Raw genomic sequence first — 256,399 nt, forward strand, 5'->3', positions numbered from 1 at the left:
TTTAATGAATTTATATAGTGATTTTATTTAATGAATTTATATAGTGATTTTATTTAATGAATTTATATAGTGATTTTATTTAATTAATTTATATAGTGATTTCATTTAATGAATTTATATAGTGATTTTATTTAATGAATTTATATAGTGATTTTATTTAATGAATTTATATAGTGATTTTATTTAATTAATTTATATAGTGATTTCATTTAATGAATTTATATAGTGTGAAAAGAAAGAAAGATAAGAATCACATCATGGTTTCCGGGGCTGAAGCCCCGTCAGCCCCACCCTTGTAGAGGCCATAATTAATTCTTAAATTATTTTCTTATTGAATATTGAATTTGCAAAAAGTCTGAAATTATTTCTTTCATCAGTTATGAATATTCATAAAGTCCGAAATATTTAATTACTTGATTCTCTGAAATTGTTTAATTATTCGATTCTCTTTTATTATTTGATTCTGAAATCATTTAATTCTGAATTTTCATTGACATTTTTTAGAGACCTTTTCTCAGTATCTCTACATTCCAGGAACGCTTTTTTTTTTTTGGATGTCGATTTGTTTCCTCCAAAATATAACATAGGGCTCAGAGGGACCCCAAAAAATTGTTTGGGCATTGGGTTCCCAAACTCGTTTAGATTGACCTATCTATATTATTTAATTTCTCAAAACAGTATCAGATGAAAGAGTTAGAAACATCTTTAATTTGAAATGAATTTAGAAATTGATTAGAACAAAATAGTCAATCTCAATTTTATAAATTATTCAGAAAAACATTGAAATTATCAATAAGATGCCCAAAACTGCAGTCAAACTCGGTTATAACGACGTAGAAGATCCTGTGAAATTTTGTGGTTATAACCGAGGTTGACATTTGCAAGACTTTTAAAAAATTGAAAAATATAATCCGATGCAATCAAAAACTATATGCAAAGTTGAAATTTCATTACTATCGATAGAGTGATCATGTTTCATCGAGAAAATGCGGAAAATTGTGATAAAAAATAAGCTTCGCTACAAATGAATGTGCGCAAATGCATTTGCATATAATTCGGGCTCTAGTTATAACTAGGGTTACTAGATTCGTAAACTGAGAAAGGAGGATGCCTGCGCACGCACCCTTAATAACGTCATTTTTCCCAATTTCCACACAGTTGGCTCCACTATACCATTGGTGGAGATACGGGGAGGCATGGGGAGGAGCATTGCCCCCCGGCGTCAAAGGTTGAGTCGATTGATCTAATGTATATATGTATATATGAATTGACATCATCATCATCTTGCCCCCCAGCAATAATGACCATGCCCCCCAGACTTCGAAGTCTATCTCCACCCATGCACTATACCGACAATAAAAAGGCCTCAAGAACGTTAGACCAGGCGGGTAGAAAAGTAGGCTATCAGTCAAATAACTACACAGTTGTTTTCAAATTAAAGCATATCTCGATGTGTTGACATTGTGAGTTGGAGCGCAAAAAAAAAAAGAAAAAAAAAAGACCCATCTCGCTTATAATGAATTGTTCTCACCCTCTGGTCAGTTTTATTGCTTTGCCTGAAGCATGGCGAGCGGTTGTCTTTCTGTACCCTCTGAGGGTTTTTGTATGGAAGTGTTGACTTTTTTGCCAGGGGCGATTTGTAATTTGTTAGAGGATATAGCTTTGAGTGTTTGCACACTAATTTCTTTATTGCTGAGTGGAAGTAACCCTCTACCCCTTTAGTATAGTGCATTAGCTATTGGCAAGCAAACAATAGTATTCTTAAGAAATGGATGCTGTCATTTTCTTTTGTTTCTTGGACTGTCTTTTTCCTATTATCCTGCAGCGAACTGGACCCTAGTTAGAGTAGCAGCTATGCCCGGATTGGTGGCAATTTTGGTTTTTGCCAGGGTTACCAATGTTTGAAAACTGAGAAAAGAGGACGCCTGCGCGCTCAACCTTAGTGACATCACTTATCCCAATTTACACAATAGATGGCGCCACTATTCCGACCAATAACAAACGGGCCACACAACAATAATTTTTCCCAACTCTAAAACAAAACCTCTAAAAAAGCTGAAACAGAAAATTCAGGGAATTTCGACGGCTATTGGTGAATGCGTGTGGGGAAAAAAATCCAAAAGCACTCATAGCAATGAGGAAATATATGTTTCAAATTGGAGAAAAAAAATTTCCCAGAAAAAAAAAGAAAAATAATTCCGGGCACCTGAAAAAGGGGACAAAAGGGCGAATTTTCCAAAACGTAGCAGGGCGTTTGAAACGACATAAAAAAGGAGGACGGTTGGTAACCCTACTGCATGCTGGGAATTTCGACGGTGATTGGTCAAAGCATGTAAATATGTGGGGAGAAAACACACACGAAGAGAGTGCAAAAACATTTTCCCGGGAAAAAAAGAAAACAATTTGGGAAAACTAAAAGGAGTACAAAAGACTGAATTTTCTAAAATGAAGGAGGACACTAACCGTATAAGTTGTAACAACCGAATTTGACTAGTTTCACACAAGCTTATAGCGCCATCTAGTTCAAACGTATCGCACTAATTTCTTCGAATTGTACCGGTAAAAGTGATCGATAAATCCTATTACCAACGCCATCTATCGACCGCTTCTTTAAAAATAATCACACACGAGGGAAAAAACTGCAAAACGAAACAATGGGTCGATAATTGCAGAGAGAGAAAAGAGAGATCAAGCTCTTTTATTATCAAAACGTGATTATTTTTGATGAACATCGAACATTATAATTATTAATTGCGAAATTTAATTGGATATTTATAGCTACAAATGGTCAGAATTAAAAAAAAATTGCGGATAAAATTTGAAAATTTTTACTGGGGGGTAATAGAAATTTAGTTTTAATTTTTGTTGATTATATTTCTATTGCGTGGCGAACAGTTTGTAGCATCAAAATAAAAGAATTGCAGGTATGTTTGTGAGGAATGATGTCCTTTTATGGTAAGGTAGTTGTTGGTGGGCGCCGTCAGAGAGAGAGCAGTAAACGTCGTCACACCCTTGTTTTTATTTCACCGTTAGCCATTGAGTGTTTTCGGCTCCTACTCCAAATACGTGCGCGAATGGCTCCAGCAGCGCCATCATGCTCACTTACTCACTCACTGTGTGTTGTATAGCATCTACATCAAGTCTTATTTTGTGGTGGCCATCGATCGAAACTTTTCCTAAATGAATGCGCGTCAGGCAAGGAGAGGGGGGGGGGGAAATTCAGAGTAAAAATCGGTCGACGAACTCAAAATTGACAGAAAACGCGGCTATTCCGCCAAATTTAATTTCATCCTCCCAACTCAATGATTTGTTTGCTTTCGACGACTACATTCACTATCCTTACATACATTTTCTAGTTTATTTTCCCAGTTAACATAATTGTCAGGACCATGACCGAGACTAGGAGAGATGCGGGAGGAAGGGGGCACTTGTCCTGGGTGGCTCTTCGGTGTGTGTGTAGGTGGGGGGGGGGGAGTGACAGGCAGTAAATCGCCAAGCGATAGGCCTGGATGTTGTCGGTATATGATGCTATGGGTGGAAAATGTTAGGGTGGGGGGGGGGGCGAAAGAAATACCGTTACTAAATCATTGACTTTTACAGAGGATCAGAGCCGCCCTTAAGGCCGAAACACACTACGCTGATGTAACGTGATTATCACGTCAAGTCAGTGTAGCGTGTTTCGACTTTTAGGGGTGTGTGACAGGTACGACCGCACCGAGCTTTATGTTTTGGGAACCCCGCACTTACCGTAAAAATGAAAGAAATAACTAATTCAGTACATTCAGTATTGTGGATAGCAACTGACACAACGAACTTGATTTATTTACGGTTCGGCCAGGGCAGTCTTAACGCATTGGGTTTCCCGTGCCCAACCTAGAGGCTCCATGACTGGGTCTAAGAATTTTGCAGTTTTCTGAAAAATGTATCCTCAAGGGGAGGGGGACTGACAGGGTTCCAGACCGGGGGTTCGGAAGTTTTTGTTTCCACTCTATAAATCAGGAGGCCCACCAGAAATCCTAGCCTAGGGTTCCTGCTGCAGTATGTTGGGGCCATGATCTGAAATATCTGTACGCGTGGCCTTCCAAGAAGGACGAGGCTAACAGAGCTTCTTTGCACTATAAATTTATTAGAAAATCAAAATAAGGCGTATGGTTTTCAATATTATTCGAGTGGCAGGCCCCCTTTTCATCCAAAATTATAAGAACACCCATACGCAAGGCTGAGATCAGACATCTCGCGGTCCCCTATAATATATTTATGCATGGCTCGACTAAGTATAGGCTGGAAGAGGTCCGAAAGCAGAGGTCTTAGAGGTCTTTTCCTAGCGAATCAACTTTTTTTAAGATTTTGCTCTGTATATTTAATAGAAAAAAATTGTAAAACAGCCCGCTAAAAGTCTTTTTATTTTGAGAACCGGTCAAACATTCTCGCCTAGACGAGAACTCCTGTCTGCAAAAGTGTTTGTTTTAATAAGGTTTTTAAGACTCATATTTTCAATATGACATACCTATAAATGAATACAATTTTAGCTATGGTAATTTCATTATGGCACTGTAAAGCAAAAGCATTTAAAGCATATAAGCATTCAAAGTGAAAATAAAATATGTAATTAATGTATTTTTTTTTTTTTTTGCGTTTAAGGCCCGGTGCGACGGTACCCTTCGCATCTGTGTATGTCCGACCCTGCATAACGGTGAAATTGGCCCTTTATTTGACATTGTTGCTTCCAAAAAAGCAACATGGTTTTCTTATATTTTTCAAGTGAAGATATTTTATATTTTGAGCTCGTTTCGGAATTGATGCTTCCAAGCATCTCCTAGAAACATTTGACTTTTTACTTGCGTTTTGTTCATGAAGCTGTTCACCATTATATAATTACCAGCAGAAAGGCTCAAATGTACACGTCTCCTATTTCTTGACAAGCCAAACAAGAATGATTTTTGACCCTTGCATTTTGGAGGGAAATACCACGTGTGGAGACATATTGCTGTTCATTCTATATAACAATAATAAAAAAATTAGTCGGCAAGCAATAAATGACACTTAAAATATTCAAATCCATGTAAATCATATAATACAGTACGTTCCCTGAAGTGCAACATCCTATATTTTTTTAAATATTTACAATACAGACATCCCTCGCTTTATGCGATTAATTCATTCCACAAAATAGCCGCGTGAGACAAAATCACATCAAGTGAGTTGAATTTAATATGGGAAAGATAGGAGTAAGAGGGTTTGTGTGTGGGTTTTTTTGAGAAAAAAAAATTTAACCCAACAGATAGAGAAGAAAATTTTTTTAATGAATTAATTATTCAAACTTATGAATATATAAATTTCGTCAATTTAGGCAATATGTGTGAGTTAAATTAATTATTTTTCTGTATTCATTACTTCTGGTTGATTTTAGTGAGTGTGGATGTTTTCTTTCCTGAAGAGCCTGGTACGATGGGATGATAACTCTTTTTTAATGAAACAGTCAAGATTCGGCTGACAAGCAGCATTTTTCGTCTCCTTATAAAAACTTTAGTAGAAAAGCCACACAGAGAATCGCGCATATTTATCGCAAATATAAAAATTATAGTTTTATTGGAACCGCTTTTTCGATTAAATTTCTTACGGCATTGTCACTGTGTTATCAAACGTTGTTCACCAGTGAGATCTGGTGAGTTGTATCTGAGAATTTATCTCATATTTGTCTGAGTTACATCATCAAATCCAACGTATTTCGTTGTCAAAGGATTTAACTATGTTCTATATTCTATCTTCAATGTGCAAGCCCATTCCTTGGATTAAAGTCAACTCCAAGCCGAATTTTGCAGGTTGGAATTCCTAAAATCAACTTTTAAAATAGCGTTATAACGAGGGATACCTGTAATTTTTTTTGTCATGTAATAGCATTCAAGGTACCTCATATTAATATAATCCCGCAAAACTTTTCTCCTCTGGCCATTTCAATGCTTTCCAATGAAAGGGTTGATGCATATTATAATGCAAATTTAAGAATGCAAATCTAAAGTGATTGTTTAAGTCCAGTGTCGAAGAAAACCTCTAGAACACAAAATCAGGTGTTACTGATCACACTTGGGTGGTTGAGTGAGCACCACTGTGCTCGCGAGCACAAGTTCAATAACCTTGCGTAAGATTTACTTTTTTCATACGACATATCTATCAATTGATAAAATTTTTAGCTAAGGCTCTGTTAAGCAATTCAAGCACAAATGTAATACTATGTAATCAAAGTATTTCGATCACATTTTGCGGTCCGGTGAGGATGTACCCTTCGAAACTGCTAAGTACGGACCTGATCATAACTGTTCTAAAATTATGGTTTTCAAGAGTAAGTATGTAAATTTTTAAGATGGTACTTCTATATATATCCTAGTAGGGAATTCAGAGCATTATTTTGCAAAGGGTATTTTACATGGTGATGTTGAGACGACCTTGGTAACAATATATCTATATTATGAAAATATGTTTTTGATGCACTTTGAAAAATAACACTGTCGAACATCATATTCACGGATTATGTATTTGTTTTATTTTGTTTTAGATAATGTAGCGATGACCCAATATATCCTCATGTGTACAATGAACATGCCCCTCCCACTTCCGCAAGACGGACCTCCAGGCTAGGGTTTTTGGTAGCCCCCTCCCCAGAAAAATTTTAGCGGACCGTTTATATTTATTTTCTTGTAAATATATAGGGTAAATTGAAAATAAATAAATTTAACCAACAAGCATCAGGCTGCAATCCTGTCTACCTCTCTCCTTGTGGAAACCATGAAACCAAGCCTCAGATGTGGTTCCAAAATATAGGCAATCAGTTGTACTGTAATTGCTCAAGGCTTCCGAAAGTTGCTCTTTTATCGCGGTGTGGATGAGTGCATACGTCAAGATAATGCTAATTTCAATTTTTTTGAATAAATTAATTAACCATCTCCTATATTTTAATTTCATAACATGCATTTCCTTTTTTTCATTTCATCCCACAACGTTATACCGTGATCATGATCCGTACATAGGAGAGGTTTGCAAGACACCGGCCCGGGGGATCGGATAAATCTTATTATTAATTTTATTATTTTTTTCAACTTTAAACTTACGATAAGGGAGTGAAAAATCACAGCTCTAAGGCCCGGGAACACTACTGTCTAGTGACCTGGCTCCAAAATGCGGGGGTGGCCGTGATCGTTATTGTTCTGTGGCCAAAGCTTTGATCGAGATGCACGTTTACAGGTCAGCATTTAGTCAAACCTGTCGAATAAAATACACCACTCATTTTAGACTTTAAGTGCTGTCGGCATTGTTAACAATATTATAGATCGTATGAAGACAATGGACATTATTATTCAAAGGTCAACAATTTCGTAAGTTCAAAATCAAAAAGTCCAATGACTTTTGTCGGTGATGTTGATGCGATGGCACTTAACAGACCATAAACAGACGTTATTCAAATTCCGCAAGCATCGTCAGATGAGATATAAACCTACACCAAGAAAAGGATACCCTACTGAAAAAAAGAGGAAATTATAATTGAAGCCAATGAAACCGAGAGCTGAAAAATCATGTTCCCATCTTGATGACATTCTGAGGAAAGCGTTTCTCTTCCCTTTCTTTTTTAATGGCGGATATGCAGTGACCCATAAACTCAAAGGAAAAGGTTGGCGAGACGACCCGATGGAAGGGTTAAAGTTCCAACACGGAATTTTCATTTTTATAGCCATTCTTTATGGTCAAATAAAATACGCCTTGTCAAGAATTTTAGAATATTATAGGCAGGGCTAACGGTTTTTACTCATAGAACAAAAATAATAAATTAGCGTAGAATTTGTGATTTCATACAAATACTGTCAAACTCGGTAATAACGACGTCCGAGATTCCATGAAATTTTCTCGTTATAACAGAAGGTGACGTTTTCTACACCAAATGCAATCAAATACTGTGCATGAAGTTGCTATTTCGTTGCAATCAAGGTGACCATATTTGATCGAGAAAAATACGGGAAATTCGTATCATAAATATGGGAGATTGCCGATTCTCACCAAATATGTTGCCAATTGTCGCCGGAAATATTAAATACTGTTTTAAAATAATCCTTGGCGAGAAATACGGGGGCTGCAGAAAGTCTGGTGTGATATATAGCCATTTGCGTACGCACGATTTTGTCGGGGGGGGGGGGGGGTTACATTTTTTCCTGCAAAATTACACTGTAATCTCTGCTCAGAGGGGTTATAACCCTTGTGTACGCCAATGTATATAGCACAAAAAATAAGAAAAATTTATATTTCATATGAGATGATCATATTTATATCAGTCATAGGTATTATAACACAATTTTATAAATAATGTGAACTACCTGTATCCTCGACTATAGAAAAGATTATGAATTGAAGTAAGCTTCTCAAAGAAAGAGCTTCTCTGGATATCAAGTGTCAAGGTGAACTTCAAAAAAAGAAAAAGACAAAAAAGTTGCTTGTCACACACACCAACGGGAATCAAAACTGGGTCCTCTCGTAGTTCAGGCAAACGCGCTATCCAATACACCAGTGATACAAGCCCTCTGACTGAGTAAATACGCATAGCAGGCAGCGTGATGCGCTGAGTGGAGGCGTTGCAGCCTCTGACTTCAGCAATCCGCCCCAGATTGCGACAGCTCAGAAAGATGTCTCTTTTCCGGCCTACAACCATAGCACCACCCGGCAAGCGGCTTACACCCTTTAAGAGAACCCGGGTTCGATTCCCGGTATGAACAAACAATTTTTCTTTCCGAAGTTCATCTCGGTACTAATATCCAGAAAATCTTTTTCTTTGATATGTTATAGGCCGGAAAAGTAACATATTTCTCTATAGACGCTATCTGGTGAGTATTTGCTAGAGAGGCTGCAACGTCACCTCTCAGCGCATCGCGCTCTGCTATGCGCACTTACTCGGTAAGTCACTGGTGTATTGGATTGGATAGCGTGCTTGCCCGGATTGCAAAGGCCTTGGGTTCGATTCCCAATGGAGACAAGCAACTCTTTTTTCCAAAGTTCATCTCGCACCAATATCCAGAAAATCTCTTTTTTTGATATGTGTTGATGGGGCCGCAAAAATAACATTTTTTTCTCTCCTGAAGTAAGCTTCATTGGGAAAAACGGGACAAAAAACAAGTCGCTGTATCCGTGGTCATTACGGTTTCATCGCCGTTATAAGCAAGCTTCATTAACATTACTCTCTATGAGAACCAACCTTGACCCCCCCCCCCTCCAATTTTTGGCGATAAAGCCAAGGTATCGTTATAACCTCGTATACCTTTATTGATGGAAAGAATATTTACAAAGCTTTGTCAAAAATATATAAATACAGAGTGGTTATAAATAAACTGACACTAATCAGATGTAGGTAGCTCCCATTCTAATGGAGGTATGTTGATGAAACTTGATATATAGGATATATGGACCATGAGGGGAAAAGAAAGATTCGACATTAAAAAAATAGTTCAATTCTTGACCACCAGGTGAAAAAGTGGAGCATTTTTATAGCAGTTATCTTTTTCCCATGGTCCAAATAATGTATATGCCAAATTTCAATGAAATACATCCACCACAACGGGCGCTACACAGTTCGAAGTAGTGTCAATATATGATTCAACAGACACTACTCGGCTTAGTCATACTGACAGTTTGGTCCTCCGACCTACAGTTTGTAGCGCCTGTTGTGGTGGACGTATTTGATTGAAACTTGGTTTATACGTTATTTGGACCATGCAAAAAAGATAACTGTAACAAAAAGTACCGATTTATATCTGGTGGTTAAAAATTGAATTTTTTTTTATTAAACCTTTATTTTTCGCATGGTCCATATATCCTATATACCAAGAGTTTCATTAAAATACCTCCATCAGAATGGGCGCTACATACGTCTGAGTAGTGCCAGTTTACTTATAACCACTATGTGTTCTCATAACTTTTATGAAGACTAAAACACTTTTTTTTCGACATTTGAATCAAGAAACGAGTGTGTATGTTTGTGAAATGTTTTCAAATATCGCCTCTTGACGTCATGTTGGACGTAACATGGAGTGGAAGTTGCATGACTCGACTCCAAATTGACTTCAAAAATTATTCATTAACTCGTGCGCTCCTGTTATGAAAAGCAAAAAACAAAAGGCAACCTCTTGATGTTATGGTGAAATTACTTTCGTGTGAAATGAAAACTAAATTGGTTCATTCACCTCATCAGCGCTAGACATTGCTAACATTTGACGGCGCATATGAAAATCGGATGATTGCATTAATGTGTCACCTACTGACCAACCGAAAATAATTCATAGCTGCCAGAATTCCCGTTGCCATAGAATCCATTTTTTCCCATTATTTCTAATGGCTACAATGATATAATTATTGCATTCATACACCCATAATAATGACTTACTTTTACAGAGCTGCGGTCATGGTCCATGAAAATTTTTTTCGGTCAAGAGAAGATAGGTACACCATAGTCCCACCTTTAATTAATATCCGGCATGTGTTAGCTATTAAATTTTTGAACTGAACAATGTCTGTGGTCGTAGACATATATGCTAGTTGTTTTATTTTTATACAGAATCATCACCACAAGAATGGTACCAGGGAAATTATTTCCTTGCAGGTATCTCTTCCAATTTGGTGTTATTGGTGCTGCCCAGATATATGTTAGCCAACCGAACGACTACCCAGTTGTGGATATATACTAGTTTTCTATACAGCAGGGCTAGGTTCGATTCCCGCAGAGTGAAATAGGCTGCCTTGACTTATAAGGTGCCGTTATTTCTCAAAGATCTTCCTGAGAATATACACAGAATTATGTGCAAGTAAACATCGCAACATTTTTACTTTCAATCACATAAATACAGTTGTAGATGCCTCCAACACAACCTCCTCCTAACCAGAACATGGCCTGCCGCTCTGTCTCAACGAAGATATATAAGCAACACAACCTGGATTGACTAAGAAATGTTTCCTTTGAGTATAAGAGGGTGTATGAGAGAGAGATACAGACACTCTCCCCAACTTATGATCTTTTTGAATTACGAACAGATATATTTTTAGTTCTTGGTGAATTATGGAACATTTAACAAAATTGTTTTAACCAAACCCTTTCTGCTCAATCTTGGTTGCAGAATTATGTAATTCCAAGGAGTTTATACTGTACAAAATTTATTTATGTACTATGCTTACTAATGGTTTACAACCTGAAGACGTAAGACCAAGGATTTTGACCTTTTGTGCCCCATGGACCCTTTGTACCAATTAGACCAAGGCCGGGAACCAGCTCAGTCAATAAGATGAAGACCATGGATACCTTTACAAAATGATATTCAGCATATAATAACTCAAAAATCAAGTTAATTGTTTTCACGTTCAAGGTACCGGACCCCTGAAACCAGAGCTGTCTTAACAGCATAGGCCTCCGGGTAAAGTGGTTTTCAACCTCTTCCCCTTCCCGCTTGGATAGAAATATCTGACATCCAACATGCATGACTTTACATACATAATTTAGAAAATTGAGACCACATCTCATTTTTATGAGAACCCCGGACGACCGTGCCTGGGTGTGCCCATGCGTTAAGACGGCACTGCCTGAAACTTCCCCAAGGACCCCCAAGGGATTTGTGGACACCTGGTTAAAGGCACTGATGACGTGGGATGTTCTCGGGCCATCGGCAAAATCAAAATGAAATTAATGCCATGGCAAGAAATCGGTTTAATTAGCAAAAAGGGGAGGAGGGCTTGTTCTTCGATGTGAGGGACGTAGAAATGAAACTTGAACAAAAAAGGGTTCACGAGCAGGATAAAAAAAGCACTGATGAAAACAATAAACATCATGGTAAGTATGTTAATTACATACCATCAACAGTACTAAGCATTTCCGCCGATAAGACACATGCCGTTGCAACCCTTTCAAGTTATCAGCATGGATTCGCATATTTTTTTAAATAAACTGCACGTTTGTTGAATTGGCATAACATGTTCGTTGTTTGACTCTTACTCACCAACCATGAACCATAGCTAATTCGAACCTCTTGGACTTGACTTGTCTCCCATAAATAACGAACTACAAATATATATAACGAGATCTCTCTTGAGAAACTGACCGTGCTAATTTCACGGTCGATGTTTCGAGAGTCCCAATGTTTACTTGCAACAAGCCGAAAGAGAGAGGAGAGATTTCAATAGCGAATGAAGGTCACCGTCGTGCTAGACCTTCCCAGTCGAGCCACCTGCTGGTTCGTGACTCGCATTATAGGATCATCGGTTTATAACCCAACCCAGAGGCTTCACCCTTACACTTGCAAGCAGCTGATTATCATTAAGTGTTTCATTAATAACTCTAAGAACAAAAAGAAAAAAACAACAACAAAAAATAGTAAAAAACTTTCTAGGCCATATTAGTGTTGTTTTGAGATGTGATTTGATTATCATCTATTCTTTATGTGTCCCCCAAATCACTTATCATTAATACTTTCCAAGATATCATTTCCGGAATGAGGAAAATATACATTTTACACTGCATACGTATAAATGGTAAATGCAAAATAATTAGGCCAATGTTCCATATCGTATATTCACACACAACTCCCAAGGTTACTACAGAAGAACTGACCAGGTTACGTTCATTTATTTCCGATTCGTGGCGATTAAGGTCGGTTCGTTGCTGTTAAATAACCACGTCCTCATTTCATCAACGTCTATCGTAATCAAATAATAATAGTTAATCAAGTAATAAAATCAACAGTTAAGTTTGTTAAAAGTGACATTTTCACACGTATTTTTACAAATTAATTCATGAATACTGAAAAAAAAATTAGATTGAGTTCTTTGGGTAATGATTCGTAGAGCAATTTAATCTTCGAAATTACATCTAGAAAATATACGACTACTGTCGTTCTTCATTAATCAATGCAATTACATACTCCCTCATGCTGTTAATCACGAAACATGATGGTTTTAACAACTCGTAATATCCATCAGTTTAGCGGATAAGCAAGCTTCTAAAGTAATTGCAGTTATTTGAATTCGATTAGGAGAAGACTTACAATTTTATATCTCTCGTGTCGGTTCTTTTTCTTCTTTAGTTTACATAGAACTTTCGTAAAACGAAACTAAATCGTGAGGATGGCTTAAAAATCACAGACGTGATGAAGAACAATATAATTCTTTTCATTTTTTACCAAATTTCCCATTAATTTAAGTAATTATGAGTGGTTCTATATTTCAACTATACCGAGGCATCCGATTCCGGATAACTTTTAACATTTATTGAGCCTTATTATAATTCAGGTGTTTGGCATTCCGCATTTTTAGTTACGATGTATGTGAGCTTTAACCCTTGAATGCTTAATTTTTTTTCGATCTGTGATAACACTTATAGAAAGCGGGAAAAATCATTAAAAAAAATCTGTTTCGAATTTTACTGCTTACACAGGGCCTTAATAAAGATGTGAAAAGCCTCAAAAATGGCATATAAAATAAATGTATATAAGTAATATGATTTTCCAGACATATAGCTACCTTGTTTGTGTGATTCAAACTAGTAGTAAAAAATTTGAATTGGAATCTTCAACGTAAAAAAAAAAAATGCAAACGAAACATTTTAACAAATTAGCGAAATCAATGCCGCACATGCTTCGCAACAAACAATGAGTTATTGTCGTTAATTGGAACATCTACTAGCAAATTCAAAATATAAAATGGAAAGAATATGATCTCACCTAATGTGCGAGGGCAATTCTGAATTTTTTATCTTTAAAACTGCAGCCAGTTTTAAAGAGCCCTTCACACATATGCATTTAAGGGGCAATGCATGGTTCTGATGTAGCCTCAACGTAAAAAAAATGAATGAATAGAATGAATATGCAACTATACAAATACGTGTTTACACTACTTTCTAAAACCTCCATTAATAATAACGTGGTTTTTCTTTCTTCCAGAATAATATATCAACGAAAACATTTTTAATTAAATAGATGAGAAAAAGTGTCTGCGATCTCATATGAGAGAAATCGTAGAAGAGAGAGACAACTGTAGAATACATAACAAAAGATAGATACCTAGTGAATTGTAACCCCCTCACGCGATCGTCAAGCTAGAAAAATGTTCGCCACAGTTTGACCACATTAAATTTTCATTCCCGCAAGCTTTTTTGGCGTCAGTAGTTGGAGGCACGTACTGTATAATGCATCTGCCACCTACGTGAAAATTCTGAAAGTGACACAATTACCTACTTCATGTCGACTTGATCGAAATGTATATCCAAGTGTGTTTTCATTTGGCCATGTTGTTTTTAATTTTGAAATTTTTTGACATTTCTCACATTAATTCCACCAATTAGGACTGAAATAAAAATAACTGTCTATACTCAATATTTAATCATAAGATTATTATTATCATATTATTGGACTTATGATCTTGGTAAAGGATAGTGATGTGAGAGAGAGTCATGTGCATTGACAGTAAGGGTTGATCTCGAATTAGAGATCTAAAGCAAAGGGTTAAAGAGCGGATGTTCGAACAAATAATGACAACGTGTAGTTTTAGGTCAAAGCCATTGGCTCATCTCCAGTAGATGTGTGCAGGAGCCATTTACTTCATCCTTTTTTTACGTTTTGCTCATCCAACTTACGTTACCTTTGCCAAGCTCAGTTGGATTCCGCTTTATTAAACATACGACCAACCTCCTTGCCGTGGGATTACTCCAAAAAGACGAGACGACATCTTATTTTTAAGTCCTCTCTCTCTCTTCTCTAGCTTTGCGTGACTCTCATCCGCAACTCCGGACTTGATGAGAGATTTCAGATATCATAACCACATGCACATGAACTTAGTAACGAGATAATTTAGCTGACAATTATTCATCTCGTTTCCACTTGGGATAAAGATCCGTACACGTCAGTTTAGCGAATGAATTCACAAACATTACTTTTAAACGTTTTACAAATCACACAATTTTGATACAAATTATGCGTTTGTAAAACTATTATATGCTATGTTTTTTTATGAGATGAATTTATGTTGTGTAAGAATTTGAATAATCGAAAATGATTTCGTATAGCATTTGAAATTGAGCGGAAAAACATGGTGTAATAATGATGTTGTTGGGTTACCAAAGCGCAACTTACTCCGGGCATCTCATTGAGATGGTGATGGTAAATCACCACGCCCACGGAGAATAGGCTTACCGATGGCTTTCTCTCAATACACACACTAGAATTTCTCCCCTGTGCAAACGCAATACAAACTCTTATCGTTGAATAGAAAGCGTATCTTTGAAATCATCGTCTATTTTACAATGTGTGACGAATTCGAAAAGAAGATCGTCTCTCTCATTCCAATAATAACTATATTTCTTTCTCTGATGTGTGTATTTGACGATCATCTTCATTAGAAACGCCTTTTTTTCAACGGCATATTAATGGCACTCATTTAGTTACATATAAAAATATTCCAAAATTTATTGGTCATCGAATTGTGTGATTGATATTTACAAGCAGTTAACTGTTTATAAACATTTAAAATGGTCATCATGAACGTGCAATGTTAGCCACTATGCCACATGAAATTATTCATCGTTAATTACGTTTTTAAAACACAAAAAAAAAAAATTGTATTTTTTTTTTCTACAATTTAATTTCGAAAATCTTACCTTGATCTTCCTGTGGATGGACATCAGTGGTTATGACAGCTGCCATGTCTGTAGACTGACCGCTGTCCTTCAGTCTTTCTTATCACCTTAAGCGAACGTTCAACAAGTTATTTGGGAAAAAAACCAAACTTGAATCTAGTTACAATTTGAAACAAAATTGTAGTAATTTTTTAAGCGATTTTGATATGGAAAAATACAGATGCTTTTTCAGTAAGAAAAATTGACTCTGCGATCTCTTCGGTCTCTTTTCTCTTTTGCTCGCTCTTCTGCTTCTGAGTCGAGGGTTGCCGGACATTGGCGACTAAATTGCTGTTTCGGTTCCGTTCGAATCTCGCCAATTCACAATTTGTGTATCAATCATGGCAGTTGAATGCTCTCTGCCTGTTTTACGTAATTCTATTTTACGCGAGATACGTTTCAACTCCAGAGAATGCTCAGTTCATTAAAGATATTCTTACCTGTACGCAGATGCGTATTAACTGGGGGGGGGGGGGGTGGCATAGCGGGCTATAACCCGGAGCAGGGCCCGGTGCGTAAATGATTTCGCGTCTCTTTGGCCCAGATTTAATATATTTTTTGGGGGAGGGGAATCGGCATCCAAAGATTCAAGCATTATCACAGAATATACAAAATTGCTGAAAAACATAGACACAATTGAATGGAAATTAACACAAAAATTAATGAAAATTCAGAATTGAAAAAAAAATTAAATCGATGAAAGAAATAATTTTTCAAATATAATTGAAATTGGGCCTAATGATTCGAGATTTAATAAAAATTCAGAATTATTAAAAGAAAAAAATTCCCGAATTAATGAAAATTCAGGAATACTGTGAGAAATATATATATATATAATTCCAGAATTGATGAAAAAAATAATTCTGGAGTAGATGAGACGTCAGAATATTAATGAGAGAAATAACTCCAGAATTGATGAAAATTGCAGAAGCAAATCAGTTGAAGCTCAGATACCTTGTTTACTACAAAAAATATATTTGATATGTGTAGATTTTTCCATCACGTAAGTGCAAGACCTCTAACACCCGGTGCGGCCGTACCTGTCGCACACCTCTAAGAGCGCCTCTGACCCTGGGTAGCAAGTTCGGAGAGGCGGAAAGTTTGAGCAGGTCAAGAAAATTATTTGAATGTGAAATTGTGGCAAAAATTATATTTTGCCCACACGAGATAAAACCATAAATCTGCATCTGCGTAGAGAGCGAGGGAATAGGTCAGTGAGTGACCAAACGAGTGACCTACTTGGGGTGCAAGCATGTTAATGAACAAAAGAGTGTAACAGCACGCGAGGGATCCAAATCGTGACCAAGAGAGCAAAGAACCAGTCAGTGAGAGACCAAAAAAGTGATCTGGAGAGTGCCTGAGAGTGAGAGGGACCTAGAGATCTGGGAACCAGGTCAGTGAGCGTCCAAAATAGTGACAAAAACAGTGTGTAGGGATTTGAATGACCAAAAGAGTGACCTAGGGAGCGAGGGACCAGATCAGTGAACAACGAAAAGAGTGACTATGCACAAGCATGTGAGTGACCAAAAGTTTGATTTAGAGACAGAGGCGTATTTACGGGGGGGGGGGCATCTGATTATACCGCGGGGCTGCAAATTTGAGGAATGAGTGGTCAAGAAAATAAGGGTAATATTCACCAACATGGTTTAAACTATACTCACAATTTTTAGATAGGAGATCGGCACGGATTGGTTAAAAACTTGAATTTAATCAATCAGTATCGATCTCCTATCCGAAATTTGCGACTATAGTTTAAAACAGAGTTTCTCAACCTATGGTCCGCGACCATGGTATGGGTGTTCCGCACAGGCAGACTCGATAATTTAATTTTAACTGAATGAATAATTATTCAACCTTTGTGCAGGGCCGTCTTCAGAGTATCATGGGCCCCCGGGCCAAGTGGTTTTTTGGAGGCCCTACCCGGTAAATCCTAGAAAATTTAAACCGGATCTCATTTTTGTGAGGCCCTTATTCCCTTGAGGCCCCCGGGCTGTGCCCGGGTGGGCCCATGCGTTAAGACGGCACTGCCTTTGTGTGTAATTGAAATTAGTAACATCCATACAACTTCAAGGTGCGAATGCGAGCCGATCTCCCCTTTAAAAAAAGTCTTGCCACAGAGAACAACGGACCTACAAACAGTACAAATATGTAATTCAATCATAACACATCACTCACTTCACTTCTGAAATATAGATGGCGGCACTGAAAAATCAAACAACACTACATACGCACTCAGACTGTTTAGATACACACACAATTACACTTCCGGCACAACTCACTAGGTAGTAAATCGCCCATAGATTGTGATAGACCTGAGTTGTGCTCGGTTTGAAAGAAAGAAAGTAATATCCATATGGGTTCAAATAAAAATAATACCTTCCGATGGCCACATTTGGCTCGTGGGTTGAGCATGCATGGCTTAAAGAAGATGAAACGAACCACAGACAGATATAACATCGATTTTCCGATTTCTTTCAACGGTTCTTCTCATATTAGAAGCAAATATTATTTCCGGATATTTGTCTGAGAAAATTTTGTTTTTTTTCCCCATAAAACATATGGTTATGTGTGAAACGAAACACACAGATTTCGGCTTATTATTTAGGATGGAAATCGACTAACGCGTGCGGAAAATAAAAATTGATCGAAGAAACATGAATGTAAATCATTTAGGGCTAATGCGACATTAGGGTCAATAAACTGGTCGATATGAATATGCATTCGAGCTCAAACATGTCCAACGTCTACTCGACAACATTGCGTGACTAAATATCATCAATATGTTATTTTTTTCTTTTTACTATTTATATCCCGGTGAATACTAAGAAATTTACATGCTCCGTGTAAATTTTCTGAAAAATTGAATTTGGAACTGAAGTGAATTTTCATATGAGTATTGATTTGAAAACCCACTAAATACGCAAGTGAATGTAAACATGCGGCTAAAAATTGATTTCGATACAAATGTGTGGGAAGTGAATCAATTATAAACCTTCAAATCAAGCGAATAATTGTAGATGGTAGTAAATTTTCAAAATTGAGGTTTTCTGCTATTATTAAAAAAAATGGGCTTTTGAAATATTTAAAAAAATTCCGTTATAACGGGCAGTTCATCATCATGAGGAAAATGATCGTTATACAGTTAGACCTTAGTATAACGTCACTCCGCTTATAACTGAAGGCGCATTTTTGGTTTTGCCGCCTGAGGGCTACACGCATTTTGTCGCCCTTCTCCCAGTCTGGTCTAATGTTCTTGACTACTCTTTCCTCGGATTCGCCACCCTGTGCTATAACTCGCTTGGCCTCCTCCCACTCCTGAAAATACACCTGTGTCTCAAAGTCACTCTTTTGGTCACTCTTACACACTCCCATGATGGAGGACAGCAAAGCGTTTGCTCCAAGCTTTTTTGCTTTTCGTTGCTCTAAGCGTTTTCGTCACTCACATGCTTGCACACTGTTTTCATCACTCACATGCTTGCGCAGTTTTGGCCACTCGCATACTTGCACACGCTTTAGGTTACTCTTTTGGTTGCTAACTGACATGGCCTCTTGCTTTATGGGCCACTCTTTTGATCATTTACACATGCTCTAGGTCATTCTTTTGACTACTCACATGCTTGTATGCACACGTGAGCGCACACTTAGAGCGTGAGCAAGCATGTGGATGAACAAAAGAGTGACCTACAGAGCAAGGGACCAGGTCAGTAAGTCACCTAGAGCTTCTGCAAGCATGTGAATGACCAAAAAAAAAAGATCTAGAGCTCTTGCAAGGTTGTGAATAACCAAAAAACAAATGACCTGCAGCATGTGTAAACGTGTAAATGAGCAAAAGAGTGACCTGAGTGAAGTGAGGAACTGACCTATGTCAGTGAGCGACCGAAACAGTGACTTGGAGCGTGTGCACGTATGTGAGTGAGCAAAAGAGTGTGCAAGCACAATGAGTGACCTAAATAGTGTGCAAACATGTGAATGACTAAAAGAGTGACTTAAAGAGTGTGTGAGCGAGGCAGTGACCGAAAGAGTGCCTTAAGACACAGGTGCACTCGCAGGAGTGGGGGAGGGTGGCTAAGCGGGTTATAAGCAAAACGTGGTGAATCCGAGGAAAGAGTGGCCCAGAAAATTATACCAGAATGGGAAAAAGGCGGCAAAATCGGCCACCTGTGGGCGGCACGTAGACCACAGGTGGAAAAACCACAAATGCGCATTTTTATTTATAAACACCATAAAAATATTAATTCCATCTCAGCTATAATGCCATAACGCTTAAAAAACGTGCTGATTTCAAGAACCAGGCATTTTTCACAGAAGATCGCGTATCTCCGAAATCGCGTAAGTCGGGGTATTACTGTATTTATAATTGTATATATCAGTATTTCTCAACCTATGCTCCGTGACGATGGGATAGGTGGTCCGCAAGCAGACTTGATAAAATTAATTTTAATGAAACCGTAATCCTAACACTGAATGGAAAATTATTCAACTTTTTTAGTTGATTCTAGTAAAACCCGACACCTCCCCGTTAAAAATTCTCGCCACAGAGAGCAACAGACCTACAATTGTACAAAATCAGTCATTACACACACTTCGCTCAATTCATTTCTGAAGTGATGACAGCACTGAAAAATCAGACACTACACTATATACGCACTCAGACTGTTAGGTACACACACTCACACTTCCGGCAAGACTCATTCGGTTGTAAATTACCCGTGGCGATGGACCGGAGTTGTGTTCTGTTCTGTTTGAAAGAATTAATATCCATAATTCAAATAAAAATTATACCTTTACACTTGGGTTCAACATACATCATCGTGGAAAATGTCGGGAATTGCGCTCCTACGGGATGCGATAAATACGGGGGTATCACTAAATTTAGTCAAGAAATGCAAGTTACTGCCTCCAACGCAAATTAACGTCTTAATTGCAAATTAATGTCTTAAATGCAAATTAATGTCTTAATTGGAATTTATGCCTTAATTGCAAATTAATGTCTTAATTGGAATTTATGCCTTAATTGCAAATTAATGTCTTAATTGGAATTTATGCCTTAATTGCAATTTATAGCCTTAAATGTAATTTGCTAACTACTGCTGAAATTTCTGAAGGAGGGGGGGGGGAATGAAGGATTGCTAGCAAAATAATGTATTTCACACGGGGAAAAAAATCTTCAAATGATGAGATAATTATATTTCATTGAGAAAAATACGTTAAACTGGGATCTTTTAAATACGGTAAAATACGGAACATCAATTGCCATCGAAAACGTTGCAAAATCACTAATTCTTAAAAAAAATGGCGAAAAAAAGAACGTTGAACTTGAAAAATATGTGAGATAAGTATCTATTGTGATAATTTTATCACATAATATAATTTATATATCATGAAAATGCTGTGTATTCTTGACCTTGGTAAATATTACAAATTCATTGTTATTGTACAAAAAAAATCGGAACAACAAAATTATAAGAATATCCCGTTATACGGGACACAAGTGTTCCGTCAAATTAGTTCAGACATTCTACTGGTCCGCGGGTTCAGAAAGGTTGAGAAACGCTGGTATACACTACATGTTTATATCAACATACATCATCATCATCAATAATGGAGAAACGAAGCCAAATGTGGTGCCGGGGGTTTGGGATGAGCGAGCGCAGCACCAGGGTGCGTTCGTCGGGGAAAAGAACCGGTAGTGAGCAAAATGGGCATGGTTCCCATTTCGTTGAGATTCGACCATGAGTACTGGCTGGCTAGAAACAGCTGAGCGAAACATTCATCAGCGCGCAATAATAATAATAATAATAATTGCAATCATGATGTCTTTTTACGAGATGGATCGATTAGAAAATCTTCTTTCGCGATATTTACAACGGAACTAATTCGCAAATCCATTTGTACGGATGGAGAGTTCTGGAAACGGTCGTTGAATGGCACGTGGGTGGATCGTAGTATTTATTGTGTGTTGCTCTTGTTTCTTCAACTGTATTCTTCTGACACCCCCGCGTCTTTTTTATTTTCTTGGCAATAGTTGACGCATCCTCAGTAGCGTCAAGAGATGATCATCGCGCAAATTATCATATTTCGGGAGATTATAGTGTATCATAGCCAGAGCCCGGATTATACGCGCTAAAAAAGTGGCGAAATGTGCTCTAAAAATATGCACACTTAAAATGTCAAAATACTCATCAATAAACCCAAAATATGCACTAAAAATCCTGAAAAAGCAAAAAGTGACAAAATATGTGCGAGTTGAAAGAATCACAGAAAAAAAAACATATTTTTAAAACGCCATGGCATCAAGAGTGGCACACGGACGTTTTTCAAAAATTAAAGCAATTCTCTATTTCATTTTTTAATCAAAAAGAAATTCTCCCCACTTTCAAAACAATTATTTTCTTATGAAAATGGCTGTCAAACACCCATATTTAGAGTGATCTTAAAACATAACAGTTATGTGATGACTTTCTGTTCAATGCATTTCGGTTTTGATTTTCATTTTTGGACATAATTGCTGGACAGCCATGTGTACGAAACTCAGGACCGTACGTATTGGGGAGAGAACACATGCATTGTATAATATAATTACATTGTATATCCATGAATTTTGGGAGGAGGGAGGCTAAACCCTCTTACAAAGTTGAGGGGGGCCAATGCACCCTGTGTTCTTAGGTTCCGGTGCCATGGTGTAGGTAAGATGAACTACTCCGATATACGTACGTACACAATCTGCATTGTGATAACCGAATTTAAGACAGAAATAAAAACAATTTAGAAATCCAAGAAGTCACAAACTGAGAATTTTTGCGAAAATTCGAGGACAGCCAAACAATATTTTACACGAAGGGAGAGAACGGTCGTGTGCCGTAAAAACGGGACGTATGGTCAGCGAGTTTGAAATCGTAGAGTAGCACGCCCATCAAAAATAATCCTAGTTGTGGCACGGCTTGGGAAAAGGTTGGTCAACCCAAACATGGGCGGAGATGGACTTAAAAGTCTGGGGGGGGGGGGGAAGAGTCATGGTCAATATTGCTGGGGGAAGCACGATGATGATGTAAATTCATATATACATATATACATTAGATCAGTCGACTGCATCTTTGACGCTGGGGATGCCCCCCAGCACCCCGCATCTCTGCCCATGACCCCAAAGCCTAGATGCTACGTATATACGCTGCATCTAGGAGGCTTTGGCCACCCCCGTCTTAATGCATCATTTATTTAGAAAAAAATATCATTTCTTTTTCTTTTTACGTCTTTTTTTCCTTCCTTTTATATCCTCCCAGTCAGGGAATGGTCATTGCAGCCGAAAGCCCTGCATAATTTAAACGGAATCGGGGAGAAAAAAAATATTCCCACATGTGTATATGTATGCAAATAACTTCTACCTTAAAAAAAAAAAAAAGAGATGGTATTTTTTCGGCCCAAAATATACAGATAAATTGAATTTTCTGGATGATATGCTGTAACTACGGTAATCGGTTTTCTTTCACTTTTCATTCACTTTTCTGTCCAAATATTAGTTTCGGCATAACATCCAGAAAATTCAATTTCTCAGTAAACTTCTGCATATTTTATATTTAGTCATTTATCAAAATTTAATTTCCAGTTAGTCCCCCTAGCTGGTCAGTGAGCCGCTGTGGTGGTCGAGTGGTCATAATGACGGACTCGCATCGCGGGGATCCGGGTTCGAACCCCACCGTCACCGCAGTGGTGGTCGGCTGAAGTAGGTTTCCTGTGGTTCCCAACTTCGAGGCGCAAATGCGAGCCGATCTCCCCATTAAAAAGTCTCGCCATAGATAGCAACACGCCTACAACGATAAATTATTCAATCATTACACTTCACTCACAGTTAGAAAAACTGGTGGCAGGTGGCAGCACGACACATAACAAGCATTACACAGAAACAAACTTCACGTCAGGTTTCACTACACGTACACACACATTCCCGCATGTACCAATTCGTTAGAGGTTCCGCAGAGGAATATGGACGAGGTGCATGTTTGGTTTAGTAGTAGCCGGTCAGTGACGAAATAACAGTAACAAAATAATTTATGTTACTAGTATTTCTAGACGTATAGCGTCAAAGTGATCAATTTTTGTTTACCACATGTATAACATTTGGCTCAAAAGTGTTGTGGTAAACAAATAAAGCCCTGGCTTCCAGTTATGGCCCATTATAGGCTGAGAGTTGAGTCGGTAATCTGTCTCATTTAGCTCACAATATTCATTCCTCTTAAAGCATAAAAAAAAAATTGGCTTTCACTGGATTACTTACTCAAAATATCGTTATAGAGGGATTATCGTTCATACAGTCGGCGCCGCTTATTATAATCACGGATAATGTTATTATTTGGGCATTGTAATCTTTTTTGCAAAGAACGGAACAGGCCAATATCATAACATTAGAAAAAATTCGTTTATAGTTATCAGGATTTGGATAATGTTGCCAATTTTTCCGTCTAATTTTTTTCTTTACGCATTCTGAACCTATTCCCCCCCCCCCCGTTAAGTTCTAGTTATCAGGCTGCAAGACACTATGTAAAAAGCTAAGAGAAAGAGAGAGAAGATGTTCTCCCCCCCCCCCCCCGCTTTCTTTTGACATACATTCGCGTATTTGATCAGTTTTTTTCCACAGTTAGAGATCCACATTTCTTCTTGCGAAAGACTTTCCCCAAGGGATCTCTGGGTTCATTCAAGTATTACGTAATCAATGAGGTGGTCTCGGGTTTGCTGACAAGCGGGGAGGGGGTTTGAATGATGCTTACGTCATCAACCACCCTTTATATAAAAATGTGAAATATTATTAATGGCATCTTACTCGGTGTGCCAAAAACGGGGAAATCCTTACGCTAGTTTGTGGGCACGTGAACTAACATTCTTCCTATTGATAAGTCCTCTATAAAGCCACTTTAGTGATTTCTAAATGTTCCGCGGATCCTTCAAGTGATCTCGAAACGTTTCAGGGCCACTGAAGTGTTTTAGAAATGTGTCGTGGGCTAATTAAATGCTCTGGAACTGTGCCGTGCGTCACTCAAGTGCATTGGCGTATGCAAGGGGGGTTTGGTGTTCTAACTCCCCTCAAGAGACCCCCCCGAGAAGGAAAAAAAATTGTAAACCCCCTTGAGAAAATTCTGCGTACGCCTATGCTCAAGTGATCCGTAATTATGCCGCGGATCACTAAAGTAATCTGGGAATGTGCCGCGGGTAACATGAGTGTTGTAGAATTGCACTGAGAGCTGTTTGAGTGCTCTAAAACTGTGCCACATGCCACTCAAGTAATCTGGCAATGTATTGCCGGTAACTTGAGTGTTCAGGAACTGTGCCGCGGGCCTACTTGAGTGATCTGAAAACGTGCCGTTTAACGGCCACTTAAATGCTTTGGAATTGGGCCACGGGTCACTTAATTTAATTTAATTTTTTTTTTAATATTTTCTGCATCAAAAGAATAAAAACCCCTCGCGTATATCTATGATCCCAATATGCGTTAGGGAGGTAGGGCAGGTGAATAACCAAAATGTAGGATTTTACCTTAAAGGCGGAAAAAAGTCCCGTTTTAGAATAGAATTTAAAAAAAAATGGAATCCGTTGGTGAGATTTTTCTTCATCTACGTCCTGCACCGGCATTTATGAGATACTACAGGCACCGTTTTAACGTCATCACATTTTTCACTACTGTGCTCTGATCACTTTGAAATGCATAAAAGAGAGTGCTGCCATTCGAATTTTTTGAAATTTTGTTGCTGTAACTGTAATCGCGAGAGATAGGGGCTAGCGTGTTTCTCATCTCATTCTCGAACGCCTACTTCGCAACAACTATATCGAGAATTTCATTCGCTATAATTGTTTTTTGCGGCCGCATTGAGTTCGTATATCGGCAAAGTTATTTTATGATCACCGTGTATGTATTAAAATATTTATATTCATTTCTTATACGATCCTTTTACCTATGACTGCATTTATCAGAAAAAAAAATCAGCGATATAGAATCCACGGGTGCCGTAGGTGCTCGAGCACCCATAGTATTTTACAGCAGGGTTCCTAGCAACTTCAGCATTAATTCAGAAATCGAAATTTTTCTACTCATTTTTATTCTAATGAGACCACGGGGGAAAATCTAGCATAAGGTGACCCATCGCAGGTGATTAACCCTCTAACCGGCATTGACGAGATATGTCGCCTTCTTAAAAGCCTTTTATATTAGCAATCACAAGCCCGGATACTTATAAAGCTGATTTATCAGTGGTGTGTCTCCCCCCCCCCCCCCAAATGGTAGGGCTGGCAGAGCTCCAGTCCGGGGGCCCAGGACGATTCTTACATTTTTGTCTTTTCACACTATACACATTTCACTACAGAGGATGAATGAAAAGTCTAGCTTGGAGAAAACGCCAACGATCCCAACTTAGGGACCCTGCTGGCAGGATGTGAGGTGAGGGGGGGGGGGGCGCTTGCTCAATGGAACACAGTTTACTCTTAGCGGAGTTAAACATTTTTGAATACCAGATCTCATTATCATCGAGGCAGGACCGCAAATAGAAGGGAGCAGGCGGGTCTTGTGCCCCGGGCGATGGACCAGAGGAAGAGCAAATTTCCCCCTTTAACTTGTTCTTCAACATTACAAGGGGGGTGCTAAAATGTGTGCATGCCCGGCTGACCAAGCATTTAGTTGCGGCCCTGCATGGAGACCCCTGGGTTGTACCTGGGTAGGCCCATGCTAAGACATGTCTGAACCGACCCCAAATTAGCAGTCTTCAAATTACTGAAAACTCTTTTATTCTGAATTTTTTTTCCCATTTAATATTTTGTTTTCAATAATTCTGAAATTGTTTTTTTTTTCATTTGTTATGAGATAATATATCTCACTGATTTTGAAAACTTATTTGTTTCACAATAATTCTGATTTTGAAATTACTGTCAATTATTCTGTAATTGTTTTTCAATAGTTATGGGATAATTTCTGTTCACTGATTTTGAAACCATTTGGGTGTGAACATAGTGCGTCCGTATTTCCGATTCTGGAAACCCGCGTCGTCTCCGATTGGTTAAAAACCCAAATTTCAAGTTTAAAAAAAGTTGAAATTCGGGTTTTTAACCAATCGGAGACGACGCGGGTTTCCAGAATCTGAAATACGGACGCACTATGTTTAAACGCTTTGACAATAACTCTGACAAAAGTTGATCAAAAATTTCTTTCACAGTAATTTTGAAGAAAAGAAATAGATTATTTCTTTCATCGATTCTGAAATTACTTTCGATAATTTCGAATTTTTTTGAGATAATTTCTTTTCACCGATCCTAAAAAATTATTTCTTTCAGAATAATTCTTAAGAAAAAAATTGATAAATTATTTTTAAATTTACTCTTTCGATATTTCAGAATTTTTTTTCATTAGTTATGAGATAATTTCTGTTAACGATTCTGAAATTATTTCTTCTACAATAACTGTGAGAAAAAAGAAATTGATCAATTATTTCTTTTTATTTGATTCTGAATTTAAAAAAATTGAGTTAATTATCTTGTTTATAAAGATTATTATTATGAGATTATTTCTTACATTGATTTTGAAATAATTTATTTCGCAATAATTTTGGAAAAATCGAATATTGTATATAGAATTATAAATTATACAATTAACATTATTAAATTATTTTATACAATATAAAATAATTTTTTATTAGTTATGAATTAATTTTTTATTAGTTATGAATTAATTTTTTATTAGTTATGAATTAATTTTTTCTTTAGTTATGAATTAATTTTTTCTTTAGTTATGAGATAATATCTATCACTGTTTCTGAAATTATTTCTTTCACAATAACAGTGAGAAAAATATTATTATTTCTTTAATTAATTCTGAGATTACTTTCGATAATTTTGAAATTTTGTTTTATTAGTTATGTGAAATAATTTTTCGTTCCCTGATTCTTAAATTATTTTTTTTGCGACAATTAAGACAAAAAAATTATTTCGTTCAGTAATTCTTAAATTATTTTTCCATCAGCTGTGAGATGATTTCTTTTTGATTCCATTCTGAAATTATTTTTCAAACAATAATTCTAAAAGCAGAAATAATTTCTTTCACAATAATTCTAAAACTATTACGTTCCCAACTCTAGAATTATTTCTTTCACTAATTCTTAGCAGCATTTCTGTAAATTCCTTAATTATGAATGCATTCCGCGAAAAAGTTTTTGGATTTCGGCAGGATCACAAGGGGAGGAGAGCAGGGGGATCTATTGCCCCGGGCGATGTACCAGTAAACGCCGGAGTTAACTCTTTTTCTATTCAATAATTCAATATACCGTTGGGGGAGGGCGCCGAAATGGATATTGCCCCCCCCCCCCACGGTGACAGAGCAAATTTTCGTTTCTAATTGCTGCCCTGTATTTCGAATTCTCTAGTGCAGTGTTTCTCAACCACCGGGCCCTGACATCAGTCTAATCGGACCGTGAATATGGTTCATCGATTCATTTTTACTCATTCATACCTCATTAGGCGTGTGTATGACCGGGCCTTTCACTCACATAAAAGAAATCAACAACTCACAGGAAAAACCAAGAAGCGCAGGCTTCGAAAGGTTGAGAACCACTGCCCTAGTGCGTTGTTTCTCAACCGATAGGCCAAAGCGGAGTGATTAGCAGTTTCATTTTCCCTCATTCATTTTGCGTTGGTCGTGCGTTTGACCGGGCCTTCGATCCACAAAAATGAATGAAACCGGGCCCCGGGCTTGAGAAGGTTGAGAACCACTGCCCTAACGTATCGCATAGTAGTGGGCGGGTTATGTCAATGTTCAATAGTTGCAGCAAAACCCATCTTCTGCGGACACAGGTGGGACAAGAAATTCGTCCGTAAAAGAGGAGTGGCCGATTGGAGGGGTTTTATGTATTCCACTTATAAAGGGTGTCCTGTAAGTGCTAATGCGGCCTTTATCTCATCAACCGTCCGTCGTAGAGGTATAGCTTCAATTTAAAAAATGTTCAAAGTGTTTTCAGGAATCACTTTGCACCAGTTTGGAGAGTGAAAATATAGTGTGTAACGAAACAAAAAAAATCTGAATATTTATACTGTCGCCCCGTCCTCTAACGTTAAATTAGAAAGTTGTTGCCCCGTCTGTGTGTCCCCTGAGGTCAACCAAAAAAATTCTAAGTTTCTAAGTGCAATATTCGCCGAGACATTCGAATTCAAATATTGGAGAAAAGTTGGGAAAGGACAGCATAAATAAGAGAAAGGAGCGTTGCCCGTTTAGTTTTTGCTACGCTTTCATACCTTTCCTCCGATTTCTGAATTCAAATATCATAGCGAATATTGCACTTAGATACATGGAATTTTTTCGTTGTCCTCAGGAAAGAGAGGGAAACAACTTTCTGATTGAAAGTTAGAGGACGGGGGTACTGTATAAAAATTTACATTTTTTATTTTTTGAAGCACCGTATTTTAACTCTCGAAACTGGTACAGAGTGATTCCTGGACACATTTTGAGTATTTTTTAAGTAACAACCCTACCTCTACGACGACCGGTTGATGAGATGAAGGCCGCATTAGAACATACAAGACACCCTGTACATTAAATACAACTGCTGTGAATCATGTGTAATAAAGCTCGCAATAACGTGATTCTATTTTAAACAAACAATGCTATTAGAGCGGCATCTGCTGTTGAATCTTCCATAATATATCATCGCTGTTTATTTACAAAAATGACGTGACAGACGATCCTTTCCGACGTAATAATATTTCATTCATCGCAGCGTCGAAATTAACGTATTCATACACTACGATTAAATGACAAATGACTAACAAATGTGTGAAGTATAAAAATGCGTTTTTACATTTTTTTCGTCTTATTTTGTGAACCCTATATTATTGTATTTATATTTGTTAGAAAAAAATTATTGTTATTTTTGCCACTTCTGTGATATAGTTGAGATTTGCGTGAATGAGAGAATTCAACGAATACGCGAATCAACCCCGGTTTCTCCAAAACACAATAGTTACAGAAATAAACAGCTTTTATTTATTATTATCATTATTTTATTTCTGATGAAATTCCGAAAACCCTCAAAAACTCTTGATTTCATTACTCATGATCGGAAAATCTAAAAAAGATGATGCGTTTGGTATGGTAAAACTGCGGCGTTTATTTACTCGGCGGAGATTTAATTTTTATTCATGAGAAAGATGGCCATACATGTCTCACATTTCTAGGGACAGACCCGGTTTTTCTGTTTTTCTGGCCATCCGGATTTTTTTGCAAAAATGCCCCGGTTTGTAGTCGGAGTTTTCTTGAATTTGCTATTTAAATCGAAACATTGATAGAGGTAATTTTCGTAACTCAATAACTATGAATGACGAGTTTACATAACTTTCAGAGATATATAGAGTTCAATCTGGCTATTACGACACTCGCTGCAGGAGCTGTCTTGTTTTTGCACCGAGACAGCAAGACAGATATTGGTGCTGTCTTGTTTCTGCACCAAATTGTTCCAATTTTTGGTCGCTCGGTGGCAGTGCGTTTGGTGTTGCATTAGCCAGTCGTTGGCATCCAGTGATGGCGATGTTAATGGTGATTAGCTCTCTGCACATTCAGTGAGTCAATGAACAGTGTAACAAGAACTGCTGATTTAAGTGATTTTGGTAAAGTACTTTTTAAAAAATGGGGAAAAAAATTTCATGATTATTTTAAAAACTTTCTCTAGTTTTTTTTTTTGTATAAACTTACTACAAGCTACTTCTTGCAACCATTCAGTTTTAATGTGGTAATAAAGAGTTTTTTTGGCATTTACACTAAGATTTTATTGGTAAGCTTGGAAAGAAAATTTCAGTGTTGGATGGAAAAAACCAGACACAGTTTCATTCTTTCCTTCTCAATAAAGAAAAAACCAATCGAAAGAGTGAAAAAGTAAAACTAGTCTGAGATAGAAGAAGGTATTATTGATGTTCTTCCCGAAATTGATAAGTTTTGAAAAACGTTAAGTATTTTCTTAAGTGTTTTTTCTTTCACCGTCCTGAAAAATTTAGAAAACAGGAGCTGCCTGGTTCTTGCACTTACGTCTTCAATTTTTCGTATCCTTCTCTATCAAATTGGTGTCACATCTACTCACAAAGAAATTAAATCTTCATGCACTATTCATGCAGTATTCTATTGCCTCTGATTATCGAACTCGAGGCGACCACCGATAGACAGCACTTCCAACAGACCTTCACTTCCAACCCATCTCACTAATGGCAGTAAATTGCAATATAGCGATATGGCCATATCGAGGAGAAATATGATTATGGAGATTTCAGGCATATGTATGTAAATGTTGCCGTAAGGGGTGCTCTCTGTTTGACGATAAGCGTAGGCACAGTGCTCGTGACTCGAAAAAGGTTGAAGACCCCTGGTATATATATTACTGCCAAAGCCCAAAATTGACTGATTCGCGACGGGGCCGGCGACTTCGCTGATTGGATAATTTTGTTAGATATTGGCCATTTCGCGAAGTGGCCAGTGATCCCTGGCCAAAGTCAACAAAAGACATGATTCGGGATCATCGTCAAGTTGGAGTATTTTCCGTGATAATTATATGCACGTTAGTTATGACAGCCCATCAAACCACAGTCACGATGCTGAAATTATTTTTTTCTCCAAAATTTGGCAGAAAAGACTGTTTATATATATATATATATATAAAATTATTTTTATAGTTTTTCTCTCAAATTCTTCCCTTTTTTTTTCTATCGTCACATGGAACTAATCCAATACACCTCCTATCACATGTTGGTGATTAACAAAAATGGATTTCGATCCTACTGGTCTGTCTTACATCAGCACATCGAACTTTGGCCATAACTGTTGTCCAATTTGCGAAGTGGCCGGTCCCGTACCGAATTGGGGTGGCACTTCGAGCTTTAGCAGTAACATATATAAACTGATATCATCATAATGCCCCCTTCCAGCAATCATCATCGTGCCCCACCCTCAGACTTACAAGTCTATCTCCGTCTATGTTAAGACTGCACTGGGAAAAATACATTTATATGGATCATCTCTGCACACAAGGAATTTTCTAAAGTTTGTTGCCTGTACTTCAGGGATCCACAGAGGTTGCGAGGAGGGTCCCAGTAACACACGCCAAAAAAAAAAGAAAAATAATAGTCAGAAATAAGGAAATCAAATGGTGAAAAAGAGCTTCATTATAGGCGGTGGCGGGTACCCTAATAGTCACTCGTGCAATTTATTACCATGAACAATTTAGTATGGAGAAAGGGTGTCGCTGAGAAATAGTTTTTAGAAAGAGAAAGGGACTGTAGGCCATAGGTCAAATGAGTTTGGGAACCAACGTTCTGGAAGAATGATGGGAGAAAGGGGGGAGATCCCTTTACTTACTATATGTACGCTCCAGCTGGAAACCCGAAGACCCCCCCCCCCCCCAAGCCCCCAAGAGCGAGAATGGAAATGCATAACATTCTTGAATTTCAGGGGCTTGACAACCGACAACTAACGTAGGTTTTGTCAAGTGTGTGAAAATCATGTTATTAGCCTGGGAAGGGTGCGCGCGCGCGCGCGGCGTCCGTTAAATAATTTTCTTTCAATGCTTTTGTTTTTCAGTGAAATTCCTGGAAACATTTCTGCGGTGTTTGGTCAGAGCATGATAATTCCAAAATTACATTTTTAAGCTATAAGCATTTTCATTGTCATTTAAAAATCAAAAATTAAGCATACACACACAAATACACTTCTAACTAGTTATAATTAGGAAGACTTAATTATAGATAAAAAAAAACAATTGTTTGGAGATATCATGTTCTGACCAAACACCACGGAATTGTCATAACGAAAATTGCACCAGATATACACCATTGAAATGTCCATAGGCGTACGCCACAGGATTTTCTCAGTTGGGGAAGGGGGAGGGGGTTCATAAACTTTATTCTCCCCAAAGAAGGGAGGGGTTTCATTTTTTACCGCAAAAAAGTAGTGAAACTCGGTTATAACGACATCGAAAATTCTACGAAATTTTTCCGTTACAGCCGAGATTCACATTTTCAAGACTTTTTTTTCGACGAAAAATACAGGGAAAATTGATACCTGTAAGTGCTAATGTGGCCTTTAACCACAGAGTAATAATACTATAGAGTGCGCGCGAGGGGTTACAATGTGAAGCAAAGATCCGGAGTCACGTGACTCCGGTCGAAAGGCTGGTCAGGGAATCTCGCTGGCAATGCTTTCCTTATGGCTACTCGTATGACGATCTACACGTGCTGTCTTATTTTTCATTAGAATGGTCACCACGTGTGCAGCTTTCGGATGTTCTGAACGGTTTAGGAAAGGAGGAACATTATCCTTTCACAAGGGAATACTTTTTTGCTTATTCCCCTTCTTATAAATTAAAAATTGGAATATTAAATTGACGATGCAATGGATTTCTGACGTAATCTCAGTTTTTAACAACTCCATTTTGGATTTAATTCAATTAAAGTTCCAAGTTTTGGTAAAATTCAAATGTCATGAATCATTATTAAATGTTTTAATACAATTTTTGGCAATAAATGATTGAAATTGTGAGTTTTATGAAGTTTTAACTGAAATATACGTCTCCGCAAGATTTGGCGAGATTTGGCGAGCTAGTGAGTTCATTCGAGTTTTGCTCAACTTGGAAGAAAATATGCTTTTCAGAAGGAGAAATTTATGAAAAATATTCTATTTAAATAGAATGGGAGGAAAACTTCCCCCCCCCCCTCTAGACAATTGCAGTTTGGCATAAAAATGCATAACAACCTCTAAAAATAATAGTATTTTTACCCCTCTTCACACCTGAGATAAAACTATTACAGAAAAGAAATATTTTTATTCATTAATTTATGTTTGTTGTATGTGAAATTGCCTCTTCAAACAAGAAAATTAATTATTCAATTGATTTTTTGAGTCAATATCTGTACTAAGACCTGAAGTCATATATTGTGTACCTCAGATGTTATCTTGAAAAAGAATCATTCTAAAAACGATTTAATACCTTAAATTAAGATTAACATATGCATACTTTTGGAGCGAAGAGATTACATATGTCACATTTATATATATATATATGTGTGGCATGTGTAAATATTATGTTATATATATGAAATATTATATCCTAAAATATTATATATATATATATATATATAAAATTACAGAATCTCATCATCAATTTCTCTAAATTATAAGAATTAAAATTCCATGTAGAGTATATATGTAATAATTTAAAGTGTGTATATATATATATATGGAATTTTAATTCTACATGGAATTTTAATTCTTATAATTTAGAGAAATTGATGATGAGATTCTGTAATTTTCTTGAGTAAAATCTATTTTAATCCTGAAATATTATGTAAGTGTTTACAGTTTTGTGTGATGAGGTTATAAAAGGTTAGTATATTAGTATATATGTAATAATTTAAAGTGTGTATATATATATATATATGGAATTTTAATTCTACATGGAATTTTAATTCTTATAATTTAGAGAAATTGATGATGAGATTCTGTAATTTTCTTGAGTAAAATCTATTTTAATCCTGAAATATTATGTAAGTGTTTACAGTTTTGTGTGATGAGGTTATAAAAGGTTAGTATATTAGTATATATGTAATAATTTAAAGTGTGTATATATATATATATATGGAATTTTAATTCTACATGGAATTTTAATTCTTATAATTTAGAGAAATTGATGATGAGATTCTGTAATTTTCTTGAGTAAAATCTATTTTAATCCTGAAATATTATGTAAGTGTTTACAGTTTTGTGTGATGAGGTTATAAAAGGTTTTTCAGGAATGTTAGAAATGAAACTTTTTCTTATTGTTTGAATATTATTTCATGACTGAATATGGCATGAGTGTGAATGTGTTACATTACATAACATAATATGATGCATTATAGTTAATTATACATTAATCATGAGTATATAGAGTAATTGTAATGTTCTGGAAAGATATATTTTTGTTTCAATAACCCCTAGTATAAATAAATTTTCGAAATTAAAAGCGACAAAGTGAATGAAGAGAATATTTAAAAATATAAATGAATTAGGCTTTACAACATATACGATTTTCTAGCATTTATTTTTACTCCAACATGTTATGTATAATGTATCAAATTTACAGTAACATAAACATTATATATTTGTTGTATACAATATTTTGTTTCCTGTGTGTGTATAGATATTTAGAAAGCTATTAAAAACTGTGCCAAAAAAATTTATTTCATGAAATTTATACTGTTTATATTCACTTCCTTCAACATGTGTTAAGAAATTATTAAGAATTATCCCTTAATGGAAAATAAAAAAATTCGGTTTTCCAATATTTGTTTATTTTATAGAATTTATTTTTTCAAATCTGATACTCCCTAAATATTTCACATAAAAATGAGTGAAATTCATTGAAAAAATAAAGGAAAGTTTTCATCAACTTGATCGAATTGAGTCAAATTTCGTTACAGCAACATCGTAGCTTCTGCGAAAACGCGCCAAATGTAATAGCGCAGAACCTGTTCTTTCCCCGACAATACTGCTCATCTTTTCTTCACGTTCGACAAGTTTTATGAATAGCGTGCGCGGTCTATTTATATCTTAAGTCTATGCCTTTAACCAACCATCAGTAGTATAAAAGTTTAAATTTTTTTTATTTTGTGACACACCGTATTTTCACTATCAAAACTGATGCAGGATAATTTTTTAACGCCTTTATGAGCATTTTTTAAACTGGAATCGTACCTCTACGGCGGATGGTTGATGGTTGATGAGATAAAGACCGCGTTAGCACTTACAGGACACCCTATATAATCGGGAGCAATCAAATACTCGGCATGGAGTTTTTATTTCTTTATGATTAGGGTGGCCAATTTGGATAAATTTGGATAATTTTTAATACGGACATCACCGATTCTTGCCAAACATGTTGCCAAATGTCGAAATTAGCTAATTTTTTTTACCCTTGACGAGAAAAAAAATGCTACAGCAATTCTGCTGAAATGCATTTCACGGCAAGAATTTGGCAAATATGTGAGATGAATATTTACAGTCATATTCATTATGACATAATTTATGACTTCTTCATTCCTGATTCTAGTAAAGACTGGGAATTAAAGTGAGCTTCGGTAAAAAAACAGGACATTTTTGTGAGAAAAAGTCAAGAACGGCAAAATACAGAAATGTTTTACATAGTGTCGGTTTGTTTTGCATAGGTCAATTAGCAAGTCGGAGCGTCAAACGTGCAATAAATCTTTTTATTCAACGTTAGGTATAAATAGAATAATAGATCAAAATTCCCTGGATATGATCAGCTTCAATCTTAGAAATTTCTTGAGGAAACATCATTGAAACGGAAAAAAAAAGTGACAAAAAATTTGTCGCTATATCCAAGGTGGTTGCATTTCATCGACGTTATAAACAATTTTCATTAACATTATTCTCTATGGCAGCGGTTCTCAACCAGTGCTCCGTGTGCACCTCCCAGGGGCTCCGCGGCGACTCGAGGAAAATAAAATGAATCAGAAAATTTGATAGATAAGTAAATAAGAGAGGCATACAAGGTTCTACTATAGAAATTATACACAAAAAAGGGCTCCTCGAGTCAAACGGAGCTCCGCCGTAGAAATTATATGCGGAAAAGGGCTCCGTGAGTCAAAAAAGGTTGAGAACCGCTGCTCTATGGGAATCCACCCACAATTGTTCCCATTTAAACTGCCGCCCCAAATTTCCCTCTATTTCCAGCCCTTCCCTAAAACGATATCATCATAAGGTGTCACGGCTCTTTGAGACCCTTTTGAGAATCATAGAAATTATTGAAATAATTATTAAATCAGTGAAATCATCCTTCGCGAAAAAAAGGAAAATCAGCCGACAGAGACTAGTTATTTAGTCTTTACCATGCGGTTTGCCAGTAAAATGCGAAAGGGAAATTAAGTAAAAACCCTGTATATATATATCTGTTGCTGCCAAAGCCCAAAGTTGACCACTTCGTAAAGTGGTCAGCCCAGTTGACTAAGCCAGTGTCCGAAATTCGGCTTTCGCCGGCCCTTATCTGTCAAATTCTATAAATCCCTATATATGTATCACTAAGATATCGATATTAAGATTCCTTTGATTGTTAGGGTTGCCATAGTTAACCATAATAATAATTATGGTTAGCTATGACTAATTATAAATGGCTATAATTATTACAAAAAATATTCCAACGTGGCGATGGCCCCGAGTCATTGGGATCGATATAGGGATATATAAAAGACGGATTGTGGGGTCCACTGAAGCCCGGCGAAAGCTTGAATTACGGACATTGGCCTGATCAACTGTGCTGGTCCTTTCGTGAAGTGGCCAACTTCGGGCTTTGACGGTAACATATCCATAGTTAATAGATCATACGTTAAGACGGCAATGCTTGGTTATGGGTACCGCGGGATATTCTGTGGATAATGAGACTGGCAGAGCTCAGTTGGAGAGTGGGCAATATAAATCTTTAATTTTTAGTTTTTACGCTATAAATTCACCTGTCAGGCCGTGATACACATGCTGCTAGTAGCACGAAATTAAAGATATGCCAACAATCCCGGCTCCAGAATGGGAGGGGGAAGAGATCCTGCATGACCCCCACATCCTCAAGCAGGGCTCTTAAGCTGGGAATTTTGGGGGCTCTAACGCCTAAAATTTGGAATTTGCACGGGCTCCTATATAATGAATTTAAAGTGTAAAAAAAAAAGGAAAATGATATGAATTATCCCGGACTGGAGCCCTAGCAAATCCTCCATGGGCCCTGTTTAGACATACTATTCATACATCTTCATACCCGGGCTGGACAAATCTCTAAAAATTCACATTCCCGACTTGAAGTAATGCATGACAGGATCAAAATTTTTATGCCAGCGTCAGGCATGCGATTTAGAAAATGCATGATGAAATTTTTACATGTTTTCAGGGCTGGGCAAATCTATTGGCATGTCGGCCAATAGATTTGTCCAGCCCTGCTTCATACACCCCCCATCTTACAAATACAAATACAACGCCACAACAGGCAAATTGCCCAACGAGGTGGCTGACTTAAGAACATCATGAATCCCCGAGCCCCTACCTACTACTGCTACCCCACACATGCACCCCCCACCCCGCGGAACCCCCCAACGAATCGGTAAATGCGGAAATGTGCGTGTACGTGTAGTGCAACCTGACGTATAGTTTGTTTCTGTGTAATGCTTGTTATGTGTAGTGCTGTCATCTGCCCCCAGTTTCACTAACTATGAGTGAAGTGTTATGGTTGAATGATTTACCGTTGTAGGACTGTTGCTCTCTGTGGCGAGACTTTTTAACGGGGAGATCGGCTCGCATTTGCGCCTTGAAGTTGGGAACCACAGAAAACCAACTTCAGCCGACCACCACTGTGGGGTTCGAACCCGGATCCTCGCATCACGAGTCCGGCACTATAACCACTCGACCACCACAGCGGCAATACATAATCATTTATTTTTCTATAATGAAGAAAAATTTCCTATCGCGTAAAAAATGCATTGTGATTTTTCCAGAAGAAAATTGCAAAATCGTTCCATCAAAAGAATCAGAGCTCCACCACTATTGTGCGTTATCCACCTGCTGCTGTTTTGAGTAAAACTCCGAAGAAAATCTATTTTTTGATTTTTTTTTTCTGAATTTCTCTACATCATAATCACACAATACACAAATAACTTTGTAGTAAGTTTCAAATGGATATAATAACGTTCTTCGTGAGGAAATATATTTATTGTTTTATTATTATTATTTGGTTTATTTCCCAACTTGAAGGGAACCGCTTCGTACGTCATGTCTCTTATATTTCTCACCATTTTTTTATTCTCCAAACACGAACAATATACGTCCTTTCTTTTTTTTAAATTATCACTATCAAAATAATACTCAATTATCTTACATAATTTTCTTTTGTCTTCTTTCAAAATTATGTTCATTTCATCACATCATGGCCAGGCTCAAGTTCAAAAATGTCTAATTAGATTTAAAAATCAGCCGTATTCTAATCATGAAACTGCAGTGCCATTCCAAACAGGACATATCTTACCAGACGCGAGGCCAAGTGCGAAAATCGTGGTACTCCGTCATCATACGAATAACCAGGGCCTCTTTCTCAGAAGTTCGGGCACTAGGCAAATATGAATTTTCGGAGCCCCTTACGCATATTGTTCTTTGAGGCAAAGGTGTGGAAAGGAGAGAGGGGCAAATGCCTATAATACAAAAGGCAGCCAATTTCGGGGTCCTAAAAATTTGTGGGCACTGGGAACGTGCCCCGTTTGCCCATGCGAGAAACAGTCCCTGCGAATAACTTCCCATAACGGACATTCTCGTAGCGGACAATTCCCGTTAACAGGCACTATTTTGAGTCCCGTATAATAGGGCTTTGTCCTCTTCAAACCTGAGCCAAAACTGGCCGTTAAAAAATATTTGGTTGTTTATTGTATATCTCAAATGATGTTTAAAAAGAAAAAATTAATTAATTAATTTGGGTCGATATCTTTACTGAAATAGTTTGAGTTAGGTGCACATATGTGTGATCTCAATCATTCGAAGGTGCATATGCCCCCACGGATTGACTGGATTGGAGTTTTTTTTATTGGTGCAAGGACCATCAAAATTATGCTGCGCCAAACAATGACCAAGCGGTAAATTGACTTGTGGTGGAATTTCCTTTACCCAAGTTGCACCATGATAACGCCTACCACATTACAATACCCAGTACCCTTAAATAGTTGATTACAATTGTTGCAGCAAATCCGTCAGAAAAATATGATATGTGCTTTTGAAGAAGTGCTGTTGTGCACTCTCTAGAAACACCCTCTACCGCCTTTGCGATTCGACCGCTCATTCTATGACCAAAAATGCTTGTTTCGGAGTCTTATATCACTTCCTGAAACTGGTCGCATGAATTTAGAATCACCTGTGTATTATTAGTTATTAGTTTTTTTTCGTGATATATGTTCTTATATTGGTTTGCTATACTTCAGTTATATTTGACATCCATATTTTTTATGGGCATCTTTTTTCAGCCACCTCGTTGGGAAATTTGCCTGTTGTGGCCTTTGTATTTGTATTTTTGCCACAATTAGTGTGATATCTCCATTTTCCCGTATTTATTATATGAATTTCCTTCATTTTGCTCGATGGAATATGGTCATAATATGTTCAGTGTGTTACTTAGGCCTTTATTAATTTTTGCATTTTCACAGAGTTAAAGAACAGACATATTGTTTATTGTTGCAAAATAATAATAATAATAAATTTATTTCTATTATCCGAGTTGGGGGAAGGGGGGGTCCAGTGCAGTCGCACCTTCTAAACTTTTATAACTACTATTTACCCTTGAAAAAGCTTCGTCTACGAATCCAGTACCAGTTTGGGATATAACGAGTGATCGAAATTCCACAACTAAACATAAACATTTTTTTTTTTCCGGTGTCGGAACCAAAGCATTGCACATCAGCGTTGATGCATTTTGATGGTTTTTCGTGACTGTGTGTTTGTGTGAGTTCTCAAAAGATTGTCCCCTTGGGGTCGTATGACGAAAAAACATTTTGTGCGGATGGGAGGATGTTTGCACTAGTCTCCGAAAGAAAGAATTTTATAGGTTTTTGGGGGAAATGATGTACCATGGCAAAGAAAAAAAAAAAAGCAACATCAACTGGATTTACGACCGATTCTCGTCATTGCGAAATTCGCACGTGTTTGCGGAGTCCGTTTAGAAAGAGAGGAAACTAGTTGCTTTTTTCTGAGATTTAACAGATGCGCTACTGTAACTGTCGATTTTCTCTCCTTTCACACACACATAAAAAACATTGGACAATTATCTGGCTCCGATAATCCGTAACCTTTTGCACACACATGATACCAGAAATTTGGCAGATTCAATATTTAAGAAAAATAATTCTTAATTACTGTAGGCCTATATGAATCCAAATTTGTTTTTTTAATTAACCCTCTATGGTCCAGTGTATATTTTGGATATAAGTGGCAGATACGTCGTCGAGAACCCCATTATACCGATTTCTTTTCTCGATTATTTTTTAATTTGAGAAAGAACAACATCAGTGTCATTTCAGTAGTAAAACATACGGCTTTATAAACAGAGACGCCCGTAGGGGTGTGCGACAGGTGCGGTGGCACCGGGCACCGCACACACACGGTATAATCGAAATAAACAAAAAATATACATCAATTTAATTATTTCTGTTAAATAAAACAAGGGGTATGAGCTTCAACTAAGAAAATACATATTTTACGGAAACTTATTCTTCTCGCGAAGGGGACTCCACCACCCCGGGTCAATAAATGCATTTTTGTTTCTCGTTGTAGAACAAAGGGACCCAGAGCCCCAAATCAAACGAAGTCACAAATTATTGAATGTTTTCATCAATTCTGAAATTGTTTCTTTTATTAATCCTGAATTTTTATCAATTATTTAATTATGTCTTTAATTAATTCTGAAATTGTTTCTTTCATTAATTCTGGAATTGTTTCTTTCATTAATTCTGGAATTGTTTCTTTCATTAATTCTGGAATTGTTTCTTTCATTAATTCTGGAATTGTTTCTTTCATTAATTCTGGAATTGTTTCTTTCATCAATACTGAATTTTCATTGATGCCGATACATATATATTTTTTCAATTATTATTTTTTTAATTCATGAATCCTAATCTTCATCAGTTTTTTTTTAGATTACTTCCTTCATTAAGTCCTAATTTTCATTAGTTTTGGAATCTTTTTTCTCATTAGTTTAAAATTCTCTTCCGTTCTGAATTTTCATCAATTCGAAATTTTCATTAATTTTTGCATTAATTTGCATTCAAATTGTGTGTTTTTATGTATATACCACTGGCAAAGCCCGAATTTTGCCACTTCGCGAAATGGCCGGTCCAGTTGATCCGGCCAATGTCCGAAATTCGGGCTTTCTCCAGGCTATGGCTGGCCCCTTATGTCTATTTCCACACATCCCTATATATGGATCACTAAGATATCGATATTCAAATTCCTTTGATCGTTAAGATTTTCATAGCTAACCAAATTATTATGGTTAGCTACGGCTAATTATAAACGCCATAATTATCACAAAAAATACACCAACGTGGCGATGAGCCCGAATCATAGGGATTGATATAGGGATATGTAGGGATCGATACATATAGGAGCCGGCCAAAGACCGGCGAAAGTCCAAATTTCGGACATTGGACTTGGGTTGACTTGGCTTGCCAGTTCATTAAGTGGCCAACTTCAGGCTTTAGCAGTAACACATATATGTTACTGCCAAAGGCCGAAATTGGTCCGGTCAGTGTCTGAAATTCGGACATTGGTAGGTCAGTTCGCGAAGTGGCTGGTGATCCTTAGCCAAAGTATGATAGCAAAAGACATTATTCGTTCGGGATCATCGTCGAGTTGTAGCGCATTTTATAGTGATAATTATGTCCACGTTAGTTATTGCAACCCATCAAACCGCAGTCACGATGCGGTAATCATTTTCTCTCTCCAAAATTTGGCTTTATGTTTATGTAATTAGTTTGTTGTTTTTTTCTCTCGTCGTGGAGCTAATCCAATACAGCTGCTATACATAGACGTGTGTATCACACATTGGCAATTTAAAAAAAGGATTTGGCTCCTACCGGGTCACCCAACATCTGCACATCGAGCTTTGGCCAGGAATCTCCGGACGCTTCGCGAAATGGCCGGTCAAAGTCCGAATCATTTCTGAAATTCGGACTTTGGCCAAAACTCTTGGCCAATTCACGAAGTGCCGTCCCCGTCGTGAATCGGCCGCACTTTGGGCTTTGGCAGTGACATATATACAACAGTTGTATACAGTCGACGCTCGATATCACGACCCCCTTCGTCCCGTCGAAAACGGACGTTATAATAGGGAGGGTCGTTGTATTGAAAGTAAAACATATATGATAGTCGTTCTATGAAAACATTTGCGACGCATCCTACCGTTCTCGTTGTAATGGAATGGTCATTTTAACGGGGAGGGGGTCGTTATAACGAGCGTCGTCTGTATAAATTTGTGTGAGTATTTTTCAACATTCCCGTATATTCTGCAATAATGTATGCATTTTTGTATGCCCGATTCTCCCCCCCCCCGAAACTGTTAAGACGTCCCTGCCCCGCAATTATTTTCTCACTGGGCCTCACGACTGGTAAGGGCAAACCCGTGTATAAGTACAAAAGAGCTGGACAACTATCCAAAAACTTACATGCCCGTCTTAAAATAATACAATGAATCAATGTTTTATGTACTAGTTTTATATACTTGGAATGTGATTGATAAAAATACATGGCCGGTCAAAATTTTTACATGTCCCGGGCATGTCGGCAATAGCATGTCCAACCCTGAAGTACAATAATTTTTTTTTTAACTAGAAAAAGGTGCGCTTTTAGCACCTAATACCCCTGGGCTCTACCAACACCGTCTATAGCAGAAGGCTTATACGCGAAGTTCGTGACGTCACTTAAGTAGTCCATTTCACCTCTAGCCATTGGATATAGCAGGCTGACGCATGCAATATCACCTTTTTTTGCAGTATGCGTAATGAAATGACTAAAGGTGAAATGGCCTACTTCAGTGACATCACGAGCTTTGCGCGGAGGCCTTCTGCTATACGTGGTGTTGGCTCTACCCTGGTAGGCCCATGCATTAAGACAGCTCTGAACTGAGTTAAACAGAGGTATCAAATTAATAAGACTTATTTTTTTTCTGAATTTTTTTCATTAAATATGGATTTTTCATTAATTCTTCTATCATTTCTCACATTAAATATTATTTTTTCTGAATCTCTGAAATATATAGTTCTAAAAAGTTCAATTTTTTCAATAATTCTAAAAAAATTATTATTTGTTTCATCGATTCTGAAATTATTTCTCTTACCAATACTGAAATTATTTCTTTATTAACTCTGAAATTATTTCTTTATTAACTCTGAAATTATTTCTTTATTAACTCTGAAATTATTTCTTTATTAACTCTGAAATTATTTCTTTATTAACTCTGAAATTATTTTTTTATTAATTCTGAAATTATTTCTTTAATGAACACTGAAAATAATATCATTTCTTTCATCAACCCTCTATGGTTCGGTGTATATTTGAATATTACACATGGTTGGATACTTTTATTTTAATCTAAAATGAGTTGATTCCTAGTCAGTGTCATTTTTTGAGAGCTGTTGAAACTTTACGCGTTTAGAGTTTTATAAAATCGCACGGAATTGAAGAAATTGGAAATAAAATTCAAGGGAACAACTGTTCAACTTTGCTAAGCGAGATTTTGCCAGTTTATAGACAACAGTAAAACAAAGAGGAAAACTACATTTACTCTCAACTGGGTATTGTAACTAATTAAAAAACATCCATTATATAATTAATAAAATTGCTGTGTTGATGTATTGTTTCAATTAAAGATATGCTAAAACAGCACCTATTTACATCCGTAATTTATAAAAACCAATTCTTTTTATCTTTTGGTACAGCTTTTAGTGTCATTTCAGAACAAAATACGGCTATAATAAGTACAGTACTTTTTAATCTAGAAAGAGTTTATTCCTCGTCGGTGTCATTTTTTAAGCACTGAAATTTTACATTTTCTCAGAATTTTATAAAATTGCACCAAATTGAGAAAATTGGAAGGAATATTCAATGTAACAACTTTCAACTTTGCTTAGGGAGATTTCATCAGTTTATAAATAATAGTAAAATAAAGGAAAACTATATAAACACACTGAATAGGCTTTGTAGCTAATTAAAAAAATTACTCCAATTAATTAAAATCTCTGATGTATTGTTTCAATTGAAAATATGCCAACATTATTCATTTATATCCGACTTTGTAAAAAAACATTTCAGTACGTTTTTATGGAGGTGAATCGTAGAGAAATAAGAAAAATCGCGAAATTTTTTTATTTAATTTTTTCAACAACCTACCTGAGAGAAATAATAAAGAATTTCTCTTGATGTTTGCCATTGAAGACTATTTATAGAGACTAAAATATCATCGAATTTTGTAATTAAATTTTTATGAATACATAAGAACTCATGGATGTATAAGAATATTTTTACAACAAAAGATTACTTATTATTTTTGATTAAATTCCCCAAAAAATGAGTTGATTTTTTAAAAATAATGTTTATATATACTATTTCAATTTTGAGAACAATAAGATTTCACACTGATTGTCAATTTTGAGAACAATATGCTTTCACATACACTGAATGTCAATTTTGAGAACAATATGCTTTCACATACACTGAATGCCAATTTTGATTGATGCATCACATAATCAAACACAATGACTATTCTTAATAAATCTAATGGTTTAGGGGAGAGGGTTTGCATCAATGTTAAAATTAAGAAATCTTTGGAATGTGATCACCTGTTCGAAGGTGGTTTAGTTCGCTGAGTCTCGACTACATTGGTTGTTCTGGATACTGGTATTGTTCGAAGGGGAGTATGATTGTTTCGTCATCATCAAAATCCATCGTATTGTGGTTATCTAGTTCAAGATACGATGTCTCTTGTGGTTGAGTTCCATTTTGGTTGGGAAAAGTTCTGTCGTGGTTGTTGATTGACAATACGGCATCGGTATAGCTTGGTGGTAAAACAGGCGGTTGAACCTGGTGGGTAGGATTCTGGCTCCAGCTTCCTGAGTAAAGGTTTTGTTGCCATGAAACGTTGGAATTTCCAACATTTCCTTGTTCTGGTATATCTCCCCACATATCACCATGAATTTCGGGCAGTTCATTTTGTAATCGCCAGTTGTAATCTGTATCTGTGGGTTGGAAAAATCCAGGATACAGAGGAATTGGATTGCCCTGTTGGGTGAACCTTGTTGTTCTTGATGCACCACGGTTCTCGGGAAACAAATATTGTAATCGTCTATTATAATCCGTATCTCCAGGTAGTGCAAATCCAATACATGGAGGAAATGGATTGCCCTGTTGGGAAAAGCTTGTTGTAGTTGCACCTTGATTCTCGGGAAATGAATTTTGTAATCGTCTGTTGTAATCCGTGTCTGCAGATCTTGCAAATTCAATACATGGAGGAAATGGATTGCCCAGTTGAGTGAAGCTTGTTCTATGTGCACCGTGATTCTCGGGAAAAAAAATTTGTAATTGCCTGTTGCATTCTCTATCTGCAGGTCTTGCAAATCCACTAAATGGAGGAAATGGATTGCCCAGTTGGGTGAAGTTTGGCATTGTGGCACCATGATTCACTGGCAATATATTTTGCAATCGTCTGTTCCATTCCGTATCTGCAGGTCTTGAAACTCCAATAAATGGAGGAAATGGATTGCCCAGTTGGGTAAAGCTTGTTCTAGATGGACCGCAATTCTCGGGAAAAGAATTTTGTAATCGTCTGTTGCATTCCGTATTTGCAGGTCTTCCAAATCCACTACATGGAGGAAATGGATTGCCCAGTTGGGTGAAGCTTGGCCTTGTGGCACCATGATTCTCGGGCAATGTATTTTGCAATCGTCTGTTGCATTCCGTATCTGCAGGTTGTGAAAACCCTGGACATGGATTGCCGTGTTGGGTAAAGCTTGTTGTAGGTGCACCTTGATTCTCGGGAAATGAATTTTGTAATCGTCTGTTGTAATCCGTGTCTGCAGGTCCTACAAATCCAATACATGGAGGAAATAGATTGCCCAGTTGGGTGAAACTTGTTCTAGGTACACCTTGACTCTCGGGAAATGAACTTTGTAATCGTCTGTTGCATTCCGTATCTGCAGGTCTTGAAAATCCAATACATGGAGGAAATGGATTGCCTAGTTGGTTAAAACTTGTTCTAGGTGCACCTTGATTCTCGGGAAATGAATTTTGTAATCGTCTGTTGCATTCTGTATCTGCAGGTCGCACAAATCCTGGACATTGAGGAAATGGATTGCCTAGTTGGATAAAACTTGTTCTAGGTGCACCTTGATTCTCGGGAAACGAATTTGGGAATCGTCTGTTGCATTCAGTATCTGCAGGTCGCACAAATCCTGGACATTGAGGAAATGGATTACCCTGTTGGGTAAAGCTTGGCCTAGTGGCACCATCATTCTCGGGCAACGTATTTTGCAATCGTCTGATATAATTACCATCGTTGTGTCGCATGAATCCAGGACATCGAGGAATAATATTGTCGTGTTGGGGGAAGCCTGGTTGGGATGCATGAGTCAACGGATTTCTCGCAACAGATGGATGATCATGTGGATTACAAAAAGAAGATTGCTCAGTCTGGGATGGAAGACAGTTCGAAGTAGGAGCCTCGTTTTGGATTCCTGTACATCTTTGCATAGCACAAGATTGTCCGAGAGGATTTGTATTTGATGGATTACATACCGGGTTATGCACATGCACTTGTTGTGATACCAAAGCATAGTTATTTGAATCAACTGGTGGATTTTGGCACTGCTGAGGAGGAACAGCTGTGACGAGGTATCTGGCGGATGGCATTGATGTTGGTTGATGTGATAAATTATTCCATCGTGGAGGATGTTCACGTGATATCATTTGTATCTGTTGTGGATGGCTTGGATTTGAGCATTGGAATTTTTGTTGGCAATTAGTGGACGGAATGGCCGAAATATTCCCAGTCTGAGGTAAATCACAGGTCGTGCGCGTTGTTGATGCTCGTAGATATGGGTGAAAATGTCTTTTCACGTCTTTTTCATGTCGCACATTTTTTGTACTATCATCATTCACGTGCTGCTCATTATCATTTTCATTTCCGTTTGCATCAGGTCGTTCCTCACAAACAGTATGTTCAGATGATGTTCTGGTTTCCGAAAATTCCGAATCCGAAATTGTTGATGAAATTTCACTTGGAGTGCCTGTTTTTGAAAACGTCTTTGGAATATTCTCCGCAGGTGGTACACTCGTAGTACGCGATTTCTTCACTCTTTCAGTTATATTATGCGCAATCGGTTCATTAGCACTAATATCTTCAACAGTGTTACCTGGACCACTTCCGAGTTTCCTCGCACATTCTGGATATTTCGACCGACTGCAAGAAGCATCGTTCAAAGAAGTATCTGTTTTTACTCTTTGTCCGGATACATCGGAGGAAGTTAATTCGACTGCACACGATGACCGACAGGAATAGGATTTTGGTAATGAGTTTGAAGCCACTGACTGTTCCGATGAGGATCCGTTTTCCCCAAATGTCGAAGAAATTCCGTCTATACGAGGTTCTTCTGATGCCATGCTTCCGGGCATCGATTGAGCACTTGCCATCATGGGATACTCCTCAGGGGGATGAAATTGAAGATGCTCTTCCACGACGCGCCTTATTCCAAGACGAGTCCACGGCCAGGTTTCGTAATCCAAAATGTTTGTGTTTGATGTGTCCAATCTTTCGAATCTGTCACAAGCATATGCGGTCGGAGGCTGAACCGACACGAGCTCAGAAGTAACTAAGATTCCTCTTCTTTCATAGCGGACAGGATTCCCGATTGACATCTCATAGTGTAGGTACACCTGGAAACGCTCTTCTTGGAAAACGTGTTGTTGAGGTATGTCATTACGATTATTCGTCCATGAAATCAACGGTTGGTGGGACATCCGGGAAAAACTGTCGATGATTTTAAAACGAGATTCGTAGCTGGGGATCGGTACATTTTCTTCAGGAAGAAGTTCGTTTTCAGGCCCAAAAGACAAGTAATAACGCCGGTTGGCGAATCCAGAATGGAAAAAAATAAAAGTGAGGATAATATGTAATCTCTTCATGGTTGCTCGTATAAAAAAAAGATACGCAATGATGTATCGTCAACACACTTAGTAAACTCTCTCGAAACAAAATGAAGTTCTAAAACGGAAGCAAACAAACAAAGGCGGAGTAAAGTGACGTATTCGAGAATGTTTCATCATATCTGCATGAGGACATCCCAGAACGAATCAGTCTGTCAATCCTTATCGCACTTGCCCAAAAAAATAGGCGTGTTCTTTAATGGGTATATTCAGGTGTGTGAAATTTCTTAGAGAATACGTGTTATAAAATATTTCACATGAAATCCCCTTTTATGGTTGCACCCCTTTTAAGAAAGTATTAAAATATAGAAAAATAATTTACCATCTACGATCCAGTGTATATTAGAATATAACGTGACAAATACGTAGTTAAAAAAACACCATTATACCAATTTTTTTCCGATTTTTTTTTATTTTAGAAAGTTAAACTTTTAGTGTCATTTCAGTAACAAATACGGCTGTATAAGTACATTACTCTTTAATCTAGAAATAGTTGATTCCTTGTTGGTGTTCTTTTTTGAGAGCTGATGAAATTGAATGCATTCATAAATTGATAAAACCGTACCAATTTGAGGAAAGGGAATGGAAATAGAATTTAAGATTATATATATACGACTATTCAACTTTGCTAAACAAAAATTCTGAACAAGATTTTATCTGTTTAGAGATAACATTAAAATCTAGGCAAACAATATACTTTACCCTCAATTAATTATTTTAGCTAATTAAAAGAACCCATTCTAATTAGTTAAGTAGATGGGCTGATATATTGTTCAAATTAAAATATGATAACAGCACAAATTCACATAAGATTTTTTTTTTTAAATTGTCAATATGTTTTTATGGAGGTGAGCCAAAGCTCCGTTCACATGGGAAATAGAAAAAGCGGTAAAACCCGCTTCAAGAATTTTCTCCAATGACTGCTCTCAATTTCTTTCCTTACGAAGGAAAAAAGTCGTCGAGTGGGTGCTAGAACTCCTAATGCTACCGCAATATTTGCACATGTAAACGGGGCTATAGAGGATATAAACAAAGGGGGATTATTACTGAAGAGTTTAAAAAAACGTAATTATTATTTGACTGGCAAAGAGAGGTGACCACTAAAAAGAGTTGATTTTTCGTCGGTGTCATTTTTTGAGAGCTGCTGAAATTTTATGTGTTTCGTTTTTTCATAAAGTCGCATCAAATTCAGGAAATCGAAAATAAAAATCAAGAAAGTAACTATTCGACTTCGCTGAGCGAGATCTTGTTACTTTATCCTCTTCACTCCAGAGGTACTCATGTGTACCTTAATTTTTAATAATTGCATATATATATATAAATTTTACGTATCTTGGAAACTTAATTTTTTGTAAATTTAAGAAAAAAAGCATTAAAAACAGCTTGCGCGTAGGGTAAAATACCACGACATCAATGTAATTGAATAAAAATTAATACAACGAACGACCGACGTATGTTGGACCAAAATTGCAAAAAGAACCACGGCTATACGCGTTTCGAAACTATATGTTTAACTGATAAGTTCCTTCATCAGTAGCTAACAGTGAAATATAATATATAGTTCTATGAAATGAAGCAAAAGTTTTTAATTTCATTGACTCAATCTTATATAAAATTAAATTTGTAAAATTAAAATTTGAAATTTCAAAAATTCGTAAAATTACAAAAAATTTTAAATTTAGAATTAAATTTTAAATAAAATTGAGTCAATGATATTTCAAATTTTTGCTACATATGAATTGAACAGTTTCATTTATTTTGAATCAATTTTTATTCAATTACACTGATGTCATGCTATTTTATCATGCTCGTAAGCTGTTTTTAATGTATTTTTTGAAAATTTACAAAAAAATTAAGTATCTAAGATATGTAAAACTTTGTAATAGCATAGAATAGTACATACAATCAAGAATATTTATAAGAAAGTTCACTATAATTAATTAAATTGCTGTGTTGATGTATAATTTCTATTGAAAAATGCTCTAACAGTACAAAATTATATCCGTTTTTGTAAAAAAAAATATTTTCAATACGATTTTATAGGGGTGCAGCATAGATAAAAATACAACAAACGCGAGCGGTAAGTATTTGACATAGAGGTGGACATAATTATATTAATAATGGAAACATAATAGAAAATTTAGGTCATTAAAAACATTGATGAAATTTAAAATTTTGAAAAAATAAATTTTTCTCATAAAATTAAGCACTCATAATTTAATAAATATTTTGAAATTCCACAAATATTTTTTAACACCTATTTTTGTCATAAAATTTGAAATATATGGAAATTATTTTTTATTTTTTAATCCTGATTAAATTCATACAATTTTTTTTAAATATTAAATTTTCAAATTTATTGTAATTTTATACTATAGTTTTTTCTTATACCGCAATAAAAAAAAATCGAGTGACGATGACGATTTACGTATATACTTAAAATTTAGTTTAAAAAACATGCAAATACAGTTGACGCCTTTTATTAGAATCACAGATGATGTTAATATTCGGTAATTGTTATCAGGGCCGTCTTTACAGCATCATGCTCCCCCGCGCCAAGTCATTTTTCTGAGGTCCTACCAGGCAAATTCTTGAAAATTTCAACTAGATTTCATTTTTGTGAAGCACGGGTGGGTCCATGCCTTGAGACGGCTTTGATTGTTATCACTTTTGCAAAGTACGGAACTGACCATCGTCATAACATGAGCAAAGTTCTTTTTTTGTTATCAGGGTTCGATTTATGTTATCATTTTTTTCTTCATCAAAATTTTTTTTTTTTGCATATTTCGAAGCTAAGGTTGAACGAGACTCGTTTTTCCCCTATAAATCAGTGTTTCTCAAAGTGTGAGTCGCGGCGAGATAAAGCTATTAATTTGTGTTCTTATTTATGCTTTTAAATGGTTCTTTTACATGGGCAAATATCTAACAAATTATTCTGAGGAGTCCGAGATTAAACATGAATAGGGCAAGGCAGCAGCGGGGGACAAAGGGGTTTGAGAACCACTACTATAAGTCATCAATCTGCAAAACTATGTAGGAGGTGGGAAGGTACCCTCGTTGACAAACATTTCCGTACTCGGTTCTTAATGTCCTAATCTCCAATGCCGTAGCGGGGATGGGGGGGGGGGGGACTGGAGGGTCTGCCCCCCCCCCTGAAAATGAGAAAATGACTGAAAAAAGTGGAAAAGACGGCCAAATATATTGCTCTATCAGTTTGCTCCCCCCACCTCCGAAATACAAGCGGTCCCTCTCCAAATGAATTTCTGGCTGCTGGTCTGATAGCCACACTATTATCCATGTACGTGTAGTGCTGCTTTCGCAATGACTTTCCTTTAGTGGAGGCACGTGCTGTATATAAGGCAAAAAAAAGAAAGCCCCTTTTCTTCAGTTCTCGATCAGTTTCTTTCAACTGACCACATTCACTTTTTTTTTTTACCAGGTTTTCACAAGAGTTCTCTGGAACGTACTGTACATTATACAAAGAATAGTTCCATTCTAACTAATTACAATTTCTGAATAGAAAAAAAAATTAGCTTAAAAGAGAAGAAATCCTGCTTTTATATATAATATGAAAACAAAATACAGCAATTCATTATTTTTAAACTAGTCACGTGGGTAAAAAAACGGAGTCTGTTCCCATACTAATTTACCAAACATCAACTCTGGCCACATCGCTATATTGCAATTTACTACCAATAATGAGTTTGTTTGGAAATGAAGGTGCTATCTATCGGTGGTCGCCTCAAACGCGTTAGGGAAAATATCTTATCGTCATTCTTTCCCGGGTTTGAACCTACGAACGTGACGGCAACCTTCATGGCGGTAGACGAGCATCTTACCACCACGCCACTCTGGAGCACCCGCCTCCCCCGTTTCCATCCTCGTCCTGTTCAATCAAATGGAACATGGTGATCGTACTGTCGAGAGTTTTTCGGTTATAGCTATCAATTAGTTATTTGTTATCAGAAACCCCCGAGTCCAAATGTGATTACATGAAGCAACGGCGTGCAGTGTATTTTCGTTTTTTATAATTATCTTCTTCCAGAAATGTGTATTAAATTTTTCTTTATGTATTACATTTCTGTATCACGTCAGCTGAAAGTCCGTTGAAATGCGATACTAATGCGCTCCCTGTCTTTCGATTGTGGAATGTGCGCATATGCAAAACTATTTTTTTTATAATCACAGGAGCGTACCTACTTGATTGAAAATATTGGATCATTAGATCATTTTTGTCGCACCACGGTCATTTTCTGCATACGAGGGCTAATTAGACCGGGGCCTGCAATTTATTGCCGATTCCGAACGGCGGTTTTATTCATACTCACCGAGAGGTTGGTGCGCTACCCTCTTGGTGTGGGACTCCCTGCAGTGCCATTGCCCGAACACGGGACCTCGCGTTGAGAGTCCGTCACTATGACCACTCGACCACCGCAGCGGCAATTTTTTTTTTTTATCAATTTTATGTTTTTATTAAATTTACCAACAACGCTTGGGTATTGCGCATAATCGCTGGTAAAAGTGATAAATTTACGTAAATTTATCAAACTCAGTGTCGTCTTAAGACACGGGCCCACCCGGACACAGCCCGGGGGGGCCTCAAGAGAAAAAGGGACTCGCAAAAATGAGATCTGGTTGAAATTTCCGAGAATTTGCCTGGTAGGGCCTCAGAAAAATCGCTTGGTCCGGGGGCCCCATGATGCTCTTGAGACGGCACTGATCAAACTCACTAAAACGGTCTACAATAACGCATGACAACCGTTTATTATGCATAATAACATCACATTCACCTCAATACGTAAATGCGTATTTATTTGTAACGCGACAATGGTTTTGAATAACAATTTCTCACGCGCGTCGAATTTCAAGTGCATCTATGGCTTGAAAAAAAAAAAAAAATTTCCGAAGAGAATTTCATCATGTGTTGGTTCATGGGAATAATAGAATTTGAAAACTGACGGGGGGAAATTAAGAAAAAACAAGTAGTTCATAAAGATGATTGTTTGGGTTATTATTATTATTATAATTATTCTTTTGGCGTAGTTTTATGATGGTTTTCCAGTTGAGGCAATCAAACAGATGTTTCATCTAAAAGAAATCCATCACAGCCATGTAGTTTTGAAGTTCTGTTAAGTAACTGTTCGAATGGTGTTTATTTTTCTTCTTGTGCACATATGACTCTTTCACTGGATCCCCGTCACCCCGCCCATCGATGGATTTATGACTTTTGAGAGAGAAGGACTCAAGGACTCTTGATTTTCCATTCACCACAAAAAAGATCATCGTTCTCTTATCTCAGTGGTGTTCATCCTCCTCCGATTCTCTTTTATAATATGGATGTAATACAAATTTATAAAGTTAGCTCTTTCCAGGGATTAGTTTGCGAAGCATATCCATCATCTACGATGACTGCCGCGCCGAGTAATAATCAAGGTGAGTCTATCTGTTTTATCTCGTATAAATGATTATACACGGTCGACGCCGTTTATTAAAAATCACCGATGATGCTGTCATTCGTGTATTGATATCACGTGGAACGGAGCAATATTTTAACATAGGAAGAAAATTCGCTTTAAAACCCATTTTTGACTATATATAACGTTGAATTTGCCCAATAATTTAAAAAAAAATTTTAAATTAAAATTTTTTTTCAAGTAATTTTCATGCAAATTTTTGTATGAAATGATTATTTTTGGGAATTAAATAGTTTAAAATAAGTGCCATAGTATTTAAAAAAAATTCGAGAAGAAATTTAATTTTATATATTGAAATTGTCAAATTTAGTCAAGAAATTTGAGAAGAGGGGAAAAAATGCGTAATAAAGTTATCAGGACTTCGGTATATGTTATCTTTTTTTTTCATCATAATATATTGAAGCTGAAGTTGATTCAGGCTCACTTTTTCCCCTTTAAGTTATCGTTATCAATCTACAACACTATGTAGGAGGACAGAAGGCTCCTTCGCTGTCAGAAATTTTCCGTAGTCAGTTCGCAATGTCCTAAACGGGCCGTAATAGCTGCTACGGTTCATGTAGCGCTCCTCTTTCGCAATTTATTTCCTATGGTGAAGGCACGTGTAAGGTAAAAAATTTCTGAATTAAAAAAAGGAATTTTAGCTTTATAGGAAGGAAAAAAATCTTTTTTTAGAACAGTTGAGAAAAAAAAGGCACGATTTGGTGATTTTTACTTCACCGAAAGATCATTCTCTTATCACTGGTGTTTCGGTTCATCATCCTCCGATTCTCCTTTATAATATGGATGTAATACAAATTTATAAAGTTAGCTCTTTCGAGGGATTCGTTTATGAAGGATGCCAATCTACGATGAATACCGCGCCGGATAATAATCAAGGTGAGCCTTTTTTGTTTTATCTCGTATAAATGATTAAATACAGTCGAAGCCTCTTATTAAAATCACGGATGATGTTGTCATTCGTGTATTGATATCACTTTCGCTAAGCTTGGGACGCACCAATATTTTAACATAGGAAAAAATTCGTTTTAGCCCATTTTTGGCTAACATTGCATTTGTCCAACCAGTTTAAAAAAAAAATTGCAAGTAATTTTCATGCAAATTTTTGCATGAAATGAATATTTATGAGAAATAAAAAGTTTAATGAGTTTCATATTATTTTTTAAAATTTATTTCAGAAGATTTCATCACCATGAACAGAAAAATTTTGTATAAAAATAGGAAAAAATTGTCTTTCTCCAAATTTTTTCTGAATAATAATTACTAATTACTTTTTTTTATTAAATTAGGTTAATTAATTTATATTTGTTAAAAATAATTAATTGGAAATTTAATTACAAAGAATGAAATGCTCAATTTTTTTGAAACGTCCCAAAAATGTTATTTAAGTAACCAATCATCATATGCAGTATATAAAAACTGTCCAATTCGGTGAAGAATTTCAGGGGCGGTCAAAAATTTTGCAAATAGTTATCAGGACTTCGGTTTGTGTTATCAATTTTTTTTTCGTTCGTTTTTTTTTTCTTTTTGCATGTTTTGAAGCTGAGGTTGATGATTTTCCCTCTTTTGTTAATATTAAAATTTCCAATTTACTGTAATTTTTTACTATTTTTATTGCGTCATAAATATATCGGGTTACGATGACGGGTTAAGATATACTAATACAGTCGACGCCTCTGATTAGAATCACAGATAATGTTCACATTCGGATATTGTTATCAGGGCCGTCATTAGATTATCACGGGTTCCCGTGCCAAGTGGTTTTTTGATGCCCTACCATGCATTTTTGTCCCTTTTCTTAATATTAAAATTTCAAATTTATTGTAATTTGATACTTTTGTGTTTTTTTATTTCGTCATATCAGGTTACGATGACACGATAATAACTTAGATACTTGAAATTTAGTTTAAAATGTAAAAAATACAGTTGACGCTGATTATTAGAATCCCGGATAATGTAAAAATTTTGTTATTGTCATCACTTGCAAAGTACGGAACGGATCATTATTATAACATGGGAAAAAAAATTCGTTATAGTTATCAGAACTTTGGTTTATGTTATCCATGTTTTCCCGTCGTTTTTTTTTCTTTTTTTTGCATATTTTGAAGCTACGGTTGATCCGGACTCGTCCCCCTTCTCACTTTTTTAAAATTAAGATTTCAAATTTATTGTAATTTGATACTTTTGTGTTTTGCTTTCTTTTGCGTCATATATCGGGTTACAATGACGATAATTGCTTAAATACTCAAAATTTAGTTTAAAACATACAAATACAGTCGACGCCGCTTATTAGAATCACAGATAATGTAAAAATTTGGTTATTGTTATCACTTTTGCAAAGTACGGACCAATATGTAACATTGGAAAATATTCGTTATAGTTATCTGGACTGCCCTTCATGTACTTCAGATGACCGGTCTTTTTCAACCCTTTAAGCGGCATTGACGAAATATCTCGCCTCCTTAGAAAGCATCTTATTTTAGCGTTGACAAGTCCAAACATTTTGTAAAGTTGATTTCTCAATGGGACACTTTTCCCTACACCAATTTACACTTGCTGAAAATCGGGAAAAGCCTACTTCATTAAAAAAGATGAAGGGCATTTATTGATTTCTCCGGTGAACCGCTTAAAGGGAATAATGTAAAGAGAATAAATTTGTGGAGAAAAATTATTCCTAGCCCCCCCCCCCCCCCTTATAGAAATTACCCTTAGGAGAGGTTTAACTATTTATTCTTATTATCACAAAAAAAATTTATTCTTACTCAGTTGTTTGAAATATATTGTGCGTTGTATACCGCCCCAAAGTAGGCAATATCGCCGACTGGGGGGGCGGTAGAAGCTTCGGGTTTTGTATAGGATTCTGTGGGATGGATCTTGAGGTGGGGAGCGATGACAAAAAAAAATTTTGAAGGTGGGGGTGATGGAACAAAAAGTTTGGGAAATTATAGTTTAGATGAATTTTCCAACAGAAAATATTCATGGGATTTTCATACAAAAAACAGTTGAAATTTTTGTGAAATATTTTTGGTTTGTCTAAAAAATATTACTTAACCCCTTCGTTTAGAAGCGATTGGCAAGAAATTCGGATGATCTCTATTTGACGAATCGGCGATAAAAATGGTTACCCTGCCCTAACCTAACCGCACGTTAGAAGAAAGAAAAAGGAGAAGTGAAAAAAAAAGAGAAAGCAAAACGGTATAATATATATAAATTGATAAGAATTTAGGTACAAAGTAGATTTCTCTCTCTTTTCACCTTCACCATACCTCACTCTTATAACAAAGATACATCATATGTATGTGTTTGTAATATATATCATATATATTATGATACATCATTTGTAATATACATCATACGTGTGGACAAAAAAACCACTATCGGGGTATACAAAAAACCAAAAAGAAAAAAATTATAGGGTTGCAACAAAGCTTCACGATGATAAGAAGAGAGGAAAGAAAACAGAGAGAACTTGTTTGAATTTTTTCCACTGGTGTTTGGACGCAATAATACGTCCTTGATCGTAAAAATAAAAATAAATAAAACAATTAATCTTTAAATCTTAATTAAATCTTTTAGATTAAAGGTTAATCTTAAAAATAAATAAATACAAAATATTTAATTATTAGAAAAATTGTTTTCCCAAAATCAACACTTTTTTGCCAGAAAGTGGTAATTTGTTCTCCTTCACTATCAAGTCAAATTTTTTGAGAGAAGGGCTTATAAGAAAGTGCACAGTGTTTACTGCGCGATCGTTTTTTTACGCTGTCGTTTTAATCAGGTTACATGTTGATCAATAAAACAGGACATTGTTTTTTGAGTAATGTTGAATTTTCATCTAAACTTTTATCGTAATTTCACATAACTATGGTCCAAAATAACATCATTTTCTAGATTAATCATCATAACTTCTGTATTCAAGCTGTTCAAAAAATTTTTTTTGCTGATATTTCCTGTAGAAAGAGAGATCAACCATTAATGTTAAACGCTTTTTTTCCTCATGTAGCTCAAATAAGGATTTTTCAAAAATTAAATTTTGGACCTTTGGACCATAGTTCTGTTACGAAGTCCCAAATATAGTCCATCAAATATTTTGTGTACGCTTACGAACCATAGTTGAGAGAATGTACTACAACTATATCATATATCCATCTTTATCCTCTTTGCTAGAAGAAGATGAAGAAGGGGATTTTCGAAATTCAACCGCTAACGGGTTCATAAGGGGGGGGGGGGGGTCGCATGGAGAAATCAGCCGAGCCGAAACCGTTGAAACCAAAATTCAACCCCCTGAGGGGGGGGGTTCAAAGGTTATATGGAGCAATCATCACTGAGCCGAAATCGCTGAAGCCATAAATATGAAATTTAGTCAATAATATATTTTATGAAGTAGATACACACCAAGACAGGATTTCTTAAAATCATCCCCCCAAGGGGGTCATGAGGGGTTCAAATGTCACATGGGGGAATCATCGACGAGTAATTTTCAGATTACCAAATCCAATCGAGCGAAGTCGCGGTAACAGCTTGTGGTCCATAAAAATGATTGGGCCATAGTTGAGGAGCAAAGTACAATTTTCTGTTATTTTTCCTATAAATATTTTTATACGTACTCAATAGTAAAAATGTTTATTAAACATATGTAATTACTAAATTACCTGTAATACAGAACATCTCAATAGCGTAGAACAGCTTGTTGCTGAGGAAGTTTGCAGCTGACAAGATAATGTGAAAAACATAACCCCTAATTAACACCCGATTCGCGGGAAAGTATCGAAGAAAGGGCGTCCTAACCACATCTCCATATCATACTATCCATAGGGCGTCTCCTAACTACATCGCCATATTACACTATCCATGCTTCAAAACCATTAGATGTTGTTAGCATTTCGATTATCGATGTTTTAGTGAGCACGGGTGTTTGGACCATTGTTGTGTGAAATTACGATACGGGTAAAAAGCTTCAGTGAAAGATGTAAAAATGGTATCTTGACGAAGGTGGCTGGTTGAAACAGTAACAACGATTCAATCAGAAACTTTTTATCAAACTATTAATTTTATGAATCGATATATTCAAAATAATTAGTGGTTTCGAATTTTTTCTATTGATCATTCATCGAGTCACATTTTCATACCAAATTCCACATGTTACAATGAAGATTTTTCAATTCCTTCTGACTGCAATTGATTTTTCTCTCGCTGAAATATTATATTAAATTTAGTTTAAAATTTTTACAAGAAACAAATTTATTTCCTATTTATTCGGGCCCCTAGACTGGGATATTTGGCGAACCCTAAGCCAGACTTTTCACGGGTCCTTCTATAGTGAATTTATAACATGAAAAAAAAATGATGGTAATTGTCTCTGGCCCCAGGGCCAGACCCCTGTTGGCACCAGCCCTGCGCCTGCGAAGGGGGGGGGGTGGAATTTTATGCAACATGTAAATCTTCGGAAACTTTTAAGTTGGAACGGGGAATAAAAAAATCTCGTCTCAAAATTGCTAGTGATACTTTATTAATTTAAACGCCGCTGTGGTGGTCGAGTGGTCATAGTGACGGACTCGCATCGCGTGGACCCGGGTTTGAACCCCACCCGTGTCACTACAGTGGTGGTCGGCTGAAGTTGGCTGCCTGTGATTCCCAACTTGAGACACAAATGCGAGCCGATCTCTCGTTAAAAAGTCTGGCAACAGACGTAGGCCTACAACATGCAATTATTCAATAATTACACTTCACTCTAGTTAGAAAAACTTTACGTTGGAAATAAACTTTCCGTTAGGTTCACAACATGTACTTGCACATTCCGGTATGTCCCAATTCATCCGAAATTCCGTAGAGGAATGTGTACGAGGTGCATGCACGGTCAAGTAGTAGTAGTAGTATTTATTTAAACGTGAAAAATCAAATGAGAACACAGATATTATGCAACTTTAATCGAAGCAAAAAATATTTTCATTTATGGGTATAACGATCGCGTAAAAGTTTAAAAAATGCACACACACAAGGAAGAAGAACAGGTTTGCTTTTCTCCGATTTCTGTTTATTGTTATGCCCTTGCTATCAGATTCCAAAATGCCAAGTTCGGTGAATTTAGCAGGATTTTGAAGTGACGTCATCAATTTTTAAAGTGTTATAACTCCGTAATTATTGGCCAAATCAAAAAACTGTGTGAAAATACATATTAGTTTTTCACAAGGAATCACGTGTGTAATTATTGAGCGGCCGATAGTTACCAACCTGTACAGTAGGCAGTAATTACTTACTTTGATACAATTAATCCTTTTTATATGAAAGTGTCCAGGCAATTTCGTGAATTTAGTTACTAATTTTGGTCGAATAAGTGTAAGGATATTGATTTGATGCGCAATTATTCCGAGAGTCGATAGTTAACCAGCTTATTAATTACTGAATTTTTTTTCCAGGGATAACACAGATATTCCTCATCAGGCCAGCACAAATAATTAGTGGTAATTTTTTTTCAAATCTCATTAGATGTAGTAGATAGAATGTTAGTTTTCTTATGCTCGTGTGTGTGTGTGTGTGTGTGTGTGTGTGTGTGAATGCTGAAGTTGAAAATACGTATAATTATTATTTTGTGTGAGGATTATAACACATGATGTTTAAGAATTCGCTAATAATTATTTTCAAGTGTTCGAAAAAGTAATCATGGCGTCACCTGGAGCTTTTAGTGAAAGATTTTTATTTTGCGCGTGGTGTCTATTTTTTATGCCTTAAAGGTGGAAATTTTATAGGTATTAAATATTAATTATATGAATCGATATACATTAAAACCCCCTTTTAACAGACACCCCTCTTTTACGGCCAAATTATAATTTTCCTCTAGTACAACAAAAGAATGCATTTCAAATCCTTTATTAACGGTCACCCCTCTTTTACGGACGAAATATTTTGTCCCATCGGTGACTTCAAAAGAGAGGTTTTACCGTGTTGCAAATTGTGTGAATGACTAGGAATTACCGTATATGATATATTTATACATTGTGCATAGGTAACAAAGACAAATACAAAAGCCACAAGGGTGAAAAAATATGGTTGTTGAAAACACAGCACGCACCTCGAACTTGGCAAACCGTTGATCATAGGGCCATACTTTCAATTAGAAACGTACCCAAATGACTTGTAGTGTAGACCTCAGATACGTAATGCATGTTGTAAGGGGTTTTATAGTTATTAAAACGCAAAACCTAACTTTTCATACGGACATCCTGTCCTTAAAAACCCAATCAGAAAGTTGTTGACCTGTCTCTCCTGATGCAACAAAAACATTTCACGCCCCCAAGTGCTATATTCAAGATATATGAATATATGAGATATTTGAATTCAAAACTTGAGAAAAATTTGAAAGGAACCGCACAATCTAACGGACAGCGCTTCTTTCCCTCGTTTATGCTGTTCTTTTCAATTCTTCTCCGTTTTTAATTGAAATATCACTGCGAATATTAACACTTAGAAACATGGATTTTTTTTGTTGGACCCAGAAGAGACAGGACAGAAACTTTTTAATTGGGTTTTGAGGACAGGATGTCCGAATAAAACGTTAATTATTTGTATTTTGATAACTATACAACCCAACCCGTTGCAATACGAATGACGTATCTGAGGTATACACGTCATTTGGATACTTTTTCTAATTACACGTATTCCTCTAGGATCAACGGTTCGCCAATATTTTGCGGTGCGTGCTGTTAGCTATCCACCCTGTATAGTTTATAATTTTCGCTGAACATGGATGTCGATAATTTTTTTATTGAAACTACTGCGCATATGATTGCGACAGGTGATCGACTAATTAATCTCTGTCTCTCTTTCTCTCTCTCTCACATTCATCTTTTTTTTTATCTAAAAGTTACTCAGATGCTGCCAGTGATGATTTCTACGGCAAACAACATTGGACTTCAAGGTATTTACTCTTTTATTCCTTATGATATTAACAGGAATGTACAGTCGATGCTCGATACAACGATCCCCTTCATTACGTCGAAAACGGATGTTATATTGGGAGGGGGAACTTAATCTACCGGTCGTTGTAATGAAATGGTCGCTATATAGCGTGAGGACGTTATAACGAGCGTCGACTGTATTGGTTTTCTGTGAGTTGTAATCTTTTGACGGGTTCAGACGTTTGTCGTTATTTTTGAAATAGTTTCAAAGTAGCGTATATCGTCGGTTCTTCTTCGTACAAAATTTAATCCTGATGTTTGAGACATGCATAAAATAGTTTCACTTTGAGTCAATTTTTTTGTATATGATGACTGCGTGAGGAAATGGGCTAATTGTTTGTCTTATTTCATCAAAACTTTGTTCAAGGGATGCCAATGGTGATTCCTGCTCCAAGCAATGGCCTAAATCAAGGTGTGATTCCTTTTATTCTATTTTATATAAGTAGAAAATATCGAGTACACTTATAACATACCCTGGGTAAGCATACACTGTGAATGTAATCCTCGATTTTTGGCCACTTCCATGTATTTTTATCTCTGTTATTACGTGCCCCGCTGAAACCATACACCGCTGATATAACATATCAGAAACACTCTCTTAACCTAGAAAATGATTCGGTTACAATATACTGTGAAAAAAACCCTGGAAAAATGAAGCAAACAGTGACTTATTTGCGCAATATTCATTGTATTCACGCGGGTGATATCTTGATGTATTCTTTCACAGAAAGACGTGGGAATTTCTTCAATAACAAAATATTTGGTAGATTTAATTACATCTGCTACTGATAGATGGTTTTGTAAGGAATCAAGGCTGCGCGGGTGCCTCCCCTCCCTCTCTTGATCCAGAATACATAGCTTCTAAGAGACAGACATAAAATTTAAAATAATGGTTTTGCCCTTAATATAAGGGACGTATATTCACCTACGCTCTTTACTACCATTAATTTGCCCTCCCCAACATATTACTTAGTATCCCCGGCTGTAGTGGATGGCTAGGAAGTGCTACCTGTTAGCACGCACTGTATTATGTGGGAAATTTCTTGTTATTTTAAAAAATATACTCTCTTTCTTCTATATCTCTGTGAAAACTGTATCGTCGATGCTTTTTAAATCATTGAATATTTTATTTTTCTGATACTTCTGTATCACCTGGTAGATGAAAGTGATAAAAGAACAACTGTTATGATCGGGTAAAGTAGGAATTCGCACTGTTTTAAAAGTATCAAATCTGTACCTATTGAAAGAATATGCAAAAGCATGATTGATGACAAAAATTATGTTGCTTCGTTATAAATTAATTATAGATATGATGACAATACTGAGAATAAAAACCATTAGCATAAACTCTAAGTCAAATCGATTAAACTAAGCAAAATTTTATGTACGTTCAGTATGTTATATACTCTAATAAGTTTATGAAATTCTTCACGACACACATATCGACCAAAAAATATATTCAATTCATGTTAAATTTAATTACGTGCTGCATAAGCTTATTTTGTCTGTGGCCATCTCACACTTTATACATGTATACAACTGCTGTACAAGCTAATTTCAAGACCTCGCATATAACATACACGTCGGTTATAACATAAACTTCTCGAATCACCAACAGGGTATGTTATAAGCGAACTCGACTGTATATCAGTTTTTTGTGAGTTATTTCTCGACGTTTGTTGACTTTTGCAAAAGTCTTAAATCGTATCGTTTGGTTCCCGAAATATCTCTGAGCATTGCATAAAATCGTAACAAATTTTAACCATTTTTGCATTAATACCAAAAAGAGCGGTTTTTTACTTTATTTTTGCCAGTGCATAGTGATTCCTATTGAATATACTGTATCATGATTGCAAGTGATGATTGACTAATTGTTCGTCTTGTTTTCTCAAATAGTTGCTCCACAAGTAGCAGGAATGATCCCTCCACCAACTATTATTACCGCTCAAAACAACGGTTTATGTCAAGGTAAATCCTCCCTATTCTATGGGATTCCATATAGAAATACAATATATCAGTTTTATGTAGGTTGTAATTTTTTTTAATGTCTCGTATCTCTATTTTCTATATGTTTTGCTTCTGAAAGTGATTTAATATAGCGTGTCGTGAAGTTTGATTCACATGAAAATTTTGTCTTGATCCTACGGTGGCCCACAATCGACTGATGGTTTTAAAAATGGGATGGGGCAAGAAAACGGTGACAGATATTAAAGTTATTCTTGCGGAATATAAATGTGCAAAGCTGAGAATTTCAGATGCGTCATTCATGATACAAGGGGTTGTATAGTTATTAAAATACAAAAAAAAAATTAATTTTTTATACGGACACTCAATTATAAAGTAGTTGCCTTGTCACTTCTGATGCCAACAAAATCATGTTTTTAAGCGCAATATTCGTAGAGATATTTCGATTCAAAGATCTGAGGAAAGTTGGGGAAAAAACAATAAAAACTAACTGACACAACGATTCCTTCCTGACTTTTCTCCGATTTTGGAATTCAAATATCTCTGCGAGTATTCCACTTGGAATCGTGAAATTTTTTTTATTGGCAATCAATAGAGACAGGGCAAAAACTTTCTAATTGGGTTTTTCGGCACAGGGTGTATGTATAAAAAGTTAATTTTTTTCATTTTAATGACTCTACATCTTTTTTTGCAATATGAATGACGTATCTAACATTCCTGACTTTGCACATTTATATTCCGCAAGTAGTTATACAGTGTGCCCCAATGGGTACGCAGCCTTAGACTTCTGCAGATTCCTGTAAAGATAATCGAGATTATCATATATAGACATTCATACAGTATTTATAGATTCCTCCTCCTGCCCCCATGTTATATATATCAAAATACTTGTTTGATGATCTGTATCGGAAACTGCAGAAATCTGAAGCAACGTACCTACTGGGACACTCTGTACTTATTTTGTGAGTGCATATCGACGTATAGGATGTCTCGTAAGTCCTGATGCCCTTTAAAATCAGTCCCTTTAAATCAGTGTTTCCCAAAGTGGGCAATATCGCACCCTGGTGGGCGATGGAATGGTCCAAGGGGGCGATAGAACCTACTGATTTAACATAGGATCCTATGGGTTTACTTGAGTTGGGGGGCGATGAGAGGAAAAAATTTCTGATGAAGGGGGCGATGGAACAAAAAGTTTGGGAGACTATGCTTTACATCATCAACTGTTCGTCGTAGAGGGATGGCTCTAATTCAAAATAATGCTCAAAATGTGTTCAAAAATCACCCTGTACCAGTTTTGAGATTGAAAATACCTACAATGTGTCACAAAATAAAAGATCTAAATTTGTATACGGTACCCTTTCATCTAACTTTCAATCACGAAGTTGTTGCTCTGTTTCTTCGGGGCAAACTAAAAAAAATTCACGTTTCCAAATGCGATATCCACTTAGATATTTGAATTCAAAAATTGGAGATGAATTGAGAAAGAACAGCATAAATAAAAGAAAGGAGCGTTGTCCGTTAGTTTTTATATGATGTTTTTCCTAACTTTTCTCCGATTTGTGAATTCAAATATCTCTGCGAATACCAACATTGCACTTAGAAACATGTTTTTTTTTTCCTTCCTCAGGAAAGACAGGGCAACAACTTTCTCATTGAAGTATTTTCTGAGGCGTTCATGACCAGCGTTCAATAAATTACAAACGGTTTCCGGGCTGTTTGGACATGGTTTAAGTAATTTTCTTCCTGACGTTTCGTCCACATCTGTGGCGACCATCCATCTTCTGAGGCTAAACCATGCAAGTTTCTGCGACGAGTTTATCTAGTGTCGTCGATTTCTTCTCTATATAGCCTCAAAAGTCTTTAAAGAGAACAGCTGGACGACACTAGATGTACGACGCCTTCCTCGCTTGTCGCTGAAATTTACGTAAGTTTCAGAAGAGGCCTGTGTGTGTGTGCGAGCCGCAGATGTGTACGAAACGGCACTAAGAAAATGCCTTAGACCATAGTTTCCAAAACTTTCTGTTCCATCGCCTCCTTCTTTACAGAAATGTTTCCTCTCCTCTCCCCCCAACTGAGGTGAACCTATAGGATCCCATGTTATACTCGTAGCTTCTATCGCCCCTCCGGACCTTTCCATCGCCCACCAGGGGGCGATATTGCCCACTTTTGAAAACACTGCCTTAGACCATGGCCAAACAGCCCGGAAACCGATTGTAACACAAATTTCTCATTGGGTTTTTTTAAAAATAGGTTGTCCATATAAAAAATTATATTTTTTTGACAAACTGCGTATTTTCACAACCAAAACTGATACAGGGTAATTTCTGAACTTTTTTAAAATTGGAACCATACTTCTACGATTAACGGTCGATGAGATAAAGGCTGCCTTAGGACTTACAGGGCACCACCTTGTATATTAAGTTACTATATTATGATTATGAGACTAATTGTACATCTCTTTTTTTTTTTACCGAAAAGTTACTCCTGAGCAACCAAGAATGATTGAACTAGCAAGAGCAAATACTGTTCCAAGCAGCAACTGGAATCAAGGTAATTTCTTTTATTCGTTTTGTGGACTGACATGCTTGCACACTGTTTTGGTCACTCACATGTTAGCACACACTCGAGGTCACTCTTTTGGTCATCCACATGTTTGCAAACTATCTAGGTCACTTGTTTGGTCATCCACATGTTTGCAAACTATCTAGGTCACTTGTTTGGTCACTCCCTGACCTATCCCCACGCTCTCTAGGCCGACGCGAATCTATGGTGGGGAAGGCAGTACAAATTTTTTTTACCCCTCTCCCCATTCTACTAATTTTTTCTCCCACTCGTTACCCAAATTTGCCGCCCCTCCGAACTTGCCGCTCTGTGGGCTATAGTCCACTATGCCATGCCACCCTATAAATACGCCACTGCTTACACACAGGGGAAAAAATAAGTGTAGTTAAATCTTAGCTTCTGAATGCGCAAAAAAGAAAAAACTTTCGACGGAAAAAATAATTGACCTTTTCTTGAAGTCCCAAGAACGTTCTACCGAATTTTTTTCCCACGTTATGATATTGGTAGGTTCCGTACTTAGTGAAAATGATAACAATACCCGAGTGGTAACACTATCCATAATTCTAATAAGCAGAGTGGACTGTATTTGAAAGTGAAACAATTGTGTTGATTCTCTTTCACGCATACTGTAAAATCATATTTACAGTTCCGATGTGTGTCGAAAATTTGATGAGCTCATACAAAAATTCCAAACCATCCGCTGATTGGTTTAAAAACAGATGTGTCCAATTTACGTCTCCCATGAGGAGGAATCGTTTTTTCCCTTATGGCACCTCCCACTAGCAGCCTCAATGCTGATAACAAATTGATTGACACATGACGCCATAACTGTGTGCAGTAAAACTTCGATTCAACCAACTAATACATTGGGTCTTGGGTGTATATTGGGTGTCCGCTAAATCGGTTTTTTGGCGTGAGTACGTCTTTTAAAATCACCTGACTGTACTTGCATTCGCAAAAAGTTGCGAGCAACAAAATCCTTCGAACGGTCTATATGCGTGAGAGGAGGTATTGAAAAACTATCACTATTTTTGGTAACTGCGGGTAGATCTTGTTAAGACGGATCTAATAATAACTCCGTAATGTTGACATCTAAGGTGACCATACGCCCCGTATTTCCCGGGGAATTCCCGGTTTTTATACTTTTCTTGCCATCCCGATGTTTTTGCGAAATTGTCCCAGTTTTTCCCGTATTTTTTAGTTGGAATTTTTTTTTTTTTTTGAATTTGTCCACTATATTCATCAAAAACGTTGGTTGAGGTAACTTTCAAAACTCAAAAACTTGAGTAGTCAAATTGACATTATTATTTTTAGAGATGTACAGGGTGATTATAATTAAAGTTCCCATAATCTGAGTAGTTTTTCTCAAAAACAGCTTATCCGAATGCAGCCAAATTTTTAGGATATCTTAACGAGGCCATGGGCCAGACATTTATGAATTTAAAAAAAGGGCAATTTTCGACCACTAGGTGAAAAAACGGGGCCTTTTTTTTTAGATTTTTTTTCCATGGACCATATAGCGTATACACAAGTTTTGATGGAATACGTCCTCCAGAACGGGCGCTACGTAGGTCAGAGTACTGAAACTACTCAGACCTATATACCTCTTTCGAACGAATATCTTTCCTAAGAGCTCATGTATGCTGACCATGCATGGAGAGTCGGACCAATCTCGGGCCGAAGCTCACAATTACTAATACTGCCAACAGATGTCGATTTATTCGAAGATTTGTGTGATGTCACTCTCTGCGCTATTCACACGAAGGTTTTAACAACTGGCTGATGTGAAAAGGAATTCAGGAAAGAAAATTAAACCGCCTATGCGAGGAATCGAGCCCACGTCCTCTCACTTGCCAGGTGAGTGAGCTAGATAAGAGTCGCCATCTAGTGGCAGTGTCAATAATTGTGAGCTTTTGGTTTGAGTTATGTCTGACTTTCTTTCTTTTTCTTTCAATCCGAACACGTGTACCACGCTCTATCGGCTTAATCCAATTTTAGCCATTGCCCTTGTCGATGGGTGGGACCGTGTCGGAGAAAACTTTAAATGTGCATACATTTAAACAATACAATTAAATGTACATAATAGAATTTACATATATAGTAAAATATTATATCACAAAAAATGCAAAAATACAGAAACAGTTAGGTCTGACTATCCATTCACCCGTTCAGCCCACATGAGCTCTAAGGGGACGACTTTGTAGCAGCGTAGTGGTCTCGTGCTCACTCGGCAAGTGAGAGGACGTAGGTTCGATTCGACCAATAAGTGACCAAGTGAGTATGTGAGTGAGCTGGTGAGGGAATGTTTAATACGGACACTCACTCAGCATCACCCACTCGCATGTTCTATGTTCACTCATTCACCCAGTTATTCATATGGCCACTCATCCACTCACTCACTACTACTTCACCAAACACCAACTCTGGCCATATCGCTATTTACTGCCATTAGTGAGATGGGTTGGAAGTGAAGGCGCTGTCTATCGGTGGTCGCCTCGAGTTCTGTAGGGAAAATATCTTATCTATATCCTCCCTTGGGTTCGAACCCGGGACCCTGACAACAACCTTCACGATGGTAGACGACGATCTTACCACCATGCCACTCAGGCGCAGGAAATCATACCTCTCTCTACGACAAACGGTTGATGAGATAAAGGACGCAATAGGACTTACAGGACACCCTGCATAGTAAGGGCTGTCTCTTTCCTTTGTGGCTGCTCTTGTCGTCTTGGCTCAGTGGGTGTGGTCTCGAATCAGCTGTATGACATCACTGCTAAAATACTTTTTAACTAAAGCGCGACCTTCAAATCCCAGGGCAGCCAATAGCAACTAACCGGTTCCGTCAGGGCGATGACATCAGCTGGTACCGACTCCGGCGCGTCATGAGACAGCCCTTATTATATAGTCTTGATCCGGAATTGTCTGATATAGCCATTGCAGAGCACTGAACAGACACACGTCAGTATTAACAGTTCACTGCGACGCCTAGGATGGCAACGCTCCTAGGATCTGCGACGCACACTTTGAGAACCAATGGATTCGATTAGTGCATGGCCTTCATGGGCAAGGAATCGTGGGTGAATGAAAACTAGGATAAGTGACACAAAATATGACCACATTAGTTGAAGAAACAAACGAATAAAGGGAGGACTAGGGTAAGGGAGCCGCCGGTAAATGAGTGAGAAATCAAAAGAGGCACGCGTGAATGAAGGCCTGAGTAAGGTTCCCGAAAATAAATTGCAGCTACGGCAGGAAACCCGAAAGTAAATGGCAACTAGGACAGTACTTCTCAAACAAGAAACATGCGTAAATCCCAAAATACGTTAGGATCACGCATACACAAACACACAACTTTCCGGCGTACACAAATTCGTTAGAAATTCCCCAGATGAATGTTTACCAGATGCATGGTGTACAGTTTGATCAGCTGTTCCGTATCGGGGTATCCGCGGTTCAATTTTAGAATTATAAAAAACATTAGTGTCAAGTTGAAAAATAAATAAATATAAATAAATTACTTAAAAATAAAAGTTTCAATCAAATAAAACGTGTAAAAGCACATCTGCAACATTGGTAGACTGCAGTCGTAGTATTGTTATGATTGGACAAAAATTGTACTTGTAGCTACAACTGCTTCTATAAAAGGGGGCCATATTAGACGCTAATGTTTCTGGGGGGGAGGGGTTCTCGACTAAAAGTTTGGGTCCAGGCTGACAAAAGGATTTCCGCTGACATAGGTCAACCCAAAGCAGTATGGTATAGTGATCTGTCACTTATGCATCGGTGCAAAAGAACAAGGAAAATTGAGAGATCATTACGCTATGCTGCTTTGGGTTGACGTATGTCAGCGGAAATATTGCTGCCTGGATCTGGGTGAGATGAATGTATTTGCATTTTTTGGTAATTTTTTGAGACCCACACTTTGAGACTCTTTCCCTGTCAATTATAAGACGATTTTTTCTGTACTTCCGGTCAAAGACATTTCACTTATACGCCTCTCTCACTTAGAAACACATTAAAAAAAATCAGCAGCGGAGTGCGATTAATAAAGCCGCAAAAAATTAATAAAAATAACAACAGTTGGCTGCACATCTCCTTCCATTGCTTCTCGGCGATATCTATAAAAAAAACTTTTTTCCATACTTTAGCTCTCTCTTTTTCTTCTCTTTTTTCCTTCTCTCTCCTCCAGCTTTTCTCTTCCATTAACTACAGTCGAATCCCGTTATAACGAACTCCAAGAAACACGAGAAATCACTTCGTCATAATGAAATTTCGTTATAAAGGATTTGCAGGTTTCCGCATAGTTCCTATGTAAACTTATCCGGGGAACTAGAAAAGTGTTCGTTAAAACGAGATTTTCGCTATAACGGTATTCGTAAAAACGGGATTCGACTTTAATTTTTTTTCTCTTCCTTTGTCTGTGTTGTACGTGATCATATGTTCTTTAAATGACGTCCCTCTAAGACTGTGGGTTTGTGGGATTTTTAAATGCATTCTTGGCTTCTATTGGCGTTCAAAATATTAATATTTAAAAAAAAAAACATTTGAGTGACCCATAACAATTCCGGCGGATTTTTTTTTATATTTTGGGCATATTTAAATGAGTAGAATCAGTAGTAATTTCAAAACTTTTTGAAGACGTCTCCTTGTTAGAGAAACGTATAAGTGAGAGAGTGTATAAGTGAGAGAGTGTATAAGTGAGACATCACTGTATTTTAATTGTGTATTTTTTCCATGTTTTACTTTTCACAGTCATGGAAGCTAGTTATGCAAGGCAATGCATACGAGGCTCGCAGATCTCAAATGACATGAACCCTATTGCGCAGGCATCCGTTTCTCCTCAGGCTTCGGAAATTACGAGTAATGATGACGATGAAGACATCGGAGATAACATGGAAATAGTGACACATCCGCCGGAGTGAGTATATTTAAAAAGATATACACAGGGTGCAATGTCATATCCTTATGCACCAGTGGTTCTCAAACTTTTGTCATCCGTGGCTCCCCAGAATAGTTTATACTAGATATTTTCGTTTATAGAACTACCTGAAAGCCTAAATAGGCGCACAAATGAATACCTCCAGGTCACCACGACGCTTCTGACAAATGTTTTCGGTTCCCTAGGACACGCGACGCACACTTTGAGAAACACTGTTATACACCCTTTATGTTTTGAACCGTTGGTTATAGAAACAAACTTTCAACTAGTATTCATATAACGTACCCATTTTAGATATATCATTTATTTTACTAGAGGCCGTATATGTAATGAGATGAAAATTTCAATTTTTATACGGTGCCTTTGGTCCCTTGCTCTTCGATTCCCAATCGAAAAGTTGCCCCTTTTTCTCCTGAGCACAACAAAAAAATTCCGTGTTTCTGAGTGAAATATTCGTTGAGATATTTGACTTAGAAAATTGCTAAAAATGATAGAAACAACGGTATAAGTTAAGGAATAAACTGGAATATTAGAAACACATTCTTTTGCAGTTTGCAATTTAAAAAAAAATTATGAATTCTGAGATGTCCCCTTAAACTTTCTACAATATCTCAACTAATATTGTACAGTGTGGTTATAAATAAACTGACACTATACTCAGACGTATGTAGCGCCCATTCTGATGGAGGTATTTTGATGAAACTGGGTATATAGCATATATAGACCGGGGGGGGGGGGAAAGAACGATTCAGTAAAAAAAGTTCAATTTTTGAATACCAGGTAAAAAAGTGGCACTTATTTATCGCAGTTATCTTTTCCCATGGTCCAAATAACGTATATACCAAGTTTCAATGAAATACACCCATCACAACGGGCGCTACATATATTGGAGTAGTGTCAGTATAATTCAAACTAGCACTACTCAGCGAAGCGCGGTAGCCCAGGTAGATAAGATATTCGCTCAAAGTACCAAAGGATATTTAGAGGTTTCGCGAGTTCGATACCACATTCGTCCTTGTCAGAAACTTTCGTGACACAGGGGTGCAACAGAAATGCCGATATGACAACAGAAAAAGATTACTACAGTCCCCACATTGAGGGGTTAGCACACCAACCTCTTGGTGAGTATAAAAAGGCTGTCGTTCGGAATCGGCAATTAATTATAGGTCTCGGTCTAATTAGCCCTCGTATGCAAAAAATGACCCTGGTACGACAAAAATGATCAATGATCAACACTACTCAACTTAATTATACTGACACTACTTCGACATATGTGACGCCCATTGTGGTGGACGTGTTTTATTGAAACTTGTTATGTACGTTATTTAGACTATAGGAAAAAGATTAATGCGATAAAAAGCACCACTTTTTCACCTGGTAGTGAGAAATTGAACTTTTTTATTGAATTTTTCTTTTTCCTCATAGTCAATATATCCTAATTACATAGTTTTACATCAAAATAACTCCATCAGAAGGAACGCTACGTACGGCTGAATAACCACCCTGTACTTAGAAACATGAATTTTTTTTGTTAGGATCAGTACAGACAGGGCAATTTTTAAGTTAGAGGGCAAGGGGATCGTACAAAAAATTAAATTTCGTATCTCAGTTCATATATGGCCTTTGGGCCGGGATTACACTATAAAAGTTTTAGAAAAGCTCTTTTATAAAACTGAAATGCAACCGATAAGCGTGGTGACATTCGAGCAAATGTAACCGATACGCTTATTGGTTGCTTTTTTCAAGTATACAACTTTTCTAACTTTTATAGCGTAATCCCGGCCTAAGTAAAATGAATGAGATATCTATAATAGGCACGTTATTTGGATCCTTTTAATAACTAAAAGTATGTTTCTATCAACAACGGTTCAAAAGATAAAGAGTGTATGAGGATAAGGCTTCACACAACCTGTTTACGACATTAAAACTTTGAAATTTCACCATTGAAATTAATTGAAAAGTGAATTCACGATCGGATATCCCAAGCTGTTTGTCATATTGAAAGTATTTCCAACATTTTAATAAATATTGCCTATCATTCTATCAAAGCAATAATTTTTTTTCTTTCCTTTGTTTAGTGATACGTATGCGAAGATGTTGCAAGGTGAGTAAAAATACTTTTTGCAACAAGAATGCATTACTACATTTCTGAACCTCTATCACAGTGATTCTCAAACTTTTGTAAGCCACGGCTTCCTTGGCCTATTCAACTTCTATTCACGGCTCCCCCAGAAGAGTCTAACAAAGAAACGCATCAAAGCACCGATCAGACATACAACATCAATATCGGTAGCTCACCGCTACGCCCTTGACAAAGGTTGGCGATGCACACTTTGAGAAGCATTACTCTAACATTAGCTATACAAGGTGCATTGGAAAGTCTTTATCCTGGATTCACTAGAGAACTGTTGATCTTAGAATAATACTTTCAATTAGAAAATGTATCCAAACAGCGTGTGGACCTCAGATAGGTCATTCATAGGGGTTGTGAAGTTATCGAAATAAAAAAATAACTTTTTACTTGGCCGTCTGTCCTAAGAAACGCAATTAGAAATCTGTTGCTTTGTCCCCCTTGAGCCAAAAAGAAAACATAAATGCAGTATTCACTGGGGTATTTGAATTCCAAATACGCTGAAGATGAAGGAAAAACCGCATGAATCAACGGACAAGCTCATTCTACACTTCATATGCTGTTCTTTCCCTCATTTTAGCGATTTTCTAATTCAAATATCTCGGCGAATATTGCACTTAAAAGACTTAGACTGAGCAACAACGTCCTAGCCGAGTTTTTTCAGGACAGGAGGACCGAATAAATGGTGTTTTTTTTTCATTTTTAATTAAAAATATGTTTCCAGGATCAACGTGGTTCGCGAATTATTCCAGGTTAAAGAGCACTCTATATACACTTATAGATTTTAATACACACATTGTCTCGTATATACTGAAATCCTCTTACTGCCTAGCTTCAAGTTCTGAATATGTTTTTTTTTTATTTTTCAGTTATATGGGAAGATGATAAAATGCCACCTTGCATGTAATTTCATTTTTCTTTTTGCATGTCATTTTTTTAAATAATTATCGTGAAATTTTCAAATGTTTTAAAAGTTAATAATGGTTTCAAAAATATTTTTTCATATAATTTTTTTTATATTCTCATACTTCAAATTTTTATCTTTTATTCATTGACTTTTATCAATTCCTCGCGTGTTTTTTTTTCAGACACGAAGAAGTATATGGCAGTGCCGAAAACAAGTAAGTACATGATTTTCAGAAGCCAAATGAAAAACAACTTTACATCCACAAATAATTCACAGGATCGTGATTTTAAATGAATAAGTACAGTAGAACTTGTTTAATTGGAGTTTTGGATAATTCGAACTTCTGCGAATTCCCCCCTTGAGTTCTCTATCTAATTCAATGTTAAAATTTGTTGTCTGATTCCAACTTCTTTTCGAATTTTTTGGATAAATCGAAGTTGGAGGGAAAAAAATTATAATTTTTTTGTATGAGGAAATTTAGTTTGAAAAAGTTCTACACACACACAAGAATTCAGACTTTTCTTTTCTCAATCAGTTTGTTAAAGCACAAATTTTTAAAAACCGATTATGTTTTTCAACCCATAGATCAAGGGGTCGATCACATTCAAAATCTGAATCTTTTTGTCGTCATTAAGAGTATGGAAAATATCGGATTGTAAAATAAGTTCAGATTTTTTTGTAATATGTTAATGAAAATATGTTTCCCTGATAGAGCGTAAGAATGATAAGCGAAATTTGGGAAACAGTTTCGTAACAGATGATCATGTAAATCAGGATTTGAGTTTCCGTAAATCAGGCTTTCAGCATGGTCAAGAAATTCTTCAGTGATGCTGATTCCAGAACAAGGGAATCATGTAGCAGCTAAGATCAATTATCATAATTATAAATTATTAAAACTTGGCAAACAATTTCGTTTGAAATTTAATAATTGATAATTATTGTCCTATGTGAATGTTGATAATTAAGTTGCAATTTGTAGTCATTTTACAGATCCAGGATAGATTAATTTTTGGATCATTCGATTTTTTTTTCCAGTGACTTTGGACTTAGAATTAGCCAAGTTCAACTGTATTTTTTTTTTTTGCAGAGCTTTGTTGACTATAATTAACTAATTAATTATAATGATTAATCTGATTGAAAGTGCCTTTTCATTCAATTTTAAAAATGTTTTTTTTATCAATTTATAACAATTTACATACATAAAATTAACATTAATGGATAAATTCTTATATTTTCTTGATGAATTCATTATACAAATACAAATACAACGCCACAACAGGCAAAATGCCCAACGAGGTGGCTGAGAAAAAGATGCCCATAAAAAAATATGGATGTCATATATTTCAAAAATATAGCACCCCAATTAAAAATGCAATCAATTAACATTATTTCATCAAACCGACTATACATCGAAAATTTATTTAGAATCGTTATTATAAGCGAGTAAGTATTGGTAATTTTATGTATATATACAGCTTTCGATGAATAATTAATTGTTATGATTAATCTGAAAAAATCTAAAGTGTCTTTTCATTGAGTTTTGATGAGAATTTTTATTGAAAAAGAGAATTTTATGAGAATTCTTTTGAAAAAAGAGTCCTGCAAAGTATTAGACCAAGTGGATACAGTATTCATTATTTTGCCCGACGGTGTACTTGACTATAAACTTCATTTTATTGATAATTTTTAGACTAAATTATTTTTTTCAGACAAACTTCCAACAATGACGAAAATTCAACAAATGAAACACCTTTTCAATTGTTTTATGACATTAGCAGCACTCAGGATCCGGAAGCTTCAACTTCCGAGATGATCAACTCAGGAGATCCAGAGTAAATATGCGATTTTAATAAATATTTTTTTATTATAAAAATATATCAGGTATCGTAAATTTTGTAAAACATTCCATGTAAAGCAATAAATTTTCACTTTATTTAATTTTTCTATTTATGAATAAACTGAAAAATTCATTATTAAACTACCGTTAAATAATAGTTTTTTGATATGTTTTGATAGAATTTCATTAATTTTTGTGAAAATTTTAAAACCATTTCCATTCTAAATTATATGCATGACCAGACTTGAAGAGGTTCAAAACGTGCAGTCACATTGGACCGCAAAGTAGTCCTATTAGGGTCCGTAAAATGCACTGGATATTTTATTTTTATTTATTATTATCATTACATTTATATTTTTATTTATTATTATCATTACATTTATATTTTTATTTATTATTATCATTACATTTATATTTTTATTTATTATTATCATTACATTTATATTTTTATTTATTATTATCATTACATTTATATTTTTATTTTACTATATGGTAATTCTTATTCTACTTTTTACAACGTCGGATATAAAGGGTTAAGCGGCAATCAAAAAATCACTAAACCCTATTTAAACTGCCATATCTTTTTTAATGAAGTAGGCTTTTTCTGATTTTCAGCAAGTGCAAACTAAGAGGTATAGGAAAAAATTATCCATAGACAAGTCCCCTTTTTTTTACAAAATTTTTGAGCTTGTCAATGCCGAAATAGGGAGACGAGATATTTCGTCATTGCCGTTTAAAGGGTTAAGGAAATCTTTCAGGGCATGATTGTTATTATTATTACTTTTTTGCGTTATTGTCTTCAAGTGCCTTCTATCGACCAAAGTTATAAGTGTTGAAATATATTGCATAATCTCTTAATAGTAATGTCACGACGAATGCGTGCCGTAATTGTTCTAAAAGGGTCCCAAAAAATATCCGACTGTAAGTGGATACAGTATTTAAATTTTTTCGCCCAACAGTGTATTTGACTATGGATTTCATTTTGTTGATTATTTTTAGACTTAATTACTTCAATTCTCTTTCAGAAACATTTGCAACAATGATGAGAATTCAACGAATGAAAGGCCTTTTCATTTGTTTTATGATTTTAGCGACACTTAGAATCCGGAAGCTTTTACTTCGGAGATCACCAACCCAGAAGATCCAGAGTGAATGCGATTTTAATAACTTTTTATTTAAAAAATGCATCAGACACCGTAACTTGGTGATCGTATGAAAGTGTTTTTAAATATGTTTATATATTTTGTAAGTCTCGTTCTATATATATGTAAAAAGCAATAAATTTTCTTTTCTTTCATTTGTCTAGTAAGAATAATGCAAAAATTTTGCAAAGTGAGTGAAGATACGTTTTACAACATATTTATTACTACGTTTCTAAACTTCTAACATTAACTATATACATGGTGGCCTGTAGATTTGTAAATAACTTGAAAATTCTTAAAAATTGAAAAAAAAAAATTGATACATATTTGAATGCGGTTTGCTAAAAAGTTACTCTCACGGAGGACAAAAAAAATATATTTTTTGAATTTTTGTCGGTAGATGGCACTGTAGACCAGTCCGACGGGAATGATTGGATCTGAACCTTCCTTTAATCTCTTCTGTATCCGAAGCGTTCGTAAAGTTTCAGCCAGTGATTCATGAATGAGATGAAACACCTTCATCAATAGAAAACAGTTCTAAATGCGGAAAAACCATTTTACCCGCATTTAATGCTGTTTTTCCCCAAATTTCCTCCGTTTTTCGAATTCGAATGTCTCAGTGAATATTGTACTTATAAACGTGGATTTTTTTTTGTTGGCATCAGGAGAGACAGACAAACAACTTTCTAATTGGGTTTTGGGCACACGGGAACTGTATAAAAAGTTAATTTTTTATTTTATTTTAATAACTGCACAATCCCTGCTACATAAAGGGAAAATGTGAGTGCTATACGCTATTTGGAAACTTTCTCTAATTGGAAGTATACCTCTAGGATCAACGGTTCGTCAGTAAAATATCATACCCCCTATTTGCTATGCACCCTGTAGGCCTATACGTGGCCTTATTAAAAATATGCAGCCGCACTGGGCAGCAAACTAGTCCTATTAGGGTCCTTAAAATACACTGTATATTTTATTTTGGCATAAAATGCTTGAAAAGATATCCATTTTTTCTGCTACTAGGGGAGTATCTTATAGATGCATCCCCGACCCACCTCGAAGGTATACGGGATAATTAGTAAATTTGACGCTACAGTCCTGCTCAGCACGTAAGCTAGCAGGGCGAATCTCCGAGTCGAGTGCCATAGAGGTCAAATTCGAGAGAGGTGCCAATCTCTTAATGTCCGTCGTCTGGTGTTTTGCTAAAGATACAGATCTAGAGACTTGACCAAAGCACTGTATAACGGCAGTGCTAGACTAAGCTTCACCCTACAAGCTTCACCCTACAACAGTAGGGTAAAACTAACCTATTTCACGACGGTCCTACAAGAGGGATATGGTGCCATTGTTGTTAAACCAGGAAGGGCGTCGAATTCATTATCTGACCACTTATTCAATATTACAGAGGTGCGCCAAAATGCGTTCTTGCCGCAGCTTACGGAGTATTTAACTGCGGCCGTAGCCTCACAGGCTAGCCGGCAGTAAATTACTTCAAGGGGATAATACATCTAGGATATTACCGGCGTACAAACACAAACATACCCAATGTTTGAACCTTGTTATGATGTACTGTACGTATATTTTTTTTCTCATTTTTGTTTTATTAATCCCTCGTGTATTAACCCTTTGAAGGGCAGACATCTTTCCAAAGCCAATAGAAAAGTATGTGAACAGCATCTGTCCCACTGCCCTTCCAAGGGTGAAGACATGTAGGACCCATATGTATACGGGTATTATAGAGAAAATGCCCAGCCCTATATAGCTCGGATTTTGTTAATGATGGAAAAGATAACTGTGAATTTATAATACACATGATACTTCAATGCATTCTGGAAAAAAAATTAAAATTTTTCAAAATGTTTTTCAAATTTTAAAATATCATTATATTTCATTTGTGTATATATATATTTGTTTAAGAAAATCTTTCAGGTTTTTTGATTTGATTATTATTACTTTTTTTTTTGTCTTTAAGCGCCATCTATCGACTAAAATTAAAAGAAACTTCTAAAGATTTGACATTTTCTTCTCTAGCGGGGGGAAAAAAGAAAAACAAATCTCTGTGGGCAGCTCCTATGAGACGTGGGCAATGGCGGAGAACACAAGGGCCCGTCACAATCCAAGACGATCAAAAATTTGATATAGTTATTGTCTTTAACTGGGATTACACTATAAAAGTTTGATAAAAGTCCTTTTATAAAACATTCTAGAAAAGGCATGATCTTATTGTTCGCACTTTCAAAGTTTTATAAAAGAACTTTTATTGAAATTTTATAGTGTGATCCCAGCCTTTTTTAGTATAATTTTATAGTGTGATTCCAGCCTTTTTCACCTTTTATAAAACTTTAAAAATGTAGCCAATAAGACTATCGGTTACATTTGCGCGAATATAACCGGTACGATTATTGGTAGCATTTTTCAAGTTTTATAAAAGAACTTTTATCAGACTTTTATAGTGTAATCCTGACCTTGGGCCGGCGCTATAAAGTTTTTATAAAAGTTCTTTTATAAAACTTGATAAATGTAACCATTGTGGGTATCTATTGTGCATCTGGTCGAATGTAACCGATTAGATTATTGGTTGCACTTCACAAATTTTGAGAAAGAACTTTTTTTAAAATATTGTAATGCCGTCCTTAATCAATTTCTGGTAATTAAAAATTATTTTTGACGGTCGGTAACTGAAAATTTCGGTGGAGGAATGTACGTATCTCTATAATTGACATTATAGTCATATCCTGACTTAAGCTACCCCAATTTACGCGATTTCGAAGCTACGCGATTTTCTAAGTAAATTCTTGTTTCTTGAATTTAGCACATTTCATAAGCGTTGTGAGATTATAGCTGAGATGTAAACAATGTTTTCATTATGATGTTATTATCAAGTACAAATATATTGTCCATTCAATCACACATGTAGCCAAGCTGCGCTGATTTTTAATGTGCTAAAAGTTAGAAACCGGAAAAGCAGCTCGAGACCTAAATTTTGCCAGCGATTTTTAAAATCAATTCGGACCTTAGAACCATTTGGAAACATTAATTCGGTGGACTTCCATTTTTAAAGAGAATGGCCAGCTGAATGAAGAATTTGGTCACCATTTAATACGTTGAGTTCAAAATGATGCTTTTTAAAATTTATCGACAATGTGCACCCAGTCGCTCACCTGCCTAGTAATTTTGACACTTTACTTGACTTCATGCAAAGAAACAAAAACTAATAACAAAAATTACCTGCTTCAACGCAAGAAACTCCTTTCTTTCGATTTACCAAAGTATTGCCAAATATTGAACTACCCATGACTATCGTTTGTAGATATTTTGGAGCAATTTTAAAATATAGTGATATTTCCCTAGAAAAGGCCACCGCTATTCCCTGGCCAACTTCCAGTCGCTGCCAGTTTTTTTCCGAACGGAAAGTAGGCTCCATAGATATAACCCAAAAATCACCTCTATTTCGAGGCCACCTCTGTATGCAGTCAGCGTCCAACCTGTCCGCGTACACTTCCATTATAAGTTTTTTTTTTTAAGAATTTTTCGCTCGTTTTTTGCTTCCCAATGCATTCAGAGCTGGTAGTTCTCCTTTTTTTAGCCTTATAATCTTTGTACATCAGCATGAATACCTTTTCGGACCAATGGGATTTGCTGTTCATGGTGGCACCATGAGGTTGGAAACATTTGTAATTAGGATGCCAAAGCCTAATGCTATACGGTTTGCTGCTAACTGATAAAACCGTTTAAAAATTTGCTCCCGGTTTTATAGGGTAAATCAGACAAATAGCCTTTAATGAAGAGGTAAAGGATGGGAAGGTTTTGGTTTTACGGATACTTTCTTAATTTTTCAGCAGGCAGAGATTCAGTAAAAACTGCGAGGGAGTAAAAGAAATGTGAGGAAAGAATATGTACAGTACCTGCTATAAAGGAAGAACAGGTCCCGGATAATACAGATTAAGGAATTGATCGGATGATTTAGTATTTCAAGTTCTGCGTAAAATACAGTGGAACTTCGATATACATAAGGATAATGGACAAGAAAAATTAGTTTTGTAGAGGAATTATCGTTATATCGAAAGTCAATACTATCATCACGTGCCATCAAATTTATGCTGTTGTTGGCAACTTATCTAAATCGACGTTTAGTATCACCAAAAAAAAACAAAAAAAACGCTTTTGAATATTTATTTGCTGCAAAGATTAGTGATAAAAGAAATTCAGTTAGATGTATTGCCCCTGTAAAGGGGTTTATCGCAATAATGGTTTATATCATACAAAAAGTAGTGATACCGAACTACCCATTTTCGGTGATTAAGAGTTGATGTCCGGCACGAATATTACTAGACGTCCTCAGAACAACTAAAACATGTGAGATGAGTAAAAACATATGCTGAAGAATATTTCGAGCGGAATATAAATATAAATATAAAAATGATAAACGTTAGCGGTTTCAAAATCATCCTAAAAATATTGTTATAGAGGTGTTTATCATAGGTAAGGATATCGTTGTATCGAGAGAAGTTTAACATTACAGGTTATTCCAAAAAAGATTAGAAAAAAATAACGTTGTACAGAGATTTATCGTTATATCGAGTATTGTTGTAGTGAGATTTCATTGTACATATATTTTTTTATAACAATGAAAAAATGCCCCATTATAAATGCTCATAAGATGTTTTTGTGGCATTGAAAACCGTTATTTTGACACGCCCCCTGAAATTGTTTTTCCTGTCATAGAACCTCTATTCGGCAGTCACCTCCGCAGACGGCCACTTTTTAGAGGAGTTTCACTGCATTGATGAAGATTTTTTCAATTACATATAGGACAAACCTGTCTTGATTGCAATTTTTTCAAAACGACTGATGTTTCCAGAGATATTAGTTCCAATAACCACAATTTTATGTATTTGTATGCAAAATTCTCTCCCCACCCCACCTCGACTTAGAGCTTAGTGTGTCAGTCCCACCTATATCGCGTAACTCCGGAATATTACAGTATTATATTCATTAAAAAAGTCTCAATCAAGTAGCGCCATCTACAGTATAAATTTGAAAAACGATATGGATTCCGAAACAAAAAAGTAAAAACGTAATAAAGTAGAACCTCCATTATCCGGGCTAGATTAACCGGGAAGAGGATTAACTTGTCATGTTTGGCTCTTCCCTATCCGTGTTGTTGTTTTCTCATTGGTGTTACGTAAGATTTCGTGAAGGGTGGCAATGTAATAAACATTTCTACTTCGTAGAGAACTGCTGGACTTCTTCATTCTTTTTACAGAACTCCATTGGAGTCATTCAAGTATTACCGGCAGCATCGATGGGGTGCGTTTCTGGTTTGCTGAATTTTGATGACAAGGGGGGGGCTTGAATGATGGTGACGTCATCAACCACCCTTCATAAAAATATGAAATATTCTTGACGGCATCTTACTCGGTGCGCCAAAAAAGAGAGAAACCTTCCGCTAGTTTGTGGGCACCTAAACTAACATTCTACCTATTGATAAGTCCTTTACAGAGCCACTTTAGTGATCCCTAAATGTTCCGCGGATCCTTCAAATGATCTGGAAATGTGTCCCGGCTGCTTAAGTGCTCTGGAACTGTGCCGCGCGTCACTCAAGTGATGTAGAACTCAACTGGGGGCCGCTTAAGTCCTCTAAAACTGTGCCACATTTCCATTGGCGTACGCAAGGGGGTGGGGGGGGGGTTTGAAGAAGAAAAATTTGAGAAAAATTGAGAAAGGAAAGCAAAAACCAACGGACAACGCTTCTTTCCCTTATTTATGCTGTTCTTTCCCAATTTTTCGCCAATAGTTGAATTCCAATGTCTCAGTGAACGTTGCACTTAGAAACGTAAAATTTTTGTTGTCCTCGGAAGAGACAGGGCAACAGCTTTCTAATTGTGTTTCTGAGTACAGGGTGTCCGTACAAAAAGTTAATTTTTTTACTATTTTAGCTTTATTTATTATTTTAACTATACAACCCTTTGCAATATTATTGACGTATCTGAGGCCTACACGTTATTTGAATCCTTTTTCTAATCGGAATTATGCTTTTTTTGATCATCATGCTACTGGTTCACCAGTAAAATGTGGGCTAGGGACTTTCATTACTACCCTGTATTTTTCGAATTGAATTGGATGGGTTTTGTTGTGATTGCTTCAAACCAAACCTATATTAACGTGGTTGTTAGTTTAATAATGTCAAAAATCAATTATAACAGATATTGTCATCAATTCATCTTTTATTAAACCCTACATAACATAAAATTACATTCATAACATTTAAAAGGGAAAAAACAAACATAAAGAGGAAATTTTCCACATAAAAATGAATAGAGTAAAACAAGTTCGCCAAGAATCGCCAGTAACATGAATAATCCCTTAAATCTTCAAACTTTGATAAGAAGAATTGAATTTTTATTTATTTAATTAAATAAAAAAAATAAAGGCATGAGGTGAAATAGTATTTTCGTGCAAAAGTGATCAATTTCGACAGGATATGTCCATGTTGGTATGACACCAACATGGAAACCATCCATTTTTGTCAATCGGTGACAGCTCTTCAGAATCGCCCTTGTTTTTATTGACGGCAATTTTTGTGTGAATCACTTTTGAAATTACCAAAAAAAGTTACAGGCTGACAAATATAACGCAACACATAATAAAACACTGATTCCCATTTATGCCCTAACAGATTTGCTCGATCAAAAAGTTTCGGTTATTCATTTGCTTGTGGTGTCTTAATCGGTTATTCTATTTGGTCGAGCTTTTCTTCATTCTTACTTCATTGAGTTTGTATTTCTGTATATTGACCACTGGTTTTTCTGCTGGAGGTTTCATGAATTTGTCTTTTTCTAACCAAGGGGAACTGCATGGTCGGTGATTACAAATAACGTTGCCACCGTCACCACAACGGCACCTTAAGCATGGGCTGGTTGCAGACTCGATAACTTCGCCAGAGGAGTATTTACGACCGTCCATGTAACAATCTGAAAATAATATATGTAATCAAGTTATCATTTGGAAAAAAAAAAAATTACTCTATCCCATGTACATTTTTTTTTTGTATAACTTTGTAATTTTGTAATATTATATGTTGACATGAAATATATTTGTCTAAAAATGTTATTAAGAAATAATTTTATACAGAAGGAATAATATTATATTTTATTTCATATTTTATATATATAATGATACATTAAATACTTATACTTTGAAAACATGAACTGGTTGATATTTTTCCATATACTGTGCATGATTGAATACATTGCTCCACAAAAAAAAATTTCATGTTCTCAAGGAAATTTAGATAATTTTAGGGTATATTGTAGATGCTAATTTCAAAACTGCCGTTGGTTTTGATGAATTGGCTCTAGTTTTTGAAATTATGTATACTCTCAAAAATGTGATTTGTATACTGCTTATGTCTTACTGTTGAGAAATTTAATTTTCAGTTTATCTCAAAAACTAGAGCCAATCTGACAAAACCAATAGATTGGGAATCAGCGCCTCCAAAATCACCATGAAAGCACTGAAAAATCATTGCAATGATTTACTGTATTTATTTATAACGTACAGTTTCAATGTGATTTGTACGCTGCTTATGCTTTACCATTGAAATTTAATTTTCACTTTATCTAAAAAAACTAGAGCCAATCTGACAAAGCAAATGCTAGATTCGGAAGCGTGCCGAAAATCACTTTGTGAAATCTCTTACTGAAATCTCTTTGAGAACAAACTCAGTGTGTTGAGCACAGGGATATTATTTGAATATTTCTCCATCATAACTATACCTTTGAATTCTGGTTTTTCTGGAGCAGACTGGAAGGCAATCGAGCTGTCGGAATACATTGGAATGACATTCTTTGCAGCTGTATAAAAAATTCAAAAAATTAACAAAGGTCATCAAGTTTTGCAATAAGAAGTAAAATGGCATATGAGCAGTCGCACGTCTCAACGAGAGTTCGGAAGTCCAAAGACTAAACCTTTTAAGGGTCCTTTTCGATCTCACTTTTCAAACTTTTTATTCATTTATAGGTAAAACAATGAATCGAAGGTATAAATATCAAAAAGGAATAAAATTTTGAAGCAAAACCGGGCCCTCCCCCTCTGCCCCCCTAAATTACGGGCCTGAGCAAAAAAAAACAAAAAAAAAACACCACAATATTAATGAAATTTCAGGTTGAATGAAAATGTTTAATTTATCGATTTGGTGACCTCTGTTAGATTCCGGGCTTGTGATCAGTTGGCCCTACCGTTAAGACGTCATTGCATATACGGTATACAGGGTGTCCTGTAAGTCCTGATTCGGCCTTTATCTCATCAACCGTTCATCGTAGAGGTATGGTTTCAATTTAAAAGAAATGCTCGAAATGTTTAAAAAAATCATCTTCTACGAGCTTTGAGAAGGAAAATACAGTGTGTCACTATATATAAAATAAAATTATCTAAATTTTTATACGATACCCCTATCCTCTAACTGCCAATTAGAAAGTTGTTGCCTTGTCTCTTCTGATCCCAACAACAAAAGCCCCATGTTTTTAACTACAATATAAGCTGAGATATTTGAATTTAAAAAATCGGAGAAAAGGTGGGAAAAAAACCAGCATAAAATGAACTTCCGGAAGCTTATACTGTTCTTTCCATCTGTTTATCTGATTTTGAATTCAAATATCTCAGCGAATATTGCAGTCAAAATAACGGGAATTTTTTTGTTGGGCTCAGAAGAGACAAGGCAGCAATTATCTAATTGAAATGAAAAAAAAGTTGGAGAGAAGGAGGACCGTATAAAAATTTAGATTTTTGTATTTTGTGACGCACGGTGTTTTTCACTCTCAAACCTCGTACATGGGGAATTTTCCAACACATTTTTGAGCATTTTTTTACCGATAGATGGCGTCTTCATTTCCCACCCGACTCCACTGGTTGGAGATTGCCGCATGGCGATATATGACCGGAGTCAGTGTGCGGTGAAATAGTACGGTCCATGTCGCGGTAAATTAGTGATTATATCCATATTCGCCGTCTATTATTCGTCGTTGAGTCAGAGAGGCAGGCCATGATCTGGTTAGGAGGAGGAGGTCGTTATGCTTAGTCACCAGTCGTTTCGTCAAGTTTCATATAAGTTTTCGTACGTTTGTCACTTTCATCGGTGATTATTCGTAATTCTCGATTGAAGTTGTTAATAAACAAATATGGAAGAAATCATGCGAAACATCACTTAAATTTAACCACTTATCAGTTTCTCCCGTACGAAGCGTTTGCACTACACATATTTTGTCATAAAAATTAAATTAAATTAAAATAAATGTCATAAGGATAAAAATATATAAATTATATTATGAGTCTTGTAATTTTAGCTTTCTTCAAATTTATCAACATTTTTAAACATGGTCAACATCACTGGTCGAAAATCCATCACCCTAGACTGAAGTTTGAGCAAAATGTACGGTAAAAATTTGAGTAATTCATTGACGATTCATCATATTTACCGATACGAGTTGGAGATTATACATAACCACTGGGGCGGCAAATTTGAGGAATGAGCCGCCAAGAAAACTAATAAAATGAGAGAAGGGCGGTGAAATTTGTATAACCCTAAATAAATCCACTAGCAAAGGACTAGGTCAGTGAGTGACCAAAAGAGTGGCCTAGAGCAATGGTGCTCAACCTTTTGGAGAGTGCGGTTATTTGAGTGATCCGTTACAGTGCCTCGGGTCACTTATGTGATTTGGAAATGTGCCACGGGCTGCTCAAGAAATCTTTAAATATGCAGTGGGTCACTTGAGTGACCTGAAATGTGTCGCGGGCTGCTTAAGGGATTTGAAATTGTGCCGCAGGCCACTTAAGTAATCTGTTACAGCGCCCCAAGTCACGTAAGTTACCTGTAAATATACCATAGATTACTTAAGTGATCTGGTAATTTGCCGCTTAGTTCATTTTCACAAAATTAGGTTTGAGGTGACGGGCCAGGGATTGAGCATGTATGACCTAGAGAGTTTGCAAGCACGTGAGTGAGCAAAAAAGTGACTTAGATCGTGAGCAAGCATGTGAATAACTAAACGAGTGACATACAGTGCGAGGGACCAAGTCAGTGAGTGGCCTAGAGCGTGTGAAAGTACGAGAGTGACTAATATAGTGTGTAAGCATGTGAGTGACCAAAACAATGTGCAAGCATGTAAATGACTAAACAGAGTGACTGTAACACAGGTGTACTTGTAAGAGTTGGGGGAGGGGTAGGGCTAAGCGGGTTTTAGCACAGGGTGGCGAATTCGAGGAAAGAGTAGTCAATGAAATTAGACTAGAATGAGAGAAGGGCGGCAAACCATAAATGCGCCTCTGGATGAATCCGTAATCTAATGAAGCCCCGAAGAAATTTTCAGATCTTCAACAGTGCTCAAAAGTGAATTAGACTGGGTAGATTAAACTATCCGAGCGTAATGGGGTGCTCCACTCTTCTGCCATACAATCCTCGATCGATCAAACTGCTGAGATTGCGCCTTTTGCAATATGATTTTATACAACTTCCTATAATAGTTTATTATTGGTGCCGTTGCACAAACCACACACATTTTGACTTTCACTTGATGAAACCTGAGACGACCACAGATAGATCCCACATTGTACCACCACAGGAATTCCCTCGTCCACAGAAGAGCGTGATCGAGCGTTTGGTCACGTGAACGAGCATCACATGACGTATGAACACATGTCACTCCATCCGGCACAACTCATTCTGCAGTAAACTGCCCATGGCGATAGGACTGGATGTGTTCTCAGTTTGAATATAAGAAAAGATATCATTCAACTTTAACTGATTTTTTTTCTTTTTTGTATGATCACTGCCAAATTTCTTGAAATTACATACTCTTATGCTCTCCTATTAAAAATTCTTATCTGTAAGAGAAATCATTTAACCCATAACTTTGATTTTTTTTAAAAACAAAACATAATGAGTGGAACCACTTCCACCATTTATTGCAAAGAAAAAAAACCAACCGGCGTTAATGGGTTAAGACGTTATAATTCAAAAGTGTGGGTAATACTATACAAATACAAATGCAACGCCACAACAGGCAAAATGCCCAACGAGGTGGCTGAAATACAAAGCCACAACAGGCAAAGTGATAAATTTGTGGAGGTGGGTGGGTTTGAACTCATGTACCCTGAACTCTTCCCATCTCTAATTCCGCATCTTACCAACCCACCACTACAGCACTAAATATAACCACAGGAAACCCGAAGCCAATTTATCATCCGCCATTAGTGTGAAAAGTGTGACGTCAGTATTATCGCTTTACGCTGTTGTTATACATACTCAGTTATTCTGTGTGAATCATTATTTCTTTAAAAAAAGTTTTTTATTTATTATTTTCTGATATTTTTCTTGAGTAATTTTCGTTTGATTTATCATTACTATTACTATTATTAGAAACGGAAACCCTGATTTCTCATTAATGGAGGACGATCAAGAATTCAAAAATTCCTCAGGTTATACGTACGACAAGCATAAACCGGGCAGCATCGACTCATAAGTTTGATTTCTTTGCAGTTTTGCATATGCTCTGGTGGAGGACATTCACGCTTCCAGCAAAGGACATCGCCTCTAAAACACATGCAGTTTCTGCAGGGGTCACTTGTTGGTACGAAGTCTCCATGAACGTAAAATTGTCCCTTTAGTTGGCATAATTTCGCTTCAACTGCCACGTCTACAAATACATAAATAAAAACGAAGCATTGAGATTATGGCTGTAATTCTCGAAATTTTCATCTCTGTTACGTATATGATGCAGTGATATAAATAAATTCAAATACGTATATAATTTATATCGTAATGATAGCAACATTTTCCATCTCACCTTTAGATAGAAACCGAACTGCATTGAAACTCGGATTGCTTTCCTGACGGAAACAACATAAACCTAACAAACAAACAGAGAAATCAGTCTAAAATTTCAGAATATACATTATTGAACTTTGAATAAACAATTCAACCATAACAAATCATAAATAGTGCCATATTGACTTTGATTTCTTCTTTCTCTTCCTATCTGCTATATATCTGCTGGAACTGAAACTATTTTCTTTTCTGGAATGCGTATTAAGAGATGGGAGAGAGAAAAGATTTGTTTATGATCAAATACCGAATCTTGAGATTCTTTAAATACAAAATTAGACTTGAATTGTTTGTAGTGTTTTTCCCGAGAGGCCACATTATTTTCAAACAACGTTTCGGATCATTAAATCTACTGATTTTGTGGTTTCAGTCTTCGTAATAGGGATAAAAAAAGAATTCGATTGTGTTTTGAAGAGATGGACAATGGCTTCTGAACGAGTTCGCGATGCGAGACTGTTATCAATCAAAGATTGACAATTTTTCTCTCTCGATAAAATCAATAAAACAACAAAGTTTTTGGTTGTTAATGATCGGTTTTTCTTACTGTCTACGGAATAAATTGATTACAAATTATTTCGAAATACTTTCGATTCTGCATTTCTATTTTTTTTAGATTCACGTATTCATTCGAAATGAATTGATGTGTGGATATATTCAATCAATTATTATCGTAGACACAATATGAAGTTCAACCACGATGACTAGGTAGATAAACAGTATAATTCAAAACAACACTGGACTGGTTCATAGAAGTATTTGCATTCTTCACTGATATGATCTTTAGTGAGAGTGAAACAGTGATCCATTCGCTATTCATTTCCACCTAATTTCTAAGTATATCGATCAACGTAACTAGAACTGTGTTCGGATGTATTTATTTAACCTAGTCTAAATTTCGTAACTGAGATATTTATCAACATTTTTCGTGCAAACATAGAGTTGGAATATTCTGTGAATGATGTTTATCTGAGATATATTACTCATTCTATCACAGCAATATCTATATTTACCTTGGAACAAGGATGCGAATACTCCTACAAAGATGCTCGTGCAAATCAAACAACCCACAGACATGGCTTCACTATGTGTAAATAAAAAGACCATTTCAAAAATATATAGTCAAAAAGTTCATAGAATTATATCAAGTAGATGAAAAGTTTAAATTGTATCTTAAAAAAATTTTACTACTTTTTTTAGAGTATAATGAGGGATACTCAGATAGTCGCACTGTTTCATCGGTCATTATCATGGTTCTCAAATATGCTATCTGATAACGAACTAGATTATTTCTTAGATAAAACATTTCTGGGAAAGCTGTGTATTAACTCTTCTTCGTAATATCTATAATATGCATATCGATCATTGAAACCATTTTCTCTGCAGAAACTTCACTTACCACATAGATGGTCAGTCATATTTTGAAATTACCTTAGATTTGAATCCATTAGTACAGGTACATCATCACCGTTCGATTGAAATGAAACTCCTGTATACGATTATACAAAGTACCATCAGAGAAAGAACCGCATATCTAATGAGGCAGATGCACACGTGTATGCAAAAAAGGAGGTATTAGCGAAGGCAGTCGCATTTCTGGGGGGTCAATCTATTAGCAAACATCTCGAATATTTTTCAGTGAGAAATAGTTTTTATCTATTCCATCATATTGCTATTTTTGACATGGTAATTTCCATCCGATAATACGAATGACTAAAGGGATGAAGAAAAACTTTAATGTTAGGTATCCAGCAGGGCTCCATAACGAGGGATGGATGTTGCAGCATCGCTTAAATTAACATATGCTTGAACTTCGTATCACCTTCTTCTTCTGCTTATGTAAGGAGATGGGAAAAAGAGATCGTAATTTTCTCACTTTTTCTATTTCTTCCATCGGCCGATGAATTTAATGAAAGGGGGACACGTGTTTTCATCACGGCTGATTCTTTTTTGCCTATTAAACTTCGACAACCCCATTATTCGTTGATAGTAAGAAAAAAATGAATGTAATTACTGAAAATTGATTTTTCAAAAAGATTGTTATGAATACCTTATGATATTCACACCTCTACACATAACTTGTCGAACTGTGAAAAAAACTCATCCGCCTATGCCCTGAAGGAAACTTTAAATTTAACGTTTTCACGATTATTTTCAACTGCGGTACTGCCTAAAATTAGTTTCTGTTGACAGATGAGTATGAATAATTTACTACCAAATGTTTACAAAATCAAGGGCTGATTTTGAGGTCTCTATGAGTATTTCATTTAGCTAGGTGGAACTTTTTTTAAGTGTTTCCCACAGGCGACGCCAGGACCGAGGAGGTTATTCACGAGACGTTAAGAACAAAGTTCATAACACTTGTATTAATTAAGCTATTGATCATTTCGATCAGACACGTTGTTGGATACTTATTTTGGTGTCACGTTTGCCCAAAAATTGTTCAAAAGGAACACTTTATTTTGTTTCTGGTGGTCAGTGAATATTTACGGATGTATTTGCCTTTAATGAGCTATTTTGAGAATGCTATAAAATTTTCCGTTAATGGTGTTTCCAGCCTTCAGAGGTGTTCGCTTAGTGGGGGTGTGGCGATGCTGTCGGCAAGAGTGTGTAGGTGTTGGTTTCGAATAGCATAAATCTGCCAACACCTCGTTATGTGTGCGCGCCTTTTCTTGGCCTCTCTTCCGCTGTTTGGGAGAGAAGGCTTTGGTTTCTTGCAGAGTAGAGATGTCTTTTAACTGTGTGTCCGTGTATTCTTATTTCGTATATATGTGTTAACGTGCCGTGTGTTTCTTCTAATTAATAAACCGTATATTTAACCGTATCTAGAATTGAACAGTCTTAGTGGAGTCAAATAAAATTTAACTATGGATAAATAGCTACTTCAATTTAAATGTCATTATCACCTCCGGCAACCACATATGGTGCCCACAAACTGGTGACTCAGGACTATCGGATATTACCTTCTGAAACCACTGTTCCAGTTCAGCCTCGTACGTTACAACGAATCATGAATACCTCTCTGCAACGTGGATTTTAATTTCAGTTTCGTGGTGAGTGAATATTTCTCTCTTTCGTAGGACTATTGCCGTCTTCATTCTTTCGCTATGGCAAATCCGCAAGCAACTGCTAGTCAGACTGAACTTTCCCTTTCGGGAACCGAAGTCTCACGTGTTTCATTCCGTGCGCCTCCATTTTGGGAAGCCGACGTTGATTTATGGTTCCTTCAAGTGGAATCCCAGTTTATCACGGCAGGCATTACCGCGGATAAGACGAAGTTTCATTCGGTGATTTCCGTTCTCGACACAAAAATCTTGTCTTACGTGAGTGATTTAGTACGTAATCCTCCCACACACGATTTATATGAGACTCTAAAGAAACGTATTCTTTCCCGATTTGCTCAATCTGAAACTGCTCGCTTGAAATCTCTTTTTCATGAGTGCGAGCTAGGCGACAAAAAACCGTCCCAGCTACTTTGTGAGATGCGAAACTTGTCGAATAACACAATCAGTGATGATGTTTTGAGCACATTATGGCAGCAAAGATTACCCGTCAGTGTTCAACAAATTTTGTCGATTTGTCGGGATCCTCTTGACTCTTTAGCTCAGATAGCTGATCGCATATTAGAAGCTTCGAGTTTCAACGCTGTCGTTTCTCAGGTGTCTCAACCTCCTCTGCCTTCTTCAGAGTTGCATGAGCTTAAAAAAGAAATTGCATCGCTCGCTACACGAGTCGAAGAGCTCTCTCGTTCTCGAAACCAATACAGAGGTCGGTCGCGAAACAATTCGAAAACTCGTGAGCGGAAAAAATCTTCAGATCGCTCCGATCGACGCAAATTGTGCTGGTATCATGCTCGATATGGTGAAAAAGCACATCGTTGCATTTCACCTTGCCAGCACTCGGAAAACTAGTGGGCAATCCTGTTACAGCGGCGGCCGGAGATTGCCACTTTCAAAGTCGCTTATTCATTTGTGATAGAAAATCGAAAATTCGTTTTCTTGTTGACAGTGGTGCAGCTGTGAGCTGTTTTCCTAAATCACTTGCCAAAGTTTCCAAGCCTGACGACCTTTCGTTATATGCGGCTAATGGCACTAAAATTCACACATATGGAACTAAGCATTTTGAACTTGATCTCGGACTGAGGAGAATATTCTCATTCAATTTCTTAGTGGCCGACGTCACAAGTCCTATTTTGGGTGCCGATTTCTTGGAGAGATTCGGTTTACTTGTTGATGTCAAGAATCGCCGGTTGGTTGATAATTTGACAACTCTATACTCTCTTGGTGTCGTTACCACTGGTCCTTCTCTCGGTCTAACTACAGTTTCTGGTGCCACTACATACCATAAAATTTTGACCAAGTTCCCAAATCTCACTGGTTCGGTCTTAAATTCTCAACCCAAACCACATGCCATTATCCACTTCATCGAAACATCAGGGCCTCCCGTCTTCGCAAAGGCTAGACGTCTTTCTCCTGAAAAACTTTTTGCCGTCAAGAAAGAATTTAACTTGCTTTTGAAGCAAGGCATCATTCGTCCTAGCAAAAGCCCTTGGGCTAGTCCTATCCACCTAGTCCCAAAAAAGACAGGTGGTTGGCGCATATGTGGTGATTTTCGTCGGTTGAATGCCGTAACTACTCCTGATCGTTATCCTATTCCCAATATTCAAGACTTTTCTTTCGGTCTGGCTGGAAAAAGAATATTTTCTAAACTCGATCTTGTAAAGGCATACCACCAGATTCCTGTGAAAGAAAGTGATATTCCCAAGACGGCTGTGATTACACCGCACGGTCTCTTTGAGTATGTTTTCATGACCTTTGGGCTCAGGAACGCCGCACAAACATTTCAACGATTCGTTGACAGCATCCTCTCGGATCTCGACTTCTGCTATGTTTACTTAGACGACATTCTTGTTGCGTCAGCTGATGAGAAGTCGCATGAACAAGATCTCGATGTGTTGTTCAAGAGACTAAGCGAATACGGTTTAGTTCTCAATCCTGACAAATGCCAATTTGGACTCAAAGAAATTCAGTTTTTAGGTCATCTTGTGTCAGAAAAGGGCATTTCCCCGTTGCCGGATCGTGTTACCGCACTTTTGGACTATCCATTGCCCAACACAATCGATGAGCTGCGACGTTTTCTGGCACTAATAAATTTTTATCATCGTTTCATGAAAAACGCTGCCTCTACGCAAGCATGTTTGCATGATCTAGTTAAAGGCAAACAAAAACGGGATAAAACAAAAATCGTCTGGTCTGAGGAAGCAAAATCTGCATTCGAGTCATGCAAGGAAATGATTTCCAATGCTGCTCTATTGGCTCATCCTATTTCAAGTGCGCATCTCCTTCTAGCTGTCGACGCGTCTGATTTCGCGATTGGCGGAGTTTTGAATCAAGCAGTTAATGATCAAACTCAGCCATTAGGATTCTTCTCGCGTAAGCTAACTTCAGCTGAACGCAGATACAGTGCGTACGATCGAGAATTGCTAGCGATATATTCAGCAATTAAATATTTTCGACATATGCTGGAGGGATCTGACTTCGAAATTCTCACAGACCACAAACCATTGGTCTATGCATTTTCCCAAAAAAGTGAAAAATGTTCACCTAGGCAGATTCGTCATCTAGAATTCATTAGTCAATTTTCAACCCGTATCAAGCACATTTCAGGCGATCGAAATGCAGTAGCCGATGCATTTTCAAGAATATCGGAAATTGAAATACCTCCTAGTATCGATTTCGCCGAGATGGCTCGCGCTCAGGATGAGGAAGAATTGCGATTACTTCGTGAAATGGACTCAGGTCTCGAGTTAAAACCAATGACTTTCGGTTCTCCTGAAGTCACTCTACAGTGTGATGTTTCCACTGGTTCAATTAGACTTTACGTACCGTCAACGTTTCGCCGCGCTATTTTTGATGCAGTGCACAACCTCTCCCACCCTGGTGCCAAAGCTACTACTGAAATGGTTCGCAGACGATTCATCTGGAAATTTTTAGAAAGGGACTGCAAAGAGTGGTGCAAAACTTGCATCCATTGCCAGCGATCCAAAGTTGGTCGTCACACACATTCTCCTATTGGTGCATTCGGATTACCTTCCGCAAGGTTCTCGCATGTCCATATTGACATCGTGGGTCCACTTCCACCAAGTAAAGGAAATCGCTACGTTGTGACTTGCAGTGACCGATTCACCAGATGGCCGGAAGCTATTCCTGTACCCGATCAGACTGCTGAAACTGTGGCATTCGCTTTCCTGTCGAATTGGATCTCCCGTTTTGGCGTTCCAGAACGCATTACTACGGACAGGGGTTCTCAGTTTGAATCTGAACTCTTCCGATCTCTTGCGAAGTTGCTGGGTGTGGACAGGGTGCGTACTACCGCTTACCACCCACAAAGCAATGGAGCCATCGAGAGATTCCACAGGGACTTGAAAGCTGCCATCATGTGTCACGCCACTGAAAGATGGGTTGACGTTCTTCCTACCATTCTACTCGGGATACGCTCAAGTTTCAAACCTGATTTTGGTGCTACGCCGGCGGACATGGTCTACGGAACATCTCTGAGGTTACCAGGAGACTTCTTCAAAGATTCCGGTAAGCACACCTCAAAATCTGATTATGTCACGAACTTGCGTATGACTATGTCAAAGCTTCGTCCTTCGCCTTTGTCCAATCATTCCTCAAAAAACATTTTTGTGCACAAGGACTTGGCCAGATCCACACACGTTTTTGTGAGGGTTGACACTATAAGGCGTTCGCTACAGCAGCCTTACCAAGGACCTTATGAAGTTTTGAATAGGACTGATAAATTTTTTACTTTGCGTATCAATAATGAATCTAAGTGTATTTCTATTGATCGTTTAAAACCTGCATTTTTGTTTAATTCTCTCGAATGCAAAGAATCTAATGTTTGCAAATCATCTATATGTAATGCCCCAGCCTCGCCACAGGGCTTCGTCACGAGGTTCGGACGGAAAGTCCGTTTTGTAACACCTTATCAAGCTTAACGTCCTTTGGACTCGTGGGGGAGTACTGTGGCGATGCTGTCGGCAAGAGTGTGTAGGTGTTGGTTTCGAATAGCATAAATCTGCCAACACCTCGTTATGTGTGCGCGCCTTTTCTTGGCCTCTCTTCCGCTGTTTGGGAGAGAAGGCTTTGGTTTCTTGCAGAGTAGAGATGTCTTTTAACTGTGTGTCCGTGTATTCTTATTTCGTATATATGTGTTAACGTGCCGTGTGTTTCTTCTAATTAATAAACCGTATATTTAACCGTATCTAGAATTGAACAGTCTTAGTGGAGTCAAATAAAATTTAACTATGGATAAATAGCTACTTCAATTTAAATGTCATTATCACCTCCGGCAACCACATATGGTGCCCACAGGGGTTTCTGATTTCGTATGAATGATCTGCAATTTCATTCATTCATAAGATTTTATCTATAGACAATGACACCACTGAAGTTTCCATGATGTTTCTGATAATTGAGCTGATTTGGATAAAATGGGTATGTAAGAGAAATAGCTTCGAAGAAAAGAGGCATCTATATGCAGCTATTATAGAATGTAATGGTGCCGGTGGGGTTTCAGTGAAAGAGAATATTCGTTCTTCTCGTGTTGCACGAACATGTATTCAAGATTTTCAGATGCTTCTATCACGGAATACCGGTCAGTGATCCATTTATTGAAGAAGAAATGCAGAGCAGAGCTGTCAAGACAGTGATTACAAGTCGTTGTTTCGGAATATTCATCATAAACGATGAGAGTAACCTCTAATACGTGATGGGCATCATGATGGCAGCCCACCTAGCCTCTCAGTCTTTCCCCATTCTTATGAATGTCAGAACCAAAACTGGCAGCTGATATTTACATAGGCTGGTTGTAGGTATAAAGAGAAAAAAACGGCACCTTAACGAATGAATGATCAGCTACTAACTCGGCAATTGCATGATTCGGTAGCCGACAGCAAAACTGTTCGAGTCTTGATTAGATAGGCAAAAATAATTGCCGAGATAATGACAGGTACATAATTACCATAAATATTTCCCATGTTTCAGTTTATAAGAAGAAAAAAAAACACGATAACTTGATCGACGCTAGCCCAAGAAGATGTTTCCACAGCCGCAGTCCAAACACCTGTGGTATCATCTTTCAAGTCTTCTACTAAATAAATACACGTAGACGATAGGCGGGCCATTTCACGACCTCTCAAAGTCTGTCTAGTTTTGAGAACCACATACAAATAGTATATGTAGCGTGACATGTAATCCTTGGGGCACGGATATGAGTGCTCATTGAATACTTTTTTCATTTCTATTATCCTCTCCATTCATAAAACTCTTAATCTTAATGAGAACGCGAAATCGAACAACATTTGTAAAAGAAATATCATTTGAAGGAGAAAAAATCCCTATTTTTTTTCTGTTTTTACCATTAGCTTTGACTAGTCACTTTGACTATGGTAAATGTTCGAATCAATCATCAACCACTAAAAATTTCTAGTCAAGCTCCACAAATACTAAGTTTGCATTTTTATTGTGGTTTCACATATTAGTAAGATAATCAAAAACGTTTTTGAAATTCTAGTAGTTTGCACGTGCATTTGAATTCTATGCTTATATGTATACTTTCAGCTTCAATTTGTTTTTGTAGATACATGCATTTGATATATTCATTCTAGACATGATGCTCTCTACACATGCTTCTTCTTCTACTTGAGAATTTTTATAAATGAGAAAATTTATAAAACTATGTTAATATGGCATTAAACAATAAATTTAAAAAAATTGAAAATTTTAATTTAAATTTTTCTTTGAAGCCTTTCGGTCAAAAACGAAAACATTTTTTCAAAAAACAAAAACTGCTTTTAGTTCGAAAGTTCATACAAGACCTTCGTTAATTTTAGAATAATTTTCAAGGACTTTTCCAAACTTTTGTAACTAAAGTAAAATTCGTGATAATGGGTGTAGCATTTCTCATGGACATCTGTGAAATAAATTTGTGTCTACAAATTTAATTAAAATAATAATAAAAAAAGTACTGAATATAAGAATATTTTTTCGACTATCATTAAGCAATTCCTATTTACAGCCTTAAAGCCTTAAAATCTTCCTAATAAGGACCTGACAAATTAAAGTATTAAAAAATGTTAGTGGGAAAAAAGTAAACGTTTCAAAGGCTCAATAAGGGATGGCTGTGTATCAAATGGGACAATAGCAATATTTTACAGTAGAATACATAGGCTGCTGTTAGGGATGTGTGACTGATGCGGCCTTGTGCTTTGGGAGGGCCTCTCACTCAAGGAAATAGAAATGAAGAAAACCATATAATAATTCTAATAACAAAACAAAGGGTTGCACTTCAATCGTGAAAATGTTCATTAAAATTCAAACAATATAAGGAATTAGCAAACATTATATGGTACATTTGTACCGCAAAGTTTACCCCTACGATTATTTCACACCAAGCCCGAGTCTGATAAAGTTGACTCTATGATCAAGAAAATAATGCCCGAGTCTTAAAACCGATGGGCAATCAGTAAATACAGTACACTGCACTACATTATTTTCTCAAGATGTCTATTCATTTCTATGCACAGCAACACAACAAAAAATATTGGGAAAAAATATTGTATTCATTGTATTGATCAACATTATATGATTTCAACCTTAGCATTCTATAATTGAGCTCTATAGATTTGCTCAAAAAAAATCATCATAATGCTAATTAATATTAACCCACATGAATTGATTGAAAAAAAATTAACATTAAATACATCAAAACTTTGAATCATACAAATTTAGATGGTTCATACCTTATTTATAGAGCGATCTGTCCAACCGATATCTTGAGAAGTGAGCCAATTGCCAAATGAAACCGCGGCGACGAACCGATGAGTAAGTCGTCCTGTTAGAGATGTCAACTGTAGAGAATAGACAGCGGGTCAATGTGCTACTAGCAGCTACTCATCTCATCTGCCGGTCTTCCTCGGGTCACAGGATCAAGTCTCTGTTAAAGAGTTCGTCCACAGAAATCGATGGTCAACCAAAAAGAGAAGAAAAAAAAAAAAGAAATCAAACAAACACTTTGCTTCCGTCGTGAGCCTTAGGGCACTGCCAATCAACATATGACCGATGGTTGCAGCATCCGTAAGACTTTTATATCGAGCTGCGATACTTTATCGCCGCAGCCTAATGGTTTCTGGAAAACGTGTTTAACATAAACAAATGTCTCACCTTTTACCCACAACCTCCTCATCCTCCAAAGACTTTCGTTTCTTGAAGAACAAGTCATAGCCTGAGAAACCTTTCATCAAGACTTTTCCCATTTCTTTTCCCTTTCTCAACCCCTTCCTTCCCAAACAATCCAAGATTCCACTTTTTTTACCCTTCATTGGTTCCTCTATTTTTTGTTTCGTTTAGGTATCATTATCGTTATGCTGATCCATTTCTATTTTCTCTTTTTCTCCCTGCTTATATTTCGAGTAAAGTATCAAAAACAAACCCGTGCGCTCAGATAATGATTTGTTTTTGAGATAAATAATCTATTCTGTAATTCACAAGTCGAAATATTCTTTCGTTGAGTATTCATGAAATTTAGGTTGAAATTAATAAAAATAAACGTAAATTTGATAAATACAACCCGGGGCAAAAAAGTGTTCGATCAGCTACAAACACACTACCAATGGTACGTTTAAAACGCAAAAAAGAAAAAAATATATATTAAAAATAATTCTTTTTCTTTCAGTGAAATTTTTTGGTAAAATCAATCATTCTAAATAGGGACTAAATGTGAAAATCATAAGTTTATTCCAATGTGAGCTTGAAAATTAATTTATGAACATAAATCGGGTAAAAAGTGTTCGATCACCACTTTGATTAAGAAATAAGTGTTCGATCATTGTTTTAATAAATATATTTTCTCGAAAAATGTGAATAAAATAATGTTTGCGCAGGGTAACCAAAAATGATTTTAAGGGGTTTCTTCATCGTTATGAAACTTTTCTGAAGAAGTAAGAGATGGCTCCCACACACACACACAGTACCTAATGATCTAAAAAAACTAATAATTTCCATGTTGGAAGACGGAGTTACTCAAAAAACTGTTGCAGGGTTGTTTAACTGTGCTCAAACTACGGTGAGCTTCCGTTGGAAAATATATCAGAGGGCTGGTGGGGTATTTTTACTGCGATAGCAAGACGTGCTGCCGTCCTGAAATGTAAAGTTAGTTGAATTCTCCAAAACCATTTATGGACCTCAGGAACCAAAAAAATTTCTATTATGTCCATGCAGATCTCCAGAGATCACAGTACGCTTCACGATGCAAAGTTTTCCTAATCCGTTGGCTGTCATTTGCATGTCCAAAGTTAAAAATGAACGACAATACAAACTGTGTTGTTGTTTTTCTTATCAATGCACTTATTAAGCTGTTCTCATGTTCTTCTCCATACAAATTTCTCTCACAGCCATTTCAAGTTTTAAAGATGTTTCTTAAAAGTTAGTTGACGCATCTTCTACCTGTAATCTATTTTTCAGCTGACATTATTTTTTAACATTACTACAGCCGAGACCTTTCCTGCTGCCATTTCGAATGAGGTTCAAGTATTAATTCGCAGAACCTAAATTATGTGAATTTTTTGTTCTAATAAAAGATTGTGTAAGGTATGCTTGCAGACACGTTCCGTGTATTTTGCCCACTCTGAATTCAGTTATTTCGGACTGGCATGACAATTTTTCGTGGGAAGTGAATTGAGTTTTCTATCGCCTACCCTTGTGATTCCATGGATACGAGGATAGGATGGAGTAGGGTAGGATCACAGTCCGAGGTGAATTCAACATTACCATCAGTCCTCTGATATTTTTTCCTCAGGCAGCTCACCGTACTTTGAGCACAGTTAAACAACCCTGCAACAGTTTTTTGAGTAACTCAGTCTTTCAACATGGAAATTATCATCTTTTTGAGATCATCAGAAAGATATGTACTGTGACTGAAGCTCTTAGAGCTTCAGAAAAATTTTATAATGATGAAAACTCCTTACACATTCATTTTTTATGCATCGTCTGGCTACCCTGCTCCTGTGCAAACATTATTTCTTTCTCATATTTCGAGCCAACATATTTATTAAAACAATGATGGAACACTTATTTCCAAACCAAAAGTGGTGATCGAACACTTTTTTCCCCGAGTGTTGCCACATCATAAATCGATTTTCAAGATCAAATTGGAATACATTTATTATTTTTTCACTTATTCCGTATTTAGAATGATTGATTTTATCAAAAATTTTCACTGGAAGAAAAATGAATTACTTTTAATTCTTTTTTTGCGTTTTAAACGTGCTATTAGTAGTGTGTTTATAGGCGATCGAACACTTTTTGTCACGGGTTGTAGATATACAGTTGAACTCGGTTATAACGACATCAAAGATTTCGTGAAATTTTTCCATTATAGCCGAGGTGTCGTTACAACCGAGGTTGACGTTTTCCAGACCTTTAAAATAGTTAAGAATATAATTAGATACAATCATATACTATACATGAAGTTAAAATTTCATTAAATTAGAGCGGGGGTTCTTAAAGTTTTTTTTTGCCGTGACCTAAAATCAACAACATGATTGAGTCAGCGACCCATGGATATACTTCGAATTTTAAAATGCCTATTAAATATTTCTAAATAATAAAATTTTTCAAAAACCAGTCAGTACCGTAGTAATGGGTGGACCAATGGGGTCTGAGCTAGGGCCCTCGACCAAACAGAGGCCCGGAATTATTGAAAGAGATTTCACTAATGCTGAAATTATTTCTTTCATAAATTTTGAATGTTTATTGATCCTAGAATTTTTCTCTGATTTATTTTAAATTGTTGCTCTTATTAATTTTCAGTTATCTCACTCATTAAATCTGAAAACGAATAAAAATGAATTTCATTCATTGACACCAAATTCTCATCACTTCCGAATCTCTCTTCACTTTTTATTTCAATATTTAATAATTTCATTATTTTTAGTATTCCGCAATAACGTTTCATGATTTTTAGGTACAGACTTCTCCCAGAAATTGTTAATACGCCCCTGAAACCATTGGCATCACAAACGGATTTATAACTGCATTGTATATGGATTTGTTCGACCCATCTCAGAAGCCCTTGTGAGCCAGGTTTGGGCTCCGACCCATAGCCTAAGAACTCCTGAATTAGAGGGATATTCTATCGAGAAATATACGGGAAAAATTGGGATCATAAAACGGGACATCGTTAATTCTTGCCAAAAATGTTTAGTCAAATGGCTAATTATTGCTTATAAACATCTCTTGGTGGTAGATAGTGCCGGCTTATGCATGGGCCGGGGGCCTCGAGTGTAGAAGTGGCCTCATGATATCGATATTTGATTGAAATTTTCGAGAGTTATCATGCAGGCATTTCTAGCCAGGTCGGAGGGTTCAGAAAAGCCACTTTGTTCGGAGGTCCATGATACTTTTAAGACGGCACTGTGTACATATAGTGCTGTAGCAAGTCTGCAGTGAATTAAAGTGCATTCACGAAAACAAAATGTTGAACATGGCACACATGCGTGCTGAATATTCATAACATAGTCATAATGCATAATAAAATGATTTCTAAATTATGCAAAATGACTTCGCCTCCAATTTCAGTAAAGATTACAATTAAAGAAAGAGCAAAATTATAGAAAAATACGGTGATGTCCCGTTTACTGGTCCCATATATTTTTAAATATTCATTGTTAGGTATTAATAGAATAACAGATGAACATTCCCTGAATGCAATCAGCTCTAATTACAAGAATTTTCAAAGAAAAACCATGAAAATGGAAACAAAAGCGACGAAACATTTGTCGTTATATCCAAGGTCGTTGGGTTTTCATTAACGTTGTGACCAAGGGTGATTAACATTGTTCTCTGCGAGAATCCGCTGCGACCACCAATTATTGACACTATAGCCGATGTGTCGTTATATCCGAGTTTGAATGAATTTTTTTCATCACTGTCGAGTTTGGGGCCCAGTCTTGTTTATGTCTATTTTGTTACGTCTATTCTGAGCGTCTTTTGTGAACGCATGTTTTAGCTGTCGCTGTGTCTTTTTATCATACTAAAATTTATTATTATTTGTGGAAACATTGAGTTCAATGTCTACTGAGCTTTCAATTTTTTTTTTATAGCTTTTATTATTACAGGTGTAATGTGAATATAAAGTATATGAGAGGTGTTCATCATGGCTGTTCAAAAGTTGAATTTTCAGCACTTCATGTTGTTAATTTATTTTACTTCGAGGCAATATGTTGCCCCATAACTTGAATAAATATTTATGAAGTCTATAGAAATGTGATGAAAAATAGTTCCAGAGCCAAAAATCTATTTTCATAAATAACTAAATTTAAAGTTATAATATATTATAAGTTATAGTATTAATTATGCAGTGTGAGCAAAATGCCATGGGATTTGGCTCGTATGTCATATGTCCCACATTGACGTATTTCAGGAAATACTGCAACATAAAAACCAACCAACTGATATATGAGAGTGCGACTTGAAGTAAAATGCTCGTCATGGTCAAGAATTTTTTTTAGAATAAATCAAGTTTTTTTGCACAAAAAACGAAAACTTTAAGTTACCCGAAAAAAAAGGATTGAAGTTCAAAGAAAAATGTGAAGCATATTTAAAACAATAGAAATAAAGTATCAAACCTTTTTCCTCAGAACTTTCAGGACAACTCAATAGTAGATAACTGTTGAATCATGTTAGAATAAATAGAACCGTGTAAATTTATTAAAATTACAGTTATTGAAGAGTAGTTCCCCCGTTATTTATGTGTATAATATCACAGCTCATACACCTTAACATCATTATCTTCTCGTTTGCTCGAAAACTTTTAATTTAATGCATCGCATTTGTATTTCTTTTCTAAATTTTACAAAAAAAAGTCAAGACTTTCAAAAACATACATACCTCAGCTAAGTTTTCCATAACGTGCTTACCCTCTCTTAATTTTATGCCAAATAATTTTAAAGCTTTTTTACTGAGTGAATGATTTCTTAATTTTTTTTTTAATGACAAGTTTGATTGCGCATCCATTTCTCGATATAGTGACTTACGTTATTCAAGGAAAATATACGCCAAAATAAAAAAAGTGGTCTTACATCATCATATCCAGTCTTGAGGATCTCTAAGGATCAACTGAAAAAACAAAGGTCTTTTGTCAGTTATGTTTTGGCGGAAACATGGGTTAAAGAATATGTGTTGCTTCAGTACTTTTCTTTATCACGAGGAAAACTAATCGAAAAAACAAATTGCAATTCTTAGAAACTGAATGGAAAGGAGTGGAAATATCCTCCAAGTATATTTGTCTATTAGCTGTAAGTTATGAAAGTTTGAAATGCTAAGATTTAAAGCAAAAGGAACTTTAAAGCAAATGAATTTTGAGAAAAAAATGAAAAATATTTGTAAATTCAATACCCTCTTCATTCAATCTTTTCAGGAAATGCTTTTGAGCATCATATATTCATTGAACAATACAGAAGTCAATCACTGTCTTCTCACCAACGCGCGTTTGAGAAATTAATTAATCTCAATCGTTTGTCAAGAACCTTATTACCATGTCGGTCATAAAAAGAAAGCATTTCTAGTTTAGTTAAATTTATAAACTGACGCTTGAGCTATTTTAAAATACATATACTTTTCCTCGTATATATTGAAGTTTTCGTAAACTTGTATCCGGCCCATGCGAACGTGCCCCTCCAACATCTCCACAATAACCTATAGAAATATTAGGTTTGAGGCCCCTCCCTTTCCAATAATTCTGAACCCTCCCAATATTTCCAATAACTTGACACCTAAGCAGGATGCTCAACATGGATGATAATTTTAAACATTTTCAATACATTCACGAAAACTATTACAATGCGATACATTTTTTATAGGCAGTTCTGTGCCATTTCAAATTGGTACGATTATGTTCCCTATTTCTTCTCTTTTCCTCATGATCATTTTTGAAGATGAATAGAGCTTTATTATTTTTGAAGACCTTCATGGGTATTTATCGCAACTCTATCATTTCCACACAAGTAAGAGTTTTCCCTCTATTTGGCTGGTTATTCATCATATCCATTTTCTTAATGACTAACATAGGTGAAACTTATTGAGATGTAATAACCAACATTAATTCTTCATTTCTCTGATATACCCATTACGGCATTCGCCATACTTTGATTCCCATGGTCACGTCATTGTCACCTTTCAATAGACGAATTATAGCCGATGATATATTAATAATTATAATAACGAATATTTCGAGGGTTGCCTTCAAGGGAAATCATAAAACGAATAAAGAAGATATAATTTTTATTATTGTTAATTCTGCATTGCTAATAATTGTCATTTGTAGCTTCTAGAGGATTTATACATGGTCAATGTATTGTATTTTCCGGGGCAAGCGAATGAATGATTGTCATGCAGATGGATGTCCTCGGCAATAAACTCTCGAGCAGCCAATCTTTGTTAAATCGATAATTACCTTAACAAATCAACACTTGAGACTTCGAAAAATCCTGATGAAGGTTTAGGGAAAATTATATACCCCCCCCCCCCCCCACGAATGAACACCTATGAAATCTTCAAAAACATTTAGGATTATAATCTATAATTAATCCTCCCTATGCATTTCAATTCAGTTTAAAATCCTATTCAAATGCTCACAAAGTCAGAGGTGAAGAGAAAATATGGAGAAATAATAAGCTAGAATTTGGACGAAAAGATTTGGTTTTTGAATTCAAAAACTCCAAATAACTACAAAACTACCCAGTTGCTATATTAATATAAATGTCTGTGACTCAATATGAAAAAGCAAGCTCCGAATCGTCCTTTCAACTAGTTTTGGGCTATGAGTTCATTTTCAGGTGTGATATAATATTTTATTTCAACCGAAATTACAAATGTAATAAATATCTATACGTGAAAATCAAAAAAGAACTACTCCATCGTAAAAAAAGTTAATGAGTTTATTACACATGCTAATAATGTACTATTATTAACTATTTATATACAGTGAATAAATACATAATTCTTTATTCATTGTACAGTCCATGTTAAAGATGAATAACAAGGAAACGAGTTTATCCAGATTTGGTGGCAATTAGGATTATAATGTTTATTGAACGATTTTTCTTGCATTAATATTCTTGAGAGATAACCGACAACCAAATTAATTTTTAAAAAAATTAAGTTGTCTTTTTTTTTTTTCCTCTTTTTATAGTGGCTCTAAATTATTTTATAGAGTCAACTCTCAGATTTTAGAATTCTTACAAATCTGTTAGAATTTTGTGTGAAATATTTGAATATATTTTCAGATATCATACTAAAAGAAGCATGTTAATTCCATCTACGATGACTTATCATCGTCTTTATGCAATAAATGATGTAATGGGTGCAAAGCTGGAACTTTTGATCCTATTCTGAGTGATTTCATGATCTGCCCTGGAGTTTCGTAAAAACTGGCCCATCTAAAGCAACAGCGTGGACTACAATACAAATCTTGTCTTCCGCAACGACATTCCAAACAATTGTGACTGGCAGCTCCAACTACATCTCCGGTCTGGTAAGGGACTCCATCAATAACACATGCTCCTGATATATAAAAGATACGAGAAAGAAAGCAATAGATGTTTTAAATTGTTTTCTTTTCATTTTCAAGGATTAACAGAAAAATAAATTGTCACCTCGTTCTTATATAAAATTATGAATAAAACAATCTTTACGAAATTCTGTTAATGACTACGGTTACACAAACTGTTATATTGGACTATCCAGCTGTTACTAGCGGCTTCGCTTGCGTTTTTACGGCCTTTTTGCTCACCCTGTATATAGGTGATTCAATGGTTAGTTTTTCTCACGTGTTCACATTTTTGAACACTCAATCTTATTTATTTTACGTATCCCTAACGTTTGTATTTTTATAATAGAATAAATCCAATGCGATTTGTGAAAAGTATACACACTTAAATCATAAATGTGTGACTCACCGTAATCATCTCCAATTTCAGCGTAACTGTCAGGCAAAACATCGATGCTCTTATTATGTACTTGAAGTTTTGGACCAAGAGATTCAGGTATGGCTGAAAAGAATGATCAAAACATAATTTCATAAATAAAAACTTGAAAAACTCAATTGTTATTTCCTATATTTTTATAATATAATATTGGTGATTCACAGTCGGTGTGACACTTTATGGTTGCATAAGATCAGCTATGGGTACCACGAAGGACGATTTTGAAATTAGAATTACATTGAAATCAGTAATACCTATAGTTGTTCGTAAACAACGTGCCGCTAAATTACCTCGAGATCGGGCAAAGTGCCACGAGATATCGAAATTCTTATCACACACACACACACGGTTTGGAATTTGTGAAAAGTTTTGGATTCACTGTTTTAGTATCAACTTTAATTAGGTACATTTGATGCTTTCAGTTCTGTTTTTCTTAAACCAGAATAAAATCAATTCTCCTAAGACCATGATCGTTGACTGTGGGTACGCAGCGCCGGGCCAACAAAACCGGCATGGTTGTGAATATTTCTTATTATCTGCAGAAGGATAATTAAACAATTTGGAACACTTCATAATTTGGTGTGTCATCCTCGCCCTAGTGCCCCATGTGGTTTTCTATACTATCCCGTTTAGAAATACCGTCTTACGTTACCCCGAGCCATGGGCGGAGATACGGGGGGGCGTGGGGGCGTCACAGGTGGAGTCGACTGATCTAATGTATATATGTATATATGAGCTGACATCATCATCATCGTGCCCCCCCAGCAATAATGACCTTGTCCCCCCAGACATCCAAGTCAATCTCCGCCTATGCCCCGAGCTATACGATTTTTTGTGAAAAATACTCATTTTTCTCAAATTCAAGCATAATGACAGGATAATTGCTGAATTGGTATACAAATACAAGGCCACAACAGGCAAAATGCCCAACGAAGGTGGCTGAGAGAAAAAGGTGCCCATAACAAATATGGATGTCATTATATTTCAAAAATACAGCAACCCAATTAAAAATATAATTATAAAAAGTGCAAACTATATATATACATGATCACACAAATATTATGCAATGCTCATAAAAAATATTTATGGTTATTTTATTAAGTTTATAATCAAGTAAGAATTGTTTGATCGATCAGAACACTATATGTACTGAACTACGCTAATTTTTGAGAATCTACAGTATCAGCTGAGAAAGTGGTTAAAGGTGAAAACTTTGCCGCGTGATTTTTTAAAATGTGATTCCAAGCCTTGGTGTGGCATCTGCCATTTTTATAGACTGGTCACGATTTCATATCTGACGTCAAACCTTATTTTCAACCTTAAAAATTTGTACTTTGCATTTAGTACGTTGTGCCGGAATATAACTGTATTTTTGTTTTAATTTTTACCAAAAGAGATAGGTGTTTTCCTTAAACTGTGGTCCCCAATTAACTAGTATTTATACAGGGTGTCTTGTAAGTGCTATTGTGTAATATTTATCTCATCAACCGTTTGTCATAGAGGTACGATTCCAATTTAAAAATACTCGAAAACCGTTCAAAAACTAATTACCCGGTACCAGTTTTGAGAGTGAAAATACAATGTGTCGCAAAATAAAACATATAATTTTTATACGGTCCTCTTGTCCTCTAATTTCCAATTAGAAAGTTGTAGCCTTGTATCTCCTGAGGACAACAGAAAACATTCCATGCTTCTAAGTGCAATATTCGCTAAGATATTTCAATTCAAAAATCGGAAAAAAGTTACGGAAGAACAGCAAAAACTAACGGACAACGCTCCTTTCCTTCATTTATGCTGTCCTCTCCCAACTTTTCTCCGATTTTTGAATTCAAATATCTCAGCGAATATTGCACTTGGTAACTTGGACTGTTTTGTTGGCCTCTGGAAAGACAAGGCAAAAATTTTCTAATTGGAAGTTAGAGAACAGGGGTATCGTATAAAAATTTTGATTTTTTTTATTTTTATTTTGTTACACACTATATTTTCACTCTCAAAACCGATACAGGGTAATTTTTGAACGCCTGTTGAGCATTTTTTAAACCGAAACTATACCTTTACGACAGACGGTTGATGAGATAAAGGCCGCATTAGCACTTACAAGACACCCTGTATGTCTTTGTATGTGAAATCGTACCTCGACTTACGAGGTCATCGTCGGTCCCACATATACCGGTAAGTCCGGGTTCGTTCATTGGAAGCTAAACGAAAACAAGTCGAGTGTATGCGCAAGACTACTATAGTGGTCTTACGCATACACGCGACTTGTTTTCGCTCGTAGTAGTAGCTTCCAGTGGACAGCCGGTCTTACTGTACTGATCTTTCCGGTTTTATATAAGAATAATAACCCTTTATCATACTACTTACAGCATACATACAGTGACGGATTGCACATGCCGGTAAAAGTCATCTCGGAACATCCTTCTGGTGGAAAGGGACAATCCTGCCAGGCACACGAAATTTCACCTCGTAGACATAAGCACACATGACAAGGATTCTCTCTCAATATTCTTTCTCCATGCGTGTAAAGAAATCCTTCGATAATACATGATTTGATGTCGAGTTGTTTTTCTGCTGGTGCTACTATCACTGTAACAATTATTTCATTCGGAAGAAAACTTATAATTCTTATTACAACACATTCATTGTACAATCGAGTACTTACAGAAGTATATATTTTTTCAAATATCTATCAAAGACCTAAATTTGAAATGGAAAAAGAGGAAAAACTTACCAGATTCGATTCCCAGCAAACTAAGAACGAAATACAAAACTGTACATCCATCAACATGAAGAACGAAATTTTTACTCCAGAATTTCATGTCAATCTTCGATATATTCCTGAAATAAGATTGGTTTGATTGGAAGAGGGAGAGTCTGCTTATACAAATATTTTATAAAACAAGCTAACATATGTATAGCACATTGAATCTGTATAGATTTTGAAGTAATTCGCATTCTAGGCATGAAAATGAAATTTAACTTGTGCCTTTAATTCAAATGTATTAATTCACGGTTCTTCCGGTACTTTCTACAAATAGAATATGTTTTCAGCCTCATAGTTCAAGTCACAGTGGATACTAATGTAGGCCGTTATACAGTCGACGCTCGTTATAACGACCATATTTTAAAGATACCGTTTCGTGGCAATGCCCTTCATGGTAAATCCCAAATGTCTTCATATAACAACTGTCCTACACGCGGTTTCCTTTAGATTTAACGACCACCTTATATATGTCCGTTTTGAACCACTGTTGTTGACAATATTGAACAGTTGGGGATCGTTACGAGTGTCGACTGCATGAGTACAGTACAATAAACAGACATTAAATTAACTTCTTGTATCTGCATTTAATTTTAAAAAAAAGAATACATCTATGGTCGGGATTATATTATAAAAGTTTTGTAAAGTTCTTTTATACAAATACAAATACAAGTACAACGCCACAACAGGCAAAATGCCCAACGAGGTGGCTGACCTCGAAACTGACTTCTAAAACTTGAAAAATGCAATCAATAAGAGTATCTGTTACATTCGAGCGAATATAACCAATAGGATTATTGGTTGTTTTTTTCAAGTTTTTTGTAAAAGATCTTTCATCAAACTTTTACAGTTTAATCCCCGAATATAACAAACGGTCTCTCTTGTTTTATCACAGATTTAAAATGTCAGAATCATAAAAAATTAAAAATGTCATATCCATAAACTTGAACAATGCCCGTTGACATTGCTATAAAGACAAATTTATGTTATCTTCTCGATGAAGAATTTCTCTTTCACTCCTTAATCGTTATCCTCAGTGACATTTACGCTATAATTTTCCATCCTCTGATTATCTTTTACCGTTACTACGTGTATTTTTCGTCACCATTTTTTACGACCCGATACGAAACGATAAAATAAAAAAAACTAATTGAATTTTTGAGGTGTTACGCTTTTTTATTTTCTATCGCTTGCTAAGATGGCTTAATTACTACTCTTTAAAAACGACCGACCGCTTACATCGGCGTTTCTTTCGAAGTAATAAACTAATACTTGTGAACATACGACAGTGTTTGACGCTAACTTAATGGATATATTATGCAACTTTCGGAATTGATGAAGCTGCTCTGAAGAGTCGCGTCGTAGAGGTTTGGATGATTTGTCTCTGAAATGATTCCCTCGAGGATTTTAGCATCCATTTAATCATGCAACCACTAACACACATACGGTTTATACATTAACGACTGTTTTCGTAATCTTCTCTTTTTTCTAATGCACGTGGAAAATTATGCTCCACACTACATGCATATACGTACTATATTTAGAAACAAAATTACGCAAGTGCAAAGAGTTCGAAAATTTTGTCAACTTTTTTTTCAATTAAAAGGTAATAAAAAATTAATGGGGATGCGTTTTATTATAAACAAAATGGAAAACTTCCTTATTATAATGTAGACAAATCAAGTTAATATGATTTGTGTACTTTTGTGTATTCACTAATTTAAATAGATGAAGTTGAAATGACAGATTTGAACGGTTGTGAAACGTTCACTCAGAATTCATGCACGCGCCAGTAACAACAAATTTGCCTAAAAATTTAATTTATTATGTTCCCCACGTTTTACACAAGCCGTGATATCGTCTGTTTTTTTTTTCTGGTCCATAATCCTTTGAGACTCCGTATGCACGAACGCGAGGGTCGTTTTTTTCTGAAAAAAATGTGCTGATATTTTTTAAACCCCATGGATTATGTGTATCTTATCGTTGAAATCAAGGGTGAAGTCAACTCCCTAAAACATTGGGTCTAAAAAGGATAAATCTCCGAGGGATATGGCCGTAACTGTATAGATTAAATGTATGTACAGTATATATGCACAAAAAATATACAAATATTCAAAAAGTGAGCCCAGCGGATTATGTATGAGTTATCATGCAATTTCTTGGATTAAAGCCAAGTCTCATATCATCAGTCTCAACTCATACACTATTAAATAACATCGTATATCAAATACGTAATAAGAAGTCGTAAAAAAGCAGTGAAATTAAAAAAAATCGTGTAAAGGAAATATGCAGAAAACCAATGTATCAGTAGAATATTTTAAGGGCTTTAAAATCTATATTTACCTTGATTTAGTTTAAGTTAAGAAAAACTTACCTTTCTCGGGAAATATTCGTTGGGAGCAATACAAATTCGTCTTGAAAAAAGTCACAAAATGATTCACTGAATCAGTTATCGCGGGTAACACGTGCTACTTTACACTTAACTGCATATTTCTCTCTTAAAGGTGGGTATAAAAATAATAATAATAAAAGTGAGAACTTGTCAACCTTGATTGGTACTTTTTCAACACATAATTCCTAGCTTGTCTCTTCCCAAAGCAGACATTTCTCTCATCCGTATCATTAAGTCTTTTATATTTCCTTTTTTGCTTTTTCTCATTCATGAACACCATCCTTAACAAGTGAAAGTAACAGGCTAACCTTGGATCGACTGCTTTGCTAGAAGTCAAATATACATGTATGTATGATTTATATCGCGTTTCCCATCCTCTAAATCTCCAATATTCTCATTAGTGGGAAATGCAACAAGCCATAACTGAAAAGCTTAATGTTTTCTTGAATACCACGTTACTGCTTGAATAAACATACATTACAAATACGTTAACTGCAGAAAATTTTTCCAATGACTAACTCTCAGCCACCCGCAGTTCAATAATTAATTGGTCATAAGACTGTTATGTTTAGTCTTGGCTTTTCCAATTTCTTCTCAAGCACTTTAATGATGAAACATTTCTCGACTCTAAGGAATATGATTGAACCATATATATATAAATTCTTTTTTTTAAACTTCTAGTTCAGAAGGCGAATTTACGTAACTTCTAGATACGTGAATAAATATTGTAAATATGGAAAAGATATTTTTAGCACTTGGTGATGCTGTATGTTGTTTTCACTCCATGAATGAATAATCTTCAAATGTTGATGATGATGTTTCGTCATTCATGTTTTTTTATATCGACTGAATGTTGAAAATTCTATTTTTATTTTTTTTTCCTTTAGTTTAATCTTCCATCTACCGACGGTACTTAGGGTAAGTTCCAGATTAGATAATTTGTTATGTAACTAACTAATTTCGTTTGAAAAACATTATTTTTTATTTTTTGTTTTTAATTAGAACTAAAATGACCAGCTAAATAATTTACACATAATAATTATTCGTTGTTTTCATTATATTTGTTATCATTTTCTTCTTATTCCACTTTTCATAATGTGGTAAATTAAGGGTTAAAATGAAAACAAAATGAGTATTCATATCAGATAGCATCAATTTAGTACAATTTGTTATATCTTATACTTTGCTCACAGTTGAAATCTTTGAATACGAGAACTACCTAAGATGGCCTAAGCTTCAATCAATTCTTTCCTTCAATTAAAGCAATTTATGCATGGAAATTTACTACCGTTTTTATCTCGCATACATGTACCTAGGTCGGAGGAGATCTAAAGTAATTACCCCCGAAGACATAATTTGTTTCGGAATTGTGTTGATCACCCCACGGTGTGCGCGTCTGTCCGGTATTGTACGCATTACATTTTTAAAAGGTGCTGCCACCTACATATTTCCCAAGCCTCAAGTCTAAAGGATTGCTTGCTTCATTTTTCCAACATACTCTCTCTCCTTCTGTGCATCCAGCTGAAAATAACAAAAATCGAGAAGTTATCGTTACTACAGTACAAGATATCGTTGCTGAAGTACCGCTATATTGGTCTTGAATTTTGTATCCAACAGTTTCCAGCTGTGTGTTATAAAAACATTAGATAATGCTGTTGTTTTTTTTTTATTTCGTCCTGAAATACCAAACCAAAACTCAAGAACCACCCTGTATTTGCTTTTATGCGAAAGAGGGTGGTAGGAGTAATAAATTTGAAAAACACTGAGATGTAACTGCTATGCACCCAAGTAGCATATTAACTAAAAAAAATAAGCTCCTCCTCCACTTTTTTCCAACTAAGAAGAAACGGTGTTATCCTTTCAAAGGTTTTGCTTTACTTCTAATAAGTATTTAAGTTTGCGGTTGACCCGGGACTAATTGCAAAGCCGGAACCAGAGGGGGGCAGGGGGACAACTGCCCCAGGCGGAAAAATTTAGGGGGCGGCAGTTTTAGGTAGAAACAAAGAACACCGTCATAAAATTATCGAATTTTGAAGTTGCTGGCGCGTCAAAATCATGTTTGCCCCGTGCGGCAAAAATTTTAGTTTCGTCCCCGACTAATTAGCCCTCTTTCGCGTGGCGAAAATGTTCTGATTGACAAGTTCAATAAATCAGTGAATTATATGGTCCCCGATATAAAATTAATTAAAATTATATCACTCAATATAGTCCCACTCCGACTTAGAACTTCCCGAATTACGAACAGAAATACAAATACAAATAAATACAAATACAACGCCACAACAGGCAAATTGCCCAACGAGGTGGCTGACTTAAGAACATCATGGATCCCCGAGCCATTTTTTGGAGGCCCTACCTATTACTACTACACCCCCCCCCCCCCCCGCGGAACTCCCCAACGAATCGATACTTTGGTAGTCATATTAAAACGTCGTGGTTAGAATGAAGCTAAGTTCATTCTGACCACGATCTTTTACTTGAAAAGAGGGGCATTTTTTTTCCGCTGAGCAACCGAGAGTTGAAATTTGGTAACCAGTCCAAGTGGGATCCCCCATCAGCGTGATAGTGGTTATACTGTATTTATTCTCTGCAGATAGCACCTATTTTGTGCCAAAATGAATAGAGAGATCAGAAATTCAAATCAAATCAATCAGAGGTTAGGAATTTCGTGGTTTTTCTTTTATTTGCCTTTTTCGAGATTATATCAGGCATTAGATTATTCACTCTTTCATAGGGTTACCTTACGTCCCGTATTTCGTAGGACATTCCCGTATTTTCATGTAATTTTGATCATACCGAATTTTTTGTTAAATGTCCCATTTTTCACGTATTTTCAACGAAGCAAACTTGAATTTTTATTCTTTATTGAAATCAAGAATTAACCACGTTACAATCAAGGACGTAATATTGCGCCCAAACGTCAGTTCTCTCTGTTTTCTTTCTCTTTCCTCATCATCGCGAAGCTTTGTCGTAACCCTACGAAACTAATTTATACTTTTTACCTCCGTTTATTTCTATATTCCTATTACACGCATGATTTTTTTTGCACGCATGATGTATATACATCATAAGAGCGAAAGAGAACACGTTGGGTGAGGATGAATAGAGAAATCCACTTCGTACCTATTCTATTATCTGCTTATCTATTATACTGTTTTCCTTTCGTTTTGTTTTTTTTTTACTTTTTCTTTCCTTTTACTTCTTTTCTTTTTTCAAACGTGCGGTTAGCTTAAGACAATGTTACCATATTTATCCCTGGTTCGTCAAATAGAAATCATCAGAATTTCTTGTTAATAGCTTGTAAGTGAAGGAATTAAAATTATCTTCTCAATTCGTAAATTATGTTACGATAATTATGACTATAAATAAGAATATTCATCCCACATGTTTGTCATGTTTTAAAACGTTTTATTTCAATAACGAACGGAATTCATTAACGAATCGAGTTCGTAAACCGAGGGTTGACTGTATTTGGAATTCCGATATACGATATTTTTGTCCATGAAATATAATCAGTACAGTCTTCCATAAATATTCATGTTCACAGAGTCGTAATTATCATAACATAATTTATAAGAGGGAAAAATAATTATAATTCTTGATTTCATTAAAGTTTAATAAATCAAGTGGAATTCGCCAAAGATACAGAAGAAAACGGGTCATTTTTCTGAAAAAGTCGGGACCGAAAGTATGGGAAACAACGTTAATACAAAGGTTTTTAACAGCTGGCTGTGCGAAGATATATTTTGGGAAGAGAGAAAATTCAGCTGCCCCTGCGGGAAATAGAACCCACGCCCTAGACCACTAGACTACAGAGGCAACGAATGTCTCAGTCTTTCTTTGGGTTCGATTTCCCGCACGCACACACACACACACACACAGAGGCAGCTGAATTTTCTCTTTCCAAAACATATCTTCGCACAGCCAGCTGTTAAAAACCTTTGTAAGGATAGCGGAGAGTGACATCATCATCGGGTAAGTCGTCATTTGGTGGCACTGTCAGCAGTTGTAAGCTTTGGCCTGAGTTGGGTCTGATCGTCCATGTACGGTCCGTTGAGTGCACACGAGCTCCTAGGGAAGATTCAGATATTCGTTACCTCTGTAGTCTAGTGGTCGGAGAAAAGTCTCTGTAGTCTAGGGTTGTTCATCTGGAAAGTGAAAGAACGTGGGTTCAATTCCCCGCAGAGGCAGCTGAATTTCCTCTCTTTCCGAAATATATCTTCGCATCAGCCAGCTGTTAGAAACCTTTGTATGGATAGCGGAGAGTGACATCATCCTAAGAACGTTAATGTCCCGGGAAAGTATGGACTATATGGTCACAATTGTTTTCACAGCAGTTCTACGCGGAAGGGGGGGCGGGGTGGTGGCTTGAATGTAACGATGACGTCATCAGAACTTCGATTTTTGAGAAAAAAAATGGGCGGGGCACTTGTTTCTCCTCAACCCGAAAGCTCCGTTTATCATCTCCTAGAACTGGATGCTGAAATAAATAATTTGGTAAACAACAAACTTTGGCGATGGCGGCTGAAGAAGTGAGATCAATATTCTTTTCTTGCTTGCATATTGATATTATATATTTGTAAAATTGTTGTATTGTTTGTCATCTTTTAAAATGATACAAAGTGTTCGATAAATTTAAAGTGATTCCTCCAATTGTTTTCTGTAATTCCATACTGTCGTAATTAAAGAGACCGAAATTTATGTTTCAATAAATCAAGCTGATCTCTTGATTCTTTCATTAATGTTACAATAGGTATTGTGTAAAAAAAATGAGGAAAAATCAAGTCATACATTCCAGGTTGAGGAACAGTTAAATACAACAGGAATGATGAAAATGATCCTTTTCTTTTGCTCGGTAATAAACATGTTTTGAAGTGATCAATATCTGATATACATTTCCAATAATTTTTTACCATTGATGCACCAAAAAAAAAAAAAAGTGCTTTCTCTTAATGCAGTGTTTCTCAAAGTGGGCACTATCACCCTCTTGGGGGGGGGGGATGGAATGGTCCAGGTGGGCAGTAGAAGCTTTGGGTTTTGTATAGGATTTTATGGGTTGGGTTGAGTTGAGGGGTGATGAGAAGAGAAAAGTTTTGAATGAGCGAGCGATGGAACAAAAAGTTTGGGAAACTATGTCTTAACGCATAGGCCCAGCTGTGGGGGGCCCAGCCCGGGCTAGTGAAGCCCGGGATGATACTTATCATTTTTTTGTTTTTCACACTACAAATCCACTTTAGAGGAAGCACGGCTACAAGACGGGGTGGGGGCTCATGAAAATGAGATCTGGTTAAAATTTCAAGTGTGTATACAAATTATAGGCATTTCCGCCAAGTAGCGAGCTTCAGAAAAATATTTTTGTATGGGGTGGCTATGATGTTTTCAAGACAACTGCCTAAAAATTATTTGTCATCTATTTCTCACAAACTATGAGGGTGATTTCAAAAGTAAGGACTGATTGATCATTAACCCTTTGGCTGTGCAAATAGTCTAGGAAATGCCTCTCTTTCTGCGGGAGTGAAAAAAAATCCTTTTTCAGTTTTCTGTTGTTGAAGATAGGTGGCAGTCAAATTACATTTCAAATTCAATACAATAGAAAAAACAAGTGATATAAACACAAAATCTGGGTTTGAACTTAAACTCTCTATTTAATCTTTTGTAGCAAGCCAGAGAGTTTGATTGTTTGTAGTAAATGTAACTACAGTCGAACCCTGTTATAGCTTCCCCCATTAAATTGCCAACCCTGCTTAGCACCACAAATTTTCAATGAAAAAATCTTCCATATAGAGATTATAATATAAAAAACCTGTTTTAATGCCAACAACAGTGCACATTTTTACTCGCTGGTCATTACATTTCGATTGATATGGGTAGTCATTGAAAAACCATCTCTCTCCATCTGATTCAATCATGTTAAAATGTGTTTTTCTTTCAATATCTGAAAAACTGGGAATTTGTGATTACGAAATTAATAAAAAGCAATGGCACAATTTTCCTCCTTTGCCTATTTTTTTGTGCAGTTAAAAGACGTCGCTAAATTTATTTAGAATTAAAATTATTTCAGAAGTAAATGTATGTTTCTGTATGTATGTATGTTCTGTGTAACCCCACAAAAGTAGGGCTAACACAGCTACGGCACAGGGGTATGTGATGATTCTCATATTTTTTTGTTTTTTTGATGCTATAAATTTATTAACCATAGAGGGGCACAATCTCTTTGTGCTGAGAGGGATTGATTGAAATGTTGGACTTCAGGACCCGCTGTATGCCTCTAGGGGCGGGACAGCAATATATATATTTGATAACCATAGAGGGGCCCATGCCCTGTAACCTGGGGCCCACAAAAGGTCCTAGCATAGGAGCTCTGCTCCAGGATGTGGTGACTCACACAATGCTGTGAAGTTTATATCGAGAAATATTCAAGTGATAGTATAGTGTTTACAATTTTACAAATTTTTCTGAAATTTGATCATTTTTATCGCACCACAGTAATTTTCTGCACACGAGGTCTAATTAGACAGGGACCTACAATTTATTGCCGATTCCGAACGGCAGGCTTGTTTTTTATACTCATCGAGAGGTTGGTGCACTAACCCCTCGATAGGGGACTCCCTGCGGTAGCAATTGTTTCTGCGGTCATGTCACGGTTTCTGTTGTACCCCTGTGTCAGGTAAGTTTTCTGACAAGGACAAACCAGGTATTGAATTCATGCCACCTCTAAACATCCTTGGTACTTTAGGCGAGTATCTTATCGACCTGGGCTACCGCGTCCTTTTCTGAAATTAAAATTGAATACATGTAAATAGGTTATTATATTCATAGAACACTTATATTCTCACACTTAGATGACACTGAGATAGTTGTTGGTATAAAAGTGTGAGTTTATGTAATGCAGCTTCTCTGAAATGCTATTCCAACCATGATCCTATGTAACGCCAAAATTCTTCAGGACAGTTGGTGACATTAAATTAGGGTTTGACTGAATGAATGAACGCCAGGGGCTCTGCCACCGGACTTATCCCGTTGACGAGATCTCTTCCAGCCCAGCTTCGTGGCAGAGTCTGGAACAAAGTGAGTGCACCTAACAGTCTGAGTGTGTAGCTAGTGTTGTGCTTGATATTTCAGTGCTGCCATCTATACTTCAAATTGTGAGTGAAGTGTAATGATTGAATATTTGTTACGTTGTAGGCCTGTTGCTCTCTGTGGCTAGACTTTTTAACGAGGAGATCGGCTCGCATTTGCGCCTTGCAGTTGGAAACCACAGAAAACCAACTTCAGACGACCACCACTGTGGCGCTGGTGGGGTTCGAACCCGGATCTTTGCGATGCGAATCCGTCACTATGACCACTCAACCACCACAGCGGCATTAGGGTTTGACTGTCTTTTCTGGTCTCATTTTCTTAGATTATAATTCTAATGGCATGAATGTTTTGGCTTTTTTTTTTTTTAAAACAAATTTTTATTGAAAGCTGTTAGATGAGCTCGAAAACAATGTTGCTAAAATTTTCATCATTTAATTTATTTGCCTTTTCTGGAAAATGTTTATCAGTGAGCTCTGATATGTCAAACTTCTAGCATTCGTGGCTTCCTTGCTCTAGTGATGGCAATAATCATTAAACATCAACATTCTTAGCTGGCCATGACATCCCTGAAAATGTTTGCCATTGCCCCTGTGCACATTTTGTAAACGACTGCTCCAAAAACTATGTTTTCAAAATTTAAACACCTTGGCAGATTGCCGAACAATGTGGTATATTGACAGATAATTGTTTTGTTCTATTTCCCCTACGTCTTTTTTAATGATTGTCATTGCTATTCATTCATTTCAGAGTAACCTTGAATTCTCACATGGCCCAGCAAAATGTAGAAAAGTATTCATTCAAAGAGATTACTCTGAAGGAACTAATGTAAAATTTCAGACAAAATTTCCACCTGAGTTGAAAGGATTAGTATGTATTTTTGATTATTTGTCTATTAAATACTATTAAATAATTACACTATTTCTCTGTAATGTCATAATGTCGCCTAAAGCATTTCATGTCAGAACTCAGCTGCAGTTTTTTTTTACATTTTTTTACCCATGAAAAGTTTTGACATTTCAAGTAGAGCCACGTTTAGTGTTGTTCACCTTTTATAGGCCAGAATTTGAGAAATTATTTTGCATTGGGTTGTATGACTTTTGGATCACCCTGTATACAGAAAAACTTCAGGCGCTGTGATACACATGCCACTTTTGAGCATGTGCAACCAATAAGATTATTGGCAACTTTTGTGAAAATCTCATTAGTTGCATATGCTCAAAAGTGGCTTGCTTTTGTGCTACTTAGTAGTATGTGTATCACAGGCCTTATATTGAGAAGTTTGGTTTGCAATCATGTTGCTACCTGTGACACTCTTTACTTTTTAACTATTTCTGAAAGTTCGAATTGATGTAATATCAATATTTTATATAGTGTCAGTTTCTTCTTTTTTTATTATTCAATCTGTCATTTTAATACAATTATGATACTTCTTCAGGGAGAATAGGACTTTAAAATTTTACACTTTTCCCACATTTTTCCTGTAGTGAAGGAAGTGGAATCCAATGAATTACACACTTAACCCCCACCTACTTGCATTGACTTCATCAACTGTGGTACAAAACTGAAGCAATTACTGAAGTTTTTGAGTCGGCACTAGTTGCTTCTATAGACCTAAAAGAAATAGAGGAAGAAAATGAAACTCTCTTCATAGATATAGTGTTAAAACCATTCCAGAATCAAAGGCGGTTTACTGGGTTCTTGTCAACCCCACTAAATTAATTTTTGTTTGTGAATTAACCAAAGTTAAGACTCATCGAAAAGGAAAATTTTGAAGAATTGTTACTATATCTGCCTTTCAATGGCCCAACATTCAAGACAAAAGTATGCTAAGAAGTGATGAAGTTCTGTCATTTCCTTCCATTTAACCTTTTAAGAAGTTTTTAAAATTTTCGTGATCCACATTTTAACTGCCACATTGGAAATAAAAGCATGTTAAGAACCCGACATATTTCGAGGTGACCAAAATAAAGCAGATCAGGTTTGACGAGATATCTCGAGATTGCTGCTGTAATGGTTAATATAAATATTTTTGACAGAACTTTGAAATTTGACATTTTCTGGGTATTTTTCCTCATTTTGATTAAAATTTGCCAAAATTTCAATTTTGAAGCAAACTGAAAATTATTTTGTGTGTTTCTACCACTTAATATATCAATCAAAGTAAATCAATTAGTTTCTTTGTAATGTTAAATGTTAAACGTTAAAGAGCTACGCGCGTTCTAATATACATGTTCCATTTATGGAACATTGGCCTTTCAAGTGAGCGGGATTCTAGGGATATCTAATGTGTAGTGCACTGCTTCGATTTTTCCGTTCGAACCTCAGGTTGTTGTCATCATTCGACATGTGTGTAGGGGCTAATTCTGGGTAATATAATGTGCTCTCTGGGGTGGATTGTTTATATTTGGTGAGTATTTTTTTATTCTTGCATTCTTACAAATGTACGTTTTTTGCAAACTGCAGACTAATCAAACCAAGTTCAACAATCCTAGATAGCCTTGTTGTGTTCAGCTGAGTGTAACCATATCAAAAGATATCTCACATCAGAAGAGGCTGTAAGATATTTAGAAACACTTTCAGATTCCAAATTAGAGGATGTAAATATATTCCAATTATGTGCTAATGAAAATGAACATCATGGATAAAGATGATATTGTTGAAAATTATCTAGTATCAACTGTTCCAACGTTCCAACTGTTTATATGAAATGCTAGGTAATTTTGCAACAATGAGGATGAGGTGTTAGAAAACTCCTGAAATTTGTTCTTCAAAAGATGTAGGGCAGAAAAAAAAAGGAGCAAAACGTAAGTGTAACACTCAAGTTTCAAGAAAAGGCAAAACAGTTTTGAGCAATCCGAAAAAAAGAAATGATTGCATGGGATAAAAAAGTTATTTTTAGAACCCTATCAAACCCTTGGCTCTGGATTCCATTAGAAAAGATTTGCCATATGACCATTATAGCACATTGGATAGTTCATTCAGAGTTGCGAGAAGCGGATCGTATTTCGCATTTGGAATTCCAAAAAGAAGTGACAATGAACTTTCTACAAACAAAAGAGGGGTTAATTATTCATCCAGTTCCACATTTTCAACTGAAAAAAATGTCATGTCATCTGATGGCCATTATATTGTGTCTGTGATGCAAGCACGGTGTGCGGTTTGCCAAAAATGTGTATAAATGCTACCAATGTGACAAACAAATATATATGTTTTATTTCTTTTATCACTGACATTAGAAAAAATTTTGAATTTTCTGCACACACACACATTTTTATATTAGAAAAAGCCAGTATGTGTGAATTTGAATTTGTAGTAGAAAATAGAAAATTTCATGTGATAACTGTACTCCAGAAATAAATAATCGTGAGAATATAGGTGATACTACTTTTCGCTTTCACCGCCCCAAGTGCCGATGTTCCATCAAAGAAAAGAAAATTTTTCTTCAAATTTCAAAGTTGATCTATGTATAAGCATGCAAACGAACCCCGAATTCCAAATTTCAAAACAATAAGTGACTTTGTTCATAGTTCGGCCTTTAAACGGTTAATATGCTGAGTGGAAGTAGATAGACCATCCACATAGCAGAACAGAACCCTTTTTTTTTCTTTTTTTGTTCCGATCAATTACATTTCATTCTTTATATTTAAGAACAAGAATTAATAAATGAAGTTAGCATGCAAATTTAACTTGAATGTTTGTAATGTAAACAACCATGATATTATACAGGCCTTGTACTTGGGATTGTCTATTGGAAATTATGAAATATCTTTTGGCTCAACTTAGCAATATAAATCTCAGTCAAACTACGTCTTCAGACATAAACAAATTCAGCCATATGTGTGATTAGAGATGAGTACAGTTGAACTTGGTTAATTTGAAGCTGAAAGGGACAGCAATAAAGCTGAAGTTATCAAAAATTCAAATTATCCAATTCATCCATATGAGATGATTAGACTTTCATAAAACTCTTAATAATTATATAAAAATCAATTGAATGAGGCACTTACTATGCCAATTTCCTCATTATTGCAATTAATGTTTGTATAAAACTTGAAGGATCATAAAAACTATCTCATTAGTAAATTTTTAATTTCCATTTGTTCTTTCCCTGATGCTGTTAAACGTTGTATAAAATCTTCAGGTTGATTTAGAGAATGAAAGATGTAATTTTGGAGCTTCAGCCAATTTTTTTTTTCAACATATCCGTAGCTGCTGTAAATAATAGTTCTGCTACTTTCTTATATTTGTTTTTGTTCTTTTCATGAGAAGATTGAATGTGACTTTATTTTCTATTTTTTAACCACATCCATAAGTCCACCACAATTTTTCTTCTTTTCTGGAGTTGAATAAGCTCACAAATCTCGTTAGGACAGAGAAAAATGTTGCTGAGAGAGAGCTACATTGATATTCAAAAATAAGAGAACAATGATGTTAGAAAGGCATGAATCTCCAAACATTTTCACCAGACAAGTGACTGGGATTACAGTGCTCCAGCTTTTAACAGTTCCATGTGTAGAGAAGTTGATTACCACAGACATGCTTTCATATTTCTTGAGTAGCATATGAGATGAGATGCTAATAAAATCATACAAGATCCGGTAAAACTCCAGCAGCTCGGGTAAAGACAAAAGTCAGTGTAGAACTGAAATCATCACTTCTTACTTGGAGCCGCAAAAAAAGGTCAGATTTTGTTGATTGTAACTTTTTTAATGTTGGCTACATGTCATATTCTGGAAAAGGTCAGTAAATGACAGAATAAACAAAGGGATGACTAAAAGTTTAGAGAATTTGCTAGGGATTCTGAGAAAAGAGACATTGTGCATATGCTACATCTGAATATCACACTTCAAATTATCCAAATCATTAGGGAGAAACTTCAAATTAAACAAGTAATTTCAACATTAAATTGAATAAGAAACTCAAGGGGAGTTCCTAAAATTCAAATTACCCAAAAATTTCAATTAACCATGTTTGAATTATCTGAGTTACACGGTATTTACAATTCCACTTTTTGTAATATTCTATTAAAAGGGAGAAAAACACATATAAAAGACAGCCTATTTTAGAGCCCCTGGAAATTTGTGGGCCCTGAGAACATGTCCTGTTAGTCTATGCAAAGAAGAAAAAAAAACAACAGGCAAACAAACCAGTTAAGTTTGTTATGGTTTTCTCAAGCAGTTGTCAAAGATATTATTAATTTTGGAAAAGAGAATTGTATGACACTTCTATTCTCATTCAAAAACGAATTCAAAAAAGTTTCATTAGCTCTAGAAATATATATTCTCTTCATATTCTAGATTGATCATCACAGTTTTGAGCATATGGTGAATACTTTGAATAGGATATATGCAGAAGCTGAGAAAACTAATGGAAGGACATTTTGTGAAGGCTGTTTTGCTTGCCTTACTGCATATATCATATATTTTTGTTTGGAAACACATTACCAGAAGGTAATTAAGTTACCTGTTCTCATTACTTTTACACTTTCAGTTTAAAGATTGTCAAAAAAGTTAGTTTTTTAGACAAACAAAATTTATGCTATTAAATTATAAAAACATTTCAAAATGGATTGCCATTGTTTTAAAATTCAAGATTGAGAATTTGTCATATTCAATATTTATGGTATCATTGACAGTTGATTGTATGTGGACTTATTTAAATTATTTTAAAATGAACCAGCATATGCCCTCTGGGGTGGGTCACAATCTTGTTAATGCATATCCTAGAGTGACGTGTTCATCTCTTTTATGATGCAATATTAATGTTTATCACTTTTATTTTTTCAAGTCTCTACCTATTCCTGATACACATAACCTCTATTTTTCATACTTTTAACAGTACCATATACTGCTTTCTTTTATTTGTATATTGTATTGGGTTGTTTGGAAAGTAATTTCGTTTTTTCCAACAGAGGACTTTATTGTATTTTTCACAGCCAACTTCACACTTAAGCCGCATAATCATTATATATTTTGACAGCTGATATAGCAAGGCTTGCTTGTGAAAAAGTTTGATTGATTCTACGCAGTAGTTTTTGGTTGGTGCCCTTTCAAATATGGAAAGTGAAAAGCTGCATTTTTGGCATATTTTACTTTTTTACTATAGAAAAGGTAAAAATGCTGTTCAAGCAAGAAAAAAATTATCCGATGTGTATGGAGAAGATGTTTTGAGAGAACGCCAGTGCCAAAACTGATTTGCAAAATTTCGATCTGGGAATTTAGATGTTTAAGATGCACCAAGTTCTGGAAGGTTGAAGCTGATTAAGACACAGTAAAGGCATTAATTGATACAAACTGGCGAACAACCACTCGTGAGATCGCTGAGAGATTAAATTTATCAAATTCGACTGTTCATGATCATTTGAAACGCCTAGATTTAATCTCAAAGCTTGACATATGGGTCAGCTCATGTTCTTACGGAAAGAAATTTGTGCCGTCGCATTGACGTTTGTGATTTGCTTCTCAAACGTCAAGAAAATGATCCATTTTTGAAGCGCATCATCACTGGGGACGAGAAATGGGTTGTCTACAACAATGATAAACACAAGAGATCATGGAGTAAAAAAGAAAAAGTAAAAAGGTTTTTTTGAGCTTCTACCAGACAACACAATGATCAATTCTGAAGTGTACTGTCATCAGCTGGACAAATTGAATGATTCACTTAAACAGAAAAGGTATAGTGTTCCACCAAGATAATGCGAGACCTCATACAAGTTTGGTAACTTACCAAAAGCTTTTACAGCTTGGATGGGATATACTGCTACACCCACCGTATTCTCCAGATCTGCCACCTCCTGATTATTATTTATTCTGGTCTCTACAAAATGTTTTAGACGATGAAACCTTTACTTCAAATGAGGAGGTCAAAAATCACCTGGATCAGTTTTTTGCCAGCAAACAACAAAACTTTTATGAGCGTGGAATCATGCTACTGCCAGAAAGAGGGCAAAAGGTATTGGACCAGAATGGACAATATATAATTCAATAAAATATTTTTTCACTATAAGAAAATCATCTTTCATTTTCATAAAAAAAAGCAAAATTACTTTCCGAACAACCCAATATATACCATTCAACAAATCCCAGCTAAAGTTTATTCCATTTATAAGAATTCATTTTCATATTCTTATTGTTTTCTTCCATATCAAAATATTTCTCACAAGGAGTAGTTTGAGTTATTTAAAAAGAAGTTTTCCTGCTTCAAGGAAGTAGGAAAACAAGTTAAGTACTGACTTACGCTACCCATATATAGTTGGGTTTTAATATTTTTATAATTTTTAATTGTTGCATTTTTAATTGGGTTGCTGTATTTTTGAAATATATGACATCCATATTTTTATGGGCATCTTTTTCTCAGCCACCTCGTTGGGTATTTTGCCTGTTGTGGCATTGTATTTGTATAGTTGCATGAATTCATAATTGTATAATTTTCTATAAAAAATTCACATTTCTCAAACTCAAGCATATTCACAGTAGCATTCCAGAGATGATAGGGATTATTAAGTGATAATCAAGTAGAATTTTTTGGTTAGTCAAAATACCATATTTAATGAAACTACACTGATCTCTGAATGGCATGTGACAAAAAATTGATATTGAACAATAATTGTCACTTATCTCCCTCAAAACACATATGGAGCACAACCTTTCATCCAAAAAATGTTATGGTTATGGCAATCACTGCTTGTTTTTGAAATGTGATGAAACAGTTTGTTGCAGTGATTTTTTTTCTTGTCCCAATTCACTTAATATATTCAATCTATAACAATAAATATTTTATAATGGTTCTTTGAACATTGTTATACAGGAGTTTCACTTTATTAGGTATGGCATATACAAAACTGATGGTTTTGCTATATAAATAAATCTTTTTTGAGGTGACATACTCTAGAGAAGCTCCAAAAAGAGGTCTTGTACAAATGAAATTGCCTTTAGCTACTCCTCATAACAACCAGAGGAATAAAAGAGAAAATTAAATAAATAAAACCCATAACAAAAATGATTAAAATAAGCTCATTTTTGAGAAAGCAAGATTTTCTCTATGAAAATATTTATTCTGTAAGAAGTGAATGACTACAAATTACGATAGTTTTTTAAAAATTTTATGTTATTCTTTTTTTCAGTGTCTGAAGAAAATATCTGCTTTTCTTGATGAGCAAAATGAAACTGTGTGGTTGCCGAGAGGCCTTCATGTAACTGATCCTCTTGAGCGAGGTTTGAGAGTTGTATCCTTCTTTTATTTAGTATTTGGGACATTGTGTGTGTGTGAGTTTTCTTCTCAATATTTCTTGAGACATTTTCTGCCGAAAAATATTATATTTTATTATGAATTTCATTGTGAATAAGTCCTCAGAAGTGTGTATAAGTATGTATAAGTTCTCTCTATAAACATTGCATAGTTATATGCATAAACTGTATAAATACAGTGGTGCAGCAGAGAGAATTATTGCTCCCCCAATCGAAATTTTGCCTACATTGGCACCTATTCTCTCAATTGATTTTTGATATCTCAAAAAAAAAAATCAAAAATATTGAATACATGTACTTATTCTTTGTCTTCATCAACTAAAAGAAGTGGAAAAAAAGAGAAACTCCCATTATATGTTCCTCTTACAATTTCACTGTGGTTAACACTATTCATTTCAGAGAAGAGGAGGAAAAAGCAAAAGGATTTTTTTTCTCATCACTTGTTTTTTAAAATTGCTTTCAAGCTCTTCATCTGAGAGTATATGTGATAGCTATAGGCACCTTGGGTAGAGAGTTTGAACTCCTAAAAATACCACCTCAACTATGGGTGCCTTGGCTAGAGTTTGTGTGAGCTCCAATACCACCTTATCTATAGATGCATGGGCTATGGCATGATGCCTGAAGTTGTTCTGCTGTTTCACGACAAAAAATATAAAGCCCTCATACTGCTGCTCTAATGAAATGTTTTGGCTGCTAGAAATTAAGATCACAAAAACCTTACTCAAAGCAGCACAAATCTTTTTTTTAACATGTTAACTGGTGGGGGTTTTGGCGAACAAACTTTCCTATTTGGCCCACTAGTAAAGAGAAAAATATTCACTCATGGACTATCACTTATTGTTTTTCTGTAAACGGTTATGACTCCTACCAAACTGTTGGATGCCATTTCTTCAAAATGGCCTACCAGTTTGAATTTTTTATAAAATGGCCTGCAATGCAGCCTAGATTCCAGAGTCTGCCACGAAGATGGACTGGAAGAGATCTTGGCAACGGGATACGTTTGGTGGCAATGAATGAATGAACGCCAGAACTTTGCCACTGGACTTATTTACACTTTATTTTGTGTCAAAAAAAAAACATACAAACTTTTACAACATATTTTCCCCGGACAATTGGGTACTGTCGCGATTAACAAATTTTGTGGTGATTACAGACGAGATGGGATTAGAAGTTGGAGAAGTTTCTGGGTTTAGTTAAGATGAATGTACACATATTAGAATGGAGGTATGTTTTAAAAGCAATTGAGCCCCCCCCCCCCATGCCAACTCATCTGTTATCTTACACTTGCCATATTATATACACAGGATACAAAAAGAAAAAGAAATGAGAATCTTATTGTGAAATGAGAAAAAAAAAAATATATATATATATATATCCATCGGAGTGAGTCATCTCGCTTAACACCTTATTGGTGAGCAAATGGGTTTGATAACTTGCGTACTAGAAGCCAGCATCAGTTTTATTGGGTTGAGTTCACTCGCTCCGGTGGATTTAATGAAAATATACAAAATAGAAGTATTGTGTGGGGGGATGCTGTTGCTCTCAGTGGCAAGACTACAGTTTTTTGCAAGAATACGTCTTCCCATGTCTACATTAGTCTGTCTACCAAGTTTGATGCTATTCTGGTTGTTGAATCAAGCTACAAATGAGTCTGAGTAGTTTTATTAGAATTACGAACACCTTGTACATATATATATTTTTTAACTTAAGTATGAATGTGTGTAATTTGAATTTTTAGGTGAAGGTATTTATGTAGATTTACTTTCAAGTCAAAATATAGAGCTAGATTTTTACAAAAAATGTTCATTCAGTTTTTGTTAGTATATGAATGAATTTTAGTCTCCAAAAAACATGGCTTTTATTTTAATGGTATGATATGAAAGAAGGCTGTAGTCGTAAGTAAGAATAAAATTCTACAGGAAGTGGAAAACTATAATTCCAAACATTTCCTGGGTTAACCACACCAATCTCTCAAGTTGATGTCATTGAAAATAATAATAAAGAAAATAAAGTAGTTACCGCTCTGAATAAAAATACTAAGGTAACATGTTAAATAGGTTTAAAGAGTAACTTTGAATTTTATGACATGAGAGAAGAGCTCTTTGAAACAGTGGTGTTGGTAGCGGGGCATTCAAATATTCACAATGTTTTGAACATGGGGCTGAGTAACCCCAGGTTTAATTCAGAAATCAAAATCTGTTAGATAAAGTATCTAATTTGCCTCGTGTGTGCATAAAAAAATAGTTGAATGATTCAGATTACCAACTTACCAATAAAAAAAAGTCAAGTTTTGCTGGCAAGAGCAGCAAATCAAATATCACATTTTAAATATATACAAAAGCCAACTTTAAACTTAGTTTTACTAATATAATATTTTTCAGACAGCTACTTTCATCATATTTTCAAGTATAAATCTAAACTATCAGCAGAACACCATGCTACTGCAGAAAGTCCTTCCCCCTCAGGGGTTGATGTGCCAACCTCTCAGCAAGACACATGAAAATAAACTTTCAAACAACACCATTCAAAATGGCAACAAACTGTTGGTCCCAGTCTAATTAGCTCTAGCATGCAGAAAATGACTGATGCAACAAAATAGATTAAATGTTTGCAAATCTAATGTATTCTTTCAAACAATGTGTGAAATGTTCTGTGTAATTGGAATTTAAAGGAATAGAATTTCAGGCTGATATCCCATGTACAAATCAATCATTAAACTAAATTGTATCAGCGATTTTGATAGTTTTCATTATATTAGCATATTTAGATGACAAATGTTTATTTATGTACATACTTTCAAATCAAACTCAACTCCAGTCTATCACCATGGGCAATTTAATACCGAATGAGTTGTGCTGGAAGTGTGCATGTGTACCTAATAGATTGAATGCATATCTAGTGTTGTGTGTGAATTTTTAGTTGTGCCATCTATTTTTAGAACTAAATGAGTAAAGCGTCGTGATTAAATATTTATGCCGTTGTAAGCCTGATGAGGATATGTGCAAATGAATTTTTTTATTATGAGCACTATCACTTCTTGAAGATTTCTGATTCATCAGCAATAAAGAAATGAGTCAACTTTTCATTATACCATATCTTTTTTTATAAGTGATGAACCAGTGATGTGTGTATGTGTATTCCATTTCAAAATTATTAGAAAAACTTCAATTTCTTTAACACATTATCAGATAGAAATTGCAATATACAGTGAGCAATCTAACACATCATGACAATCACAGTCTGTAGGAGGTGATTGTCGTTATCTTCACTTATCCAGGGATGAAAACTCTTTTTATGAGAATGCCGTTGCAAACGCACCATGTGGAATATGTTTTGATATTCTGAACAACAGCATTTTGGTCACTGTATGCACATGTTTCTGTGTAGCTCTGACATCTTAACTTTGTCAAGTTGGAATCATAACTAGAAGCAGGAGTGATTGTGTTCTTTACTTCCTCCCTTATTTTTATGGATTAATAAAAAAAAAACAAAAATTTAAAATTCAATAAATTTTTATTGATTCTCCATCAATCAATCACTGATTTTAAAACAGAAACTATGTTATATCAATGTTGTTAAAATATGCATTTTATAATGAATTAAAGCCCAAACAGAGAAAGCTAAAATAAATGATAAAGATGATCAGAAATGCTTTGAAAATTAGATCCTCATACCATGTACGGGTGAATCATGGTATGCACAAAAAAAACATTACCTAAATTATGTATGGGTGCAAGATTAATAAGTGGCTGAAAAAGAAGTTCTAATATTTCATGTGGCAGTTATTACAGTTTTGGTTTTTGATTATTAATAAATTCATGTTTTTTTTGTATGTTGTGTAATTAGTATGAATGATTACATTTCGGTGTAATATTTAACAGAATATCACATAATTTTTCACGGAGTGCCTTGGATTAACCCTTTCTTACAGCTTTCCATATGTGCAAAGGGTTCTTTACACATTCATTACCACAGCCAGTTTGAAGATAAAAATTCAGAATTGCCTTTGCACATGAAGTGAGGTTTATGTTCTTTTTTATATAAATTTATATTCTTTCTATTTTATATTTTGATGGTAGATATCCCAATGAACTACAGTTGGTCCCTCATAGTTGCGGTTTTTTTTCCTTCACTGGAATTTTTTTTGCAACATTCAGAAATTGTCATTTATGTGTTTTGTTTACAAAATTTGAGTTCTGCATGTTTAAGATGGCTCGCTAATGACATTACTACTACTACTTCACCAAACGCCAACTCTGACCATATCGCTGTATTGCAATTTACTGCCATTAATGAGATGGATTGGAAATGAAGGCACTGTCTATTGGCAGTCGCCTCAAGTTCGTTAGGGAAAATATCTTATCTATATCCTCCCTCGGATTTGAACCTGGGACCGTGACAACCACCTTCACGCTGTGGTAGAGGAACATCTTACCATCACGCCACTCGGGTGCTGCTAATGACATTACTGTCATCACTAGAGCAGTGGCAGCTCCCAAGAGAGAAAGAGTCACCTTGGGTAGGATTAACCTTTTTCCACAATGTGCTCTAAAGGACACAACTATTTCTACAGAGCCAACTGAAAAGACTATAAAAGACATTATCATGTTAGCGAAACAGGTGGGTGGAGAAGGGTTCAATGGTATGGATATAGAGGAAGTCGAACAGCTAATTAATAGCAATTGAGAGGTATTAACAGAGGAGGAATTAATGCAGTTGACTGCTCCTGAAACTGAAGTGGTATTAGATGAAGATCAAGATAAAGAAGTAGGGGAAACACAAGTTCACCATGAGTAACATAGCGGAAGGGTTTCGCACGTTCAGATCAGCAGTAGATTGTTTTCGTGACATAGACCCCTCTATGGTACACTCTTCACATGTAGAAAAATTGGTAGAAGAAGCCTTGTCATCATATTCTAATATACTTGATGATATGAAGAAGAAACGGCAAACAGAAATCACATACAATGTTCTTCCAGAAAATATCGCCAACAATCGTTGCACTCTCTTTTACATTCCCTTATACCTTTGCGTTACACTGCTCTTTCTCATGATGTTCAGTAAACGAGATATACAACAAAACCTATGGCTTCGGTTATTCATGGATTTCGCTGTCACCCCCAGAACGTAACCTCCGCGAATACAGGGCGGGGGAGTCGACTGTACACAAACTCTTTGTTTGGTGCAGAGCATGTGTGGCTGTGATTTTGCTAATTTGTTAAAATGTTTTGTTTGCATTTCTTTTTTATTTTACTGTAAAGGTTTGCAATCTGAATTTTTTTCTTACTATCACTTGAATCACAAAGAATGTAGTTACATATTTGGAAAGTAATATTACTTCAATACATTTATTTTATGTGCTATTTTTCAAGCTTTGAACATCTTCAATAAGGCCCTGTATAAGCAGTACAATTCAGAATATATTTTTTTAAATGATTTTTCTGGCTTTCAATGCATGTCATTAACCGTGAAAAAACTTATCAGCTCAAAAAAAAAATATATAGAGCATTTGAAGGTTGAAAATTAGACAACGATTGAATCAAAAATTTTAATTAAAAGTAATTCAAATAAAGAGTTTTATGCAATGTCAATTATTTCTGACTGACAAAAAAATCACCATTGATTTTTTTTTATATTTCAAACTTTTCTTTTTGATAATGTCGCACAATCACTCCAGCATAATTTTATCTAGTGATTTCTTTGATATTAAATCACAGCTTCGATATTACGTTACAGTGGTTTGCAAATGTATTATATGTTTATTTTACATAATTATTTTATTCTTGTATATAGGAAGATTTTTCTATGAAGTACTTACATGAATGAATAATTTTTAAATTTTTTGTACCTTCAATCAATTTGATTTAATCTGGTGATATTGCAGCTTTATTTGCATTTTTTAAATAAATGTTTTTCTTCGGGTGTTAAGTGTCATGCGCTTTTTTTGTGTGTTTCTTTTATGAGTTTCGCCACAGTAACACATGGATCAGAATGCACATGTGCAAAGTTGAAGAGGCAATTTCTTCAAATGAAATGGAGTCTTATTGCTAAATTATACCAAATGCTCAGTTGGTAGGGTTTTTTCAATTTTTAGAAATCATATTTTGAGTTGGCGCCTATGCTGTTAAATATTTAATGCTTTAAATTAACGTTCTTTCATTTATCAACACTTCATAATGTTGTTGCAGTGGCTGACTGTACCACAATGCTAATAAACAACGCCTATGAGGGAACGCTCTCAAAAAAATTGATCGGCAATGCGATTTCTCTTTTATTTTGTTATGACGGCTCACCCCTCAGGGTCCGCTTCATATCAGTTTTTAGTATAAGTGAGCCTAAATTTGCTTATATACCAGCATTAAGAATGAATCGCAACATGTACAACGGTTTGAAAAAAAGTCGCAGAATGATCGACAAAAAATCGGAAAAAAAAGTAACATTCTCTCACAAGCTTGGTTTGAACCAGTGACCATTGGCAGTGCCGTCTTAACTCATGCGTGTGCCTGGGTGTATATATATATATATATACTATATAATGCATATATGAATTGACATCATCATCATCATGCCCCCCAGACTTTCACGTCTATCTCCACCTATGGTTTGCAACGTAACGATGAACTTCTTTGCCAGTTATACAAAATACAATTGCCTGGATATCAAGTGAAGATGATGAATTTTGGGAAGAAAATTCACATTCCTCTATGGGAAATAAACCACCAACCTCTCACTGTCCAGGCGAGTGCTCTACCATTAAGCTACTGAAGACACATTTTCAACACCCAGACACGATATTTTGCCGAAAACAGAGAAGCATTCATCTACAAATTTCGACATGGCAGGTTGTGGCATTCCACCAGACCGGAACTTCATCAAACCGAACCACCGACATTCTCGTTGAAGAAGGTAGCTCACGTAATGAGAATATTTGTATCCCAAATCTGATTCCTTGTAATTTTATGGACGTACAGGAGCACCATGTAATGGTGTACACACATCTACGGGTAGTGTGCTTGCTGCATGCAAGACTAGTTCTTATCTTGGTATCATAGGTGCCTGAACCTGGGGGCTGAGTCCAGGGCCATAACTAGGATTTTTGCCACCCTTACAACTTTAAAATCAGATAATTTTATAACAGTATTTTTTCTTCCCACCTAAAATTTCCGCCCGGGGCAGTTGCCCCCCCCCCCAAGAAACGGCCCTGGCTTAGACCATCTGAGCCCCACTCCCCAGTAAATTTTGTGAGGGGGCTGAGTCCCCCAAATTCATAAATATATAATAGAACGCACCATTCCGCCTCCTGCGTTAGGGCTGAAAATTGAAAAGCCCCGCTCAATGTTTTCTTCATGTTGGCGCTTCTGCTTGACATCATGTGTAAACCCGTTCCGAGCACCCTCGGAGTTGATGGTCAATGCAATCCACTCAACTGGCTTTTAGCATGCTTTTTTTTATATCTCGAAAACCACATCGTAATAATCCATGCGGCGGCACGCGGTGCCGCTTTAGGAGGGGTGTCAAATTAAAGGTAAGAAAAATTTGGAAATAAAAATGTTTTGTCTGTAAAATTTCAAGCTATGAATGTATTGGACATGGAATCATCAGCAGAGGAAATTGTAATTTTTGATGCGTTGCATCTGATTGGCAACGCAACCAGATAAACAATGATTATCAGAGGATGACGTCACTCTCCGCTATCCATACAAAGGTTTTTAATAGCTGACTGGATATATATTTTTTGGAAAGAGAGAAAATTTTGTCCGCACACAGAGGCAATTGAATTTTCTCTCTTTCGAAAAAATATGTATATCTTCGCCAGCCAGCTATTAAAAACCTTTGTAAGCAATGATTATATACAGAGTGTATAGCAAACAGGGCGTATGGTGTTCTACTGGCGAACCGTTGATCCTATAGGCATACGTCCAATTAGAAAAAGTTTTCAAATATCGTGTAGTACTCAGATATGTCATTCATGTTGCAAGGGGTTGTATAGTTATTAAAATATAAAAATTAACCTTTATATAGTGTCCTCGTGTGCTGCAAAAACCAATTAGAAAGTTTTTGCCCTGTCTCCTGATGCCAACTAAAAAAATTCCACGTTCCCAAGTGCATTATGCATTGAGATATCCGAATTCAAAAAACGGTGGAAAGTTGATGTAGAGTCCTTTGCAACCGCACCACGGACTACTCGTCACTCTCTCTTCGAAGCTTGATGAGCTGCTTCGAAACTTCATAACGTAGACCAGGGCACTCTTCACGTCCTTGCATTCTCCCAGACACAACTCCTGCTGGATGTCCGGATCCTTGGCGGAATCGACGAAGCGTTGTAGGGTCAATCCGTCCCTGATGTCCGGGGGGCAATCGGGATACTCCAACTGCGAGAACCTTTCCATGCCCATGCAAGTCTTGCCATGTTACGCCTGCTGTCTGGTCTTCAGTTGTCAGTCTTCAGGCTTTCGGTACACAGTCTCATTCTTTCGCGGAGGCGACTATTTCGAACTGGGTTTTATAGATCGACCACGGTGTTTTCCTGTCGTACGTCGAGGGCTTGATGTTCGGTCGGTTGACGTTAGCTACGGCTGACAGAGCGTACGAAAGATGTTGGCTCTTGGATTTTCTTTTCAAGTTCCAAAATCCTCTTTGAGAGCTTCTCATCGACTGCGGGCATTGCTCCCTCCACAGCACTCATTCTCTCGGTGACGGAGTTCATCTCTTTCGGAAGTTCTTTCACTCCAGCGACGACAGTGTGACGCGCGTGCGATGTCATCCTTTACCACAGCTATGGCAGTAGCGATGTCTTAATCACGGTGGTGGCATTTACTCTAACTTCAACTATGGAGTTGTCGTCGGTGGTGACATCTTCCTTGACTTCTGCGATGAAGGAGTTGACAGTAGCAATAGAGCTGATAGCATCATCTTTCATGGCTGAACTTGTGACTGGATGCCCTCGATCAAGGGCGTAGCCAGGGGGGGGGGACTTGGGGGGTCTGGCCCCCCCCGAAATGTGAGAAAATGACCGAAAAAAGGGAAAAAGATGGCCAAATCCATTGTTCTGTCATTTTGGTCCCCCCCCCCCCGAACGAAATTTCTGGCTACGCCCCTGCCCTCGATGCTTGATTTCATCTGTCCTATCACAGGCATCAACTGGTTCAGTTATTCTCTCATCTCGTCCATGTCCATCCCTTTGGTCTTTACCATTCAAGTCCTTGAACTATCCCGCCTCTGACACCAAATTGTTCCGCATAATGTCTCACAAGCACTCGAGATAACAAAGCACGAAAGAATTTAAGAATAACACAGATTTATTTTACAGAACAGCCATTTACACGTATTCACAAGCAGTGACTAGACAACACGCTAAACAGAGAGCCTCTGACATACAAATACCACGCCACAACAGGCAAATTGCCCAACGAGGTGGCTGACTTAAGAACATCATGGATCCCCGAGCCATTTTCTGGAGGCCCTACCTACTACTGCTACACCACACATGCACCCCCCCACCTACCCCGCGGAACCCCCAACGAATCGGTACATGCGGAAATGTGCGTGTACGTGTAGTGAAACCTGACGTGAAGTTTTTTTTGTTTCTCTGTAATGCTTGTTATGTGTAGTGCTGCCATCTGCCACCAGTTTTTCAAACTATGAGTGAAGTGTTCTGATTGAATGATTTATCGTTGTTGGACTGTTGCTCTCTGTGGCGAGACTTTTTAACGGGGAGATCGGCTCGCATTTGCGCCTTGAAGTTGGGAACCACAGAAAACCAACTTCAGCCGACCACCACTGTGGGGTTCGAACCCGGATCCTCGCATCGCGAGTCCGTCACTATAACCACTCGACCACCACAGCGGCAAATGCGGCTTCTTGTGCGTACGAAAGAGAACTCTTCTTTCTTAACTCAATTTGTCGTCTCCCTAGATCCACTTTGGCGGTGCTTTTATGCAGGCAAGGAAATGTTTGAAGAACATTTTCCCATATTCTCATGAGATCCCATTCTTTCCTCTGCCGTCATGACGTCACCAAATTATCGGAGCTGTCGCCAAACTTGCTAAGTTTGTCTGTAGCCACTAGAATAAGTCCTTATCAAGTCGCCTTAAGTTTGTCGTTAATTTGGCGAGATTTACAGAGGAATGTGTTGACTTTACACACACACACAGGCGAAAAAATGACATAATAAATGATAAATAAGGAATATTTACATAATTTTCGTAACAGCGTATTCAAGAACTACGTAATATTATTTGTATGAACTTTTTAAACATATTTATAGATTTTAAATAATAATAAATTATATCATTAAATTAATAACTGTTATGAATTATTGATTCGTCAAAAAATGTCTTGAAGCAGTACTATTATATTATGGAAAATATAATCCATATTATATGATGGAAACAAGTATGCTTTTGAACCTGTTAAACATTCAGTTCATTTGAAAGAGGGCTATGAAAATCTTGAATTGCTTAACATTGGTTTTATTGCCGAAGATATTCCAACGCTTTTAGGGATTTTAAGGTGATTTTGGGACGCTGATTCAGAATCTGGCATGGTTTCTGAAAGATTGGCTCCAGTTTTTGAGAGAAAGTGAAAACTAAATTTCACGTATACTTCAATTACAAAAGAGGCTGAGCAATGCCGCTTTATATCGATCTAGGGTACGCTGGATACGGAGTCTGATACGACGATTTGCTGCTGGAGCTCTGACACTTGACAACGCTGTAGATAAATCCAGGTCCTGACACGCTGGCGTCTGTGGTAACAGTTCTTGTCCAAATGGCATTCACGACTAGTTTGTCTGGCTCCGATCAAGCTCGATATCAAAAGATTGGTCATGTGAATACATTTTGCATAATTGGTAGCATAGGCATCGGAAGATTTTTAGACCTGTGGCTGCGGATGCTCACTTGCTCAGTTTGGTATTTAAGCATGGAATTCTCAATTGTGAATAAATTCTAGGGGTGCTCAATGTTGTTTACAAAAATAAGTGTGGGTGGAGCACCCATAGCCCCCCCCCCATTGGCTCCGACCAGGTGCGGATCGAGAGAGGGGCGATGGGGCTATCGCCCCTCACAAGAGCCATATAATAGGGGGAAATTTGTCTGTCTGTAAAATACGGTATTAACCGATGCACCTTCACAATAAATAATTTCTCCGACACATTGCCTTGGACCCGCCTGCCTCAGCTCCATCCGCAGCTTAAGATGTCTGCATCAGCTTTATTTGCAGCTGAAGATGCTTGCCTCCACTCTATTCGTAGCTGTAGATGTCTGCCTTTGCTCAGGTGCAGATCCAGAGGGGGGGGGGGAGAGATGGGAACGAACGGCCCTCTCAAAAGCCGAATAATATGGGAAAATTTGACTGTTCCGTAAAATACGGGACGATCAAACGAAATTATACAATTCGCCCCTCCCGTCACATCGTCCTGGATCTACACCTGGTTCTGACGATACTGGTTGGTAGGAGATGACGTGAATAATACGAACTGGTGCACTCGTTTGAGGAAAATCACGAGACAGCAATCAGCAAATTGTGAAAACCAATCACACTAATTTTTTCTACCCCACCCATGCGTCAACCTAACCTTTGTGTAACCACGCGCAAGCGTACGGTGTCTGGCGGTGTCAAACAGCAGCTTCACTAGATTTGCTAATTGAGCGATAGTTAGAGGTGTGCTCGGGGGAAAGCACAGGGGGCCCGTGCAACCCCCCCCCCCTCCTAAGACGATTTTCTAAAAAATAGCTTTAATACTTTTTTGAAAAAAAATATTTTTTGTAAAAAAAAATTTCGAACATTTTTTTCTTATGTGCAATTGTAATGAATTTTTATTAATTTGAAATAATTTTTGAAGGTTAGCAACTCAAAATTTCTCTGGAAGAGATTCCCTGCCTCTCCCCTCCACCCCACTCTCAAAGGTCGGTTCTGCGCAAATTCCTGAAGCTAGTGTTGACCAGAGTAGAAGCCGGATGTATCTTCGAACACCATAGGCGTAAACATGTATTGAGCCCATTTACCCGACCACCCCACCTTCCAATATTTGTCACATCGCATTAATACCTATATCAAGAGTGCTTAACCTTTTCGAGAGCGTGGGCCACTTCGTCAATTTGGAGACGTACCAAAGCCACACTTGAGTTATCTGGGAATGTGTCACGAATCACTCAGGTGATCTGGAAGTGTGTCGCGGGCCACTTAATTGATCTCGAAATGTGCAAATAGTCAATTAAATGATCTGGAAATGTGCAAATAGTCAATTAAATGATCTGGAAATGCGCAAAGAGTCACTTAAATGATCTGAAAATGTGCCAAGAACCACTAAATTGATGTTAAAATGTGATCTATAAAACTAAAATGTGATCTACTAAATTGATCTATAAAATGCCGCGGGTCATTCAAGTGATCTGGAAGCTTGCCCGCGGGCCTCTTAAGTAATCTACAAATATACCACGAGACTCACTTGAGTGAACTGAAAGAGTGCCGCGAGTAGCTCAAGTCATTTGGAAATGTGCATGGGGTCGCTTAAGTGATATGGATATGTTCCGTTGTCTGAAAATGTGGCGATCCAACTTGAAAGATTTGATAATTTTTCGTGGGGCCACTTGAGTGGGTTGGTAATTTGTCGCGGTCAGAGGGCCATGTATTGACATGTGTGACCTATATAGAAACATTGTGTTTGAAACGCCCCACCCAATATTTTTTTAGCCCTCCCAATATTTACAATAACTAACGCCATCTTGAAACAGAGCCCCAACTTCATTTTTTCACGGACTACCCCCTCTCCGGTCCTGTAAACAATTATAGTATAAAAAACGGAAAATGATGAGATTCATCCTGGACTCCGAGCCTGGAGCCCTGTCCCCCCTCCCTGTGGGGGACATGCTTACGCCTATGAAGCCCACAGGTACTAACCATCGAGACGTCATGCGCATTTATTTTTCAGTTTCTGCTGACCTGAGATGACCTCATGATATTTTATTTTACGGGATATTTCCCTTTTTTGGCAGTTTCGACTTTTTTTATAGAAATGTTCTGTTTTACAGCGATATCTTTTTCAATGAAACTTACTCAGGCTGGCCATATTTCATCAAGAAAAAAACGAGAAGTATAGAGTAGCGTCGAAGTTGAAAGTGCTCTGGGTCAGAGGCGCCGAAATAAAGAAAACATTAAGAGGGCTGAAAGTTTTCACTTGACCCGTAAATACGGGACTCAAACCCTTATGCAGGAGGGAAGTGGTGTATTACATTGTATATTCATTAATTATTGGGGGAGGAGGCTGAGCCCCCTCGTAAAATTTATTTTGGAGGGGGACTCGAACTGCCTCAGTCCTCATTCTCCAGGTTCCGGTGCCTATGCTGTGGGTTCTCCCACACTACAGCTCCAACAGGTGTATGCAGCACATAGCCGAACACACCTAGAATTAATTTGGAAATTACAATCTTTCATCAGGCCAGGGGCGGGGGCATCACAAAAAAGAGGCACCGAATATGGTTAGGGATTCGCGTGAGTCTGAGTATTAAAAATTGCAGTGTAGTATAATAATATTTATAATCAACTTTTTTCTGATATTTTGTATTACGAAAAAAAGAAGCCATTTAACGCACATCACTGCACCCGTACGAGTCCATTAAATCGCGTGAAGGTCTATTGCAATGGTTCTCAAAGTGTGCGTAGCGGTTCCTAGGGCCGTCACGGTGAGCTGTCGATATTGATATGTGCCGGTTTGTTGCTCTTTGAAGCGAGCGATTCTTTGTTAGACTATTGTGGGGCATCACGGATAGACGTTGATCAGGGAAAGGGAACCGCGGGTGACAAAAGTTTGAGAACCGTTGTTCTATTACATTTTTTTCCAGTCCGTCATAAGCTGGATCCACATGAAGTCACTACGCAGCTTCGACCCGCGCAATCTACGCCATCTTAATTTTTATGTTGGAAAATTTTTTAAATATTTCAGTCTTACTGTAGTCTACGCTACCGACCCTTACAGCCTGCCACCCGGAAGCACCACACTCCTTGCACCCTCGCTTAAGCCGCCCCTGGTTGTAAGAAGCACTAACTCCATTTTTTAAATTAAAAAAAAAATGAAGCTGTTTGGTTCTCAAGTATGGGTCGATCGATTTGAAATTGAACTCGCATTTATCTCAAAATAATAAAACAATATATTCTGCGATACAAGAAAAAATATCATTGCAGAGGGGTTATGAGATCGAGAGGCAACATGATCTCATCAGGTGCAACCAAATTTATTTTCTACTGTTGACATCTCTAAATCGGCGTTGTCAGTACCACTGAAAAATGCGCTTTAGAGTATATATTCAGAGCAAAAAATTTTAATTGATTAATTAGATGTATTGTCCCTGTAAAGAGGTTTATTGCAATACACTTTAGTGTATCACACAAAAAATAGCGATACGGAAAACTTCATCAACCCTTTTGGTGGATCACAGGTGGTACCAAATACCGATATTATTAGGCGTCCTCGGAAGAACTAGAATATGTGACGAGTTTCACACAAATATATTGAAAGATATTTCGAGCGAAATATAAAAAAATATCGTTGTAGCGATTTCTCAAAATCTTCTAAAAAATATCGTTATAGATGGGTTTATCGTAGTAAAGGATTTTATTGTATCGAGAAGAGTTCAACATTAGACTATAGACGATTTCAAACAAGATCTGAAGAAATATCGATGTGTAGAGGGATTTATCCTTATATTTAGTCTCGTAGTGAATTTTCACTGTAAAATAAAAGCACCTTATACTAATTTAATATACGGATAACACTAAATTATACATATGATTACTTATGATTTTTTTACGTTATATATTTCATCGATTGAGAAATGCATAAAAGAGACGACAATATTATTAATGATGCTTGACGAATATTTGACAAGGACGCGTTTTGTCTGAGAGCATTTTCGCTGATTTTATCGTCAATGGCCTAAACCGTTAATATATACTGTATATATCGTTAATTTACTCTCGACCGAACATCTTAGTATAAGTTTCTAAGCTTTTTTTTTTCTTAATGGATCTCCCCGGGGATATTCATAAACTAGTTTCTGGAGAAAGATCTCACCCAATCCCATCATATTTGGCTAGTTTGTTAGAAACTGCTCAAGACAAGTCTCTTTGAAGGTTCTTGACAAGAATTCAGCTTCACTATACGCTACTTCCGCACGCGCGTCGTGACTTGGACTGTGATGGTCGTCATCCATTATGATATCAGTTGACGTGACGTATTTTAGTTTTCTTTGATGACGCACTTCTCATACGTACCATTTGCTCCTCTCTTACCTGAAAAAAGACGTCTGCGAAACCAAGGCTTTTCTTTTTGTTTCATTCAGGTTCTGTTGTTGAAGGTCATCATTATTGAAGCTAGAATAGTTATGGGTTAGATCGAAGATAGACATGCGGCGAGGTCAGTGTATCATTCGACGTTCCTGCGGTCACAAAATCTCAAAAGTAAAAAGAAAAAATTCAATTTCTAAGAAGTTCAAATGGCTTCTTTTATCTACGTATATTTTTCAATAGATTCTATAATATGAAATGCGGATGGACGGTAAATCGCAGAATTGATGAAAATTCAGAATTAATTAAGGAAAAAATCCTAGAATTATGGAAACTCAGAATTAATTAAAGAAATAATTCCAGAATTGATAAAAATTCCAAAATCAAATCAGTTGAAGCTTGCACACAGGACCGTAGCCAGAAATTTCGTTCGGGAGGGGGGGGGGGGGACAAAAGTGAAAGAACAATAGATTTGGCCATCTTTTTCCATTTTTTCTGCCATTTTCTCACATTTCGGAGGGAACCAGACCCCTTAGTTCCCCCCCCCCCCTCGCTACGGCCTTGCTTGCACATCTTTGTTTAATACAAACAAATGTATTTGAAAGAATTTTTTTTTCTCTCAATTTTTTTCACTTCTACTACTATACGTGTGAGGCCCCCAAACCAGGCCCTCTGGTTTGGGGGCCGCAACTGTCACACACTCCTAAGGGTGGCTCTGCTTATACCCACTCTATATTTATACTATATAGTGTGAAATAAGGAACCTATAAAGGAGAACGAACGCATTCACCATCTTAGACCTCAGTTTCTTGCATTGATCTTAATCGGCAGGAATTCTGAACACATTCGGAATCCTCTTCCTAAAATCTGAAACGGAACATTTCAGAGCTAAACAGCATGAAATTTTCACATTTGTTATAAACAACTGAAAGTATAACTCTAATAACGATAACACAAAATAGTTTTTGAAAAGGATTTACATAGCGATAACTGAAAGCAGCACCACCACGGGAAACAAAATGCCGCATAGGTCAGCCTAGTTTTTCAAGGAGCTCTGGTGCAAAATAGCAGCTGAAAAAATGTATGGTGTCAGATTTTTTTAATTTTACACACTATAGGCCTACCATATGAGTTGTCGTATAAGGGTCACAGGGATCCATAAAATTGAATTTTAATGGTTTTTTAACTTTTTTTTTTGTTATTTGATCGTGATATATGTCGTGTTCCTATTGTGTATTCGAGAATCAAACAGAAAAAAGACGGCCGGTTTCCTTAGTTTCGCATAAAACCCTTGGCCTACTATTACTGGCAATGTTGACGAATACTTGTTATGTATTAACACCGTTTGTATTTTGTCAAGGAAAACAAACATATTTTTTGTACACATGTCTTGTTTTATATTTTTTAAATAATTCCTTACCCGAGTTTTATCACTTTTTGTGTTTGGACTTACGAAAAAAAGTCAAATAAAACTTTCAGAAAAATAAACCAGTGAATGCTTTTTGTGGTTCTTCTCTCAAAGTTGCTGAATATCACGTGTTTAAGTGTGAAATGAAAGACGCGACGCGTCGATAAATATTTGCACTTCTCTTCGTGGCTTTCGGATCTTTCACTGAAACTGTACACTCATGTAAAGTCCATTTAGAGGAATATTCTTCACAGACGAGTGAGAGATATACCTATAGAACATCTTTGTCCGTTTTTATTCCATGTAAATAAAACGAATAGAATACTTTACTTATTACCATGTCGACCTTATCAACAAGTATGATAAATTATGCAGCTGACTTTAGGTAGAGATCTGCTTTTTTAAAAAAGAAAATACATTTATACTTGGACACTTCAGTTTTTTGTCGGAAGAGTGCGCTTATTCGCACGAGGCATTGAACGGCGACTCAAAAAATGCCTACGATTACAGATACGGGCCATGGTCACGTTTGTCCTATTCAATGACACGCGACTTATTTTATTTCTTTGAATTATTATTAGTTTTTTCCTTTTTTCAAATTAAAAAAAAAAAATTATGCAAATAGTGTGAATATGAAAAGGGAAGAAGACGAAAAAGAGAGAGAAATGACAAAAAGAAATCGTTCTACAGCGTGTGGGGTCATCATTCGTTTAACTGATGCTGAAATGAGGACGGTATTTAATCACCAAATGCAAACTCTCTACTGAAAAGCCGCAGGTTTTTTTGTTTATTTATCACACGTTTACGAAGATACACATTATTTAGGCGAAAACATTTTTGCTTTCTTTTATAAACCCATATGTAACCTTGAATACCTCAATTTTTATTTTCTCTATATTGCCATCAACAAATAGGTCAACTATACTGTGGTGAAACTTCCATTCACGTGAAAAATTATTGATTGTACCCTTTCGAACGCTTGTGAATATTTGATCGTTTCGTCGCACTGCGGTCGTGTACACCGAAGACTCATTTTACTGAAGAGTTCAGTTTACTGCCGAATGACTTCTCAAAGTTCAGTTGTGGGGTCGAAACTATAATTGTCGAACCATAATTTGGTTGAACACATGGGGGATCGTGAAAGCAACTTGATTTCTAGATACAGTAATTTAGTACGGTACTTATGTTTAAAGATTTTCGATTCATCAGAGAACTATGCACAGACACAAAATCGGTATATAGATTTGTGTACCTGTTAAGATTGACATTACTAGGATGACCAAATCAATGTTTCAAGGGAAATCTCCCTCATTTTGCGGTCCCGCATTTTTAAAAAAAAAAATGTCCTATCTCCCGTGTTTTCAACGAAGCTTACTCGTAGGTGCAAAGTTGATAATAATAATAATGTGATCAGCACATATTCCCAAGAGATCTTTACGATCTGTCCAGGGAATTTATTAGTGTCTGTAGACATCCATGCCCGAACCGAGATTCGAACAAAGACCTGCGCAGTCAGAAGCTAGCTCCCTAACCATTGGACATTCCAGGAGGCATATTGGAAATATTGGGGAAGGGGATCGAATCCACACACAATATTTCTATAGGTATATCTTGAGATAATAATTGAGATCGTATAGTTTTTGTATTTTATTTGTATATTTTGTTCGATTTTTTTTATTATTTTATTACTGTAAGCTGTGATTGGATATTGGCCTGTTGCTTTGTGATTTTTAAATAAATAAATAAATGTCTGAAATAAAATATAATAATTTGAATGGAAGTATACACAGGGAGTATTATCGAAAGTGCCCGAAAATAATATATAAATTCAGACTCATTTTTTCAATTCAAACCACAATTTACCTTACTTAAATCACTCGTTTTTACTAACTCTTTATTACTCCTTGTTTCACTTACTTCTACTATATGGTCTAAGTGTCTGGGGTTCTGACTACCTTTCAACCCTTTACCCTATAATCAGCCTCCATAAGAGAATAATTAGAATCATCACAAATATTTTTGCTACACCATCAATACAACTTCTTCAACATCTTGGAATACTCTTACATTACCTCAATTATATATACAGTATATATATATATAATTGACGTATAATTGACATATAAATCTATTCTCCTCCTATTCAAAAGTCAATTCTCCTTGCCTTTAAATACATCTCGATCTTCAAATAGACTAAATAATACATATTTACTTCAGTTACCTCATAAAAAACTGTTGAAGAAACATTTTACTTATCTTATCCCACAATTCTACAATACATTACCACCAGAAATCACTCACAATACTAATTTATCATCCTTTAAAAAATGTGTCAAGCAATACATGTTCTCACTTGATGGTATAGAAAATTTGTTTTAATGTTTTTCTGTTGCTCATGTAATTCTTAAATGACGTAACAGTTTAATTTAATTACATGCTGCATTTAGTCGTTTTTGCTTTGATTACAACATCCAAAAAATATATATTTTTAGATGCAGCATGTAGAACTGTTTTTAAATTTTACTCCTCTGTTGCTGTGAATTTTTATTATAATTAGAATAATTTGAATTTTTTAGTTGAATATTCTGCTTTCCATGCTAATTTTTACTAGCATTTACCAGAATGGGTCATTTTTTTGATTGACTCCTCGGTAAATACACTGCTGGCCACCCAAATTGCAACACCAAGAAAGACAAGAGATATCGCAACAATATTTATTTTGTAGATAACATGTTGACCAAGCATCAAATGATTAAATTTATAGACTTCTGTGAAGTGTGGTTCCTGCCAAAATCAGTAGCCAGAGTAGCCGCCATTGTTGGAGATCACCGCTGACACACGCCTCGGCATTGATTCAAAGAGACTTTGGATGTGTTCTTGGGGTACAGCAGACCAAGCAGCTTCCACGCGTTGCCAAAGTTGATCTGGTGTGGCAGCTGGGGATGTAATCTGGGTCAATCGTTGAGCAACCATGGACCACATGTTTTCTATCGGCGAAAGATCCGGAGAGCGAGCTGGCCAGGGAAGCAATTCAATCTGGCGATTGACGAAGAACCTTTGGACAATGCGTGCCACGTGTGGTCGCGCATTATCCTGTTTAAATATGGCTGTGGGCAAGCCCTGAAGGTAAGGAAGGACAACTGGCTCCAACACCTCGGAGATGTAGCGCTGGCTTTTTAAAGTACCGGCAATGCGTACTAGAGGAGTGCGAGAGTGATATGCAATACCGCCCCATACCATAATACCCGGTGCAGGACCAGTGTGGCGGTGCATAACGCAGCTGTTCAGCATCCTCTCTCCACGGTGTCTCCAGACTCGAATCCGACCATCGTGGTGTTGCAGACAGAAGCGTGACTTGTCAGTAAAGACAATTTCATTCCATTGTGCCGTCCACATCCTTCTTTCATCGCACCATTGGCGGCGGAGACGTCTGTGGTTCTGCGTCAAGGGTAGACGAAGCAATGGACGTCTTGCGGACAGACCACTCTGCTGTAAACGGCGTCGAATGGTACGCGCAGACACTGGATGATGCGGTACAGACTGAATGTGCTGTGCTATGGTTCGTGATGTGGCTGAGCGATCCGTCACTGCCATACGCACAATACGCCTGTCATCACGTGAAGTGGTGCACTGAGGTGGATGCGATCGAACACGTCGGTCCGTCGTACCCTCCTGCATGCAACGATCACATATCCGCATTATAGTTGTTTGGTTTCGTCCAACACGACTACCGATTTCCCTGAAAGATAATCCACAATCTCGGTAGGCCACTATCCTTCCTCTGTCGAACTCGGATACTTGATCAAAAGATGATCGCTGTTTTCTACGGGGCATGATTGATCGTTTTTTTGAAAAAACCACAAGAAAAACACAATTGCCGTACTTCAAATCGTCGAAATCTCCAAGACTTAAATAGCGCTTTGAAGTGGCGCCACAGGCGCGCGTGATGTGCGTCTGCGCTGAAATTCTAATCATTTGCATATCTCACCTCCGCTAATGCATGTCGTAAATTTCATATTATTTGCATGCTTCCTTCAGGGTGTTGCATTTACGGTGGCCAGCAGTGTATTTTTCATATTATTATTTTTTTTTGTACTGTTGTATGATAACAATAAATTTGATTTGATTTGAAATGCAAATACAAACATTAAGGCCACAACAGGCAAATTGCCCAACGAGGGGGGCTGAAAAAAAGATGCCCATTCAAAATATGGATGTCAAATATAACTAAAATACAGCAGCCCAATATAGAGGTGGTCGGCTGAAGTTGGTTTTCTGTGGTTCCCAACTTCGAGGAGCAAATGCGAGCCGATCTCCCCGTTAAGAAGTCTCGCTACAGAGAGCAACAGACCTACAAACAGTACAAATATTCAGTCACTACACATCACTCACTTCACTTCTCAGATATAGATGGCAGCACTGAAAAATCATACACAACACTAGATACGCACTAAGACTGTTAGGTACACACACTTACATTTCCGGCACAACTCACTAGGTAGTAAATTGCCTATGGCGATAGACCTGAGTTGTGCTCGGTTGGAAAGAAAGAAAGAAAGAAAGCCCAATATAGAAGCATATATCACGAAAGAAAAAACTAACAATTAATATTATTAATACACTATATATATATCCATAAAAAAACGTTATGTGTATCTTATCTAAGTATGGATAGCTTCTCGATTTATCCCAATATGTTTATCGCACTTTTTAAACGTGTTAATTGTGTTAGAATTCACGACCTTTGGAAGGTAAGCTGTTCCACTTATTAAAAGCCTATTAGAGAGAAAAGCTCACGCTATACCAAAATTTGGAATTAGTGTCATGAGAGGGAAAACATCGTGTAATTGATGTATGTTGTGTGGCGCATAAACGAAATATTTTAAGTTTAAAAGGTATTATAGAGCAAACGAGGCTGAAGAAACGTCGTATAAACGAAATAAGTCGTATAAATGGAGTTCCAGTGTAAATAAGTGATTTCAGGAATTCTCGGGAAATTCGATTTCCCGTTCCCGATTCCCGAGTCCTTCAAAATGCCGGGAATTCGGAAACCCGCGTACAATCTATTGTCAGATCAACCGGTCAACGCATGATGAAGTTTCATTATCGCTTAGATAAATTTTAAAGGCAAAGATTGGTTGCTGGCAGATTTTTTTTGTAAATTTTTAATTTGTGGAAAAAATTAGATAAGTGTAAACTAATTTAAACTATTAAATAATATATATTTTGTGCAGTATATATTTGTTAATTTTAAATAATCGGTGGTTTTTCTAACATTTTGTTGGAAATTCCATTCTACGCGTAATATCTGATGGGTAATCCAAATCGAAAATACAAGCTACATTTTGCGATATTGCATAGTTTATTTTTGAAGTGTTTTGCTGAAGGGAAAAACTAATTTTTTGTAAATGAAAAGCTTGATTTATTCATGGAAACATTGAATTAAGTGCTCCGAAGAGAAATATTTTCACTGTGGCATTTGGTTAAAAATACTTTGGTGTATCATTATTTATTTTAACTTTTTGTTCTGAATATGAGGGATAATATTATTACTTTGAGTATAATCAATCAAAAAATAACAAATATCAGTAATAACTGAAAAAAATGAGAAAAAGTAATTTTGTCTTTAAAATGTAGAGTATTAGGGGTGATTCTCACACACACACACACACACACACACACACACAAGTATTACGTCAGCATCGGTGGGAGGGGGGTTCCGATTTGCTGACTTTTGATGACAAGGGGGAGGGGGTTTGGATAATGCTTACGTCATCAACCACCCTTTATGAAAATATGAAATATTTTTAATGGCATCTTACTCGGTGAGCCAAAAACGAGAAAAACCTTTCGATAGTTTGTGGGCACCTCAACTAGCATTCTCCCTATTGATAAGTGCCCTACAGAGCCACTTTAGTGATCTCTAAATGTTTGGCGGATCCAAGTGATCTGGAAATGTGCCACGCATTACTAAAGTGATCCGTAATTATATGCCGCGGATCACTTAAATAATTTGAGAATGTGTCGCGGGTAACTTGAGTGATGTAGAACCGCACTGGGGCCACTTAAGTGCTCTAAAACTGTGCCACATGTCACTCAAGGGATATCTAAATGTTCATCGGATCGTTTAAGTGTTCTGGAACTGTGTCGCGGGTTACTTAAGTAATCTTTGAGGCCTACTTCAGTGACCTGAAAGTGTGCCACGGATCATTTAAGCGATTTGTAAGTGTGCCGCTTAGTTCATTTTTACAAAATTAGGTTTGTGAAGGGCAGGTCACATCAGATAACCCCCCAGGGCCATAGGGCCTTTATGTGATTTATCATTATATGGTTTAGAAGGTGGGTCGCAATGAATTTATTAAAGATAAATATTGAGTTCATAGTCTTCAAATAACATTGAAATTAACAGAAATTGATTGTAATAACATATAAAGATATTTTATTTCGGAATTTAAATTTAAAAAAATATTTTTTGCATTAAAAAAATAAATTTTTGATCGTGGGAGAGGGCACGAAGCCCCCTTATGCTCCCCCTCTGTGTACGTCTCTGATCCCACAAATATGCATTAGGGGGTCGTTCAAGTATTACGTCATCATCGATGTGGGGGGGGGGTTTCCGATTTGCTGACTTTTGATGACAGGGGGGGGGGGGGTTTGGATAATGCTTACGTCAGCAACCACCCTTTATGAAAATATGAGTTAGGATCCAGAGAGGCAGAGCTGATGACGAAATTTTGCGAACAAGGGGGGGGGGGGAAGGGGGGTCAGCGTTTTGCTGACTTTTGCTGACGGGGGGGGAAGGGGGTCAAAAATGGCTAAAAATTTGCTTACGTAATACTTGAACGGCCCCTTACAAGAAAATAGAAAATGTGGTAATCGTGTTAAAATGATTTTGAAATTACAGAATGCTATTATTATTCATTCATACTTATCAGCATGTGTGGATCTATATCTTTAATGCGGATCAAAAAGAATTTTTTATAATATGCACTAGTTTTGAGAAAATATTGTGTTTTCCAGTTAAATTCGTTTGTGCGACGTTTTGACTCGATCTTTTGAACGTCGTATAAACGAGGTTACATTGCACAAAAAAGGAATAAAGTGCCGGATGAAGAAAAGGCCGAAACAATATGGGCAAAGAAAAAACATTGAAACTCCTCGGTTGAGGAAAAAAAATTCAGCCGAAACGCCCGGATCAGTATTATCTGAAAATATAATTATGAAGAATAATTTTTCACTCCTCTCCAAAATTTTAAGGGGTATTTTTGCAAAAAGAGGAGATATTTTGTTTCATCAGTGAGAAATATCTCACTAAAGAACTCTATTAAAGAAAATTACTCAAAATTTGAAGAAGTATTTTCACTCCTCAACAAAATTTAGAGAAATAAAATTGAATTTTGACGCGTGAATCACGCATCTAGATGCGTATTGGCGAACACCGGTCCGGATTTGGGAGATCCTACTGTACTCCAGTAGGTACCGTCAGCAGATAAAGCGTTAAAAGGAACCGTAGAATTTTTATTTGTTTCGAACACTTTTGATGAAACATCTTGTGTAACATTGCACCCGGAAGTAACGTTTGAAGACACAGAAAGCTCTAAGGTGAAAACGATCGATTTCAATGGTCTTGATTTAGTGGTTTCGCAGTTTAAAGGAGGTGTCATTTCGAAGATGGTTTACTCAGGTTCAAACGGATGAACTCTTGGAAGACACGAGAGAAAGAGGAAGCAAGACACACACATATTCCCTTTTCTTTTCTTCTAATGAACGCGTCTTGTAATGGCGGAAGTGTTGCCAAGCGGCATGGAGTACGTATTACGTGAGCGAGAAAAACCACGCGAGAGTAAGTTAGTAATAAGGTGAAGGTTTTTGAACGGTCGTCCTTGGGAACAGATCGTATTTAACGCGGCCGCGTTGTCGTGTCAGCAACGACTTATTACTTTACTCTCTTTATAGTCAAGCGTGGTAACACCGGCTTTTGCGTTGCGGGCTCAACGCACCATAACATTTTTAAAAAATCACTTAGTTTCTCTTTTAAACTAATATCTAGAATGACCAATGAGAAATTTGTCGATTACCATACTTACAATGGTGATTTTCTCAATCGCAAGAAAAAAAATATTCGATGCTACTATTGGGAGCCGACTCAAAAACCGAGGTGAGAATACAATATCTTTTCTAATTTTATCCCAATTTGAATTTTTTGAGAAATTTTTCTATGGTAATTCAAAGCGAATGTAAGTTATAGAAAATTATTCAATTACGACGAAACCTCGCTTTTGGGCTGCTTTTTTTTAGCCGAGAATTCTCATAGATTTAATGTTAGCTTTCCCTCCATATTAAAGAAATCACTCTTGTGTACTGAAGTACTCTCTATGTTTGCATTGGAAGAACGCAGTTGTTGGAGGGGAGAATATGATTGAAGTTTTTAAAATATTCAAAGGAATGGATAAGATGGACAATGAGTCAAATTAAATGAGTCAATGAGTAAAATTAATAAACCATCATTTCGCTAGTGATATCAATATCAACTCTAGCGACAACTCTACGCTGTAGTGTCACGGGGAATTTTTCTCAAATAGATTGTGAATAAATGGAATAGCTCACCTCCAGGTGTCGTGAATTCTACTACAATAGGGCACGTTTAACTCTTTAATTGGCAAGCATAGAAATAACCAAGAGAGAACATTTTTAGGGGTAATATTAAGCAAATGAGGTACCCTGAGTGTCATTTCATGACAAAAAAAAAATAATGTCAATATTTAAAAAAAATATTTGATGTTGCATTTTTTGAGCTAGTCACTGTGTGTATTATGATTTACATAGATTAGAATAATACAAAAAGTCATTTATTGCTTGCAAACTTCTATCATTGTTGAAGAATTCTGAGCAATGTCACTCTTCCATACATGGTATTTCACTCCAAAATGCAAAGGTCGAAAATCGTTCTTCTTTGGCTTGTCAAGAAAAAGGAGACATGTACCTTTGAGCCATTCTGCTGCTAATTATAAAAACTTCATAAACAACTCGTAAGTAAAAATTGAATGTTTAGGGGCTGCTTAGAAGCATTAATGCCGAAACGGACTCACAATATAAAAATGCCTTTACTTGAAGAAAATTATAAGAAACTCGTGTGTTGCTTTTTTGAGAGCAACATTGCCAAATAAAAGGTTGAAGAAAAATATGATGTTCATGTTGAGATAAATTGAGAAGCTATCCATACACTTGCATAACAGAAACATAATTTTTTATGGGCAGTTGTATTTTATTTTATCATAATCATTCGTTTTTATTAGTTTTATTTTAGTACGTATTAGTTTTTCGTGATAATTGCTCTTATTTTTGGGTTGTTGTACTTCAGTTATATTTGACATCCATATTTTTTACGGGTATATTCATTGAGCCGCCTCATTGGAAATTTTGCCTGTTGTGGCCTTTGTATACCCTTCTTCGTTCTTGCGGGCCATTTTTTGATATATATGAGTGGAGATAGTTTCATTTTCTTCTTGACTCGACTTGGCAGATGCAGGAGGAGTAAATCTATACTATATAATTATTACTTGACCCTTAAATTCTCCAATTTTTATTTTATGTTGACTATCCTTTCAATCTAAGGGTTGGGGGAAAAACTTAAAATGCGTTTTCTTGTAATATTGAAGTGCATTAAATATGTAAGTGTGGTATGCCATACCTTTTTCTCCTTTTCCTACCAGTTTTTTCCGAGATACATATAAGTAAAATTATGAATTTATAGGTTTAATATCAACAATACGAGTTGAAAAATGGCCTGTACATATGCAAAGATACGCATTTAAGGATTAATTGTGTAGCTCAGAAGGACCCTATTGCTATGTTTCTGTTAAATGCAGTTGTTTTATTGTTGGTAAAGAGTGATGGTAGTTTATCCATGTACTTGATGCCATAACTGATTGGTTACATTCAAGCAAATGCAACCGATCAGTCCATTAGTTGTATTTTCAAGTTTTATGAAAGCACTCTTACAAAACTTCTATAGTGTAATCCTGGCCTTAAAGAGGTTTCATTGTTCAAAACAAACTCGTTAAGCGAGTAAACTATTTTACTGTACATTGAAAATATCATAAAAATTATAGAAATAGTTCTGGAGTTATTCTTAAATTGATTCTCATTTTTCATTGATTTTTTTGTCTTTTAGTGACATTTTTTCTTCAGCTATTCACTCGCGTATATAGGACGTTTTTGAAGTAGTGAAAATTGAACAAAAACCTTGCCCTATAAGGGAGAAAATACGGTATTTGTAAGGTGCCACAGAATTTTAGTAATAAGTTCAAGTGGTAAAAGAAGGTAAAAATCATTTTTCATTGTTATCAGTGAAAGAATTTATGCGGTTTCTTGGAAATGTTGGTGACACAAATTTGTTAAAAAATTAGATATTATTCGCTCTAGTTTCATTCAAAAAGGCTAACAAATTTGCTAATTTATTTTATTCCCTACATTTTATAACTTAAAAATTCATTCATAAATTTTAGAAACAAGCTACTATCAAAATATTTTCAGAGGTTAATTGAAATTCAGTAAAAAAAGAAAAAAATCAAATTATATATATATTTATATTATGCAATATCAAAATAAAACGCCAAATAGATGCAATAAGAAGAGTCATCGACTCAAACATTGGGAACATCGACTTGGCACGATGCCTGGTGACCTAGTCTTCTCTCTGGGAACTCCCTTGATTCAAGGAAATGATTACTGATTTTCTAATGAATATTTTTTCCTCCACGTATGAAGCAACGAGACTAATGTTTAACCATGCAACTTTCAACGCATTGCAATGAATATTTTGGAGATCATAAAAAAGAAAAATCTCAATCAAAACATATCCCTTGAAGTACACAGTATATTCAATGCACAACGTATAGTTGAGAACAGTGATACAATAACGCGTGTTCCAAACGCAACATTCGCTGGTTACATCCAAAAGAAAACAAAGGAGATAGGTGTGGCTATTGTTATAATAACGTGGTCAAGCCACGGTCTAATTATTGAGTTATTGTGATTTGTCTCACGATAAAATAAGACAAAAATCGTTCTTTTGTTGCATGCTACAATATACTCTTTAATAAATTCACAGTAGTCGCTGGTTTTTCTAATTTCGTTTACTATGGCTGCAATGATCAATTATATGCAATGGACTCTAAGCATTTAATTGTATTGTAACAATTCTATTCAATAATCAACTTCTGAAGAAATTTTTCATTGCAGTAGAACCTCGATTATCCAGGATAATGATGGGGAAGATGATCTCGGATAACCGAAAACAACGGTTAATCCGCCGGGAATAAAAAATAAACCGTAACATAACAGTAATCACTGAATAGTTCAAATAAAATACAGTTCAAATAAATGCATTCATATTTTTGCATTTTTCTGGTTTGAAATGATTAATCAGTGTATATCTGTGCTATTATGTCAAACACAACCACAATTCAAATTAAGAAAAACCCCCAAAAAACCTTCTTTACACAATAACGTATTTACAGTGCCAACTGGGTCTGATTTCCGGGCCAACAAAGAGAGTATTGGCTTGGGGTCCTTGCAATTTTATTCCCAAAATTTAAACAGCATATACATGTATTCGCTTATGAACCAAACATCTTTGATTACTCTCATGGGGACCCCAAATGCCGCTTTTTTTTTTGTAGGGGTCTTTCAAATCGAATATCCAAACTTCAAGTTAAGCAATACAATTTTGGGCCTCATAGACTCTTTATACGGACACCCTGTACTCAAAAAACCACTTAGAAAGTTGTTGCCCTGTTTTTTCTGATACCAACAAAAAATACTCCACGTTTCTAAGTGCAATATTTACTGGGATATTTGATTTCAAAAATCGGAGGAAAATTGGGATTGAACAGCAAAAACTAACAGACAACACTTCTTTCCCTCGTTTATGCTTTTCTTTCCAACCTTCCTCTAAGTTTTGAGTTAAAATATCTCTGCGAATATTGCACATAGAAACGTGGATTTTTTTTTTTTTTTTTTTTTGGCGTCAGGAGAGACAGGGCAACAACTTTCTAAACTTTCTAATTGGGTTTTTCAGCACAGAGTGTCCGTATAAAAAGCAAATTTTTTTTATTTCAATAACTATACAACTCCTTGCTTGCAATATGAATGACTTATTTGAGATTTACAACGTTATTTAGTCTCCGACTATTTTTTAATTTTGTGTTGAATGTTTTCCTAAATACTGCTATCCTCCCCAACGACTGAAAAATTATTCCAATCCACAAATTTCAGGTCCACTTTCCGATCCCCTTAACTTTAGGCCAATAGCAATCACCTCCTCCTGTTGTAAAATCTTCGAACATATTGTAGCAAAAGAAATCCGTATCCACTTAGACTCCATCAACATTTTTTCCCCAACCAACACGGCTTTAGACAATCCCTCTCAATTGCCCCTCTTCACCCACGACCTCTCGGGAGCCATCGATAAAAACCTACACAAACTGATATCATTTTCCTAGATTTCTCTAAAGCTTACGGTAAAGTTCCTCATGTCATAAACTTCTCCTTAAACTCTCTAATCTTGGACTCAACGTACAATTACTTAAATGGTAGGAGGCTTTTTTAAAATATCGTAAACAGTTTGTTCATTTTAAAGATATTAACTCCCCATACGCCTCCGTAAAGTCTGGTACCCCTCGAGGATCGGTCCTCTCTCCGTTATTATTCGTAATTTACATCAATGACCTACCAGAATCCCTCAACTGCACCACTAGATTCTTTGTAGATGACTATACATATAAAACTTACCGTATCATTCACCTAGAGTCCGACCAAGAACTTCTCCAACATGACCTGGCTTCCATCGCTGACTGGTGTTCATTATGGCAGATGTCTATCAATATCTCAAAAACAGTTCACACGAGAGTTACTCGTTAAATTACTTCCTATTGAATACTCTTACTCCATCAATATTTTAACGTTATCCCAAGTTTCTCAAATTAAATACCTCGATGTCATAATCTCAGCCGACTTACGTTGGACCAAATATGTTGACTACGTTTACCAGAAATGTTTCAACAAACTTTTCTCCTCCGCAGCAACCTCAAGCATTCCACTCGGGATATCAGACTACTCTGCTACCAATCTTATCCCGTTCTTTCCTACTCCGCTGAAATCTGGTACCCACCTCCAGTAATATAGACAAACTCGAATCAATCCAAAACAAATCCACCCGATTTGTCCACGACTGCTGGTCATCTTTTGTTTCCGTGACCGAACTTAAAAACGAACTTCATCTCTTCCGTCTCTCCAATACAATTTTTTGCCAGTCACCATAGTGGCCTACTTCACCAAACACCAACTCTGGCCATATCGCTATATTGCAATTTACTGCCAATTTATTGTGAGATGGGCTGGAAGCGAAGGCGCTGTCTATCGGTGGTCGCCTCGAGTTCGTTAGGGAAAATATCTTATCGATATCCTCCCTTGGGTTCGAACCCGGGACCCTGACAACAACCTTCACGATGGTAGACGAGCATCTTACCACCATGCCACTCGGGCAAATTCCGTCTCTCCACTCTTCGTCTCATTTCTCTATTAACCCTGTCATATAAGATTTTCCATGGGGATCCCAACTTTGATACTACTGGTATCCTAGCCAAACCATCCTGCATCTCCAGAAGACTTAGCCATTTCCTTAAAATAAAAACCTATTTTCACTTTTACTGACTGCTTTAAATACAGTTCCTTTCCTCGTACCATTGGTGGATGGAACAAACTGTCCAGCTCTATTGTAGACTCCCCCACTGTCACTAGTTTTTGGTGCAATATCAAACAATATTTTTGTCACTCTCAATCGCATCCTCTTGTATAGACCCCACAGCCAACAATATTGTATAAATAAATAAATGAATATTTGGATATTTTTTCTAATTAGAAGTATGCTTCTAGGATCAATATTTCACCAGTAATATGCGGTTCGTGCTGTTAGCTATACACCCTGCATATAAAAAGAAGGTGAAATCTAAGGTTCTAAAAATGAAGAAATGAATGTATCAAGTACATTTCTGTATAATAGATTTCCACGCTTCTGTCTGTGGCAATATCATTTCAACCTACGTGGAAAGACAAGGATTTCATCAAGGTGGACAGGCTTGAATATATTATGCATATTTTCTTCAATCAAAGATTCTTGTTTGAAGAATACGAGTATCAATCAACGTTTCTATCAATCAACGTTTTTTTTTTCTCTCCTTTTTACGAATGATTAACGTGATAATGCATTCGAAGAAAATTCGATCTAATAAGCACGCGACATGGCTCCTCAATTTCAGGTTTTATGACCTCAGTTCACGCAACTCAATTCCTTGAAATGAATTAAGGAAAGATATCTGAGCTTTTTTATTATGTATTTGTCAATTGGATTTTCTTTTTCTTTGATGTCTCTCGTTGGTCAAGGTTTACTTCCGAATGAATCAGACAAGGAAAGCAATGATGATTTAAGCGTAACTCCAGGGTCAACACCTCAATTACAATGCACTGGATATTTCTAGATATAATATATATTTCATTAGAATATTTCAAAATCAATTTATAATTATGATTTAGAAGATTAGACACCCCCCCCCCCACTCATTATTTTTTCGTAAAATAACTAAAATACCGAGACATAACTTATATTGATTCGCTAAACCGTCACGGAGAGTTTCTAATCGAAAACAGTTCTTTCGATTGGTCAACGACCTGTCACGTGGGTCAGCGTCTTTTTTGTGATTACTAAATGTGGATATATTTTCGGATCGTGTGCGTTGACACGTCCATGAGTCCATTGCAATACAAGGCAAATTTTTTTTTACTTCTGTTTCCGAGATAAAAACAGTCAAATCCTGAATCGTGTGCAAACGAATATGACCATGAAAAAAAAATCTATGTTAATTTCGTTTTATTTGCGGTGACATGTATTCCCATACGTGTTTGAGAAATATGTGGGTAATGCATGTCGTGAATTCATTTATTTGTTTCTGACCTTCTACTTCCCTTTTGCCTGTCGGTTGTAATCTAGATGAGGAGCATCTTTGATGAGCGCCAAGGTGGACTACTTTCACTCGTAACGTTGCTCTATCATAGTACCATTTTGATGGAAAAACCATGCTCATTACTGACCTTCCTGAACTTACATGAGAAAAAATCGAATTGTGTGTGGGAACAACGAATGTTTATATGACATTTTTGGATCAAATTCATGAAATAAAGCCAGTGTCCTTTTAAACCAGATCCTTATAATATTATACGTACATTGACATTTCGAACTGAATTCACCCCACTCTGCAAAAAACGCATCTAGAACGTTTCTTCACTTTGAAAATAGTTCAAAATTTCTGGTCGCTGAAGAATTGTCGAACTTAGTGTGGCTGCCTTTTTAGTTCTGGTTTCGGTAAGTTGACGATATTTTTCATCCAGATATTTGAAAGCTGGTTCAATTTTGTCTATTGTTTTTTAACCACACTTTTAGTCAGATACGTATATAAACACGATGAATTGTTTCTCCTTTTTGGCCAGTAGTCATCTACATAATTCCTTTCTCCCAAAGTCAGAGATTGTCAATCCTTGATGAAGCGCAAATCTCTTGCTTGCCATAACGACCGGCAGATATGGTGCTTTCATATATCTCAGCACAGATATGCTATCCACAAATCCTGTAGTGAATCCTCTGCAACAGTAACTTCAAAAGTTATAATAGAATCTATTTTATGTGGACTGCATGTTCTCTCGAAAGAAATGGATCAAAGCTAGTTTCGATTACTCCGCGGAGCCACCTAGTGACGCTATCTCCCTATCATACTACTATGTACCGTACAGAATGATTGCATCATATTGCAATAGGATGCCACTGTCAATCTAGAAACGATGTAATTATGACTTATGACTCAAAATTTGTAATCTTGTGTTAATCAATTTATGTATGTTACACGTATTATGTGATAGCACCTTTGAAACGGACGAATGGGAATTTTTGAGCAAATGAATATTTTCAACACAACTGTGATTACACTACAGTAGGCTCTCGCTAATCCGGCTCATATTAGACCAGGGTGTGCCGGATTATCGAAATCACCGGATTACTGGAAGCCAATTGAAAAATCCTATTTAAATGATATAAACTTCTGCACACAGACATAGGGTGGCATGTTTTCCTCTTGTATGTTCGAAGAAAACTCGCCTAAAAAAAGCCGGATTACCGGATGGGCCGGATTATCGAAAGTCTACTGTAATTCTATTTAAAACCGTCAATGGAAAATACTAATTTTTAATGAGCACAGCTAAATGTTTTAACAATGTTTAATTAACATTGTTTTAATGCAGTTTCTTAATTTTGTGAATTTTTTTATAATTGCTTTTACAGGGCTTTATTGTTGATGTTACATGGGGTTATGGATCACACTATGATGTACGAACAATTGGCTTTAGAAATGGTTAAAAGGAAGTTCTTTGTTTTCGCTCACGACCATGGTAACTATATATCTGTATATTATATAACAATCAACTCCATGTACCATGAATACGAATCTCTTGGGTAAGAGTACAAACATAGAGGAGGCTGGGGTTTCGATTCTGCAAGTCGGCGTCGTTACGGATTTGTCAAAAAACTTGAAATTCAGGTTTTTCAGTTTTTTGAACAAATCCGTAACTGTGTTACAATGCATGTTCAATGTAGCGTCTGCCATTTTCTGAAAGCAAGTTAAATCGCATTACTGCGTTCTCAACAGTAGCTCTTAGCATATCAGGATCAATGTGTGACGGACATGTCGGTGTATCGCAATTTTCAATTCCGCCAAAACCTCACAAACAGTTTCGTTTTAGAAACGATTAAAAACATTTTAAACCGATGTCTTCGTGTCTTATTTCGTTTAACAATATTGCATACAGCACCATTCCCCACTGGTAGTGAGTTTTTGAACTTTTTTTTTTGCAAAAAAATTGAATCTTATGACCTCTTGTATACTATTACCAAGTTTGATAACATTTTGTCCAGTAGTTTTCCTTTTACGGGCATTTCAAAGTGGAACTTTAATTATAAAAACCCTGTATTAATATCTGGTTCGAATTCCGGAGGGCGTGTAGGGAGCTATGAATATCCTTCTGCAGTCATTCAAAATCGACGTCAAGAACTTCAGGTCCTATTCAGATTAGCCTAGAAGAGGTATCGTAGGGAGAAAAAATTAATAAAACTGCAAAAGATGTCCATAAATTATTACCTCATTTTTCTAGAATATTCGTAAATGTTATTTCCATATTATGTATATATGTTGCATTTCGAGATAATTACCAGCTAAGTGAGAGCAGTCATAAATAAAAGTAATAGTAATAACTATTATCATGAAACTGATAGGGATTGTGTGTTTTGCCGTAGGCTCATTTTTTCCCAACTATCTATGACGTAACAAATCAAAATCATAGGGTGGAGAAAAAACATGTTCAAAACACGAACAAGAACTTAATCAAGGCCATAAAATATTTGTGTCTCCAATTGAGAATATACATATAACAAACAATCCGATAAGATGTCAGTGAAAACAAAACTCGCCGTAAATTATGTGTTCAACACCTCACTTTTGACCTTCTTAGAGTATGACGTCATTAAATTGATAGGTCGTATACTCAACGTTGTTGTTTACTAAAGGTAGCCGAACTCTCTCTCTCTCTTGTTTACTTCTAAACTTCCGTTCTTGAAAGACGTCTGTTGCTTACCAGATTCGAGGCCGGATCCTATAATAATACATAACCATTCGCATCCATCTTTGACGTAACGCATTATACATCGAAAAAATTAATTGCGGTCGAAACTCTACTCGATTTTTTTTTTTTTTCAGCTAACCGTTTGGAAAGTATGTCGATTGATTCGAGGATTTCAAGGTCAGGTTCGGTTAGCCTCATAAAAGATAGTCGAGAAGCTTTCAGAAAATTACTATAAATCTACGATTATCTTGGGAAATAACGTCAGGCCTTTGAGCCCAACCACCATGACGTCATTACATTCAATTCGGTTTTTTTTGCGCATTTTATTGTGTTTGTTTAGTTCACAGACTTTCCGATTTTTTTTTTCAATCCTAAAATACCGAGGATAAAAGATAGTCGTAGTAAAAAACGCGGTTTTTTTTACGTTGACCGCTAACGAATTTTCTACATTGATTTATGATGATGGAGCTAATAGCAACGCCGGGTGGAGATACCTTTCGAACAGGTACTATAGCCTTGATGGCGTTACGAGTAATTAATTTTAAAAACAATATATTTGAAGCTCGAAATAATTGGACGATGGGAGTGGGACCACCAATGTATTTGCTTTACTATCATTTATGATTTCTGTCGATAAAATGAAATGTGGTGTGGGATTATGACCATATAAGTGTACTGTTCTCGCAGTGGGTCATGGTCGAAGCGAAGGCCGCCGAGCAGATGTTGCCAGTGTTCGTGAACTTGCCGAAGATGCCATACAGCACGTGAACATTATCCAAAAGAAGTTTCCTAAAACTCCACTATTTCTCTTTGGACATTCAATGGTAATGTTTGAATTTACTATTAATGAATTACTCTCACCATTTTTATATTTATTTGTTTAACACGTTGTTTACAAAGATATTTACAGGAGTAATATTGTTATGTTGTTGATTATACAATATTATTCACCCTCATATATGATTCACATAAAAAAATAAAAGTTTTCTCAAAATACTGTATACATTATATAATCAGTCCGGGGCTGTGAGCGGTTCTATCTATCTATCTATACATTATATAGCTGTTTCGAGGCAAATATAGCTCCTTCTTCAGTGAAAATAATGAAGGAAGAAGAAAATGGTATGGTACAGAGAGAGGGCCTGTTCCTCATAACTTCGGGTCCAGGTTATATATGAGTTTTTGGGGCCTCTTAGGGGAGCGGTAGCCCAGGTCGATAAGATATTCGCCTAAAATACCAGAGAATGTTTAGAGGTGTCGAGAGTTCGATAGCCGGTTCGTTCTTGTCAGAAGCTTTCCTGACACAGGGGTACGACAGAAACGGTGATATGACCACAGAAAAAGATTACTACCGCAGGGAGTCCCACATCAAGGGGTTAGTGCACCAACCTCTAGGTGAGTATAAAAAAAAAGGGCTGCCGTTCGGAATTAGTAATACATTGTAGGTCCCCGTCTAGTTAGCCCTCGTGTGCAGAAAATTACCGTGGTGCGACAAAAATGATCAAATTGGGGGACCCTCTTATATATGCTATAACTGCTTTTACAAGGGGACACCAGTATCGATTGGTGAGGGACAATGCAAGGTTATGGTGTCGCAGGAAACTTTTCTCTAATAGGGTTGTTAATAAATGGAACAGCTTACCCCCGGAGGTAGTAAATTGTAATACAATTGACACGTTTAAAAAGAAATACGATAAACATGTTGGGGTAAATCGAGAAGCTATCCATACTTAGAATAAGACAACCGTAGGTATTCTTTATGGGCATTGTATAATATTTTATCATGTGTATATATTGCTTACAATTTTTTGTTAATTGCATTTTTAATTGGGTTGCTATATTTTTTTTTTGGAAATATATGATATCCATATTTTTATGGGCATCTTTTTTTCAGCCACCTCGTTGGGCATTTTGCCTGTTGTGGTGTTGTATTTGTATTTGTATGTTATAGCCAAAGTTCATCCAGTTCACAAACTTTCCTGTTGATCCGGACAATATCCGAATTTCGAGCTTTGGTTGAATATATCTATCTGTCCCTGTGTGTGTATATCGATCCCTAAGATATCGATATTCCGATTCCTTTGACCGTTTGGGTTGCCATAGCAAACCATAATTATAAATGGCCATAATTATCACCAAAAAATACGCCAACTTGGTGATGACACCAAATCATCAATATATATGCTTAAATCCAGCGGGTCGTCTCGTCTGATCTGAGGTCGACAGTAGGATTCTCTCCGGGAGGTGACCGTGGCGGCCCAGATGCACCATCGCCGGCGAATCCTCGAGATTCCTTTAGCACTTTTGAGCTAACGTTCTGCCAAAAGCCAAGCTGGTTTCCTCGACCCCGAATCCCGAGTTCCACGCTCATGGCCCCCACATCCTGAAACAAGGCCCCCAGGCTGGGATCTTTTGTGGGGGCCCCCGACGAGACTTCCACGGGTCCCCTTTATGATGAATTTATAGCGTAAAAAAACAAAAAATGGTGAAAATCGTCCCGGCCCCAGGACTGGAGCTTTGTCAGCCTACCCCTTGTGGGGGGCCTTGTCCACGCTCTCTCTTGTCACTCGTCTTGGCCCCGTCACCGAACATCTCTCTTCTCAGACGGATCTGCCCCCACCCTGATTGACAGTGTCTCTAGCGACCGTCCTTCTCGTCCGCGTGATCATTTCGGCAGCAGCGACCTCGCACCTTGAACTCTCTCTTTTGCGTAGGGTCGGGACTCGTATACCGTGTGCAAGCTTAATACCCGAGACCCCTGTGTGCGTTCGAACAGTCAATGCTCAATGTGTCCTGCAATTCCCACCAAGTCTCTCAAATGGCTGCGTTCTTCATCGATCCACGAGCCGAGTGATCTACTGCTCAAAGTAGCTTCGCAATTTCCTTGCCGCGAACAGCCACCTGAGTGGTGTTCTGCCTTGGACTTAAGCCTCACGACTTGGAAGTATGACACCGTCACTGTTTCTACCACAGGACACCCGGTCCGACCCACATCAGGCGCGCAGAGAGTGACAGCGTCCAGCACTGTAAACCCGGGCGATAACGACAGTTCGCTTACCTTTCTGGTTTTTTTCAATTTTTGCCTTTCGTTCTGCCTTCTACTCTCGGCTGTCAAGCCGTTTCTCATTTTCCCGTGTTTCATTTTGCTTCTCCGGCTGTCTTGGCTCAGCACGGAGTAATCGATAGAGGGTTTCCGGGAAGAACTCACGAAATCTCTAATGATCCTACCACAGGTTCACCTACGGTAACCTTGTGTTACGACTTTTACTTCTTCTAAACGAACAAGTTCGGTCATCTTTCCGGCAGGTCCCCCCTGACGTATATCCAGAGAGAACGTCAGTCCGAAGATCTCACTAGTTCGTTCAATCGGTAATAGTGACGGGCAGTGTGTACAAAGGGCATCGATATATAGGAGCCCACCAAAGCCCGAACTTCAGACTTGGCCGGATCAACTGGGCTTTGGCCGTGACGTATATAATGTTCTTTGAGGCACAGAAACGTATGCAGAAGAGGGGCATGCGGGTCCGTGCCTAAGATACAAAAGGTAGCCAAATTTTGGACCCTGAAAATTTGTGAACCCTGGGTACGTGCTTCGTTTTTGCCTATGTGAGAAAGAGGCCCTGGTTACAGCACAGAAATATCCTTCATTTCCACTGAAGAAAGGGCTATATTAGCACCGAAACAATTGTATGATGTTTTGATTTGTATATTTTAAGCTTTCCTATACACGTTGGATATTTTCTCGTCTATCACCTGCTCGAAAGGTATTTTTCTTTTATAGAGATTTTTGTGTGTGTCTGACTAGTTTTTAAAACAGGATTCAGTCATTACAGGGTAAACTACTCGAAGATTTATAACAAAGCATAAGGCTTTCTGACAGCCACGTGGATACCGCTTTAACATCCTTTTCGACTAGCATGGTTTTGAATCCTGGCTTGGGTCGAATGGGGTTTGAGCAGTCATTCGGCTTAAAATTGCAGGTCCCGGGCTAATTATCTCTCGTGAATATAAAATGACCAGGTGGTTGTAATTATATTTTAATTCATTGTTTTCATAGGGAGGTGCCATATCACTCATCTTAGGTTTAGAGCATAAAAAAAATTTGAAGGGCGTTGTTGCAGCAGCACCAGCATTGATGTCCAATCCCGAGACTGCCACTCCTATAAAAGTAAGCAAAATATTAATTTTAGGCTTTTCCGTCATTAGTATTACAAAATACAGGGCGATTCTAAATTCATTGGACAAACTTTAAGACGTGACATAAGACACCTAAAAAGGTCTAATCGCAATAGTGAAAGCGGTGGAGGGTGTTTTTAGGGAGTGCACAACAGTACTTCACCTAAAGCAAATATTATATTTTTCCAACATATTTATTGCGATATGTTCTATCAACCAGGGTGCATATGCACTCTCGGATCGGATTGGAATTCGGCTTTTTATTGCTGCGACGACCATCAAGATCATATTGTGCCAAACAACGACATGCAGTGCAATGACTTGTGGTAGATTTTGCGTTACCCAAGTTACACCATAAGGAGGCCTACCACATTACACTCCCCCTGCAACCTCGAGTGGCTGATAGAGCATATCGCAGCAAATCTGTCGGAGAAATATGATATTTGCTTTTTGGTGAAGTGCTGTTGTGCATTCTCTGAAAACACCCTCTACCGTCTTAGCTATTGCGATTCGACCAAACATTCTATGACCAAGAATACTTGTTTAGGTGTCTTATGCCACCTCGTAAAGTTTGTCCCATGAATTTTGAATCACCCTGTATATTCTGTTCATGTATTTCGCAGGTTGCAGCAGCAAAATTACTAGGAAGTATTATTCCCAAACTACCCATAGCATACGCCGACATCTCGTTGAGTTGCAGGGACAAAGTACAGATCGAGAAGATGAACTCTGATCCGTTACGGTTTCATGGATATTTTACGGCTCGTACTGCCGCAGCACTTATCGGCAGTGGAGATGTGAGTTTTTATAATTTGTTTTTTTTCGTGTCGACATTTTTAATTTTAGAACCATACATAAGGGTACGAACATAGCACATGCTGCTGCGAGTCAGCGTCGTTACGCTGACTCGCGTCAACGCTGAACGCTAATTACGGGTTGGTTAAAAACTTGGGTGAATTTCAAGTTTTTAACCAATCAGTAAGGACTAGCAGAATCGGAAACCAGCGTGCACTATGTTTGTACCCTCAGGCCTCTGAACCAAATACTGAGCGAGATTTGTTGAGGCGAGATATCAGTGTGTCTCAAAGCTTGTTGAAAGTATTCTCTTACGTAACCAACACCAGAGGCCTCCCAGCACCTCCTAGAGATAGAAGGCCTCCGCACGGGTTGCCAAGTTCATCTGTAACGTCATTGATACTACCTAGCAAGTTTGCCACATTTTGAACCACAGCATCCTATTTCGTTTTTTTCTTATTTTGGCGTAGGATCCTCCTGGTTGGCTCACAAATACCGCATGGTGATTGGATGTGGGACACAGAACTCGCCAATTCTGGGCCCGATCATTTCTTTTCCGCACAACGATGATACTTGCACGAGCAAGGAATTTTTTTCCCTGAATATTCTGAGGGGAAAATGGACTACTTGCTGGCGTCACGATCAGTGTTCGGAGGCCTTTATCTCTAGAAGGTGCTGGGCCTCCCCTCTCCCTTTTACAGTTGAAAATAAAAGGCAGAAATTTTGTTGCAGTTTATGAAATACGAGCTCAATAAAAATGACACAAGCGTTAAAAGATAGCAACATAATACATAAGAGTTTTGTTTATACATTGAATTTAATCTCCATAAGCAAAACAGTAAAAAAATTTAAGTGACAATTTTTTCAAGCAAAAAATTCGAAATGTTGAGGTATTTCATCAACAATCGCTAGCAATAATAGATGAAATGGGATACATCGGATACAACGGATAGCTTTTTAATGGTAGTTCATTTTCTATGTTAGCAAAATCCATATCTTAAAGGAAATTATTAGAAAGCTTTAGACCGAAAAGTTTAGACCTAAAATTCGCAATATCCGATCTGAATGGGTGCCTACAAAACACTTGCGGATGTGTCCAGCGCAATGGCGTATTTCAGGAGGACTAAGCGAGCTCTAGCCCAGGGCGGGAAGTTCGGAGAGACGGCATATTTAAACAATTGGTGGTCAAGAACATTGAATTATAACGTGAAAATGGTGGCAAAATTCTAATAGCTCGTAAGCCGCAAAGTCATAAGTTCGCGTCTGGTCCAGAAGGCATCTGAAGAACATCATGCAAAGTTATGAGACCTCTCTACCAGGCTGGACGTACGAGCCTGCCAAGTTATATGATTACTCTCGGACATGCCCCCGCCCCACATCCCGAAGCCCCTAGGCTGAGACCTTTTCACTGGCCCCTCCATAGTTAATTTATAGCGTGAAAAAACAATAAATGGGAATCGTTCCGGGCTCAAGGGCTGGAGCCCTGTTAGCCCTATCCTTGGGACCATGCTCTCGAAAATCCCCGTTATTATCGCGGGGCTAACGGACCATTCTCAGGTGAGCCCACGTATTTAGACGACTTGGGGTTTGTCTCCAAACACAACCTACCTGTAATTTTGTTTCCTTTACGGTGGTGTAAGTGATAAATTCTGTTTAAAAAATTGCGAAACGTAAAATCACTTGTTGCAGGAAATATTAAAGAAGAAAGACTTTGTGGATTTCCCATATCTGCTACTGCACGGAGATGCCGATAAAGTTTGCAACGTTAAAGGCTCGGAAATTCTACACGAAGCCTCAAAAACGACCGACAAATCACTTATTGTAAGTGAAAAGTGCTTAATATTTTCTTCGATTAAAAAAAATTGATAATATTTCGAAATATGCACTTCCGCATCATTTGCATATAATAGATATAAGAGAGAAAGAAGAGGAAAAACGTTTATTTTATTTATTTGTTTTTTTTTTGAAATATTTGCAGATATATCCAGGAGCATATCATAGTCTTTTCCAAGAACCAGCAAACATTTCATCTGATGTATTATGGAGGAGTATATCGTGGTTAGAAGAAAGATCATGATTTTCATTATTTTGAAAGAATGCGTTGGCATCAATCAAATATTATTGATGGATAACAAACTTTTTCCCGTTTTCTTTCGAGTCATCCTAGTTTCTAAGTTCAAATTTATACATACGTATATTAGTATCTGAATTATTATTATTTTTTTAGTCTGAGTAAATACTGTACTGTATATTTATTTTGTTTTCGTTTACATTTTTTCTTACATGTGTCGTTGTTCGTTGGTAAATGTAACGTTTCTATGTAACAGAAAAAAACTTTTTCTTTGTCCTTGGGTAAAAGTTCTTTTCGTGTCGTCTTATTCCCGACAGGGACATTCGCGACCGAAACGGAAAACAGTATTCCCGAGACCAGACCAGAATGAAAGATAATGTCCCGTGCCCAGCTCTTCCGAGACGTAAGCGGGCTTAAAAACTGTGGTCCCGTGGGGACCACGTATGAAGGGAAAGACAAGGGCGTAATGTATGCGTCAGTGAAAATGAATGTACGTGAAAAGGAAAATTTTTGACAAAGTCATGACAAATGGACACTGATCATTAAATTTAAATCAGCATTAATTAGCATTTAAAATTTGCAAGTAAAATGCCAGCACAAGAGCCATCAGATGATTAGTACGATTATTAATTAGTGCTTTCAGCTGTGAAGAAAGCTCGAAAAGACGATGTGTCTTCAACTACGCCACTGGCTCACATATCATTGGCTGCAGAGTCATGCTCTTCTCCCATTGGCTGGACCTGTAATCGATACTGTTATTAAGAAGATAGTAAAATTCAAGGGATAGCGTTAATTGATTATTTTCAAAGTTTTGAAAAATGATAGAAAAAAAGTTTTTTCAAGAATTTTTTTTAAGTGTATTTTTTTTTTAAAGACAGATAGTATTGTAGATCAAAGATGGTGAAAGGAAATGTAGAAAAAAAGAGAAGAGTATTTCCGAATAAATAAAAGTTATTTGATTAAAATATCTCCAGCTTCATTCAGGAATTTCTCCATAATCGTTTTTTTCCTTCCTCGTGCCGCATTTCATGATGCCCTCAATGCAAGACGACTTTGGGAATGAAAACATTTCGTACGTTGGGAGTTCGAGCTTGCCGTGGTATCATCCGAAGAGAAGGACTGATTTCCGGAGCCATCAGCATCCTTGGACGGCATCTCTGCGGCTGATGTGCTGATCATTCGGTCAGATCTGGGTGAAATTTTTCCTGAGTCACTTTTTTTGGGATATTTTCGAAGTTGTTCACGAACTCCGTAGACTTATCTGTATTGGGCTTTGCGGTGTTACGCGATTGATCGCTTTGTCCGGAGTTTCTTCTGAACTCGGTAGACTCATGAATTTTGGTTGAGCCTTAGTTGTGTGTGTGTTTAACTTAGGATTTTTTTTCCTTGTCGGATTTCTCGACTATTTCTGCGGACTCAATCGATCTACGGTTTTCTGTAGTACTGAAAGATTTTTTGTGATTCCGGAATTTTTTCCAAACAATACGTACTTTTTCTGAATCGTTCAAATGTAGCTATCCGATTTTTTTTTTGGACTTCTGAACGTTTCACGTGGGGAAAATGATGGTAGGTCGATTCTTTTCCCCGGAACTATGATTTTTGGCCGGAATTTTTCTCAATGCTCTTTTATAAGCAGCGCAGCTCTGATAGTTACTGGGGTGTCCAACCGTCCCGCAATTGCAGCACACTGGATCGTCGTTACCACGTACTTTCACACACTCCTGGATGGCATGAAATCTTGGGCACTTCATACCATTGAGAAGAAATATAATTCTACTTATTTCTCCTATAAGCTTCATACAGTGTTGGGGTCGTTCACATGGGTTTCCCCCGCAGTCCCATAGCTGACACCGGTAGCACTGCCTTGGAGTGATTTTGCTCGAGTTCCTTGTGGAATTTTTCGAAGGTGACAGCTATATAAGCTATCTGTTTAAGTCCAAGTATTTTTCTTGACTCATCGTTGTCTGGTAGTTCAATTTTCCAGAGGGGCAGTTTTCGTGACCGTACACTACGTCGTCGGGACGTAGATAACCAATTGAGATAGACAATTCAGATAGCACGAAAGCCGGCGTCTTCAAGATCGCTTTGAAGGTCTTCTTTGGGAGTTTCGGGATAAATGCCTTTAAGCAAAACGTCGAATGTATCTGCTTCCGCTGCTGATTGCCGAAAAATTTCGATGTTGATTTCGCGCAGGAATTTGAGTACACGTGACAGGTCATCAGCATTTTCAAATCGAATTTTATGTAAGCCGTGGGAGAATTTCATTTGAAAGTCACTGTCACAAAGTATACGAATTTTTTTCCCGAATTGGGACCATTTTCCACGGCATCGGAGCTCCAGAAAATTTGTCCCGCCGGCTGGTTGCAAAAGTCCCGTTTTTATGTGGTGATCCGCTCTCTCAGATGAAGAAGGAACCTGGTCCACGAAAGTCCACCACGATTGGCCGAAAAAGCTCTCGGAGACTAAGGGGATGGAACTTTCCAGGCTCGTATTGGCACCGAGTCCCATGGGCGGACATACGCGGGGGGGGGGGGGGGGGGGAGCGTGCCCCCCCCCAGCGTCAAAGGTGGAGTCGACTGATCTAATGTATATATGAATTAAGTGAACGTCCACCGGAGGCATCCCGCATTCCCCGACCAGCGATGGTAACTCGTGGGAAATTTCCCATATCCGTGGAAAAAATTGGCCAAATTTGGTCCACATGGGAAATTTCTTGGCGTTTGTGGGAAGTTTTGAGAGTTCATCAAACAAAAGAATTTTTATCCAAAAATATATAAGGGGCCATTCAAGTATTACATAGGCAGATTTTCAGCCATTTTTGACCCCCCCCCCCCCTTGTCAGCAAAACACTGACCCCCCCCTCCACCCTGTCAGCAAAATTTCGTCAGCAGCTTAGAATATTTCATATCTTCAAAAAGGGGTGGCTGATGACGAAAACAATCTTCAAACCCTCCCCCTCCCCCCTTGCCATCAAAAGTCAGCAAATCCGATCTCGATGCTGACGTTATACTTGAATGACCCCTAAATGCAAAACAATGCTTTTCTAGTGAAAAATACTTGACTGCATATATCCACCAATAGATGGCAGCACAATTTTCGGACTGTGTGGGAAAAATTTTGTAAAAAGGGAAGTTTTTCCGAGTTCACTTTCGCCAAAAACGGAAAAAAAACCTTCCTATAGTTATTGGCCACTTGAACTAACATTCCCCCAACTGATAAGTCCCCTACAGAGCCACTTTAGTGATTTCTAAATGTGCTCTGGAAATTTGTCCGGGCCGCTAAGTACTCTGGAACTGTGCCACGCATCACTCAAGTGATCCGTAATTATGCCACGGATCAGTTTAGTAATCTGGGAATGTTCCGCGGGTAACTTGAGTGATGTAGAACTGCACTGGGGGCCGCTTAAGTGCTCTAAAACTGTGCACATGTCACTCAAGGAATATCTAAATGTTCCACGGATCGGTTAAGTGTTCTGGAACTGTGTCGCGGGTTACTTGAGTAATCTTTGAATGTCAAAGTGATCTTTGAGGCCTACTTCAGTGACCTGAAAGTGTGTCACGGGCCACTCAAATGCTCTAGAATTGAGCCACGGGTTTAAGCGATTTGTAAGTGTGCCGCTTAGTTAATTTTTACAAAATTAGGTTTGAGAGAGAGAGTGGACAAGCCACATCAGATAACCTTCAGGGCCACCTTTGGTCTGCGGGTCAATAGTTTACTACCTGAGACGAATCAGCTTATATCCCCTAGGGGGACAGAGCGGGGGCCATGGTTGGTCTGGAAGTCAATAGTTTACCATATATGGCTCAAAGGGTAGGTCGCAATGAATTTCTGAAAGAGAAATTTTGAGTTCTTACGGTTCAAATAGCATTGAAATTAACAGAAATTGATTATAATGACATATAAAGGTATTTTTTTTCCAAATTTTAATATCTTTTTAAAATATTTTTAGCATTAAAAAAAAATTTTTTTCGTCTGGGGGGGAGAGGCAAACGAGCCCCCGATGCTCCCCTCCCCCGTACGTTTCTGATCCCACAAATATGCGTAGGTAGGGGATTTATTATGATCACGTTAAGCGGCATTTGGTATAAAGTAATTTTTGCACCGTCATATAAAACAGCTTGGAATTTTTGATGTTTTATTATTTCGTTCCTTCTTGTGCTCTCATTAAAATTTAAGAGTGTTTTATATAATTATATCTCAGGCCGGGATTACACAATAAAAGTTTTGTAAAAATGCTTTTATAAAAACTTGAAAAATACAACCAGTAAATTGATCGGTTGCATTTGCTCGAATGTAAACAATCAGCATATTAGTAGTATTTTTCAAGTTTTATAAAAGCACATTTACAAAACTTTTATAGCGTAATCCCTGCCTTACACTGCATGATTCAAATCTGTAAATGCGAGATCTGCGCTTCCTCGCTAGCTTCAGTCATGCTTAGAAAAATATAATTTATTAGAACGTATGTGCATGTCAGCAGCACGTGCCTTCGTGATACAGTCTGTTTTAAAAGTTTAGCGCAGTATGAAAATTTTATTTTCTGGAAAACTACCATAAACGCGTATAAGAAAAATCTTTTGAATCCCATTTTAATATGAGGTTAAATTATAATATTTTAAGTTTTGCAAAGGCATTGTTTTTGAAATACAGTAAGCTTAATCATGTTATTCCATGTACGAGTGAAGCTGAGACTACGCAGTTTTCCAAACTTTGTTCTATGGCCCCTTCATCAGAAATTTTTTTCTCTCATCGCCCCTCAACTCAAGTGAACCCATAGGATCCTATGTTAAGTCTGTAGCTTCTATCGCCCTCCAGGGGGCGATATTGCCCACTTTGGGAAACTTTTACGATATTTTTCATTTAATGGGCTCAAAATCCTTTATGTTAACTTTTTTTTGGGGCTCTACGAAGGTTAAGGCCCTCGTTGTTACATAGCAGGGTGTGAACAAATCTTTTCAGTCCGCTGGCCAGATAGGCGATGATGCAGTATGGTGATATGGTTTTCCGCTCAGGCAAGAAACTGGTGTAGATATCGTGCTGTGTATTGATAACTTTCTTCAGGAACACCTTCATCGGGCCGGATGGAACAACCCCTTGACGGGCCGCATTTGGCCTGCGGGCCGGAGGTTGAGCAAGCCCCGCTATATGGCAATCATTATGGATCGGAATAGGATAGGAATACAGGACAAAAAAGTAAAGTTCAGGCGCAACTATATAGAGCACCACTTTTTGTCTTTTGTTTGCTTATGATTTATTAGTAATGGCATGGGAGGGGTAAAAAAAGTTGAACTGAAATGGGAGGGGGACGGCAAAAACATAAATACGGCCCTGGGTACGTATGCCCCGTGCCAATTATCGCTACAGTAGCGATACATACCCCCTTTATTTAGCTTCGCAGTCTGCTAGCGTTTATTGCATGAACCCCTGTATAACGTTTGTGCAGACTAAATATATATTGGGTGCTTCGCATCTTTTGGAAGCTAGTGCCCTTACGGGCTTGGCAACGGTTCAGTACACATCGATCACAAGAGAAGCTAGTAGAAGCGTCACTGAGTTTTGTATCATATTTTATTTGAATATCGGTGTTAAACGTCACCAGCAAATGGTTCATCACTCATTTTGTCCAATCACGATGCGCTAAATTACTATAATGCAGCTAGGAATGTCAGGCTTGTTTATAAGCGCCCCGGCCGCCGGACCAGAGGGGGGGGGGACGCAACTTTCACCTCTCCAACATTACAAGGGGCTGCCAAAATGCATGGAGGAAAGAATACAAGGTGATGACATCAGGCACGAAATTGAATCCGTTGTGGCAACCCTATGGGCTGACAATAAGCCCAAACAAATCGCTAATTTCCCTATAATTAACATGTGTTTTGCCGGATCGAATTCTTTTAAAATATTAATAACCAAATAAATTTAAGCACCATACTGTTTAATGCGTCTTCTGGTAATCTACATGATCCGATAATGGGGAAAGATAAAATCTTATCCTTATATAACAGGGGGTTGTTATATTTTTAATTTATTTTTGAAAGGGGAAGATCATTTTTCACTCTCAAATCGTCATGAGTTTTCAGTGCCTTCAATTTATTTTAAAAATTCGATGTATCACATTAATGTCTACGGGAATGTGATTAATTAAAATATGAAGCTCCAATAAAAAATGCAATTTTCATAATGTTTTCTTTTAACTATTTATTTTGCCTTTGATTCGTTCATCATTACGATAGATCCGGCACATTTCGAAAGTGTTTCAGGCCCGTGGGCGCTCGTCGTAAGCTTTACATGAGGAATTTGGATTTCTGAATCAATTCTGAGGTGCTCGAACACCTTCTGACAGGGCCGTATCTAGGATTTTTGCCACCGGGGGCAAACATGATTCAGCCGCCCCCGTGTCTCAAATTTATTTATTTATTTACACACCTCAACAGGCTGAGCCCAATTACAGAGATGGGAAAAGTAATGAAAATCAATAGAAAAGCAAATAATAATAATAATTTACACGTTAAAGAAAAAATCATCAACAAATACAAGAATATATATGCGCAACGGAAGCAAACATTGAGAAAAATCAATATGAGGAAGACAAAACGACCAAAATAGATGAGAAAACATAAAATATATACAAATTCATATATTACCTAGTAGAACATGGGAATCCCTGTGAAATATATCAGGGAATTCACCCGTATTATAATGCTTGCATGCTCACAAAATTGGGGAAGCATTTAAAATGTTCGTGCGTACACGAGGAAAATAAAACACATTTCGGGAACTATGAACCCGTCGCTCGCGAGATGGCACGGAGGCATTAATTAGGCTCGTCAAATAATAATCGTCGATTCTACCGTGAAGAACTTTATGAAGGAATGATAGATCTCGCTTAGTACGTCTGCTATCGAGAGGTGTCATCTTGAAAAAAGAGAGAAGATCCGAAGTAGGCGCATCTGGGACGTACACACCAAAAGTCTTTCGGAGTAATGACCTCAAAAACTTTTTCTGTACACGTTCAATACGCACGTTCATCACTGCAGGAATATGTCCCCATATCACTGAGCCATACTCAAGTGAGGGCAAGACATACGCGAAATACAGCCGTACCATCGTTGGAACTGAGGTGAATGGCCCAGACGACCTTACGAGAAAGCCAAGTGACTTGTTGGACTTCGACAAGACACTTTCCGCGTGAGCGCTAAAGTTCAAATCACTATTGAAAATTACACCTAAATCCATTACCATGCTCTTTCTTTCTATAGCTGCTGTATCTGCGATGTAATCGTAAAGCAATGGATGTAATTTTCGCGTGAATGAAACGACACTGCACTTTGAAACATTCAGACCAAGGTTGTTGTCACGACATCAATCATTCAGATGCAATATATCTTTTTGAAGAGCCAAGCAGTCTTCTATGGACTGAATTGATCGATGAAATTTTAGGTCATCAGCGAACATGAGGCAGCGGCTATTTTGAAGAGACAACGGTAAGTCATTTACAAAGATGAGAAACAGTAACGGACCAAGATTGGACCCCTGAGGAACACCAGACGTGCTTGTATATGGTTTAGAAAGATTTCCTAATAGTAGCCTAACGATGTTTGTTCTGTCACTCAAATAGGAAGCGAACCAAGCTATAGATTCATTTGACAAACAAAGTTGCGAGCGTAATTTCGTTAAGAGTACATGATGATCTACGCGATCGAAAGCCTTTTCAAAATCTGTGTATATGGTGTCTATCTGTTCCCAATTGTCAAGAGCAACCGACAGATCATGGGTGAAGTTCGCAAGGTTGGTTACAGTTGAGCGTTTGCGAACAAAACCGTGTTGAAACGGACTCAACGAAGGCGCAAAGTGATTATACAGTTTTTCATAAATCAATGATTCTAGAATTTTGACGAATGAACTTAGAATTGAAACTGGTCTGTAGTTAGTTATATTGGATGTGCCGCCCTTTTTATGAATGGGAACTATGCTTGCCAATTTCCACGACGAAGGGAAGCAACCTGTCTCAATGATTTATTAAATATAATTGTTAACGGACGTGCCAGTAATTCACCACAACCTTTGACTACGTAAGCAAATTACAGGAAGTGCTCGAGCGTCCTCCGCCACTGCGTATTTATGGTTTTGCTGCTTGTAGGCTGTACAAATTTCGCCACCCTTCTTCCGTTCCACTCTCATATTCTTGAATACGTATTACTGAAATACAACCGTTGACAATAAAGTTCGGTGAATGAAGTCAGAACGGCCGATCTGGCAACACCGGCGAAGCAAAACGCTGCACATGCGTAGCGGCAGGTGTTGCCCATCTGCCGCCACCGTTGTTCAGTTGAGCGTCGTTTGTGTTCCGTGAAAGGCTTGTTTTACAAAGTGCTTGTTTAGTGCGTTGGTTCTTAACTGAGAACAGAAAAATCCACAAGGAATTTCTACCTGAGGGAACAACGATGAATGCTGCAAGGTACATTGAAATTTTGACCCGTTTCATGAAACGTCTACGCAGGGTACGACCTCAGTACGCACAACAAGGTTCCTGGTTTCTTGTTCACGACAATGCTCGCCCTCACACAGCCAATATCGTCAAACAGTTCCTGGCAAAAAAGGGGGTGGTGCAAATTGAACATCCACCATACTCGAAAGATCTCAATCCTCCAGACTTCTTCCTATTCCCACGACTCGAACTCGCTTTGAAAGGAAAGAGATTTGACGATATTCCTGACATCGCACGAAACGTGACGAGGCTTTTGAACTCCATTCCAAAAGACTTCTTCTCGCAAAGTTTCTAGGACATGTATAGGAGATCTCAGCGGTGCATAGTAATGGGAGGTGACTATTTCGAAGGACAGTAAGGTAACTTTCGTTAACATTTCATCTACGTTAATGTTACAGGACTATTCACCGAATTATTGTCAGAGGTTGTATATGCCGCCTATCCGAACCTTCCGCTATGTAGATGTAGTATTGAGAAAAAATTTTTACGAGCCGCGATAAGTCATCTTTCTGGCCTAGAGTATTTAGGAAAATAATCACTTGGGCTGTTTTTTTTCCTCTTCATTTTGTACCTATTACTTCGCTTTTAAAGTGGTATGTGTACGAAAATTTGACAAAAAACACAATTTCGAAATGAATTTGAAATCTAAAATTGTCTGTGTTCGACCTGGACTGGAAATATTTCTACAATATTTTAATATAAACAGCTGAAAGGCATTATATATGCTAATATTTTACATACATGTTTTTCGCAAAAAAAAGTCAGATTTTTTCAAACATCGCTTGTTCAAGTGTCTTTAAACATTCTCTCTCTCTCAGCACTGAGGTGTTGCATGCTTTGGCATAATTTTTTTAAAATTAAAATGCTGAGAAGAAATTTTGTGGCGCAAGATATGGGTAAATTTTAGTTATTTTCGTAAAAGGTTCCATGTTGTTGAAATTAATATTCGAAAACAAATAATTAAAATTTTCAAAGCTCTCGTTCAACTGTATAAATATATACACAGAATTTGAGAAAAAAAATAGAGTTCCTGAAGTGAAAAGAAAAATTTTAAATGTTTTTTAAAAACGGGGATGTTTCTCATAGGAAAGCATGGGAAGCCACGGCTTGTTTGGGCTTACTTGGTTCCTTGAATAGAGCGATCACTGGCTTCATCTTGGCAACCCTAATTCCCCACCCTTTCTCAAAGGAGGCGCTGGTCACGCTACCTCCTGTTATTCATTTGATCATTTTTGTCGCACCACAGCCATTTTCGTTCATTAGACCCGGAACCTACAATTTATTGCCGATTCCGAATGGCAGGCTTGTTTTTTATACTCATCGAGAGGTTGGTGCGCTAACCCCTCGATGGGGGGCTCCCTGCGGTAGCAATTGTTTCTGTGGTCATGTCGCCGTTTCTGTTGTACCCGTGTCAGGAAAGTTTTCTGACAAGGACGAACCGGGTATCGACCTCGCGATGCCTCTAAACATCCTTTGGTATTTTAGGCGAGTATCTTAACGACCTGGGCTACTGCGCCGACCTCCTGTTATTCTTTCCTCCATGGACAAAATGCGTGTTTGCCCCGCTGAACAAGCATCTAGTTGCGGCCCCGATTGCTGCCATCTATCATTCTAATTTTAGACATGAGTAAACTATCATTATTGAATATTCTTATGGATGTGATTGTAATGTTGAAGGCTTGATTGCTCCCAAAAGAGTGGCATATTGAATAGCTGCATGTGAAAGTTAAATTCATACGAGACTGCCAATTTTATTTTTTTATTCAATATCACATGCTACCTGTAATTCTCAATACTAAACACATCACAGTCTTGCGTTCTAGAATGTGATAAGAAAAACATTATAAAAAAATGTTTCCTTCCAATGAAGTATGAATGAATAAATTTTTCGGATCAAGGAAAAAAATCAACAAAACACATTTTCCCCAGTAACTATAGCAATATAAAATCCAACATCCACGAACCATGAATGAATTGCAGGAACGTGTACATAAAATGAATCACTTATGAAAAGAAATACAGGGAGGGGGACACACACACACACACACACACACTAATTTCATATATTATTAGAAAATGTACAGAGTTGAGTATATAAAAGTGTAAAAATAACATTTTCATAGTTGCATCATAAAAAGATATCATTAAGGCAAGCAAAAACTTGTGCAAGCTGACAATGTCATCCAAAAAATATTCGCAAGATAAAATCGCTCTCAATTTTCTCCTGATATTACAGGAAAAGATTCAATCACAAAATACACTCTGATTTAGAAAATTAAAGATTCAGGAACTATCAAACATCTTGAGTGCTGGGTATGAAAAACAGACAAAATTTGTATCTCCGTAAGATACTACAAAAGACTCCACCATTATATTTACACAATCTTTCATAGGTTGAAATGTGGTAAATATTTGATAACAAATGCTTCAAACAACTAACTGGATAGTGCAAAAATTTTAAGGTGCTTGCTCACAGTTAACATCACAAAAAATCTTTACAATGACAGATGTAAAAAATTTTAAGGCTCATTCAATACATATATATGTAAATAGAATTACTTTTTGTGGTGTACATAATTCAATTTGATTTTTTTTGTTAAAAATTGATTGACATTTTCACCTTTATTACAACAATCTTGCATAGGTTACACAAAATCAGAAAAAAATAAAATCTTAAAATATGTTTTCTAAAGCATGCTGTCTAAAGTTGAACTACTGCAAATGTTTAACATATGAGAAAGATATTTCAAAGAAATTTTTTCTTACAATTTCACAGGTGAATTCATTTACATAGCAGTAAAAATAAATGCTCTGTCATTTATGTTCAAAAAGAACTTTTACCTCACTGGTATGAATAAAAATACAGAAATCCAGCATTATAAAAATAAACAATACTCAGCAAGAAACAAGTAATTGTTACAACACTAAGTAATTTTTAAAATTTCCACAGATCTCATTTTAGAAAAAAAAAAATCCACACCTCAGAAAAATGTACCAAAAAATGAATTATAGTTAAAACAAATTCATCAGACATTAGGGTAAGAACATAGTGTGTGGCAGGTTTTCTGATTCCATAAGTCAGTGCAGTCAATGATTGTTTAAAAACATGAATTTCAGGTTTTTTAACCAACCTGTAAAGGCGAACTTTCGGAATCTGAAAATATGCCGCACTATGTTCTTACACTTACATGTTTTCCCTGAAAGTTCAAAGTGCTGGATACCAGAAACTAGCTTGAAAAATATGACAGATTATTTACATATATTAGGAAAATGCAAATATTGAAAATTGAAATGCATAAGACCATATGTGACATACATAAATCTTTTTATCATCTTAAGCGAATGGTGTGAAAACATGAAACATTAATACAAATAAATTATTTATTGAATGATTCTTATCATGGAAAAAAACATTTCATTCATTGATTCAGAAAAAATATTTAAAAAGATTCTCCTATATACTGACATTTGTACAATGTGTATGACAGTAAAAAAAAGTTCACTTTTCCACTGATAATACAAATATGTAATAAAAACAACTGATAACCTTTCCTCACTAATAATTAGGTAATTAAATGAAGTTGTCCAAAAGATTTGATGTAAAAAACAATTCATCATTGAAATTTATTTTTACGGTGAAGGCAAATTTCCACCACTGTTCAAAGATTTTTCAACCTAATGTTTAAATCAATAACATTTTGGAAAGAATGATTTAAAATTGAATTTGCTTCAAGAAAAAAAATAGTCTTATCAATTTTAAACAGATTCAACTGCCACAAACACACAAACGCCTGGCTTTTTTTCTTCTAATTTATTCAGATAGAGATGAAATAATTTTAAACATGAAAATAATTTGGTTCTATGCACCAAAAAAAAGCTCTTACTAACTTTTCTTTTTCACTTTTGGGAAAAGAGAGCTGATTTTGTAATAAGATTATGACTGAAACCATATAGTAGCTGTAAAAATAACAATAAACTAAAATGTATAAGGAACAAAATCAAAATTTTTATGGAATGACAGTTGTTTTACACCTTGTAAACCAATATTGAAATGCATAGACACACTTTAGTTATTGCAGTATGCAAATATAAATTTTCATAGCATTAAATGTTAAGGTTTCTTTTATCATTGAATCATTAACTTTTCTTTAGTAATAGTTCTCAGTCTTTAGATCTTTTTGCTATGAAAATATTGAAACTTTTAGATTTGAAAAAAACAAAACAAATTATCAATGAAATGGAAAATAAATTTTTAGGAAAAATAGTTGAAAAGAGTAAAGTATCCCTCTGAATACTGTATCAATGACTTTAAAAAACAAGGACATTGCATTAATGTGTGAGACGTTTCAACGTGACATTTTTTCTGATAAAATAATACTATTTGCACAAATGTCTTAAATTTTTCCCCCCATCCAAAATCAAAATTTCAATGAGTCAAATTAACAATAACTTGATGTTTTTGTCAGCTGCTGTGTGTCCGACTAATCGAGATTTGACTGTTTATTTGCATAAAACAAGAAGAAAACAGCAGAGAGAGTCTGTAATTTTTAAAAAATTATGAATAACCTGTTTGAGCTTTACAGAAACAATTGTTCTTTATTAAATAGGGATTTGAAATGAACATAATATGCTCTTTCAAATTTGTGAAGATATATCCAGTATTAATCAAGTTATAATGTAATCAGTTAAACAGATGTCATATTTTTTCAGCTATATTTGTTAGATAAGTTGCCCTTGTAAACCTTCAGTACAATTCCTGATCTCAAAAGCCTAGGAATAAAATAACTTCAACTCCAGCTGAAGCATATTTATGCTTATCTAAAATAATGGCTGTTTAAACTTAAAAAATAGTTTTTTTTTGGAATATAAAAGAGTAAACAAAAACAGAAAAAATTTCCATTCATTATCTTAGTATCAATGATGAAATTCAATGATATGAGGAATGCGAAACAATCGCATATACCTCAGTTTTCTATAAATTTGTATATTCATTTGAGATCATTATGTGTACAGGAGACCATTTTGCATACTTTCTACAGGAAAAAACCACAAAAAGCAAAATTTTATATATTTAAAAAAAAAACCAATAGCTACTTTTTAGATACTCATTTTGTTCAGCAGACAAATATGATATATACACACCAATAAGTAAATTATTTAAAATTACAGCAACTATATAAAAATTTCACAAATTTATTCACCTATTAAAGCTCAAACTAAAATACAGACAAAATATCAGTACTACTTTTATTTTTGTAATTTGAATATTGTTGTTTACCTATTTCTGGAATACATTTGCTATTAAAGAAACAAAGTAGAAAGCAAAAATTATATAATATGGTGTAGCTAATTTTCCCCCCAATGTACAACCCTAAACAACAATAAACAGTGCAATATAATTAAAAAAAAAAAAAAATACCCCTTTATATAAAATTCTGTTCTTTGTCATATAAAAACACAGAAATAAGATTTGTAATGCTCAATACATATGCTTTTGAAAATACATTAAATAAATTACAAGGACACGTTCCAAGGCCATTGAATCATGTACAAATGGAATATCAAAATATTTAGTAAAAAACATTCATTTTGTCAGTAATTGTCATATGTTGCATAGTTTCTCTGAAATAGAGCATTCGGAACAGAATATATACATAAACTTGTGGGTCATACTCTGTTTATATCATTGTTAAATGAAATTATAGTGCAGCTGCCCAACGGAAAAATACATTGTTGATACTTATTTTTTAAAATCTGCTGGTAAAAATATAACATCTCAACACATCACATGAAATATATATGAGCTGCGAATATAGTTTATGAACCTATTAGGATTGAATGAAAATAACTTTCATGGAATTCATTTTTTTGGAATGAAGAGCCAATATTGAAAAATCCTCAATAAAACACATCAAGGCACTAAAATTTTAACTAAAATACACATAGCTGCACAAACAATCTTGCATTTCAATACTTCATCAGTCAGTATTTGAAATGAAGTCAATATTACAGGTATTATATATAATACATGATTCCAAATGACTCATATACAGTCATGCTCAATATGTATCGTATAAAACATATTGCATAAAAGTCTTGTCATTAAATGAAGGCAATGAGTACCTCAAAAAAAAACTTTACATACCATAAACTATGAGAGTGCTCTAAACAAAAAATATTCAAAATTAATTTTTGAATATTTTGAGATAACGAAATGATGTTTGCATGCAAAGACTATATTGGTCGATAAAAAAAAACAACAACAATAACACAAATGTGTAAAGGGAGATTCACATTCGCCCCCACAATTTGGCAGTGGTGACATGCAGGTACGCCATACACAACAACATTTTTCATCTTGTACTATACAAATGTGGCTAATGCTAGTCCAGGAGTTGCTTCACCATGACGTTTTTCCTTGCCATCATATTGTCCAATAAATGAACCATCTTCACCAAATTTTCCCATTTCCCCATCTCCATAATCTGCCATGCTATCAGCATCACTTTCCTGTTCTTTGTAACTGCTACTGATTGATGCACGACTTCCACCAGGACCTGTATGGGTATGCACACTGAAAAAAAATTGTTGAATGAAAGGAAAATTTCATTTTGGTCATCATGCCAACTTGCCAGCTATTGTGGGACATATTTTTATCATTACATATTTGTATAACACTTTCTTTGTTTTTTTTTTTAATGGCCAATCACATCTGTATCATCTGATAAGAGTTTTGCTTTCAGAAAACTATTTTTACAACTCTGAATACATTGGCTTCATTTACATTTAATTTCCTTCTTCCATATTGTCCCCCCTCATGTTAAAAGCATGAATGTAAATTCTCACTTTTTTAATCAGCTGGTTAGATACCTTATTTTGCTAAGTTTTGCTTGAAACACACGTTACAAAACATTTTAGGAAAATAACTTCCGTAGAGCAACATGGGTAGAGTAAACATTCAAACGTCATTTCCCACATTCTTCGCCCCCCAGGACATTGCACATTCATGCTTCTAGCATGAGGGGAACATGTAAAATCATTAAGATGTTTCCATTGCTTTATGTTTGTTTCACCTGTCATGAACAACTTCTACATTTCTGCTTTTAATACCATTCCAAAAATTTCTTACTGTCACATTTTTAACTAATCATTAGGGGTCGAATTTTTATGCCCTAAAGATGAAACGGGGCATAAAATCTGAGACCTAGTAATCACTATCATCTACCTCTGAGGTTTCTAACAATTAGTTCTTTTAGAACCTATTAGTTTCTTTCAGAACCTTATTAGACTTTTCCTTGGAAAAAAAGACTATAGAGATATTAGAGAAGGCGGAGATACCCATATTAGAGAAAATATTTCTCTATTATGGGTATCTTTTTTGCAACACTGATGAAAAATTTTAGCTTTTAATGATTTACCTCATGTTTCTGTCCTTCAGCTAATTCTGGTCATTGACAGTCAACATCTGCATGACTAAAATTGATATTTTGTATCTGTTTCTTAATTTATATGTGTGGGAACCAGGGCAAAAATTATAATAAAGAAAATAATGTTTCTTTTAGAAAAGTTTCATACTGTAAGAAAGATATTTGAAAAGTGTAAGCTTACGGTTTATTATAATCACTGAAACCACCATCATCTGAAAAATCAATGTTTCTTCCTTGAGCAGCTTCTTTTTCATGGACAGAATATTTTCCACCACGGTTTCTTTTAATCAGACACACAAGAATCCACAACAAGAGAAGTAATGCTATAGCACATAGCATGCCGATGAACCATGCTGCTGATGCTATGTTTTCAGGTGCTCCGGGAGCAGCCACAACTAAAAAAGCAAAAATTGCAAGTTTTTTGTTTGTTGTAAAAAGTCAAGAGCTCTATTTTGTCATATAAAGAACACTAATGATCTGTAATAAAAACTTGTTATATAGAAACTTCACACTGTATGTCAACTTTTAAAAAACCAGGGGAAATTGTCATTTTAATCAATTTATCTTTATTGATGGTATCTTATTTATTGTAATTTATCACTATAGAAAATCTTTCGAAGCAAAGAGTAATATCATTATGCAGGATGCATAGCTAACAGCAAGCACTGCAAATTACTGGCGAACTGTTGATTCTAGAGGCATAATTTCAATGAGAAAAAGTATTCAAATAACGTACAGACCTCATGTATATTGCAAGAGGTTGTAGTTATTAAAATAAAAAAAACTTTATATGGACACCCTGTGCTTAAAAACCTAATAAGAAAGTTGTTTCCCTCTCTCTCAGCTTCCAATCAGCAATATCTCGGGAAATATTGATCTTAGAAACATGTTTTTTTTAACTGTGTGTGAGGAGAGACAGACATTTTCATTGAGAATTAGAGGACAGTGCGAGCATATAAAAAATGAAATCTTGCATCTTGATAAATACAGCTACTGGTAAAATAATTGACACCTAAAATAGGCATCTTATTTGAATAATTTTTCTAATTGGAAGTGTTTCTACAATCAATGATTGAGAAGAAAAAGCCTGTGCATACTGTATAGAAACACACTGTTTAAGCGTATTCATCAATAAAGTTTAATGAATTTGTTATAAAAGTTATAGAAATAATTGCAGATGCTTGAAAAACATTTCAAAAAATGTATTCCAAGCATCATCTGCTTTTTCAAATTTTTTTTTGATTTGTTCTATGTTTCTTATTCAGTTAAATTATGAATCAATTCAATCTTACACATTGCAATATTATATTAATTTTCATTACTGATACTAATCTGAAAATCATGCAATGTATATTCCATGTAGTTGCATTCCCACCTGTAGCCAAAAATACTACGAATTATGTGAAAGTATTGTATAGACCAGTGGTGGGGAAACTTCAGTATATGGATCAGATATGCAGTATTTCTGTCACTTGCGGGCCAGAAACTTGTGTGTATAGCATGACCATACGACCTGTATTTTATGGGACATTTCCATAATTTTGGATTTTCAAACTTTTTTTATAAAATTTTCCATTTTCTCTTATTTTCAATGAGGTTTGCTTGAACTTTTAAAATCAAGACTAAGATTTTTTTTATTTTCATGGCTTAGTCAAAATGATCATGTCATATAAACATATTCTCACATATTTGTCAAAAGATATACATTTTGTTTGGTAAATTATAAATTTTCACCAATTGTGCGATACGAAAGCTCCCTACTACCTGCCATTGAGAATTTTTCAGAAATTTTAGCTATAGTTCTTACCTTTAACAATTTTTGACTGTAATTGACAATTTTATTTGCATTCAACAATTTTTTCTATATCTTTTTTCGATATCTCATATGAATCCAGATATTTTGTATTTCCCACATTTTTATGGTCAGCCTATACATTGTGTTGTGTGCACTGATACTTTTCTACTGGTACATGTTTGGCAGGCTCCAGTTTGCCTATTGCTAATAGACATTTAATTTTGTTCATATTTTTTTTTCTTGCAATAATTGTTTTTCCTTTTTTGTTCACTAATATGTACTTGTATACGTTATTATTCATCATAAATTTCAAATGTGTCTGCCAGTATTGGTCTCTTGACCCCTTAGCTGATGTTTTTCTTTCTCATACAACCTCTGACAATAAAGTTCGGTGAATAGTCCTGTAACATTAACGTAGATGAAATGTTAACGAAAGTTACCTTACTGTCCTTCGAAATAGTCACCTCCCATTACTATGCACCGCTGAGATCTCCTATACATGTCCTGGAAATTTTGCAAGCAGTCTTCTTTTGAGATGGAGTTCAAAAGCCTCGTCACGTTTCGTTGGATGTCAGGAATATTGTCAAATCTCTTTCCCTCCAAAGCGAGTTTGAGTCGTGGGAATAGGAAGAAGTCTGGAGGATTGAGATCTGGCGAGTATGGTGGATGTTCAATTTGCACCACACCCTTTTTTGCCAGGAACTGTTTGACGATATTGGCTGTGTGAGGGCGAGCATTGTCGTGAAGAAGAAACCATGAACCTTGTTGTGCGTACTGAGGTCGTACCCTGCGTAGACGTTTCATGAAACGGGTCAAAATTTCAATGTACCTTGCAGCATTCATAGTCGTTTCCTCAGGTAGAAATTCCTTGTAGATAATGCTTTCACTATCAAAAAAGGTGATTAGCATCGTTCTGATGCATGATTTTTCTGCTCTCACCTTTTTCCGACCAGGTGATGCAGGAGAACGCCATTCCATGCTTTGCTGTTTCGTTTCAGGGTCGTACCTGAGACACCAGGACTCATCCTCAGTGATCTTTTGTTCGTTCATTTTCCTGTTCTCAGTTAAGAACCAACGCACTAAACAAGCACTTTGTAAAACAAGTCTTTCACGGAACACAAACGATGCTCAACTGAACAACGGTGGCGGCAGATGGTCAACACCTGCCGCTACACATGTGCAGCGTTTTGCTTCGCCAGTGTTGCCAGATCGGCCGTTCTGACTTCATTCACCGAACTTTATTGTCAGAGGTTATATGTTGAATTTATGTAAGAAATTAAATGTGAAAAAAAAAATGTTTTTTAGTTATGTATGTTTAAGAGAAAAACATTCAATCATATCGAATATATATCTTGCAAAATATATCTCAGTAAAATGATCAGAGCAATTCATTTCATTGTCAAATGAATAATGATGAATAGAAAAAGTGGAACACCAATAAAGGAATAAAATGTTAATGTTTTAATGTGTAGAAGAGTAGATTTTTAGAAAAAACAATATGCAAGACATTACAAATTAACAAGGCATTTTAATGATAATATTGAAATATATTTGTTGGTTTAGCTTGAGAGGGCGAAAATTTCTTGGATGTTGATACCTGTGAATTCAAATGAAAAAAAAATATTAAAAGCACTGCAACATTGAGAAATTTGTTTAACCAATAAATATTTTATGTCGTTTAATTTTTTTTCACCAAGGTAATTTTAAATAATGCTCATAATTTAAAATTGGACCTAAAATTGTATTTTGTCTCTTTTTGTGTGTGTCTGTATTTCAATAGTGAATAAAATTGAATAAAAATTTGAAGCTAAATTTGAGCAGCTATGGTTTTTCACTCATTTTTTTAAACCCAGACCGGTTGAACCAGAGGCGAGTAAGTGTGAATGCTAACTGCTCTACTTGCAGTTTCTTGTTTCAATTTTATATTAGAAATGTTTAGGACAAGATTACACAAAGTTAGTCCCTTTAGGATTTGTTTTTTTTTCTTTTTTCATTCTATAAGAACGTGGAAGCAAATTAGGTCTAACCTCAGATGTAATAATATGCTATCTCACATGAAGTCTTGTAATTTTGAGTGGTTAAGAATTGCAGACTAATGTACATTTTCTATAGTTAACTGGTCACACATCAAGAAACTCTTGGAAATATATCATTGAAGTGACAGAATTTCGAGACATGGAATTTTTGTATTAAATACTGAAAAAAATAATTTATAGATATATATATTAACAAGTTATTTGCCATTTAATTAAATATTTTATTCCAAAAAAGTTGAAATCATAACAAGTTCCTAAAAAAAATATAATACTTATTTTACTTTCTGCTCTATATTAAAATCAAGTGAACAAGAAAAAGTGAAAGAAACGATACAAAAAATAACCTATAAACATTAATATTTTGAACTAGATAACATACATAAAAATAAAACACTAGATAAACTAGAAAAAATTTACAGAAGATATTTTATTCTTGGACCATGATAATTCATCTACATATATCAAACCTCATTTAAATCAACTCATACCATCACGTCCTGTCTCAACTTCCTCAATTTTGCTTGCTGTTTGATATCGCCCATCAACTGCAACAACTCTCAGTTCATATAATGTTCCCATTTCTAAACCTTTTAAAGAAACACTATCTTCATTTTCCTCAATAGCTGTTTTTTCCCATTGGCTCTCACCTTTATAAAAAATAGAGTTTTAATTAGCATATAGATGCATATGAATACATAAGTCTGCAAGAGATTAGAAATATATAACCTTACAACTGAGCGCTGCTTCAGCTCTTTGTCTGTGACCTTGAGATCTTGCAAGCAGGCAGATTTCAGTTAAAAATAGTTGTTCTCATTTTTGTTTCATTTCCTCTCAATATTGCAAGTTTAATGAACTGTACTTAGTAATTGTAATCTATGCAGTCGCTTGATAAACCTAAGCAATCATACCAAGCACTGAATAAAGAAAGACTTTTTTCTGGATTTTAGGCCGAGGTGAACTTGGAAAGAAAAGTCTACTATTCTCTGCCAGGAATCAAACTGTCCTCTTGCAATCCAGGCAAGCACGCTATCAATGTACATCACAGGAGACACAAAGTCTCCTTCATACATTAGGCTGAGAAAAAAAAAATCAAAATCTCAATCTCACTACTGCCACCACCTGGAGCCATTTGAAGTTGGGTGGGGGGGGGGCGGAGGGCAGCTACTATGTCTTTCTTTCAGCGCCTCACGCTACAAAGAAAAACCAAAATAAAAAACTGAATTTTTTTAAGACAGGGGAAAAAAAACCAGCAGATAGGTGGCACTGACGTACACAAGTCAAAGAAAAGATATGCAAATAATGAACAGAATTCCTTGAAATCGTTTATTACAGCAGTATGTGTTCCCCATGACCACAACTACAGGGGATAACGCATTGCAGGCGAATCACAAATACAGCAAAGGCAGAGTGCAGCAGGTTCACATACATGGTTTACAACAGTGAACTGCTTATGGATTAGGAATGCAAGTTCTTATAACCGTGTCTCATTTGCATATTTCCACCAAAGACGTTCGTACCAGCGCCACCTATCTGCTGTTAATTTTAGTTCTTCCTTGTCTTAGAAAAATTCCCATGACTTAGCAATGCTAACCCTGCAAACCATTTTTATTTTGGTTATTTTCCCAGTTGTCATGAATTTTTAAAGTTGCTATGTGGACTTTTTGCCCACCTTGTATAAATCATTTATCTCATTATATATTTTTGATTTAAATACATGATTTATATTTCAAATACTCATTTTATATATATAAATATTAATGGAGAAAATATATTTTTTGTAATTTGGCTGTGTGTGTTTTGAGACAAAAACAATGTTGTACCTTGGAACATTTTTTCCATCTCTAAAATTGATATTTCATGATAACAGTTAGCAAGAAAGGTAATTAAAATTTTTTTATGGTGTTTCATTCATACATATATTAAAAATATATTTAGTGAAATTTTACAATAAAAACTGATTGAGAAAACAAGAGTTCGAAAAATAATGTTCCAAGGTATAACAATCACAGCTACATTTTCAAGCTATGTTTTTTAATTTTACATCAGATTTGTTCAAACTGCTTGTGAGCATATGTTTCCAAATTGTTGTTCATCACAACAACTGTCTTTGAGTGTTTCCCTAAATTTTATCACAGCATAATTAGGCTGGAAGATGAAGTATACAAGCACAGACCTGCCAACTCTCCGGATTTAGGCGGGAGACTCCGGATTTTTCATCCTTCCTCCCTCTCTCCGGATTTTTAAAAATTTCTCCAGATTTTCGCAGAAAATTAGATTTTTGCAAGCTTTCACGTTGTCGTGACGTCAATGAAAGTAGTCGTCGTTAGGGAAAACACCCATAGAGGACAGCCGTGGTCATTTCCATCGAGCAGCCGTATAAAAGTCTTGGCGACCGCATTTAAGCAACTGGCAAAGACTTTAAGTAGCGTTTATCGGCAATCATTTATCAGGGGCATGACCTTGGTTGCCGAAATTCCTGTATAATTGTTATTGTATTCCATTAACAGCCATGCGGTAAACACAAGTTTTTTCGCCAGCAGCTTTGTATTTTGAAGTTTTTTAATTGTTTCCTCCGATTACATATGTCTTCAGAAAGAAAATATAAAACTTTAAGCTATATACAGCTAAATATAAAGCTTTTGAGAGTTCATATACTCAAGATTATCAATCACTGATAGCATCCACGAAAGGAAACTTAAGTTTTATGAACAGTATACGTAAATGTGATTTCTCTATTCTGCATGGAAAGATTGACATGGAATTATATTCTGCTCAGGGGGGGGGGGGCGGCGGCAATGGAACTTTTTCATAATTTATTTTGAAAAAATGTTTTCGAAATTTTTTTTTTGTAATTTTTTTTTGATCGAGTCTATGAGTGTCGGGGGGTGTTACCCCCCTTCGGAAGAATCCCTGGATTTCCGAATTCCAAAAGTTGGCACGTCTGCAAGCAATCTACTTAAAATAGTTGTGACCCACTCCTAAATTTCCTTTGCGCAGAAGCCATGGCAAGGAAAGACCACCAAACTTATGAAAAATGAAGAATGTCTTGGTCATCAGATTGGGAGAAGTGTGCGAATGGCATTTTTTCAAATTAAATATTTTTCTGAGAAAAATCAAACTAAAAAGTTGCCACAGCCATTGATGAAGAAAAGAAAAAAAAAAAGGGTGGTGCAAAATATTTGCCTCTGAAAATGAAGACATAAAAGAAAATTTAAATCTAAAATCTTCAAATTTATAGGTTTTTTTTAGAAAAAGCAACCTTTTGGACAAAAAAAATAGTGGGGGGGGGGGGGGTAAAAAAGAAGAAACATGAACATTATAAGGTACACATGAGTTTGGAAAAATAGCATGGTGTTGCAAGCAAAGTCTTAGATAACTATCCAATGACAGGGATATTCTTCCTCACCATAACAATGCTGCAGCTCACTTTACTATGAAAATTTTTGCAATAGTTAAAAGTTTAATTTTTTATATATACACACACATACATTATATACACACTCTGTGTATATACAGGGTGATTATAAAAAAGCTATCCCGACATATGGGCCCCTAACTATCATACCATTCACAAAAACTGAATGAAATTTTGGCATAAGGTATTTTGATGTATACGCTCAAGAATGATATGGAAAACAACAGTGTCACTCTAACAGTTACGGTTACAGTGAGAAAATTTCGAAAATATCAAATGGCAACACCAAGTTTTTTGTATTGGAATGTGATCTCCATTGTGAAAAACCCTAAATAGCGTTCGAACGGCAACTGTAGCATGAAAATCACCGGCGGTAGATAGGCTAAAAGTGAGGAGAACCAATAAGGACAGAGGAGCAGCATAAAATAAAGCATTTTATTGTGTTTCACAAATTTTCCACATGACCTTGTGGAGGACTAATCAGGCTGGGATCTCAGCCGAAGAAACGGTGTGACGAATGAAACGAACATTAATGCTCTGGTGCACGGCAAAGTCCTTTTTACTTTTTCCTTGCCTAGCTCCGGGGATTTTCATGCTACAGGTGCCATTCCAACGCTATTTAGTGTTTTTCAGTATGGAGATCACATTCCAATACAAAAAACTTGGTGTTGCTATTTGATATTTTCGAAATTTTCTCACTGTAACCGTAACTGTTAGAGTGACACTGTTGTTTTCCATATCATTCTTGAGTGCATACCTCAAAATACCTTATGCCAAAATTTCATTCAGTTTCTGTGAATGGTATGATAGTTAGGGGCCCATATGTCGTGAGAAAAAAGAAATTAAGTGTGTGTGTGTGTATGTACACACACACACACACACTTAATTTCTTTTTTTGAAAGTGAAAAATGCCTTATATATATGATTGACAGCAGTGAAAGCAATGCACTTGCAGTAAAAGGCAAGCACTCACTTTTCTTTTCCAGAAGATGCTCTCAATGCATGCGCTGCTCTGGTTATCGAGAAAGATGAATGAGTTGGTTTTAATTCTTGGTTCTTATAAAAATTCATTTTCAAGAAACACCACCATTTTCTAGTAAATGCAGCTGAAAATAGCCTGTATCAACTGGGCTGTTTTTGTATCCTGAAACCTTTCAGAGTGACCTATACAATTTGCATGCATGAGGATGTTTTTTTTTTAACTTTTTTTTGAGACACTCAATTTCATCATACCTTTTCTACGATACTGCACATAAAAGTAGCTACCAGGATGGCCATCAACAGCTGGGATCCATGTAACAAGAATACCAGCCTTGCCGTGTTCATCAGGTAATCGAGCCCAGACAAAATTAGGAATGCTTGGAGCTAAAATATTTAAAAAAACTAATCAATAGATTTTTTAAGCCAAAATACAAGTGTGTGAACTAAAAACAATCATTAATGAAACAACAAAAATTTTTTTATTCAACTGTCTTTGGGTTCAAAATCAAACACTGGATATCAGTTTTTTCTATGTAGTAATCTTTTACTTATACAGTTTCTCAGTCACAAAATGATTTTCTGCACTCTTGGCCAAAGATATAGGAAAATGATGCAGTTTTTCAATTATTTAATTTTCACTGATGTGACTGTCTCATTTAGATGGCTCATTTTGCGATATAACCCTGTTATGAGTTGCAGAATTTTTTTTTCAGAAAATGCTTAAAAAAAAAAATGGCAAAAACAATTATCAATGAACAATCTTTATTATGTCTATATAACTGCATGTTATATTTGTACCAAACAGCATATTCTCTTCTTTTTTGAACTACATTGCTATTTACCCCTCACTGGATATTAGAAAACAAAAATGATATCCCTTTGGAGTTTCTATGCACTCTTTAACCCTCGCAGAAGAATTCTGAAATCCATCAACACTTTCTCCAGTCGGGAGCCAACAAACCATACTGGACCACGGGTGTTAGGAATTTCAACAGAGGGGTTTAGCTGAATTGATGTGATGAAAGAACAGTGATAGGGATAAAAAATTTAAACCAATAGCAAATGTTTTAGAAAGCTAGCACGTTTTTGTTAGAGACAGCATTTTAATTTCACTTATTCATTCCAGCTTGTATTATCTCTCTACTTTCCAAAATGGGTATATGAAATAGAAATACAAAGACCACAACAGACAAATCAACGAGGTGGATGAAAAAAGATGACCATAAAAAATATGGATGTCGAATATATATCTAAACTATATATAAAATACAGGGTTTATTGTATTCATTTTTAAATGTGTCAATTGTGTTAGAATTCATGACCCCAGAGGTAAGCTATTCCATTTATTAAAACAACCCTATTAGAGAAAACTCCCTGCGGCACCACAACCTAGAATTATCCCTTACCAATCGATACTGTTGTCCCCATGTCACAGCAATTGACTGACAATGCATTGATAACTCGTGGTCCATTTTATCCATCCCATCGAAAATTTTAAACACTTCAATCATATTCCCCGACATCTGCACTCTTCCAATGTAAACATTTTCAAAAAAATCAAGTCCCTCTTCATAGTTCAAGCCCAGTGTGCCATCAAGAGCCTGCATGGCACTTTTCTGCACCCCTCCCTCCCTGGACCAAGTCAACTGTCCCTCTGTAGGTATGGTCTCCACAACCTCACACCATACTCCAATCCAGGACAAACTGAGCTTTGGAAAAGTGGAAGGATCACTTTAGGAGAACATGAAGAGACCTTTTTGAGAATGAAACTGACATTCTATTAAATTTTTTTAACCATCGCTGAACAATGTTAAGAAAACCTAAGCCATTCATTAATAAGGATACCCAGATCGGTGATCCTAGTTGCATCCGGAATAACGCCACCATTCAACTTGTAAGTGAAGAGTGGGTTGTTCAAACCAAAATGGGCGACCATATACTTGCCAATGCTAAAAGATGATCCATTCATTTGCCCATGCTGCAATCCTGTTTAGGTTGGTCTGGAGCAACTCCCTATCACTTTGATTCCTGACTACCCCTCACAGCTTCACACCATCTGACAGCAATTCCATCGATACCCTGATTGAGTTTATCGATAAAAAGTGAAAAAAGTATGGGAGCCAAGGACACTTCCTTGAGGAACTCCACTTGTGACACCTGTCCAACCAGAGAATTTCCCTGTCACCATAGCCCACTGCGACCTATCTCTTAACCACGATTCTACGCAATTCAGCAAGATACCCCAATCTCATGTAAACACTTCAAGAGTTTACCATGTGACATGATTGAATGCCTTTTGGAAATCAAGAAAAACAACATCTACATTTTTGCCCTTACCCAAAGCCTTAGTCACGTGATCACAGAAGCAAAGGAGCTTGGTTACACATGACTTCCCCTTTCTGAACTCATGCTGATTATTCAACAATACATTATTCTCGTCTGCCCACTTCACCAATTGCCTTTTGATAATAATTTCCAAAATTTGAGATAGAGCTCACCAAACTCACTGGACGATAATTCGACACACTGCTTCTCTACTACCCCTTTTAAATATCAGAATCACATTAGCAAGCTTCCAATCCCTTGGCACGATATCCTCAGCAACACTAGGCTACCCTTGTAAATCTGTGTGACTGGCCCCAACAATTCATTAGTACATTCCCTGAGGACCCTAGGATAGATGTCTCCTGGTGTGCTTTGCTTGCATATACATTTTTTAGAAGTTTTAGGACTACATCTTTCACTTGAATTTCATTGAGGACTTTAACACCCCATGCCATACCAGTACTTTGTATATCGCCTTCACTATTAAAGACGGACACAAAAAAAATCATTGAAAGCACTACACATACCTACATTGATCTCTACCCTAGACAGTCTTATAGAGAGGGGGCCAACTGTCTCCTTAGAGTCCTTAGTCCCCCCATCACCAACGTACCTGAAAAATTATTTTGGGTTAGTGCCAATGTTATCTGCCGACCTAGATTCAACTTCCTTTTTACTATCCCCATATCGCTTTCTCCAATGATCTTTTTTCAGTAAACACAGTTATCAATTTCATTAAAAATGAATGAATGCAAATTTGATAACCAAGTTAAGAGAACTGAAGATATCATGACTGAAATGCAGCATAACAATGATGAAGAGTTGATAAATTTTATGAAAATATCCTTTATAAGTGCAAGAAACTCTTTGCTATTAAGATTACATGCAACTACAGAAACTAGTGTGGCCTTCTTTCAGTTATACAAACTTCAAAAGACAGTTTTCCAGGATAGAAGACAACAAAAACAGTTTTGAATTTTGTTATTGTGAAAAATTACAGATGCTGGGGTACAAAAATTACACAGGGCATATAGTATGTTCTTATGGTTTTGATGAAGAAATATTTTTCTATGTTTTAAATAATAAAAAGCCAATACATATCTTTTAATGCACTAATATACTTTAATGTACTTGTATCTATTAATTTGTTATTTATTTAAGTGCATTTTTCTTGATTTTCACTTATACGCTTATCTCATATGTCCCTCTTTCTCTTTTTCTTGTTCTCTTGCACCGAGATATAAGTGAGAGATCACTAATTATTATACCATTATTTTTGAGAAAAATATTTATCAATATTTAAAAGTAGTATTTTTCGCCGCCTGGCAGTCGAGTGGTTAGGGAACTAGCTTCTCACTGTGCAGGTCTGGGTTCGAATCCCGGTTCGGGCATGGATGTTTGCTAACACTAACAAATTCCCTGGACGGATCATGCTGATCTCTTGGGAATGCGTGAGGATCACATTATTATTAAAAAAATATATTATTATAGGATAATTTGAATGTTAATGATTCAATCATATAGCCCTTCCCTGCACAGATTACAAGGATATCTTGGGAATATGTAAGATCACTCTATAAAATTTAATAAAATTTCACTAACCATATACGGATTGATCATTGGTTTTAACTTCAATATAATAAGGGTCTCCTTGACCCATTTTTGTTGTAGCTTGTATGGTTATTCTGTATTTGGTGTTAGGCTGTAAACCAGCTAGTTTAGCTCTTGTTTCTCTAGGGTCAGTTATCCTACTGGGCCTTTCTAAAAGAGTTCCAAGTGCTGTACCTTCAACTGCATAAAAGAAATAGATGTTGCATGAAAAAAAATGTATATACATAAATAAACTTTGAAAAAACCATTTGAGAAAAATAGTTGTTTATTTAATAAAAACTAACAGTTTTACGCAAATACATTGTTTTAAACATCACATAATTAAATTTTATAATTCAGTGGAATGATAAAATAGAAATAGGGGTTCAATTCATAAGTCAATATTATTAAAAATACACCCCAAAATGATTTTATGAAATTTCACCATTACTTAGAATATAAACATAACATAAAAATGCTTTAAAACTAAAAAATCTTCAAATTTCCAATTCATTTTTTCAAAAATTCAAATGTAATCAGGTAAAACCTAAAATATGGGTCAAGAAAATAACTGATGTAACACAGATTAAAAAAAAATTAACCGACTTAATTTTATGAAAAACTGGGAAAACTTAAGTTAAAGTAATAAATTTGAGATATAGTAAAAAAAAATGTTGCAAGCAAAACCATGACAACATTGATTACTTTGGCTAGGTTGAATAATACACTGTGCAAAAATATGCTTGTTCAAGAAATAATTACATACCTTTTCTATAATATATTCGATAACCTGTCAGGTTTCCATTAGGTTCAAGAGGTCGTTTCCAGATAAGATACAAGGCACTTGAACCCATTGGAGTTGCTTCAAAATGTGACACAGGTCCAGGTGCTTGAAAAAAAAATATATAAATATATAAAAACCATTATATGCAGCTTAAAATATTTTTGTGAACATATTAATATGAGGCTTACAATCATATTCTTGAAAAATTCCTTTTTACACATGAATGGAATAGTTATATTCCAAAAAGTAATTGTCTTTTTTTTTTGGAGTTGTTTAAATTAATATCATTGAACATAAAAAACACCATGGTGATATAAAAAAGGTTCAACAACTTACTGCACAGCCTATGCCAGAGTATTTATTTATAGCAGAATGTTATCCTTGGTACTATAGCATTGATAGAAAACTTGTGATAGTACCATAAACACACACACACACACACGGCAGAGCATCAAAAGAACATTATGGGTTATAAAATTTCTTGGTGTAAAAAGCTAATATTGATAATGAACTTTATTTTATTTGACAATAATAAATAACGTTTCTAATCCCAAATGCTAGAATTACACATAAAATGATATAGTAATAGTTGCTTAAAATTTTGCTTAATTCTAAACAACTTTTTTTTAAATGAAGAGCAAAAATCTTCATGAGAAAAGGGTTTTTTGGTCTTGACGTGAAAGCAGGATGACCATTGATTTACTATGAACTGATTGCAAATGAAAGCTTTTAGCATCCTTTCCCTACAATTCGTTGAAAGTTCGTGTATTAAATAACTTATAAAGCAGGGGTGCACAACCTGTGGCCCATGGGCCAAATACAACCAAAGATGCTTCATCCAACCCATGAAAGATGTTTCTGAAGAATAGTATCAATACAAACCATATGATGATAGGTACACAAGTTTTCTGGCCCATGGGTGGTATCCATATCTGGCTCACAGACTGAAAAGACTGTGCACCCCTGGTGGGGGTTACAAGTCAGGTCATAAGTTCTGTTAAAAACTGTAGAAAAGATGGTACGTACATTTGCTTCACAGTTAAAAAATTTAATTCTTTGAAAGAAACAAAAATAAAAACATACTTCCTTCAGGCGTGAAAAAGTCAATTACATCTGAAGCAGGTCCATTGTACACATCATTGAATGCAGACACACGAACAATATTTCTGGAATATGGTCTCAAAACGTTTACTAAAGCTTCTGTTACATTTGGTGGAATCACAATTTCTCTTAAATGGTCTTCACTTTCATCTGCAGTCCATGTCTGAATCTGTCAGGTGATAAATGGTGTGTCATGATATATATACAGATACAAATTTTTATACAATTCCAAATCCTAAATAAAGGTCTGCTTTTCCCTCCCCACCTTTTCATAGTACATCAACGATAAAAATATTTGAACCATTCCAGAAAAAAAACACACATAACTATGACAGTTGGTTCAGAATGACTGCAATTAATTTCATTCTGTTTTGACAGTTATTTTAAGAACTATAATAGGCTGATTACTTTGAGATTGAAAGTTTAAAATGATTTCAAATGTTCCCAATAATATCATTATTTTTGTTCATTACAACTGATACAGAAAAACCTCTCTGAAAGGGATCAACTCCCTCCCAATAAAGCCATTTTTCCTCTAGTCTGAAAAGTTCTCCCCCCTTCATATTAGTCCACTTCTATGAACCCGATTGACTTAATAGTGTGAGAATTAAATTTCCAATGAAACAATGCAACTTCTTGAAAAATTACGTACTGCAACTCAGAAAGATAATGAATCCTCAATAAATGTTTTAATCTGTTTTTTTCCTTGATTAAAAAAAATTAGTAAGGTTAAAAAAAAAGGATGAAATATTTTGTGCAATGAGAGCTATTTCTCTATCTGAAGGGATAATTTCCGAGAGAAAGAGACTAGAGGTCTGTTTAAAAGGTTTTTACTGTACATTCGAATAAGGATTCAAATTCTGTACTGGAAAAATCTGTAAACCCAGTGGAAAGAGTAATTTTGAAGTTTACAATATATTTATGCAAAGAAGTGCATTACCTTATAACCTCTGAAATGTCCAAATAATGATTCTGGTCTTACAGAATCCCATGCAAAAACTGCAGATTTGCCATCTTTAATGTTTTTCAGTCGGAAGTTTTGGGGCGATTCATTAGGAACTATGGAATGAGAAACATTGATGAAAAAAAACAAAAAATAGATAAATACACACATATTACATACATCTTAAATAAACAAAATAAAAATTAATAATGCAGTCTTTTGAAGAAAACATAAAACCCTGATCTATTGCCATAGGGGAATTAACCCCTCAACACTGTGACGGACTTCACATGCCGTAGAGCAGTGGCCAACTGCATATCTTATAATTTTTTAATCCATTATATTATTTCACGCATGTTTTATTATATTAATATTATTTCTTTGCATGTTTGGCATCATTTGAAAGAGGAATAATCTGGAATTGAGAACAGTCATAATTATTATATTACTTTTATTTATCACATTTTATTGTGAGTGATGAACGTTTGCTGCTTAACACGGGAGATCCAAAATATTATTGTAAAGAGTATGTTTTAGCTGGTTGAGCTAAAATGCCCTATATGATTGAGTAAGGGCAGTATTCACCCGACATGGTTTAAACTATAGTCACAATTTTTTGATAAGAGATCAACACGGATTGGTTAAATTCAGGTTTTTAACCAATCTATGTTGATCTCTTATTCAAAAATTGTGACTACAGTTTAAACCATGTCAGTGAATACGGCCCTTAGTAGTTCTTTGTTACAGCAACAAGGCCAAGTTATAAATCTAATTTTTTTCAGCCATGGTAGAAGAGAAAAAACAATTTTACCAAAAAGAAAATGTAAAATTTTTCTTAGGTGCTACTATATAATATTACAAACAAGACGTTATTTTATAATTATAAACAATTTCAAATTAATTCAATGATTAGTTCAAAAGTTATAATTTTTAACCAACATCTGCAAAAACCAGTGATTTCATTTTTATCTCCACCAATCTACGAGACAAGATTCATTTAAATCTCCTCTGAGTTTGAGGGGTTAAATACTTTTTCCATCTTTGAAAAAAGTGGTGTATTCAAGCTGTATCTCATTTGCTATTTCAGATAAAATTTTAATTGAACATAAAACTCACTCGGTTTTTATAAAAAAAAAAATTTGCAACAATTGACTTTTATATAATATGCAAAAATTCACAAGAAAAAAAATATTGGGTACATACATTTAATAACATGTACAATGCTCTAACCTGAAAAAACCTGCAAATAAAGGAGAGCTACAGCTATCTAACTCAAGTTATGGGAAGTATAAAGCGACTACATCTGATCAGATACAATAAAAATTAACATCTTTAGAGACAAATTTTGGAAGTTAGCCATTGAAAACATAGGGAGATAATTTACAGCTTTAACTGGGAGTTTTGCGCAATCATTTAATTAGTACAAGACATATTATAGTGTACACAATACAGTAAAAATAGCCACCTATACTGAACTATTTTCAAGAACACAAACATGCATCATTATCAATGGGAGGATTTTCAAACATACTCAGAATTAATGTTTTATTTTGTTTGATGTCAGTAAACTTTATTGAGATACAATATTTATTATAAATGTTGACACAAAATGAAACATCTATTTTAGACATTTTAGAGGCAACTATTCACATTTATGTACACAATATGTCAGTTTGTACTAATTGAGTTAACACTACATAACTTTGTGATTGAAAATTTAAAACATGGATAGAGCGAAACTTTCAATTATGAATTTCTTAAATTCACCACTAGGGATGTTGCTGTTTCTTGCATCTGATCCAGCAGTCTACATAATTTACATAGAGAGGGATCTGTCAAGACTTTTTTTGTAGAGTTCTGTTTTTGTGAAAATGATCATTAATTTTGTGAAAATAAATAATTTTGTGGAAAGCAAAATAATTCAGTTAATCTATCACAAAAGAAATGAATAAAACCATAAATTTGACTTTTCATTTTTATTTTGTGATGGGTCAGTTTTTTGGATCCAGAATATTGTGAAGGGTCAGTTTTTCAGATCCAGAAAACGGACCCAAATTTTGGCTGGACATACCCCTGATAGAACTATACAATTATTTGCATAGCTGAAGCACTCTCTCTCTGTGTTCAAAAGTTATTTCAGGTGAAAGACTTGCATTACTATGCACTCGGTATATACACATCCTGAATCTTTTAAAATGTCAATTTAAAAGAAAAATTGTCATTTCAGGAATACCATCTTCTCCAGAGTAGCCAATCACTTCTAAAGCGGGCTCAACAGCTTGACCTCTCCGATTATGAGCTTCTACTTTTATTAGATATCTTCGGAATGTAGGTTGATAATCCACAATGAATTGATTTTGTCTCCAGTCCGAAATCTTTTGATGCATCCAGCTTTTGGAAAGAGAAGATTCATCATCACGCTTCCAAAAGACTTTGTAAATGAATTCTGGAGCATTTTGCTCTATCATAGGCATTGGCTGAAAATAATGAAAAGATATCAGATACAGAAACCTTGCATTTTACTGTAATTGATGTTGCAATTATCACAATTAATATAGTAAAATATATATATATATATTTTGAAACCTCAAATTATAATAATCACTCATTATCAAAAATTTAGGTGATACTTACAGTCCATGAAATTACTAAGTTATCTGGCTGAGTTCCTCTTCCCATAACTTTATCAGGGTTCTTGAATGGTACATCTTCTGGAGTTGAGCAATACTCTGATGGTCTACTAGCTTCACTTGGGCCAATTTTGTTTCTTGCTCGAACTCTAAATGTGTAATTTGCCCATGGACTCATCTTCAACTATGTTAAAAAAAAAAAACTCTTAATCTAAGGAGCATTATTCGTATAAGGAGCATTATTCGTATAAAGAGTATTATCCACAGCAATTCAAAACATGAAATTTCTTATCTTTATAAAATAAAAATTAATCACTATCATTTATAATATATTTCTGAAAAAATGCATCATGGTCAGAAAAACAAGTTTCACAAAACAATTAGTTTTTTCTCACATTAGCCAATATGAAGGTTTTCAACAGCTGGCTGATGCGACGATATATTTAGGAAAGAGAAAATTCTGCCTTTGTGGGGAATCAAACCCACATCATCTCTATTGCCGGGAGAGAGCAGTAGATTACAAAGGCAACGAATATGTATGGTCCCATTCATTGCACATGAGCTCCAAGGAAAGATTAAGATATTCGTTGTCTTTGTAGTCTAGTAGTATATGCTAGCAGCATATGTATTATTGACAGAGCGAGTTTAATCATAGGCAAGTAGCTAGTAAAAACATCCAATGTAATTGGGCCTTAAAGATTGGGATTATCAGACCTTCAGACTGTGCAAATTAAATTTTGTGACTTGAATGCATGCTAAATGAGTTTTAATGTGCTTGCTGATAGATGTTTACCACATAGGAAGGATTTCCTATAATGATAACTAACCACTTGGTCCATTGTTGTACAGATATTGATGAAAAATCAGTTTTTTTAGTGAGGAACTTTTTAGAAATGCCAAAGCAACATTAAATTAGAGCAGTGGTTTCCAACGTTTTTCAGGCCGTGCCCCACAAAATAATCTCTGATATCCTGATGTCCCCTTTCCCCCGTATTTTATCTGACCTCCAGGGGAGAAACTTCATGGTTGAACCCTCGGTTGACACTTCATAGCTCCATAACTTTTTTTTAAATGTAGGAACCATTCTTTTTGCTTTGCCTCCTTAAATTTTGAAACATATAGGGTATTTCCCCTCCATTTCTGTCCACTTTTACTTAGTCAGAGCAGTGGTTCTCTTGCTCTTGATCAGAGGTGCTGGGATGAAAAACAATTAACTCCTGGCATGGGCTTTGGTGACCAGCATCTAATTGAGAATAAGGACGTATCAGGCTATTAGGTCATGGTCTGCTGTTTCTTCAAACGAGTCTGGCACTACTGAGTGCAGGCTAAAATAATCTATAATTGGCATCTTGTTGCAACTCTGTAGTACCAGACTCACCTCTGAAGATACCCATCACAGCTGCAGGTGAAGCATCGGGAAACATAGAACTCTGCCTAACAGCCCAATAAATCCTTATTCTTAATTAACTCATTGTTTGTACATTGCTATATACAGAAAACTATTTTATAAAGGAGTTCATGGTCTTCATTTTATGAGCATAGGGGGCCTGTGGCCTGGATCTCACTAACACAAATTTTCTGTGGAACATAAAACATTAAGAACCCTTAAATCAAACTTCTTCCACTGAAAGAGAAAAAAAAAAAAGTAAAGAAATTGTTTAAAAATTAAAACTTTGTACCGGTATAAAAAATTGAGAATTCCAAGCCTTCATAGAAAAAAAACTCAAATTGCCCCCCCCCCCCCCCAAAAGTCAAATTGCCTGCATTGGGAATCACGAATTAGAAGGAAAAACGATCTTATTATGTGACATTTTCTTGACTTCAGTGACCTTTTTCTCAACTTATAACTATATTTTAGAAGTTAGTAAATAAATTTCTGTGTTAGTAGACAAGCAGAATTACAATTTTTAAAAACAAAACCATGTGATGCTTATTAAAAAAAATATATGGTAATTTGTAAAATTAATACCCTATAGCGTGTATCAGGAGCAGAAATGTTTGTTACAGCATCTTCCCAAGTATCAGGAGTGAAACTAGTGTTATACTGAATAGAATAGCTGAGAATTGGGGCACGCCTATCTCCAGTTGGCTGCCATTCTACTAATGCATAGAAGCCATCACACTGCACATTAGTGACACGAGGACGATTTGGTACATCTATTAAAAAGAATGAAACATCTATGTTATATCCAACACAAACTAAACAAAATAATTTGCACAAAAACTATTCAAATACAAAAGGTATATAATATGTATAAAATACATAGAATATACATATATAACATATAACGATGTACCTTGGACAGTTAGAATGGCATGAGCCTCATCACTGTCTAATTCAGTTCTAGCTATACATTTATAAACCCCGGAATCTAATTCTAGTGTTTTTGTGATAGTTAGAGAATTGTCAGATGCTTGAACCATTCTGGGATCTTCATCAAAATCAATGAGCTTGCCATTGAAACGCCATTCTATCTTCAAGTTCAGAGACCTGTCTGCTTCAGCATTGCAGCGAAATGTTGCTGACTTGCCAGCAGCAACCTCAAAACTTTCAGGAGGTTGTGTTATTTTAGTTTTCCCTAAGAAAAATAAAACTTATTTAAATATATGAAATTCCATAAACTATTTCAAAATAAGCAATTATATATTATCCTTTGTATTTTATCTACTTCAAGTACAGTAGACTCTCGATAATCTGGCACACTTCAGACCTAGGTGTGCCAAATTATTGAAATCGCTGGATTACTATAAGTCGATTGAGAAGCCCATTTAAATAATATAAACTTCTGTGCGAAACATAGTGGTATGTTTTCCTCTTTGATGTTCAAAGAAAACCAGCTAAAAAATGCCAGATAACTGGATGGGCCGGATTATCAAGTCTGCTGTACTTTATTTTAAGACCAGACTTTGAAAGTTTTTTTATTTTTATAATTTCATCAACCGTTCTTTTAATTATTTTTTGTCTACTGTTAAAATTTATGAAAACTATCATTAAAATAATCAAAAATAGTCATATGACCTTTGACTTCTAATTTTCCAGAGGCAGCTGTTTCTCCCAATTTATTACTAGCAGCACATATATATGTTCCTTGATCAGTCACAAGGGCCTCCGATATTTCAAGATCTCCTTTATCCAGGACCTATAAGAATATAAAGTTCATTATCGATATACATATCATTACTTTCAGAGATAAAAGTGCTCAGCATAGGATTTTTATATGTAATTCATTAAAAATCTACACTTTTCAAAATTAATAGGAAAAAAAAAGACAAGAATATAAACATCGCATACTCTGTATCTGCCTCCACTAAGTTCTTGACCTTCTCTAGACCATCTCACTTCAGGTTGAGGAGCTCCAAAAACACGACATGTCAGTCTAACTGTTGCTGTAACAACTGCTCTAGTTAATGGCGCTGGCTCTTCAGTTATAGTAGGTGGTAAAGCTGGTGTAAAATCAAAATTTTCTTTGATACATACATGTACATAACAATACGATAAAAAAAACAAACATTTTTTGTTCAATACCAATAAAAGTGATAACCAATGAAATGGATTGAAGAAGTTTTTTGGAAATCAGAAGGTCAAGTGTTTTTAAATTAGTATTGGGTGAATTGAAAGTTAGTGTTTCCCCGAAAATAAGCCCTAACATGATTTTTCAGGATGATCCTAATATAAGCTTTACCCTGAAAATAACCCTAGCTAAAATAACCGAGATTCATTTAGTATGTTTTTGCAACACATGACGGATGTATTGAACTATATAAAATGATAATACGGTTTTATTATTTATTACAAATAAAAATATAAATAAATGATATTTCAAGTATAAATTTCATTTCAATGATAAGTTATAATACAAACGAAAATTAAATTTCCGTTAACCCCAAGCAGGACTCCTTGGACTAGATTAGATTCTCAGAAAATATAAAAAACAACACAGTACCTAATACATTGAGGTAGAAATCTTTAAAAGCATAACCATGGACATTTGAAGCATTGCATTGGTACACTGCTGTATCTGATTTTTCCAAGTTTTCAATAATCATTACATCCCCTTCAATTTTCCTTCTAATATTGTCACGAGATTCTGCAAAAATATATAAATTTAAATTCAATGTTACAAGAGAAAAAGAAAAAAAAAAACATGTCAATCAGAAAAAAAAGATTGCCTTATTTTGAATTTTTTAAACACAGAAGGTTTGATATACGTAAAGAAAAATGACAATGTCTAACATGTTTTGTTTTTTTAACATTTACATTTGTTAATAAATTTTAATTAATTGACATTCATAATAGCCCATTCTTGAACAGTATCATTTAAGTAGGGAGTCAGATAGCAAATAACCATGTGCACAATCAGTCACTAAACGTGGTGACCCCATCCATTTCTGAATATGAAAGCCAGACGATGCTATAGAAGTGGAGCCGAATTAAAGGTAGGCTGGGTTCTTTTGTTTACTTTCTCTTGCATGTATCCTCTGAGGCATTGGGTGTGTAATATTTTTACATTTTATTTGCATTATTGTAACAAAAATTGTGTGTAATCACCATGGCAAATCCTAAAGCCGTAGGCCCAGGGAAATATCTTTCTCAGAATCTTTAAACAAAAATTCAATAGAATACACATCTAATAGAAATGAATGTGACGATTATGTCAGGGGATTTGTAATATGTATATACAGTGGGATATAACTCACTTTCAAGAGGCTCTCCATTGATTAACCACTGCAGTTTAGCTTCAGGAGATCCTTTAGATTCACATTTAAATTTAACATTCTCTCCTTCAGCTGCATTGGTGTTGTTAGGTGAAGTTATCCAAAATGGTTCAGCTGAAAATAACACAATCATCTTAAATCGAAAAAAAATTCACTTGTGAAATAACTGAGTAATTAAAATAATTATTACACATAATAAAATGTGGAAACTTTACTACCATGAACATCGATTCTCATAGCATGAGTTATAGGTGTTCCAACTCCATTACTTCCATAACATTCATATGTTCCTGCATCATCGAAATCTATTTTTCGAATTCTAAGTGTTTTTCCAAAATTTGTATAGGTGTATTTGCTTGAATACATGGCACTGCCTCTTTTGCTCCACTTTATTTCTGGTAAAGGCCTGAGATTAGAATTATTAGTGACAACTAAAATTAATATATGTTTAAAAATATAATTTAAGAAATTTTCTAAGATACTTTTATTTGATTTTCACCATATCATTTTATTCCCAGATACTGACAACTTAAAGGTGGTTCTGAAAGATTTTTTTTCAATCAATATATTTATTTTTTCAAGAAAACAATATTATACAAGAAATGGGGAGAAAAAAAATATTGTCAAGAAGCCAACTTGGCTCATACTGGCAATCAGTTTTATAGAGTATATATATAGATATTTTTACATATTTATATTTTATAGAGTAGAAAATTAAGTACAATTATAACAAATAATAATTATATATATAATAAATGAAAGGGGAGAACAGAAAATACTGTGCACATAGTTGACAGTGGCAGTTGTGGTGGGAAGAATATCTCAATGGGTTATCTGAATTCTTAATATAATTTTCAAGAATGAAAAAGGAGGTAATAATTTTAAATAAAAAAAAGCTTGAAGGTACAATGGAACCTCATTTATAGAAGCATTTAAGAAGCCATGTCAAAACTTTGTATAAATGTGAAAATCATGCAAATGAAGCTTCTTTGAAAAAAAATATATACCACATGCATTTCAAAGAAAATATAATGATTCAATGGTTTTAACATAGAGTTTCGATACATAAAAATGACACTTGAGAAAAAATACCTATAGAATTAATTTTAAAAAAATGAAATTATGAACTATAATTGACATAACAATATCTTTGCTTAAATCTGAAGTACTCTCATGATATTCCCTTCAAGATTAGACAAAAAAAAAAACAACTAATTTTAAACTTTTCCAAAAAAAGTCATATCAATTGTTGTACAGATTGGTTTCTATATCTAAGCAAAGCAGATAATGCATTGAGACCAGTTCTTGAAAAGGTTTTTAAAAAATATAGTAGGAAACCTGTACAGTAATAGTTCTAACAGACTTACTCCTTCTAAAATACTTTCAGTGCTATTCTCTACACTCCAGGAATAACATTGTAGGCACCAGAAAAAATTCTTAAAGGACACATGATCTCATGGGCTAATTTTATGTGGATTTATTAGTTATATGATGGGCAGAAACAATATCATTTTCCAATTATATGGAGTTCATAGAATAATTGAAGTTTTGTGTCACATGAGTGAAATAATTTGATATTACAATGTGTAGGAATGAATCGTGATTGAAGCCAAACGCAGTACTAATGTGAAAGTGATATAAATGAGAGAATATAATCTAGAGGTCTAAAATAAAAAAAAAACTTACTGATTTTGAAGATTTTTTACCATGGGTTTTATGACAAAACTATTTTGAATGAATGAGATGCAAAGAACAGTTACAAACATCCCCTTCCCCATAAATCCATGCACAATAAAAATTAAAACATACGTTCCTCCAAAAATGCAACTTAATTCCAGTGGTTGGCCTCTTAATGCAACAATATCTGGTGGGGAAACATATTGCTTCACGGGTTCATAACTTGTCTGACCAGAACCTGTGCATATGCAAAAGAATTAGAAAACTAGAAATGAAGTCATAAACAATACTGAAACAGTAGAAAGTATTCATAACCATAAATATTATATTACATATCAGTATTACTTTTATATTGAAATTGAACTAAATGAGCATAGCAGAGAGTGTCTTGTCAAACTCAAAAAGAAAACTAAACTTTAAAATAATTTGTTTAAAAAAACAAAGGCTCCCCTGTCCTTTATAAATATAAATATGTGTGTAAGCATCATGAAAATTTCACTTGAATATATTGAAAAAGTTACGATTTCTTTTCTCAAATAATGCCGCTTAAAAATTGATAACAGAACGTTTGATAACAGAAAGAAGAGTAGAAAATTATGAGATAAGGATAGTGAAAAATATTACTATAGTGATACACTTAAAAATATGCACACTTTGGTAACACCTACCTCCAGATGGTTCAACTTTCAATATGATTCGATTTCCAAACTTGTATTCATTTCTTGATTTGGAAGTTGCACTGCATGCATATAAAGCTTCCTCATGTAACTGGTCAAGAACAGTAACGTTAGAGAAATGTAAATTTCCTTCTGGATCCACAGTTATCCGTGAACTGTTTATAGTTCTCAATGAGCCAGTAAATGACTGTATCATCCAAAATATTGTAGGACGTGGATACCCAGTGGGTGGATTGCAATTTAATGACAATGGTGCTCCTTCAGAAACCGCTTTTTCAATTGGATCAACATTGAAGAAAGAGTTCAATTCTAAAAATGGAAATATAAAATATATTGCACATAAGATATGAAATAAATATAATTTAATATAATGTAAGCTTTGAATAAATGAGTTGAGGCATATCGAACAATGTTTTTTTGCTATAAAATGAAGTATATTTTTTTTATAAGATGTGAGCTCACCAGACTTTCGTAGAAATACAGCATTTGATACTGAAGTTCCATACTTATTAGAAGCAAAACACTGATACAGGGCTTCATCAACATCTTCAGGCTTTGTAAAAACTAATGTACCTCTTCTTGGCTGCTGACTGATTCGCTTATCATAAGCTACATATTCGAAATCTATGCCATTTTTCATCCACCTGTACCTATAATAAAGTATAAATGGTTCATCAATCAAAAATCTTATTGACTCTTAGCATCAAAAAATGTAACACACTCTCACAACCCACACTCAACCAAAATGACTATCAAGAGTATTGATTAACACTAGAACTATGTAAGATTTCTGCCTTTTCATTGTAACAACCAGTATAGGACCTTGGTGTCTCCTAGGTAGTTTTCAAGAATAATGTATAGTTTTATTAACCCTTTCTTTACATGAATGAAATTGATTTGATTTGAAAAAATAAACAAAAATACTCACTCAGGTTCTGGATTACCTTCTGCTTCACATTCAAGCATAAATGGATTGTCTTTCTCATCAGCAGTTTGAGCTACTTGATAAAGCTGTTCATGAGGAGGTTGTTTAACCATTGTTGGAGGATAAGGAACAACAGGCATTTCTCCATTTTCAACAGCAGGAATTATAAATAGCGATAAAAAAACAAAGGTTTTGGGAAAATGCATGACAGTGACATCAAAAGTCATCTTGTATAACGTCATCTGTAAATAAATTAAGAATACAAATATATAGAAAAGAAGAATATCTAAAGTTTTTTTCACTCATATCAAACTAAACAAGTCTTTTCTGCTAAGAGGTAGTTATATTTGAAAATGTATTTGTCACCAAATGACAATAAAGTAACATCATAGCTTATATGCTATTTAACCAAGTCATCTAGCCATGAGGTAATGTATGGAATCAACGAATCTACGGCAAGATATATCAAGAAAACGGAATCTGAAATTTGATCAGCCGTGGCTGTAGCTACACCTGCGGCAGCAAAAACTTTGTATCGCTTATGGGATCCATGTGTTTCTCGCACAGAAAATGCTGTTTTTCTGTGGATACAAGATTGTTACAAAATAAAGGTATTCAAATTAATTGTAATATTATAGGGGAAAAGGAAAAAAAAATACTCTTATATAAAGGAAAGGGCTGGTGAAATGACTATTTAATCAGAATTTTATGTAAGTAAAGGTTGGTTTAATAAGTTTAAGAAACGATTCGGATTACGCAATGTAAAAATCACTGGCGATCAAGCCTCTGCTGACCAGGAGGCAGAAAATTTCCAAAAACTTAGCAGAGAAGGATTGAAGAGAACGGTTATGCAGCTTAGCAGGTGTTAACGCTGACAAAACTGCACTATTTTAGAAGAAAATACCGCAAAGAACATTTAACACCAAAGAAAAGCGAGTCCCTGGTTTTAAGGCAAATAAAGATGCTTATGGGTACATGATAAAGCCGACAGTCATTTTCGAATCTGCGAGCATTGATGGGAAAGGATAAGTCAAAGCTCCCAGAGAGAGAGAGTATTTTGGATGAACAATAAAAAAGCTTGGACTATGAAAACACTTTTCCTGGATTGGTTTAAACTGTGTTTCATGCCGGAAGTCAGGCCGTACCTTCACAGTGAAGACATGCCATTAAAGTTCTTTTGACACTGGACACCCAGATGTCAATGAGTTCAAAGCTGATGATGTGAAAGTCCTTCATATGCCTCCTAATACTACATCTATCATTCAGCCCTTTGATCAGGGGGTAATACGAGCATTTGAGGATAACTATACACGTCACTCAATGGAGATGATTATGCATGCAATAGAAGATGCAAATGCAGGCACCTTAACTGTTTCAAAAGAACACATAAAAATGGAAGTCTTTTTTTCCCTGTTTAATTTCGTGCATTATATCAATAAAAAAAAGATGGACAAACTCAATTTGGCCCCTTTAAGTTAAAAAGAAAAACCAATTTTTCGCGTCCAAAAAAAATCCAATCACAAAACATTGTACTTTTCAGTTGTCAGAATTGAGTTTGGGCGACACAGGTAATGGGTTAATAAATTACTCACTTCACAGAGAAAACCACTTCACGAAGTCTCACCAAGGGATTGGTCAACGAAAATGCACGTGCCGGGTTCGAGTCCCCGCATAACCAAGAGTTTGCAACGCTTTGAGTCCATTTCACAGCTTAAGGTCATCGGTTGATCCGTTATACCAAAAAAAATGACCGTGGTACAATTAAATCAATAATTAATAATATAAACGGACTTGACCCCACCCATTTTGTTTTGTAACCGCATTTCATATTTCCATCATTCAATGTTATATAACTCTTTAAAACATTTTATACTAGAGAAAATAATGCAAATTAGGAAGTTTATTACAACATAAAAATTGAATAAACATACCTAAATTATAGGAATCCGATGTCAATCAAAAAACACCATTTAAATGCCGCACATACAGACTCAACTGTTTCAGAATCGCTTACCGAGAAAATATTATTAATAAGAAAATTGCCAGCAATTTGCTTAAATGCCTCAATCTTTTTTAATTCCAAAGTAGGTTATAATCAAGAAAAATAAAAGAAGCACTTTGAACTAAGTTAATAATTATACCAGTTAGGTTTTCATGGTCAAAACAATTAACAATATTTGATGACCTAACAAGTAATGTAATAACTAGTAATACTTACCGAAAAAATGTAAAATGGTCAAGAAATTAATTTCTTAACGGTACTATTTGCTGAAAGTGACAGTCATTTCATGATGTTCAATTAAATTTGAGAATTTGTTTCACATCTTCAGCATGATTCTCACTGACTTCAAAATAAACGACCCAACCCACCCGTCTTACTCATGTAAACATAACGAAGGAGAGGGAAAAAGAGGGTTTCAAACACAGGAAAGAACCAATGAAAATGACTTTCTTATTTCAGAAACCCAAACTTTTGAACTTCAAACCAACAGGAATTGGACCACGAGAATCCATCGTATTTACATGCGTTTTACGTACGTGGAAACTGAAAAAGAAATACTATAATTTTAATACAGTCGAATCCCGTTTTAACGAATGCCGTTATAGCGAAAATTTCGTTTCAACGAACCCTTTTCTAATCCTCCAAATAAGTTTACATAGGAACAATGTAAACAAACCTTAAATTCCTTTTTAACGAACTGATTTTACCGGTCTCTTGGAGTTCGTTATAACGGGATTCGCATTCGACTGTATCAAGGTTTTTAACTAACAGCTGGCTGTGTGTGTGTGTGTGTGTGATGCGAAGATATATTTTGGAAAGAGAGAAGCTTCAACTGCTTTTGCGGGGAATCTAACCCTCGTCCTTTCACTTTCCGGGTGAACGCTCTAGACCAGCGATTCTCAACCTTGGCAAGCCCGTGGCCCGGTTTCATTCATTTTTGTGAATGGAAGGCTAGGTCAAACACAAGGCTAACGGAAAATTAATGAGGAAAAATGAAACGGCTGATCATTCGCGGCCCGGTATGGATGATGTCAGGGCCCGATACCGGGCCGCGGCTCGGCGGTTGAGAAACAATGCTCTAGACCACTAGACTACAAAGGCAACGAATACTTTAATCTTTCCTTGTTGCTCGTGTGCACTGTAGTGTGCCTTTATAGTCTAGTGCGTTCACCCGAAAAGTGAAAGGACGTGGGTTCCATTCCCTGCAATTCAGTTGATTTTTTTTTTAAAATATATCTTCGCATCAGCCGAGCTCCAAGGAAAGATTGAGATGTTCGTTGCCTTTGTAGTCTAGTGGTTTAGGGCGTTCACACTGAAAAGACATGGGTTCAGCTTCCCGGAAAGGAAAATGAATTTTCTCTCTTTCCAATATACTATATCTTCGCATCAGTCAGCTGTTAAAAACCTTCGTATGGATAGCTAGGGCCGTCTAAAGAGTGTCATGGGGCCGATTGATTTTTCTGAGGCCCTACCTGGAAAATTCTCGAAAATTTCAATTAGTTCCCATTTTGGTGAAGCCCCCGGGTGGGCCCATGCGTTAAGACGGCACTGTGGATAACGGGAGTGACATCATCCTCGGATAATTCGAATGCACATTATACAATTTTGTTTAAAGAACTGCTACAAACTACAGTATTTTTCTCATTTATTTCACTAAAGACAACAGGAAGCAATCATTTATGAATGGGAAGTCACTTGGTGAAAATTATGATTATAGGAAGATTGAAATTTACTTTTTTAGTATAGTTGACCAAAAATGTTTAACTTAACAAAATTTTATTTTATTTTTCCTATAAATGTTAAGAAATTAAACTTTTTTCGAAACATACATTCGAGCAATTCGGTTAATATTTATATTTTATTTCTATCCTAGACATACAAAACGTACAGTAAATGTGCATGTGTCCCGTTTTAAACAAAGACAAACTTTTCAATGATTTTAAGCCGTACTATATTTAGGTAAAAAAAGTTAATTATTGATTCTTTTTTTTTTTTGTTGTTGAGAAAGTTAAATTTGATATTGTTCGAATAAATTCATTATCATTGGAGAAATCATAAATCGCTATTACTGTGACCACAGGGTCTTGGCCAAAAATTTATTTCGGAGGGAGGGGGGAAACAAAGTGATATATAGAAAAATGAACTTGTTATGTTCATTAAACATTGGTAAAACACATTATTCCTTTTCCATTTTATGTAATTTTCTCACATTTCATTGGGGAAAGGGACCGGACCCTGGTCTTGCTACAGCTTCGGTTGACCATATTTCATCGAGAAAAATACAATCAATGCTGGTAAATGGGCTGACCACATTTCTTCGAGAGAACTACGTGCAATTGGGATTTCGAATACGGGATAATACAGGACATTGCCAATCATCTCAAAAATGATGCCAAAAGTAAGCATGGCTGCCAAATACTGCTAAAATCACGGAAGGTCGTCAATGGCAGGAAATGAAGCACAACTGCAAATTGCAATGGATTAAAATAAATTCCACGAAATGAAACGTTCACCATACTTAATATGTGAGATCAATATCCTTATTTATATTTGTAATGGTATAATTTATGAGTTAAAAAGCAAGTTAAATCATTGATTTTAATAAAGAATGAAATTTCAAGTAGGATTTATTTAAAAAACGGGGAAAACCGGGACATTTTTTCAAAAAAGTTGGGACGGCCACAAGAACAGAAAAAACCAGACTGTACCAGGAAATACAGGACGTATGGTCACCCTACTGGGAAATAACAGGCATTGTCAATTGTGATCCACTTGACCATATTTGCTCAAGAAAAATGGACTGGAAGGAAACTGGGCTTCGAAATATAGGGGAAATACGGGATACTGCTAATTACCGCCAAAAACGATGCCAAAAGTGAGCAAGGTTGCCAACTCGTTCTAATATCACAGAAAACTCGCCAATCACGAGAAATGATGTGCCACTTCAAATTGCAGTGAATTAAAAAGACACATGACAAGTATATGAGATGATTATTCTTATTTGTAATCGTAATGTATTTTCTGAGTTGGGAAGATAATTTTTATCGTTCATTTGGAGAATAAAAAGTCAAGTTGTTTTGTAGAAAACACACGTAAGAAATTGGGACAGTTTGCAAAAAAAAGCCTGGGCAACGAGAAAAAAAGAAAAAACCGGGACTGTCCCGGGAAATACAGGACGTATGGTCACTTCTAATTGCGATCAAAATATTATGGACAACCATTGTTTCTAGAATTCCCAGAATATGCTAACCGTCGTAAAAAAATGCCATATTCGATAAGAAATGATGCGCTAAACACTTTCAAATTCAAAATTAATATAGAAAAATACCGAAGCAAATTTGTAGTGAATTATAATGTGCTGTATTCTATAATATAGAAAGTTAAATATCTACATGGTGACCAAAAAAGTTCTTGTCGATTTTGATAAAAAAGAAACACAAAATTGAACAGCAAGCGAATGTCACATACCGTCAGTCCACAAAATAATCCTCAACTACATAAAATATCTATCGCTAGCGTGGCTCCTGATGTAAAATGCCCTGATGATAAAAAATGGAGAAGGTGGGATGCTTGGACCAACGCAACTTTTGAGATCTATCTCGATGGCCGGACTTGGACAGGTGCGAAGAGTGCAGCCTCACTGGGCCGCTGAATTTTAGGGGCCACAAGAAGGGGAAAAATACTTAGTGCCGAACCAGGAATTGTGCTATACTTGCATCAGTTGGAAAGTGTACAAGAATCGCTGATGCAAAAGGATCCGCAATGGTTAATCACAGTGGTGCATTGATTGATCCTTCACGAAAAGCCCTTTCAGAAGAAATGAAAAAAAAAGTTGTAGCTTTCCTGTGGGTGGGTTTGAACCCAGGCCCCTGAACACTTTCCATCCCTGAACTCACGACTTACCAACCCACCACGACATAAAATAGAGATATCCCTATTCTTTAAGAAAAATGAAAAAATGGAGTTAACAGAAGATACTGATTACAAAAAATATTCTATGAGTGAGATGAATAGTAAATTGACGACCTCCAGCTCGACATGATTTTGATTTGATTTTACAGCAGTATTGGTAATCATTGCGTGATCGTGGGGGAACCGTGACCCATTAACATAGCTTGATGTCTGTAACTATTCTCCCCCGTAAGGAACTGACCACGACGGACGTTGAGCAGCTCTCTCTTCTAACCCTACTTATCGCGTTTTAGTCGCATTCACGTGTAAACTTCAAAATCATTTTTTGTGCACCGTACGATGTCGGGCTCTATAAATCCAGACTGAAGGCCTCCCGGTGATGAGTAATTCAATTTACTCTGCTGAATATTATTTTGAAAGGAAGTATGCTTATTGGCGTGTGCAAAGGGGGTTGCGGGGTTCTAACTCCCCCACGCTGAGATTATAATGCTATTTTGCAGGAAAAAACGTAAAACCCCCCTTCAGAAGAAAAAAAAATTTGAAATTCCCCCCCCCCCCCCTCGAGAAAATTCTGTGTGTGTCTATGAGTGTGCATATTCCACCATGGTTGGTGAAAACTATCCCCCATGTGCTTCCTTACATGGAATCTCCTTCATGACCAATAAAGCTCATTGGGATTCATTAGCGAACCACTACATTAGCTATACGGATTATGATGGTCAAGAAAATAGCGATAACGAATACTTCAACGACCTGAAGTGACGCGTGAACTCGTTTTCGAAATTAATAAGTAGCTACATACCCGCTCTACTAGGACCCGCCACGCAGAGATTAAATCGTCTGTCTTTAGAGATGCGTATCCCGGCAACGAAAATTTCTGCCAGCTGATTTAACTCGGACTCAAGTTAAAAGAATTGCGAGTGCAAGTATGATATTGAATATGCATTAATTCCCAAGCTAGTGGATGTATTAAACGCCGAAATGAGCATCTGTGTGGTGCTATAGGAAATCTCCCACTCCAACCTCCGTCTCTGAAGGAGAAGAGAGCGATATGAGTGACAACAAAGGGAAAAGAAGCTTAGGAAAAAGAAAGTCGGGAGAAAAAAACCCCTATTGATATATAATCTGTTTCAGGTTAACTTTGCAGTGAAGAGAAAGGTAGAGAGTGTATTCCTTCGCCGCAAAATATAGTTATGTATCGGAGGTTTACGATTATACTTTATACAGAATATTTCAATTTTTTCGACGATTTTGAAAAAAACACTGAAAAAAAATATCGTTTTGAACCGATCTTTACTTGTTTAAAATTTTTAAATTATAAAAAATATTGGTTACCATTATTAAAAATCCATAGCAACGGCAACGACATTCTGGCGCGATATCCTAGAAATTTTCTCCGCCAATATCACTGTCGTGTTTTTTCCGTTACACAATTATATACTGTATATATATATATTTTTTTTTTTCGTTATTTGGTTGTATTTTCCATAACGATACAATTTTCATTCAGTTTTACATGCAGTAATAGGCTTACATAAACACGAATATTCAGTTTTATTTTCTCCCAAAAATAGGCTTCAGTGAGTTCAGATATTCACTCATAGATTACAAGAAGTGTTTCTCTTCCATCAGAGTGTCGATACTATTGTGAGAGGCCCTCTATGGGTGCAGAAGTTTTTTGTTTTAGGTCCTCCTTTTTTAATTATTTATTTTTTGCCATGTTTATGGGGTAGTTTTAGTTTCCGATCACGTAGAGTGTTGACACGAGTCGCGTCTTTCACTCAACACGAACGGACGCCATCTTCCACCCACCTGTTTCTCCAGATGCCCCTTGCCTTTAGTGTCTCTTCAGATAAAATAAGTGGGAGAAGGGGTCCACATTGGTTTGGGCTTTCATCTTTTATGTGACAGTTGTATCTTTATTTTCACCAGACTTAGCCACAGTAAAGTTCTCTGCTCTTCCATTCCTGAATAATATATTTTTGGTTTTTGAATACTCGTTGTAAACAAAACTCGATAAGAATCATCCGTAATAACCATGAGCAGCACATCAACCGTAACAAAGACTAAAACTGTCGTGAAAACAAGTGACATCGCCGTATACCATTCATGAAAGGGAGGGAGGTCGAGCGACGGAAATTTCGGCAAGAAAAGTGAGTAAAACAATTCTAAACTTTTCCGTATCATTATTATTATTTGGTGCTATTCCTGCATTTACACGTGAAAACAGAGCTAATCTGCTTCTTAATTTATTTTTTTGATTGGCTTCAAAAGTTTATTTAACATTAATTTTTTCCATATAAATTGAAGAAAAAATTAAAAATCCTCAAGTTTTTGAGAGCCATGGTCAATATACAGTATTTTAAAATTATACGTTGCTTTCATAATATTGTTTGGATTTTTTTGTAAATAAATTTCGGCTGAGGGAAGGGAAATATTGCAGAAAAATATTACTATGTTTTTTGAAATGAAATTTTTAGTGTTACTTACGGCACATCAACGAAGAGTAAGTGACACGCTGATAGAAGATAATTATTTTTTCTAAATTTTAAAATACTTTCTAATCAAAAAACAAAACAAAGGATTTCAAAAACCTCACTTTAATTTCTGAAAGTATCGGCAATGGTTTTTTTTAAATTCTATAATTATTTCTAATTCAACTGTGCAATTACGTTACACGTAAAAAAAGATTTTTCTCAGTGAGATTGGCGAGAATCGGCCATACCTTAAAGAGGCCGCGCATCGATACATTGGTTAAGAGACTTTCGTTCCCATAGCAACAAGTGATGCGGTTCGTTCGTAGCTTCCCCTTCACTGCAAAGTTAACCTGAAACGGACTATAGTAAGTGAACCCATAAACACCAAGATGGCGTCTGAACCCCCCTCATCGAGATACTCTCCGCTGGCCATCGCTTCGACTACAGCGGGGTGATGCAAGAAGGGGAAAAAGAAAGAAAAGTTGGTAACTATAACAATGGGGAGCAAAATAACAACCCAAATGAGTGGCAACTCGTCACAGGTAGAATGAAGAGTAAAATTAGTCTCCCCCCTTACACCGACGAAATACGGAGAGTGGTGAGAGAAATTCAGGAAAAATTAATGCGATATGCACAGAAAAATATGAGGCTAAGACTGTAGGAAATAATCTTGTTATTTCTGAACACTGAAGCCGACCAACGCGCCGTCACTAAATTATTTGACGCCACTGGCGTCAAATTTAGCACTTATGTCCTCAACTCAGAAAAAAGACAATAAAAGTAGCAATACTCGACTTGGAATGCAACACCAAATGCAAGAAAATTGAGACCTTTCTCGAGCAGAACGGGTTCGAGGTTATCTGTGTCTCACAACTGAAAAGTTACAGGTGCCACGACCCTGATCGAGTGGTGATGCCTATACCCATATGAATGGTAGAGCTGCCCCATAACAATAGGAGTAAGGAGATATACCAGCTCAAACACCTTAATTATTTGAAAATCATGATTGAGATATACCGAAAAAGAGTGGGCCTGGTTCAGTACTATAATTGTCAAGCACGGCCCCATACGTCCCACTTTTTCCATAATGACCCCTCGCTCTGTAAAGTGCCCCGGGACCCATCACACGTCCTTGTGTGAGATAAAAAGGGGAGAGAGAGGGACCTAATATGTACAAATTGCATGGGAAATCACAGCGCGAACTTCAGGAACTGTAGAACCTACCCGTTGAATATAAAACGTAAAAATAGACACTAAAATAATGCCATGTGCCCGAAAATGAAAATACGGGACGCCCCAGGGCCCCGGGAGAAGCAATCTTGAGCAGTGGATGATGATTTCTCCGAGCTGCCTGTGCGCACGAGGGAGAGAAAAGAAAAGGCCAGGAGAGGTAAGAAAAAAGAAGTAATTCCATATTCTTTAACCTCAACTGAAAGACAGGGAGCGGAAAATTCGTTCGTGCGAAGGCTCAGAGCCCGCGCCTGCACAATACATCCTAGATAGCTTAGGAGGTAGCTTAGACGTAGTATCTAGGAGGTATTGGCCTGCCCCAGCCAACGACAATACAAGCAGCCGGAGCCAACGACAATACAAGCGGACAAAGAAGCTATTTATAATAGAGGACGTTACTCTGTACGGGACGTTACTGCCTGTAATAGAACCGCACTGGGAGCCACTTAAGTGCTCTAAAACTGTGCCACATGTCAGTCAAGGGATCTCTAAATGTGCCACGGATCGCTCAAGTGTTCTGGAACTGTGCCACGGGCCTACTTGAGTGATCCGTGAATGTGCCACGGGCCTACTTGAGTGATTTGAAAATGTGCCATGGACCGCTTAAATGCTCTGGAATTGTGTCACGGGTCACTTAAGTGATCTTTAAATGTGCCATTTAGGTCATTTTTACAAAATTAAGTTTGGGGGGGGGGGGGCAGGCCACATCAGATAATGGTTTGGAACGCCCAAAGCCTTTTCCCTAGTATTGTCGAATTCCGTGAAACCCTTTCAACGCATGAAATTGATATTTGTCTTTTGGGTGAAACTTGGTTACGACCATTTCAACTCGTCGAGGTGGCTAACTATGATTGCATTAGGAAAGGTAGGAAATTCAATAGGGGAGCGGTGAAGCTATCTACATAAAACGGCGCATCTGTTATGATCTCTTCCAACTTCCAGACTCCACACAATGTGAGGCACTGGCAATTGAGATTTTTGTTAGAAATCAGAGAATCAGAATAGGGGTTTCTCACAAACCACCGAATAATATTGTTGACATCCCTGTCTTCACACACTTCTTTGACTGTAGCTACCCGGCTATTTTCTGTGGTGATATGAATTGTAAGTCTTACTTGTTCAACTCGCGTACAACCAATAGACAAGGGAAGATCTTAGGGAGATTCTGCCTCCAAAAAGGCATAACACTCTACTTCACCAACTCTGGCCATATCGCAATTTACTGCCATTAATGAGACGGGTTGGAAATGAAGGCGCTGTCTATTCGTTAGGGAAAATTCCCTCTGGTTCAAACCCAGGACCGCGACAGCAACCTTCACGGTGGTAGACGAGCATCTTACCACCACGCCACTCGAACGCGAAATAACACCCTAGCACCAGATACTGACACACATTTTTCAGACCAAGCTAACCAAGACCCCGATGTTCTAGACATAGCACTCGCAACAAATCGTTCATTCCCAATGGCAATTGGCACTAAGCCTATTTTATCGTCAGACCCCAATTCAATAATTCTCGATATAGATTTCCCCATCCCTTTCATATATAAACCAAAAAGAATAGTGAATTGGCCTCTCTTCAAGCTCAAACTTGAAAGGCGAGCCGTACCGTTAACGATTAGTGATAATATAACAGAAATTGAAGAAGAAATTAAATCTCTTACAGATTTAATTAATGAGACTGCTTCAGATTCATCACGTACAGTTCTAATCAACAATTTTCTCAGTATTTCTCAGTGAATCAAAAACATGACCAAGCGAAAAAATAAATTTCGTCGTAAATGGCAGAGAACACTGAACCCATATATTCCATAACAAATATCAAGAATTAAAAAGAACATCATCTCGAGAAATTAAAGCATATATGAATGAGAGTTATATGAACTTCCTTGAAAAGGTCAACTGCTCAGACGGGACCCTTTACAAAGTAGACAAAATATGTAAGCCAGCTCACTCAAGAACACCTCCTATCAATCGCTCTAATGGCCCATCATATAATGACTTTGACAAAGCTGAAATTTTTGCGTACACATACGAACGCCAGTTCACCCCGTGTACCAACACCTCACGACAGCATATTTCTGCCACCGAAAGAGAGGTGAAAATCTATTTCACAGATATTGGTCCCGAACGTCCCACGACCCAATAACTAACGATGAAGTGCAAAAAAATATTAAGCAACTCAAGAAGAAAAAGGCACCCGACCCAGATACTACATTATAACAAATAATACACTTAAAAATCTCTCGAACAATGTTCTTCGATACATAATCAAAATTTTCAACAAACTTCGTATTATTTTTCTAATATTTAAGAACTTGCAACGATCAAGGTGATCCCAAAAGCTGGGCAAGACAACCACCACTTTTGAGCGTCTTTGGTAAACTGTTCGAAAGAATAGTAGTGGCCCGCATCAATAAATACACTGAACAACACAAAATCACAGGGCCTGAACAACACGGCTTACGTAGTCAATATTCTATAAACACACATACGGGACTCCAGTAATTCTGTCGCAAGAAGGACACACGAAAAAACACAAACTATAACATCTTTTGCCAAAAAACTCGCCAGACCAGAATGAAATTTATTTTCCCGGGCCTGGCCCTTACGGTCCATCTGCGGGCTTACAAAACTCGCCGAGAAAATTTTCGGGAAGCTTTCGAATTCCTAGTTCCATCATCTGGCCGATATCTCCTCCTATGACAGCAGGGAAAAACACATTCACACGGCCGAAGAACTTTCTTCATATGCCTAGACCAGTCTTTTCCGGACTGTAATTTAATGAAAATAAAATTTTCTTATACATAATTTTTTTGCTCTGAATCGTTACTTGCACATGTAAAAAATTTATAATTGTTTAATTCTAGATACTGGTCTTGATAAGATTCCTTTTTGAATAGATGGATATCTCTTATGCTTTCCTTTGTTTCCTAGAAGTAGGGACGCCTGGGAATGACTTCGGATGTTAAAATGTAAATAATTAAATAAATGAATTTTTAACATTTTGTTACAATTAATATAGTATATATATATATATATATATATTATCACTTTTTCATTGTAACTTTTATGATGGTGGAGGTATATTATCACTCGAATCGAAAAATATTTCAGGGGAGTGGGGGGGATATTTTGGTCCCACTTCAAAAAACATTGCGTTTTTTCCCAAACCATATCAATTTCCAATTATCACCATCAGATGTCACTAGGCGCACGTAAGGTTTCGTGCTATGCTCCTCTATGCTCTTATTCCAATCATGACTTGAACACACTACTGCTTGTGCAATCAGCAGAGTTATTTGACGAAGGGGGTTTGTTGAGTTATTATTACGCAGCGAAACCCGGCTCACACACCAATCAAGCTCTATGGTCTAATGTCTGTGACTAAACAGCGGTATTCGATTGAAGTTGGTTTTTGGTGGTTTTCCTAATTGCGAGGTGTAAATGGGAATAGGCTTTCTTTTCGAAACATCCACACTTCAGCGAGCCGCAAACCCAAAAAACATAAACATACATCCACTCAGGACCGCAACAAGGATGGAGCAGGCGGGTCTTGTCACCCGGGTGCAGGACCATAGGGCGCACAAATTTCACCCTTTAACCTATTCTTCAACATAAGGGAACGCCAAAGTATGTGCTAACCAAGCGTCTAGCTACGGCCCTGCATCCACTCACTGTAAATTGCTCACTTTCACTGGGTAGATAGATGGCACCATCAACTGAGTACTCATCATCCACAGTACTACACACAACATGCATCTTGTTAAGTTTTGTCAATGACATATTCGACTCAACTAATCTGTTCGGGGGTAGAACGATAGTAAATTGCCTCGAAGAGAGAGAGAGAGAGAGAGAGAGAGAGAGAGATGTGGACTGTCAAGTAAGCGAAGTATACATAGTATCCAATAATTTAATCCAGCGATTTTCAACTGGTGTATTAAAAGAATTGGAATTAGTAATAGAAGCAGAAAAATCTAATAGGATGGATTATTTTTCAAAACATGTTTTAGAACTTTTATCTCAAAACTCTTTAGAATAAACATGGCCACATTAAGCACTTTATCGATTGCTTCTTTTAAACATCACCAAACAAAATTCAAATAATTTATTATAATGAAAATTACTGATGGTGTACATATGTACATATTTTTATAACATGAAATAGCAATCGAAACCAGATTAAAAAAATGGATTTAAATTATGTTCGATGATTTGAAAAATAAAAGACAGTTCTTTTAAACTTGTGTTAATAAGGTTAAGTTCTGAATTATCATGTTATTATGACAATATTAGTTATTGTTATTTTCATAACTTTTTAAATTTAACTTACATTGCTGCATTAGTGACCTAATTAGGACTGGAAACATTTTCGAATGAAAATGTAGGCTTTAAGTATAAATACAGAGGAAATAGATACCATTTTAAGTCCGAAAAAAACATTTTTGAAAAATGTATTTAATCATCATGATTATACATGTGTATTATTACATAGAAATATTACACGTGAAACCATTATAACTTTAATATATTTGTTATATTAATGTAAAATACATATCTTTATTTTTTACTTTTTTAATACTTATGAAAAAAAGTAAAAATTTTCAAATTAATTCTTTCTCTTTATAGGCTTTAGAAAACCCTATTTTTTTACATGGAGGAATAAATAGCTTGATTAAAGATCCCTATAATTTAGTTAATTATTTTTTTAAAATTCGCATCTTTTTTCCTTCTCTAACATGGTTACTGATTTTATAATCGCAGTGTTGATGAAAGCGAGCTGAATCATGTACGTTTTATATCATACAGATGGCGCCCCGATTCGCAATAGGCTTTTTCTTTTGGAAGCTCTCAACAAATGCTTATACATTGGCTGACCATATTTACTCGCGAACAATACCGGATATTATCCTTCGAAATACAGGAAAATACGGGAGTGTGCCAATTATCGCCAAAACTGATGCCAAAAATAAGCAAAGTTGCCAACTCATACTAAAATTACAGAAAGCCATTAATCGCGGGAATTGAAGTGCTACTACAAATTGCAGTGAATAATAAAAAAAAAAACCCAAGACAAACATATGAGATGAATAGTTCGAGTGACCATACGTCCCGTATTTCCGGGAACAGTCCCGGGTTTATTCTTTTTCTAGCCGTCCAGACTTTTTGGCAAAAGTGTCCCCGTTTTTTCCGGTTTTTTACATGACGTTTACTTGGATTTTTATTCCTTATTGCAGTCAAAGATTGAAATTATTTTTCAACTCGTAAATTATATTATGATAATTACAACTAAAAATAAGAACATTAATCTCCCACATTTGTCTTGGCGAACATTTCATTTCGTGGAATTCACTTTAATCCACTGCAATTTGCTGTAATGCTTCATTTCTCGCCATTGCGATTTTTCCGTAATTTCAGCAATATTTGGCAATTTGGCAATTTGTTCACTTTTGTCGCCATTCTTGGCGATAATTGGCGACGTCCCGTATTTGGAATGAGGCTTTTTGGATCACGTGATATTTCCCTTTTTTTTGAGGGACATACAAGGTAACCAATATGCCGACTTCCGGTGCGATTCGTGAATGAAAAAAATCTTAATTAAAGAAACAAAAATGAATCGGTTTTTTTTTTAATATGGGAGCTAGTAATTTCGAATTTTTTTTTAACTTCAAGTTATCGATCTGCCTGTTTTTCCTTCAAAAAATGCTTGATTAAAGCTGTGGTTCTTCGATGTAATTTATATGGGCCCATAATTAATTTAAAAACATCCTAAACTATATGGATTGATGCAATTGGATAATATAAGACATTAAGGAGACATTAATTCTCATTTTCCCGCTTGAGAAGATATAAATAAAAATTTGAAGTCAATGTTATTGCATGAATGTACACCTCAAAAGTGGTTCTGGCTCATTATTTTATATTTAATTTTCTAGGCTTCGTATCTCTAAGCGAGCTCAATATTTTGTAACCAAAGATTCCGTTGTCCATGGTAATTTCTTGTCCCAGGCATACATAGCTTTCTACTTCTTCTATCTCTGTGTTGTTGAGCAAGATTGTCCTCTTCAACGCAAAGGGGTTGAACATAAACTTAATCTTTTGCAGATTCATTTTCAAGCCCACCTGAATATTTGCGTTCGCCAATTCTTGTATCATTTCCTGTAGTTCGTCTGGATTACTGCTGATAACAACAATGTAGTTCGTCTGGATTACTGCTGATAACAACAATGTAGTTCGTCTGGATTACTGCTGATAACAACAATGTAGTTCGTCTGGATTACTGCTGATAACAACAATGTAGTTCGTCTAGATTACTGCTGATAACAACAATGTAGTTCGTCTAGATTACTGCTGATAACAACAATGTAGTTCGTCTAGATTACTGCTGATAACAACAATGCAGTTCGTCTAGATTACTGCTGATAACAACAATGTCGTCTGCTAAACGCAAATGGTTGAGAAATTCTCCATTTATTTTAATTCATTTTTTTATCCCAATCCAGTTTTCTGAATATGTCATCTAAAACAGCGGTAAAGAGTTTTGGTGAGACAAGTATCACCCTGTCTGACTCCTTTTCCGAGTTTAATCTTTGCTTTTCCTTTATCCAAACGGATCGTTGCAGTTGCTTTGTCATATATTTTCTTGACGATATTTATGTAAGTCTTCTCTACCCCAATTATATCTAGAGCTTTAACAACAGCAGATGGGAAAACAGAGTCAAACGCTTTCTCAAAATCAATGAAGGCCATACACAATAGTAATTCGTATTCCTTGTGTCTCTCTATAAGTTCCCTGATTGTTTGGATGTGATCCATTGTACTGAATCCACTTCGAAATCCTGCCTGTTCTTTTGGTTGAGCTTCGTCCAATTTGGATTCAAGCCTATATGTCAGCAATTTGGTGAAGATTTTATAAATTACTGATAGGAGACTGATTGGTCGATAGTTCTCAATATCTTCTTTTTCGCCCTTTTTGCAAAGAACCATCATCGCGTTATTCCAATCTTCAGGCACATCCGATTTTGTGAGACAATTTGCGAACAAGGCAGCTAGCATACTGGCAAATTCTTCTCCTGCTTCTTTAATAATGTCTATTGAAATCCCATCTTCACCTGGGCATTTCCCTTTTTTCATACATCTTATCGCCTTATAGACTTCCTCTTTCAGCACAGGTGCTACTTGTACAAATTCAGCTCCATTTGCTTTTCTCCCTGCCCTTAGAACGATAGTAAATTGCCTCGAAGAGAGAGAGAGAGAGAGAGAGAGAGAGAGAGATGTGGACTGTCAAGTAAGCGAAGTATACATAGTATCCAATAATTTAATCCAGCGATTTTCAACTGGTGTATTAAAAGAATTGGAATTAGTAATAGAAGCAGAAAAATCTAATAGGATGGATTATTTTTCAAAACATGTTTTAGAACTTTTATCTCAAAACTCTTTAGAATAAACATGGCCACATTAAGCACTTTATCGATTGCTTCTTTTAAACATCACCAAACAAAATTCAAATAATTTATTATAATGAAAATTACTGATGGTGTACATATGTACATATTTTTATAACATGAAATAGCAATCGAAACCAGATTAAAAAAATGGATTTAAATTATGTTCGATGATTTGAAAAATAAAAGACAGTTCTTTTAAACTTGTGTTAATAAGGTTAAGTTCTGAATTATCATGTTATTATGACAATATTAGTTATTGTTATTTTCATAACTTTTTAAATTTAACTTACATTGCTGCATTAGTGACCTAATTAGGACTGGAAACATTTTCGAATGAAAATGTAGGCTTTAAGTATAAATACAGAGGAAATAGATACCATTTTAAGTCCGAAAAAAACATTTTTGAAAAATGTATTTAATCATCATGATTATACATGTGTATTATTACATAGAAATATTACACGTGAAACCATTATAACTTTAATATATTTGTTATATTAATGTAAAATACATATCTTTATTTTTTACTTTTTTAATACTTATGAAAAAAAGTAAAAATTTTCAAATTAATTCTTTCTCTTTATAGGCTTTAGAAAACCCTATTTTTTTACATGGAGGAATAAATAGCTTGATTAAAGATCCCTATAATTTAGTTAATTATTTTTTTAAAATTCGCATCTTTTTTCCTTCTCTAACATGGTTACTGATTTTATAATCGCAGTGTTGATGAAAGCGAGCTGAATCATGTACGTTTTATATCATACAGATGGCGCCCCGATTCGCAATAGGCTTTTTCTTTTGGAAGCTCTCAACAAATGCTTATACATTGGCTGACCATATTTACTCGCGAACAATACCGGATATTATCCTTCGAAATACAGGAAAATACGGGAGTGTGCCAATTATCGCCAAAACTGATGCCAAAAATAAGCAAAGTTGCCAACTCATACTAAAATTACAGAAAGCCATTAATCGCGGGAATTGAAGTGCTACTACAAATTGCAGTGAATAATAAAAAAAAAAACCCAAGACAAACATATGAGATGAATAGTTCGAGTGACCATACGTCCCGTATTTCCGGGAACAGTCCCGGGTTTATTCTTTTTCTAGCCGTCCAGACTTTTTGGCAAAAGTGTCCCCGTTTTTTCCGGTTTTTTACATGACGTTTACTTGGATTTTTATTCCTTATTGCAGTCAAAGATTGAAATTATTTTTCAACTCGTAAATTATATTATGATAATTACAACTAAAAATAAGAACATTAATCTCCCACATTTGTCTTGGCGAACATTTCATTTCGTGGAATTCACTTTAATCCACTGCAATTTGCTGTAATGCTTCATTTCTCGCCATTGCGATTTTTCCGTAATTTCAGCAATATTTGGCAATTTGGCAATTTGTTCACTTTTGTCGCCATTCTTGGCGATAATTGGCGACGTCCCGTATTTGGAATGAGGCTTTTTGGATCACGTGATATTTCCCTTTTTTTTGAGGGACATACAAGGTAACCAATATGCCGACTTCCGGTGCGATTCGTGAATGAAAAAAATCTTAATTAAAGAAACAAAAATGAATCGGTTTTTTTTTTAATATGGGAGCTAGTAATTTCGAATTTTTTTTTAACTTCAAGTTATCGATCTGCCTGTTTTTCCTTCAAAAAATGCTTGATTAAAGCTGTGGTTCTTCGATGTAATTTATATGGGCCCATAATTAATTTAAAAACATCCTAAACTATATGGATTGATGCAATTGGATAATATAAGACATTAAGGAGACATTAATTCTCATTTTCCCGCTTGAGAAGATATAAATAAAAATTTGAAGTCAATGTTATTGCATGAATGTACACCTCAAAAGTGGTTCTGGCTCATTATTTTATATTTAATTTTCTAGGCTTCGTATCTCTAAGCGAGCTCAATATTTTGTAACCAAAGATTCCGTTGTCCATGGTAATTTCTTGTCCCAGGCATACATAGCTTTCTACTTCTTCTATCTCTGTGTTGTTGAGCAAGATTGTCCTCTTCAACGCAAAGGGGTTGAACATAAACTTAATCTTTTGCAGATTCATTTTCAAGCCCACCTGAATATTTGCGTTCGCCAATTCTTGTATCATTTCCTGTAGTTCGTCTGGATTACTGCTGATAACAACAATGTAGTTCGTCTGGATTACTGCTGATAACAACAATGTAGTTCGTCTGGATTACTGCTGATAACAACAATGTAGTTCGTCTGGATTACTGCTGATAACAACAATGTAGTTCGTCTAGATTACTGCTGATAACAACAATGTAGTTCGTCTAGATTACTGCTGATAACAACAATGTAGTTCGTCTAGATTACTGCTGATAACAACAATGCAGTTCGTCTAGATTACTGCTGATAACAACAATGTCGTCTGCTAAACGCAAATGGTTGAGAAATTCTCCATTTATTTTAATTCATTTTTTTATCCCAATCCAGTTTTCTGAATATGTCATCTAAAACAGCGGTAAAGAGTTTTGGTGAGACAAGTATCACCCTGTCTGACTCCTTTTCCGAGTTTAATCTTTGCTTTTCCTTTATCCAAACGGATCGTTGCAGTTGCTTTGTCATATATTTTCTTGACGATATTTATGTAAGTCTTCTCTACCCCAATTATATCTAGAGCTTTAACAACAGCAGATGGGAAAACAGAGTCAAACGCTTTCTCAAAATCAATGAAGGCCATACACAATAGTAATTCGTATTCCTTGTGTCTCTCTATAAGTTCCCTGATTGTTTGGATGTGATCCATTGTACTGAATCCACTTCGAAATCCTGCCTGTTCTTTTGGTTGAGCTTCGTCCAATTTGGATTCAAGCCTATATGTCAGCAATTTGGTGAAGATTTTATAAATTACTGATAGGAGACTGATTGGTCGATAGTTCTCAATATCTTCTTTTTCGCCCTTTTTGCAAAGAACCATCATCGCGTTATTCCAATCTTCAGGCACATCCGATTTTGTGAGACAATTTGCGAACAAGGCAGCTAGCATACTGGCAAATTCTTCTCCTGCTTCTTTAATAATGTCTATTGAAATCCCATCTTCACCTGGGCATTTCCCTTTTTTCATACATCTTATCGCCTTATAGACTTCCTCTGGCCGAAATGTGAGAAAATAGAAAACGGAGGGCATCAGCATCATCCAGTCAACTCGGGTGCGCCATGCTATGGTTCCCCTGTTTCGAGTGAGGGGTGCTACTTAACAATAGGGTATTTCTGAGAATTGACAGCGCTTTTTCTTTTCTTCTCCAAGCCTCAAAGGTCAAGGTCAAACCTACTAAGCTATGACTTTTTTCCATTTCTTCGCAAAATAAAAAAACCAACAAAAAAATTTTGGGCAGGCTGTGTCATAGACAAGGCAGCAAGTTTTGATGTGAATACGTTTTTAGTTTCCTGAATCACGTAGTAGGCATCTACTTTGTCTTTGGAATAGTTAACAAAAGGTACCAATGTCGTTTATTGTCGTTCTGAACGGCTCGAGATGTAGCGTAAAACAATTTGTTACGGATCAGCGCAGTGGGCCTGGTGCCCAGATGGAAAAAGATAGTGAAACCGGAGTGATATCATTGAACGCATCTTAGATATGAGCATCTGAGATACCATTGTCTTTTTGACTAGCATTGGGTACTTGAGTACTCGGGTACTTGACTTGCGGTGGGTATACTGAGATATATGAGCGTTTAAAGAATTTCGTCACGCTACTTTTTTGCGAATGCTCCCAGTATCGTCAGATGATTTAAAAGACGTATTTGCGTCAAAAACGGGCTGAACTTAGTTCGGTCGTTGTAATGGATTGGATGATGTTTACTGGTCTTTATATTGATATATTAGCTTCCAGCATGGTTCAGGTCTTTTTCAACCTCCTGCTTATATCTCTTTATTGAGACAGAGCGGCTGGCCATGATATGGTTAGGAGGTCGTTATATTCGATGAAAATAACTTGGCAGAAATGGGGAAAAATTGGGAAACGGTCGTTATAACGAGCGTCGACTGTATAGCAATGAATGTTCTTCACGCAGAAGAGAAAACTCAAATGCAAAATTTATTATCACCAAAATTATAACGACCCAACTGAATTTTGAGAAATTACAAACTCTTTAAGAACGATTCAATATGAATGTTGATGAGTAAATTTTTTGAATCAACCTTCTTGATGAAAAAAAAAAGATAATAAAATTAAAAACCTCACTGTGGGTAAAACAAATCAAGATTCTCTCTCTCTCTCTCTCTCTCTGGTGGGAAAGTAAATTTGGGAAAAAGCTAAAAAATTCATTTGACTAGTTACACAAACATTACGCTCCTTATTCGTTCGTGTGTTAATTAAGCATACTCCGTAACCATCATCAATTTTCAGTTTACTGACCTCGGGGGTAAATAATCTAAAACAACACACACATTCGAGAATTCCTTAAATGAAAAAAAAAATTAGATGGACGGAATAGTGTCAGCTGACATTCCTGCTTCCATTTTTGGTTCTTTACAGTTTTGTTTATTAATATTTTTACCTTTAACTTTTCATTATCTTTAATGCAAAAGCGCATGTGTGAGATTTTATTCTACATTAGTTTTCTCTCCTTTTTTAGTATTTCTATCTATCCATTCAATTTTTTTTCGTTTCGTACAATGCAACCCGACCTTTTATTACATGAATAAATGTAATATTACAATTGGGCATACAATGATAGTAGCAAATGACTTTGAAGTAAAATTACCAATGGATTAGTTTGCTAATTTCTTTTTTTGTGATGTATGACTAGAATCATGAAAAAAGCTATGAAAATTAGAAAAACTAATTATTATTATTTTCGAGATTTTAGAAAATGCAGTAATAAGCTAATCAGATTAGTTTCTTGAAATTACAGCAAAGTTGCTGGGGTGAAATTTGAATCTTAGTTCTACTCATCATTATTCTGTATCCTATCATTCCAGGTAATCAGTATTTTTTAGGAACGAGATCTGCACAGGAATGTTACAAGAGAACTGTACTAAAAATAACATTCACCCTCCCACAATAGTTCATAATTAGTAGAGGAACTACACCCATAAAATGGAGGTTTTATCAATTGTTATAAAATTGGTGCCCATCACGTTTGTGAAAACATAAAACGCGTTTAAGTATGATTATATCAAGTGATCACTAAATAGGATAATTCAAATTGTTTGTCCGTAGGGCTAACTCTGTAACCGTTGACTTTAGAATTATACCTCCAATTGCAAAAAAATTTCAAATGACATTCGGTTTCTTTAAATGACGTAATTTTTTGAGGAATCATACACTTCGATAAAATAAAAGCACCAACTTTTTATACAGCCCCCACATGCTAAAAACCCGATTTAGAAAGTTTTTGCTCTGTCTCTCATGAAGCTAACAAAAAATTCCACAAGTTACGCTGAGATATTTTAATTCAGAAATCGGAGGGAAGTTTGGAAGAAAAGTATAAAAAATAAGGGAAAGACCATTTTCCGTTAGTTTATGCTGTTTTTTCCCATCTTTCCTCCGATTTTTTGAACTCAAACATTTCAGCGCACATTGCACTGAGTTGTATGTATATGCATTTTTTTTCTGGGCTCAGTAGAGACAGGGCAACAACTTTTTGATGGAATGAAATTTTAATTCAAATTAAAAAATAAATAAATTTCGCATCCATGGGCGGAAATATGGGAGTGGCGGGGGGGGGGGGGACTCCTCACGCAGCGTTAATGACTGAGCCGACTGATGTAGTGTATATGTATACAGGGTGTCCTGTAAGTGTTAGCGGGCATTTATCTCATCAACCGTAGAGGTATGATTCCAGTTTAAAAAATGCTCAACAGGCGTTCAAAAATTACCCTGTACCAGTTTTGAGAGTGTAACAAAATATACAGTGTGTAACAAAATAAAAACTTGAACTCTAACTTCGTGTGCTCTAACTTCCAATTAGACAGTTGTTGCCCTGTCTCTCATGATGCCAAAAAAAAAAAAAAAAAAAAAATTCCATGTTGCTAAGTGTATATAGAAAAGAACAGCGTTAATTTTCCGGTGTAAAAGGTTTTTCCGCATTTAACGCAGTTCTCTCCCAAATTTCTCTGTGAATATTGCATTTAGAAACATGGAATTTTTTTTGTTGGCATCATGAGAGACAGAGAAACAACTTTCTAATTAGAAATTAGAACACAATGGGAACCATGTAAAAATTTAGATTTTTTTTATTATACACTGTATTTTCACTCTCAAAACTAGAACAAGGTAATTTTTGAACGCCCGTTAAGCATTTCTCAAATTGGAATCATACCTCTACGACGGACGGTTGATGAGATAAAGGCACTTACAAGATACCCTGTATACAGTAAAACCTCGATCACTCGTCACTCAAGTTATCGAGAAATTATGAGGGCTTAAGCGGAGTGACGATTTAAACGAAGTGCCGTCAGTTTCAATGCTTATAAATTTAAAATATTATAATGAATGTAAAATAATACATCATGAATTCAAAATATGAATTGAAACTACAATATATATTAGTACATTTTATAGATGAAAAAAAAACCGAATGTTTAAGAACTTTAAACGTTTAGTATTCAATTTACTGTATCATGGTTAAACACACTGGTAAGTTTTCGATTTATAGCAGTGTATTTAAATTTATACTAATCAGAGCAAATGTCAGAATAGATAGCATTTATCTACAACACAATTTAATACAAATACAAGGCCACAACAGGCAAAATGCCCAACGAGGTGGCTGAGAAGATGTCCATAACAAATATACGTATGTCATATTTTTCTAAAATATAGCAACCCAATTTAAAAACTAAAAACTATACATACATAACAAAATATAATACAATGCCCATAAAAAATATTTTTGATCGTCTTATCTAAGAATAGACAGCTTCTCGATTGATAGTTTTTCTATGAGTGGGTTTGAACCCACCTCCGTTGAATACTTTCCATCTCTGACGACTTAACAACCCACCACGACATCATTGCACGTTTATGCACATTATTTTTATATGTACACGACACATTTAATTTTTAGTGATTTGAATTTTTTTATCAGTAGTTCATGGTACAAATATGAAGTAATCGCGAACACATCGCCCAATTTTGACTTGAGGGGTTCCTGGGCAGGACAAAACAGACATTAGAGAGCCTTCTCGACTGGGGAAAGAATTACTGGTTTATCAACAAAGATATTTTGTTTGAATTTGAAGCCCGAAATTAATGGGGGCCATGCAAGAATTGGGTCCAGCTCGAACAGTCCCAAACGCTTCAAGAACTTCTGTCTTTTTGGTCGAAAAATGAACTTCCTCAGTGTCATTTTGTTTGTTTGAGCTGGTCCGTTTTGGTATATAAGGCTTTTATAGTCACTTTCGAACATGTAGCAGTGTTGTTATAAAGCCTTTTCTTCAAAGAAAGCCGTATAGAAATCATCCGTTCCATTCTCTCTCTCAAATGTTTCCACAGTGACGAGTTAACCGAAATCAGCGACGAGTAACCGAGGGTTTAATAACAATGTTATCCATGGAAGCGATACGAGACCAAACAGAAATGACGACTTGACTGGAGTTTTACTGACTATAAATTGACATCATCATCATCGTGCGCCCCCCTCCCCAGCCTATGAAGTCTATCTCCGCCTGCGTTTGTATCTGGATACATACACGGCCTCTAATAAAATAAATGCCATTTGAAATGTGTGTGCGTGTGTGTGTGTGTGTGTGTGTGTGTGTGAGCACGTTTATTTACACATTTTTTCTAATTAAAAGTTGGTTTTTAAAACCAATGGTTTACGAGTTATGAGTTAAAATGAACTCAAGAGTTTTTCACAGAGTATCTGTACATGTCATTATAGTCTTAGTAAGAAAAACTGGTATTTATTCATACTAAAATTTGTTTTCTCTTTTAATCTCTTTCACTTAACGGTCAGAGTCCTTCAGTGAAAAAAATCCAGAACGTTATGATAATATTGGAAAAAGTTTTTATTTGGCACATAATCGTGAAACGTTAGGTACCGGGCATAACCGGGATGTTATCACTTCTTTGTAATGAGGATAAAAAATTTACAACAGTATATAAATGAAGGTGGTGAGCACAATTCTATTCATTACCGTTTATTTCTAACTATACCAAAGTTGATAAAAAAAAAAACTGTCGCGTTATATCATATCTCGTATTTTATTGCATAATTAACTTGGAAACAAAAACAACCGTCAGCAGTGGGAGCAAAATCAAAAAATATACGACGGTATGATAAAATATTATAAAACCACAAAACGCTAAAGATAAAATAAATAATATATAACGGTGAAAGTTTAAATTACAACAAACAGCATTTTTTTTTTTGTCTTAGCGAAAAGAAATTTTGTATTGTCTTTTATACCAATTTTTTTGGTTTGGCGTTACGCTGGGATATTTATTTTCGGTGAAACTAATCGACTTTGGGACCCAGTGGTGGTTTAAAAGTAACTATATCTTTGTAAAAACCTTGCAAATAACGTTGTGGAGAAATGAAACGTCGAGGAGAGAATGTGTATACGGGCAAAGACTTATAAGAAAAAAAAGAAAAACTGAGTAAAAACGCGCTCGTAAACAGCGAAACTAATGGAAAATGGAAAGGATGGGAAAATAGCTGGAAAAAAAAAATCCGTCACTCTCCCAAAGCTTGTCACCGAAGTAAAATAAGTAGTATTTTATGGTGATAGGAACGTATAAACGAGAAAACCAAAGAGTATAAATGTCTGAATGTCAGAATAAAGTGCCGTTATAGCCGAAATAAATTTTGTGACTCCGGCAAGACAAAAAAGCTTTATTCAAACACAATTTCTTATGTTTTCTTTCTCGTGAAACAGCCGCAAATCTAACGAGCTGATAACTGAACCATCTATATAGCTTTAAGAGGGAATTGATATGCTGATTGGAGTAATGCGACACGATAATGCTGGGAATAAATTATATCGAGATACTTTTACGCATATTTAGAAATGTGGTTGCGACGTGGTTGGCGTTCCAGCCTTAACGCAAAATGTTGAATTTGGTTCAACGGCGTCTGAAAAGACTGTTATTGCTAGATCCCGGATATGGTTGACCTAAAATATCCTGAAAAATGACCATAAAAATGACCCAAAAACCCGGAAATATGCCTTAAAAACAAAAAGAAAAATTTCCTAAAAATGACAAACAATGCTGCGGTATTAAAATTAAAAAAAAAAAATTTCTTTAGAAACTGATTATGTTGGCTATATTGGCTGAAAGCCAAAGAAAAAAAAACCGTTTATAGTATTGAAATGCACATTTATACTCAACATTAGATTTCATCAAAAATTGCCAATGGAATTTTTCAAATAAACGATTTATAATTCATGAATGGGAAATCTAAAAGACAAAATAGAAATTTCTTAGACATGAGATAAACTTCTCTCAATATCAACAGATGCGATTGTAAATATTTAACCACTTTACGATCAAGGACGTAATATTGCGTCCGAATGCTAGTGGAATAAATTCAACAAGTTCTTTCCGTTTCCGCTCTCCTCATAATCGCGAAGCTTTGTTGCAACCCTGTGAAAGGACATATAAGAGCGAAAGACAACACGTAGGGTGAGGGTGAAAAGAGAAATCTACTTCGTACCTACTCTCTTATCTATTATAATGTTTTCCTTTCAATTGTTTTTTCTTCCTTTTCTTCTACTTTTTACTCCTTCTTTTCCTTTTCCTAACGCGTGGTTAGGTTAGGATAAGGTTACCATTTTTATCGCCGATTCATCAAATAGAAATGGTCCGAATTTCTTGCCAATAGCTTGTAAGCGAAGGGGTTAAATATAAAATAAAAAATCTTATCTATATTTACAGTTAATTCCTCTGCAATTTCAAAACTTTCAGACATCGCTGTGTGGAGTCAAGAATGTTTCTAGAGGTAATAAGAGTTCACTTTTCCCCCGTAATTTTTTCAAATTACATAATAGCAAATCAGCCTACCTCATCTTTAGCACATCTGAAGAACTTCACTGACTTTACAGATAGCATGAATAAGCTCCATACCTTTCTGCAAGGACTGAATTGGAAGGAACCAGAATGCTGAAGTATTGGAAGAATGATGACCGCGTATGCTACCTGTTCTTCAATATTCCTCAGGCAAAACAAAGCTAGCGAAATCTTACTGCATGCAGCATTCTTAAGGATCAAAATCATTCAGATTTGAAAATTTTCCCTGTAGTACATGCAAGTACTACCATGTTCCCAATCACTCCTTTTGAAAAACGGAAAAAAGTGCTTTCTCTCAACCATATGGGATTTAAATTACTTGAATTCACTTTCATTTATTGTTTGGTGAAGTGGCCAGTTCTTGGAATTTTTACTAAATACTGAATTTACTTGGAAATTGATACTAAACTTTGCCTCTCATCTATAAAAGGCACGTGATAAAGAAACAAGTGATAAAAATAATGAATTAAAAAAAAAAAGACAGTCTAAGTTTTATTTTGCAAAAAAAAAATTTTTAAGTGAAAAAATATCCTAAAAATGCCAAAAATGTCCTGCAACTTGAAAAAATACCTTAAAAGTATTGAAAATGCAAAAAAATGCCAGTGTCATTAACATTCAGGCCGTGGTTATTACGTATTTTATTCGGCAGATGATGGATCGCGTTTTCTCTTGCAAACGCTGCATCAGATCTATTCTGATCTCAAAGTTTATCAGAGTATGTGTTCTCTGTTACGAAAATTTTAAAAGGCAGTTGTGTTTTCTGTTTCAGATGAAAAATATTGTTATTTTTCATTAAAGTTTTACTAAAAAGAGATGATTCAAACAGCATCACTAGGTACATTTTTTCTAATTTTGAAAAAAAAAAAAAATGCTAAGCCGTGACGGTGGTCTTTTAATTTATGTTTATTATGTTTATGCATATTATTAATTAAAAAATGAAAAAAGGAAAACTTGCTTCACAAAATCTAAGCACCGAGTTTCGTATTTCAATGTGATGATTTTGAATTTAACTCTTGCATTTTAAAAGTATTCATTGAGTTACGTACATGTATGCATTATAGTAGATATATAGGGTGATTACTTTCGTTGGTGACCAATTCCCTTGGCCGCAAATTACTGGTGAACCGTTGATCTTAGAGGTATAACTTCTGCTGCAAATCTCCTTGGACGCATCATTGGTGAAATAAAAGATTTATATTCTATTTAATGCATTAAATTTTCCATTTATAATGTACACTTCAAATTATACGAAACAGGTTGGTAAAGCATTCTGCTCCAGCAGTGAAGAGTAAATTTATTGTGTTCGATCACGTATGTTTGGTCACCATGTGTTTGACACAGTCTTCATGTTTGGCGACTGTCGACCACAGTCTTTGGTGAGCCGCCGCAGTTCGAATTAAAAAACGTATTCAAATAACGTGTGGGTCTCAGATATATACGTCATTCATATTGCAATGGGTTGTATAGTAATTAAAAAACCTAATACTATATAACTATTAAAATAAAACAAAAACATTCCACTTTTTCAAGTTCGATAATTCGTTGAGATATTTGAATTCAAAATATCGCTGAAAATAAGGAATAGAACAGCATAATGAGCTTGTCTGTTAGTTCATGTGGTTCTTTTCCTCATTTTCAGTGATGGCAATTTACCTCAAATATCTCAGCGAATAACTGAACTCAAATACCTCATTGAAAAACGTGGAGTTCGTTTTGTTGATCTCAGGAGAGTCGGGACAAAAATTTTTTTAATTGGGTTTTTTATGACAGGATGACCAAATAAAATGTTAATTTTTTTATTTTTGTAACTATATATATATATATATATATATATATAACCCCATGCAATATGAAAGACGTATCTGAGGTCCACATGGTATTTGAATAGTTTTTCTAATTGAAAGTATACCTCTAAGATCAGTGGTTCGCCAGTAATTTGCGGACTTATTAAGTGTTCACCATGTATAAGACAGAAGAAAAATGTTTACCACATTGAAATTATTAACCATACATTCATTTTGAGTTAGTTTTTTTAATACATTTTTTTCAATGCAATAACCAGAAATGATTCCTCGGCTCCCTCCGTGTAATTAATGATTTTTTTTTACTTGGTAAAGTTTGCGTCACGTGAAAAATAAGTTTAAATATATTTACCGTGTGTTCTATTCTTTTTGTATCAGTTGTGCATATTTAGATAAATAAGAAAGATAATAGATACGTATAATTGAAAAAAAAATTCTCTTTGTATGTGGAAGAAATAATGTCCAAGAGAAAATCAATCATTTCAGTTCCCGTGAAGTTAACACCCTGACAGCGTAACGCTAACGAACTTTCTCAGTTTCTCGATCTTAATAAATTGAAGGAGGCCAGCGGATGAACAAATTAATCCTTCACAACGTCTTCTAACGCTTCAGTGCCTTTGGATCGGATGAAGCGATAACGAGTTTTTGAAACGTCTCCTTTAGATTTACCCCATGGCTGCTAGCTTTTCTGCTAGTTTTCAGATTCGCTTTCGGCTTTTAAGCTATATCTAAAAGAAATTCTTGAGAAAGAAGTTTGTGAAACCTAGATGTTGGCATCACATCGCACAGAATTAAATAAAGTTACAGCTTTTTCATACGAAGACAAATGTATCGAAATACATGTATATCGGCAAATTACAGAATTCAACAACTATAAAGCGTAAAATCTCTTCCTATCTGATCTAAAATTATACAAGCTGTCCCCAATTGTTTGCACGGGAGATATCTCTGCAATTGTTGACTTTAGAAACATACTTTCAATTACAAAAAGTTTTTAAATGACGTACAGAGTCCCCGTGTGCTTAGAATAATCGAAATGTATATCGCGCTTTGAAAAGTCATTTGCGAAAAATTTCATATTTTGAATGGAATATTCATCAAAATATTGAATATAAAGTACAAAATCCTTATGTTTCGGCAACTTATCACTATGTTGGCAAGTTTTTATTGCCGCAAAAGCTACCATTTTTAGGGGGTGTGCACAAATGGAATAAACTCAACAATTTCATTTTTTCTATTCGCAACAAACAAAAATTTCATTTTTTGACAAATATTTTGACAATTACAGAATTTTTACAACTTTGAATCAATCATTGGCGATAAATGCTGAAAACCTCAAAGTCAAATATCTCCGTAAATATCACATTTAAATTATGAAATTTTTGTAAATTCTTAGAGCCGCATTTATACAAGCCGCATTTATACAAATACTTATATATTTCACTAACTAGAAGTTTCAATACACAGGTCTACATAAATATTTTTTTTAATTTTCTTATGCATACGACCCCTTGGAAAATTAAAGAAATTTTGAGTAACATCACGTTATTTGTGTAACTTTTTGTAACTGAAAGTATGTTTCCAAAGTCAACGCGGTTGCAGAGATATCTGCCGCGCCAACAACTAGGGGCAGCTGGTATAGATCCGATGAATGGAGATGTTATCATATGAAACCTCGATTTCCTAAAGTTCTTATATTATCAATTGGTTTTATTGTCTATATTGCTAAGTGAAACTGTCTCAGCAATATATAATTTCATTTCTAAATTTCAAACGGAAGGATGATCAAAAAGAACTTTCTTAGGAATGAGAGATGGATTTTTTGTATTAATATTGGTAAATATGGTATTTCCAATATACACGTAATATTGGACTAGTAATATTGGAAGTAATTCCAATATTAGGATCAGAGATAGCGATAAGTAGGAGAATGAGAGAATGAAACAAAATGGTAAAAGCTGCACTTAATTTTTGGGCTTTGCATATCCCCGACCTATTTCTTTTGGGCAAACTGGAAGACGTTTCCCACTTTTTTGTACAGGCCAACTTCCACCATTAGATAGGTACCATTCAGTAACTACATAGGTATGAAGTTCAATAAAATTCCACTCAGAAAGGTTAAAAAAATTTCTCAAGAGAAGTTCATCCCCCAGGCAACTAATATTTCCCTAGCAACAATAATCAAACAATAAAAATCAGTTCTAATTTGAATTTCTCTTTCAGAATCACAAAAACCATTTCCATGGGAAATAAAAGAAGTGTGTGATATTGTTAAAGCAATATTGTAGTTTACTTCGATTATTCGATAAATCTTCAACCTCAATAGCATCGAATTCTATGCTAGCTCGTGTAGGGGGTAGAGTATATATACTACACACACATACATAATGCGGCTTTCTCGCTGAAAATACAAAGTACATTGCAAAGTTCAATTTATTTTCCCATTCAGAAATTAGAATGAAAATATTTCGAGTGTGTGTGTGATACCATCTTCTTTTAATATCTAAGAAATATATCGTTTGATTTTTTAGCAACACGTATTATATCAATGCGCAGAATACATTCAATAACTTTTCACGAATGACAAATAGAAGTTCAACAATAGTTTCTTTCCGAGATAGCTCAGGGATTTTGTACCTCTTTCATATGTTCGAAACAAAATTGAAATGCTCCGGAACCACAAAATACGAAATACTTCGTTTTAGATTAGTATCCGCGAGGAATAATTGATTTACAGCAGCGCGTTTATTTGCGAACAAGCAAAGAGGAAAATGAAAGAAATTCCTAACTCAAATCTAAGTCTCCCATAAGATAGGTTTCTCCTTCACACGCATATAAAAAAATTAAATTAGATTTAAATTATTTGAGCTGTTTTCTTTTCTTCTAAAATCCTAGAATGAATTTCATCTTTTTTCTCCTGTCAAAAAATAATGATTCGGAGACATTCTTTTCTTTCACATTTTTCAAATACAATCAAAAGAATTCGTAGGTTTTGAATGAAAATAGGAAATTTATTTGAATTTTTGTATCTTACTATAATATGATTTTTATATATTTAAAAATATATTTTTTTTATTTACGGATAGATATTTCCACTGGAAAATATCCAAATAAAATAGGAAGGAGAACTTCTCTGCTTTCAATTCTAGCCTATATACGCATATATTGCGTATGTTTTTCTTTGCCCATTTAGAATCGACACATGCATTAGAGGTCTAAAAGTTGTTATCGAATATTTGTAGATTACGTAGGAAGAGAGACTGGGGTAGCAAAATGAATTAACCCTTAAATCAGTATTTCCCAAAGTGGGCGATATCACCTCCTGGTGGGCGATGAGACTCTTCAGGGGGGCGATATCAGCCTCAGACACGATTGGAGGGCTATGAATGGACATAAGGAGGCGATGGGAGGACGAGAGGAAAAATAAGTTTTCTAAAACTCAGACCTTTTTCCAAGGGAGCCTTCACAAATATCCGCGCCTATGGGCGAAAAAAAAAAACCAAAACAAAAAGCTAACAAAGAGCCTAGCCTCGGGACCCTGCGGAAGTATGTGAGGGGAGGGCCAATAGTTAGCATCACTGTTCATTCACCTACGGCTATGGTCTTTTTGTATGTAGTTTTTTATACATCATCATCGCCGTATGCAGTTGTCGTCAAACTTTTGTCATCCACTCTAGGCTCCTAGTCATGATTATTATCTGCGGCTTCCAGGAAAAGTATATTAGCTATTTGCATTTATAAAAGACCGTATAAGAACAAACTCAATCATCAATGGTTAACAGCTCGTCGCGACGCCCCGATAGAGGTTGGTGACCCTCTAGGAACCACCACGCTCACTTTGAGGAACACTGCCGTGATGGAAACATTTTTTAATGAATTCGTGCAAGTTTGTGAATTACTCAAGTCCGAGGATAACATCTGTATGGATGCGCCAAAATATAATTACACACGAGCAATATGGAACTTTTATGTGAAAAAGTCACATATCGAAAGTGCTTTTGACACAACGGGTGATAATTCATTTGGTTCAAATATACAGATAAATTTCAGCCATCTCGTTGGACAATTTGTCTGTTGTGGCCTTTGTGTTTGTAATTTCGATGGTGTCCGAAAAGAAATGAAACTAATGCGGAAAAAGATGTTTGTTGAATCCACACCGTAAGTACAATAATATATTTTTTCTTCAAAATCTTGATATTAGTAAATCCTTTTATATTGACCGATTTTCATGGCTTAAGTAAGGTACTTAAGCCATGAAAATCAGTGTAAGCAGGCAGTACTAGCTACTCCTGCTTATTAAGGACGCTATCCGTATGCGCACTGATTATGACAATATAAGGATAAAATGAAACTTTGCTACTATCTCTGAAAACAAGTATCGTTTCTCCTTCGAATATTCCGAAAAATATACGGATAGGTGATACAAGCTCCTTCAGCATCGGATAATAGAAATTTTCCTCCCGATGGAGTCGGTATAGTGAAAATTTATATTTTTGACTTGAAAATTTTTTACGGTAACTTGTGTAGTGTTGTTCTTTGAAAGGAAACTGCATTTCCGCCCGACCGTTTGATTAAACTCAAATCAAAATTTTTTAAGTATAGTAGTATATTAATAGTATTTCTCAATGATGTAATTATATTATCAATCACACATGTCTCTCTCAAATGATTTTTTTTCAAACTTTACACTTTCTTCTAAGGGACCTAATGTTTTCTTTTGCACGCGGGGCCTCATCCGACTAAAATCCGCTTCAGCTTTTTCCTCCTTATTTGCATTTATCGTTGGTTCCTTCTTTAATTTATCAGGGAAAGGAGTATTACTATTTTTAATTGTAAACGTATTTAATTGCAAACGTACAAGATTGGTGAAAATCCAATCGACAATCCAAAGACAAAACTGAAATAATTTTTTGGCAGTATTCTGGTGATATATATATATAAAAACGAAATAGCTGGGACTCGTGTCCCCCATCGGGGTCGATCTCTGATAAGGGGGAAAAAGTCATAAAGCAGCAGATTACCAGGTGAATTTGATTGCCGACCAATGCTTCAGAGAGTGTGAACACGATTGCGTATCTAGTGCGTTACAACAATACTAATTATAATTGGATAGCATGTGCACATATTTCTAAGACGGTCACAATAAAATCCAAATCACCGAGTAGTTTGCATCTCAATTCAATTTAAAATAAAAAATATTTCAAATTGAGCCAGGTGCAAGGGGCTTTGTTTGAACTTGAGTAATGAGGATTGGCTGAATTTTATCATCAATGAAGGTCTATGCATTCACGGGAAATAAACTCATCAACATCTTACTTTATGCTCCAAGTCAAAGTAGAACACGCAAATCCAACATGCGTTGGTGGGAATAATTTCGTGTAAAATAAAATTTCCGGATATAAGATTTCATATAGGAGTATGTAACACATATTAAATCTAGTTTAAATTTTTTGTTTCGTGAATGTGTAAGGTGCAGTTGACAATAGGGGATCGGGGAGGGTGATTAAAATAGTTATTTTTTATATAACGTGATCACATTACGTATTCCAAAGAGATCCTTACAATCTGTAATGCCATACATAATCCGTACTGAGTGAGTGAAAATAACAATTTTCAATACTTTTTTGACAGAATTAGCATTAAAAGAGGGCCTTAAGTTCAAATTTGAAGATGGGTATTAACTATTCTGGTTACAAAAGCAAATACTGTACCTGGACTTTATGGGGGAACCATACAGTGGAACCTCCCATAACGGACACTCCCCGTTAGCAGACACCTCTGACTACCGAACTCTTTTTGAATTACGTCAACGGGACTCCGGATATGCGACTGATTATTTTACTTATCCATTAACGGACATTCCTCGTTAGCCGAGAAAACTTTCGGTTCCGTGAGTATCTGTTATTGAGAGGTTCTAATGTAGCACAGAATTTTTCAGGTGCGACATGTTTCAGTGCAGTCACAAATCTTTTGACAAAAAAATCACCTACAGATATTACGTTGGGAGGATTTGAGAATGCTGCTTATTAAGCAACAATCACAACAAGCGGCAATTAGAAATTGTCTCTTAATTATAAAATTATTTTTAATAAAACTAAGTGACAATTGTAGTTGTGTTTTTTTAAAAATAATTTTATTATTGATAGATATTTTTCAAGTATGAGGCGAATATTACTTTGACTGCAATTAATGTAAATATATGCATATGTCTTGTGAATTACAATTTTATAATTCACAAATTTAATTTTTTATGTTTTGTAATGAGGCTTATTGTAATCTTTTGAAACTTTATTGTAATATTTTTACTGTAATTATTTTCGGATTTTTAACCCTTTTCGTACTACCCTGTTGCAGGAAAAAATATTGATGCAAAAAAATCGAAAATTCGTCACTGCATCTTTCAATTTTTTAATGTGAATTTTTAACGTCACAAGGGGGCGATGAGAAATTTTGTTTCTGAAAAAGGGGTGATGGGCTGAATAATTTTGGGAAACACTGCTTTAAATTAATAGTTTTGTATACGTGCAAAGGGTCTGTTAAATGTTCATTACTGCAGCCAGTTTGAAGATAAATATTTAGAATCACCTTTGCACATTTATTTCCAATTTTATTCCATATTTTGAATTTGCCGGTAGATGTTCCAAATAACGGCAACAACTCTTTGTTTTTTGCAAAACATGTGTGGCTGTGATTTCGCTAATTTGTTGAAGTGTTTTGTTTGCATTTCTTTTTTTTACCTTGAAGATTGCTATCCAAATTTTTTTCTTGCTTAAATCACAAAGAAGTTTGTTGTATGTTTGCAAAGTAACATTGCTTCAATACATTTATTTTATATGCGATTTTTGAGGCTCTGTACGTCCTCTTTGAGGCCCTGTATAAGTAGTACAATTCGGAATAGATTTTTAAAAATGATTTTTTCGGTTTTCTATACATGTCAGTAACTATGAAAAAAATGATCAGCTCGAAAACAAATCATGCATTTAATGCTTAAAATAGGATATTTGCATCCAAAATTAAAAGCTGTAATTCTGAACTCCATTGATCCGGAGAATCGTGAATAATGTCAGACAAAGACAGCAGAAAATGTGAAGTTACATTACCCTATACCGCATAGAATTTCAGCGAAAATGTTAATTCTTATTTACTTCGAGGAAGAAATAAAGCTGGCTGTGGTAAAGAACTTTTCTTCTGTAACGGGATTATCAGAATGCAAGTTGGTGGTTATCGCATTTAGAGATAAACAACAATGCGGTGTATAAAATTGCTCAATTTCTCAAGAATAACTCTTACTAGCTGCGAGTAACGGTTTTAATGACCAACATTTTCGATGTTTTACATGCTAAAATAAGAACAAAAGCCGGAGAACGTGTGAGAAATAGGATAATGATGAGTAGAAGGAAAAGGTGTCAGCATTTAAAAATAATTTAAACTCTTTATCTGAGAAAAGCCTTAAATTAGAGGGGATTTCTGGAAAATAAGAAGAGAAATTAGTAACCCTCACGGATTACCGAAACGTGTTTGCGTGTTACGTTTTCGTATTTTGGGTGGAACATCATCTCTGGTTGCTCACAAAATCAAGGGGAACGGAGAACATCGATATCTAACATGCAATGCACACGAAGGTGTGACAAAGGAAGCAGTGAACTATAAAATAGAAAAATAAATCTACGATAAGCCGTAGAGAGACGCCTGTATCATCTCACGGTGCGTTAGCTAATGCTTTAGTTGTTAGGAAGCTCCCACCGCAAGCTTCTAAGTTAATGGCCACAAAAAAGCAAATGTATTGACCTTTGATCGCACTAATGTTGTCACAAAAAGAGAAGATAGGAAAAAGGGAGCTCCGAATAAAAATCGGATCAGACAATATCATCTAGTATCGATCACAAAAGACGCGATAATACCATAGTAGAAAAAGTGTATGTATAATATACTGCTGTTATATACACTGACTGCTGTTATAAGTCACAAAACACTTTATGCATTTAAAACAACCATTTTTCATTAGCACGTTCTTTTTGAAAAGTAAGTATTGCTATATCGTGCCTTCGATGCTAATTGAAACATATAAATTCGGTGTTTCATAGCTATATGTTTAATGTAGATATACTTATTCGTGTTAATTTTATTCTAAAGATTGAACACAACAGATTCAAAAGCTTTTTGTGAAACGTATTTACCAAAATGTAGAAAACAATATGTCGCAAAACTCAATATAGTCGCTTCACTTAATTTAATAAAACAAATTTTGGTCGAGGACTGCTATATACATAGTATATAATTCAATAGATATGAGCTAGAAAAATCAGTGATATGTTCGAGTGAGATTTAAACCATTAATAAAATTTAAAGCAAATAATAAATTTCAAAGAAAATTAAAACAAAAATATATTCCAGTTCAATGTTATCGTGATTTATTTATTTGCTCTGAATTAAAAACAAAATTGAAGAAAATGATTAAAAACAAAAATCAAAGAAATACCTCACGAAGTAATTTCAGAACTCTTTAAAAATTCCAGAAAGAACTCAATTTCTCAGATGTTGAAACAACGAATCATCTTCAAAGAAGAGATTTATTTATTTTTTGTTTCGTAAAACAAAAATAATAATGAAAGCCGAAAATTAGCTGTTGCCTATGTGTTTCGTCTGCATAGCTTACTTTTCTTGGTGTATACATAGGAACTTACTCAATGGAAGAAACGGGATCTGCAATTCGTGCCAACCTCAGCAGACGTGCAAATTTGACGCCGGAAACCACCGCAAGATTATATTCCCGAGAAACAATTATGTTTTTTTTTCTCCTTCTAATTCCTTTTTGTTATTTCTTTCTTTTCTCTCTGTTTCCAGCAGCTGTTTCATGTATTCGAATAAATGCACATTTTACTGAGAGCATTAAAATTTAATTTCCACGAGGTATGCCACTCTAAGGTAGTTCACTCAGTACTAGCCGGTACTAAAATAAAATTTTGAGCAAAGTTTTGCAAAACTCATTAAAGTTCTTATTCTTTTTAAAAATTAATTTAAAGAAGGAACAAGGGGCATTAATCACAGGGAGTGGGAGGGGTTCGTCGATGAAATCATAGCAAGAAAGTTCCGCTTTTAATAATTAGATTTTTTTTTTTTTGCTCCCGCTTTCGATTCTGCCTTCGGTTATAGTTGCATCCATCCTTCCTACCTGTGAGTTTCTTATTACAATATTAGCGAGTAAATACCCCACTAACATTAATTGCTCGTATCGTCTCGTGTAACACTGAATAGTAATTAAAAAATAATCATAAGTGGTATAACAATCGCCCTCGGCCAAAGCTTGTCACATAAATATCGCGAGGGGTTTTTTCCATTAGGATAATAAGCTCGCGGTAACTGTGTTTATCTTCTTAATGTTATTACATAAGTTGAGATAAGGAGATTTTGATAACTCAACTCCTTGGAAGCTTATGGCCGTAGAGTTAATGGTATAAAATAACTGGCCAAAAACTCAATGAAATATTCAACATTAATTTAAAAGCTAGGCAGAGAAGTCTAGGGATATTCAGACTTTCCCCGATCCAGCAACGCATAGAGTAAGTTTGAATAAGCGTAGAATGGATAAATTACCTTCTTTGAAAAGCTTTTCGGTGAAGATTAAATAACGTTCATCTTTCTACGGTAATGAACTAGGCTAAAGCGATGAAGGACTCGTGGAGATATCCTCGCACAACGCATACGTTAAGAAATATCGCTTATTAATTCATGCTTTGACTTCTAATGAAGTTTCACGAGTGCGATTACAGTGTCATAGTGGATTAGATTTGGATTTTGGGCTTGAATTTTTAAGTTAAGCAAGACAGATGTGACTTTACTTCACATTAAAATCTGATATACATATACAGTATATACATTCGTCTGTTTCCTGTATTTATTAAACATCTTGAATGATATCCAATACTCTAAACTAATATTTCAAACTTTTATTTTTTTGTTCACATTCTTCTGAAGTTCTTGAATTCGTATAATGTATTCCAATCTATGCACTAGCCTATCTCATTAATGCTTTAAAGGAATCAGTTTTTCAAATATACATCCACAACATTCTGTAATTTTTTCTGTTTGGTTTGAAATGTTTTCTGTGGTTTTTAAGAATTTAAAATTCTATTGTGTCTCAAGTAAAACAATGTTAATGCAGATTTGAAATCACCAATGACTGTGAAAGGACTTTGCAGACTTTATTGCAAAAAAACTTCTCTTCTCTTTTTAAAATCTTCGCTATTTGAGTCTAAGAAAGAACAAAAGTGGTGAAGTGGAAACCTGGTGAAGAGTAATTTGCAAGAACTTGACTTGGATATAATTACTTGCTATGTAGGCCAAATGGATTTAAAATCCATTGGGCCATTAACAAATGCCATAATGTATGAAACCATTTTGTCTCTAAGTAGACATTTATTTATTTTTTAATAAGAGATGTTTCTGTAATTCTTAGTACTTGAAAAAAAAAAGAAAAAAAAATGATTTATGATTTTTTAGAATATCTCAAAACACATTGCAAGATTGCTTGAAGTCAAACACGAGTGAACATAGACTAACGGTGAAGATGCATTGTGTTGTTTACCATCAGCCAGTAAAACAATAAGATACTCAGCAATTGGGCTTCTACTGCCTTTACCTCCAATTGTGAAATGTGAATTAATCGAGAATCGACCTTAAACTGCAGGTCCTAATAAAATTAGTTTATTAGCTGGTAAAACGATCGTGGTATAAAATAAAACATTTTTTTGCATAAGAAAAACGGACAACAAGCAACATCGATTTACCATTTGCTGAATAATAATTTGCTTGTTTATAATATTCGCTTACGTTTAATGTTAGGGAGATGTAATTAGGTAGGTGCAAATGGTACATGCCTTCAAAATCTCGATTTGTCCATACGGTCGAACGTAATTAGGACCACTTCTCACTTGTTTTCACGAGTCATTCAAGTTCTTGTCTAATTGCAACAGACTCTCTGTTTATGTATTGAACAGCGGACTTCTGGGTAGCGTATTTCAAACGTGCACCGCTATTCCGCGATTGTACGATTTTTGACATGAGAGAGAGAGAATACGTCTTTTAAATCACCTGACGGCACTGGATGCATTCGCAAAAATTTGCGTAACGAAATGCTTCACACGCCCGTATCTCAAAAACTAAATAGAATATATCCATGTTTTTGATGTCTACGGATAGATCTCGTTAAGACGAATCCGATTGACATTACACTGATTTCAATACCCCCTGGTGTAGGCACCAGGCTCGCTTGCCACATTCGTAACGAAATTGTTTTCTGCAATGTCTCTAGAGGTTTGCAACGCAAATGAAAGCCAATGTATCTGCTGATAGATATTCTTTTAACACAAATCCGATATGATACCCATTTCATTGAGTCAGTATCTACCACGCGATTCAAGACACAAAGGACGTATTAACGTCAAAACTTGCGGCCGTGTCTATGACACAGCCTACATCATTTTTTTTTCAGTAAAAAACTCTATTCAGCCAATAACGAGGCTTCTTGGTTTACGATAATCCCCGTTACCGTAATATCGCACAATCTGTTCTTTTTGTCCTTACGTGGTTTCGTTATGACTAATGTAATGGATTCTGACAGAGTAACGTAATACAACCAGGGCCACAACTAGATACTTTGTCAGACGGGGCAAGAATGCATTTTGGCGTCCTCTTGCAATGTAAAAGAAGCAGTTAAAGGGTGAATTCGACGCCCCCTCTAGTCCAGTGTCCGGACCACCAGACCCTCCTTCTCTCCCTTAGTTGCGACCCTGAATACTACGGAGCATATAAACACTTTACTTTTATTCATGCAAGGGAAAAAATTGGGCACAGAAACAACTTATACGATTATTGAAAACGAACACAAACGAATGTTGTAAGAAGATTCTGGGCTACACATAACCGCAGTCAAGAGAAATTACGATTTACAAACGTTTCGTTCACATCTGCGATAGACATCTTCATAGGATATAAGATGAATATTCTCAGCATTCTTCACTGGCAAATTCAAACACAAAATTGCATAGCAGTTGGTGGATTGTCCACCAACGGAAACATATAGGACGAACAGGAACTGTACGGCCATACTAAAGGGTGCTCTTAAAACAAAATATAGAGATAAAAAAAAGACTTAAAGATTAAAAAAAAAATGATAGAGTAAAAATCTCGATACAATAAAAATTCCATTACATATTTTTTCCAATAACTGAATAGAAAATATCCTTTACATAATACAATAAAAATAAATAAATAGAAAATAAATAATTAAAAAAAAAACAAATAAAATAATAAACAAATAAAATATAATACATAAATAAAAACTCGCAGACGTTATCCAGAAAAAACAAAAATAAATAAATAAATAAATAAATATATATATAAGTATTTTTTTGAGGCTCAAAACACAAAAAAAACCCAGAGTTAATGTCGTTTATTTTGAGAAATCGAAATTTCTAGTAATGATATATCGTTGCTAAAATTTGTTTGATTTTTTTTTGTTTTTTGAGTCTGCAAGGCAAAATAAGAATTTGAAGAAGCGCTTCTCCATCGAAACAATAGATAAAAATCCCGACACCGAGAAACATATCGATCTTTTCGCTTTCTTTTTGTATGCATGAGAATACGACCATTTGATATATTCGTTGAATTTATGGAAAGCGAAACAACGTCATGGAACCGATCATGTCCCGCCGTGCTTTATCTTATAAGAAATATTGTTGAAAGAAAGATTTTCACTGTCCTGTCACATTTTTTTCTTTTCTCTCTTTCGAGTTTTTCATCAGTAAAAAGATAATAATAATAATAACAATAATACAAAAAAAAACCAATTTCAAAAGAACAAAAGAATAACAAGTAAAAAAAAAACAAGTTTCGACTCATTATTAAATAGAATGTGGAAAGACTGTTTTTTTCTGATCTAGACTCGTTTTTCTTTCCGTCATTTAATTTATTTAATGAAAAAAAAAATAATAAGAAGGAAAAAATAGAAAAATTTCAGGTTTGAATAATTTTATTTTATTTTGTGGTTTTGCTGCACGCAGAGGTTCAATGAATTGATCGAAAAGAATGAAGTCGGCGGTAAACTCAATTACTTTCCGGAAGACACCTTCCAAGAATGAACAACCATGTGAAGATAAAATTAATGTATTAAATTTAAATGTTTCGTTTTCTGCGTATAAAATGTAAGTCAAAACGTATTTGTGGACTTGTTTAAATAAGAAGCATTGCCGTTTTTACAACGTCGAATTGTTTTGTTGCGGGTAGATAGTTCGTTGCGTTGAACAACGTCCAAGTCCGGAAAAGTTCTGAATTTCGAATGCCAATCCTCCTTACAGCTTTCACGTTTATATTCAATCCCGGAAAACAAGGATCCTTCAAAATGAAGAATTAAAGTGAAAACTCTTGATATAACGAGACTCTGTGTACCAAGAAAAAATATCGTTGCAGACGGGTTATCGTTATATCGAGTGGTGGAATTATCATCAGGCGCCGTCAAATTTATGCTGTTGTTGGCATCTCTTCTGATTGGCGTTGTTAGTACCACCATGAAATGTATTTATGAGTGTTTATTCATAACGACAAATTGTAATTGATTTATTTATGAATAAAATTCAGTTGGGTGTAGAGAGAAATATCCAGGTTTTTAAATATCTAGAATATACAGAGAATATCCATCTGTTATCCAGGCTTTCGTACTTCAGTTGGGTATTTTACACTATAAAGTAGTTTACCGCTTAATACTTTTGTGTACTACACAGGAAGTAGCTTCATGGCCACTTCATTAACATTTTCAAAGGGTATATAGTGCGAAATACCGATGCTATTCGACACCTTCGAAAGAACAAAAACTCGTGAAGAATTTTAAAATGGACTGAAGGGTTCAAAATCACCTCGAAAAATATCGTTATAGAGGGATTTATCTTAAAGGGTATCATTGTATCGAGAGGAGTTTAAAACTAAACTAGTGGAATGATTTTCTTGACGAGGCTGATGTATCGGATGAGTCTCTCTGGAAATTAATTAGAATTTGTAAGCCCAGAACCATCAACATTAACAGAATACATGGTACAAATGGTCTTGTATACACTTTTACTTTTTACTTTTAAACCGTACACCACCCAGGCTCTGTCGACATTCGTCAATTTCAGCCCTGGTCACGGTTAAGGGGCTGGGTGGTGTCGGGGAACTCTATTTTCCATGTACATAGAATACTTACATTAACAAAAAGCTTACAAAAGAAAGAGAGAAAAAAAAAGAACAGTGCAAAGAAAATCATAGATTAATTATAATATATACAAATCCCGATGACAGATAAATAAAAGAAGGGGGGGGGGAAGACAACTGTACAGTGAACGTTCACCGAGGGCCTTCAGCGCAGGACTTGCTTGGGTCCAGCTTGGTCAGGGGACAAGTCTATAGTCAGACCTAGTCTGACGAGTCTGTCTTCGACGTATCGCTGATGTCTTCCTGCCAGCCTGGCCGAGCATCTTGGCTCCACAGAGATGGTGGTGGACCTCTCCTCATCCAAGTCCGGTCCGATCATCTTAGCCTTGTCCGGGTTTTCTTGTAGAAATCTGACAAGCCTGATCAGTTTTTTTGTCGGCTCCGGTCTTTTTAGGGCATTGGCCATCCATGTTGCTTCCACGATGTCGTCCATCCGATCCGCTTCCGGAGTCGGATGAAGAATTTATAGAACATCAAAAGCGGAATCTATTTCCCTGATGTTGATTGTGGTTCAGAGTCGAACCAGCCTATACTACTAGTACGACGCCACATCGAAGGCAATCGAAGGTTCATGGTTCAAATCCCGTATGCATGAAATTGGGACTTATTTAATCTTTGAATGCAATTTGTACATTTTGTACAATGTGTTTAATTAGGACGATGATCAAGTGCTCGCGAGCACAAAATCAGACACGAGCATTGAGCACTCCAGGTGCTTCAGGGAGCACCACGGTGCTCGCGAGCAAAAAGTTGAAGATGCCTGCCTTACATCTTCGGATGATTCTTTGAATTTTCCCCCTACACACGGAGGGAAAACGATGCTTGTTCAAGAAGTGGAGGGAACCACTGACTGAAATTCGGATTACAAATACAACGCCACAACAGGCAAATTGCCCAACGAGGTGGCTGACTTAAGAACATCATGGATCCCCGAGACATTTTTTGGAGGCCCTACCTACTACTACTACACCACACATGCACCCGAGTGCGTCACTATACCCACTCGACCACCACAGCGGCAAATTACGGTATTTTACACTCGCGATGGCATTGCAATTGGGAAAAATTTATTTCTTTAGTTTTGAAAAATAATTGCAATTACAATCACAAAAACTTCAAATACTTGTGTGTGGGGGGCGGCTGACACACACACACACACACACACACACACACACACACACAGTTTGTTTTAGATTTTAATTCAAGAAATAGACAAATTTTGGAAATTTTTAAAGCTTAGAAATATTTTAGGATTTACGTTGATTTTGTACAACAAACATGCGTAAAATGTTGAAAATGGTAAAATTTTGTCGGAATATCAGTTTACTTTCAATGTTTCTTCGAAGATGTTCTGCCAACCAGCAAATTAGTTTGTGTTCTTACATCCTCCAGTTTTGTTTTTATTTGCACAAGATGCTTTCATCTTCTCAGTTACCATCAAAACATTACTTAGGAAATAATAGTGAAAACCGGCGAACATCAACGGAAACGGCAAACAAAAGGTTTATCTCTGAAATTCTTTTGACAAAAAAGCAAGAACTCTTTGCACATAGAGTACATGTAATTGGATAAACTTCGATGCCTCAGAACTGCAACTAAGCGGGATTTCCTCTTTATCCATAATGGAAAAATGTTTTATTTCAAAATGTAAGGTATTTATTCTAATAATTTATAAGACGATGTTAACTGATGGTTATTTGTGGCAATTTTCCATTGTGCATTATTTTTTAAGATCAAATGAATCGCATGCCCTTTTAAAGATGGAATTCAATCACCACGATCTTCTCATTTAAAATGAGAATTTTTATATTTTTATATGTGCTAAGCCAGAACGAGTTATGATTTTTGCAATCATTGTTTGTAGGACATTAAAGAAAAATTATGGTTTCAGATAAAGTTCGACTGCAGTATTATTTTTATTTATTATTATTTCTCGAATATAATGTTTTTGAAATTTATTTCTGAAGGCATTCTCTATTCCTATGAATTTTTTTTGTGTGAAAAGTTCATAATTAGAAAATAATTAGAATTCTTTTCAAACTTTTTCACTTGAAAGGTTTCTGAGTTTAAATTTTTTTCTTGTTTTTTCAGTTTCGGTTGATGCACTTTTTGTCACTAAACTACTCCATTAATTCTATTTAAAGGTGGTATTTTTTTTCAAGTTTTCTTTGTCGCTTCACGCTCTGGTACTTACGACATTTCTTTTTTAAATAATGGTTAAACTATTGCTTTATTTCCGCCGATAAGTAATTATATGAAACTAATCTATATTTAAAATGGAATCCTTCAAATATTGGATATTTTTACCGATATAATTTTTTCTGCACCAGAAAAAAATATTATCAAAAGTTACTGATCAGATTTTTTCGGGAGAAATGCACACGCAAAGCTTATTTGAACGTCTTAAAAAAATTCAAAGAATATATAAGTAATTTTAAATGTTAGTCTATCATTAATTTAGCTTCAAATATGAATATGACGTTTTGATTGGAACGAGAGATAAAGCTGCAACAATGCTTAGTTTGTCGGCTTTGGTTTTCGAACTGCGCGTGTATTAAATCCAATCACAT

At 35.9% G+C, this 256,399-nt stretch overlaps 6 protein-coding genes and 1 pseudogene across 12 annotated transcripts; 3 read left to right on the plus strand and 4 right to left on the minus strand.

The window, feature by feature from the left end:
• Positions 1 to 53,782: 53,782 nt before the first annotated feature.
• On the plus strand, positions 53,783 to 74,597 carry LOC149085291 (uncharacterized). Its single transcript, XM_089233903.1, has 10 exons — positions 53,783 to 53,882; positions 60,337 to 60,381; positions 61,782 to 61,835; positions 62,243 to 62,287; positions 63,772 to 63,843; positions 66,319 to 66,390; positions 71,155 to 71,320; positions 73,420 to 73,445; positions 74,342 to 74,375; positions 74,561 to 74,597. Exons 1-10 carry the CDS (start codon positions 53,783 to 53,785, stop codon positions 74,595 to 74,597), a joined length of 651 nt encoding a protein of 216 aa, XP_089090029.1.
• An 8,972-nt stretch (positions 74,598 to 83,569) lies between these two features.
• On the minus strand, positions 83,570 to 104,311 carry LOC149085292 (kielin/chordin-like protein). 3 transcript variants are annotated; one of them, XM_089233226.1, is made up of 7 exons: positions 104,188 to 104,311; positions 99,042 to 99,235; positions 90,250 to 90,320; positions 89,202 to 89,264; positions 88,845 to 89,051; positions 85,137 to 85,214; positions 83,570 to 84,332 (listed from the first exon to the last, which is right to left on the minus strand). In XM_089233226.1, exons 3-7 carry the CDS (start codon positions 90,311 to 90,313, stop codon positions 84,097 to 84,099), a joined length of 648 nt encoding a protein of 215 aa, XP_089089352.1. In that variant the 5' UTR covers positions 90,314 to 90,320; positions 99,042 to 99,235; positions 104,188 to 104,311; the 3' UTR covers positions 83,570 to 84,096. The 3 variants fall into 3 exon arrangements, with proteins under 3 accessions (XP_089089352.1, XP_089089351.1, XP_089089353.1); XM_089233227.1 differs by lacking the exon at positions 104,188 to 104,311 and adding an exon at positions 99,463 to 99,523 and having other exon boundaries at positions 83,606 to 84,332; XM_089233225.1 differs by lacking the exon at positions 104,188 to 104,311 and having other exon boundaries at positions 99,042 to 99,435.
• Positions 104,312 to 106,335: 2,024 nt separating this feature from the next.
• LOC149085293 (uncharacterized) lies at positions 106,336 to 112,704 on the minus strand. Its single transcript, XM_089233937.1, has 5 exons — positions 112,418 to 112,704; positions 110,014 to 110,120; positions 109,647 to 109,868; positions 107,256 to 107,348; positions 106,336 to 106,860 (listed from the first exon to the last, which is right to left on the minus strand). The coding sequence occupies exons 2-5, from the start codon at positions 110,099 to 110,101 to the stop codon at positions 106,616 to 106,618; spliced, it is 648 nt and encodes a 215-aa protein (XP_089090063.1). The 5' UTR covers positions 110,102 to 110,120; positions 112,418 to 112,704; the 3' UTR covers positions 106,336 to 106,615.
• Positions 112,705 to 116,839: 4,135 nt separating this feature from the next.
• LOC149085294 (golgin subfamily A member 7-like) lies at positions 116,840 to 133,680 on the plus strand. 2 transcript variants are annotated; one of them, XM_089233229.1, is made up of 5 exons: positions 116,840 to 116,967; positions 120,263 to 120,382; positions 124,813 to 124,965; positions 127,638 to 127,739; positions 130,950 to 133,680. In XM_089233229.1, exons 1-5 carry the CDS (start codon positions 116,953 to 116,955, stop codon positions 130,989 to 130,991), a joined length of 432 nt encoding a protein of 143 aa, XP_089089355.1. In that variant the 5' UTR covers positions 116,840 to 116,952; the 3' UTR covers positions 130,992 to 133,680. The 2 variants fall into 2 exon arrangements, with proteins under 2 accessions (XP_089089355.1, XP_089089354.1); XM_089233228.1 differs by lacking the exon at positions 116,840 to 116,967 and adding an exon at positions 117,190 to 117,290.
• Positions 133,681 to 152,316: 18,636 nt separating this feature from the next.
• Positions 152,317 to 169,404, plus strand: LOC149085295 (monoglyceride lipase-like). 2 transcript variants are annotated; one of them, XM_089233230.1, is made up of 7 exons: positions 152,317 to 152,612; positions 160,845 to 160,951; positions 162,866 to 163,002; positions 166,236 to 166,346; positions 166,978 to 167,151; positions 168,839 to 168,970; positions 169,128 to 169,404. In XM_089233230.1, the coding sequence occupies exons 1-7, from the start codon at positions 152,506 to 152,508 to the stop codon at positions 169,224 to 169,226; spliced, it is 867 nt and encodes a 288-aa protein (XP_089089356.1). In that variant the 5' UTR covers positions 152,317 to 152,505; the 3' UTR covers positions 169,227 to 169,404. The 2 variants fall into 2 exon arrangements, with proteins under 2 accessions (XP_089089356.1, XP_089089357.1); XM_089233231.1 differs by lacking the exons at positions 152,317 to 152,612; positions 160,845 to 160,951 and adding an exon at positions 162,551 to 162,683.
• Positions 164,898 to 165,048, minus strand: LOC149085296 (5.8S ribosomal RNA; annotated as a pseudogene).
• Positions 169,405 to 182,963: 13,559 nt separating the features above from the next.
• Positions 182,964 to 213,121, minus strand: LOC149085297 (neuroglian-like). 3 transcript variants are annotated; one of them, XM_089233235.1, is made up of 22 exons: positions 212,949 to 213,121; positions 210,734 to 210,972; positions 210,268 to 210,455; positions 209,797 to 210,114; positions 209,261 to 209,366; positions 207,670 to 207,857; positions 207,434 to 207,565; positions 206,680 to 206,823; positions 206,028 to 206,179; positions 205,755 to 205,875; positions 205,033 to 205,314; positions 204,705 to 204,892; positions 202,740 to 202,919; positions 202,339 to 202,582; positions 200,103 to 200,221; positions 199,145 to 199,331; positions 198,044 to 198,166; positions 197,290 to 197,478; positions 193,615 to 193,746; positions 189,455 to 189,613; positions 185,317 to 185,530; positions 182,964 to 184,282 (listed from the first exon to the last, which is right to left on the minus strand). In XM_089233235.1, the coding sequence occupies exons 2-22, from the start codon at positions 210,970 to 210,972 to the stop codon at positions 184,072 to 184,074; spliced, it is 3,816 nt and encodes a 1,271-aa protein (XP_089089361.1). In that variant the 5' UTR covers positions 212,949 to 213,121; the 3' UTR covers positions 182,964 to 184,071. The 3 variants fall into 3 exon arrangements, with proteins under 3 accessions (XP_089089361.1, XP_089089360.1, XP_089089358.1); XM_089233234.1 differs by lacking the exon at positions 212,949 to 213,121 and adding an exon at positions 212,662 to 212,677 and having other exon boundaries at positions 183,940 to 184,282; XM_089233232.1 differs by lacking the exon at positions 212,949 to 213,121 and adding an exon at positions 212,323 to 212,399 and having other exon boundaries at positions 183,940 to 184,282.
• Positions 213,122 to 256,399: the final 43,278 nt, after the last annotated feature.

This window comes from Pholcus phalangioides, unplaced genomic scaffold (genome assembly GCF_987345545.1).
Source record: "Pholcus phalangioides strain wild (caught in Gottingen) unplaced genomic scaffold, Ppha-v1.0 ptg000007l_1, whole genome shotgun sequence".
Lineage (NCBI taxonomy): Eukaryota > Metazoa > Arthropoda > Arachnida > Araneae > Pholcidae > Pholcus > Pholcus phalangioides.

Bases quoted from the DNA above. Each gene is read 5' to 3' on its own strand.
- LOC149085293 (XM_089233937.1), bottom strand. From the start codon at position 110,101: ATGAAATTCTGGAGTAAAAATTTCGTTCTTCATGTTGATGGATGTACA. The intron at 107,349-109,646 runs GTAAGTAGTATG...CATTCTTTTCAG, and splicing joins TCCGTCACTGTATGTATGCT to CCATACCTGAATCTCTTGGT. The intron at 106,861-107,255 runs GTGAGTCACACA...TTTATATATCAG, and splicing joins TGAAATTGGAGATGATTACG to GAGCATGTGTTATTGATGGA.
- LOC149085292 (XM_089233226.1), bottom strand. From the start codon at position 90,313: ATGTCTGTGGGTTGTTTGATTTGCACGAGCATCTTTGTAGGAGTATTC. The intron at 89,052-89,201 runs GTGAGATGGAAA...ATGTATTTGTAG, and splicing joins AGTTCGGTTTCTATCTAAAG to ACGTGGCAGTTGAAGCGAAA. The intron at 84,333-85,136 runs GTATAGTTATGA...TATTATTTTCAG, and splicing joins AGAAAAACCAGAATTCAAAG to ATTGTTACATGGACGGTCGT.
- LOC149085291 (XM_089233903.1), top strand. From the start codon at position 53,783: ATGGATGTAATACAAATTTATAAAGTTAGCTCTTTCCAGGGATTAGTT. The intron at 60,382-61,781 runs GTAATTTTTTTT...TTTATCTAAAAG, and splicing joins GCCAGCACAAATAATTAGTG to TTACTCAGATGCTGCCAGTG. The intron at 73,446-74,341 runs GTGAGTAAAAAT...TTTATTTTTCAG, and splicing joins GTATGCGAAGATGTTGCAAG to TTATATGGGAAGATGATAAA.
- LOC149085294 (XM_089233228.1), top strand. From the start codon at position 117,261: ATGATGAAAATGATCCTTTTCTTTTGCTCG. The intron at 120,383-124,812 runs GTATGTATTTTT...TTCATATTCTAG, and splicing joins CACCTGAGTTGAAAGGATTA to ATTGATCATCACAGTTTTGA. The intron at 124,966-127,637 runs GTAATTAAGTTA...TCTTTTTTTCAG, and splicing joins TGGAAACACATTACCAGAAG to TGTCTGAAGAAAATATCTGC.
- LOC149085297 (XM_089233235.1), bottom strand. From the start codon at position 210,972: ATGACGTTATACAAGATGACTTTTGATGTCACTGTCATGCATTTTCCC. The intron at 206,180-206,679 runs GTACTGTGTTGT...ATTTTACACCAG, and splicing joins TTTCTACCTCAATGTATTAG to CTTTACCACCTACTATAACT. The intron at 189,614-193,614 runs GTATGATGAAAT...TTTTTTATAAAG, and splicing joins TGTGCAGTATCGTAGAAAAG to GTGAGAGCCAATGGGAAAAA.
- LOC149085295 (XM_089233230.1), top strand. From the start codon at position 152,506: ATGACCAATGAGAAATTTGTCGATTACCATACTTACAATGGTGATTTT. The intron at 160,952-162,865 runs GTAACTATATAT...CTGTTCTCGCAG, and splicing joins TGTTTTCGCTCACGACCATG to TGGGTCATGGTCGAAGCGAA. The intron at 167,152-168,838 runs GTGAGTTTTTAT...CACTTGTTGCAG, and splicing joins CACTTATCGGCAGTGGAGAT to GAAATATTAAAGAAGAAAGA.